General features: G+C 42.6%; 15 protein-coding genes across 36 annotated transcripts; 11 read left to right on the forward strand and 4 right to left on the reverse strand.

Moving 5' to 3' along the window:
- The first annotated feature begins 19058 nt into the window (after positions 1 to 19058).
- Positions 19059 to 79419, forward strand: nrp2a (neuropilin 2a). Of its 3 annotated transcripts, none has more exons than XM_067582698.1 (18): positions 19059 to 19949; positions 28822 to 29002; positions 38451 to 38632; positions 46180 to 46410; positions 47833 to 47988; positions 48649 to 48818; positions 49762 to 49917; positions 56772 to 56916; positions 58815 to 58990; positions 59429 to 59608; positions 59742 to 59886; positions 65557 to 65637; positions 65786 to 65884; positions 69558 to 69823; positions 70412 to 70508; positions 72296 to 72328; positions 77210 to 77272; positions 77441 to 79419. In XM_067582698.1, exons 1-18 carry the CDS (start codon positions 19874 to 19876, stop codon positions 77743 to 77745), a joined length of 2742 nt encoding a protein of 913 aa, XP_067438799.1. In that variant the 5' UTR covers positions 19059 to 19873; the 3' UTR covers positions 77746 to 79419. The 3 variants fall into 3 exon arrangements, with proteins under 3 accessions (XP_067438799.1, XP_067438800.1, XP_067438798.1); XM_067582697.1 differs by having other exon boundaries at positions 19060 to 19949; positions 65783 to 65884; XM_067582699.1 differs by lacking the exons at positions 77210 to 77272; positions 77441 to 79419 and adding an exon at positions 74258 to 77042 and having other exon boundaries at positions 65783 to 65884.
- A 17448-nt stretch (positions 79420 to 96867) lies between these two features.
- Positions 96868 to 106301, forward strand: abcb6a (ATP binding cassette subfamily B member 6 (LAN blood group) a). Of its 3 annotated transcripts, XR_010926046.1 has the most exons (21): positions 96868 to 97197; positions 97692 to 98212; positions 99302 to 99442; positions 99604 to 99793; positions 100245 to 100337; positions 100445 to 100637; positions 100803 to 100924; positions 101079 to 101188; positions 101275 to 101340; positions 101875 to 102000; positions 102157 to 102233; positions 102459 to 102522; positions 102608 to 102693; positions 102808 to 102865; positions 102988 to 103092; positions 103469 to 103643; positions 103764 to 103876; positions 104079 to 104173; positions 104274 to 104342; positions 104436 to 105164; positions 105195 to 106301. XR_010926046.1 is itself a non-coding variant. In XM_067583451.1 (20 exons), exons 2-20 carry the CDS (start codon positions 97700 to 97702, stop codon positions 104593 to 104595), a joined length of 2556 nt encoding a protein of 851 aa, XP_067439552.1. In that variant the 5' UTR covers positions 96868 to 97197; positions 97692 to 97699; the 3' UTR covers positions 104596 to 106301. The 3 variants fall into 3 exon arrangements, 2 of the variants coding, with proteins under 2 accessions (XP_067439552.1, XP_067439554.1); XM_067583451.1 differs by having other exon boundaries at positions 104436 to 106301; XM_067583453.1 differs by having other exon boundaries at positions 96873 to 96988; positions 104436 to 106301.
- Positions 106302 to 106914: 613 nt separating this feature from the next.
- cnppd1 (cyclin Pas1/PHO80 domain containing 1) lies at positions 106915 to 111894 on the forward strand. Its single transcript, XM_067583454.1, has 8 exons — positions 106915 to 107091; positions 107533 to 107635; positions 108078 to 108159; positions 108601 to 108721; positions 108914 to 109042; positions 109131 to 109192; positions 109367 to 109484; positions 109721 to 111894. The coding sequence occupies exons 1-8, from the start codon at positions 107029 to 107031 to the stop codon at positions 110369 to 110371; spliced, it is 1329 nt and encodes a 442-aa protein (XP_067439555.1). The 5' UTR covers positions 106915 to 107028; the 3' UTR covers positions 110372 to 111894.
- Positions 111895 to 112407: 513 nt separating this feature from the next.
- On the forward strand, positions 112408 to 115531 carry prkag3a (protein kinase, AMP-activated, gamma 3a non-catalytic subunit). Of its 8 annotated transcripts, none has more exons than XM_067583455.1 (13): positions 112408 to 112562; positions 112709 to 112748; positions 112923 to 113023; positions 113122 to 113203; positions 113295 to 113353; positions 113578 to 113638; positions 113721 to 113775; positions 113860 to 113986; positions 114079 to 114244; positions 114355 to 114392; positions 114518 to 114664; positions 114789 to 114981; positions 115266 to 115531. In XM_067583455.1, exons 1-12 carry the CDS (start codon positions 112545 to 112547, stop codon positions 114903 to 114905), a joined length of 1011 nt encoding a protein of 336 aa, XP_067439556.1. In that variant the 5' UTR covers positions 112408 to 112544; the 3' UTR covers positions 114906 to 114981; positions 115266 to 115531. The 8 variants fall into 8 exon arrangements, with proteins under 8 accessions (XP_067439556.1, XP_067439558.1, XP_067439559.1 ...); XM_067583457.1 differs by having other exon boundaries at positions 114789 to 114977; XM_067583458.1 differs by having other exon boundaries at positions 114789 to 114882.
- Positions 115532 to 117298: 1767 nt separating this feature from the next.
- Positions 117299 to 125206, forward strand: retreg2 (reticulophagy regulator family member 2). The gene is made up of 9 exons (XM_067582712.1): positions 117299 to 117616; positions 118041 to 118144; positions 118389 to 118419; positions 118793 to 118922; positions 120058 to 120142; positions 120563 to 120700; positions 121024 to 121112; positions 121709 to 121844; positions 122216 to 125206. The coding sequence occupies exons 1-9, from the start codon at positions 117363 to 117365 to the stop codon at positions 123022 to 123024; spliced, it is 1776 nt and encodes a 591-aa protein (XP_067438813.1). The 5' UTR covers positions 117299 to 117362; the 3' UTR covers positions 123025 to 125206.
- mdh1b (malate dehydrogenase 1B, NAD (soluble)) lies at positions 125101 to 128767 on the reverse strand. 2 transcript variants are annotated; one of them, XM_067582714.1, is made up of 10 exons: positions 128674 to 128767; positions 128463 to 128575; positions 128254 to 128388; positions 127311 to 127453; positions 127018 to 127186; positions 126590 to 126935; positions 126329 to 126470; positions 125782 to 125957; positions 125501 to 125604; positions 125101 to 125405 (listed from the first exon to the last, which is right to left on the reverse strand). In XM_067582714.1, the coding sequence occupies exons 1-10, from the start codon at positions 128693 to 128695 to the stop codon at positions 125349 to 125351; spliced, it is 1407 nt and encodes a 468-aa protein (XP_067438815.1). In that variant the 5' UTR covers positions 128696 to 128767; the 3' UTR covers positions 125101 to 125348. The 2 variants fall into 2 exon arrangements, with proteins under 2 accessions (XP_067438815.1, XP_067438814.1); XM_067582713.1 differs by having other exon boundaries at positions 125501 to 125640.
- Positions 128768 to 128953: 186 nt separating this feature from the next.
- fastkd2 (FAST kinase domains 2) lies at positions 128954 to 134891 on the forward strand. Its single transcript, XM_067583044.1, has 11 exons — positions 128954 to 129977; positions 130060 to 130163; positions 130250 to 130358; positions 130573 to 130696; positions 130944 to 131083; positions 131257 to 131429; positions 131682 to 131845; positions 131969 to 132205; positions 132559 to 132652; positions 134047 to 134161; positions 134606 to 134891. Exons 1-11 carry the CDS (start codon positions 129333 to 129335, stop codon positions 134726 to 134728), a joined length of 2028 nt encoding a protein of 675 aa, XP_067439145.1. The 5' UTR covers positions 128954 to 129332; the 3' UTR covers positions 134729 to 134891.
- Positions 134892 to 135796: 905 nt separating this feature from the next.
- On the reverse strand, positions 135797 to 139514 carry si:dkey-1h24.6 (uncharacterized). The gene is made up of 4 exons (XM_067583045.1): positions 139221 to 139514; positions 137256 to 137582; positions 137026 to 137162; positions 135797 to 136142 (listed from the first exon to the last, which is right to left on the reverse strand). The coding sequence occupies exons 1-4, from the start codon at positions 139318 to 139320 to the stop codon at positions 136029 to 136031; spliced, it is 678 nt and encodes a 225-aa protein (XP_067439146.1). The 5' UTR covers positions 139321 to 139514; the 3' UTR covers positions 135797 to 136028.
- A 2876-nt stretch (positions 139515 to 142390) lies between these two features.
- raph1b (Ras association (RalGDS/AF-6) and pleckstrin homology domains 1b) lies at positions 142391 to 184099 on the forward strand. Of its 7 annotated transcripts, XM_067582771.1 has the most exons (18): positions 142391 to 142693; positions 155655 to 155738; positions 167039 to 167158; positions 167500 to 167605; positions 167760 to 167945; positions 168549 to 168979; positions 169808 to 169894; positions 170566 to 170640; positions 174042 to 174119; positions 176045 to 176204; positions 176577 to 176698; positions 177023 to 177088; positions 177186 to 177329; positions 178061 to 178171; positions 178684 to 178782; positions 178895 to 179015; positions 179224 to 179360; positions 179461 to 184099. In XM_067582771.1, the coding sequence occupies exons 3-18, from the start codon at positions 167039 to 167041 to the stop codon at positions 182032 to 182034; spliced, it is 4617 nt and encodes a 1538-aa protein (XP_067438872.1). In that variant the 5' UTR covers positions 142391 to 142693; positions 155655 to 155738; the 3' UTR covers positions 182035 to 184099. The 7 variants fall into 7 exon arrangements, with proteins under 7 accessions (XP_067438872.1, XP_067438876.1, XP_067438874.1 ...); XM_067582775.1 differs by lacking the exon at positions 170566 to 170640; XM_067582773.1 differs by lacking the exon at positions 155655 to 155738.
- A 346-nt stretch (positions 184100 to 184445) lies between these two features.
- spp2 (secreted phosphoprotein 2) lies at positions 184446 to 186221 on the reverse strand. 3 transcript variants are annotated; one of them, XM_067583490.1, is made up of 6 exons: positions 186111 to 186221; positions 185907 to 186034; positions 185627 to 185749; positions 185075 to 185185; positions 184827 to 184875; positions 184446 to 184625 (listed from the first exon to the last, which is right to left on the reverse strand). In XM_067583490.1, the coding sequence occupies exons 1-6, from the start codon at positions 186193 to 186195 to the stop codon at positions 184516 to 184518; spliced, it is 606 nt and encodes a 201-aa protein (XP_067439591.1). In that variant the 5' UTR covers positions 186196 to 186221; the 3' UTR covers positions 184446 to 184515. The 3 variants fall into 3 exon arrangements, with proteins under 3 accessions (XP_067439591.1, XP_067439593.1, XP_067439592.1); XM_067583492.1 differs by having other exon boundaries at positions 184446 to 184659; XM_067583491.1 differs by having other exon boundaries at positions 184446 to 184671.
- A 1114-nt stretch (positions 186222 to 187335) lies between these two features.
- alg11 (ALG11 alpha-1,2-mannosyltransferase) lies at positions 187336 to 190790 on the reverse strand. 2 transcript variants are annotated; one of them, XM_067583486.1, is made up of 6 exons: positions 190716 to 190790; positions 190475 to 190594; positions 189582 to 189803; positions 189001 to 189372; positions 188355 to 188917; positions 187336 to 188274 (listed from the first exon to the last, which is right to left on the reverse strand). In XM_067583486.1, the coding sequence occupies exons 2-6, from the start codon at positions 190519 to 190521 to the stop codon at positions 187991 to 187993; spliced, it is 1488 nt and encodes a 495-aa protein (XP_067439587.1). In that variant the 5' UTR covers positions 190522 to 190594; positions 190716 to 190790; the 3' UTR covers positions 187336 to 187990. The 2 variants fall into 2 exon arrangements, with proteins under 2 accessions (XP_067439587.1, XP_067439588.1); XM_067583487.1 differs by having other exon boundaries at positions 190475 to 190597; positions 190716 to 190733.
- A 1019-nt stretch (positions 190791 to 191809) lies between these two features.
- On the forward strand, positions 191810 to 197396 carry cpb2 (carboxypeptidase B2 (plasma)). Its single transcript, XM_067583489.1, has 13 exons — positions 191810 to 191962; positions 192175 to 192379; positions 194135 to 194229; positions 194516 to 194591; positions 194675 to 194799; positions 194891 to 194999; positions 195133 to 195234; positions 195457 to 195561; positions 195672 to 195782; positions 195893 to 195983; positions 196294 to 196496; positions 196721 to 196805; positions 196887 to 197396. The coding sequence occupies exons 3-13, from the start codon at positions 194156 to 194158 to the stop codon at positions 197099 to 197101; spliced, it is 1296 nt and encodes a 431-aa protein (XP_067439590.1). The 5' UTR covers positions 191810 to 191962; positions 192175 to 192379; positions 194135 to 194155; the 3' UTR covers positions 197102 to 197396.
- Positions 197397 to 198015: 619 nt separating this feature from the next.
- Positions 198016 to 212184, forward strand: zc3h13 (zinc finger CCCH-type containing 13). The gene is made up of 21 exons (XM_067583485.1): positions 198016 to 198184; positions 198983 to 199159; positions 199515 to 199618; positions 199732 to 199846; positions 200054 to 200165; positions 200424 to 200590; positions 200775 to 200923; positions 201381 to 201581; positions 201709 to 201876; positions 202083 to 202429; positions 202902 to 203396; positions 203556 to 203804; positions 203972 to 204506; positions 204699 to 204811; positions 205369 to 206601; positions 206725 to 207390; positions 207487 to 207630; positions 207803 to 208003; positions 208146 to 208309; positions 208471 to 211038; positions 212081 to 212184. The coding sequence occupies exons 2-20, from the start codon at positions 198992 to 198994 to the stop codon at positions 208672 to 208674; spliced, it is 5535 nt and encodes a 1844-aa protein (XP_067439586.1). The 5' UTR covers positions 198016 to 198184; positions 198983 to 198991; the 3' UTR covers positions 208675 to 211038; positions 212081 to 212184.
- On the forward strand, positions 212081 to 214223 carry rpl31 (ribosomal protein L31). Its single transcript, XM_067583493.1, has 4 exons — positions 212081 to 212184; positions 213037 to 213162; positions 213945 to 214057; positions 214152 to 214223. The coding sequence occupies exons 1-4, from the start codon at positions 212081 to 212083 to the stop codon at positions 214181 to 214183; spliced, it is 375 nt and encodes a 124-aa protein (XP_067439594.1). The 3' UTR covers positions 214184 to 214223.
- Positions 214224 to 215640: 1417 nt separating this feature from the next.
- chst10 (carbohydrate sulfotransferase 10) lies at positions 215641 to 220354 on the forward strand. The gene is made up of 6 exons (XM_067583530.1): positions 215641 to 215777; positions 217175 to 217317; positions 217416 to 217525; positions 217713 to 217938; positions 218186 to 218291; positions 218581 to 220354. Exons 2-6 carry the CDS (start codon positions 217212 to 217214, stop codon positions 219131 to 219133), a joined length of 1101 nt encoding a protein of 366 aa, XP_067439631.1. The 5' UTR covers positions 215641 to 215777; positions 217175 to 217211; the 3' UTR covers positions 219134 to 220354.
- The last annotated feature ends 2887 nt before the right edge of the window (positions 220355 to 223241 follow it).

Raw genomic sequence — 223241 nt, forward strand, 5'->3', positions numbered from 1 at the left:
ATTGAACAGTACTGGTCAACCGTTATCTATAATTTATGCTTCAGATGTGTTTATTGCCTGATGTGTTGTAATTACTGAATCATTGTGTGTCCTTGTTAAAGGATTAATAACTATATTTGCATGTGTGTTTAGATTTGCCTGTAGGTGAAGGAACAACAGACACAACATCCACTGCTACTACTATACAGCCTGAGGACACCAACAACTGGAACAGATCCGGAAGTATGTGAGTCCATCAAGGAAGCACCTATAGATCCTGCTGACCGGCAGCCCTGTCTGATATGATGAGGACAGAGCAGAGGTCATATCAGGTAAAATAAGACTGAAGTTCCCATCACCACCATGTTTAGAGAACATTAGTGAATGGAGAGAAAATCAAGAGAGGTTGAGTGGTTCCAAGAAAAAAAATCTTTATTGCTTCTGCTGCAAACTGATCAGTAATGCACTCAATGACTGAAAAAATTGCAATGAAATACTCAAAAGCCATGAGAACAGTCCAGAACATTTTAGGCACATGACATGATGGAAGGAGTCATCTATCCAGTGTAATCTATCAATAACCAAGTGCTAGTGTCTTGGATGTTACTAATAGGTAGTTGGTAATATTTAAAAATTTATTCATTCTTTGATACATGATTTATTTTATTGAGAAGTCATTTAAATTTATAAAAATAAAAGTATATATTTTTGTCTTGCAACCATTGTGGCGTCTGATGTTTGCTGTCCATATTTTTACTGTAGAATGAGTAGGTGGTGACGAGGCAGCACTGGTGGGGTAATTTGGGTGGAATGTGGTTGGGGGGGGGGGGCACCAAAATAGCTAGAGCCAGCCCTGGCAAGACCTTTACATTGGCAGTTGATCTACTTTGAAAACCAAACGTTATGTACCAAGTGTCTCAGTTTGCCTGCATTTCTTATTCACCAAATAGAACACAACTGAGTTATGAGTTGACTTGGGGAGGGTCAGAGTCTCTCTGTCACAGAGGAAAAACACCTGAAAAACAGCAACTTCACTATCTGTCAGAACTCGCAGAACACTCCAAGATCAGCTCGCAGGTACAGTCTGTTCCTCTGTTTATGCAGACGTCTCTCTATTTTCTCTGTTTCACACCCCACTCTCACACGCTAGCCAGATTTCCAAGTATTTTTCTTGCACATCATGAAGTGTCACATTAGAAAAACTGCACTGAAAAAAAGAAGAAAAAAAAAATTGACTTGAAATGAAAAGCTTTTACACTCGTTTCAGCCTCTTTTCGCTTTTGTCAGTGAAGATTTATGCTTTAAATCGACAGCGAGCGGACAAGTGACATGACTGATGAACTGTTCTGGCTGTCTGTGATCCCAGATATTCTGATAACATTCTCCAGGCAACATGAAATACAATATAGAAATATGAAACACGGAAGGCAATTCAACAACTCTGCCAGTTGTATACACTTCCTTGATTCCATTTTTCTCTGTGTAGTGTTGCTTTCTCACTCAGCTGTCTTCTTGTCAGGCAGCGAGCACTAAACGTTATAGTGCATTGCCACCATCAGCTAGAGACACCTACCATACATTTTATGTAAGATAAAGCTGTGAAAAATGCACTTCATTTGCATTTTATTAGAAAAGTTAGGAAAGTTAGAAAAGTCCACTTAAAAACCTTTTTACAAATTGATGGAAATACAGCCGCACTGTCGCACATACTTGCCAATGATCTCCTCTCTCTCTCTGTCTCTCTATCACACGCACACACATTCTCATGCACTCAGTCCTGATCAAGCGGCTGCAGTAGTGATGACCTTGCTATCATTTACAGCAGCTGCCAGTCCATTGTGCACTGCGGATAAGCTCAGTTATCCTCCTCACCACCACCACCACCACCACACATGCACTCTCTCAGATGCACACACACACACACACAAGCAAACGCTGAAAATGGCAACCCGAGTTTTAGCCTGCCTCTTCAACCTCTGCCTAATTATCATGGTACTGAAGTCGTCATAAAAAGCCTATTGTGGAAGCAAGTCTCTTCAAAAACCTCCGAGAGATTGACATTTACTAAGTCGGAAACTTGTGCCGGGATTTTCTATCAGTCGCAGAGAGCAGAAAATACGGATATAATGTGGGATAGGAGGCTGTAGGCTGAGATGCATTCGTGTCTTCCATATCTGGGTTGCAAAATAACAAGTGAATGATTTATGAATGTGAGCACTTTCCCATAGCGGCTGAGGATCTGAAGTGGAAGTGAAATGACAACAGGCTCAAGCTGATTGTTGTATTTACTCAGCAGGAATTTCTAATGTAAACTGAAACCGGACCGTGCAAAGTAAAGACGGAATGTTTATCATTTATTCTTCCATAGCTTGGATATTAAAAACATTGCAATCACAATCAGGATCATGTTACTAAGTAGGATAACTGTGCAGGGATTTATCTTGGTGACACCAGAACAAATAAATTGACATCTTGCTCATTAATATAGTACATATTAATAGGCTAGATATATCTGTGTACAACCTGCAGACCTATATGAAGCCTTCCCTTTTCTAAGAAGGATAACTGGAAAGTTGTTGCAAGTAAGCAAAATTTCCCAACCAGTCGTCTTGGAACTTCGTGCTCTCTTTGACGCTGTTGACATTAAAATACCCATAGACAGACTAGAAAACAGGGTTTGACCTTCACTGGTAAAGAGCTTCAAGTCCAATCTCCAAGACAAAAACCATTCTGTCTCATTCAGCGATGATGTATGCAAACAAACCAACATGATGGTGTGGAGTTCCACGGAGCTCTCGGTCCTTTATAATTTGACCTTTACATGCTTCCATTTGGCCAATTAAAATTATCTATCATTGTGTAGAGGACACTCAAATGTACCTGGCTCTGTCCCCAAGCCAGTCTCTGTAAGTGCATTGAGATAATCAGTAATTGGATGTTAAAACTAAGATAATCGCTCTAGCTACAAAAGGCTGAGACTCAGCTCTCAACTCCACTATCTTTCTATGAAAACCAAGAGTACCAAGATGTCCAGGCACGATTTAGAAAAACTTGCCCACACTATTATTTTAAGCAAGTTGGACTACTCTTAATGGTCTTTTCTCAGGTCTCTTAAAAAAAACTCTCAGGCAGCTCCAGTTCATTGAGAATATTCCTGCTCTGGTCCTCACTAGTTTAAATACTACTTCTTGTCTATAAATCTCTCAATGGTTTAGGAGTAAAAATATATCCGTCCTTTACCATATGAACCCTGTCGACCTCTTAGGGGCTGTTAGGGATGTGATAGCAGTCTGCTAAACGTTCCCAGAGTCCAAACTAAACATGAAGAACCAGCATTTTGTTATGCCTCACAGAACTGGAAGAAAACCAAAAGACAAATATAGATTTGATTTAATTCTCTATTTTTCTTATTTAAACTTGTTTCTTGTGTCTAATCTCTAAATGTGCTGTATTTCTTAATCCGTGTTTTGTATGTATTATAAAAAGCACCTTGAATTGCCTTTGTGTATAACATGTTCTTTATAGATAAACTTGCTTTGCCTTGCCTATAAATAAATGTTTATTATACACCTGTCTATCAAAGATTACAGGCTCAGCCTATAGCCTTCTTATTACCCAGTGTCTGACTGGTGGCTATTACCTTCTGAAGTTCTTTGGCACATAACAAGCGATGCGTTTTATGTTAAATAGAAGAGCTGGGTTGTTAGGATGAGCAGCGATGGCCACTAAAGCTGAAAAGATAAAGAAAAGAGAGCACCACTTGCAAAAATTCAAAATTTGTCAAAAGAAAATCCAAAGAAAAAAATGCTGTTCACACTATTTGACTAACAGGTGATCTGTGGGAATTGCACAGCAGAAACACATCCATAAGTAGAACAACAGAATGTCAAGGACTAATCTTTTTAAATACGCTGATAATACATAATTCAAGACATAGTCTGGCCAATAGACTCAACACATCCATCATTCTGCTGCTGTGTGGGTTTTAGCAGCATGACACGCCGCCTGCTTCCAACCCATCTCCAGTTTTTTGAAGTTTGACTCTCTCGGATTGAAAGCATATTGACCCCGAGCGGGGCGCGAGACGCCGCAGCAACTGTGGCCATTATTAATAATGAGCATGACACGTGAGGTGCTGGCTTAGACGTTTTCGACAAACAGGTTTGTGACCCCCTGAAAACAATTAGAGGCTATTGTCATGACCTTTAGATGGTAACCACCCTGGCACCTGGGATTGGAAATAATGAGTGTGGCTGCAGTCATCACATGTAGGGGTGAGGCGTGTGAGGCTGTGTGTGTGTGTAGTGCTGTCAGAGAGCAATAGGATTACAAATACACTCAGTATGGTGTGTTTTGTGTGTGTTGCATTACTGATATGGACAAGAATTTTTATGTTTATCTTTACGTGTGTGTTCTGATGTCAAGAGAGTCATTTCCTGTACCGTACCCATCACATGCATGTGTGTATGTGCAAATAGGAGGCAGGGTTGTTTATATATCCACGATTTACTGCATGTGCAGTTCTCTCCGAGCTAGTCTCTGGCTTGAAAAAGCGAAGACAACTGTGCTGCATTTTGAAGATTTGGACAAACACTAATTCTCTCTTGTAGACATCCAAGTCTTCTCTCTTTCTGGCTCTCTGTCCTCGCCTGTCTCTCTCCATCAGGCAGTTACAAATTCAATCGGTTTGACGTGACGTAGCCACGTGAAAGTTGAGGACAGTGTTGCCAGTGAATTGTAAAAGATCAACATCTTGCCCTCTATGTCGGACACTCTCTCTCTCTCGCTCTCTCTCTCTCTCTCTCCTGGTTGTGTGTTTACAGTGTGTTTGCCATCCTCAGTGCAGGCTAATAGCGCTTTGTTGTGTCTCTCTGGTCCCCTTCCTCATTTGCCTTTGACAACACTGATAATCCCCCAACAAGATCCCCCATTCAAACCCCAACCTCCACATACACACACACACACACACACACACACACACACACACACACACACACTAACAAACATTTCCAGATGCTCAGAAGCACATTCACATCCACAAAACCCACACAAATACAATCATGCACAGATACACACAGAGAGGCACACACATATACTAGGTGCCAACCATTGCCATGGCAACTCCAATCAGCAAAGCTTCCCTTTCCCCCATTACAGTGGAGATATGACAGTTTCTCTCTCCTTCTTTCTGCCCTCCTCGCATTATGATTGTTTCTTCTCTTTCCTCTCTCTCTCTCTCTCTCTCTCTCTCTTCCTTCCTGCTCTCTTTCTGTCTTCCTCTTTATTTCCTATCATCCACTTTCCTCTCCTCTTATTCCTAGACCCCTCTCATTCACACCCAGTGACACAAATCATCATCATAACTCAGAAAACAATATATATTCATTTCTGTGAAAAGGCTTGGGTCAGCATGATGGTACCTGCTTGAGAGGAGCTGCAGCGTGGCAGGGTGATGACTCCAGTTCAAGCCTAAACATTTGGCAGGTGAAACATCCTTTTTCTGTCTTGCCTGTTTCCAATTTAATTCCTGACGTCCCAATTCTACTTTTCCATTTTGATCTCGACTTGATTCATTCCCATGATTAGGCTATCCATCCTTACAATCATACTGTGCAGGTTGATTGCATCACAAGGATAACCGGCCCAGTATCCCTAAAATTTACAGCCAAATTGGACAATTATGCACCTCATGATGTGCCAATTCAGGAAGTAGCGTGCCCCTTTATATAGCAAGGCAAAGGTGTGGATGGTGGATGGGTGTGTAGCATGGACTTCACCTCCCATCACAGACATGCAACTAACATTTGTGTTTAGAGTAACCTTAACCACAGCTTAACCAACTGCTTTAGTTGCCTTAATCAGACTTTATTTGCCATAACTAAGATCAAACACACTGAAATTGACATGCGCAGATATTGTAAAAAGCGATCATTTTTAAAACATTGCCATTGCATATAAAAAAATAAACCAAAAACATCATATAACCTGGGGTTTTGCAGAATCATCCAGTATAAACTTGTGTCTGGAGACAGAGTTTCAGCCTTGTGCATTCACACTTGCAGTCAGTCTCCAGTAAACCTAACCTGCATGTCTGGACCGTGGGAAATGTTGATTCTATGTGGTGTTGTTAAGATAAACTGAAGTGTCAACTTTCAAGGAGTACACATAGTAACCAATGCAATCTAGTAATAGTCCAGTAGCATACCTTTATTGAGTTTATAATGCTTAATAAGTGTTTTCGTTTTGCTGGAGATGTGTTGATTCAAACTCCAGCGATTCATCTGAAAAAAATATACCCCGATTTTTTTTAAAAACACATGCTTTCCTTCTCTGCAGGATGTAGCTCATGCAGTTGAGATATCTCTCAGTCCACTGGCTCATGAGGTCCCAGTGCCTTCAAGCCTGCCACATGCAGTGGATTGATCTTGTGAAGCACAGAGGATGGAGAGAAAAAAAATACTCAGATTTGTCTAACATACAGCAGGCTTTCCTTCTCACAGCCTCTGAGCATAATGACTCATGAGATCCCACTCTTTCGTCTACTCCAAAACACAGTTATGATACTGTAGACATGGCTGTGTTTGAGGATACAGAATCTCTCTCTGCCAATTGTGTTTGATGGGCTGTGCAGCCAGATGATTGACAGCTTACTCGGTTTATATTGAGAGCTCTTTGCTTGTTGGCGGGTGACTCGGCCCGATTTTGACGCGGTTTGACAAAATACAGGAGACGGATCTGCACGAGGGAGAGGATAGTTAATGGGGAGACACGGGTGGAGGGTGTGAAGTTATGGTTTTTAATCATGTATCACTCAAAATGATTGTCAGATGATTGTTTTGCAAGTATAAAATGATTGACAGTGTTGATATTTATTAATGATTGGTAGCCTAAATAATTTCAGAAGTACTTACAAACTATTAAGACTCAACGCTGTCTTTTACAAATAACAAGTCGGAGATACTGCATAGAAGCAAGGTTACCCTTCACTATCTCTACTTGACTCCCCTCTCCTCACCCCTGATCTCCCCGCCGTCCCCCCCCCCCCCCCCCCCTCCCCTGACTGCCTGTTGAAAGGACCATTTAGGGCCCAATCACATCAAAGACCCCCCTCAGACACTTAATGGCACCATTGTTGTTTCTCTTCAAAAGAAACAGAGGTGAGAGGCGGTGAAATAGAAAGAAAGAAAGGGAAAGGAAGATAATGTTCTATTTTTTAACATAACCCTCACGCTATCACTGTCTCTTTCACACACACCCACACACACACACACACACACACACACACACACACACACACACACACACACTGCAAGAGATAAAAGTGAAGTCCTTTAGTCCAGTGTTGACTCTTAAAATTACAATTTTGTTAAAGCAGTTAAAATATTCAGCTAATTGGGTGATAGCTTCCAAATCGAATGAACTTTTTAAAAAAAAAAGAACTTTCTTCACTCACTGAGTGACATTATCTTCTTCAAAGATGCCCGTTGGGTTAGCGACTGCTGAACCACATCTGACTCTCAACTGGGCTTGTAACTGTAAAAACCACACACTTACAGATGGTGCGCACACACACACTCGAGCCAGTGAAACCCGGCCAAACCAACAGAGATGCTTCCAACTCGCGAGGCTGATACAGAATTAATCTCACGAGTATCCAAAGTGAACACTGATGCATATCAGACTTCTCCTCCCAGGAGTTACAGTGTATATTTAGCAGCTTTTCACTAATGAGTATGTTAATAGGCGACTGTCTGTCTGTGATGTTGGAGCATCACAGCATTCAGGCAGGAAGTGTTCAGGAATAATTGATGATTTACAGCTCTTTATATAAGTGTTCAAATTGAACACCCGTTTTGAACATTTTTAATGCATCGACCGTCTTGAATTGTCTTGGTTAAGCTGCCTGACGGCCTTAAGAGGCGATGCAGCTGACTGAGAGGTGTTTCTCATCAAATTGAATCAGGTTCTGTCAAAGTGTTTAAAAAAATGAGAATCATGCTGAATAAGGTGATGAGCTGTTTAAAAAAAAACACCTTTTAAAGGAGCTAAAAATCCTCACCAGGAGTAGTAGTAGTAAATAGCAGCGATGGGAATAAAGGTGTATGAATCATTCAACCTCGACAAACAGAAAATCAAACTCAACATTTCTCATTTTGATAGTATCCCACCAGAAATCTCATCTTCTTTAAATAAGTCTGCTTTAAAGTTATAGAGGATATAAGGATATTAGGTCAGCCAATCAAGTGAAAGGTGCCTGAGGAGACTTAATAATTTACTAGTTAATTGATAATTCATTAAAAAATAAATACTATTATTTCATTAGACTTTTGACCCCAGGGTAGATTCCCATTATGTCAATTTTATTTTAGGGTCTTTCTTATCAGATGTAGTTCACCTCAAACTTTATTAAATTCTTAAATTTAGTAAAGTAGAAAATTCAAACACAAGGTCTGTTATGGTCAAATGTACATCCACACTTAGCAGACCTGCTAACGGTGTAAATATCACTCCTTTGTGTGAGAGTCTATACTAGTATCTGTAGACTGTGCTTACCTTGTTTTGTGCCCGATCCTCTGAATACACAATCATTCAGTATTTATTAGTGAATCATGTGACTGCCAGAGTAGGAAAACCTTTTAAAACAGTTAGACTAATAGATACCATTAGACCTTCGAATGTAAGATCAAGTCATAAAAACGTCCGAACACTCAAATGAATTGATAATGGTTGTTTTAGGAGGGAAGAACTTCCATCATTAGACTGATACGCTGACATCAGAGTGAGATATCCTTGATACAAAAAGGCAAAAACATCTCACATGATTCTTATATCATCCTTATTTTAGATGTGATTTATACATAATTTAATGGAAGAACTACAAGCCAGAATGTTGAGCTCTCGTAATTATATTTTATAATTAAAGGCTGTGGAGACATGGTATTAAGACAGACAAGGATTCTGCTAATCTGGTAACAAAAGAAGTTCACACATTAAGCTGTTCTTATTGCTTAACAAAGCCCCACTTTAGAAATACAAGTTTGACATTTTCTTTTGACTTTTTCTACCAATTCAAGTGAATGAAAGAGGAATAATACTATTGAATCTGGAATTAAAATAGGACTTTTTAAAATATACATCAGAAGCACAAAAAACTCTGTATTGACCCTTTGATTGGGGTATTTCTTCTGTTTCAGTGTAAGGTCATTGAGCTGCTGGCTTTTGGGTTAATTTGCCAATTTCCAAGGCAACAGCATTTAATTAACATTTTATACTAAAAAAAAACAAAAATGGCCTTCTAGTACTGGGCTGTATATTCATGTCAGATGCTTCAGACAGAAATTTAAAACACACAACACCAAAAGTCAGTTTATCTAGGTCAGAACCAAAACATGAGTCAAGGCTGGTTTGGCAGTGACAGCAGTCACATGTTTCATTTATCATCACAGGGGTAAACCCTTGACAGTTTCTCTTCACTGTAATTAATATGGTATAAAACCTTACCCATGTTGCCACTGTGAGCACATGAGGTCGCTTCATTCGCTCTGAAGCTCCGTGCCAGGTCTAGCTGGATATCTCCCACTCTTCTATCCAGACTGTCATGTAACATGTGTACAAGATATGATGATATTTCTTGATACGTGTCACAGAGTTGGTGCTATGGTAACTGTAAGTACTATAATTTTCCCTCTTGTGAAAGCAAGATTATTTTTTTTCCTAGAGGGTGAAATAAGTTTTACCAGTTTGCATGTTGATTAAAATTCTGTCTGAATGTCACTCAGCGGAGGAGCTCAGCGGACATGTGGGGATGTTCAAATGTAGAGGAAGGCCAAAATCAAAAATTAGCTTTTACTGATTTCTTGCTCTTAAATGATTAAATGTTTTTGCAAAAATCATGCACACAAACAGGCACACACATCAACATATTTGTGCCCCGCAGGCTTAATTCATTAGGTCATAGAGGACAATGAACAGTGCAGTTGGGTTGCACACACTGTATTTAATTAAGCAGCTAATTAGATAGGACATTTCTTGTCAATAAATACTTTTTTTTCCCAAAAGTCTGACTCACTTGGGCCCAGACCTTGAAAGCAAAAGTAACTGCAACGCCAAGGACGGCACAAACAAGAATTTGGGTCGGATTTTGTAACAAAGTCTTGAGGCTTTGGATCCAGATCTTTTTAGATTGTATTTTAAGATGTGACCAAAATGAACCATTTACTGTCTCCAACCACTGCTGTGAAGGTAAGAAGATAGTTTTAAATGAATCTGTCTGGTTTGTTTTTGTTAAATGTTACTGTAACTTAACCACTTAGCCCATTGTTTGCTAATTAGAGACAATGAGTTTTAAATACAGCCTTGTACTGACAGTATCTTCTAGCACCTAGCTGTTGATAGCTAGCTTTGCATGCTACAGTGACAAAGCAACTATTGTTAACTGTCCTGCTCATGACCTAAATTGTTGAATTTAGAAATTAAAAATACTATGAAAATACTTTAAACATGAATCACTAATCAGGCTCCACAAATGCAACACTAGGGACATTAAATCTACTAAAATAATTAACCTGTTCTCTTGAGTTTGGGTTGAACTGATCTAATCCTGGCTGAACCGGTAATGACAGGCTTCCCAAAGGTTTAGAGACATGTGTTTGTGCTGCTTTGGCGCTCTTATTTTTCTTTGTCGAGGTCAAGATGTTGTTTTTGACTTTTTACAATGTCATATCAGAGGATCTTGTACCTCTCAACCAGCCTCAGTCTGCGTTAAGGTGAGGAGAACAGCTTCCTGCTATTTTATCAAGTGAATCAATTCTTGCTTGATTCTGAGCTGCAGCTTCCTTAAGTCAAAAGATCCTGATAATGAAGTTCCCAGTGAAAATCAGGCTGCAGAACCAGTACTGACAGGCTCACTCAGTTCAGACCAAAGTGTTTGTGTGTTTTGTGATGTGTAGTGAAGTGAGGCCCATTGATTAAGCATGCTATTAGCATACTCTGTCCTGAGACCAGACAGAGAAAAAGGAAGGAAAAAGTATCAGCGATGTTAAAGGTTAACTTTGAGTCTGCTTCTTCAAACCAGTTGTCAAATGTTGGAGGATATTTCTCATGTGTGTGTTATGAAAGTGTGAGACAATCTATTCCTCTTCCCTGATAAACTTGTTTGTTGTGTTTGCCCTGCCCTCCATAGATCATCATCCATCTTTACTTTGGTTGAGCTTGGCTTCACCTGAGGTCAGGGCGTGTTTGATATCCCCTTGCTATCTCCTTCTTATCGCTATCTAAATTACAACCAACCGGGTCCACCTTAGGGAGCGCATACCAAACATACCCGTGTCACCCTTCTCTCCACCGTTTGCACCAAGAGCTGCGATTCAGCCAAGCTTGATAAACACTGACAGTTGAGGCGAGGTATTTCCATGACTGACGGTTATTGACTCGGCGATATGGTGATTTGTTTCTGTGCTGCGGCACAATTGATTAGCCATAAGGAAACTCAGGAGACGTTATTGGATTACTATTCAGAAAGATTGAGTGTCAGTCTCCATTGGATTCCATATCTCATCCATCTCTCTTTCTCTCTCTGTCTTTCTCTCTTCAGAATATATTAGTCATTTTCAATAATAGAAGGCTGATATGGAGGCGTCCCCCGTCCTCCATTTGATATTCTATATCCATGGCTAAATAATGATGGATCCCTAGGGCTTGTCTTGTTCACCTGTCTGCCCGTTCCTTCTGTCTCCGACTCTGTATGTGTGTCAATCCCTCACTGCTGTTGTGTCTGTCTTTGTTCCTTTCTGTCTGTCTGTCTGTCTGTCTGTCTGTCTGTCTGTCTGTCTGTCTGCTGGCTAAAACCTCAGTGACCCACCAGTGGACCAGTCTTTACAAACTATTGCAGTGCAGTGTGACACAAAAGACTCCAAGACTTATTAATGCATATAGACCCTGAATACTGGATCTCCTCAGGTTAAACAACAAACCTTTTTTGTTATCTTGTATGACTTTGTCCTGTTGATCAGGACTATTTAATCAAAATATCTATTACATCATGTACTGATGTTGTCATTTTTTCATTTTATCATTATAATGTTAACATGTTCTCCATTTTTGATATAATATGTTTTAACAGGGACTGAAGTATTTGATTGATTGATTTGTAACATGCATGTTTTCTGTTGTAAGCACTGTAAAAAAAAAAAAAACAAAACGTGTTACTTTAAGTGTTAGAAAGGCTTGACCTGGGATTCACACTTGGATTGAATCAAGTGAAGTCTATATATGCCTACTGAGCATTATCTGAAAACAGTGTCAAAACATTGTGCTTGCACTAGATAAATCTTTTGTTTGGGAGCATTAATTCAGTGTGCATGCATATTCATTTTGCATTTTTTCCAGTGCACCTGCATAATATTTTGATGTGCATGCACATATTTGTGCCTTCAAAATTCCAAAGATCCTAAATATGTCAGGTTGAAGTTTGGAGAAAATGTGTGTCCAGTGATGCACATCTAGGATATAGTGCAGCCATAAAAAACATCATCTTGGGTTTAATTATTTCACTCACTAAACTGAGCTGGAACAAGCTGTATATGATACAATATGTGTGTGATACTGTGAGACAGTTTGGGATAAGATGTTTTTTTCCAACCTTATAGCTAATTAAGGGTAAAAAACAGAAACTGTATATGTAAATGAGCCAGTGTTCACATGTGGTTCTACATATGTCCCTCTTTTGTCCCTATTTCCCACCCCATCTCATCTCAAGGAGACAAAGATACGGTCCATATTGCATCCACTGGTGCATATCAAGGTCAGTCAGTGGCAAAGGGATGCACAATGAAGCAAATGTCATTTAGAAGTGTGCTTATGTGTGTGTGTGTGTGTCTTTGTGTGTGTGTGTGTGAGAGGTGACATGGGGCATTCACTTACATGACTGACACAGATGTTACCTTTGTGGTCAAAAGGCTGTAAGTCAATTAGGTTTTGCTAATGGGGCCGAGTGCTTAAGCGTCTCTAACACACACACAAACACACACACACATGCACTCATGATATTGATAAGATTACCATGGTAATGTGAATGCACCAGGGTTAAACCACATTAAGGGAGCCGCCTTTCTCAAAGATCCTTGCTTTTTTTTTTTTTTTTTTTTTAAGATCATCAGCCATCTTATCCTAAGTGCCCTCCTCTGTGGCTCGCTCTGCCTCTTCCTATTTCTGTTAATGGGACTTTTCTTCTTTTGTGTAGTCCTTCACTTCCTCTTTCTTTCTCTCTTTTCTCCCTCAGCAGATACACAGCAAATATCCTCTGTTGCTCCTTACATCTCTTCCTTTCTCTCCCCATCTGTCTTTGACTTCATCTTTCTGTCTTTAATTGAGTGACTTTATTGGCACGACTCCTTTTCAGAAACCCAAAATCCGTCTCTCTCCCCATCCCGCATGGTTTCAACATGTCTCTTTGTTGACTAAGCATAGGCATGGATACATAAAACAGCTTGTAATGAGTATAAAAGAGGTAACATGATTGTTACCTTTTTAAATCTGTATTTATCTTATTGTAAAAAAGCCTTCTCATAAGGAAATCCATCGTTCAGAACAGTCATTTAGGGCATGCACACTATAAATACATGTATTTATGTAAAAAAAAGAAAAAGCCCATGTGTGATGTAATGTTTGTCTTCAGTCACAGTTACAGCACACATACATAATGTTTAAGTGCCTGACTTCGTACGATAAAGGCATGATTATTCACATTCTTCTTCTGCCTTGCATTGTGGTAGCAGCAGACAAAACTCTAGCTCCTAGCCGTGCGACACTTTTATCTCCCCCCCAACAAAAAAAAAAACTCTCTCTCTCTCTCTCATTAGCATGCACTTGTCCTCCAGTGTTTTCTCTCCCCAGTTTGTCACGCGCTGATCTTTCCTTCAGAGGCCGAGTGATAAAGGCCCTGCAGAGTAAACAAGGCGTGGAGAATGGCCTCTTGTCTTTTTATTATTGCCTCCTAATGCTGCACTCATTCTTGCCGTGATGGAGTGGGGTTGGAACCTACAAACACCGTGTGATTGGGTGGAGGGGTGGAGGTGGGTGGGCACTGCCATGCACTCTCCATACATGCACACATAGAGCGTGCAAAGAGAGACACACTAAAAATGTACAAACTTACATGCACAAATACACGTTGAACTGCACGTTTTCTGATCTCAACAATAGTTTTTATGTCGAGCAGCAGCGATAAGACCCAAAAAGATTAGCTGTAACATCTGCAGCTTAGTTTTATATATAATTGCATTTCCATTGTAATTTGAAAACCACTCAACATGTCAGGTATTGTATTGCTGTCTGGAAAATATGTGTCGTAAGCCCCCCTCTCTCTCTGTCTCTCTCTCTCTCTCTCTCTCTCTTTCTCTCCGGTCTCTAGACTAAAGGGAGGGGTGGGAGGTTTGGAGGGAACAGGGTGGCGAAGGTCACTTTGATGTGACTATAAAGACACACAGCAGGCCAGTGGAAAGAGATGAAAGAGACAGAGCAGAAGTAAAATAGATCCTGGTGGAAGAGCAGAGGAAGAGGAGACGCATTCTCTCATCTCCTCTGCAACATACAGCAGATAATGATGCTGTATCATAAACAAGAGGCGGCCGGGGAATAGAGCAGGCATCTTGCAATTAAAGTGGGCAAACAACATTTTTTTGAACCAAGCTGACAACAGCTACGGGCTGGATCCACAGCAGAACGGCCATCTTGCATGTGGAGCAAGCAAAGCTCATATCGGAATCAAAAACAGCAACTTATTAAGCAGGTTAATAAATTACCATTCATCAAAATAGGGCATTTGGCAAATGCTGATCATCCAGTGTGACTTATTTACTGAATGATTAATAAATTCTGCCTTATTTTAACAAGCCGCACTCTAAGATGCTTTGGATATGCCACGATTAGGCAAATGAGATCTGTGTAGATAGCTGTCATAAGTACAGTTTGCATGAATGTTGATCTTAATATCTTAATCGTTTTAATGTATGCATAATCTAACATCAACTTTGTTTATACATCATGTTCCTCTACATTGCCTAAAGCTGAATTTCTCACCATCTTGGCTTGATGCAGTTGCCTGCCCCCATTAGGCTCAGTTGCGTACTACAAATGAATCACCTTGTACTGCAACAAGCTTCAGAGGAGTCACTGGATATGACTCCAGACTACAGTTAGTGTTTTGTCATCTCTCTTGGCAGCCACAAAACGTCAGATTAAGTATATTAGAGCTCATATCAAAAACGGATGGACAAAATCCTTCAGAGCGAGATCATAAAATCCGCTGTTTTTGTGTCTCCTTAAATTAAAACGCTGCGTTTCTGCACAGCCCTACTTTGAGGTTTCCTCTCTTTCTGTTGCGCTTGCTGTTTCTAACTGCAGCTGAAAGAGTTTTGATGATTGAGCTGTTTTTGGTGTCGAAGGTAGCACATACAGAAGCACACGTACAGTACAAACACCCGCAGTAGGAGGAGGAGGAGGAGGAGGAGGAAGAGTGGTAAGACAGCAGACAGACACCAGATGTTTCCATACAATCCAGCCAGCCAGCACAGCAGAAGCAAGATTAGTGTACGCGGTACAGTATGTTAGTGTGCGTGTGTAATTATTACCCCGGCCAGGGCATGCCCATAGCTTGGGTGGCCCAGGAGGAATTTTACAGTGGCAGTGAGTTTAGAAATACAAGAAGATGTGAGAGATTTGCGATTTGTGCCTCCTGGTGAAAAGGGGAGATCCTTCTCACTGGAGGAATTGGTATGGGAATATTTGGAAATATTACAGGGCAGAGGAGGGTGTGTGTGTGTGTGCGTGCAGATGTGCTTATATGATAAAGATCAGATGAAACTTTAATGATCCCAAGGGGAAATTGGGTCACTGCAGCGGCACAGAACAGTGTGAAGATAAAAATACAACAAACAGAACATTTTGAAGATTAAAGATGGAGCGGCTACATCATTTTAATACGGAGCTGCTATAGGCTTTGAAAGAGTGCAGCCTCCAACCTGTGCATTGGCACAGATGTGTGTGTTTGCACCATTTCATTATGCCTTTTAACGTCCCTAAAACTGGTTGGAAAGCTCTGATATTGCTAGTTGAGGTGTCACTCCAATGAATACCAAAGAGGATCGCAAAACTCCTCTTTGACCCTCCATCCTTCATATGCTTACAATGCCTTTTAGCCCCTCCCAAACACACACACACACACACACACACACTCTCAAGATGCTGATAGGGTCAAATCGAGGCTATCTCTAGCTTATCTTCCCCACCGTTAGATCTAAAGTCGTGTCTGTCGGTGATGAAGAGAAGAAAGCTGAAGGCCTCGACCGGGGATCAGTCAGCCTCTCAAAAAGACTACTAGACTTTCACACAGTTTCCTCCTTGAACCTACAGCCGGCTGACTGGCAAAACACACTGATGGGAGAGAGGGGGGAGGAGAGGTGTTGAGAGAGTGAAAGAGGTAGAGAGGTGTGTGTGTGTGTTTGTGTGTGTGTGTGACAGAGACGGGGGAAGAGAAAGAGAAAGAGAGGGAGAGTTATCAGTCATGCTGTCAGTCTCCGGGGCAGGTTGTGATAAGAGCGGCTGCATGGCAGCGGTTGGTATCTATCTCTCTCTCTCTCTCTCCCTCTCTCTCTCTCTCCGTCTCTCTCTCACACACACATAACAGGGGGGGGGAGAAAGACCCTGTTGTGTTCCTCTCTACCACCCATGAGTGAACACAGCGCAGGTGTGCTGAGGTGAGGAGTTGGACTGTATGGCAGCCATTTGTCGACTGTATTTTGGGGCAGAGAGATGACAGAGGGGATACAGATGGTAAGACCTGGAGGAAAATACATTAGAAAAAGGAGTTTACATACCGCAGCTGCAGGTTAAGTGTTTGATTTCACTGCTGTGGCACTTCAACACAATCTGACACTGAGACATGCAATGTCCTGGTGGCTTTTTTAGGCTGGAGCTCATAGCATGCCAAGTGCTTGCAAGGATATGAGTTTCAATTTAGTCATTGGCAGGATATATCCCTCATTACTCTACAATAAATGCCTGTTTTACTCCTCTCTTCTTCCATTTTGTATAAATAGAAGAGGAACCGGGTAGTTTCTTTGAGTGGTGATAGCCAATATGGCTGAATGTATGTCACCTACAGAAACTCATATTTCATCAGCAGAAGATTCAAGAAAAAAAGGCGTCATAGTTTGACTGACAGGTGATCTCTAGAAGTGCAGTGCAGCGTTTAAGGTGTTGCCAAAAAGCTGTAATACACCAAGAATGCCAGTACAGCCAAGTATTGTATATGAAAGCTGCAGTATATGTATCCCCTTGTGGGATAAATGCAAACACATTCCATCCACAGCATTTCCTTTCCCCCTCTCTCTCTTTCTCTCAGCTTTTCTGTTGCCCTCCATTAGCCATGCATTGACCCAATATTTTGGAGGTTGGAAGCTGATGGTGGGGGCAGAGATGTTGACAAATGGGAGAGAGGAGTATCAAATGACCCCTGGGGACTGGGAAGGGGGGGGCGAGAGCAGAACAGAAAGTGACCCAGTGTTGCTTGAAGGTTTTTATACTAGCTGTGTTTACTCTCTTTATCTCTCTATCTCTCTCTCTATCTCTGCAGACGGGTCATAAGTGGGGTTAAGCGAAGATCACCCGCTGCTCATCACAAAGAATTTAATCAACGCTTTCTCATCAACAAACACGTATAATAACACACACGAATGCCAAAGATAAAAAGAAAACAATCTCACAAGCATAAACACAATATAACACATGGCAAACTGGTTTATGCCAGTGCGGACCCTCCGCCTAGAGGACCAGATTAGCCAATCAGAGTGACGTCTGACAGCCGCCGCACCCTTGGGCTAGAGGTGGGCTTAAAAATGACTGACAGGCTATAAGAAAGCTGCAAGTTGATGGCATCTAGTCAACCTGGGGGGTGCGGAGCAGCAGGGGATGACAGTTGACTGAGGTGACAGACAGACAGTGACACACACGCTTGTCATACAACCTTCTGTCAAGGACATTGAGGTCTTTAGTTGACATTATTTACATCTGTCTTGAACCAAGGAACTAACCATTTTGTTAGTGTTTATCAGCATCTTCTGTCTCCATCTCCAGCTCTATTCTGTCTTTCTAATTAAGGACACGGTTTTGTTTTTGGACAAACAAGACGCAAACACTTGCAACGTTCTCTTCCAAATTCACACGCCTATACTGTACATATGGGATGCCAGAAGGTGTACAGTATGTTACATTGCCTCAAAAAGTTTCCCATGTGTCCTGACCTTTAGGAATGCACCTAGCTGTTCCAAATAAAGATGCCAGCGAGGCTACATACTGTACCTCATTATACAGCCAGGCCTCAGCCAGTCCATTACATTACACAGTAATACAAGCCATAGGCAGGGCACATGGGCTGGACGCTAGAGAGGCCTTTCTCAGCAGATTATTTTGGGCTCACTACTGTGTCATTATACGGCCTCCTGCTCTGTATTTAGGCCTGTTGATTGTAGGGCTGAGATTGGGCAGGGCTGAGGTGGGCTCTCCCTCTATTGAGTTGAGGGCTTGGACATGGGCTCGCTCGTTTGATGTGTTTTGTGGTGAAAGGCGGCCGTGTGCCGTTCGCTGTGCAACCACCACCCCCCTCCTCCTCCTCCTCCTCCTCCTCCTCCTCCCCAGTCAGACACTCCTCCCTCTTTCTCACTCTTTCTGGGATTTTCTACTCCTCATCTCTCCTCTCTGTTCCTTTGAAAACAGCCCTAGGAGAAGTTCTGCTCCCTGGTTTACCATCACAATATGTCTTATCTAGGTATTATCTGTGGAAGAGTTCATATCTGTGGTATCATCTTAAGGGGGTGGGGTGCGTCTGTGTGTTTGTGTGTGTATATATGTGTGTGAAAGAGAGAGAGGGGGAGAAAGCAAGAGAGAGCAAGAGACCCCCCCCCCCATCCACCCTCCGCACCCCTCCCACCTCCCCATAATCAGCGACCGACGGGAGGGGGCGGAGCTGAGGCGCCGTGACTGTAACGCGATAGCTGCTCAGCTCAAAAGCGCGAACACTCACACACACTCTCTACACACACTTCCCAGACGCGTTCACAAGACACACGCCGGTGTCGGAGCCGAGCGCAGGCTGTTACGGAGCCGCTACCAAAGAGAGACACACACACACACAGGAGAGAGGGGCTGTGTCGCAGGAGGTGGCATGACATGAACGGTCCTTTTAGGAAGAAAGAGCGCATCACTTTTTTTTCGTTTCTCATTCTGTGACTTTTGTGCCGCGTTCAGAAGGTGGTTCTGACTCTCTGGCTGAGGTTTCCAGGGCTTTGAGAGCTGTTACTGTGGACTTTTGCTCGCTACTACTGAAGCCCTTACAGGAGAGCCAAACCTCGTGTGCGCAAAATACGCGGGGACGCAGAGAGGGAGATACGGGCAGTGGGAGCCTCTCAGTCGGAACTTGAAGCACCCTGGAGCCGCTGTCCAGACTCTCCGGAGCGCAGAGATCACCCGAAGCCTCTCAGCTGCGGAGCACACGCAGTATTTATCAGGGAGTTTATTTGTTCACTATTTTTTTTTTTGGATAAGGTTTAGTGGCAACGCTCCGCTGAATGGGCAGACTTATAACGCAAAGGACTGAGCAAATCAAAATATCTGAATTTATTCAATGACATGTAGTTGGCACAGTTTTCTCCACCAATGGTTTGATAAACGCCGTGGGATTATTGAACTGGTTTAGTTTTGACTGCTGCCAGCGGTTTTTGGTCCTGAAGGGGTGTGGATTTTTTTTTTTTTTTTTTTGAAGGAACAGCAGAATTTATATCCTACGAGGTGGAAACATTAGAAACTTAAAGCTCTCCAACGAGTTTCTGCATCATCCAAGATGGATTTTGTGTCATCGTTGATTGGATTTTTAATGGCAATGTGTCATCTGGCATTGAGAGTCAGAGGAGAAGAAGGTGAGTTTTGGTTACTTCTTTTGATTTTGACGCACGCATGGTCTGTCTCAACCAAAACACGTCAAATAGAAAAGAAATATATATAAATATGAGAGACATGGATTCAGTTTAAACAACGCGTTTAATTTAATCTGAGGCTATACGTTACAATTATTTAACCATTTTTCAAGAGCTCCTATTCATTGGTTTCAAATTATTTCAATACACATAAGAGTGGCACGATAAAACCATTGTGAGATAATTAGATCTATATATACATATATATATGAGAGAAAGAGACATGGATCTAATGGATTCATGATGACTTCACATTAATCAGTGACTAATTCAAGCCCGTGCCAGGCCAGTTGTTACACATACGCATTTAAAACTAAAGAACTTAGATGCTTTCATTAAATATTTAGGAGATTGCAAACAGTTATCTGTCCCAGCTAGACTGAGTTCCAGGATAGAGCCAACCACCAGCTCACTGGACTGTGAATGAGCTGATTATATGCATGAAGCTTTTGAAAATTCAAACACATTGTTTACCCCGAGTTGCCCGTTGTTTTTCTTTGATTTAATTATTCATCAAGGGAAATAAACAAACCCGCGCCTGATTAAAATGCTATTTCACATCATGATGAAAACAGCTTTTAGGCGTAGGCTGGGCCATAACCTCATATTTTATATATATATATATATATATATATATATATATATATATATATATATATATATATATATATATATATATATATATATATATATATCGCTGGTGTCCAAGAAGCCGTGCGTAAAAGCTACACTGTCATTGTAAGATTGGACTAATAGGACTGTAATCGTCACCATTATAATCATTATCTTCATCAGACACCACAAGTCTCTCTCCTTCATTATTCCCTCGTGCTCCTCGGGTTGTGTGTGTGTGTATGTGTGTGTGTGTGCAGGGTGAAGGTAGGGTTGCTGGTGGCGGAGCGCCGGCAGCTCCAGGCGGCGGCGCACCGTCACCTTCGTGCGCTCTCAGCAATCAAATAACAATAAACGGGGAGATTATAGTGCGGGATGAGCCGCAGAATAGCAGCCCTGCAGCTGGTAGGCAGGGCACAAAATTAGCACCAACCACCAGCCAAATGCTGGGTAAATATGCGAGTGGCTGGTAGATTTGCTTCACTCACCAGCCAAAAAAACAATGGTAATCTGCTGAGTGGCTGGTGAAATTTGAACATTCACCAGCAATCTGGCCGGTGGACAAAAAAAGTTCATTTTACACCCTACTGGTAGGGGATCAGAGCATTCACAAGGGCTCATTCTTACAGTAAGGTACGGAAATAGGCTACATTTACAGAAAAAGCGCACATTTCATTCACTAATGAAAGCGCGCTAAATTAATTTAGAAGCCTAATGAAGCGTAGAATCAACACCAGGAAGCATGATCAAATAATAACATAATTCATCAGTTGTTGCTTCATTGTGTCACAAGAAATGCGCAGGATGTAAACAGGTTTGGAAGTGTTGGTGGGAAAGGATGCAGGGGCTTACCGTTTCAGAGAAGTGACGCCACTAGTGAATGACACATGGCCTCTCGCTCTCTCTCATCCTTGTAAGGCACTTACTCCTACATTTCTTGTTGGTTTTCCTGGTTTGACTCAGGGCGTCACAGTTAAATATTTTATGCAGGTGGAGATTTTGCACAAGGAAAAATAACAATAGCAGCCTATATATAATGTTTCTGTAGTGTTTTGTGTTGGAGGGCACTTAAACATACTTATTTACACATCTTAATTTATGACATATTCATCTTTTTCCTATTATAAGGCATTAGGGAATTGTTTTTATACTGTATATATGCTTATACTCTATAGAGTAGTCTACATTTGGCTGCATTGTTGTAATTTCTTTTCACTGGGAGTAGGTGGGGTGGACAGTTGTTCATGATCCCATGATAATTGTTGAGCCTTTACAACACCACCCGCTGGCCTGCCCTCAAAATGAAACCATGCTCCGTTTGCTTCATATGGGCTCTTCCCCTTGTTTAGGCTACTTGTTTTAAATAGGACAGTCATCCCAGCCATCCCTCCGAATGCATGCGTGCGTGTGTGTGTGTGTGTGTTTGTGTGTGTTTTATTGGCTGCCTGTGTACCCGTTGATCAGAGACAGATGTGGGCCTCTTGGCAGTCATCAGGCAAGCAAGAAGCTGGATCCCCCTACCTCCCCCTCTCTCTCTCTCTCTCTCTCTCTCTCTCTCTCTCTCTCTCTCTCTCCCCTGCCAAGACACTGCACCGCATGTCCCTGCCTCCATGCTCCCCTCAAGAGCCACATTACACACAGATGCCAGAGGAAAGAGAGACTGAAAGAGAACAGAGCGGAGACAGAGCAGGGAGGTTCAGAGAGACAGGAGAGAGGAAGAGGGTGCAGCAGAGAGAGAGAGAGAGAGAAATGTGTGTGTGGGGGGGGGGGGGGGGGGGACAGAGAGAAAACAGTGAATACAGAGAAGAATGGGAGGCACATGCAAAAGCTTCATTACAGCTACCCAAGGCATCCACCAAGCCATAATGCGAAAAAACAGAAGGGAACAAGAGAGAGGAAGACTTGGAGGAGAGACCGGGAGGGGGGGGGGGGGTTGGATTGTTCATCAAACGGAGTGTGAGAGGAAAGGGCAACATCAAAACGTGCAGGGGTCACACAGTTAAAGCAGCACTGGACGGACAGGGAACAGATCGCATTAAGGGTTTATGAAGCGACACTGTCGTCTGGGGTGACACAGCTAAAGTGGGGTAAAATCTACAGAGCTCTACATGGAGAGATTTTATAGGTCGAAAGCAAAAGAAATGAAGTGAATCTACCATCTGAAAAACAGGCACACTGTTACAATGAAACATCAGAGTCACACTAAAGACTTTTGCAATATAGAGAATTTGTGCTTTTGATGATTTGGGGTTTTAGCAGCTTGATACTTTTCAGGTAGCAAAAGTTAAAGATATAGTGGGGGGTTTTTTGGAATAAAATGTTGCACGCCCGAAGCATCTCAGCCGGATACCTCTATAAGCGTGAAAAATCTTGCTCTGAGGGTAAATGAGCTGAGAAAGATATAAGGTGCTTGGACATTTTTCAGTTGTGGCCTGCTGTTCTCTGCTGGTGTCCCCCTCATGTGGAATGAAAGTCCCTTTTCTTGTCTCAAGGCCTCTTTGCTGCGGTCTTTCTATCCGAGGCGGAGAGACTTCCACTCCACTTATACTGTAATCACAATAGTTTGACTCAGTGACATGTACATTAATTACTCGTTACCACGGGCATTAATATTCAGGCCATTAAGCAGCTCATTTGCATGTTTATTGAGTGGGAGGCTGTGCATCCTTTCCACCTATGGTATCATCTTCTTCCAGAGTTCGATTTCTACTCATTTAATCATTTGTTTTTCTGAATGTTACCTCCCGGGTGAAAGGGCTGTCTCATTTTTATCTTCTTTGTTGGTCTTTTTTTTTTGCCCTTATCTGTTTGTTTTTTTCCTCTTACGCCTTCGCCTTTTCTTTCCTCCACTCCTCTACCACCCGCCCTTCAATTCTTTGCATTTCTCTGTGTTTTAATCTGCCCCAGCCTCAGAGGTATCAGCCGTGAAAAACAAGGTCACCTATTAGCATTCATAGCCAAAGACAAACTGAGCGGTCCGTTCAATACCAGTCAGGTATGAGAGTCACAGGCTCACGCAAAGCCCTGGAACAGCACGCTGCACTTGGGGTGAAATTAAAAACAAGACCCCCATAAATAAAACAGAGCTGGGTCTTTCACTCTGCTGCATTAGCCGCACAGGGGGGTCTTAACGGGCGCTCAGGGACAGGTTTAGATGGAAGCTGGAGGGGGTTAGCATTGTCAAGAGGCAAAGCATTTTGAATTTACGGTAATTCACATGTGGGGCTAAAGAGGAGAGGGTACAAGTGGAAAGAGTAAAGGGGGTGAATTTAGCTACAAAACTACTTTTGTAAGAGCTGCATTTCACCATAAAAAAAGCCTTTTTTAAGCAGTCGGTTCCGCTGAAAGGTAACATTCTGCGAGGCGGGTGGTGGTGGTGGCGGGGGGTGGGGGGGGGGGTGGCAGCAAATCACCAAGACTCTCACAGCAAAGCGCAATTCTTCACAGCTCTCCCTCGCTGATGTAGGCTCTGCTACCTCCACTCTTTAGACAGGGAAATCTTTTGTGAAAAGCCTCGACGTTGCAGGTTTGAAGCTGTCGCACAGAGACAAAAGAGCGCACCAAGGGAGAAGGAGACATGATACTGTAGTCAGGTAGTGTTTAGGATTAGGCCCACACCATTACCCCCCTGCAGGCACCAGCAACCATCTGTTTACTCGATTGATCCATTGAACCATTGATCACGATGGCCAGCACTGTGCATTTAGCTGATTAGCATGGGGCACTTATCCTGTTAGGGAGGGAGGAGTAGAAAGGAAGAAAAAGAAGGAGGCAGAGGGAGAGGAAAAGAGGATTTTTGGATATTATCTGCCTTTGATGTGGCTTTTGTTAGTTCTTACATGAAAAAAAAATCCCCCCTTAAACACATTAAACACTGTTTAACAGAGCTTTTGTCTGTGTAGGTTGCTTTTTCTGAGCTGATCGTTGTACGTTGGTGTGTCTTTTGGTTTCTTTAGTCTAGAAGATAAACATCAATACAAGTAAAATTTGCCATTTTGAAGCGACTGTCGGGGAAAAGCCATCACAGAAGACACTAACTTCTCCATCTCCTCATGCAACATGCAAATTAGACATTGTGTCATATTATTATCACTCACAGGTGAATGCAACAAGTATGGAAAGTAACAAGATTACTCCCAGAAAGCTTTGAAACTGGCATATTGATGATATTTAACCACATATCAGTAAGTGTGGATTTTTCATTAAATGTCAATTTTAAGTTCTCTCTTCACACACACACCTCCGCTACCACTGATACCGCTTATACCACTACTGCTTTATTTTTTATCCAAAGGGCTGCCATTCTGCCTCATCATAAAGGTCTTATAGCACAGTGCAACAAAAGTGAATCTCTTTTCTTCGCCCTTCCTCCTCATCCTCTAGCTCTCCTTGGGTCCAGTCTAGTGTGGAATGGGTGAGATTAAAAGCAGTCGGAGAGACAACCCCTGCTCTTGACTGAATGGATGAGTGCTGCCCACTCTCCCCTCTCATTCCCTCACTCTGGGCGATAGCACTTTTTAATTAAGGTGGGGGGGGTTGGGGGGTGGGGGTGGTGGTGGTGGCGAGGGAGGGAGGGGCAAGAGACACTAGGAATGATGGAGGGATTTATCAGCGCCTCTCCGCACACTCGCAGCTTATCCCAGAGCGTGACGCCATACTTCCCCCAGATAAGGCGGCTAATAGAAATGAGAGCGCGGGCGTGCACGCACACACACACACACACACACACCACCACTGAACGTGAGCTAAGACATGCAGACATATGCACATTTTCTCAGATAATGAAGATAAAGGCACTCACAGCGGGTACAAAGATGTCTCTGGGTTTGACTGTATCTGGAGTGACTTAAACAAAATCTGCACACACACACACTTTAATTAACATTCATTTCATTGACACAGTATATGCTTACAATAAAAAAAAAACAAGGTCACATACACACCTGTATTTGCAGTATTTCTGCTGCATTTCAGTTTCATCCACACAGCTCTGAGAATAATAATGAAAAACACACTTCTGCAAATACACTCTTACACACACATAGTAGTTACGTTGTTACCATGTAATAGGGTTTGGGTCCGTGCATGGTGCATGGTGGGAACATACTGTATGTGGCACTTGTGTGTGTGTGTGTGTGTGTGTAGACAGATGAGCCCCTCTAGTAGAAGAGACAGTGTAATTCATGAAGCTCGCTGGCAGCTCCTGAGTGCTTCCCCCGTGTTACTCATCCAACACCACAAGTTCTGTTCTCATCAAAACATACTGCTTGTCAGCTCACACACACACACACACACACACACATTCATACATATTTTACACCAACTAATTGCCATGGATATCCAAGCAATTAGGAAAAAATACACATCTCCATCATTCTTTATTTTTCTTACAAGCAGCAAAGAAACACACACACACACACACTCAAAAACACACATGCCAGTGCTGGTGTGTGTGTGTGTGTGAGCTGACTGACAGAGGTTTCCCAGTGGGGTCAGTGTCTACAGGGAGCCGCTGGATAGCAGGCATGTCTTAATGAGGCTCGTCAGGCTCTCTGCGCAGTACACACACACGCACACATGCACACACGCGGTCGCTCCATCGCTCCTCTCGCTCGGTGCATCTCTCTCCCTTCCTCAGCCTCCGTGTTTCTCCTTCCTCATCACCTTTTGTTGCCTCCCTCTCTCTCTCTCGCCTTCTCTCTCTCTCTATCCCTCCCTCCCTCCTTCCGCCTGTCACACATCCTGCCTCTCCCTCGCTCTACCCACCTATGTCCTCTCACCCGTCTATCGTACATCAACCCCACCCACCGCCTTCTCCCTCCTCCCCTTTCGATCAATCTTCCCCCTTTCCTCCTCAATCCATCTTTTATCCATCGCCTCACTCACTGTCTCTCCTCCTTTTCGGTCCACTCATCCTCCTCTCCCTCTCTCCTCTCCTTTATCCCTCCTCTTCGCTTTCATCCTCTCCTTCCCTTCTCTTCCATTTTTTTTTCCTCCCTGCTGTAATCCTTTTCCTCCTTCTCTCCTCTCCTTCTCTCCCCTCCACCCTTCCTCCTCATCCTCCTTGGAGGCCATTGAATTGGCAGCTCAGGGAAAAAGTGTCGAGGCTGCAGGATTCTCCCCAAACGGCTTAATCTGCCGAGGCTCTGCGTGCTGATAGCCTCCTGCACCCCTTTCCCTCCATAGGCTTCCCAACAATGACTGTCTGTCTGAACAGCCGCAGCAGATAAAGAGATGTCTGTGTGTGTGTGTGTGGCTTTCTGTCTGTCTCTGTCATTCTTTGCCATCCCCACTATCTTTTTTTGAAATTTTTCAGTTAGCTATTTTTTTTTCTACTTCTGTCGACCCTTGTGATTGACAGGCCCTCTGTATGTATTTGGATGTGTGCGTGCGTGGGTGGCCGTTTGAACATGGAACAGCACCCGTGTGTGTGTGTGTGCGTGCATGAACGTGTGGGTGTGTGTTTAAGTGTGCATCCTTGTGAGTGCCTTTGTGTGTGTGTGCATGTGTGTGCACACGTAGCTGAACTTGTGTGCATTTGTATATCTGTGTAACAGCTTGTATGTGTATCCGCGTGTGTGCGTGTGGGCGGCTGGAGTTGTGCACTCACATGAAATCACCGTCAGCTGTGTGTGCCTGGTGTGTGAGCGTGGGCGTTGCTCCTCTCCAGTAACAAAGTAAGGAAGCCATCGCAGCTCTATCAAATGTCAGAGAATCTTAAGTGTGCCTTTTAAGCACAATAGGCGGTGGAAATGTCAACACTTGAAGGGTCTATTACATTTCAAGCCTTTGGTGCTGTTTTTTTTTTCTTTCTTTCCGCTTCCTTTATTGATGCTTTCACAGAAATTTGAAAGAAACAGGCAAGAATATCAACCCATTTATGTCAAGAATAGATTCAGCTCAGCGGCTGAGTGGTTAAACCCACCATTTGGTACTGCTTTGTTAATGGCAGTATACCATAAGATTCTGTTTGTTGCCTAAAATAGCTCTGCTTTCTTTCCTCTGTGGTGTTTTCCTTATTTGGCCAACATACGCCTGCCACAATATTAAAAAAAAACATTTGTCTCTCTTTGAGTTCAATATCACGAAGTTCATTACATGTAGAGAGCCCACTGGTGCATCAGCAACCGAGCGCACACATGCGCACGTATAGGAAGGTAGAGAGCAAAACCACCCCCCGGCTGTTGTCATGGAGAACACGTTTCGCCTTTGCCTCCGTAAAGAATAATAATGTCTGCAAATCTATTGCAATGCAAAAGTAATAAAAGAACCATTGTACACGATGCTGGGTGTGTGTGTGTGTGTGTGTGTGTGTGTGATGCCTCGTTGGGTGTGTGTGCGCGTGCAGAATACCCGTATACATGTTCCTTTTGTATGTGCATGTGAGTTTATGTGTTTAGCGTGTTTGTGAGAGATAACGCAAAGCGCGAGAGCTGTCGTAGCGGTCCGGGCGCAAGCAGAGAATAGGGCTTTTGTTGCGGCGTTAGCTTCTCATTACAGAGTCGGGGTGACCCCCAGAACCCCGCTAGACAGGCCGTCTGTGTGTCACTTCCTGTCTAAGCCTGCTGAGCGATGCCATTGGCAGGCTATTGTTCCTGGGAGAATGTGATAGGATCAGAGAATGTGTCCTAATGTTTGCAGATTGGCTTGCCGGAGCAACAATTACACTTGGAGAACGCTCCCAATGGGGAAGTAGAGAGATAAGAGCTTGGGTGTGGAAGGGGGTGAAAAAGGCTCTGTGTGTCTCTCTCTGCATATGTGTGTATATGTGTGTGTGTGCGCGCTCACCAAATGCGGCAGTGATGATCTTTTATTGTTTTAATAGCTTACCCATGTGGTCCCGCTCGCATTGAGAATCCACAATGGAGAAGTTTTTCCAATTTCCTCCTAACTGACGGCCTAAATTGCTTTCTTTGTTTTACTGTTCATTTGTTGCTCATCACATCTTCATACAGAAAAACAAGGTAAATGAAAGCGCTCCTCTGAGTCACCATTTACTGGGGATTTTTTTTTATGCTTTGACAATGGCCTCCCATGCAAATGACGGATGTAGAAATGCACCATGACTAAGTTTAAAATAAAGCACTTACACAATTTACAGAATTGTTCCTGCATTTTTTTTATTATTATTATTTTACATTCAATAACTGTTGTCTCCCTCTGTATCCCACTCTTCTGTCTATCTCTCTATATCTCTCAATAGCGGTGCCAGAGTGCGGGGGTGTCTTAGATGCCAGCGAGGCGGGTTACATCACCTCCCCCGGTTATCCTCTGGAGTACCCGCCTCATCAGAACTGTCACTGGATCATCACGGCGCCAGAGCCTTCGCAGCGCATCGTCCTCAACTTCAACCCGCATTTTGAGATCGAGAGGCTGGACTGCAAGTAAGACGGGGAGGGGGGGGGGGACGGGGCTTTTTAAAGAGGGGTGTCATAATAGTGAAGTCTGTAAACCACTCTTTTCTATCAGAGTAAAATTGCTTTGACCAAATAAGGACTTCACAGCGTATTATTATTCTAGCTGAATGGCGATTTGTGGTGACATTTTCATTAGTATGCTACAAAAGCATTTTAAGTAATTTCCTGTAGAAGCACACAGATTTTTACATACTATTATAATTCACTGTCAGCGGTTTTGGCTTGATCCTAAGTTGTTGAAACATTTTCCACATTTTGACCATTCCAGGTCAATCGCAAAGGAAATTTAATTGTAGATACAAGCTTTCTGGAAAATGCAGACCATTAAATGGACTGTGTGTTTTTTTTCTGTTAGTGAAATTATTATTTATTGGGCACATAAGCTCTCCCGTCCCATTTCACATTCACATCATTACACACATTATGTCCTGGACGCTGCCCAGTGCAACCGCACACTTTTAGTACTGGCCTTTTAAAGGCTTCTTTGCTGCAATTACTGGGTTTAATTCCTTGCTCAAGGGCACGTCAGCTGCGCATAACCTCAATAGTTCAGAGAGTAGAAAATGTTGCTCATTTCAGTTTCCACATCCCAGGTTTTTTGGTCTCATTCGCACGATGGTGAAAACAGACAGTCACAATAAAGATCGCATGGAAAGAATGATTCAAATAATTAGTCGATGTTTTCCTTCCACTGGTGAAGTCAGTGCTGTAGGATAAAAAAACCTGGGTCAAGAAAAGATATTTCTTGTTTTAATTCGCTGGAAACTAGATGATAGAAGTTCTTGACTCGCTGAAGGACAACGCATCAATTCATACACCACGATCAGAAAGTTTAAACAGATTTTTTTTAGAATAATTTTTCTGTGTGTATCAACTTATCTGACATTATCAGGACGATCCAGCTGTAATCCTCCTCCATCTGATAATCAAATGCCAAGCAACTTTTGAAAATCTGTGTGTCTGAGTTTGGGCACGGAGGGCAGATAGCATGAAGGGAAGACAGACCAGATGGATAAAAGAAAAGAAGCGTGATGTAGTTTGAAGTTTGTAGGGGAAAAGTCAGAGAGAGAGGATAAACAGAGAAGGGAAGGAGGAGAAAAAGAAGAGAATGAGGCCCAGCTGTTTTTCGACTGGATATGACTACGTTGGTCAGTTTCCTTTCTCAGAGACACGAATAATCCAAATCATATGGTATCCTATTGTCTTTGACCTCAGAGGAAGAAGGAAGAAGTCATGGTCTCGTCTGTTTAATCCAGTTTTATACAACCAATTCAGGAAGAATGTTGCACAATGCACCCATTCTGAGACTTTTTTTTTTTTTGTCCATTTGGTCTGTTTAAAATGAACACAGACAAGATTCCTCCTCGACTTATCAGCGTACTCTCTGCAATTACGCCCATTTATTTCTCCTTTCCTTGTTCCAGCCCTCCCATCTCTCTGTAAATTGAAGAATTAATAATCCTAGATGGGTGTTTTTGCATTGTCTACTGACAAAGCACTTTGTCTGGCCAGGAGACAAATGTTACTTTCATGTGTACATCAATGGCTGCTTTGGTGAAAGGGTTTTTGTAATGATTGTCGGTCCTATTCACACAGTTGCGTCATGTTGCAGTGAACTGGAAATGTTATTTTGATGTCTCGGCTTTTACGTCTCCGGGTTTCTGACGCTTTTGAAAAAGGCACAAATGTTGCATAATTATCTCCCTCCCAATATGTTCTTCGGTAATAATGCTTTAACACCAGAGTCACTGCGTCAACATTGTGGCACACTGGACTTCCCCGCTGTAGTGCAGAGAGGAATGGCTCAGCTGTTGATAAGCAGTGTGTCAAGCAGTTTCTCACAGCCCAAGGCGTGCAGAGCGGGAGGAGGCAGAGGGAGGAGAAGAAGAAGAGAAAACTGAAATGCCTCCTCTTTTTTCCTTTCCACAGAGAGTTTTATTAGGATGGTTTTTTTTTTTGTTGTTTTTTTTTTTTTTTTACGCTCGCCTGGAGGGACTGAGGCCTTGGCCTGCCCTCTAACACACACTCCCACTCAATCTCCCTTTATCCTGTATGTACGTGTGTGCGCATGTGTGTGTGAGACACAGAGTAAGTAAGCGTGGGTGGCAAAAGGCGTCTACGTGTGAGTAACTCTGCCAGCATGTAAGCAAGTGCTAGTTTGTAAGAGCAGCCGCTCCACTTCTTCCCTCTTCCCCTCCATCCATCCATCCATCCAGCCTCCGAGTTATCCCCCATCTTAAAGGCCCATTAGAGAAATAAGGGATCACGCCTGCATTTATTTATGCATAACCTCCAACACTAATGTGTTTGCCCTTCTCTGTTTCACGGAGGATGCATTTCCCTTTGGGGCGCAGAAATCACAGCAGAAATAAGTGGAAAAATCCAAAGTACGGCTCGATATTCCTGCTCTCTCCATCTTATGTTATGCTTTTTACCCGGATTGATCCGAGCCCTGTAGTGCTGTTACGGGTAGCTTCCTTTTTTTGCCTGTGTGATTAGGCACGGCGGTGTGAGTGAGTAGATTTTTGCATGTTTTCACGGTGAGGGGAATCACATGGGGCGAAGGGAGCCGGAGGGGTGCAGAGGTGGAGGGCTCACCGTCTCGGTCAGGGCTGAAAATCTGCGTGACAGCTAGGATTACAGAGACGGCAACAGAGAAAACCAGTGCCGTGTTACCTGAAGGACGCAGAGCTATGTGGTCTGGACTGCTGATCGTGGAAATACATGGCCATAAAGATTGTAAATGGACATATGTTTTCAGTGGATATGCTTAAAAACACATGCACGTACACACTTAAGCCTACAACCTGTCGGTTTAAGAGTGCTCATAAACCATCATATCCCCCCTTGGGCACTTTAGGCTCTTATAAAACCCAAGAAAAGGGCTTGGTCAGCCTAGGCAAGGGGTCTGAACTCTGGGTAATATCCTAGGCCAGCTGGTGATTTTCCCTCAGTGAGTTCAAACAGTCAGTACTCGGACGATGTAAGGTAGCCAAACCGCGGCTGTGCTGCAGCAATCAAATCCGCAGCCTTATGCAGGCGCTCCATGTCTGAGGTGGCACTTTAATTCAGGATTTCTTTTCAGGGGGGAGTCCGGCCGCGTGCCAAATAGCTCTTACCTCCAGGCTGCCAGCCGATTGATGCGAACTAAATGTAATAAAGGCTAGATGAAATATCAGGCCCATATCTCTAATGCAATCTGCCATCACCAAGCCCCAGGATGCTACCTAGTGATATACCAGGAGCTGAGGAAGGGAGAGAGAGAGAGAGAGAGGAGTGAGGTGGAGACGACTCTCCCTCCCTCCCTCTCTCACTCTCTCACTTTCTCTTTTGCTTCATCTTCCTCCCTCCCTCTCTTGATCTATCTCTTCCCCCCCCCCATCCTCCCTTTTGTTCTTTCATTCTCCCTCTCCTCTAGCCTGAGGAGAAAGTGTTTTATTTTTACACACCTGAATTAAACATCGGAACCAGCAGAATCACATATAGACATATACACACACACACACATAGACATAAAACTGTAGTCATTGAGGAAGATCCATTTCTTCCACCTTCTGTGGTTTATATTTTCTCAATTTTATTAGGTTATTTGTTATTGGCTGTAGCCTGAGGTGGAAAGATTTGAAGATATAACTTTATAACTTTAAGCTTGTGACATGCCGGGTCACAGTGAGAGGTGTCACCAACACATAACAACTCTCCTGTGTTTTGTGTGTGTGTGTGTGTGTGCACGCATGATATCACCCTTTTACTAATACCCGAGGGGGGGAAGCAGAGAAGTGTGGGATCAATGTCTGTATTCCGCTTGTAATGGGAAATCAATAGATGATCAGCAATGGCCAGAGGGTGAGAGAGGGTAGGAGATGAAGAGGAGGAGGAGGTTGATGGTTCAGGATGAAAAGAGAGACAGATGAGTTGCCAGAGGTCATGACTAAAGGGAGTTGTTCAGATTCTGATTTGTCAATATCTGGCACTTGGCCGGCGTTTAGGACAAGTTTATGGTCATCAACATCTAGCGGTCATGACTATAACAGTTGTCAGTGCTGTAATGATGATATAATAAGTAACAGGTATGATTAAATGTAAAAAAACAGCATTATCAAACATCTCAAATGCTTTCTGAGCAACTTATCCAAGCTGTAAGATTAGCCTAGCCTCGTGCAGCACTGTACTTGAGGATCTAAACTCTCAGTCGAAACATATGTGGGTGTCTGGATGAATTGCAACGCAGCATGGAAAAGCTCCCATCGCAAATATATGTTGATAGAAGTCCATTAAAATGCATCCAGCAGGGGCAGCAGGGTCGCCGCTTCAGCTCAGACAGCAGTTATAGTCTGATGTTTCAGATCAATGCCGCACTAGAAGGTCCGGGGGCCGAGCCCAGACTGCCTGCGGTCAGCGGTTTGGCCCTAGTCGTCTGTAAGTATGAATCTGTGATGGACAGCAGGAGAAGGAGCTGAGGCATGAGGAGATGAGGAAGAGGAGTGCTATTTGTTTTTTGGTCTAGATTGAAGATGGCAGGCCTTGTGGATCTGCAGGGATTTTGCTCCAAGCATCTAGTTAATATTTCAGAGGCACTTATGGTTTATTAGAGTCCCCTTCGAGGGTGGGAGGAGTGGGTGGTAGTGTGTGTGTGTGTGTGTATGTAGATGCCTGCGAATCTGGGTGTGTGTCGACTATACACCCTCCCTCCTCCTTACTGGATTTCTGCTTCTGCACATCAGCGAGAAGGAGAAGAGAGAAGACGACAGACGCTTCTTCATTGTTTACCGGATCGGGATCCTGTGGGTTTCTGTGCTCCAAGAGTAGGAAACAAGAGGGGGGAAAAAAACACAACGGAGCAGAGATGAAAATCATTTCAACTGGAGGCCTCAAGTGTCTGAGTACAGCCAAGTTTGGTTTGCTTATATTTAGGAACAGCTGTTGCTCTTTTATCAGCATAAACAAAATAAATCAGACGACCATGACGCATCCACATCAAATTATGTGTTAATCTTTTGTGTTATTTTGACGCTTCCAGTGGATGCTTTGTGTATATTTAGATTAATTATAAGGAAACACAATATCAGGTAGCTAAAGAAGAAGGGATCAAGGAAGATGACCAGACCAGACTGACTGAAAGCCACAAAATTCGAGTTGTGAGACCTGTAAATATACATACACACAGTGTATACATACTGCAGTTTGGTTTCTCTGTGGTGATGCCTGCAGGAAATGTCCCTGGTCCCCCAACAAACAGCGAAAGGTGTGAAAGGCAATTAGTCGTTTTTGGCGGAGGGCTGGAATGATATATGAGAGCAGAGGAAGAGAGGACATGTCTGGACTGGTGCAGAATTACTGGCCCTGAAGGGTTTTTAGTTTCCTTAACCCCTCTCCCTCTGCTCTAGCTATTCTCTATGGGGGTGGGGGTGCCCCATAATGGCTTCCTAAACACAGGGCCGGTCATGCAGACCCAGACAGACTGCCAGACAGACAGAAAGCTGGGAATGGATGGTGTCAGACATAGGCGGGGTTTGGCTCAAAACAACTCCTAATGGAATCTGGATCTGGATGAGGGGCTGCGTGCGTGAGTGGTATGCGATGCTAATGTGTGTCTTCATGGGTTTGTGTGTGTGTTACAATTTATGTGTGTGTGTGTGTGTGTGTACAATGTCCTGGAATGCGTTCAAGTGTATGTTTGAGTGAGACAGACAGTGGGCTCTCACACGTCAGGCCCTCATGCATGTATTCATCAGAGCCTGGGGAGAGGCTGAGCGAACAGGTCAATAATCACATCTGAGGAACACTCACTCACTGACGCTAATCCACGACAGGAGAGAAAGAGAGAGAGAGAGAAAGTAAGGGAGAGAGAGAGAGAGAGAGAAAGAAGGATAGAGACCCACTCCAAAATCAATTAAAACCTAATTAGGCTCCCAGCTCTTTCGCTGGCCTTTTATCCGTGGTGTTGGCAATACAGCGCTGAGTATGTACGCGCACTCCTGTGTTTGTCTGTATGAGTGTGTACTTGTGTGTCTGTCTATCTGTGTGTGTGTGTTTGTTGGCACATTTTTGAGTGTGTGTTTTCCCTAAGCATGTGTCAGTTACAGCCCTAAGCTGGCGTACTTAGGGATAGCCGTGGCTCTTACAGGCTCACTGTGGGAGCTCGCCACTAAAGCCTTTACGATCACCTCTGTAATGCAGGATTACAACCAAGACATGTATAAGAGAATTGGACGACGGCTTCTTTACTGCTTGGCGTGAGTGCTCTTGAGGCCTAGTTTTGTGCGGATTTTGCTTCAGCCACAGCCATCACATAACTTTTAACCGCGAGGATGTACGGGAAGCAAGGACGTCTTCTTACCAATGTATCAAGACAAACTAATATATTTATTGCATTTTCAGCACTCCTGCACTTCCATTAGGTTAGAGAGGCTCAAGAGAGAGATATAGAGAGAGAGAGAAAGAACAGCCAAACTCAATGCAGCAGAGTCAGCACTGTCCTAACTTGTAGTCCAAAGAAAAAGTCAAGCTTCAAAAATGTTGGATCCTGCAATTCCCATAATCCAACCCCAATTTCTAACACAGGTTCCTGTTAAAAATTATTATCCCCAAGCCCAATCCTCCAGCTCCACATAAGGCATTATACCACTATTTTCTCAGGCTGAGTAGTAGGTTACTCACTGCTGTGTAAAATTGATGGACCCACCCTTTAAAATCAGCAATAAATTCAAAAACACGATCTAAATATCTTTCCGAAGCCAAATCAGAGCAGTTTCCAAAACCGATTCATTACACTTTCACAATAACAATACTTGGCTGTTCATTTTGTACTTTTCTAAATTCGTGGAAGCGACCTCTTCCTACGCACTGCTGCTGTCTGTCGGATGCTTATGTGGTGCTGACAATGTTGTGGTGACATTACAGGCTCAGTGCAGCATTTTCACACTTTGATCCTCACCTGTACGTGTGCTGCTCTGACCCAGATTAATGTGGTCGGGATTATCCCTCCATCAGCAGTCTTAGCTTGAATGCTCTGTATAGGAATCAATACACTGCAGGAATGAGATAGCCAAAAAAGAAGCTTAGTGACTCTACTTAATCCAGGTTTCATTCCAAGCTGGCAGTACAAAAGCAGTATTAGTGCTTAGATGCCACATAGAAACATAAGCTAGTGCTGATTGGTACCTTTCAGCTTTACTTTGGGAAGTAGTGAAAAAACAATAACAACAGTTTCCTGTTTAGAACATGAAGTTGCTGTGTCTAAAAGTGGCTCAAAACCCAGCATCAGCATCAAAGAGACCATAACAGTAATTACCGAGAGAAAAGCGGCCCCGTTGATTTTTGACAGCTCCGTCATATGAACTAATTGAGACGGGTGCGTTTGCGTGCGTGTATGTCGGGAGGGTGTCCTCCACGTAGCTTCAAGGCTCCTGCGGTGATGCTGTTAGTTATGCAGGGAATCACAACATGGGAGGAAGAAGAGGCACTTTATGAGTAAGTGAAAGAGTGGGAAACAGGGATGAATAATACAGAGACCGAAATTACAAGGATATTATTCACAGTTGTACAACTTGAAACACAACAGCATGCGTATTTTTGCGGGAAATGAAGATACACACACACACACACACACATATAAACAGCATGTTTGGAAAAAGTGAATGAATGCCTTTTTTGGGAAGAACTTCAATCAAGTAAAATTTAGCGTAACTTACTTAAAACAGTACTTGAGATAGTAGCAAACAAAAATTATAGAGATTTCCACACCTTCCAATATGGTCACAACCCAAAATTATTACCTTAAAACCCAGTGGTTCACTGTCAGCTCCCAGGCACAAGCCCGTCCCTTCTTAATCATATCAACAAAGCTACAGTATCAATCATTGGAGGTTATGTACAGAAAGACTATGTTTTATAGTAAATTACAGTTTTTGTTGTACTCACCAGTCGTAACAACACTGTCAAGTAAATGTAGAAATTGTAACTTTCCCTGGAAACAGCATCTGGAGTAGCAGATGGCTTCGCCTCATAGGACAATTACAGTGTAACAAAGAGCGTAAAAGCCATTTAAACATACTGACAGTGATGCAAGGGTACTTAAACTTTAAAATAAAACATGATTCATTAGGCAAACAACCTACTGTACGCGTCATGGCTCATGCTGGGGGCGTTTATACCCACACTACCTCTGTATTTCTCTTCTGTTCTGTAACATTTATTGAACGAGTAGGCTCATACTTGACGTGGCGTCGCGACAACGTCATTCTGAATTTGAGGAGTCACCCATAGTCACAAGAATAATTTTCTAACAGCAGGTTTTGCCCTGTTTTATTTGTCCGGATGTTGTAAACTCCACCCATGTGACATTTAAAGCAGAGAAAATCAAACATCATCCGCAGAGAGTCGAGGTGTGTCTGCGACTGTGCTTTTATATGTGTCTAATAATGTTAGCGGAATGAAACACAAGGCAATGAGCTAATTCTGGATCAGCCAGGTGGGCTTTCTCTCTCTCTCTGTCTTTCTCTTTCACACAGAAACATAAAGACACACACACACACGCTGACCTGACAGTTAAGAATGTGCTTTTATCCATCAGGGTCAGTCGGCTAGTCAAAGGTCATAATGAGCTGAGAGCTCAAGCATGTGGAAGCTAAAACATGAGGTGTCTTCACATATATTTACCCATTTCTCTCTCTAAACCCCCACCTCACCCACTGCCCTCTTAATATCCTCACCTCTCCTCAAGCCCTCACCTCTTTATTTTTTCATGAGCCTCTCGATCTATTTTTACGCTCCGTATTAATGAATCTATCCAGCTGTATATTTGCCTGCATCTTAACCCTCAGATTGAAAGCCACTGCAGCCCAGTATGTTCTGAAATACAGTCCTCCCTCCTTTTTCCTTTCCTGTGATCCAAGATTCAATGATTTGGGGGATTGCTCGCCCCAAGCTGATGTCAACGGGATCTGAGTTTGTTGTTCTGAGGAAAACTGGGTCGTATTTGTAAGAGCTTGATTTATTGAATGCAGCAGAGAGGAAACAGCACAAGTTGGAGATGGTTTGACTACGAGCCAATTCTCTGGTGGATAGATTTATTTGTATCTTAGCATTGTTTTATGTTCCTAAATTCTTTGCTTGGACACTGTGTATTCTGTCCTGAGGCAGGAGTCATGATGGTAAATAGGTCCACACCTGTCTGGTTTTTATTAGCTTAGCTCATTGCATAACCCCATAACCATCTTTCTGTGTTTACCACCCCCCTTTGCCGCTCTCCTTTTATCTTTTTACTTCTCTTAATCCCTTCCTGCTGCGTTAAGCTCGACGTAAACTGAAAGTTAAGATCGTTTTCTGATGGGTGCTTGCGACAAAACATTTTAATGCAACGAGAAATAACCTCTGTCTTTGTCATGTCTCCTTTTTTTTTTTTGTGGATCAGGTATGACTTCATCGAGATCCGCGATGGGAATTCGGAAACCGCTGACGTTCTGGGTCGACACTGCAGCAACATCGCCCCGGCGCCAATCATCTCGTCTGGACCCTCCCTCCAGATCAGATTTGTTTCGGACTACGCCCATCAGGGGGCGGGCTTCTCTCTGCGCTACGAGATCTTCAAAACAGGTGAGGAAGCATTATCAAGAGAGCAAGAAAGTTGTGCTTGATTGATAATTGCATAATGATAATTGTGGTGTTTAGTTTGATCAGTAGTGCAACATAATTCATGTGATCAGTCCCACAATATAATTATTTATATCTGAACTGTATTCAAGTATAGTACTTAGTTTTAATGTATGTATGTGTATATATAGGTGTGTCCATTACTACTGTTGGCCGGGTTCCACTGCTTGATCTCAATGTCTCTAATTATTTAAAGACTTCTGTGGGAAACATGAGCTTCAGACAAGTTTTCCACACTGTGAACCAAACATTAGGCTTTGCTGTACATTAATACTTAAGTTAATGATTTCGTCGAGTGTGTGCCATTTCTTTGCTCCATGTCAATGGCCCAAAACCTGTGATCATTCACCCCTACACTCGCTAGCACTCTCACAACAATTTGCATCAGCAGAGGCAGCCGGGCATGTAAACAAAAGTTAACGAGAGAGGGGAAAAATGCTTTTTTTTAAAGTACTTTCAAACCGCCTGAAAGCATGTGAGGAATGCTTGCTTAATTGGAACAGGATCCACTTCCTCTGGGGAGATGAGAAGGGCTGGGTGTAGGGGGAGCGGAGGAGGTGGTGGTTGTGGTGTTGGGATGATGGAGAGAGCTCCGAGGCAACCTGGAGTTGGACTTTAGGTTAAAGGTTTACGGCTAAAGGCGGAGGCGAGGAGATTGATGGGGATGAGTGTGTGCCGAAATGGAATTTTCTCGAGGTCGCTGAAGTGCATGAGGTGAAGTGCACTTTGCAGGTGAGGGTGTATTGGGAAGTATATTTGTTTTGGTGGTGGTGGTGGTGGTGGGTGGGGGGGTGTTTGTGTGTGTTGAAGAAGGAGAGGTGAAATGGTCAGGTGGCCTTGAGGCAGCTGAGAGATTTATACTCAAGTGAGTTACCAGCTGATTGTCTTTGCAACATTTTAGGCAGCTCCTCCGCCAGCCAACATTTATTTAAATTGTATCTTGATTGAAAAACAAGTTCAAATTCAAAGTGTGTCGATCGAAAGCCATTGAAGAAAGGTAAAAGTCAGGGTTTATGGAGCACAGAAAATAAGAATTCCTCCTATAGAATGAATGCATTGAGTTATCACCTCCTACATTTGAAAAACATCTCTGGTTTTGTGTCAGACGAATGTGACCCAGATTTGACGTTCAGCTCCGTTACCAAGGCCACCAGCTTGAACCCCGATAATGTAATAGTGTAGATTGCATCAATCTCTCAAACACACACGCGCGCGTACGCTCGCATATGGACGGATGGATGGAAGGCTGGTGGATGGGGGATGCGGTTGCCATGGCTTTAACAAGATCCTGGTATAAATTCAGGGGGTATAAGAGATTGTGTCACTGTGTGAGCACATGTAGGTGTCTGCTCGCTGCGTGTGTGGGTGGTTCCACTCAGTGAGATTCTGTCTGTCTGTGTGTATGTGGAGGCGGACTGATAGTACACGTGTGTGTGTGTGTGTGCGTGTGTGTGAAAGAGAGTGAGATAGAGAGAGGCAAACAGAGACAGACACGGTGGGGAAATTATTGGGGTGATGGGAGAAGAACGACAAAGGAAGAGTGAGTCAGAGAGTGAAAATGTATTCAGGATGCTTGATTGAGGCCATGTGTTAATTACAGCATTTCCAGCGCCTGCATGCTCTCTCATCATAGCTGTTTGTCTAACCATGGCAGGCCTGGGCCATGGGTTTCCACTATACACAGCTTACAACTTCTGACAGGAATGCAGAGATCCCGATTGAGATGTTTATTTACCAATGTGGAAGTAATTACTATTACTTTTACTTTAACTTCAACTTCAACTTTCAACTATATTTGTCCTGGGAGGGCAATTGGTTTTGCAGCAAGACATAGATACAAGACGGAGGGGAGGGTGAATGTTGCAGGCTTGGGGGAAAACAACAGTGGTCCCAGGTTGACCTTCCCCAATCATAGAATTGTGTACAAGAATAAAGTGCTGACATGTCACCAATATAAATACAACATGGATATGTAAGTACAATTCAACAACCTCATATAAACAACATGGCCAAAAATGTTATCATAAGCAAAACAAAATCGACATTGTTAGTCAATGTTGGCAGCATCGTGAAACTCTCACTAATGGATTTTAGTTGCATTTGTGTGTGTGTGTAATTTTTAAACAGCATTGCGAGATGGTAATATTTATTTTCCTTCAAAGATGTCTTGATTAAACTGTATTTAAAGTCAGTATCAATACCAAAGAAGTGCGATAGTAGTCCTAAATTGCACTGGTGTGTGTGTGTGTACAGTGCAGGGGTTTACGTATGTGAGGGTGTGTGTTTATGTACAGTATGTGTTTTTAAAGGGTGCGTCCTAGTAGAGATAGAAATCTCAGCACACAGCTGGGAGATGTGTGTGTGTGTGTGTGTGTGTGTGTGTGTGTGTGTGTGTGTGTGTGTGTGTGTGTGCGTGTGTCTGTTCAGCTCCCTTCCCATCTTAAACAGACAGTAGAGCTTACAGCACAGGCTGACCCTGGGGTGACCCGCCAAACTGTGTCTAGGAATCAGACAGTGTGTGTCTGGTTTTGGCTGGCTATGAGGGGGTGTGTGTGTGTGTGTGAGAGAGAGAGAGAGAGAGAGAGAGAGCGAGCGAGCGAGCGAGCGAGTCATATCGTGGCCTGTTTTCCATACTAGTAACTAATGATACTGAGGCTTGTTTTTGTTTTGTTCATTCAACCTTATTACATAAGCGGTGACTGTAACCACTCTAGGGGGTTTTGGATTGGACAAGCAATCTGTTTGTGTCAGTGTGTGTGTGTGTAATGGGGTACAGTGCAGCGAGAGCTAATTATTTCCAGCAAGGAGGAGCAGGAGTCGACCTTTGACTCTACATCCATCCTGATACCCCCACCCCACCCCCACACCCCTCCAGTACACCTCCTGAGGGGAGACGTTTGCCCCAAAACAACATCCTTCCACCATACCCATCCAAACCCCCCCACCCCCGCACCCCACATTCACACACACGCACACATACGTATTAATCCTGCTGTACAGTGCACGCCTCCCCTCCTCCCCCTTATTGTTGTGGCCTACTTTGCTCCTACTCATGCGTGCTTAACCCTTTATTCAGCCCCGACTACCACCCCCCCCCCCCGCCATGCACCCATCCATCCCTCATATACTTACTCAAACACACAGTCACGTGCCACTGACGCTGTTACCACGGCTACAGGGGGAAGACTTGCCAGGAAAGCCCCCTTTTTCCCAGTTCCCCAAAGCCCACCACTAGTGCAGTGGGGGCAGATAACGTCGCAGCCAATCCCGAGTTAAGACGAGGCCAAGAGCACCCCAGGGCGTTGGGTCCCCTCTGCGACCGCTGGTGACCGCTGCAGTGGCATCTGTGGAGTCGCAACGGGAGCGCAGCCCGAAGCAGGACCCCCGCCCAAGCGCCAGTCATAACACTGAGCCTGTGTGTATTCCTGATGTTATCATGCTGATTGGATGGCGACCCTTGCCTCAGCGACGGCTGATTGCCATGCGTTGTTTATTCCTGAATCACCAGACTCATCCCTACGCTTAAATTACACTCAAGTAATTAACCGGCAAAGGTAAATTAAAGTCATGAATAAATAAACTGGATGAGCGCAAAAATTATTTAAGACTGATCAGTGATGAAGAAAATGTGTCCCAAAATGAATTGATATGGCAGCTGTAGGAATAGGAGTCAGGATATCATGAGCAGCAGGAGGCTTTATGGCGTCTGCTTTACTGGTTCTCAAAAACTTGATAATGGCATTCCATTCCCCAAAACATAACAGAGGTGACACGTGACTTAGAAGGAGCATTCCTCTCTATATAAAGCATCTTCAGCCTGACGCAGAATGTCTCTCAGGGTCTATAAAAGTGTCGAACCGTGGCACGCCAAGAATGTTGTTTTTCTTTTCCTGGGTCTTCATGTTGTTCATGATGTTGTTGTTGTTATTGTGAGTTTTTCCTACTCTAACCCCCCTGTGTAGCACGCCCCTTCCGCCCCATATTCACACACGCATCCACACACCCCTCCTCAGATGCCTCAGGAGAGATTTTCTTCAATGAAATCTTGAATCGAACTCAAGCAGGGGTTACATGAGAGATCCTGCGTGTGTCTGTGTACGAGGAGTAAATGTATGTCAGACGCAGACAGGCAGGCAGTGAGCGGAAGGTGAGGCGGTTTTGATGTGCGGCAGACACTCGCGAATGCAGAGGTGAGCCCTCAGCGAGAGTTGCGTGCCGAGGACAGGGGGAGCGAGACAGACGAGACAGAGAGTTAAAAGAGTGAATGAACACAGACTCTGCGCGTCGCCGCTGAGGAAGAGAGGGAACGAGGGATTGGATGAGAGGAGAAAGGAGGAGGAGGAGGAGGAGGAGGAGGAGGAGGAGGGAAAGGGGTTGCCCTGACACAACATGTGGAGCTGCTACTACATCAGGCACTCATGTGCAAGAGGCGAGTGGTTTCTACCCAGCAACTCACCCTCTCGCCCCCTGCATCACACACTCACGCCATGACCTCCCCCTCTTTGCCAGCGGATAGCTGTTGCCAAATGGCAGCTCATGGTGCGATGCAAGCACGAACCAGGGGTCTGCGTAAGACAAGCATGCGTATGTGTTTGTGTGTGGGTAAGAGATGGGCCGAGAGGTGATGGAGGGAGGCGGTAAGGGGGGCTTGTTTTTGGCATGTTCATAGACTGTGAACTAATGAGCGCTAACGAAAAGAGAAGGTACTCATGCATACGCGACACACAGACACGCACTCTCAAATATGAGACCACATGCATGCACACAGCGTTGGCACGTGGCAGCCCCGAGTGTGTGAAGCGACTACTTGGTGCACACCGACTGTAAAACACATACAGAGTGGTGTGTTTGGAGGCGATGGAGTCAAGCTGTGCTCAGATTGAAGTTTTCGGCGGTGGGATTCCAGACTGCTGCACCATGACCCAGTAAGAAACAAGGCCAGTGTGTTACTGGGTCTCACACATACTGGGAAGCTGTCACACACACACACACACACACACACATAGACACACACAGAGAGACACCTTCAGACACACACAAGAGGCACATACAGAGAGACAAACATGCCAGCAGCAAAAAAAACACACACGCGAGGAGCTTGATAAAAGGCATTCACAAAAACATGTCATATGGCTCATACATACTACATAGTTAATTTACTGTTTCATTACAATCGCATGCATGTTACTGCTTTAATGCATTCATAGCATTTATGTTTACTCCATTTTATGCCGTCCATCCATACATACAGCAGCTGTAGACGCGCACACACACTCAGCACAGAGAGGTGAGGTCAGTAGTTGAGGGAATAGGGAGATATCACTGGTAGCTTGCTGTAAATTACCGTCATATTTCAACATGTCTAGTTCTGTGTGTGTGTGTGTGTGCATGTGTGTAGGCAGCCAGGCTCTTAGCATGGAGTCAGATGATCCACGGCTGTTTTGATGTTGCAGCATGTGTGTGGGAGTCGACACGAGTGTGAGGGCTGCTTTTAACATGAGGAGGAAGATTGATACCTTTGTGTCAACATCTTGAGTATACCGTTTGTACATGTATGCAAAACAGATAGATTGACAGACAGGTACATACATACATACAAGCTTTAACTACATTAATACATGCATACATGCATATATATATATATATATAGTGAGCGAGGTAAAGAAAAAAACGTGAGATAATTGGCATAAAAATAGAGAGGAGGAAAAAGCAGATAAAAGGGAGCCGATAGAGAGAAGGAAAAACAAAGAAAAAGAGATACAGACAGTGCAAGTCTCGAGTTTTTCCCTGTCTCTGTGTGCTGATTGGGGTCAGTTCTCTGCCATTAACCAAGTGTAGACAGGGGAGGGCCAGAGCAGCCCGCCGACCCCTCCGCTTTTATAGGGCTGCCTGATAATAAGGACTGGTGCCTCGAAGGAATGCTGCAGAAGGAATGTGCTGTTAACATGTCTGTGCTCCAAACGTTGCTTTTATGAATATGTATCTCGGTATCAAACACAACCTGGCAGTTCTCTGAGACTGTGCAGCGCTGTTGACACGATGCAACCCCACTTTCCCAGGTTTGAAACCTACCAGAGGCTGTTCCCTTGAGCCTCTTCAACCTGACCTCCCTATCTGCTTTCCAACAGACTGAATGATGGGAAAAAACTGCAAGAACAGGCTCTTTTCTTTATGCTAGGAGAAATGCTTGACAACTGCGAGTGTCTAAGTAAAGAAAAAAAAGTAATGAAATGAACCACAAGTAATTTCAGCTGGAGAGAAGTTAGAAAAACCAGTGTCCAGTGCAAGTGCACTCATAAACAACCACAGAGCAGTAATTTAAGTGCCACTGGTTGGTTTATTAAGGCCACCACCACAGGCATTTCTGACATGCAGTTAAACAAAGACCTAATGAAAATCCTGCAGCGTCTTTGTAACACTATCACATGCACATATTTGCCATTCTGGAAAGCATAAAAATACAGATACAGCAAGACTGTTTATAGCCAACATATAAAGATAGAAGTGTTAGAGGGGAGAGCGAATGAACAGATTGAGAAAATAGCCAAGGTTTGTGAATGAGACTGTGTGTGTGTGTGTGTGTGTGTGTGTGTGTATAGACATTCGGTCCCCTGTCTATTTTATGTGTGCTCTCTCCCACCCTCATTGATGTGCCGGTCCATAAACACTCGGCCGTGACTCAGGCTCCCCAGTGGGCTGCGGAGCAGTGGCTGATGGGTAGATGATCTGAGCCACACAGCTGCCGCCACTCAAGGTGAGCCGCCCAGGGCGCATAAATCTGCATGGCTAATGAGGAGCCGCCGCAAAGGGCCCACTTAGAACCATTACACAACGTTTGTGGTGTGTTTGAGTGTGTGTGTGTGAGAGAGAGAGAGAGAGAGAGAAGAGGCGAAGAGAGAGTGTTTGAGAATATTTATTTTGAATGTATGCAGTAGAGGAGGGGTCAGTCTACTCCTCTGTTTAGCCTGGCATAAGTGTGTGTAACAGTATACGTCATATTACATAATGTCACACCTATGAGGATGGGGTCTTTTAAGGCCATGTTAAAGCCATAAAACATATTAGTCCTCTTCTGAATGAATACCTGATTTTTGTTGATATTTGTTTTGAGCACAGAAGTGGTTGAAAATATTGAGGTTTTGTGTCAAATATGCTGGCGGAGCTGACAGATAGGTGGGTACACTGAGGCGGAGGGGACCCGACTGGCAAAAAGAGTTATTATACTGTTTGTATCAACACGCCTACTTGAGCATTTGCTCACTGTGTATTTTCTCCTCCATCGGTAATCATAAACTGTGTGTTTGTGTGTTTCACCACCACAGCCACTGTATATTCCAGCGTGCTGTCAGTGATGAACGGCTTTCTGGAACACCCTCTGCAAGTCAGATGAGATATCGCCATGTGATCGATCGCTTACGCCTGTATCTTCTCCTTCTATGACTGATCGCTCATTCCTTTCTAAATATCCTCTTATCCTTGCATCCACTCAGGGTCGGAATTCTGCTTCCGCAATTTCACCAGCTCCTCCGGCATGATCGAGTCCCCGGGCTTCCCGGATAAATACCCTCACAATCTGGAGTGTTCCTACATGATCATCGCCCCGCCTCACATGGACATCACCCTCACGTTCCTGACCTTTGACCTCGAGAACGACCCCCTGCTGGTGGGAGAAGGTGACTGCAAGTACGACTGGCTGGACGTGTGGGACGGCCTGCCGCAAGGTGAGGGAGAACACACATGCAAATGACACACGCATGCTTGGAAAATCGATGTTTCTTGGTTGTGCACACACACACACACACACAAATGCACACACACACACTGTATTCATATCCACATTCAGAACTCATGCAATCCCCCCAATTCCCACACAGAAATTTGCATACCAGTCTTCAATTTCCTGAGCAGACACCGCTCCCTTTGATGTAAGCAGCCTTGCCTTACATTCCTTTACATTACATAGAGGAAACATTATTTCACACTGGGAACTGAAAGTGCTTCAACACCCCAAAGGAGCAGCCCTTTCCCATGCCCCTCTTCCTTCTCCATAATAACACCCTTCATCACCCCCCTTCCTATCCTCCCTGTCCTCCCTCCTTATCACCTTCCTTCCTCCCCTGGGCGAGTGAGAGTGACGGCCACGATGAGTATCTGTTTGTATCCAATAGGAGGTGCCGAACGTTGCAAAATGGCCTATCAGCCAGGATCAGGAAGTGGAAAGGAAAAAACATTTGAGGATGTTATCAAGGGCTTTGATAGTGACCGCCATAGGGTAATGTTAGTTGCTGTTCTGCTGGTGAAAACCACATTAGTAGTGGTGAGTGGTGAATTTCCCACCTCTCCCTTTCTCTTATGCTTGCTCCGTCTCTCTTTCTTCCCCCCTTTTTTTTTCAAAAAAAAAAAAATATCAAGCACAGAACTGAGGATTTGCTCTAATTATTCCATTTTCAGTTGCTAAAAAGGGATCCAAGTGGATTTAAAATTCCAATTATAGCCTTGAATTTGGGAGCTTTGATAGCTGAAAACAATTTATACCATTCAAAGTTGAGAATTAGGAGGAAATTAAAGTGTAACCCAGTTCCAGTGAGCTGAGTCCTCGGGCATGAAAGAGGGATGGGAGACAAAACGGAAGGGTGAAGAATTTGGTGTCTGGCGAGGGAGCTACTCTTGAGACTATTGTAATCCTCACTTGTGTGTGTTTGTGTGTGTGTGTGTGTGTGTGTGTCTGCAGCTGATCCCAGAGCAGCTTGCATTAAGGCAGGGATTCCAGTCCCCCTGCTGGGCTCTGGCTGAGACACACATGGCAGATGGAGGGATGGACAGGAGAGAAAAGGGAGAGAGAGGAATGATGAGCGGAAGAGAGTTGGGGGGGGGGAAGCATGCTGCGTCTCATTAGACAATACTTACTGAAGCAGCGTGGCTACCGGAAATCTGCTTTTGCACTGCTGGATTCCTTTTTTATTGTAATGGAAATGACACGTTGTTTGTTCCCAAATATACTGGGAAACAAAATATTTCACTTTTTTTTTCCTTGTAACAAATCGTATCATATAGTAAAAGCAGCAACCAGATAGATAATACTATAGATTGACCACAAAAAAAACATTTATTTACATCTGTTTGATTTATGTGTTTGTCTGCAGTGTCTCCTCTAATCGGCCGGTACTGCGGGACAAAGATCCCTCCAGAGATCCAGTCGTCTTCCGGCCTGCTGTCCCTATCCTTCCACACCGATATGGCCGTGGCCAAAGACGGCTTCTCCGCCCGGTACAACATGACGCACAAAGAAGTCAGCGACTGTGAGTGCGAGATAACTTTAAGCAAGCGTGCGTTTGTGCGTGCAAAATGCCTTCTCTGTACAGTAGATTTATTTACCTGTTTTTATCCCCATCTCCATTTTCTACTCTTTCAAGAGTTTCTTCTCCATCATCTCTGCTAACACTCATCTTTCTTTCTTCATCTTTCGCTCCTCTTACCCTCTCAATCTTTTCAGCTTGCCCACTTTAATGCTATTTCAATCTCAGAGCTCTCTCTCTCTCTCTCTCGCTCTTTTCAGCCTATTTTGCTTTCTCCTAAGAGACCATGATTTTCTCCGAAGCAGACTATTTTCTTTTAGAATATAAATTAACTTCACCTCAATTTACCTCTGCTCACCTGTTGGACTGCTTTCTGTCTCCCTCTGCCCTTTCTCTGTCTGGATTTACCTTTTCGTCTCTGTCTTCAAGCTCTTTAATATGCTACTTAGATCGTCTTTCAATCTCTTTAAAATAATCCTGCCTCTGTCATCCATTCTATTCAACTTTCCTTCCTTATATCCTCTTTTCCCAGTGTATGTAAAATCCTTCCCTCTCTTACAGCCTATGTTCCATCTCCACTGTAAAGCTACATCCACGAATATACAGTTTCCACTTTTCCTCCTTCATCCCCCTCTTTTTCTTCTCTCTTGTTTCTCCCTCCAGCGTTCCACTGCAGCATGGCACTCGGTATGGAGTCGGGGAAGATCAGCGACGATCAGATCACCGCTTCCACGACCTTCTACGACAACCGCTGGTTGCCGCGGCAGGCTCGCCTCAACAACGACGACAATGCCTGGACGCCCTCAGAGGACAGCAACAAGGAGTACATACAGGTCAGTGGTCAGATGTGTTTATCCTCAAGTGTGTTTTTGTGCCGCACTTCTCAGAGATAACATGTTTCTGCCAGCTTTTCCTGTCAAAGAAGTTTTTTTTTTCTTAACCCCAGGTGCTCAGAGCTTTTATTTATTATAAAAGCTCTCATGACCTTTAAATACAATAGGTTTAATCACCATACGACATAACAAACAGCAATTGTAAATAGGCAATTTAAAGACCAAGATCACTGCAGTGTAAATTTATGTAGAGAGACATTATTTTCAAGTGTAAACCAGCAAAATCACACACATTTCAGATGTGAAAATCTAAATAATGTCAATTGTAAAAGTGGTCAAATACAGCTCACGCACACATAGAAATCTGCTTTCATTTTCTAAGTGCAATAAATGTAGAGAATTCGTCTCAGTGATACTAGCATGGAGCAGAAGATGTACTGGTCAACGGCGTCTCATATACAGTGAAGACACACACAAGAGGAAAGGAAACGGAGGAACTGTGAAATGATGATAAGGAAGTGCTTCTGTGCTCTCAATCTTTTCCTGCCTCAGACACATACGCGTATGCATGCATACGTAGACACACAAAAGCGCCAAGAAGCCCTTGATTGATGAAGGTGCTCTTCAGGAATGCATCCGAACACTACGCCATTGATCTTTGCCTCCAGCTTTCCTCCCCTTACACACGACAATGCACACACAAACACACCACCTGGGCTTCCTCAGCAGTAGGCCACAGTCAGTGTCCATTCCCTGCTGTCTGTGTGACAGATAGACACAGCAGCTGGTCTGTCTCTGTTATCTACATCAGCGCCGAGCACCATAAATCCCTCCTGGAGTCTACACAGTCCTGTAGTTCACTTCCTCTATTCTATTCAGTTATTAATAAAATACATCTTCAATCGAATTTTAAATCATTTCTTTTTTTGTTCCTTTTTTCCAGGTTGACCTTCACTTCCTTAAGGTTTTGACAGGCATCGCTACACAGGGGGCCGTCTCCAAAGAGACACAGAAGTCTTACTACGTCACTACCTTTAAACTGGAGGTCAGCACCAACGGGGAGGACTGGATGGTTTACCGGCACGGCAAGAACCACAAGGTAGGCTTTTACTCTATATGCATACGTCAAACCCCAAACCTACGATGACATTAACACACTCTAATCAAAAGTGAAAAAGTGGACTTCACAAACTTTAAAAAACACACTCTCCCCAACCAGGATTTGAACATCTAACTCCAAATTCCCCTTTCTTTAACCTTTATACCGCAATCACGATACAATCTCCAATAACAGAGGCTGTTGTGTGCATTCAGGAGCCATATCAATAGACGCAGCATTCCTGAAGGAGTCTTTCCCCTTCCAGGACTGTTTATGAACCTGAGTCATAACCCCAGCCAAAGAAAGAGGTGATGGGAGGGAGGAAGCGATAGAGATAGAGAGAGGAGAGGAAGCTGACAAACAAGAACAATAGAGTCCTCTATGTGCCCTTATCTGGGCTAGCTATTCATCATCTCTCTCACACCAAAACACACACACACACACACGCGCACCTGAGGTTGTGAAATCCTCTGAGTCATAGGTGCAGAGTGAGCATATGTGCGTTTAAGAGATTCACAGTGCTTTGATGGAGCGTCATGTGTCCATCCTTGTTTGTTTATTTGTGCGTGTGTGCGGGGGGACGGGGGGGGTTCATACTCATGCTTGTGTATGAATGGATATACAGTGCAGGTTGTTGTTGTTGTCACGGCACGACTCACAGTAAGCCTGTCTCCAGGGGATTTGAACTCTGCCCCTCATATCTGGGTTAAGGTCACTGTGGATTTCAAGCGGAAAAATAGAGAGTGGCAAGGGTGGGGGGGGGGTGTGTGTGCTTTCAGGAGGGGGTTAATCCACATACACATTTACCCAAAATGACTGTGGGCCCCCTTCTGTGTATGCCAGTGATTGGTTTGGGTGGGGTCGGTGGGGGGTATTTGATGTGGAGATTATTGAGCGAAATGTGGATTTGACTTAAAAAGCCAACATCTGTGCAATTTATTAGAACCCCTCAGAAACCTCCCCCCCACCTTTTACATACACACACACACAAAATCAGTTGACCCCTCCTTTAAATAACCTCTGGATGATCTCTCTGTCTGGAGATCTGTGCGTGTGTGCGCATATGTATATGATGGGTGCCCGTCTGTACTGTGTAATCTGAGTCCACTAATCTGTCTGAGCAGGAAAAAAAACGTTCACCGCTCGCAGACACGGGACTCAGACAGATGCATCGAGACATGCATATAGAAGAGATATTACTTTGAATTTTTTTAATTGGTTATATTTTCAGATGAAGTGACTGTTGCGGTGGAAAATATACAAGATTTTTTGATATCTAACACCGTAACCAAGTCTACACTCAACTCAGTATTAACTAAACCAACCGAAGATTTCTGAATATTCCTCAAAACCAAGTTGAAACCACGAAATGCTACTTTTACTAATGGGACATAACATTATCTACATAGACAGATTAAGTATAACATCCGTTTTTCATGATGATAAAGAAAAAAATGACAGTTAAAACATTTGCTCCATGCATGATAGGACTCTCAAGCTCTGCTTAAAATCCACAATGATTTATTGTGCATTCACAAATGGCATCTCAGACTAGGTTGGATGAAACTTTCTCTTTGTACCTCTGCTGATCACAGGCAGCAATGAAAGGATGGGATCCAGGAATGATTCTTTTGATGAATCATACACCGGCGGGCAATTTGCACTTATGATTTCAGCCCGGCGCCGGTGTTATAATGCAAGTTCACTATACTTTTCATTCTTCTCGTCAGCAAGGTTCTCCTCTGGTCCCCGCGGGCTGCTGTTGAATCTTCCGTGACTGCTAATCCACCAGTCATGTCGTACAAACTCCCAGTTAGCCCATCCTAAGCCCACCAAAGAGCCCTTAAGTGGTTGAAGCTCAATTCTCATCAGGGGGTCCCGTAATGACTAGGATTTGGTTCTTCTAATTGTCATTTAACAGTGAGCTTGAAGCTAATGTGGCTTTGGAAGAGTGTGTGTGTGTATTATTAGTGCGCGATACGTGTGTGTTTGTGGAAGGATGAGCCACGAGTGTATCTGCGCATCATTCGAATCACCCATGAATAAAAGGATTGGCTTGGCAGTTCTTACCTCACTGTGTTTGTTATTGGGAGAGAGCATGTCGCCATTTATTGTCAAGATTTGTGCCCTTATTTGCTGTGTTGACACAGACCGAACGATTTAATGCCAATAAAGATGATTTGACAGAAAGAGAAGGAGACACACAGAGTAAGAGAGAGGCAAGAGAAGCGAAGGCATTTGGGGAAATAGTGCTTTTTTTGGTAAAGAAAGGTGCTGTAGGAAGGGAAAAACACCAGCACTGCAGATTGCAATCACCTCAGTCACACCAGCAAACAGGCTTTGTGCATGTGTGTGTGTGTTTTAGTGTGTGTGTGTGTGGTTTTGACTAATTTTGTGCATGCCAACACATTTTCAGTTTGACACCCATGTGACTTGTTAATTCTAAATCACGCTACTCACATATGCACCTCATTACTTGATGAGATGCTAGCATACTTTAGAATTGCATATCTCTCTCTCTCTCTCTCTCTCTCACACACACACACACACACAATCACACATAGATACACAATGAATTTTTATAGCAATAAACACACATGTATGGCCAAATAAATTAAAATTAAAGACACACACACTGCCATATGTCTGTGAGGAAAATCCCATCAGCCCCAGTGCTAACCAAGCATTGTGTTGCTGAAAAGCATTGTGAGCTTGTGCTAAATCTGTCCAACACACACACACACACACACACACACACACACACGCACTCAAAGTAACCTGGGAGAGAGGAAAAAAAAAAAGCCCACACAGCATTTCACCCTGTTCCTCCATCACAGTATGTCACACACCCACATACAGACACACACACACACACACACACAAGCTTTTTTGTTCACTCAGTCATTCTTCAAGTTAATAAATGATAGAAATTCTGCATATGCAAACACAGTTAGCATGCTCACAAACACGGTCCGACTAAACTGGTTATAGTGGTACAAAGACTTTGACATAAGGTAGTGTAAGACCTTTTCAAAGGATCACTGCTTCAGCCTTAGCCTGCACACACACCGCTACTCCCTCTTAGAGCCAGTAGTGGAGAGCGGCCAGCTGGAACCAGTTCCTACTGTCAACATCTTCATACCGAGAACGAGGAAGGGAGAGAAGAGGAGTGAACGTCTGGAGCAAAGATGGGAGGAGGGGGGGTGATGGCTGGAAAGACAGATAGAGACAGAGGGAGTAACTAGAGCAAGAAAAGGAGGATGAGGAGTGTAATGGACAGAGAAAGAGACTGGGATCGAGGGAACAACACAGGGATGAAAAAACGTCCCGGAAACGAATAATGTCTTACGCAGAGCTCACCGCATATCCCCGCGGTGCCATCAGCTTGAAGGAAAACACTGGCAGAGGAAGGAGACATGTGCCAAAAACACAGAATAGGGAGAGAAAGAGGGAGATGGTAAATGAATCAAGCTATGATGCATACATCTATCCACGCCTCATTTTACAAAGAACAAATGTTCTTTGCTCAAACAAGATCCAGTGAAATTCACTCTGTTTAGGATTCACAGTCGCTTCTTTTTACTGTCTATTTGCTGGTCCCCTTACATCTATAGAGGAGGTGTTTACTGTAAAACACACACATCTTTCACAGTGACCTCCTTCTCCGGAGAGGTCATCAATACTTAAATACCTATGGTGCCTGTGTCCCGCCGATGTCCGCACAAACGAGTCTGACCGTCGCATACTGCTATGTGTGTGTGTACGTGGGGCTCCAGACTATGAGGGAGGCTTCGTTATATTTTCATGACTCTCTACGCTAGGAGACACAACATGACAATGTTAATTATTCAGCCCACCTCGCCTGCACGTCACGTGAGGGGTAGTGTCACATAGACACATACACAAGCAAAAAAAAAACAACCACGCCAGTCGTCAGGCAGATTACAGAGGTGGCAGCCATGCCCTTGCAAATGCCACACACACTTCTACTTGCCTTTGTACATGAAGAACATTTTGAGGAAAGCCATTAAAGCAGCTTCATAGTCAAAATCATGTTATCAACAAGTTGGTCAATGACCAGCCATCTGCTTCCTGAGGCCAGTGACCTTTAACCTGGAAAGTAATGGATCAGGGGTTAAATGACTCACCCTTCAGGTACTCTGACAACAGATGGGAGGAAGTGGAGGGGACAGAGGACGCTGTGAGCGGAGTGACAACATCTCATTGTCTGTGTCTCTCTTCTCTTTCTCTTTCTACTGTCTGAGTTTGCTCTCTCTCCTCTCACATCCAAAAGAAAAATTGAAAGAGCCTCTCGAGAGCTGATTCTTATTGAACAAATTGTTCTTTTTGTGTCAGTAATGTCGACCATATATTCCCTGCTTTTACCCAAAGATGAAAAAGAAAGGCAGCAGGCAGTATTGTAATGCACCAGCTAATGGCCTTTTAGTCATGGTGGGCATTTTGTACGCTGGAACAAGACATTTCTGGGAAGTTTTAGTAGACAAATGTCTTCCGAACTTCCCACTTTTGAGGCTATTTACGGACGTGATCGTGCCATGTCTCCATCAATTTCTATTTTATCACAATTTATCACCGAATTTCTTTTACTGACGAGAAGATCAAGCAAAAGTTCAAACTGTTTTTGCAGTGAACTTGAAATACAGATAGCAATTTACTGTAAAATTGAGCAAATTCTATTAAATTTAGCTATTTGGCCACATTATTAGATAAATACTTGGATTTCCTGTCTCAGCGTTGAATCCGTTCGTTGTTCGCCGCTACTCCCCACCTCCTCTCCCGCATTCCTCTGCTCATATTCCTTATTAAGTGATATCTCCTGCCCTCCGTTCAACCTCTCCTTTTTCTCTCCTCTCTCACACATGCTCCTCCGCCCCACTCTTCATCTGTTTATAACTACTCTTCTGAGGACTCTTCCTCCCCGTAGTCATTTTCTGTTTTTCCTGTCTGCTCCGTCTTTCCTCCCTGCTGCTCTTTGTTTCGCAGAAAGAATTATCTGGGAGTGGTGAAGATGGGTCGGTTGTATGTGAAGTAGACCCTCCATCATACGCTCGTCTTTGTGTGAGCATGTGTGGGTGTTTACATAACCCCCATAAGAGCCCACATCCACTGTTTGGCCTCTTAGGTAAACATGACGGCCGTCTATCCTCAATCCAGCAGCAGATACAGCAGAGATAGAGATAGAGATAGCCCCTCTTATCTACTCAAACACTCACACTGTTTTGTATTAGCGGTGTCAGCTCCACTTGATTAAATCAGGCCATGCCCAAAATCAAATAAAACCCCTTGAGTAGGATTTTGAAGTCCTATCAATCATATTCCCACTGGTTATGGAATTTCTGGAATATCATGTCATTTTGAGAGGTGTATACCAGACAGGGAATTTTACAAATGGGTCACTTTGCACTAACATGGCAGAATAATATTTTCAAACCCTAACTGAAACCAGACTTTGTATCATTTATGTGAAACAATATTATCAAAACAAGAGTGTATCACATTTTTAGGCTACGGCAGTGGGTTTGATCATACGTAGCTCGGATTAGAGTAAAAGAAAAATCATGTTGAGATCTTTTTATTTTTAGAAATGATGCCTTTAATCTTTAATTCAGCTGCTTGTAGCAGTTGTCTTTCCATCTTTCCACTGTGTTGTGTGGCTGTGATGTTAATTGGTGTGGCTTTGCTGATATCCGGCACACTCGACCACAGCCAGATAGAGTTAGAGTGAATGACACTTAAGAGTCAGTTAAAAGACGCTTCCTCTGCTTATCTTAGTGTGTAGGATATGTGTGTGTGTGTGTGTGTGTGTGTGTGTGTGTGTGTGTGTGTGTGTGTGTGTGTGTATGAGGTTTCCTGTGTCTTTGTGCATGGTTTCAGTTAGTAGACACCAGCAAGAGGAAATAAGGCACACGGGGGGTGAGAGAGGAGATGTGTGTGAAAGATATCAACTGTACGGTTTTGAGGAACAGTTTGAAAGAGAAAATGGAAGTGTTGAGATGAAGGGATGTGGCGACAAAAAGCGGAGAGAGAGAGTGGAGAGGAGGTGCAGTAGGAAAAGGAAGTCATTCATAATTACAAAGCGGGGGTTTATGGTTTTGGGAAAACTTGTTTACCACAAAAGGAGAGGAAAGAAGAATCACGTCTGTCATTTAATGTCCCCATCCAACGCCCTCGAGCATCACGAGACACTTTTTCTGCCCAAAACAGGACGTAACTTGACCACTCGGGTTACATTTGCCCTCTGACCCCCCGCTGCCCCTCCCCGCCGCTTAAGAGCAAATGGAAGGAAGGGAGTGTTCATAAAGAAGAAGTTAATGTTGATGCTTTCAGGCGGATGCCTCAGGAAGTGAATTTCACTCACATCCTGCCCACCTGCGGGGACTTCCTGCGCCTGACGGCCAATCATGTTTGGTCGTGTCAGGTCATGTCTCCCACGGTTTCCTATGGCCACCAGCATAGAGATGTGTGAGACGGGATGAGTGAGCGGTGTGTGTATGTGCGTGAACACGGAGGAGAGAGAGAAACCCTCATCCATCGTCAGGCTTTCCCAGCCTCCCAGCGCCGAACCTTTGACCCCAAAACACATCGACAGCTGGGCTGGTGACATTGGATCCGTGTTTGGGTTGTCTCTGCTTTGTCCGGCCTGCCACTGTGTGTGTAGCCAAGCGAAACTGTGCACTGTGGGTGGGTGTTAGAGCGAGAGGTAGTGTGTGTGTGTGTGTGTGTGTGTGTGTGTGTGTGTGTGTGTGAGAAAGAGAGAGATAAGACAACGCAAGCACTCATACGGGCATGTACGGTACGTCTAATTTGTCTTCTCTTTGTCTTTGTTTGACCAGGTTTTCCACGCCAACACAGACCCAGCTGAAGTGGTTCTGAACCGGGTCCCACAGCCAGTTTTGGCCCGGTTCGTCCGCATCCGACCACAGACATGGAAGAACGGCATCGCCCTGCGCTTCGAGCTCTATGGATGCCAGATTACAGGTGTGTGTGTGTGGGTGTGTGTGTGCGTCATGGGGTTAGATTTTTTTTTTTTTTTTGCCCTAAAGAAAGTTGACTTTACCAGTCTCTTCCTGCTTCCCACTCATACAGTCAGATCTCCCAAAAACAACAACGTTTTTTCGGGCTCTGTTTCTTCTTCAAGGACAATTCAGCAGAGGCGATGAGGCAGAGGAGAAAGTTATTCAGTCACTGTTTTTCCACTTTGGTGATTTAGGGATGTTGTGGTTTTCCTTCTCCATTGTCTTACCATGAAAAAAAAAATGTTTGGAACACTGAGTATAATCCCTTAAAAAAAGATGAACTTTAAAGACGTTGAACATCAGCAAAAAATAACTCCCTAAGTCATAAAAACCAGGAACACACATGCACATTCGCACACACAGAGATGTGTATTTAGGTTCTCTCCCGCACTCCCCCTGCTATCTTTTAAACATAGCAAGCCTCAGGCTAATTAAAGGAAAGTTTTACTCTATTCTTCCTTCCAGAGGCTGCACCAGTGTCATTTCCCTCTCTGCTTTTTTCCCTGACTGTCTGTCTCTCTCTCTCTCATCAGCACTCCCCCACTTCTTCTCTGTGCTCGCTCTCTGTCTCTAACTCCCCCGATGCCGCCTCTTTTTCCTCTCATGTTTTTAGATACTTTTTTGATGTGTCCTCTTTGCTCTGTGAGCTCTTCTATATCGAGAAATGAGTTGCGATCAATCATTTATGGCTCCCCATTCACTGTTACATCAGAAACTGTGATTCGCTCTAGCCTCAACAGCTGCTATTGAAATAACTATTAGCTCTTACAGTACAGGTACATCCACAAACAGGCGGTTTCTATATATAGCAGATGACCTCAAAAAGCAGGCACACCCTTTGAAATGTACACAGACACCACCCACCGGCACACACACACACATACACACACATACACATCCTGTGCCTTTTATTCATTATTTACATCTCCTGCGTTTGCAGTGACATAACAGCATGAAACTTTGATCTGTGTTCTCTTAAACCGTCAGCACAACTAACATCTCCCCATCTCCCTTCCTCCTGCCCTTTCTCTCTTCCTCCGCGTCTCTTCCTGCAGCTCTCTCTCTCACTACCACCCTCCACGCTCATCCGCCTCCCTCTATCCTTCCCTCTCCCACTGTTTCTCACTGTAGGAGTCTCATCCCAACATCTTGCTCTCCTTCTCCCACTTTCCCCAAGCCGTCATCTTCAGCTCCGAGTCTCTTTCTCTTGCTTTTTTTTTTCCCCCCACTCTTTCCGCTCTCTACGTCTCTGCCTCCCGACTCCTTGTGTTATACCTTTCTTATCCCCTTAATCCTCATTTCTCCCTCTCACATACTCCCTCAGCAAGTTACTCTCAATGCTACCCGCCCATCCATATCTGAGTTTCATTTCCAAGTGCTTTTGCATGTACTTGGAACTGTGCTTCAGTCAGTGAATGTGTGCAGCACGGTGAACAAACAAGCTATTGACACAATACAATGAACAATGTATCAAAAAGACACTTCAGTATTTGTGTGAGATGTGAGGTGCATGGATGCAAAGCAGGGCAATGTGCCCATTCAGCAGCAGACTTAACATATGCTTTTATCTCACTAATAGGAGTCTAATTGCATTGCGAACATGAACAGGCAGTGCTGCTACACATCTCTTTTCCTTTCCTCCACCTCCCTGTCTCTCACCTCACCCTCTCCCATTTGTTCCAGTCTAAACTCTTAATGCTCAGTGGCCAGTAGTGCAATCCTGTGGTAAAGCTTAACAGCTCCCAGGTGGGAATATTTGTAACAGTGTGAGTGTGTGTTAGGTCAAGGCTGAAACTTCTCCATCAACCCTCCTGAGGTGAAGGTTAAAGTAATCTCTGCCCTCTCGGCTTTCCACTCCAGATGCTCCGTGCTCAGACCTGCAGGGCCTGCTGTCCGGCCTGCTACCTGATGCCCAGATCTCAGCCTCCTCCAGCAGGGACATGGTATGGAACCCGGGGTCGGCACGCCTGGTGGCCAGTCGCTCCGGCTGGTTCCCCGCCCCTGCACAGCCCCTGGCTGGAGAGGAGTGGCTTCAGGTACAAGAGGATTTTTACTGTATTAATCTTATATTTTTATTATTCATCTCCATATAAGCATCACCAATAGAATATAATACGATAAATATGATGTTAATGTTTGTCTTCAACTTGCAGATCCATGTTTCTGTATTGTTTCTTGTTGCAATGTGTGATATTTTAACACAAGTGAACCATTGTTAAATGAATTTTCACACATTATTAATCACCTACATTAGTATAGACAGGAAATACATACATATATACATAAACACCTAAAAATAAATGATGTAAACTTAACCATAGGATCAAATTTGTTACTAATTATTCAAGACAGAGGCTAGAAACTGTCTTGATCGTGGTCTCATATGACAATAAAAATGTCACAGCTGCAAATAAATTAGTAAAATAAAAGTATTTTTGTGCCTAAATCATTCTAAATTAATCTAAACTCTACAGGTGGACTTAGGTGTGCCTAAGACGGTGCGCGGGGTAATCACCCAAGGAGCGAGGGGAGGAGACGCAGGAAGTGGAGCGAGCACAGATAACCGAGCATTTGTCAGGAAATACAAAGTGGCATACAGCCTGAATGGAAAAGAGTGGAACTTCATCATGGACATGAAGACTAGCCTGCCCAAGGTGGGTGTGAGAAGAGGACTGATGGGGGGAAATTATATGTTTGCGTGTTTGTACTATATACAACACCAGTTCAGTAACCTCCCCCATGCCACTGAGATGACATTGCACTTTTATATTTGTGTGTTTTGCACAGATATTTGAGGGGAACACACATTACGACACCCCGGAGCTCCGTCATTTTGAGGAGATTGTGGCTCAGTACATCAGACTGTATCCGGAGAGGTGGTCTCCAGCAGGGATCGGGATGAGAGTGGAGATACTTGGCTGTGACCTTCCAGGTAGGACATTCTGCTGCTGCCGACATGACAGAGAATCATTTCATATATGATAATTTGCTGCCTATACTATTCCAGGCTGAATTATTTGCCCTGTACTGTAATGAACTCTAACCAGAACTGAATGGACCTTGAGGAAGGTGGCTCACCATAAAAGTGAGGCTCAAATTACATATGCATGAGAGTCATTAGAGTCTGCCAGAGGTGAAAAGAGACACCCAGTGTTAGCTGGGAAAAGGGAAAGTGATAGCACAGCAAAAGCTTGACCCTCAAACGTTACGATTTTTGATTTGTTTCTTAGATGTTTCACCTGGAAAATACGAGTTAGACTCTCTCCGTAAGCTTCTACAACAAGTGTTATCAGGAGGGAGTGGACAGGGTTAGGTTTAAAGGAATGCGTCCCCGGAGAGACTTTCCAGCGTGGTCTGCTATCCAGATGTGAGGCAGCGCTGGAGACACACACACACACACACATCCAGCGGCACTAGCACACATGCGGACTCTCACTATTTACCACTCCCTGTGTGCCTGAACAGGATGACTGAGCCGTATAGCGCTCAGCATTCACATACGAGCACGGACACACAAATACGTATAGACACACACCCAACAAACCACAGAAAGAGAGACATGTACATGTATCCTCCTCAGATTCCCACACCCACACGCACCGTTGTAATCATCCCACGATAAATGCAAGTTAAGCTATTCTTTCATTGAGATGATTTAAGTGTGTGTGTGTGTTTGGATAAGTGCTGATGAAGTGCAATGGCCTTGTTCTTGCTCTCTTGGTGAAGAGAGATGAAATATTAAGAATAACACGTCCTCATTATCACTTTCACTACTCATCAGGACAGTGTAATACACATTCAAGGGCACACAGACACAAACGTACATCTGCCACTACAACACCGCTCGCACTGCCTAATAAAAGTGAGTGATAAATAGTAGTGTGAGTATAAAGTAGGCGCCTGTGTGTGCTTTGTCAAAGATGCAGAGCCACCCCATCCCTGAGTTATAATTTGGCTATAAAAAGTAAGTGATGCAGCAATAATCTCTGTTCAACAATGATTTAATTTACATGCAGTTCATTTCCTCGTGCTGCTCTTAACACCCGGTGTGGTCATTTTATTCCCCTTTAAAACCTCCGCGGCACACAGGAAACAATGTGTTTCGCATTTACTGTTGATTGACAACTGACCTGTGGGAGGTACAGCGCATGCAGAAACACAACAATAATGAGGACTAGCCCCGAAAATTTCAAAAAAAAACAAGAACCTCGGGGATTACCACTTTTACTAAGGGGATGATTTTTATCAGATGGAGTGGAAAATCTTGGGAAACTGTGGCACAGAAAAAAACAAAACTGCTGCTCAGGGTCACACATTGTTCACAAGCCTTCCAAAACTCAGCAGGAATAATGGACAACTACTGACATCCTGTAAATCATTCACTTCCCCTTCCACTCTACCCTTCCAACTATTCATTCTCTGTTCTGTCCTCAGTGTAGCGCTCTTTTGAATGTCTTCACTCATCTCATTTATATGATTTAGCTTGATGAAATCAACCTTTTTTTGTTGTTTTTTTTTTTTTTTTTTGCCTCAAATCATAGCAGCTGCTACAGTGAAGCAGAATAGGCTCTCTCTCTCTCTCTCTCTCCCCATTCACACACACATGGTTGCAGTTCTTGCTTTTCCCTCCCTAAGGCCCAGTGCGTGGGTCCGTAAATGTTTTTGTTCTTTTTTTTTTTGTTACCATGCCTCCTCTCCTTTCCACTCCTCCCCACCTCTCTTCTGTTAGTCATCACTCGCACCTCTTTTCCTCGCTCACTGCTGTTGGTCTTGACTCCTTCTGTTTTCCCCTGTTTATGCACAGTTGTCTTACTCACACACATACACTCTCACACACACACACACACACTAGCACAGAGCTGCTGCAGTCACAGTTTTTTTTTTCTAACGTAGATGCTCCAAAAATGAAATATTTATGAGCTCAGGAAGGAAATTTTAGAGACTGATCTGTGAAAAAAAATGCAAAATATCATCTCTCCCTTTTTCCAGGTAGGATAATTTTAGTCTTAGGAGCACTGTGTAACTCACACATGTCATCACAGTTTGGTCCTTTACTCCACACCCTTTAGGAAATTTGGCTTCTGTGTGTGTGTGTGTGTGGATGAACCTTGATCTTGAGCACTTGTCCCCACCCACCAGAATACAAAATGACTATGGACAATGGCTCCTTGTCTTTTTCCATCAAGTTCTTTTGGGATGTACAGTATGTGTGTGTATGCACATCTATTCATCTTTGTGTGTGTGTGTGTGTTTGCACCCAGGACTGCCAAGCAGAGATTTACAGAAAGGCTTTCTACATAATTGAAGATATTTTTTTTTCTTCGTCTCTGACATATTGCTGAGTCAGATTCTTTGGGAGTGAGCAATGTCTTTTATGCAGAGAGGGTTGGCCCTCACCACCCTGTGTATGTGTGTGTATTTGGCGCGTGTGTCTGTGTGTGTTGCAAAAGCATGTGTGTATGCGAAGCGCAGGTGCACCGAATTTGTATTTATGCATGTGAGCGTGCATCTCCATTATCTATACCAGCAGTTCCCAAGGGTCCAGTTCTAAGTGTTGGTGTTTCATCCCGTGCATGATGATGACTTGCATCATCACCTGCAGCAGTAGACACATTATGTAAGTCAACACTCCGCTGCAGAGAGACTTTTCCTGCATTACAAGGCCCTCTGCTGCGCATCTATAGTAGGCCTGCCCGTGCAGAAGTGGGCCTCCTCATGCAGCTCTGTGACTTACTCCTCACACACATCAAGGACACAGCTTTGGGCAAGGTAGGCAGGTCACATACGTTCACACACATTCTCTCTCTGTCTCACATAAACATCCGCACCCACAAACAGCACAAGTCGGTCCCATTCCCATTGCCCCTGACACTCCTGTCACACCCTGGAAAGGTCAACACATTTACACTGTGACAAGGCCTGACCTTTGAAAGCATGGAGTGCTCAGGAGCTGGGTAGAATCTTAATGGACTAGACTGTGTGTTTTGTGTTTATGTGTGTTTAGTTGTTGAACACATGGGAGTGCGTGTGTGCTGGCGCCCAGGTAATGTGCAGGCTCTTGGTTTATTTTAACACCTTGTCCCAAGACTTAACTAGGGGACTCAAAGGTTAGACTGGAATAAAAAGGCAAGCACAAAAGCAAAAACAAACAAGAAATGTGAGTACCAGAGACAGAATAAAGAGGAGAGGGGGGAACAAGAGATGATGAAATTCGGGAAGCGGGGAGGTTTGAGTGGTTGGTTGCCTTCACTTTCCTTGCCTTGTACTACACCTTCCCGGTGGGCCGGCAGCGATAAGAGTCTCATTAGGTAGCTAATGACTGGCATAAAGGACATGACATTAACGCTGGGCTAATGTCAGAAGCCGTCACCAACTGTGGCCGGCCCTTTCATGTCTGCCATTTCTCCAGCTGGGGCGCGGGCGCGCTCATTTCCACAGGAACTTCCTTTAAGCGGATCAATTGTGTATCACGCCGCGTTTGTTACCCTTAGCACCTTTCGTAGTCTTCAAATGATGTTGGTAGTCATTCATAAAGAGGGAAATTACCAGTAGGAGGCTCTAGAATTGCTACTAACAGGCATTTAGCAGAGCAAAGCGTGGTGATGAATCCACATGACTTTTTCCTTTGAGATGTTTGCACGCTTGTTGTGTTTCTTTTTCAGCTGAGGAGCTCTTTCTTGCATGAGTTAGTCAGAGCATTCAGAGTTGTTTGGTTAGACTTAAATGAGGTAAGGCAGGGGAAGCAAACAAATAAACATATTATGCATAAGAATCCACTTCCCTATTTTAGTGGTTATTAATGTCAGTTAAATAAGAAAAAGACACCAGCGTCGTATATCTCGTAACATCTGCCGGAAATAGTGGAAATCTAGTTTAGTGAAATGTGATGGAAAGAAGTCACTGTGTAAACATGTTTTGTTAGAGACAGAAAGTGAGTGAAGAACAGCTAACGTAGTTTATTCACATGATAAATTTGGATCTATGGTTGAGACGTGACCCAAACCTCTGTGTAGACTTTCATGACTCTCCAGGGTTGACCCATCTGCTCCTAATAAGACTGCGCTTTCTCCCAATTCACATTCCAACCGCGGCCTGCTCAACATGTGTCTGTTTGTGTGCCCATGATGTGTTTTAATGAGAAAATCGTTGGCTTATTTATGTGTTTTTGTGTGCGTGTGTGTTGTTTGCCTTTCTTTGTGATATATGTATGCTTAAATAGATGTTAAGGGCAAAGAGATATTCATACATTTCAGTTTGTGTTTGTTCTCCCTTCCTCCAAGCGCGTATGAGTTATGGAGTGAGGGAGACACTCTGTAACTCACGATAGCTCACACATGCACAAGAAAATAGGGTGGGAGATGGAGTGTGTGTGTGTGTTCTGCATCCTCTCTGACAACCAATGAGTGGTCCCAGAGTGTGATCATCCCGTCCAAGGTCGAGGGGAGTTTGTTAGACACATCCATCCATCAGCCTTAGCGCCAGGCATTCTGTATGTATGTGGGTGTGTGTGTGACTCTGCATCTGCATGCGTATTAGTATTTGGATGTGTGTGCATCTGTGTGTCCGCATATTTGAGTCAATGTGTGAGACAGACACTGACGCCTGAGCACCCAGACACAACATGATTAGGGCCCCCTTTGGGTGCTCCGGGGCTATCTGTGCCTGCCTCTGCCTGTCTCTGACATTCTGGGTGGGATGGCCGAATGGAGACAGCAGACGGGAGATAGAGCTAGTTTTGGACAATGACCTCACACTGTTTATTATGACAGCAACTTTAATTCACCGCCACTGAGACAAGCTGTTTATGTGCTGAATTAGGCTTAAAAAATCTAGTTACTCAAAACAGCAGCATAACTCATCAGTTTCCTGTTTAAAACGTCCTCTCGCTGCTACTAAAGTGAACCCAAACTGTTTTTGCAAAAGAGATTAATTGTAGGGGAAGGCATGTGAAAAATTGTATTGGTCTGTGCTGCAGGTTGCAATGAAAAACTTTTTTTTTTTTAATAGTCCAGCACGTAAACCCCCCAAAAACAAGAAATAACGTGTAAATTAACTGGGCTTTAGACATGGTGGTAGGTAGGTTTTTTACCTTTCAACAGTCAGGATAGCTGTTTCCCCCTGTTTCCAGTCTTTATGCTAAGCTAAGCTAAGCTAACCTGCTGCTGGCTGTAGCTTTATATTTAGCGTATAGACATAAGAGACATGAAACACATCAATCTTCTCATCTAACTCTTGGCAAAAAAAAAGTGTCAAACTCAAAACTTTTAAATTATTAGTAGTATTTCCTTTAAGTAGTTAAATAAGTAGTCACTTTACCAACTAAATCAATGGCATATAGGCAGAATGGAAAGTTCCTTAAGGTGTAATAAGACACTACACCTCACTATTTTATGGTTCTTTCTGTTTTTGTTGCTTATCATTTCCTCTCATCTGTATTCCCTGGCCCTCCTTAATGTATGCTACCAAAGTAGAAATTCCACATAAATAATCTGTTGAACAAACACTGGGAGATTTATGTGTCCTCCCTATAGTAATCTAATGTCTTAGGATTGTTTCACACAACCACCTTTTGACCTGAGTTGTGTTATGTTTGTTCCTGTAGAAACCACCACGCCAGCAGAAACCGCCACGCCAACTCTACCCGCTGGCATAGAAACCACTACTGTTCCTGTTACGACCACAGGTGAGAAGAAATAACGGATTAATAGTGTTATTAGGAGGCTGTAATGACCACAATGAGAGGTTTTGAAACTGCTGTGTGACATTATGTAGAGCGGCTGTGAATGCTTCTTTATCTGAAATGACTGTGATTTCACATTCCTCTACAGTAGCCACCGCTCTTCCATCAGACGTGTGTGACTTTGACCATGGCCTGTGTGGGTGGACACATGACCCCAACGCCCCTCTCCTCTGGTCCCTGCACAGCCACGGTGAGTCTCCTCATCAGTCATGTGAAGATTCTGCATGACTCACCGCCTCTGTCTGGTTAGCTGTCTGCTTGAAGGAGCTTGTGTTTTTTTTTTTCCCCCCTACGTAGCAAGAGTTCGATGGACAATAACCTGCAGGAGGTGACTGAACATTAATCTATGTGTCACAGTGATGGTGAAAAGTATAATTGCTTAAAATTGGTCTAACATTTAAGTCTGGATAGTTTTACAAGACGATGCATTTAGCAGCTCAGGATGACTTTGGACAATTGTTAGTGCTACATGGGTTTCTGTATCACGTCTTTCAACATGAGACTGTTTGCTGCAGAGCTTTTATGTATGCAGCCGCAAGGAGAATTTCATTCAGTCGCAGAAAATTGCACAAGCACAAACGCATTAAGTTTATTTTATCAACTTCAGTGGGTCTAGACAAGACACTGTTTTCTATAATTAAATGGAGTCATTCTCCATGTGCATCTTCATTGAGTCCTTTTTCAATTTGATTAAAATAATTCCGTAAATTGAAACCAGTCTAATTTAGCGGTAACACTGTCTGCCAGACACGCTGCTCTTTCTGAGCGAATGAGAATGAGAAAATGAATTGAGGGAACCGGAGGGAAAGAAACGCCGCCGTCCGCGTCAAACGCATACAGCCTCACGCATGACACGTGTGACAAAGACCAGCTCTGTGCCTGCTCTCGCGTCTGTGTGTCAAATGCGTGACGTCTCTGGCAGGAAGGGGTTAAGACCCAGTAGCTCCAATTAAGTTCAGAGCAGGAGATTCCAAAGATGAGCTGTTATTCCCAGTCGTCTGTTACTGCCCCTCCATTACCTCAGGCATATCCCAGATGATGCTGTGTAGACTTCCATCTACTTAGACACTCCTTGAAGAAATAATTATTCATTCTCCTTTTATACATACCCACGGATCAAAAGTGCAGCTTCTCGCATGTTATTAAAAGCTATAGAAGACATTTTCTGCTTCTGGTTCACAAGGAGGGTTTTTTTAAAGCACTATTAATAATTTTTCATATGCAGGGTAAGGGATTGTTGTCCCAACGTTGTTTTAAAATTCATTGCTTTTGAGCAAGTCTCCATGAAAGATTCAGCATTTCTCCAGCTGGAGAGAATTAAACAAGAGGTACAGCATGCCCCGTTTTTTTTTTTTTGTCAAATTTGTGATGTCACCTGGGTCATGTTCAGCAGGGCAACGGATCTCGCAGCGAAGGCAAGAAATTTTCTTGGAAGCGTGACCTATTTAGGTCATAACAATCTTTGACAGGGGGGCTTCAAAGCAGCTTCTTTCATCACGGCTAGATTGGGAAGGGTTGCTTAGATTAGTCAGGTTGTGGCTTTCATGTATGAAATATCATTTCCAGCCGTTTTTTGACACGCCACGCCAGCCTTTGATTTTCCTGCAGGTGTCAAAGGTCAGAAATCCCAGCCAACACAGGATCATTATTTCACCACTATCAAATCACTGTTAAATCCTCCATAGAGTTCTGGTTTCTCACATGACCTAGAAACCATGATCCCCTCACCTCTTGACCTCAGAAACAGGCAGAGAGCTTGAATTAGCCACAACACTGTTGTATTATTTGGCTTAATATACCCCCGCTAGTAAAAACTTGCTAACTAGGCTTCATGGATTAAATCCTTGTTTGCTTCTCGCTGCAGGAGACCGCTATGAAATGGATTAATAATGCTCTGTTGTGCTGCGTATTGCGAGGCAGTCTCGATTATGAGCTGTCTGGTGAACAAGAGGCACAACAATGGGGGGGCTCGCTGCAAGACGCCGCCGCTTCAACACGGCAGAGGCAGAGAGGATGGAAGAGGCTGCGCACATTAAAATGAGTGATAAAACGCCTCGTGGAGTCACAAATATGTTTCACTTGCACATCCTCTCTAGGCGCGTACACACTTGCAGTATATACAAAAAAAAAAAAAAAAAAAAGAAGTGTCATATGCAGCAAAGGAGAGTACACACACACTTATTCCAAGGCTGCGAAAGGCCAAGGGACATACTGTCACACATACTGTCTGAAGTGTCACACACAGGCGAGTCTGGGCGTATGGCGAGCAGAGGGGAGCTGTCAAGTCGGAGGAAGATTTGTCCCTACAGATACTGCTTGTCTGATCTGCTGGAAAGACCGCACGTACACACACACACACACACACACAAACAGACATACACACACACACAGCAAAAGGGTACCAGCCCAGTCAACTCAATAACTTGAGCATGGCTTCGCTAAAAACATACACTCTCACTGCATGCTACTGTAAGATGCTTTGGAGAAAAAGCAGATGTGTTGTAAAGAAAAACTTTGTGGTGTTACTGGGAAACAAAAACTAAAACAGACACACCTGCACAATATTCTGGAAAATACCAGTATGCACCCTGATTTGTCACCGGGCTCCGTTTCCTTGCCTGTAAAACAAAAGCAAAGGGGCACGTAGCTGCTCTGACACACACTTAGTCACACACACACACACTCACCTAAACACACACACAGTTATTCATGATAAAGCAGGTGATTTAATCTGCAGATTGTTGATACTGGACATTTTCCCACAGGGCCCACTTAAGAAATTCTTCACCAGATGCCTCATTGAGTCATTCTCTCACACATACATGGGCATACACGCACAGATTATTCTCTCTCTTCACACACGTACACTTTTACATACAGTAGGCTCACGAATCTTTCTCCCCTCACAATGGAATTCATGTCGGCATCCAATTTGCAAACTAAACATCCTCTGGTGTAAACAAATGGAGTGGCTTGCATTTTGTTGGACTTTTCCGTTGTTTAAGTTACCTGGAAGGGAATGAAGAGAAATGGCCCCCGAGGGTCTTGGCTGGAGCTCTGGTAGCGCTCGGTGTATGAATGACGCTCTCAGTGGACCTATTCTTCTGTGTGTTTATATTTGTCACATCCCTATTGTTTAGTGTGACTATTGTGTGTCGCAGTGATGCCGTTCCTGTTAGCAAATGGTGATTAGTTTTTTTTTTTCGGTTGAGAGTCGTGTTAAAGATATCCGTAATTGTGTGAAAACATATACTGTACATGAGTGCATATGGATGTATATGTGTCTACGTCTGCCTGCATGCGCAAAAACAGTGATGATTAATGATGATAATTGTGTGTCTGTATTCATAAGCGCACACACACACACATTCGTGCCCGGCAAATTCATTTCAGCAGCATCCATTTACAGTTCATATCAAAAGTCTACGCAGCCTTTTTCAAATTTCCTAGTTTTTATTGCCTCGAGGGCTGAAATGGAAACCCATTAAATCAGGCTTTTTTCACTTTCATTTGATTGTGGCAACCAGCAAACTCAAGGTTAAAACGCAGCTGTGCTCATTTCTGGCAATGTGTTAAAATCCTGAAACACCTGGGTTGAATATTGTGGCTGTTTGGTGAAATTCTTTATTTTTATTTTTGACTTGATCCAGTGTGATGAGGGTTTTTTTAAACTAGTGAATAAAGCTACAGCACAATATCACCAAATTTCAACATTTGTAGCACATCTGGATTTAGAAATGTTCCTGTGTGGTGATGAGGGATTTTCACTGGACATTTTACGTTACATTTTAGAGATTTTACACACACTTATGTAGGGTAAAACAAAGTCATCTCTCATCCTGATGTATTTCTCTCCCCTCCAGAGCTCAACACCTATCTGTACATAGACGCCAGCCCGAAGACAGAGCAGCAGCGAGCCCGGCTCGTGAGCCCCGTTTTGGCGGCCGACTCCGGGCCACTCTGCCTCCTCTTCTCCTACCAAATGTGGGGGGAGGCCCAGGGCTACCTGAGGGTCCTGCTGCGGGACGCCCACAACGAGGAGACCCTCCTATGGACACTTAAAGATGATCAGGGCCCCGTCTGGAAGGAGGGACGCACCATCCTGCCTCGTTCCCCTAAAGACTTTCAGGTAGTGATGAACTCAGATTTATTGGAATGTGGAAAAGTCATAACTGCAATGCTATAAAAACATCAGGATTCTTCTGCCCAGTAATCAGTGAGCTATATCAAAGCATGGCTGCTTGATGTCAGAAAGAGAAATATATGTTTAGTGTCTTTATCAGGGTTCATTTGAGAGATACATTCATCTCAGAGCATAAGAAAGCATCTCTGTTACCCAGGCCAGGTTTGACTTCAAAAAGAAGCTAAAATAAGCCATATTTTCTCTATCGGCTGCATGATTGTTTGGGGATCATTTATCAGAGACATCACAAGCAGTTAATGTTCTCATAAAAAAGTAAGTTGAAGAAGCTTGCAGAGAAGGGGAAGATGATTGCGTGTGTTGATTGCAACTTTGAAATCACAGGCACTGTATTAAGTTTTTATCCTCTTTCTCCTCCTCTTCCTCTGCATGCTTGTCCCCATTCTCAATTTTCCTCCACCCACCCCACCTCCCCTGTTGCCTTCATCCTGTCTCCGTTTCCCTCTTCCTCTCCTTCTTCTTCAACTTTTCCCTCCACCTCCTCCTCCTCCTCCTCATCTGTTTTGGCTGGGGTAGGTTGTGATGGAGGGTTTCTTTGTGCACGGCACCAGAGGACACATCTGGATAGACAACATCCACATGAGCTCTAGCACCCCTCTGGAGGAGTGTACACGTAAGTCACACACACACACACACACACACACACACACACACACACACACAGAATCAGTGAGATTTGGGACTTCACGTGTTTTTGTGAGGGTTTGACAGACAGACTGGGACAAACTTTAGGCACAAACTGTCTTGTTTTTTTTACTTAAGTTGCCGAAATCTTTTCCATCCAGTATAATATTGAAAAATAAACAAACACACAAATAAGCATACGCACACACACGCGCACACACACACATCCATTTGACCCACCAACTCCCTCGCATCCTCTGTCAACACTTCCATCGCGTCATCATCTCGCTCTCCATCAATCTGCCATTCCCTCTTTTTCCCTTCCATATCTTCCACTTTTTAGCCGTAAGGTCCTTGAACAGTGACACACATGAAGTGATAAACACCCCCACCACCCCCTCGCCCTCCCATTCCAGTTTTGGAGACAGTCTCTCCCACCGACTACAGAGATGAAAGACGGAAAGAGAGGGAGGGACAGCATTTACTCCTCCACAAAAAAAAAAAAAAGAAAAGAAAAGAAGAATAGGAAAACTAGGCCATAAACGCCCCGTGGGCCCCAGCGATGCTAATCTATGTTTCATTAGATTTCTCTTCTTCTCTTTCTCTCTTCTCCCTCTATCTCTCTTTCTTGCGCTCACTCCTCTGTCGTATTTGTAAACAGAGCTCTTCCCAAGCCGTCAAAGGGAATTACTAGACAGGCTGTTTCCCAAGCAAGTTGCTGGGTGCCTGGTGTGAGCCGAGCGCCAGCGTAGCCTCCTTAATCTGGCCCGAGAAGGGGCTTTGGAGAGGGTCTTAAACAGATCAGAGACCAAGCTGTGGGTTCAGAGCCAAAAACCTGCCGTCATCACTTCTGACTGACGTCCAATGTGCTTTGGAGCTGGACCACATAGGGGAGCAGGCAATGTGTAATTGAGGGAAAGTGTGTGTGTGTTATGTCCTTAGCTTGTGGCAAACACTTCTGTTTTTGTGTGTTTTTGCCTCTTTGTGTTTGCGTTCTGTGTCATTTCCGTGTGTGTCATGAGAGTCTTGATAGAGTCTGAGCAGCACAGCCGCTTGGAAGGCAAAAATGACCGTCGAACTCCCTCCTGCCTCCATGTTTCAGTGTTTCCTCCTTCCTCCCTTCCCTCCCCTCCTTCGCCGTTCCCAGAGCATGCTGGGACGTCGCTTATCACCCAACGCAGTTGAGTTTTTCACAGTACGTTGGTGTTCCCGCCAAAAGGCGCCAGTTCCCAAGTCGGTTTCCTTCTTCCTCTATCACCAACCCCCGACACACACACACACACATATACATACACAGTCCAACACACTGAGACACACATACACACCAGTTCTTTGTGTTTGCATTCCAGGCAATCAAAGTCAAGGTTCTGCTCTGTGCATTTGCAGCAAGCCAAAAACATCCAGGCCTCTCCAGTTTAACTGGACTCCGCAGATAAACAACTTGAAATGCGTGAACTTTGCAAACACTGACATACACACACACACACATACACGTAGCGTATACACTCTCAGCACAGCCCATCTCAAGTTCCCAACTCACACAATGTACTCTGTTTGAAATTGCATTCTAGCAAAGGAGCTGAGTAAATGCCATAATTCATGTGAGCTATGCGAGGAATTAACTTAAATTTCCTCAGGAGGAGTTTGATAGTCCTGTGACATTTGTGTGACATTTGGTTGACTTTTTCCTCATATTTAAAGTTATCTAACAGCTCTCTCTTTCTCTCTCTCTCTCTCTCTCTCGCTCTGTTCCCGACTTTCTCTCTGTCCTCGCAGAACCCTTCGCTGCTTTTTCTCCTGAAATGACAGGTGAGTCTGATTTTGTTATGACGTCACTTCCTCTCTGGTCTTGCTTCCTTTCCCGTTGGTATGCACTAGCCTGGGGTTTTTTGCTTGGTGGCACTACGTTGTTTCAACTGCTAAATAATAAGCCCAAAGCAGTCCGTGGCTGACAACACTGAGGCTGCTAGAGCTGTGTGTTTTCCAGATTAATGAAACTGCATTCATTTTTAAAACTAGCGATTCATCGCTTCATCAGCAGCATGGAGACATCGCCAAACAAATACTAAACCTCTTGCCAAACAAACTAATTATTGAATTTGCAAATGCCAAATGATTTTCCCAAACTCTAACCTAGTTGGAAAATAGGTTATCTCAGTAATTTGTTGTTGTGCATTAGTTTTACCTTGTCAGTCTCCGTGGAAACAAAGGATTAGTAGCAAAAGAGCAAACTCTGCGTGCAAGGCAAGCTAAATCAAGCACACCTCATGGAGTCAGATATTTGAAAAGAGCAACATATTCTCAGTTCTAGGCTGCCTGACACAGCCTGAAGGGTTTTAAATAACTGTCTGCCTCATGAAAAATATTTAGAGTATCCTGGGGGACTCTATGAGATTGATGTTAGTGTTTTGGCATCTCATAATGTCTTCCAATAAGATAAGAGCTTGGCGGTTTCAGTGTGAATGTGATGTGTGTGCACTTCTTTGGCTTTTCTACTCCCTCCGCTTCCATACACATACACACCCAAGCTCACACAGAGTCTCTAACCCTTGACAAACATGCACAGACACACACATTAATATCACAGCACACATACACACCAGTGTCCCCAGTGAAAAGCAATCAGATAGAGTGACTGAGCAGCGGCAAGCACGGGTTTCTCTCTCTCTCTCCTCTCCCCAACTCAGGTCTGTCTAATGAGTGTGTGCAGTGTGAAGTAGCAGGAGCACGCACCATTTCCCTCTGTAATTATGTGACATGGTCCAAAAATCACGATGTATTCAGCTCTGCTTCACTTTTCCTAGTTAAATGTGACATTCATGCGGTCTTACAGCTCTCTACATCAAGTTTGGATGGTACACGTGGGCTTTATTTTTCAGTTTTTCAGTGTCTTTAGGGGTTCGTTTTTTTTCACAATTCAGTTTTGGATAGTATAGTAGAGGCTTCTTGGAAGGCAGTTAGTTGGTTCTTACCAAGAATTTGAGAAGGGGGTTCAAGCCAGGGGCAGCAGCGTAGAGGATCTGTGGAGATAGTCTCCAAGGAGACAGCGCTTGGCTTAAAGAGGAGAGGACTGGCCAGGAGGCTGATGCATGAGAAAAAGAAAAATGTAAAACCAAGAACAGAGAACTGGATAAATTATATACTCAAAACAAATCTGCCAGCTCGAGCCAGCTAAATAACAAATGCCAATCCAATATCAGCTCAGAGAGAGCTCTGGAACATTGGATTCCCATGTGGTGTCTGACTGAGTCTTGCATGGTTCTGAGACTTTATCAAGGGGCTGTTTGGGACTTCCTGTGCCAGTGTGAAGCACGAAGAGGAAGCTCCTTAATTCAATGTGTGTGGGTGCTTTTATAACTAATTATTTTGGCTTTCGTTTCACACCAAGTCATTCCATTGGAGCTTTGAAAAATTGAATTGCATTACATTTGATTAGATCAACCATTGGACTGATTTCAAACCAAATCTTGTGATGATCTTGGTGTGAAAATTTGTCCTCCAACCGCAACCCAAGCTACATGAGAGAAATGGATGCATTTTAATTTTTTTTTGGTCTTGGAGATTTATATTTTTATTTTTGCAACTGGCATGCTTGTGCATGCTCATATGAGGTGCACGCCTGCTGTTCGTATGATGAAGACCAATAGGGATAGAAAATAGAGAATTAAATGTAGAAAATAAACAAGTGCCACTCCTCTCTTTTTCCCGCTGGCCAATTACTCTGTATCTCTCCACCAGGGGGAGGCGTTCCTGTGCCTCCCTTGCCCATCCACTGGTATTACATAATGGCCGCCGGGGGCGCCCTCCTTCTCCTGGCGGTGGCCATCTTTGTCAGAGCCCTCTGTTGCTGCCGACAACACCTGGCCACCAAGAAGAGCCAGCTGTCAGTGGCCTATCACAGCTCCTCGCAGTGCTTCCAGTATTCTAACTGGTCCTCCAGTATGGCCACCCCAGGGGTGGAGCCAGTCCTGACAGTGAGGTTGGACAGCCGGGACCGACACCGTACCCTCTGCTGAAAAGAAGCACTTAGCTGCATTGTTTGGCAGAGCAGGATGCCCACTTGTGATGTCAGTGGCAGGATGTGTGTCGTGATGCTGCAAGATTGACAGAAAATCCACTCAACGAACCCCTCCCTCATTTAGTTTACAGTTGCAAGGGTGATGATTACACAGACACTGTCCTAAACTGCCAAGTGAAAAATTTGCAAAAAAAAAAAAAAAAAAAAAAAAACCCACTGTGCTCTCTCTCTCTAATGGATGTAGCTTTGGTTGCTGTTTTCTTCTTTGTTCCATTAAGGAGTTTGCTGTTGACATTTCACACTATGCTGCTCCTGATGAGAGGACTGAAGTCTGAGTAAGTTATTTATCTGAACAGCTTGTTTCGGACCATTGAGTTCCGTCTGGCTCCTCATAACCCCAACGGTCCTCCTGGAATGACCCCAGCATGGACATACACACAGACATGTGTGGGCTGGGAAGGGGAGGTGGGGGTGGTCGAGGTGGTTCCGCTGTGAGAGCCAGCCAGAGCTGCCAAACCACAGGCTAAAACAAGACCCCAGAGACATGAGGAGCTCTGCAGTGCCGAGAGAGAGAGAGAGGAGAAAACTGTTAGGCTGAGAGGCATTCGAATGTGCTAGCTGTGGAAATTATCTGGCAAGCCCCAGAACATAAAGGTCTTGGTATCTCTGTAAAAACAACATGAGATAGCTTTGATATGAGTTAGGCCTGTTGTACCAATAGTGAGGCTGTTGTAACGGAGGAGAAAAAAATCCTTCCCTTGTCCTTTTCAACAGAGCATGTGCACATTTAAAAAACAAAGGAATGCAAATCCATCATACTTAAAGTCCTACATCACAAATGGAGATAACCAGCTCATTTGATTGAACGTCTTGTCTTCTCCTGATAAAGGCATCAGTCAGTGATGGATGCAGCCGTCTTCAGTGTTTAGTGTTTCATCTTGATTCTCTGGCGTAATAAAGCACGTTGCTCCACTCCCATTTATGCTTCATACCACCCACTCCCGTTGTTCCCCATGTCTCTGAGCTGCCCAGATGAAAGCCATGCCGAGCCAAGTCTTGCTGTGTTTTCAGTGTGAATATGTGCTTGTTGTTTTTAGGGTTGTAAATAGACACAGCTGTCTGCCATCATCACTTCTTTCTTGATTAATACTCCTACAAATCCCACAATGCCATTGGACCAGCTGGAAGCCATAAGTGCAGTGTTTTGCTGTATATATGCACCCTTTGGGGAAATCTAAAACATTATCAAAACCAGAGTAGAGCACCAGCTATAGAGGGTTATTTCCTTAGTGCCATAAGACGCCAAACATAGCTAATGCACTTCTTACTGATATTTAACATGTCTGGGATCTGAAAGCTAATTTTATTGCGAACTGACTGAATTCTGACTGAGACAGACCAATTGGCACCAATTTCTCTCTCATCAGTCGGTACTGAGGTGGTGAGATGTGACATGAGCTCAGTTTAACACCCTGGATTGAATGAAATTGAGGTCTTCACTCTGTGGCTTAACAGGGCGTGCTTTCGTGATCTGTCACACCAGCAAAAATCCATCACTTACTAGCCCCACAGCTCAGCAGAATGCATGTCGATTTGTTGCCAAAATTTAGTAGCTGCACTTTTCTCTTCAGAGTAAAAAAAAAAAAAAGTGTTTATTGGCACGCTCTCATTGTGTGCTTTTAAATCAACTTGGGGAGGAGGGATTGGACACCCTACTTGGTCCATCTCGACACCGTTAGGCTCCAAGCATCTAATAGTTGTAATTAGTTAATGGACAGATAACATTTATTAAGGCTGCGGTAAGCACTTTTCCCTCCCATCTACCGCACCTCCATCGCCCAATACTCTGCCGACTTCTGTTGCCCTTGAAACAGTATTAATAACGCCATTGGCTATCAAAGACCTCTAGATCTAGACGTGTGCCTTGCCAAGCAGTTACTCCCACTCCCGTATGCTTGCCAAGAGCAGGGAGCGCAAACACACACACTCACACACATAGACACAAATGCACACAAACACACAAAAAAGTAAAGAGAAAACTCATCTAAGTATGAATACACTCGAGCTGTTGGGCTCAACTAAAGTGCTGCAGCCATTGCTAGTTTTGTCACACTTGTAATTTTCCAATTCAGACACTCGCATACATATCAATTTCCAGTTCACACCGCCTGGCAGTGCTGCAGGTTTCACAGAATGGAGAACAAAACTGTCACAAGCACTACTTAAATGTTGACATTTGTTGCCATTAGGTTGTTTTTTCTTTTTGTTTGTTTGTTTGTTTTTTTGGATCATCTTATACACCACTCTTAAACTTGACAGTAATAGTGTCGATGATTTTAATGGTGATAATGATGGGTAATGTTAATTATCTGATGACATGTTTGCATCTTTCTTCACATGGAATGAACAGTCTTATACCATCAGTATGCTACGTGATGACTGTGTGTTTGACAGGAATGTATCATAATGATCTTTCTCTATTAATAAAGTCATATTTTTCTATTATACCAAGACTTGTGTGTGTGTGTATGGATGCCAAATCTGTCAATTTTTAGCACCAGTAAATATGAACTTATTTTCAATATGCAAAGGGTTAAGCCGAATCATCAGTAAAGCAATGAGGAATTCGCATGATGCTTAAAGACGTCGTGTCCTGTGCTTCTCTCTAACAGTTAAGATACCCAATGAATTTGGAGATGGACGACTTTTCAGTGGCAGAAACCCACTAGGTGGAGGTAAGCTAAGAAGAACTCACATCTAACACCATTTCACAACACATTCATTAAACCTGATTTTGAAAAAATGATCTTTGATGAAATGCTCAGTCCCAAAATCTTTTATTAAGGCACAACTTGTCTGTCATCAATTCAACTTCATGTGTCTCTAATCTCACTTTCTATCAGGTTTACAATTCCCAGAGAGGAACACAGCATCACCATCATCTGAGCCTCCAGTGACCCGTGTCTCAGAGAAGGACAACTCGTGGTTGTACACCCTGGACCCCATCCTGGTCACCATCATCGTCATGAGTTCCCTAGGCGTCCTGCTCGGTGCGGTCTGCGCCGGCCTCCTCCTGTACTGCACCTGTTCCTACAGCGGCCTGTCATCACGCTCCTCCACCACCCTGGAGAACTACAACTTCGAACTGTACGATGGTCTCAAGCACAAGGTCAAACTGAACCAACAGCGCTGCTGCACCGAGGCGTGAGGAGGTTGAGAGAGGAAACGCAAAAGAAGACAGAATGGAACCTCTCACTATTTTCTTCATTTCCTCCAGTTCACTTTAGTGTCAGTTTACTTCCTCAATGGTGCAGATCCCTGGACAACAAGAACGCCATTTTTTAGCTCAAATGAGTACTTGTTTCCTGTTTGGAAAACATGGCACAGTCCAGTGTTGGTAGTTTTTGAACCAATGAGAGAAAGACTGGGGTCACCCAGATGGATTGTTCCATTGCGGGGGTGTTAGGCCTCAAAAAATAAATATCTACACATATCAATTACAGATTCCTGCTCCACCAAAAGACAACTGTTTATAAATGCATCATAGATTTGTAAGAGGTCTAGTTTTGAAACTGGATACTGTAAGCTACACATACTGAGTCAGAACACATTGTGTTGGAAAGGTGGTAGGTTAGGAACGTGCTTAGAAAGCGTCTTTTTTGATCACATGTGAACACAGTGGCCTAGAACTTAGCTCCTTTGTGTGGCCCGTTGGCTTTTTTGTTCCGTCGTAGACTCTGCTACCTATCAGCCTCAGTTATCCTCTTCCTTCCTGACAGTCTGTGGTATTTTTAGTCACTGACACCCCTCAAGTTTGTCTTTCTGCTTGGTCACCCTCTTTCTGTTTAATGTTTTGGTTCTGGCCTATTGCCAGTCTGTGATGGCAGATAGGTAGAAAAAGAGGCAAAGAAAGTGTATGTGTGTGTAGAGGTGGGGAGGTAGGGGGGAATTTTAACCCATTCTTTTAATGACAGGGAGAGTTATTGTTAGATTTAGTTGTCAGAGACTGTTGTTACTGGTTCCTGTCGAAGAGAAGGTCATGTTTACATTGTGGTTAACGGTGAAAGGTCAAGGAGCTTTGGTCGGTGCAACCTATGGATTGCTGTTAAGGGCAGAGACTGAAAACCACTGGAGAAAGAGAAACAAAGAGAAAGCAAGAGAGACTATTACTGACAGAGCACTAAAATCCCCTGCCTCTCACAGGGGCGGTGTTCCCTCTGCGCTTTCGTGAGGACAAAAAACAAACGGGATCAAAAACAAGTGCACAGCCAGGGACAGTTCTTCTCAATCGACTGACTGTGTGCCCGGACACACAACAAGCCTTAAAAGCAAACTGTTCGCGGAAATGTTGAAAAGGAACGTTGAGGCGACACCAAGACAAGAGAGGAGGTGTCCATCTCTCTCTCTTTTTACACGTGGACCTCAAAAGCCATGATTTAAAGGACCTACCCCCCTAAAACACACACACACACACACACATCGCACCACCCCCACCTCAACCTGCTGGCTAATTGTGGCCTATTTTTTAAGTTGTTTTTTTTTTTGTTGTTTTTTTTTAATGTCAGCTCTCGCACAGCAAGGCGGGCATACCTCGGGACGGTTTTGAACCAATCAGAAAGGGGTCTTGTCTTGCATGTTCTGAGAGGACTCATAAGCCATGAGAAGGAGAGGGTGAGAGGAAAAAGTCTCGTTATTCCCTCCCGTGCACACACACACACACACACACACACACACACACACGCTCATCTCGTCTACACACACTGACAGGATCCGCTTGTATATACAGATGTATATACAGAACGTTAACACACTCTCTCTCAGAATGACATGAACATACACGCTGAGAGGCACTCAAACCTAAAAATGAAGGGAATAGTGGCTGCTGCTGAGAAGCATGAGGTATATATTTGAGCCCTATGACTATGAAGTACAGAAACACACATGCATTTAACATTTCATCCAATTCACCCACATCACGTACACACACACACACACACTCGCCCTCCTTCTCCTCTGAGGCCCGCATCTCTGGATCCCACTGACTCTCTTCAAAGTGCCTTGGAGCCTCGGGGATCCAGCTTGCCTTTGGAGCCGGTATCAGATACAGTAATTTGACACTGACAGTGACAGTGATAGCGCCCCTTCTGCCAGGGAGGACCAAACTCATAAAAGGACAGGATCCCCCCTTCGCACTGCTCGGACTGCTGTTGTTGTTGTTGTTTTAAAGGGGTCTTTGTACAGAAATGCTCTTTTTATTATTGTTATTATAATTATTGTTATGATTATTTAATAAAGGATTTATACCATACTAAAGAATAAGCTGGCCAAGATTTTCTTGCTGTGATGTGTTTAGAAAAGTTGTCAAAAAAAAACACAGAAGTTTGACTGATGCAAAGTTTTCTTAGCATTATTGACATTCCTGTAATACTTGTGGACACAACTAAATACTTCCTGTCAAATTAACCAACGAAATCCATCTTAGACTCGGAGCCAAACTTTCACTTTTAATTGCAAAAATAATACACACGGGGAATCACGCTCACACACAAATTCATGTTCTCCCTCTCACTTTCTGTCACATACACATACATACATAATGCTGTGTTGTCAGCCTGCTGCACTTGGCCTCTAATCTCCCCATGATGTCCCATTAGTCTGGACCTCTGGTGGCCCTCATTTAGGAGCTCCAACATCAAAGCTTTGAAGTGCCCGGCGTCTCAACCACACACACACACAAACACACACACACACACAAAGTCATACAGTACACATGCAATTACTCTGCCTCTCTTTTATAAAGCGTGCTGCGTCTCCCACACACGGTTCCATTTATCCTCATAAGCTTTCCTCACCTAAATGCAAACGCTGTTAGCAAATGCAGCACAGGGTTTCAGATCCAGAATGCGATATCTTTCACTCTTCTGGGTCTTGTGGACGCCTGCAATAAAGCAGACTAAGTGGTCCACATTTTGTGCAAGAGGGTGGCAGGGGGGCTCATGATGCCTGTTACAGTCATGACTAGACAGATAAAATGAGAGCGACAAAGTTAATGTTGCATTTCTCAGCTTATGTGCGCTCCCTAAATGTGTTTTTCCTTGCTGAAATAGATTGGCATCATAGCTTATTAACTTTGACAATATTTAACACAACTTTGAGTTGAGATGAAATGGAGCCTGTAGCACAGGTACCACATTAGGAGCTATACAAAGCAGAACAACACGTGTTGTCGCTGCACAGTGGCGATGGCGGTGGCTGTTAGCATGCTCCGGTCCATGACATAGCGGGCCAATTACCGCCTCTGAAAAGACACAGACAATCCCCAGTCCGCCGGAGGAGTGCGATGCCATCTGCTCACAGGTTTGATTGATCCCGGCAGAACAGTCACGACCACATCACACGAATGAACGCCGACAGGAAATTACCAAAGGAGCCAGATTGTCATTGTTCCATACCGCCTCTTGTTTTCACAACCAAATTATTCTTAATTTTTTTTTCCCTCTGAGTGTGTGTGTTACCCAAATGTTGTTTTTCTAGGTTTTTTATCAGTCTGTAATGGCACACTGCAGGGGCCCTTTCCTTTAGCCGTCAGATCAGAGAGTTCTTTTGCCTCTGAAGCCGAGGCGGCCTTCAAAGAAAAGGCTCTGGCGCCCTGTAAGTCGATAGGCCAGATTGCAGAGGGAGCCCATTTGATGGTCGCGCTACAGGAAGTGACTGAAACACACAGCTAATTAATCTGGGGATTATGTAATCAAGATGGAAGAGAGGGCAAACAGGCAGAACATTAGTCTTCACAGGTAGGGAAGAAACTTTGTTTGGTTTTATAATAAATAAATCACGTAGTATTTACTTTATATTCATACACAGATGCTTCTCATTGTGTCCTAGCAAGGTGAAGCCTGGCTGTATCTAGATACAACGGCTTTAACTGTTGTTAACTCTTGGAAATGGCTTGTGATGTAGTCATGCAGAATATTAATAGAGCAGAATTCTACCTTCCCAGGAGAAATTCAGAAATCGTAAATGCAAAATTCAAAAATCCTCCATATCCTCCTCCCTGCACCGTCAGTGACAGCCTGAAAAAGAGAACCACCTGGAGGCTAACCTCACATCTCTTTCAACAGCATCCAAAGGGCTGTCAGAAAACTGCAGCAGCGATGCATATATACATGCACATGCAGTGACTGACAGAGAATACTTACATTTTTAGATATGTTTCATGCACACACACACACACACAAACACACACACACACACCACCGCACACCCACATCCCAATGGTCTTCCTGGGAAGGGGGCCCAGATAATCTTGTCGGGCCTGCCAGCGGTTCAAAGCACCTATATGGGTCAGTGTGTGTGTGTGTGTGTGTGTGTGTGTGTGTGTGCGGGGGATGGAAGATTGAAAGGGCCTCTGTGGCAACTTGCCTGCCAATGACGGCAGACCCAGTGACAACAAATGCCAAAGTCTTATATAAACACCAGGCAGACCATCACTTTCCTTCCTCCGTGACATTATCATCTCCCCACCACCAGAGGATACTGCCTCTGAAAACAAATACAGGGAGGAAATGATTGGGATGAGAAAAGCTCTATTCACAGCTCCAAACTAGGCCAGTGTGCGTGTCATTGTGAAGCAGCACAGAGGAAATTAACTTGATAAAAAAAAAAAAAAGATAGTGTGAGTGTGATTTCAGGCATTTTTTGTGGCCTGTTGACCAGGGAGCACATTTCTGATGGTCTGGCTTTAGTTTTGTTTTTGCTTGGATTCTAATCCCTGTAGACCGAAGCTGATGCTGGTATTGCTCATCAGCAATATTTGGGTGCAGAGCTCTGGATTTGATTTCCCAAAAGCACCTCAGCTCTGATATTTTCTCCGTCAGCAGATCTGAGGGCGTCGTACCAAGACTCAAGCATTTCCTCATAACTGAATTTTTGTTGTGGGCACATGCGCAACGTGACCAGTGGATCCTAAGTGGTGGGCCACCTGTTCGCTCCACTTGAGGCTGGTGTGTTTACAGTCACGGTTGCCCTATATAGCCCGGGAAACTTGTTATCAAGCATGGTGGGAGGCTTCTCGCGATGGGTCCTAACCATCTGTCTGGAGTGTTTGTGGTTGGATTTGAGTGAAGGTGTTGCAGTTCAAGAGACGGATCAGAACTGCTTGAGAAATTCTGTATTGTAACAATCGCGCTGTTTCAAGTAATTGCTTTGGATTAAGGCAGCCACACTCACAGCTTATTAAGATAAATCTATGAACCTTTAAGGAGTTTGTAGACCTGTAAATAGTCTGACTTGAATATTTCATTAAAATTAATGGTATGTTTACTTTGCCCAAGGTAATCTCTTAAACCACTGATATGTTAAATTAGATATAAGCTCTGTTTTGGTATTAGGCTGATGTTGCTATCTATTTAGTGTTTCTACACACACAAATAGACCTTCCTAATAACTTGTTTCCATTTGGCAAGGATCCACTCTTAAACATCCAGTCCACCCAGCAGCAATTTAAAATGATATTAAGGGGCAGCGATCATTGTGTTAGTGCTCTAAAGATGAAGGAATAACTGATGATTTTTTTTCAGTTTTTTCTCAAAACAGATCAAATAAGTTCTGGGCCTGCTGTGAAACCTTAATCAATATGAACTCTTGAACCTGAGAGAGAAAAAAGCTAAAAATGTAACTGTCAATCACAAGTTAAGTAAAAGAAAGCTGTTGGTGGAGCAATCATGCTTGACAGGTTGACAGCATTTGAACACTCTTGGACAAAACATTTTTAAAGCGTCTCTTCAGTGCTGGTACCGCAGACAATTCTTTACTCCAAATCTGTCAAAAAATTTCAACAGAGTTGAGTTGCCAACCCTGTTATTATTTGAACAAGCATGTCAATAATAGAATAGAAAAAACAAAGTTGTATTTCATGAAAAGTGGTAATCAATTAACGATGACAAAAGCTTTCAAGAATGCATCTGGGGCAAAATTCTGAAACAAGCAAATAAACAGCTGTGCTCATCATGATTCACTCTCACTGTCATTAAAGAAGAAGAAAGAATGAAAATAAGAAATAGAAAATCATCTGAATAATGCCTCAGTCTGTTGTGTAAGGCTTGTACCCCCATTTTAGTTGGTGGAGTAATTGAAATGGCCTTCTCATAACTTTCTCTTCAAATTAGGGCTCTTTCATTATGTATTCCATTGAGGCGATAATCAAATTCAATTGCACTTTGAGACCCATCTGTTCCAAAATAATTGACGATTCTACCCTTCAAAAAAAAAAAAAAAAAAAAAAAGAAAAACAACCTCCCGAGTCTGCTTGGCTCTGCACATAAATCTCCTCATCTGAATCAAATTAGCTTCACAAGTAACGTGTGTTTACGAAGCGGCTTTGTAAGAACACCCGCCACATTTCCTCTTTGATGAAGTTGGACACTGCAGTATGATGTAGACAGAAAATACAGCAGTAAATAAAAAGGTAAAATGAAAAAGCACAGAAGGGTTTTTTTTGCCCTTAAAAGCCTTATTACTCAAGTAATTTCAATTTGGTGCAACTTGCTATAATAAATGCCCTTAAGTGAAGTTATAAATATCAATGTTAGCTGGCAACTGAATACCAATCTGCAAGGGAAAAGGTTTATAATCATACATTTAGACATATAGTAGATACATCTCTTACAGCTGGAAAAAAAAAACCCAATGACCTCATCCCATCCTTCATTTATTTATACACAACGCCGATTTCCATTATGGCATGAAATTGCAGCTGTCAGTCAGTGACTGTCTTGTTTTGTTGTTTTCCTTTTAACTCTGTTTTCCTGATTTGATCATAAGCAGTGTAAACCGTGAGGAAAAGTGTTGTGGCAGAGGGAGATTATGTGTCAGTGAGGCCAGTGTGGATATGAAGCCTCAAGAGGAGAGACCTCTGTGTTTGGTTAATGTGGGATGTAGCTCTGTGCTCTGTGTATATTCTCAATCCTCTGAGTGGGTTGCTGTTGATGGTATGGGTTATATTTTATGCCTTGTAGGAGGTAATGTGTGTGTGTGTGTGTGTGTGTGTGTGTGTGTGTGTGTGTGTGTGTGTGTGTGTGTGCGTCCGTGTGTGTGCGTGAATGTAATGTGGTGACATCCTTCTCTCTGTGATAGTTCTGTACCACGGCGCTCTGAGTAACTGCACCCAGGAGAAAGCGGATTTACAGCATCATTCAACTGTGCTGAGCTCCAGTTAAACATCATTCAAACCGCCAATTTAGCAATCTCTCTCTCTCTCTCTCTTTTCTTTTCTCTATCTCGCCCCACACACACACACACCAACAGACTGGAGGGCACACATTAATATTCATAATACCAATTTCCCCCGATCTTCGCTTATTTGCAAAGTTTCTTCTTACTTTTGATTTAAGAGAGGCGTTTGAATTTGTGTCGAATTGGTCATCGCGCGCTGTCCAGTTGGACATCGCGCGCTGTCAGCTGGGTGGCGCGCGCTGTCGAATTAACATCGCGCGATGTCCACTGAGCGGCAGCGCAGGATGACTGGGTAGGTGGTGCACGGTTTGGGTACTGGGTGCCTGGTAACTGGATAGGTGTTGCACGGTGTGGGTAGGGTTTTGAATGAAAGGGCTCTCCATACTTCTTCATAACACCACACAGGCTCTTGCTGAATGATGTCACAGAGGTAGATTCATGGAACATTTGCAGTAGGTGTTTGGAGATTTATCTCTGCGCATTCCTCTCATTTTTCTGTGCAGTATTGTTCTTCACTTGAATTATTATATCGCACAAGTGAATCTCACAGCTGCATGAGCTTGAAATCACCGTGCTCTCACAAGCTTTCACACTCTGAAATATTCATACAGTGATTCGAGAGAGTAGGCAGTAAAAAAAAGGAGAAAACACATTGTATACGAATGTAATAATTGTTCTGCATATAACCGAGCAGCAAGGAGGAAAGGGGCCTGCTCAATTTGCTTATCAGTCCCTCTCGAGCTACAGTTTGGGCCCTTTGAGACATAACAGCATCAGGCCACTGGGGCACAAGCAGGGAGTCAAGTAAACACATCATAGTAGAATAAGCAAGCTATACAAAAGGCCTTCCTCCCATGACCAAGGCCACACACAAAGACGTAGCACTGCAGTTTTCATATATACACTGAGAAGAATAACAAACAAGCAGCCCAATCCACTGAAAAATAGCACTGCAAATATCAAATCAATATCCCGTCTTTATTTTTGAAACTGTTTGGACTTGGCGTCATCATGGGATTATTTGTAACTGTAATAATTCTCAGAGGATGGAACCAGGGGACCGCGCACCACCTGCCCTCTCCTCTGAACACACCTGGAGAGGGAAAACAACAAGAGTGGGCAGATGAGTGGGTGGATGCAGTCTGGGTGTGTAAAATTACCGCTGTGAGGATGTGTGTATTTTTGTTTACATGAACGGACCTGTGTGTGTGCTTGTTTTACAGTAAGTGTGTATGTGTGTGTGTGCATGCACAGGTCTAGCTCCCAGATGTCCTCCCACCCAAGCCGCTCTGAGTTTTTTTGGTTAGAGGCCTATCTCTTTCACCTTTAGTTGTTATGGAAACAAGAGCGGCTATAGGAACAGCATTAGCATGGGTGTTGTATGTTAGCCCCAGAGAGCATGGCATGCTAAACAGAGCAAGTTCACCAGGTCAAACTATAATATATCTCTCTCAGTACCTTCCCAAAGAATGAGAAGTGCTTCCATACTTGTGTGCCTCTGTATTGAGTGGATTGCCTCCCAGATTTATATAGAAGTGAAAATATAAAAGGTTTTGCAAATTATGCGCATATAAATTCAATTCTGCAGTGCTTCTCACCTGTATTTTCCAGCCATTTGTGTCCAAAATATGATTTTTTTGAACTTCATATTTTCCCCTGCACACGCGTCGGAGAGAATGTGAGACTTCCTGCTGCACCGTCTTGTCCCCTGCTAAGTTTCGACTGGTGACACTGTCAAAACTGTATCCATTAAAAAACAGCTCCTGTAACTTATGAATATAAAATCATATGCTGTGTGTGTCTGTGTGGTATATACAATATATATATCTGTGCATGTTTCTTATTGCATTTCCGTGTTTCCTCCCCTGCCTCCAGCCACCCTAGATGCATGACAACATCTGGTGCTGGCAAGGTAGCCTTTGACACAAAACACACACCCACTACTGGCACTGCAATGTGTCTGAGAGCATCAGTTCTTCATCAGCAAGAAGATGCTTCCAGTATTCCCACGACCCCCAACCATATAAATAACCCGCCCCCGCTTGACACTAGTGAGAGTCCTTGTCTCCAGATGCTCTGCCTGCCTTGCATCTACCCTCAAGGCCTCCTCCTCCCCCTCCTCCCCTTCCATAACCACACCACAGCCTGGAGGAGAGCAACACTACCTGCATACAATCAGCACATGCACATATTGTATACACACACACACACAGGCTAAGGCATGCACGTAGCTGTGATGGATGGCCTTCCCCTCACTGTAATGCACAAAAGCATTATCCGTCACCCTCCAGCCCAGAGGAAAGAGATGCTCTTTTAAAATTGACACTCCGCTCCCTGGCAGCCTCCCTGCCAATCTGCATGGAAGTCGGCCCGACTGCGAAGGTACTCGTGCAGGAAGGTGCCCCCTCCTCCTCCTAATTCTTCTTGGGTGGGGGATCATAGCAGCACTTACAGTTCATTTAATACTTCCCACGTCATACTTAATCATTCAAAGCAGGGATAAATCAGGCAAAATGTGCATTTATGTCTCATGGCAAGGCTTTGTGTATTTTGGGAATATTCTGTTATTACATGTGTTGATAATATGAATGTGCACATCTGATCAAGGTCAAATCCTGAAATAAAAAGATGAAGTTTACTCCACACGGACCATTGAGAAAACGCCAGGCAGGCTTTAAAAATAAGTTTATTGTTGTCTTTCTGGTTGTACTTGTGTTTTCCTAATTATTTTGGACTCAGGTCTCCTGCATAGGAGCCAATTTATTTTATGGTTCCAGCTCATTTTGTGATATCTGATTTCTCATTAGTAAGATAAATATTTTCATTAATTCTTATCTCCAATATTTAGTCTAATTTCTCTTTGTGGTCAGCAAGTTGCCATTAGCCAAGATCCTAATAAAGAACAAGATTATCTTGGAGAGAAAAAAAATTACCTCTTGTTGCTATTTCACACACTAAACATACAGTTTATTCCTTGTTTTTGTGTTCTCTGTTGCAGTTATTTTGCACATTCTGCATATTTGCATATATAAGCATATGTTGTATGTTCCCACTGAATATTGTCTACAGTCAAATCAGCTGCTCCTGTGCAATCAGTGGCACCTGATGACGCTACAAAAGGCCCTTCCCCCATCTCTCTCTCTCTCAGCCAGCAGACTCAGCAGAGGTTCGTTGACTGGCATTTTTGGGTTTCCTTCACATTATGATGTTACATGTTGGGCTTTTACAATACAAGATTGCTATTTTTTTATTATACACCAAGGGTTGAGAAGGATTGTGTTTTGTTGCCTTTCTTGCTACAGAGTGGCATAAATTATCTTGGGTATTACAGGTAAACCCTCTAAAAAAAGTTGTTGTTTTTTTGGTTTGAGGTAATCCTGAGTGGAGAAAATGTGTGCAGTTTTTAAAGTTGTGTGGAGATTGGTGTACCTCAGAGTAGGTGGTTAGGCATAAGGTAGTTTCTGGTTAGGTAGTGATGGACTGAACTTTGTGTGTGTGGTGTTTAGCACTATTTGTGATGATAGAGCATTATGTTTTGCTTCTATGTGTAGTTAAATGCGACTTTGTTCAGCAGAGGTGGGTAGACTAACCAAATACTGTACCCAATTAAAATTTACTTTATAGACTGTAATACACACTCAAGCAGAAGTAAAAGCAAACACCAAAATAGCTACTTGAGTCTGACAATATAAATAATAAAAATGTTAATGACAAATAATTTAAAAAAAACACTTAAAATGTACTATTGAAAAAGAAAAACAGAGCTTCTTTGAGGTGAAGGTGAAGACTCTTGATCAGCTTAAACAGTTGAGTCACCTTGAAAAGCTGCATACCTGAGGCTGTTGCTTCCCATTTAATTGAACAAAAGTAGAGAAAGATGCAGTGCAAAGTGCAACCTCAGAGAGTTTGTTTCTTTTCTAAGAAACCTGAACATATTGTGGCAGATTGTCCTATGTTGAGTAAGAAGCAGAAAAATGCTAAGCCTGGGGCACTGGTGAAAACTGTGTGTAGCTCCAATACATTACAACTCCACTATGATGAGGAGGACCTGGCCTCAACACACTGTCCATCATGAGGTGTTCTTTTAGTCTACCTTTCAAAATTAGAATGAGAAAATAGACAAAAAAATAATTCAGTCCCTTTTATTATACATATTTATAAATACAAGAAAAAAGAAAACAAATAGAACAAATTTTGGCTTTGGTTTTGTGAGTTATTTCATTGTTTCAGGCTCATTAGTCATCATCCAGACAAGGAAAAGTGACAAAAGATAAATCAAGGTATTTCTTGGCAAGGTGAGGAGTTTCAACAAGGGAAAGACTTGGAGGCAGAGGCTTTGAATCAGCAGGTGAAGGACTTGGAGGCAGAGGAATATCACAAGCTATTATGTTGAGAGGCTTGGACATCAAACAGGCCACTTCATCATCCAGAGAAGGAAAGCCAATGTTTCTCAAATCTGGGTACTTCTTGTCTGGAGTGTGCACCATCTTAAGTGCAGTGGCAGCAGGTGGAGGAGTTGGAGGCAGTGGAACCACACAAGCCATTTCGCTGAGAGGCTTTGGCACCGTTTCAGTGTCCACATCAAGAGAAGGAAACCCGGTCAAACCCAGGTGCTTCTTCTCAGGAGTGTACACATGAGGTGCAGCATCAGCAGGTGGAGGACTTGGAGGCAGTGGAATCTCATGAGGCAACAGTTTGTGACACTTTGGTTCAATGTCATCATCCAGAGAAGGGAACCTAATGCAAGACAAATCTGGGTACTTCTTCTCAGGAGTGTGCACCATCTTAAGTGCAGTGGCAGCAGGTGGAGGAGTTGGAGGCAGTGGAACTACACAAGCCATTTCGCTGAGAGGCTTTGGCACCGTTTCAGTGTCCACATCAAGAGAAGGAAACCCGGTCAAACCCAGGTGCTTCTTCTCAGGAGTGTACACATGAGGTGCAGCATCAGCAGGTGGAGGACTTGGAGGCAGTGGAATCTCATGAGGCAACAGTTTGTGACACTTTGGTTCAATGTCATCATCCAGAGAAGGGAACCTAATGCAAGACAAATCTGGGTACTTCTTCTCAGGAGTGTGTGCTATGTGAAGCACAGCATCAGCAGGTGGAGGACTTGGAGGCAGTGGAATCTCATGAGGCAACAGTTTGTGACACTTTGGTTCAATGTCATCATCCAGAGAAGGAAACCTAATGCAAGACAAATCTGGGTACCTCTTCTCAGGAGTGTGTGCTATGTGAAGCACAGCATCAGTAGGTGGAGGACTTGGAGGCAGTGGAACCTCGTGAGGCAACAGGCTGGGACGCTGTAGTTCATCGTCATCATCCAGAGAGGGAAACCCAATGGAAGATAAATCTGGGTACTTCTCATAAAAGTGTGCCACATGGAATGCAGCGTCAGCAGGTGGAGGACTTGGAGGAAGAGGAACCTCGTGAGGCAGCAGTTTAGGAGGCTTTGTCATCAAACAGGCCACTTCATCATCTAGAGAAGGAAACCCTATGTTTTTCAAATGTGGGTACTTCTTCTCAGGGATGAGTGCCATGTGATGTGCAGCATCAGTAGGTGAAGGACTTGGAGGCAGTGGAACCTCATGAGGCAACAGGTTGGGATGCTTTGGTTCAATATCATCATCCAGAGAAGGAAACCTAATGTAAGACAAATCTGGGTACTTCTTCTCAGGAGTGTGCACTATGTCAGCAGGTGATGGACTTGGAGGCAGAGGAACCTCACAAGGCATCAGGCTGCGAGGCTTAGACATAAAAAAGGCCACTTCATCATCCAGAGAAGGAAACCCCATGTTTGACAAATCTGGATACTTCTTCTCCATTGTCTGTGGAGGTGGCGGACTTGGAGGCAAATGGACCTCATGGGGCAGTGGGCAAACATTTGCAAGTGCTGCATCCTGCAGAGACAGAAAGATTTTTTTTTAATTGGAGTACATTTTTCAACTTATTTGACATAGGTACAGGAAGTTAGAGGTGGTTTATGGACAGCCATGCCTGTGTTGCTGCTCTTGGCCATGTTGCAGACTTATTCAGGTCTGCTGGTCCACTGCTTTCTGGCAGTGGAACCTCCTCAGCATGAAAGAAAACAGAGTAGTAGTATTTTCTTGGGGGAAGTGGTGTAGGGGCTGCCCCTTGAAAGCTGCACACTCTGCAAAAATGGTGTCAGCAGTTGATTACAATGCAAAAAAGATAACAAGGGGCTCATTAGTAGTAGAGTATTTAATGCATTTTATTAAATGGGTAATGTTAAATGCTGAGCCACAGTAAGTATATCACATGTAGCATATTAAAACATGTATATTGTAACTTATATGTGAAGTTATTTGAAGTCAAATACAAGACTTACCTGTCAGTTTTGTGATAAGGACCTGCACTACAGTGCATTTTACTGACATGTGATCCATAGGCCCCTTGTTGTTGTTGGGACTCTACAAAACTGTTCATGTGATGGCTGTTCACCTAAGAAAAAGTGATATTTTGTTATTAATTTGTTCATTGAGAATGCTGTCAAACTCATCATTTACTGTTCAGAAAATTGAAACAAAGACAACATTAACTCACCTTTCTCTGAGCCTTCAGTAGGCTTGGGTCAGGCCAAAGACCCATGGTGGATTTGGTTTGACAGTCTGTCAAATTACTTTTGCAATCTGTGTTGCAATCAAGGTACAATTTTCATAAAATACTGTGCAAAATACTGTGTTTCGTTAAATTATCGATGTTCTGAGTAAAGTTCAAGGTAACAATGTTTCTGTGTCTGTCCAGATGCTGTGCATTGAGGAGAGTGACTGCAGAATCCTCCTGGCTCCAGAATACAATGTGTTCCAGAATACAGTGATGAGTTTGGCTTCATGTTGCTCCCACAATTATATTAAACATTGAAGTTCCTATAATAATAAAAGTTAGTGAGAAATAGTAATGATAAATAACTTTCACTCTGCAGTGCAACTTAATTTTCTTTAATAGCCCTTACAATATTAAAAACACATCTGTACTGTACATTTTTTGTTGTTAGTGATACTACAAAGGATGGATACAATACCAGGAAATAGAACATAACCACACATCATTGCCACAAATCAAGGCCCTAAAAATAATGCTATAACACCACATTTAATGTAGTTTCAGCAAAAAACAAAACATTTTAAGCTTTATTATGGTCTATGGTAAGAAGTGCTTTTTTGCTGCAAGACTGTCATATTGTAACTTTCAAGTGTCCATGTTCCTATGTTCACTCCCTGTAAACTGACATTTTTACAGATAAATACATACAAAATACTTTATACTTAATTTGAATATACAGTATACTGTATATTGTATATTTGTAAGTAAAACTGTAAATGTTTTCTTTTTCTAGCTTTCAAATATCAGTTTTGTATGTGTAAGATGATTTGGTTTCATCCCTTAAAATTGCTTATTCCGCTTAAAACTCCACTTGATATTTATATGACAATAGTCATAACTGCCTACAATAGTGTATATTACCTCTTTTTGGTGGAGCTGACTCCAGGGACTTAACATACCCAACATGCATTTTCATTTACCTATCTCACATACTGAGAGTGAGGTGGCAGTTTAGTGGTTTTATCAACAGACCTGTGATGTCCAGAAGCGGCCACGATCATGTTTAAAGTCACTGCAGCTCACTCTGGGGTTTGTGGATTTGGCAGGACTTGCACTTAAGTATCTGAAGGTCAAACACATCAACCTGCAGCAGGCCGGAGCTGGATTCACTCATCAGAGCCTCCATAGTGTCAACTCCCACACCAACAAATCTGCGACTGGAAGGGCGGGACGACAGGAGACTTTTTACATTGTGCTGTGGAGGTTGTATCATCACAAAATACGTCTGTATCTAATGTCTGAAATTAGTACATTTTAGTACAATTCTCCTTTTTGAAAAGGGATTTTAATAAATAGTTATTCGGCAAATAAATAATTAGGAAACTTGCATCAAGTCCATGAGTTTTTAGAAAACATCCTTCTCATAGAAATGGCAAAAGGCCATCTTTTATTCTATGCAGGAGTTGAGTATAGGGGAAGGTGCTGCCAGTTGTCCAGTCCATAAAACATAGACCTTATTCTGTTTCAAAAAACTATCATCTCTGGTACAGCATATCACTCACCTTAAAGTGCCTCTTTTCAAGTTCATACTTCATTCTACTGTTCATCATAAAGTCTTGCCCTCACGTCTGAGCACATAAACTGCACAATAACCCACATTTATCAATCTGCATCTCAGGGAGTCACAGGTCAAGTTTTGATGTGGCACTGCCCCTAGTGACCAAACCAGAATATTGTAAGTGCCACTCAGGATGTAATACACTGTTTATATAGGGGATTTTAACAGGTTTGGCAAGTAATTCATTGCTTTTACACGGTATAATGAGGGTTTTCAGCTCAAAAGGCCAAATTCACAGTTAACATTTTAAATGTGTGTGTGTGTATGTGTGGAGCATAGGAGAAAGGTGCTGCTAGTATTCCAGTCCATCGTGCCTGAAGTGTGTAGATAGGTTAGTTTGGTGCTCTGTGTTTTCTCTAACAATACCTCTCCTCTTCAGCCTATCTGCCTTTGTATCTGTGACAGATTCGCCCACACATTGACGGCACAGGGGTGTCAATCTGGTTTCTCTAGCCTGCGTTATCTTGCACACACACACACACACACACACACACACACACACACACACAGAGAGAGAGAGAGAGAGACACTCTCTCTCTCTCTCTCTTCTCTGTCTTCCTCTACCACTTCTCACTCACCTTCTGGCTTCCAAGTGCCCCTTTCCCCTTTGCTACTCTATCTGTCGACGTAGAGGACTGTGGCGAGGGTGCAGTTCAGTAGCAGTGGAGGGAGCCCTTTGTGTTTGTCAAGAGCAGTTTGGCAGGAGATCTTATCCCCCCGCGCTGTTCTCTTCACAGCAGGAAAAGGTGGCTGAACTGCTTTCAGTGGGCTGCTAGTGTCAGACAGTTCAAGCTCAAACTCAGAGATACAATGTCAAGCTCAGTAGGCCAAGTGCAAAGTCTTTCCAAGTGGAAAGCTCTTTCAAACATCTCTTAACCTGGAGGTCATCGACCCTGTGTGTTGAGAAGCTAGTCACTCGTTTAAAAGCCTTGGGTTACATTCATAAAATCTCAAAAAATGAGAGCATCTTTTCCCTTCACAGAAAACCTGGTAGCTGAGTGTACCTTAACTCAGCACGAAAATTGTAGGTGGTCAATTTTCTCACTCAAGCAAGCATACAAGTACAACAATGATGAAACAGGTTGAAAACCCTGAATGGACAATTCCTTTTCCGCCGCAGACAGAGAGTATGGGTCAAAGGAAGAGTCTAGACCAGCTGTCTAAAACAAGAACTTGGCACTTGTTTTTTTCCAGGAAATTCTGAATGGGATTTTAACTGTGGGTTGGCTGTGCCAGATAAGCCTCCCCTCAAAAACTGGGTGAAGTCATGGCCTGAATATAGATGGTTGAATGTCATGTAGTATCTCATTTTCAAAGATCTAAATTACATAAGAGCTCTCTTTATTTATCCTCACTGAATATGAATTCATGTTGTACCCCTAGAAAAAATATTACTTTGAAATGTAAGCTGGTGTAAATTCAGTGCCTTGCTCAACAGCATTCATGCTTGCCAGCCCAACTCTTCTTTATGAACAGCCTGTCTACACACTTGATTGCTGTTCCCTCCACACAATAGATCATGGGTGATTTGTGAGTATTAAAGGTAGCAAAGGTCATCAGCTAGTAAGCCTGTGGTAAGAAGTGAATTCACAAAGCCCAATCCTTCAGTGAATACTACATTCAGCAGAACCGAAAGCTTTATTGATCGGCCTTACTACTAATGAGATTGGATGTAGAATTCCAAACACCACCAACATTCTTTTCTCACTAAATCATGGGATTAGATTGGCATACACATCCGTCTTATCCCCGCCTGTTAATATCCATATGTGTCAGGCAGCCTCCAGAGAACAAAGAAAGCGTAAAGGAGAATGAGAGAAAGGTGGGATTGAATACAAGAAAAGACACACCTAACGGACTTATAGGGCTCCAGCTGAGGCTGTATGCTTGTGGTAGGGTCGCTCACAAAAGGGGAGAGAGATGAGGGCTGTGATGGGCAGGCCATCACATCCACTGGGGGACAAAAGAGCGGGGTGACAACCAGCCGATGGACAGAAGGTCCATTTCCACTCACACAAAGGAACCGGGGAGATGAAGCAGATTAGCAGCTCTTTATGCCCATTGTGAAGGCTCTAAATGATAAGATTTACCCCTTTTTCCATCCCTGCCTGTGTGCTGTGTGTGCACGCATGTGTGTGTGGAGGCTCACACAAAACATCACAAGCTCAGTTTCTTATGCACACACTCCATCAGGATATGCTTTCCCTTTTTTCTTCTTTCACATTCAGGTACATACACACATACTTTTCTTCTGAAGAGTCTTTTATTTATCCTCACTGGGGGAGAGAGATGCGACAGCTGGCTTTTGAGTCACTTCACTTCTTTTTTTACTAAACCCTGAATGTACACTTTGATGGGAAAAGCTCTTAACTTAAACCCCCTCGTCACTGAGAGACGATGTTCTTTATATGTGCCTTTGACTTGAAAATTACTCTTTTCAGTGGAAGAGGCACACATTGCTATAATGCCTTTTATCACACATTCACTGGCTTTAATACAGGAGTAAAATTATACACCATTAGCAATTAATAACATGCCATTATGTTACATTGTTATTATGTTCCATCTCCTGGAGTAGTTTTTTCCTCACCACCTGTGTGTATTGTCATAGTGGTTTTATGAACTATTGTTCATACATCAGCCTGTTGTCTACAGTGGTTTTCTTTGATCATGCCTTTGTATTTAGTGCCATCTACTGGTCAGATTTTAACATTGCAAGGTCTCATTTTACCTTATTTCATACAGTTACTTGTATAAAATACATTGTATCAGTCAAAGATATGCCTGGGTTGACGCTTGGTTTATGATGTAAATGTCATTTAAATTGAAAATATGTGACACAGTGTTGGAAGTGATAGAAATTGGCTTAATAAGGTTCAAGCCTTTTTATTTGTCATATAGGCATCAAATACATTCTGCAAATAACGGCAGTGAAATGCTGTCTGTTGTGGCTCGGCCCACCATACAAGATAATAATATCAAAAGGACTAGAGACAAATAAATAAATAATGAAAGCAGAAATGAACAAAAGGACACACGCAAAAACAAGAAAAAGAGGATTTTTTAAGGTGGACACAGATCAAGGTGCATGAATTTCTGCAAATATTGTCATTAAAGAGAGTCTGTGCAATTGTGCAGAGCACAACTATAAAGTTACATAAGACCATATTGGGTTCAGCAATGCTCTTTTTCATTGAATTGCTAATTGATTGAATTTAATTTTCATTGGTTATATAACTATATATATTTATATATAACTAAATACATTTACTTAAGTACTGTATTTAAATACTATTCTGAGATACTTGTAATACACTTCTTTTTGTAGCTGCATTTCCATTTTACAGTACTTCATATTTCTGCCCATTCAGAGGAAAATACTGTAGGCCTTCTTATTACTCCACTACATTTATCTGGCAGGTACTACTTAGGACCTCTTTTCAGATTAAAAATTTAATGCAAAACATATGATCACCAAGTCAAATATGAAGCATTGTTATCGATTAAACTACCCAGCAGTACATAAAGTAGTTTGACAACATTAAAATGTCGCTTACATGTTAATGCATCAGTAAAAAGGAGCCATTTTGTGCAAAGAGTATTTTCATTTTACTTGACCTTTATTAAGTACATTTTGCTGATAACATTTACGTATTTTTTTTTTAATTTGAATTTTTCCTCTTTCTTTTTACATGTGTTCTGTGCCCATATTGCACCCTTTTTTTCATGAGTCAACTCTGTTTTCATCCTCTGGGGGGCGCTCAGGTTCAGGCCATGAGTCCAGCATGAGTCAAATATTGTTGTGTAACTAATATTAAGCGCCTATTGCTAAGTCATGCACGGGAGATGCTAGGTTTGATAAACTGGAGGGACGAACTCTCGCGAGGTTATGGTAAAGTACTAGGGTTAATAATCTCGCGATAATTTCTTTCCGGCTGCTCCGATCTAGCACCAACCATCGACATGGATAGCTGTTGTTTAACATGCACGCTACAAGGACAACCACCTTAGCAGCATGAGTACACACAGTAGACGGCAGGTATGAGAGACACACAGCTATATACCACTTGTACTCTCACTTCTCAGTCACAGTGTAAGTTTTTGTTCGTGTTAAAACTGTGTATAGCTGATTAAGATAGCCGACAGCTAATAGTTAGTTTTATAGCTAGCTCCCCTGAAGTAACCTCTGTTATTGACAAGCGGCGTTCAAGTACCTGTGAAGTTGGCAGCAACCGCCTGGCAAATAAGGTAATGTTTCAACTGGTAACATGTATTTTAGACCATATAAACTACATGTTAATATTGCTTTAGCCAGTTGTCCCTTAAGCTTCTCATGTTTATTATGTGGGAGAGGGTGTATCAACAGTTTTATATTTGTTATTCATATGAAGTGTCTCTGTAAACTGTTGTGCCCACACCCTTTGGAAATGTGTGGCATATGGGTGTTGTGGTGTAAATTTATAGCCAGCAGCTAAATCTGGAGCAATAGTCACTGAAACCTAATATAGCAATAGCCTGCCAAGTTTGTGTAGAGAGTCTGAAAGAGAGTGACATTTGCATTGTTATTTTAGTCAAAGGTGTGCAGTCTTCTTGACGTTTAAGCTGTTACATTTAGATTTAATAATATTTCATTTGCAGTGAATCTCAAAGTGCTACAGCATTAATAACATAACATAAAGAGAATAAACAAAACTGTGGTTCCGCATCTGTAAAATCTATAAAAATGATTTGTCTCTTTCCAGCTGCAGCCATGCTGGTACAGAGCTACTGTGAAGCCAATGCCTCTATCTCCCACACGTGGGTGGATGAAGGCATCTCCCCCTGCTTCTACTTCACACTGGTCCCCTCGGTTCTTCTCACCATCGCTTTCTTCCTCGGCACCATCCACTGCATATGCTTTCAGAAGTATGGCACCGCAATGGAACCCAAGTTCATACCGCGCTCTCGCCTCTACGGCGTCCAGCTGGCCATCTCCGTCCTTCTCCTTGTCCAGTTTTTGAGCGGGATGGTGTGGCGAGTTGCCAGCGGAGGGGAGCTCCCAGGCTATGTGGTGCTTTATGGCTGCTTCTCTACACTGGGCTGGGTATGGGCTACTGCCTTGCTTAGGGTGGAGAGACGCAGGGTCCTAGTGATGGATCGGACCAGGGGCCACAGTGCAGCTCTGCTGCTGTTCTGGGCTGTGGCGTTCTCAGCTGAGAACCTGGCTTTCGTCTCATGGTACAGTCCTCACTGGTGGTGGAGCCTTGATAACAACGAACAACAGGTGAGAGAAGATCATATATGATCTTTTTTTAAAATCAGCTTATAAAAAAATCAACTATCTATGTTGCCATGCCTGACATGCTTGAGGGTACTCTTACAACTCAAGTCTATAATTTTAGCCTCACTATGCCTGACCACAGTTTGTAGGTGGTGAACTATTTTTAGACAGGGTTTGGTCAAAATATTGTATACTGCATGCTGCACCTAGAGCAGTTTTCTTCAAGTTGAAGCAAGTTTATCTCCATTCCTGTCAATCTGTGGTCAACTTTATTTCTCTTGTGCTGATCTAAGAAGGCACAAATAGAATAATAAAATTCTATAAAACAGAGTCCCCTTATTCTGCATTATGATAAAAGTCTATCATTTCTGTTAATATCTTATAACGTAAGTGGTGTGTATTTTAACAGTCTAATGGGCCAATGGTTGGTTATTTATAAAAAAGATAAATATGTCTTTTGGGTCACTGCAATGAAGGCTGTTTATCCTGTCTTGTTTAAAATATAACAATGTACCCACCCAGCAAATAAAGGAAGACAAGCTTGCATGCAGAAATACATAATGCTTACGGTAGTGTGAGACAGACTGTTTTTTGCTGAGTCATTGCACCAGTCTGACTTTCACATCCCAAGAGCTACACTGTCAACCTATGAAATCATAAGACAAAATCTTGCCCCTCCCAGTCAGTCAGTAGCAGGAGGTGTAACCTTGTGGTTATATAATTGTTAGCATTTCAAGTGTCTTTTATTATTCTTTGTATAATGTGATCTGTCCTTAACTTAGAATGTTGTTTTGTACAGTAGCACTCCTCTGTTTTGCTCAATTTGGTCCCTCATTATCAGTCTAAATCCAGCTATTCCAGCTTACTGGAATAAAAATAGAATTATTTCTGATAGTAAATTATATGTCCTAATTACGTTAGAGGCTTGTTCACTTTTTAATAAAAGACATATCTAATGCAGTCATCAGTGTAGTAATTTTCTCATACACAATTGTGTTATGAGCATTAAATTTCCATCTGTCCAGTATCACATGCTGTGTAACTGATGTGGCATCCATATTGATCTGTTTTAACTGTCTATGAACCCCTCAGGTGCAATTTGCTCTGTGGCTGATGCGCTACATTGGCACGGGGCTACTCTTCTTCATTGGTCTCAAAGCTCCTGGGTTGCCACGGAGACCCTACATGCTACTGATAAACGAAGATGAGCGGGACGTAGAACACAGCGGACAGGTATTAATGCATTTAAAGGTTCCCACGATCTGAGGCATCTTTTGAAGGATCTTTTGACCTCTATTTGGCAACAATATTTCAAAGTTTCACCCCTTAGATATACCCTGTTCTCTGCTGTTATAGACGATCCAGTGCTGTTATCATATGTTTCTCTATCTCAGAGCCTGCTGGGCAGAACAGAAGAGAACGAGTCTACTTGGAGGGATTTCTGGAAGAAGATCCGCCTGCTCATACCGTACATGTGGCCCCGGGGCAGCGTCTTCCTCCAGCTACTGGTCCTCTTCTGTTTGGGGCTGCTGGGAATCGAGAGGGCTATCAATGTCTTTGTTCCCATTTACTACAAAAATATTGGTGAATAACATATCTTTTTACCGAGCCCAGTAGACTGAAATATTCATTTATTTCACAGCTGCTTCTAAAGTTAGAAGGCCTGTTCACACATCTATGTTGTTGCAACAAGCCTGAGCCACAAACTAAAAGCCAAAGGTTGAAAAGCCTCAGAAGCCTCATAAAAACATGCCAAAAAATATTGTTGAAAATACACATAGGGACTTGTAGACAGACTCCTTAAGTTCAACATGCACTGTTCCTCAAGATATACGATGTGATGAAATTGAAACATCCTTCTCCTGATAGCTTCGAGCCTCCTGAGGGCCAGAACACCTTCAGAAGTTCTCTTGTTTCATATATCATTTCTTATTTCATATATCATCATTTCTTGTTTCATATATCATGTCTAGTTCAAACACCTGACCTTCTGACTTTATTCTGATTTACCTTTATGTCTTTCTCCCTCTCTCAGTGAATGAACTGACTGATGGCAGCAGCTGGCATACTGTGGCCACTACAGTGTGTATTTATGTCTTTCTCAAGCTCATGCAGGGCGGAGGAGCAGGTAAGTCTAGATACAGAACTATGAGAGTGGGCTCTGTGATAGATAAATGCTCTGAAAGATACTGCTCATTGATAACATTCCCCACTTTTGTCTTTGCCTCCTCCCAGGTGCCTCAGGGTTTGTCAGTAACCTGCGCTCCTTCCTGTGGATCCGGGTGCAGCAGTTCACCAACCGTGTGGTTCAGGTGCGTCTGTTTGCCCACCTGCACTCCCTCTCCCTGCGCTGGCATCTGGGCCGCAAAACTGGTGATGTGCTGAGAAGCATCGACCGTGGTACCTCCTCCATCAACAGCCTGCTCAGGTAAGATGGCACTAAATGTGATTGAAGTAATAAATATCAGAATAATGAATGAGTGGTGGACTTTTTAACAAAAACTCAGCTACACAATCTGGCAGCTTGTGGAATTTCATTCTCTTATTTTAATTTGAAGAGGATATTTACTAAACTATCTGTATTTTCCCGCAGCTATATAGTGTTCAGCATCTTCCCAACCATCGCTGACATTGTCATTTCCATCATTTACTTCATCACCTATTTCAATGCGTGGTTTGGTCTTATTGTCTTCGTCTGCATGGCCCTGTACCTCAGTAAGTAGCGCACATCGAACACATTTCTGTAATACCACCTGTGATACTACACACTAAGTACTAAGTTCAACTGAGTTTAATTAATAATTTAAAAAGTTGAACATAGCCACAGATAAAATGTTCTGATTGCCTGCTGATACTGTATGTCCACCAGCTCTGACCATCATCATCACTGAATGGAGAACCAAGTACAGACGAGACATGAATCAGCAGGACAACAATGCCAAGTCCAAGGCTGTGGACTCTTTGTTGAACTTTGAGACGGTACGTTAAACTTTTTGTCGTCTGTTGTGATTCATCAAGACATCTTAAGATGTCAAACTTTATTGTGTTTTTTGTCTGTTAAATAGGTAAAATACTACAATGCAGAGAACTATGAGGTCGGCCGTTTTGAGGATGCCATCTTAAAATATCAGGTAAGTCACAGGTGTTTATTTATGATAATAACCAATTAAGCAGTTACAAATCTAGCCTAAACAGTGCCTGCATCTTCATCTGCTGTTTTAGTTTAGCAGAATACTGAATGCAATCCTTGCCACTAGCAGAATGTGTTATTCTGCATCAATCAAAACAAACCTGTAGGAACACTACACATACCGTCTGTCCAGTTATCGCTGCCTTTAAGATTGCCATCCGTGCCAAGCTGCACAAGATGCTGTGTGGAAGCAAATTAGCAAGTTGACCAGCAGCAGATGGCCAAACCCTCCAGGAGAGATGATTATTTATGTCAGCTTTAGTTTCAAAACAAAGAAAATAATAAAAACACGAAAATAACACAGTTGATTCCAGCAAGAAAATACATTCCCTGTTCATCGTGATAGCTCACTGGGAGCTGGAATAAAGAACTTCTTGTCTGCATTAAGCAGACCGTGAAGACTTGGACCGGGGTATGTTTTTGTTTTGGTAATATGGCTTCTGTGTCTAATGGCTCTGCTGACCCTCTACTCTAGGTGTCAGAGTGGAAGACCCAGGCGTCCTTGGCCTTCCTCAACCAAACACAGAACCTCATCATCGGATCAGGCCTGCTGGCCGGCTCCCTGCTCTGTGCCTACTTTGTGACTGAAGGAAAGTTTCAGGTACTGATCACAACGTCATGTCATTTCATGACGTTATCATTACACATAATCCAAAATATGCTGACATGAAATTGCTAATGTTCAAGAATAAGAATTCTGGTTTGAAGTGTACCATTCAGTTTGATCATTTAAAAAAAAAAAATCCTCTTATCCTAGGTTGGAGATTTTGTTCTCTTTGGTACTTACATCATCCAGTTGTACACCCCCCTCAACTGGTTTGGTACCTACTACAGGTAAGAAGAGGCAGAAACAGCTGAAATTGCCTTAAACGCTCTTAATTGTGGTTCAGTTAGAAATTGAGAATGAGCCTGAATCATTACTGAGTGAACAGCTGTTCAAGTTTATGTTTTGACCTAAATTGGCCTCAGCTCTGGAAGAACTTACTTTCAACACAAGTTCTGTGCTTCTGATTGACTCTTGTTTTTGTTACTAACTGTTGACTCTTGTTTTTATTGCAGAATGATCCAGAATTCGTTCATTGACATGGAAAGCATGTTCAAACTTTTTGAAGAGGAGGAAGAGGTATATTTGAAACTGAACGACGTTTGATCTGTGCTGTATTATGATCCACTATTTTTAAATTTGCTGTCTTTGTTCCCTCATGTAGGTGAAAGATGAAGTAAATGCAGGGAATCTTCTCTACAAACTAGGAAAAGTGGAGTTTGAGAATGTTTACTTCAGCTACACTAATGGGTTGGTTGGCATTTGTTTTGATAGCCTGGTTAGAAATATTAAAAGTTTTTAACTAGATGTAAGCCAAAGTATTGATACAAGACTCAGTACTTACATTTCTGTACTGTTTTACAGCAAGGAGATTCTTAAGGATGTTTCCTTCACTGTACTGCCTGGACAGACAGTTGCCTTGGTAAGTCTGAGGAACATATTTAAGTCAAAATAGATTTTTCCCTCTGCTCACTTATACAACCTGTGTTTAAGTATTCTTTGTTTAGACTGTACCATCAGCTGTTTTCCTGTTTATCTCCTCAGGTGGGACCGTCAGGGTCTGGGAAGAGCACTATTATTAGACTTATCTTCCGTTTCTATGACGTTCATGGAGGCTGCATTCGCATCGATGGCCAGGATATATCGAAAGTAAGTGTTTGGCACCAGAGCCAGCACACGAACCTCAGCTTCATAAATTAAATTAGAGTTCAAACTGTGTCTCTGTGATACATTAACAATTAAATTTAACATAATAAGCACAATATTGACAATGACACAGTTGGATAATTTAATATAGCAGCCCCAAAGCTAAATAGTAAGATCCACTAGCTGTTAGAAGGCACTGTAAATCATTTAATGTCCTAATGACATCATCTAACTGCTATTAACATGAATTAGTCCACAATTTATGCGTCTCTTGAGATTACCGAGAGCAAGGGAAGCCCAGTGCCTTCCATAAAGCTGTTTGTGTTTCAAGGCACACTCTGGATGAGTGATTACTTTTGTCTTCACTGTGGATCTGCAGGTGAAGCAGACATCTCTACGAGCTCATATTGGCGTGGTCCCCCAGGATACTGTACTTTTCAACGACACCATCCGGGACAACATTCGTTACGGTCGCATCTCTGCTAGCGACCAGGAGGTGGAGGAGGCTGCCATCGCTGCTGATATCCACAATAAAATCATGACATTCCCTGAAGGTAATTTATAGATGAACCCTTCTGTGATATTCAGCATTGTGACTTTGTTTTAAAGCAACTGTGAGATCTCCTATGTTGCAAAAACCTTTTTTACCATCTACTTGTATTATTCTCTGGCAGGTTATGATACGCAAGTGGGTGAAAGAGGTCTGAAGCTGAGTGGAGGAGAGAAGCAAAGGGTGGCTATAGCCAGAACTATCCTCAAAGCACCACAGATTATCCTGCTGGATGAGGTGAGATTAAAGAAGGAGTAATGGTATCTGACTATGCAAGCAGATACATGACTAGAAGTGTCACACCGTTTCATGATCTGTTTGCATATCGTTATTTACGAATCAATGGGGGCTCAGCTAACTTGTTTCACTACTGATCAACTTTGAATGACTGAAGTTGTTGCTTTTATTTCCAATTTTAAAATATGCTGTCTCTCCGCAGGCCACATCTGCATTAGATACACAGACTGAACGCAACATCCAGGCCTCACTGGCTAAAGTCTGTGCTAACCGTACAACAGTTGTTGTAGCTCACAGGTAAAAGATACTGAAATGTTTTAGTTTTTCTTTTGCCTTCGTTTAAGAAAATCTGGGATTTTGTTTTGATGAGTTGTGTCCCTTTTTGTTTATATAATAGGTTGTCTACCATCATCGGAGCAGACCAGATTCTGCTTATCAGTGAGGGTCGGATTGCTGAGCGAGGACGGTAAGTGTGTGCCTATTGCTCTGAATTACATACTGACGACCATTTAAAAGTTGTTCACTGAACTGTAAGTAACTCACTTTTTCTCCATCCAAGACATGACGAATTGCTGCTCAAGGGAGGCATGTATGCAGACATGTGGATGAAGCAACAGCAGGCCCAGGATGTGGATTCCTCGTCAGACACAGAAGCCAAAGACCGCAAGTCTGAGAAGCTGCAGCCGCCATCATCCTCTTCAGGCCACCACGGCCACTGAATGTTTATTTTTGTTTTGTTTTGTAAGAGAACTCTACATTTTTAATTCCCCTACCCTTTTTAAAGTTGATAGATAATTTCAACATCATGGAACACTCAGCTAGGTGAAAGTGTTACATATTTTTAGTTTTGCAACTGAATGTGCAATGAGAGGTCATGGAGACAAGAGACACTGCCTTAAAACAAGGAAGAACAAACACTCCTGAAGTGTTTAAATGTAGACACACAGATAAAGACAGTCTTTTCCACTAAGTTATACCCAAGGTTTTTATGTAGGAACAGGAGCAAAAATGTCAAACTATTACAAAGCATGTAATAGTGTAAAAAACAGATGCAGATACTTATGGTGGGTTTTTTTTTTTTAATAACTTCATTATAAGACTGAAGACTGAAAACATGCTGAGTCATGGCTTCACAGGGCGACACCCTGAGTGCTTAAATTTGTAGAACCTGAACTTGTTGGAATATTATTATTATTATTATTAGAATGACCTCTGCCACGTTTTTAATGTTGTTTGTCTTTATATTTTTTTAATTAAACTTTTGTTAGTTTAAGCTGTCTGATTGTCTGTGAACTGGCATTTTCTTTTTCCGTTGTAGCTGAACTGGCATTTTCTTTTCCCGTTGTAGCTTAAAATAATGTATGACCTGAGTCTTACATTATTGTAACGATATGAAAGGGAGCACTGCGAGAAGTGAGGGAATAAAACACTCTAATTAGAGCCTCAATACTGAATCTTGTTTAATTGAGAGGCTAATGATTGAAAACTGAATAATATTATGTGAATGACATTGGGTCTGTATACAAGCTGTCAGGGACTGTTTTAATTTTCTACGTTTTTAGTAGTTGGTTTCTGAGCTCTGCTGTTATTTAAAGTGATATTATTTAAAGTAAATGTGTAAGCATCTGTATACATTTGATTATCAAGGTAATGTGGGGTGTGATTATCTGATTGTCGTGTGTTCTAAATTGTTGTCAAGAATTAATGAATACACAAGTTAAGGGAAAATGTGACAATTGTGTGTGAATTTTTTAAGACTTTTTAGGCACACTGTTTCACACAAATGGCCTAAATCCATCTCTGCCTGTCCTTGGCAGTTATAGACAATAGACCTTTCTCATATGAGACATTTTAAATTGTTACATGGATATAAAGGAGCCGTTATTAAAGTCATAGATCTGTGGTTTTGCTGCTATAACATGTTAAATGTCTGGCATGAACAAAAGTATACCATCAAACTAAATAGCCCATGCAGTAATACTGACCAGTATTCTCACCAAATGTATTCATAAGTATATATACAAAATTTCTAAATTTGCCTGTAATTTTATTTCTTAAATCTACCTCACAAATGGTATTGTTCATTATTATTACATTTTGTAAATATTCTGTTTTGTCTTGACTTATAAACAATAAAGGTGTTTCCAGATGTGCCAGTCTGTAAAATAAAAATACCAGTCCAGTTTATATAAAATCATGTTATTATTATTCTATCACATTAGTTTTGTACTTTGTGGTGTTCCAATGATTGAACAAAAACATTGCACCGCATCTTTCTGTCAAAGCAGCAGTCTGACATGATAAGTGATGGTTGTTCATGCCAACAGCAACATGTGTGTGTGCTGTAATGGCTTGATGTAAATGGCAGTAAGGAGTGTGTGGCTACCTAGTGATTAACTTTGATTCACATAAAGATTTTTTGACAGTTTGTGTCTTTGAATGTTCTTGCATGAGGCCCATATCAAATATTTTGTTTTAAATAATGTGTTAATTGATTGAATTAAAGTAAGCGTGAAGAATAGTGAGAGCTGCATGGTTAAGTACATTTCTTTATTACTACTACTGTTGTTGCCATCACTTGTTTATTTCTTGTTTTTTTTCTTTCTTGAACCTTACAAGTACAACTTTATTCTTGTAATATTAAGACTTTATTCCCGTAATCTCAAAAAAATTAATACTTTCTCTCAGTGTGGCCCAACATTTGTATGAATAAAACTTTTAAACTAGAAACATAATATAAGTTAAAAATACTTTCTTTACGTCAACAACTGTTGTGTAACTGTTCCGCATATGTCTGAAAGGAGACAAATATCTGGAGGCTTCAGTCATTACTGTCCTGGTGCAAAAAAAACAAAAAAAATCCTAGGATAGTGTCGGAAAGACCAGCAATACACTGCCTTACTCTGCCTTTCATTGGCTAGTACTCATTTCCTTCGTTGGTAAGGTTAGTTAGATTTGGGCATGAGGAGTGAGATGGATCAGGGTAAGAGCCAATCAGAGGCAGAGTAGGGCGGGTCTTCGCAGAAAGTTCCGTCTCCATCCTAGAGAACGTAAAGGTCCCGGTCAGGGCGTGTTGCTAATTGAGCTCTTCCAGGCCAGGCAGCAGTCGTCTTTTCAACACTCGGCTGACTAATGTTTAATCTAAAGTAGATATGGATTTCGACGCTTTATTTAACGAAAATACTATTCAGTTTTCGGACTTCCAGGAGTTCACGGTACGTTGTTAAGCTAACATCCCGCCAGGTCAACAAACTACGGAAGCTAAGCCAACGCTAGGCGGATTAGCCTGCTAGCTGACGTTAGTTAACATTGTGTTCCCGTTTAGGGCGAAAGTTACATTGCGAAGCGTTTCACACCAAAGCTAAAAAAATTAAACAAAAAAGTTAACAAGCACTTATAGTTAACGCCAGTGACGTTTATAAGCTAGTATTAATGTTAAAAACGCTCACTTTACGACGCCATCGAAAGGCCTAAGTTAGCGTATACAGCTAGCTAACATTATACAGTATGATTGTGGTCAACAGTCTATTCGGTGTTGATGGTGCATTTGTTAGTTGGCGTAACGTAACTCTGCTAGAAAAAGGCAGTGCTGAATATAGTGCTTTGTTTGTAGCTAGCTTCAGTCAAACTATTAATACAGCTGTTCCTGTTTACAGTTTCTTCCTGGACACCAGAAGTTGACTGAGAGAGTGAGAAAGCGACTGTATTATGGCCTGGATAAAGACGTTTCTTTAGATGCCCTCTCCTGCCCTGTCACAGGTGAGATACATGTTTTAAAATGGTAAACAGACACACATTCATAAGAAATACAGGATGTTTGTTTTTACTTACAAGTCAAAGAAAAGAGGATTTTCTTATTGGATTAAACAATCTAAAAGTTGTGCCAGCCTATCTTTAATTGTGTCATTACTTAACTTTTTAATAAAAATGTAGTACTACTGTTGTTGCGCCACTTGTTTATGTCTTTTTTTTCCCCTTTCTCCACTTAGTCCTTGTTTTTCTTTCTTACTTTGGGATGTTGGGATCATGGGGTGGGGGAATTGTATGGGATCACGATTAGCAAACAAAGAGTATAAAAAATAAAATAAAAGTTGTGCCAGTCATTTATGTGGAAGATGTTCAGAGTTAACTAGCAAACTTTAGTAAATAAATGCAATCACATGGGAGTCCACTTATGTCTCTCCACTTTGTGGAATTCCAGATATTGCCGTCGAGATCTTCCAGAAGTCTGCACCAAGTCCAATACGAAAACTCCACAAGAAGTATGCTGCTCATGTTGCCAGGTTTGTACACACAGATTATGCATTCTTACAGAAACTAAACATAACACTGTTGAAAGAGTCATGCATTTAAAACCAGATCATTTTTCATTCATAACTGTATATTCGAATAGACTGTATATACTGTACATAACCACCTATGTGCAGTGGGCTCCAAAAGTCTTTTGGACCCCACTGTATATAAAGTAACATGTCACTTTTTTTCTTACCATTTAATATTTATCTCAGCACTCCTTGAACTCTTCACCTCTTTGTGCTATTTGTATCCTGTTTACAGTCAACAAACGGTTTCACCTGTTGATTGACATTCCTTGTACATCTTTCTGAAGATTGTTGTGTTGTGCATGAATACATTGAGAGCCACTAAACCGGAGTCAAATTCCTTGTATGCATAAACATATTTGGCCAATAAAGATACTGAAACCATTTAATTTTTTGCTTCAGGGAGGCTTGCATCTCTCCATGTGCCATGATGCTGGCTCTAGTTTACATAGAAAGGCTCCGACACAGAAACCCTGAATACCTACAAAAGATCTCCTCCTCTGACCTCTTCCTGATCTCCATGGTATGTATTTCAAGCATACAGAGGTCATTCTAAATGTGTCACAGTGTTTTTTTCAAGCATGTTCACTGTTCATTTCAGAATGGAGTTTATTCTTTATATTCCCAGACTGGGGCTCTACTTCTGATTTCTGAAATGAACATGATAGTGAGTATTATGATATTGCATTGACAAACGCAGTGATCTCTTATCTAGATGGTTGCCAGCAAGTACCTGTATGATGAAGGGGAGGAAGAAGAGGTTTTCAATGATGAGTGGGGAGCAGCAGGCAAGCTGGATGTCCAAACTGTCAATAACCTGGAGATGAACTTCTTGAACGCTATTGTAAGTGGCAGTCTGTGTGTCTTACTGTGTGCCAGCAGGCATGTTTGGTTCAAGTTCTTTGTCCCAACCATTTTGTCACATCTTGTAGGAGTGGAGCCTCTTCACGGAGCCAAATGACTTCTTCGATATATTGAATCAGCTGGAAACCAGGTCTGTAGTCAGCTATGTACAATACTAAAATACAGTATCTATAAGAAACATTTATCCACCGAACAAAGCATAGAAAAAGTGGGCTTACTAATACTTTTTTTATTAGCACTGTAGCAGCATAATCATTTTGTGTGAAAAATTTCTGACTTTAGTCTCTGTACTCTGTGTCCCCAGCATTGCAGAGCGGCAGGGGATGAAACGTGGCTGGTTCACCTACACTGACCTCTGTGTGCTGCTGGAGCAATCAGCATGGAGCCATGCCCTCACAGCCATCTACCAGCACTTTACCAAGGTGAGGAGGAGATTTGAGTTGGAGGGAGCAGAGAGGATATTATTCTGTTTGGGAGGAGGGGCCTTGTGAAGTTTTTCATAGGCATAGTTTTTAAATGTGTTTTGTTTATGTGCTCCATTATAACTTAACACCATCTGACCATAAAGTAAAAAAAGAAAAGAGAATGAGGTCATAAATGTTATGGATTTTTATCATATTATGTTTCATCATAAAATTTGACCTTGTTTTATTTTCAGGTATCCTGTATGCTCGGACTCGTCTACCTGACCAGTGTGGCCGGCCTTATTGCCACCAGCGCTGTGCTGCACCAGCTCAGTCTCTCCAGGAGCGGCCAATCCCTGCTTCCAGTTCCAGCTGATATCAGCCCAGCCCAACTTGAGACCTCCAACCTAAACCCAGAAGCTCCTCCTGCAGCCCAACGCCTCCCCTGTTGCATTCTGGCCAATAAGAGTCTGAACCGTCAGACCAGTGCACTCGGAATCAGCCAGGACCAGAGACAAAATCCTCCATCGGCTTCCTCACAGACATCCATATTGTGTCTCTGGGGCTCCCTCCTTGCCTCAATGGGTCACATACATCCCGAAACAAAATCTGAGATGGAAAGTCCCCAAACCTGGTCTACTGCCTCCTTCTTCTGTCCTGGCTGTCTTGCATTCCTCCCTCCACTTCAGTGCGGGCTTAGAAACACCTCCACCCCCTTCGCTCACGGGCCCCTTGATAACCATCAGCGTCATGCAGCATGGCCGGCCTCCAGCCTCTTTGAAGGCGCGGACAGGAGTCTGAACTCTCGCCTGGGGGGGGTATTTCCTCCTGTAAAGCTGGGACCCTGCCATCCAGAGTCTCTGTTACCTGTCGACAAAACCCAAGCTCTGCTCATGCCTGGCTAGAGACCGGCCACTGCTGCCAACCTGTAGTGATGGACTCTGGAAATGAAACCAGCATTGTTTTCATGACTCATCAACTGCATCAAGTCATGTTTTGTTTACTTTTCCAGATCTAGAATAACAGGTGCAAAGGCAGGAGTACTCCATTTCAGACATGGCGAGAGTCTGAAAACAGCACAGGGTGGAAGTTCACTTATAGTTCACTATCGCAGAATACATTTGCCATAAGTAAAATGCCATAGCGTTCAGTTAATGCTCTGCAACATGCTTTTACTGCAGAGATGATCACGTTAAGTAATTTGAAGATAATTTGATATGTTTTCCTTGGCTGCAACCAAACTGTTTTGCTACCCACATTCGTTATTGTTTGAAAGTTCAGACCTATCGGATGGTGATGTAGGGCCTTTGAGATTAGTGCGTTCTGAGTTATTATATTACAGTTGTAATATTAAAGCTGCTTGCTACTTGGCAGGTTGATGAAGGTATGCGGAGGTTTCACAGTATAACTGAAAGTTGAGTTTTTTTTTAAAAATGATGGCGCTCTGTAAGAAGAAGGGACTTAACCAGTTTACTTTGTCTAAGTTAGCTTATCCATATTAGCTTTTGTTAACACACATTTTTCATATTTGCATGCAGGTTTACATCAGAAACTGGTCATACATATGCTGCAAGCACTGATATTGTACACCGGATAGTTTTTGTTACTATATGAAGAACAAATTGTCTCATGTCCTTGTAAACTTTCCACTATTTATTTAGGAGAAAGCGTCACAGAAAGGACATGTCAGTAGACAATTCTCCATACCTCAGTGTAACTTTCATCAGCCACAGTGACATCAGAAAATCGACTCTGGCCATTTTTAGGTAACATTTATTGTCTCATTTTCTTTTTGTACTCAAAGATTCACACTTTTTTATGTGGCAACAGGAAGACACATAACCTTAAAGCCAATTTTCTACAACAGGGTAATATTTTAACAAATTTAAGAGATTTACCTCTAAGTTTCCCATTCTCCTAGGGGAAGAAGGGTTTCTATCAAAGAGACGGGCTCCTGGGGTTTCATGCCATTTCTATTTGGTTTCTGGTTGGTGTTTCTGAAGTGAATATTTTGAATATAATGGCACTTGCTCTAATATGTAACACGTTAAAGGCTAACAGCAGTCTTTCTTAGGTGATGTGGTCTGGAATTTGCACATTTGACTCCATTTCCATAGCAACAGGACATTTCACTCCATCATTACTGCATTGTCCAGTATATCATTTAAACACCAGTGAAATTTGTTAAGCATTGATTCATTTTGATGCTATGTACACAGTTTTACATTGCCTTGTTTCTAATAAAGGCAACATGGTCCCTGGGACATTTACTTTGTAATTGAACCTTTGACAAATTGCTCTGAGCATTTGAATTTGATACACTTTGAAGCACGAGGTCTTTTAATTTTGTACATGGTGTAAAATGCAAATATTGTAAAAAGTGTGTAGAAAAACCCAGAATTAATAAAGAACGCATTTCTTTACCAAATTTGTCAATTACTATCTGTGTCAACAATCAAATGAAGCCCAGTAGAATCATCATTTGACAGTTTTTCTATTTGAAACGCATTAGTTATGAGTTGACAGCCAGCAATACACTTTGATTGAACTCTCAGAGAGACCTTTACTGTATGTAACCTTGACATTTACTCTACATAGATCAAGAGTTCATGCCATTTAATTTCTGAAATAGCAAGTGCAAATGTACTTTGATAAATCATAAAAGCTGTATTTATAAAACATTTTTAGCGGTTAATGCTATGTCAGTAGTCATGTTGCATCTTGTGTGCTCTACTTCCCTGTGCAGCCAGTGAATAGTGACAGTAAGTATTACAACACATATTGAGAGTGTGTCTTGAAAGCAAATGCATTCCTATTAAACAACCATGAAGGCAAGGTGATGACGAGCATGTTTGGCAGAGATAGGAAGCAATCCTGAGGGTCCCTCCCCCTTGAGCCTGTGCCAGCCTCTTTTTACCCCTCCCCTGCAACCCAGGCCTGACACATACCACTTGAGAGCTCCTAATATAGACCCAACTGCCTCGTAGGAAAGCGTAACGAACTGAACGGAGTCAGAGTCACTAGCAGTTTGAGTTTGCTGCTTTGACAACAACTTTTTCATGGACACACAAGAGAAATATGGAGCCTTCCTCACAGGTGAAATCTTACTTTGAAATGAATATGATTAGGGGAATACTGTTTGTGAAGTTTAAGCTATTATTGGAACCAAGGAAATGAGTAGCCTTGTGGATTTCAGACTATTTTAGCAATGTCATGTGGGGAATGTTGCACTTGTGTTGTAGGTATCACTCCAAAAACAGAAGCAGGAAATACAGAAACAAGGTATTACAATAGGTATTACAATAACTGGCATGCATGTGTGTTTTCATGGTTGTCTTTTGGGTTGTGTACACATGCAAGTAATGTGTGTACATGCATGATTGTGTCCGTGTCTCTTTCTTGTGCAGATTCAGATGGGAGTGATCAGCTATTATAATATGTAATATCTCCTCCTAGAGGCTGATGCCGCTATCTACATGAATTTCATGAAAAGCCACCGCTGCTATGATGCCATTCCAACCAGCTGTAAACTGGTCATATTTGATACCACGCTACAAGTAAGACTGCAGCTGTTGAAAGGAAACATACAAGTATCTCATACTGAAAATGCTTGTAAATCCTCACTCTGACTGTTGGAATTGATCTACTTCTGAAGGTGAAAACGGCCTTTTTTGCACTGGTGGCAAATGGCTTGAGGGCAGCGCCTCTATGGGACAGCAAGTTACAGAAATTTGTGGGTAAGACAAAGGATTAATGGCAAAGACATAGTAAAATATTGGTCACTGTGTGAATTATAATATTGGGAGCATAAATCTCTTTCTCTCACAGGTATGCTGACTATTACAGATTTCATCAACATCCTCCATTGCTATTACAAGTCCCCTATGGTGAGAATGAATACATTTTTTAATGTAATTTTTTGTTGTAGATAGTTTTCTCACGACTGATCACACAGATTAGTTGACGCCACATCTTATTATAAACCACAGACAGTCATAAAACAAAGAACACAGTCCGCAGCACAAAAAAGACAGCAGATTTTGCAGGGATGCAATATTTGATTTGACCTTAATCTAGTTATTGACTCGTAACCTTTGGTTTCTCTCTAAAGGTTCAAATGTATGAGCTGGAGAGCCACAAGATTGAGACATGGAGAGGTGATTCATTTCAAAGTAAATAACCAGCACGGATCAATGATTTTACCTCTGTACATCTCTGTGAATTTGCATTAGAGCTCTCTCTTCCTCTGTCTAGATGTCTATTTACAGTATTCCAATCACTTCCTCATCAGTATTTCTCCAGAGGCCAGGTGAGTGCACGCAACACTCTCAGATGTAATCTTGGATACTGTTTGAACTCTGTTTACATTGAGCTCTCTCTCCTCTCCTCCTAGCCTCTTTGAAGCCATCTATTTCTTACTCAAACATAAGATCCACAGGCTGCCCGTCATCGATCCAGAGTCTGGAAATGTTTTGCACATTCTGACCCACAAAAGGATCCTCAAATTCCTCCATATATTTGTGAGCAAGCTTTAACTCTTTAAACTGATGTTTCCATAAGAAAAGACAAAACTTGAATGTCTTCTTCTGCCATGGTGTTTGCATGTTTTCAGGGGAAAACAGTTCCTAAGCCGGCGTTCATTCGGAGGCAGATCCAGGAACTTGGAATTGGAACTTTCAGGAACATCGCCACAGTTCAGCAAACAGCAACACTTCATGATGCGCTCTCCATTTTTGTAGAACGGAGGGTGTCTGCACTGCCAGTGGTGAACGAACAAGGTATGCTCTTAAAGCACTTTTACAAATCGTAGGTCATAGAGCTGTGTTTTTTTAGTATTGATGGGTAGACTAGCACTGATGTTACAGCATCCAACAATTTGTTTTCTCAGGCAAAGTGGTGGCACTCTACTCCAGATTTGATGTGATTGTAAGTACTACAGAGAAACATGGTTTTATTCAAGATATATAATATCCTATACTATTTTTTGTTGAACTAAAAAGTTGGCTGACAATTGTTCACAAACTGGGATATATGTGTTTGTTCCGTGGCAGAATCTAGCTGCCCAGAAGACTTACAACAATCTGAACATGACTATGCAAGAGGCCGTTCGCATGCGCTGGTGTTTTGTTGAGGGTGTGATCAAGTGCTATCCCGATGAAACCTTGGAAACTGTCATAGACCGTATAGTCAAAGCTGAGGTAGATATTTCCCTTAAAAAGATTTTGGCCTCTTCAAGAGTTCAAAGATTTCATGTATCATAAGATCGGAGAAATACAGGAGAGTATTCTCTGTCTTACCTCGTCATTTTCCTCCTTATCCCAGGTCCATCGGCTGGTCCTGGTGGACAGGGCTGACGTGGTGAAGGGCATCATCTCTCTATCTGACCTGCTGCAGGCCATGGTATTATCCCCTGCAGGTATTGATGCCCTTTTGTCCTAGCACCATGGACCAGAGGGTCCCCCTTCCTTCATTTATCCCCTGTGTAGACTTCAGTCCTGGCAGTGTACCCAGGCAGGTAGGCTCTGGAGCCTCTCCCCTTCCCCAACAACCCACATCCCATCCTGCTGTGTTATTACCAGCATCCAAAAGCTTTGACCCCTCATGTCATCTAGTTGTATGTGCAATAGAAAACCTGCCGCTTTTAAATTAGTGCCACTAATGCTTTCTGAAACACAGGCACACAAACGCACACAATCCCAGCTGCTTGGCTGACATTTGCAAGCAAGGATTGCCTGAATTTTTTGAGGATAGTTGCTGACGCTGAGTAGAATAGTGGCTGATTTCATTTATGTTTTTCAGGAATCCCCATGTGACTGAAATGAGAGATCACAAGAGGAAGAAAAACTCCCTGGTTGTGCTGTTGTTTACATTCAAATGTCTTTTGTGATCTATGTGCTACGTTCAAGCAACAATAATGGACACAGGGAGCTGAACTTACAGTCTCCTCGACACTGTCATGAATCTTTAAGGTCTCTTGCACAATGTCCATCATGACTGCGTTTGATCAAATTGATCATCATGTTTACTCTGTGTTGTATATTTCTGTATTAAACATTTGTAATGAAGCTTGCTGTTGAGTGGTCTTTTCAATTCACATTTAATGGGGAAATAGGTGGTCTATGGCTGAAGCTGTGCAGAAGAGTTTACAACAGACTGCCATTCAGTTATATGAGAAATGAAATATAAGAATAGAGATTAAACGTGCAATAGCCTATGCAAAAATAAATACTGTAAGAATTAGTAGTAGTGGCATTGACAGTGCGAGGTTGCACATGTGGGGGAGAGTCTTCAGTGTTTCATCTTTATGCAACATACGTACATGCAGCAGTATCTTTGACCGCACGGTGGTGCTCTTGAGGCGTTAACTCCATCCTCTCCATACAGTAAACAAGGAAACACGTGACTATTTTTTTTTCATCCGTGACAGGCCTTGTGATCCGTCCGCCCATCTGTGTCATTGGTACATCAAGCTGCCGTAAATGATCAAGAATAAATCCGGAAATTAATATTACATTCACAGTAAAATGATTTTACAGGACATAAAATCTTTGTGTAATTAATATTTAATTAAAGTGATCACTGATATATAAGTTTTTATTACAGAAAACTTTGAACTGCATCATGTAACCTGCACTAACCATGAATATATGCTAAATACTAAGTTATCTTATTCCACGTCTTTCATTTTCACAGTACTTGAACTCGTTGCTCCATGTGCAAATACAATTGTTTTTATCTCAAAATGACAACTAGGGCTGTAAACAATGCTTATTTTCGTTATAGATTAATCTGTTGATATTTTTTCAGTTCATCATTTGGTCTATAAAATATCAGAAAATAGAGTCCAAGGTGATGTCTTTAGATTCTTGTACAGTTTCATAGCTCTTCTCACTTTATTCTTTAACTTTTATTCGTATAGTTATATCACCTATCATCTGTGGTAGTGGTATTTTTCTCTTTACCTTTTATTTTTTTTTATTTTTCTGACTATTATACACCACAGCACCAAAGCAAAGTCCTTGTACGTGTAAACCTACTTGGCATTAAACCTATTTCTGCTTGTGATTCTAATGTCTTATTTTATCCAACTACTCGTTCAGAAAAAAAATATTTTATATTTATATATAAAAGTATATAAATACTGAAACAAGCCAATTTAGTCATTTTTTCCCAGAAAATGACTCAAATGATAAATCCATTATCAAAAGATTCATTTTCTATCTCCCAAATTGCATGTCAGACCTAGTACACAGGGGGCATTACACAGTGGCCTGTCATCCTTACAGTTCCCCCATGAATGTCTAATACTCTCTCCTGGGTAGTTTACTGCTTTGCATTAATTGTGTACTCCCTGATCCATGTAATGTATCCAAGCTCTGAGATATCTGTATAATGTCCTCCCATCTAATGTGTATGTCTACAAGCCATGCTGTTTTCTTTTTTGTTTTTTCTTCTTAGTTTGACCCCTTAGGGTCTGTGACCTGCTCGTATCTATCTTTGCCATCATAGGGTTAGGGTTTGGGAGTTAAGGTTAGGGTTAGGGTTAGTATTATACTCTGTTCTCGAAAATAGCCATCTGAATAAAAGGTTTTTTATTATAAAGACTTTTTGCCAGAAGAGTGCCTTGGACCTTTCTTCTTTTCTTCTTCTTTCTTTTCTTCTGAATTTGAACATAAAGCACTTTGTTACTGCTTGTTTTGATAAGCGCTAAATAAATAAACTTTATTATTATTATTATCATCATTATTTCCCTTTCAAAATAAATGAAGCGCCCTCTTTTATCGTGAAAGTTACAACCGGAAGCTGTAATTTTTACAGTCCTTCAAACTTGACACTGATCTCTCTACACACCCCGTGATCTCCAAAACAACATAACAAAGTGGGGGAAAAACCAACATGGCGAGCGGAGAGGAGGCCAGAAGACGCCCCTCGGTTACCTCCTCTTCGGTCGGCCTGGAGGCTCTGTTCCCCGCCGGGACCTCGGAGCAGGCCTGCGGGGACGGAAACCCGGAGCTCGTCCGCCTGCGAGAGCGTCTACAGGGCTGGCTATCGCAGTACGAGTCCCCGCTGCTGTGGATGCAGAGGCTGCTGGTGTGGGAGAGGCCGTTGTACAGCATCTCTGTCGCCTTGACACTCAACACATTATTCTGGTAGCGACTTTTTCTTCATTATATCACCTCTCCGATAGCGAGATAAGGTTGTGAGGCGCACCGTTAGCTCGCAGCCTAGGATATTAACGAGTGAATGTCAGGATAAGTTAGCTAATCCCACGTCTCTAGGCTAATGCTAACGTTGCTTGCACGCCATTAAACCATTTCTACAAATACATTATGGCGCTGTTAAAACAGGCAGCCGAAGCTTTTTTTAAAAATCCTAGCAAACACTCATGTCATGCTGAGTGGCTCGGGCCTTGTTTATCAGCTGTCAGTGACAGATTGTGACTTTCTCCTGCACAGGAGGCCATGTAACAGAAGTGCTATGCAGATGTATTTGTAAAGTCAGGTGTGGAAGTGAGATTATAGGTATGATTATTAAATGTATACGTGTTAAACAGTGTGTGTGTGTCTCCCACAGGCTCCTGTCCTCCACCTCCCTGCGGCCTCTGTTCCTGTTGAGTGTGTCCCTGCTGGGACTTATGCTACTGGAGAGATGGAAGCCCAAGTTGCCCATCATTACTGGTAAGCCCAGGCCTTTATGTCATTTCAGTTTTGCTTAGGCTTTGTCAGCATTGGATGGAGATGCCTGGTGTGACAATATCAGGGTTTACACTCTGTGTATTTATGATTTCCAGTGGGGAGACACTAAATTGGACACACTCATGACACCAGAAAAGCCCATGATTATGTTTAAATTAAGAATGTGTCTTTTATATAATACATTTGTTCATTATCTGCTGCTAATTGTGTGTCTCCCCTTCTGCAGTTCAACATGCCGAGGCTGCCCCTGTACAAAGGTGTGTAGTGTGTACATGATAAACAGATTACATACTGTATTGTTCTCTTGTATTGGCATTTCCTGAAGTAATTCAAGGAGCATCTGTAAAGTTCCAACTGCGTGAATGGAAAAGTACTTGAGTTTGTCTCTTTGTTTATGATGTTTGCTTCATATTTCACACCATTTCATCATAGCTAATTGTATGCTACCGGTCTAGTTTAGTCTGTTTTGTGTGTGTCTCCCTCCCTTCATTGTCATAACATAAACACGCAATCCTAAGCTACCTCTCAGAGAGCATTTCAGCGTGAAGTACTTAAGAATGTGTTTTTCTTTTTTGCTGAGGGCTGATTTTGTCATCTTCTTCCTGTGTTTGTATTCTTGTTCGCATACAGTGAAACAATGAGCGCGGAGCAGCGACTGCTCAGTATTCCTGAGCTCAGCCACCATCTGGCTGAGAGCTACTTGACCTGTTGTCTGTACCTGCAGGAGATGCTGCAGTACAAACGGCAGAACCATGGCAAGGTACGGCACTTTGACCCAGGATGATGTATAGGAATCATGAACACTGTGAACATAAAAACAGTGTTAGATGGTTCAGACACCCTAAATGTTTTTGGTTAAATCTGTAACAGTGCAACTGTAAATGCATCTACAGAAAGTAAAGAATTGGTGAAAGTGAATTAAGAAATGTGGATTTCACTGTCGAAAGAGCTTTATAATAGTATCAGCAGACCAGGCAGAAGTATAATAATTGCCAATCTCAGATATCTCATCCTATACAACGTGGATTTATTCCAAAAGCCTGGTAGTGAAAAAATCTGTCTACATAAATGTGAAGGAAATGATGGAGAGCTGGTTAATCTAAAGTGAAGAAATTGTCAGGAGACCAGGATGTATTACACAGGAACATTTATTGAAGCTCGATCGAGGAGAACAGAGTAGAGTACAAGTGAAAACACTGAAACACCACTCAAGTATTTAAACCCTTCACCAAATCCTTACCCTTACCTCACCCTAATAAGGTTATTCTTTACTCATCTATGCCTCTGTTGGGAACTATAAACAAGACACTATGCTGACTAAAGTGAACTGAAGTCACGTAGCCTGTACACAGGTCACATGCAGTCCATTCTAAGAGGAGACCCGTCTGACTGTCTGCACAAAGCACAGCGTATCTCCACCCGACCTTGGCTGCCATAGGACATAGCCAGCCTTATCAAGACAGCTGCTTATCTCAGCCAACCTCAGTTGCGAGAGAGATGAACCGCCCTGAAAGAGACAGGTCATGACCTACTGCTCTCAGGATAGAGAATGACCTGGGGAAAACAATCCCCCCTTTTTGATTAATCACCATTACCATTACTCTTAATCAGCCTTGTGCTATTTATCGATTACGAACACAACAGTGGACAATTTGGCTGACTAAACAACGAAATGCTTGTGTTTAGTTTACCGGGAGACTAAAAACCATGTAAAGTCTGGGAATCTTCAAGGCACGACGCATACTGTCTAATCTCTGCAGATGCTGCAGTTGCTAGAACACAGACACACTGTACCACACACCTGCAGCAGTGATACTATTTTACTTCCTCTTCTTGTACCCGTTGCAGCTTGAAGGTGTAGTAACCTAATTTCTCTCGTGTGTTTTGTCTCCCAGTTCTGTGTGATGATGTGCAGTGGCTGTTTTGTTCTTGCCGTGGTTGGACATTATGTTCCAGGAATCATGATCTCCTATATTATAGGTGAGCCATCTTTTGTCTCGTTGACATAAATGAACTCTTGTTAAGCCCTGACTTTCCGCCGGAGTGGATTCTTTTCACGACAAACAGAGAGTGTGTGATTATAGATAATACTAGCAATTAACAGAGTCATATAATTTTATTGTGGTTATACATCGTTGCTATTTACTAAATATCAGGAATGCTTTTGGTGCAGGATCATGTTTACGTAATAGGTCATGCTCGTATTTTAATAGTTTGTCGCGCATGGATATTTTTACATCAGCTGTAAATGTATCTCTTCACACCTCGTTCGTAGATCACATAACTGGATCCTCATTACAAAATCGGCTTTTTTTTGCCCAATTGTATCTCACTTTGGTACTCATGAAGAATAAAGGCAGCCTATCAAGTAATCAATGTTCTGTCTGTGTACCTGTTCAGTGCTGAGCGTGCTGTTGTGGCCGCTGGTGGTGTATCACGAACTGATCCAGCGGATGTACACCGGCTTGGAGCCAATCCTGATGAAACTGGACTACAGCATGAAGGGAGATACCGAACACCGCAAGCATGACAAGAGGAGTGAGTGCTACTGTGACACTGTCAGGCTTATAGATTTAGGCCTAAGTGATGTATGCATTGCATTAAATGAAACTGCTGCAGCCATTAACACATGATTGTATTTACAACATTTATACAGGACTTTTGTATGGAGGAAGTGTTACACAAGGTGCTTGAGATCACCTTTCTTTCCCCTCCTACTGATACCTAACCTCAGGCACAAGCCACCGCAAACCGAAAGAATAACAGCCATTGTAACACCACCTGTTATGCAATTGTGTAAATGACACAGTGTTTCAATACCAAGGAATTGTTATTAGAAGTTCCTCTATGTTTTTTAACAGAGGTGAAGAAGGAGTTGGAAGAGGGGGACGAGCCAAGAGCTGAAACGGAGAGCGAGAGTGAGGAGGAGCTGTCCTGCTTTGCCCCGACGGTATGGACTCACACGGGAAAAACTCAACCCGCATTAGTTTCACATAGAGTAGACGTCTCTGAGCAGGGTATGTGGTGTGGAGAGGTCAGCCTCGGTCTTCATGAGTGCAGGGATGGAGTATAGCTGGAATGGAGCTATGTAGCGTGGTGTAGTAAATGACTTCAAGATAAATCTTCAATCAATCAAGTATTACCACATTCCACTGGCATAACTATAAGACGCACGTAGTTCCATTCAGTAATTGATGATGTTGATGTTATGTCAGGTATTCAGTCACTGTACTGTCTTATGCAATCTATCTGTATGGTTTACTGCTGTGTTCATGCTTACTGGTGCATGTGTAAATACACAGAATGATGGACTTTTGACCTCAAAGTCTGTTTTATATTCACACTTTTTTTAAGGCTTTATTTAACTCAAAGCATACCACTAATTTCTTTTATCTTCAGTAGGAGTATGAGAAAGATTTATTTGCAAAAGACTTAATGTCGTCATTTAAAAACCCATCTTGTGACCCCTGTAAGTAGCTCCTGTGTTCACTACCACTCCTCTATTGTGCAGTGAAGATACTGTAATGACGTGGTTTTGTCGCTCAGGTGGATGTGAAGACCACGGCCCTGGCGATGGCTATCACGGACTCCGAGTTGTCGGATGAGGAGGCGTCCATCTTGGAGAGTGGAGGGTTCTCCGTGTCCAGAGCAACCACACCTCAACTCACGGATGTCTCTGAAGGTAAATATCACTCGGGTCAATGAGACACTTGAATTTCTGCCAATGTAGAAATAGTCTTTTTTGCTTGGGTGGGTGGTCAAAGGTTGGGGTAGTTTGAGCTCTGGAGCCAGTAGAGATACAAAACATAGTGTGCCAACAGAAAACTGGTGTTCAGCTCTCATTATTTTAAAGTACTAAAGTTATATATGTGTGTGCAGACCACTGTCATGACTGATTCTGTGCATCAATTTGTTTTTACTGCATTTCCACTTCAAGTCTGCAGTCAAGTAGAAAGAGCAACTTTTACTGTATATTTGTATATTTTTGTTCTGTTTTTCAATACCAAAAAGTCAGTAGAGTTTGTTTTTTTTGCTGTCTCACCTACATTACAGATCTGGACCAGCAGAGTTTACACAGCGACCCAGAGGAGGCCTATCTGCGGGATCTCCCTGAGTTCCCCTCAGTTGAGGAATTCCCATCCATTGAGCATAGCCTGCTCCACTTTCCTCTGCGAGGCCCCGGCCAGGGAGACGGAGCCCAGGCTGGCGCTCCCTCAGAGGGGGAACCGTTGAGCCCCGCCAGCCTCCTCATCCAGCACCTCGCGTCCCCGCTCCACTTTGTGAACACACACTTCAATGGACATGGACGACCACCTGGGGGTGAGGCGAGCTTGTTGCCTGTGCCAGGCGCAGGGGAGGAAGCGGGGAGACAGGGGGGAGACGGGAAGGAAGCCGAAGTAACCCACGGCGCACAGCGCTCTTTGGAGGCCTTGAGCGAGGAGATAGTGAGCACGGCTATCTCCACTGTGGTGCAGAACACTCTGTCAGCCCTGCTGCGCTCCAGCGAGGCTAGCGAGGAACCCACCCTGGCTGAGTTCCTTCCCACCGAAACCCCACCGGGCGCTCTGGAGACCTCCACCCAACCAACCGACACCACTGCTCACACTACAATTGCCACAATAGGAGCGCTGGGGCCCGATGAGGACCTGGATGAGGCGATAACGACAGAAAGCGGCGGTGGCGAGGAGATGCCTGATGACACACTAGTTCCGACCGAGGAAGAGGACTTTGAGCTTCTGGACCAAAGTGAACTGGAGCAGTTGGATGAGGGGCTGGACCTCAGCTCTGATAGACAGGTGGTGGGTGGAGCCTCAGGAGCTCCAGACACACCTCCATCTCCTCAACATCAACCACAGTCATAGCTTCCCTGTTACCTCCCCGCCCCCCGCCCCCGTCTTCAACTGTTTTTGTTTTTATTTGTACGTTAGAATGACATATACATGCATACATACATACTGCTATATACAAAACATTTATCAAAGAGTTTGGCGTTTAATACTGTTGGTTGGTGATTGTGTGGCAGATGGTTGAGATAACTATGTGCGTTCTGTTTTCATAGCCTCAAATTTACAGGGGTCTGTTCTGCCTTGGTACCTGAGCTGTTTCTAGTTCAGGACCATCACATTATGGGGATCATCAGTTATTATCAAGTGGCATTCATAATGACACAGCATTGATCTGAAGAGTAATTTTTGTGGTGTTAAACTGCCTGCTGGCCTGATAGTACCATGTTTGATGAGAGCGGGTTTAAGGCAGAGTCAGGTTGGGTTAACAGTTATAGAGACATTATTGTCAGGGGGTCTGGGCTCCGAGTTTTGCTCGATCATCTAGCACTGAAATTTGCTCGATAATTTAGCAAGCTAATTTCCCACTGCGTAGCGAAACACCTGCCCAGGTTCAGCCTCATGTCACAATAATGATAGCTTTATTTTCAAACCTTTCCACCTTGTTTTCTGTCAGACGCCAGATATTTATCCAGATGGTGTTGCGGAGAGTTGAGATGTTGGATTATATAACTATTAATATATGCTATAAATTATTTAATTTAACGGTCAGTCAATGAAACTTAATTGTTGTGCTGACAGGGAGTTTAAAAGTAAGTTTTATCCCTTCAGTTGCCCTTAATGATTGTATGATAAGCATTGACATCCAGGTTTAAAATGTAATTGCATATTCCCAGAGTTAGACTTAGTAAAACAATAGTATTATCCATCACTTTATCCTTAAATCCAAGGTTACAGATTTGACATTAGTGGTCTTTCACTTGTTGCCTGGAAATTGAAACTTAATCTTTGACATTGTTGGATGTTGACAAGTAGTAGATCTCTACCCATACAAGTGACTTTGGTGTGGCAAGATAAAACGTTCCCGACTTCCCTCTCTGTGATCGATGCCTCATTTTTGTTCATATTTGTGAGTAGAGTTTTGATTTCATACATCAGTATGTAATTGAATTTATTCTTGATCTACAACAGGCTTCTTGTTAGAAAGGCCCGTCTATACCCAAACTATTTGTACATGTATAGTCATCACTGGGATATGTATATTTACCAAATAACCTCGTTTGTGCCACGACAAGTCCATGCATGCCATACATCACGCATGTATTTACCAGGATCAATATTTGAGGTCGTTTCTCAAAAGAGGGTTAATTTTACTGGAGAAGTTGGGGTTTTTTTTTGCAGTTTTTTCAAGGGACATAATACTTTAATCACACAATATCTATCTGGCCGCTGCTGAGGATTCATAGAAAACTTTTGACATGGCAAAAATTGACAAGAAATCTATGCTCGACTGTATGAGGAGGCAGGTTTTGCTTTTGTAAACCACTCAGCATCCAAATCTCAGGGGTGGGTTGTACAAAATTGAATATAACATCGCAGAATATGTGTCCATTTCCCGACTTGTCGTAGTGCACTGTATTTGTACTAACCTTTCCTTTTTTTTTCAGTCAATGCCTCCTTGTGTATAGTGTAGAAATGCTGAAAAAGGAACGTGTATATTCTGCATGTAAAAACAGCACTCTGTTAAAGGTCTCCTTGTCGACTGACAAAGTACTGCACAAATTGTGAGAAAAAAAAAGAATCAATTTGAATGTTTCCGTTTAAAAGAGCCCATTAAATTCAGTTGGTTTATTTATTTTCCAACAAGGGGAATAAAAGTTTTGATGTGTCCTCATTTTTAAGACTGCCCAACTGTAAATGGAAACGGGTAGCAGGTGATAACATCAGATTTAGAGAAGGATATTAACAGACTAGTTTGTGTATGGTAGTAGTGTGTTTTATGCTTAAAATATTGCTTCTTGATCTATAAAAAAAGCACTTACTGAACTGTACAATTTTAAAAAAGGAATATATTTTCTAATTTCTCCTTTTTCCATAAAGTACTCAGTTTGATCTTTTACATCTGAAAATATAACAGCTATGGAAGAGTTTCACAAAAGCGGAAAAGATTTAATGTCGTTAAACTGGTAAAAAAAAATAATAAAATAAAACTGCAACTCCACATGTGAAAGAGAATAAAAGAACAAACTGAAACAAACAAGATGTGGCACTGAAATTTATCTCATTATTTCTTTTGATTACTTTAAGCAACTTCTATGTTTTTAGTTAGTGTTGTCAATATGCAAGTGATTTTTTTGTTTTTTTACAGGAAAATCTTAACATAAAACAGTTTTTTATGTCTGTTAAGCTTCCTCTTGATTCATAACAATCATGCGGTTTTCTGATCCAAGTTCTTTTTCCTGGGAAAGAATAAAAACACCACATGTTCAAGTGTTAACGAGGAGGTATGAAAATATGTGTTGAGCGCAACATTTTTGCAACTAGACACACATACCTGTCTGAGCTCACTTGCAGAAAGCTGGAGTTTCTCCTTCAGCTCATCTCCAACTGTCACTTCAAATAGCGTGGACCACTTACCGTCTGTGAAGGTTACTGGAACTGAAAGAACAATGCCATCTGGGAGATTGTAGTGACCTATAAGTAGCCAAGCGCAATCACATTTCACTGTTTAAACAGTCAAAAGCAGGAGATATAGAGATATGAGTTCAGTCTCTTTTCTTAAACTTCATCCCTGTACATACTACCCGCTCCCCACTGTGTTTTCTGTGTCTTAACCTGAGCATAGCACACCCACAGAGAGCACCTCATCTGGAGTAGAGGTGCCATTCCAAGCTTTTAGCACAGTGAGAATCCCGTTGGCGGCTGACATGGCAGCTCCTTGGCAGGTCTTGGAAACCACAGCTGCACGCTGACGACGTACAAAGTCCTGAAACTCTGTCTCCAGCCATTTCCTGGAAGGGAAAAGAAGATCATTGGCTTTTTGGCAAATACCAGTGTAAGATGTTTTTGATCAGAGGGGTTAGATTTCTGGGTCAGATGCAGGCTATTGTGCAATCAACACTGGCACAGACTGAAGTCACAGCAGGGTATGGTTTGGAAGGCAGTTACATAATTTGATGGTAAACGAGTGCCAGACCTTATCATATTATGTTTGTTTTAGCTTGCTTAAGTGCCAGGTAGGTGGAGTTAACCAATGAAATGTAAGAGTAAAGCATATAAAGCTAGATAACTCCATTAATCTAGAGTTTGAAGCACACTATGGAATGAAAACTTGTACTTTGACTTGTTATCTACTGAAATCATGGTTTTTGTTGTTACAAACCTGTCATGGAAAACCTGTAGGACTGGTTGGGAAAAAAAAGGTGGTCCTTTGATTGCTCCATCATAGTTGAAAACTTTTGCCCTCTGCAGGTCAATGTAGAAACTACCACTGATGTTTCCCCACACGATGACATCTGTAATATCTGGAGCAGAGGAAGAGGGAGAGATTACTCATCTTGCATGAACAGACATGCTGCAAAAATTCAACTGGTATAAAGGTGAATATGAATCACCAGACAGTGACAGAATTTACAGTAACTACCTGAAGGCCTCACTTTCAACTTCTTGGCAATGATGGCCCTGGCTTCATTCTCCAGCTGAGTTGCCATGGTGACAAAGCGGCGGCTGTCGATGGAGCGTGCGTTGTTTACGAGAAGCGAGCACCTGAGGTTGACGAATGAGCCGCCGGACACGATCACCTTCACCTCCTTCTTGGCCCTTGCATCAATCAGTTGTCCATACTCTGTGTAGCGGTCTGAGATTCCCTTTACTTTCCTCTTCTTTTCCTCCTCATCCTCATTCTCTGTATCATCAGACCACCACTCGTCCAGCAGAAGGATGACATCCGCTTTCTGGAAGGCTTGTTCCAGATCTGTGTGAATGGCTACCTGTTCATAAATATAGTCAGATAGCTTTAATTTCTTTCTGAGATGATTAATTAATTAACATTTTGTTAAAACAATACCATACCTGATGGAGCAGAGGGAGAGCCAGGTCCTCCGTCTCCAACCTCAGCCACTCTAATGCCTCCTCATTCCCCTCCGGATCCAGAAGATGGAGGCAGATTGCTGAAACTTGGGGGAACACCTCAGTGGAGAGCAGATTTGGGATCAGGAAATGGCAGGCTGGGCTGAGAGCACTAAGCAGGTACAAAACAACCAATCTATTGTAGTAGCTGACACATTTAAGACTTGAAACATTTCCACAAAGTCTTAAAAGGAAAAAATGTTTTTCTTTGGTTTGAGTTTTTCAGACTAACCCACCTGCTGATCCATATCTGTAGGGGTTGGATAAGACTGAGTCGATGCTGCTCCTCCATAATGAGGTTCATCTTGGTCTCCAGATTCTCTGCTGCAACACTCAGCATTATATCTGTGGGCATGTCTGATGTGATGCTGTAGTAGTCCTACAGAACCATTGATATAAAGAAAGGCAAGTTTGGAAGGTGGATTCCATGTCTGTCTCCCTCATGTTGAATTCAGAGTTGACTGCAGTTATTTAAAATTACCCTCTGCAGCATTCCCATGGCATGATGCTGAGGCTAAATATATAACATCACTAAAAATAGAGGTCCAGGAGCAGAGAGTGCGAGTTTAGGGATGATTTGAATTAAGGAAACCTAATGCTGTAATGTAAAAACAGCAGTCTGCTGTGTTAGCATGTCTCTGGAAGCTGCTGATGCCACCAGAAGTGCCAAAAATAGGCAACAAGTCACAAATACTCAAGTCAGTATTTTACAATAGTGTCTGTCTGGCATCTGTCAGAACAGCGGCACAAACAGCAGCAGCCAGAAAGGTTCTCAAGGAACACTCTTGTAGTACCCCAACTCCTGTCATTATTTTTGAATGTAGAGTCAACAAACATATTCACAACGTCTTTAGTTTCTTCCTGACAAAAACTTGCATTATGTTGAACTAGACATTCTCTGATTCTGTCTGCAGAGTATCTAAAAACAAAAAAGCTTTAAAGACATCTCATCTCTTGAGAAACATTGTGGACAACATTGCCAGATGATTAAAGTCAGTTTGCTATATTGCGTATTCACTTTTTAAAGTTATATTCACTTATTTTTCTCTCTTAACTTCTGTATCATGTATCTTTTACATTGTGCAATTTTGTGATTAGTTTATATTACTCCCTGTACTATTGTTTGTATTACAATATTACTGTGCTGTTAATAAAGTAAAAAGTGTAATTTATGCCTACCTGGCAATGCTCCAAGAAGTCACTGAAGCCTCCTAAGAGCATCCCTTTGCCCCCTTGATCTACGAGTTCCCTCCAAATCAGAGGGGACTGCTCGTGTTTCCAGCCATTTCTTTTGCAAGTTGCCTCTAGCCATTCCTTATTAAAGAACATAATAAGTTACGAGAAGAATATATGAATGATTTGTGACAAGAGAAAATAAGAAAGATTACCTTCCAGTCATCTGGGAGGATGGAGATCTTATGGACCGTGAAGTTTGGCAGAGATCGTTGTAAGCTGTCTGCTAAAAGTTCCGCTTTGGCATAATGAGGGCAGTCTGTTTTACCTGCAGAGGGTGGAAATAGTAAAAATTAATATAAAATAATAATGTGATGTTTATATATATATATATACTATACAATTAAATGTAAAACCAAACGTTACCAGCAAGCACAAATTTTGCCATTCTATTCGGATGGCGTTGGTTGCTAGGACACCAGGGCTTTTGCGCTTATTTGTGTCCGAAGGAAACACTGCAAACAAAAAATGTCAAGAGGTGCTTTGACTGCGAGAGCTGTTGTTTAAAGAAAAATGTCACAGTTTGGTATTATCAATAGTAAATTCAAACATTATATTTCACGTCATTTGTATTTAAGATACATGCTGTTTTTTTTATATTTTAAGTTTGACGGTGCGTTGTGTACTTACTACGTTTACAAGGGGACCAAATATGCCAGCGCACACAGCAAAAAGCAGCGTGTGAGAGGGGTACAAGCTGACATGGATTTAACTTTTTAATGTGTCTTTTCCGCTAAAAAAAACCCCATTTTCTGTCAAATGTTATATGGTCCAGCAAGTGCCATGTGTTACTCTGGGACAGTGTATGTCTCTGCGGTTAGAGTATTAAGGTAGGGATATCACTTAGCTATCATTAGCTAATGTTAGCTAGCCAGTTTTTTAATAACTTGAAGGGGTCTCTTGACCTTGTGGGCAGTGTACATTATAGTACATTATCTGTGCCAACTATTTTCATAATTTAACAGTCTATGCCATTACTTTGACTGCATCTCTATAATTTCCGTCCCCTACATTATTAGAGAATAATGTTTCAGTCAGTCTGGGTGACAGAGGAGGTCATAAGGTGGTCCCTGCGCTTCTGCAGCCGCCGGTATCCATGGAAACAGCGCAGTTTCCTAGTGACATCTTCAATTAAAGACACATCTCTGCCCAGTCAGCAATTAGCACACAGTTGGGGCACAAAGCAGAGCTATACAAGGCTGTCTAGTAGTTTAGTAAGTTCAGTTAGGTTCTACTCACAGGGGACGATTCACAATGAGGAGCTGGAAGAAAAGGAGCGTCTCTCTTCTGCAGTGGCGGAGTCCTCACTGACTGCAGAGACCCCCTCAGAGCCGAGACAGAGGAGATCCCCTTTCTTGGACCACCTGCAGCGCTGTAGATCCCCATGTGACGTGCTAGACCTCACCTGCCAAACCTCACCCACAGTCCGACAAGTCAGCAACTGCCTGTCCCAGATGTGGGCCACCACCAAGAAGATGTCAGACGAGCAGCGGCGCTATGAGCTGCAGCTGATGTTTGAGCATCCTGCATTCGAAAAGCTACTGCAAAAGGCCATGAAGAGTGTGGGGCAAATGCGAAGTGAGGATATCGCATACTCTCTCCTGGGTATGGTGAAATTGGGTGTGCCCCAAAGTAGCCGTGTGGTCCAGACTTTCCTCCGAAACTGCCAGGTAGATTGTAGTCCGGCAAGCAAAGTTTTGTTTGTTGTTGTTTGTTGTTTCTCCATATACATCTGATATTTTTCATTAACAGGAGAAACTGAATGACTTTGATGAGAAAAGTCTGTCTGTTGTGGCCTCCTGCCTTGAACATATGAAGGGCAGCCCCAATGTTGGTGCACTTAAAGACGGCATGAGGTCAGACTTGTGGCTAAGCCAAAAATATACTTTTTTAGCACTACTTTTTCAGGTCTTTTACAGCGATGTGTACTGCTGTATCCTAGGTTGGTGGTTGAGGCCCGTCTTCCTAGGATTAAGAATGTAATGACTCTCCAGATCATGATGCGTCTGTTGGGGAAAGATGCACCGCTGGACCTTAAACGGAAACTAGAGGTTGGTGTCGCTTTAGCTTGATTGACACAGAGCATTTAGTCACTTAGGCTAGTGAAATGTGTTGTTATGCTAACTTAATCGGAGTTTATAATGGTCATTATTTTGCTTGATATAGGCTAACTCATAGTAACATCTTAGTATGTTTGTATCACTAAGCATGAACAAAAGTTACCTGTATTTTGTTAACACTCGTTATGTACACTACTTCCTGCAGGGAAAGGCTTTATCAATGGCAGACCAGTTCAGCCTTCCCAACACCCAGTATATGATCACCACTATGACCACGATGGGATTCTACTCCAAACCATTGCTGGACATCTGCAGCAAGAAGATTATAGGTAAAACCTTTTCTTCGTGTTTAATAGTAATTGATTTTGAATTATGGTCTAACTTAACTTCATAAGGAGTAATGACATGGTCACAAAGTCGGAAAACATCCTGGTGTATTTTGCAAATTTGTCAGTGCAGATATATTTTAAGGAGCCTAAAATTAAGATTAAAAATTGAGTTAGGCTTCTATTTTAAAGTTTTGCCAACCCTCCATCACCTCTCATGTTCTGTTTTCACATCTGTCCTTCCTGCTAGAAAACATCAATGGAATCCCCTTCAACAGATTGTATACAGTGCTGCAGTCCTGTAGGGAATTGCACTACAGAGACGTGGATCTTCTCACTGGCATTTCAGACTACGTCACCTCCATGATAGACATATGGAGCAACAAACAGGTGCTGCAACACACAACTGTATTCTAACAAAAGTCTCAATATCTCATTAGTCATATATGACAATTTAGTGTTCTTTCTTACCTGCAATCACATGATAAGAGTAGGAATTGCTTTTCCGAGATATCGCATGTGACATTTTCCTGACCTCTAATGCTTCCTTTCTTTCTGTTCAGGTGATCCTCTTCCTGTCTCTGTTCGAGAACCTCGTGTTCTGTCCCGCAGCCTTAATGGAGGCTTTTGCTGAGAAGGTGATCGACAACCCAGAAGCTCTGACGCTTAAAGACCTCCTCTGTCTCCTCAAGGTGTACTCCTATCTTAACTATGATCTGCAGCACCACAGACAACAGTAGGTCACTCATTTGTCTCCATCTTTTAAATATTAAGCATACACAGGCCATTGATATTGTACTGTGTACTTCTTTAAAGGGCTAAGAAAATAAAATATTCCATCTTGGATGCATTTCCTGGTCTGGGTTGAACAATGGTTGTGTCACTATGGTTTTGTGTCATTATCTTCGAACAGCAGAGGCTGTGTAACTTACATGACTGTTGGCTGCAAGACCTCATCTTGTTGTTGTGTTTCTTCTTGCTGCTCCAGATTCCTGGACAGTCTCAGCCGGGCTCTGGACTCCTATCTGCCCAAGATGTCTAGTTATGAGTTGTTAAAGGCTGTTTATTATCTGTGCCTTCTGGGCCACTTCCCCTCTGCACCACTGGAGAAACTCCTGCAGAGTAGCACACTTGAGCTGTTCAGCTCTACAGGTCAGACACTGAATCTACTCACACATGCATTATCATTTTGTGTCTGCCACTTGTCTTTATTTTTTTTTTATTTCTCTTGCACTTTGAATTTCATCCATCTGAACTTCCCCTATTTCTCTCCAGCACCCAAATTTCTCCAGAGCCAGGAAAGAATGTTTCAGACTGTGCACTTGTGCCTCAGTCTTGACCGTCCTGTCCTCCCTCTGCCGCTGACTGTCCCCCCATCTGTCCTTGGAGACCCCGTTTCCAGAATCCCGTCGGTCAACCCGCATCTCTCGCAGGCCCTGCAGAGTATACTGGAGGACCTGGCAGACACAGTGCTACAGGAAATGGTGGTGGTGGAGAACTCCTACTTCGTAGGTAAAGAGAGAATTATAGAGTAAAGAAGAGTTTCGGGGTGAATTGTGAAAGTTTCAGCTTTCATAAGTTTCACCTTTATCTGTTTGGGCCTGTCCCTCTGCAGGAATGCTTTAAAAACTTGTCGATTCATCATATGAAAAGCAACGAGTGAAGATAGACACGTTTATTTTCAGTTCCTATCATAGAATTAACAGTTACACTTAAATCAGTCCATTGTGTCTGCATTTAGCTCTCTAACTTAAACTAAGCATCTATACGCTGTAGAAAATGGCTTTAAAATGCAATTTCATCCAGTCTCGAAAGTGTGATGCTAGTAAGAAACTGCGTATGTGTGTGTGTGTGTTGACTCTCAGACGCCGTGATCACCAAACTTCTGCCGAACCAAACCGAGACTGAAGAGAGCAGCTTTGCAGGAGAGGAATGTTCTCCAGCAGAGAGCAGTCAAAGGTAAGATATCAGCATTAGTTTGCAGTCGATAACATCACCAGACACAATCTAGAACAAGTCTACTGTGGTGTTTTACTGACATGTTTTCTGAGACTGAGATGAATCTAATGTGCTTATGTCATGTTGCGTGAGGTTTTAGTATGATGCTGTGAAAACAGGTGCAGAAGATGTTCAGGCTTTTTGTTCTGATAAAGTTGGGTGTTGAAACATGCTGTGATGGCGAACATCAAACATCTGATTCCACAACTTCGCATGCAACATATAACAACATGTCCACACTTTGAACTAAGAATAAAGAAAGTGCTTTCTAGGGTATAACATAGTGATCTAAAAGCAGGTCTGCTTGTTACTTGTATTAAACACCACAGTGATTACAGCTGCTATGGAGTTAAAATCCCATTTTAAAAACATATAAAGGTTTGAGATAGAAAATTAAGATTCAGATTCATCTTTAAGATTAAGGTTCTATACTTATTGCCATATCAACACATGGTTATTAAGGAAAAAACTCTTTGTCTTGAACAGAAACTCAACAAATTTTGAGAAAACATTTGTCCACTTTTATCGCTCTAAACAAGAAACTTGTTTTTAAAGTTCATAAAATTTTTAAAGTTCATAAAATTGTGTATGTGCAGTTGTGTATTGTTCATCTAGTTTATTAACGATCTTTGAAATAGTTTGGATATCACCTTGCGTTGACTCTTTTCACTGTTTTCATTTTTCTGCACAAAAGTCTTTTGTGTCATTTTGTATGCGTTTTTTCCTTCGACTCTACACAGGGAGTCTCACTTCAATTATTCATTTTCATATATACGTAATCATTTTTCTCATTTCTCCTCACGTAGTCCTTGTTTTGATTCTGTCTGTTTTTCGTTCAGTCATTCAGAGCTTTAACAAAATAGATTTCTGCTGAGCCTGTCGCTGCATTTTACTCATATTCAACCAAATGGTCCGGATGATGTACGACGTGCTGAAACATTAATAGAAATAAATGCGTGATTCGTTGTTTATACCGCACAGTTCTTGCTCTGAACCTCTATCTTTATACTTTAAAAATAGAATTGAAACACATTTTTAAAGATTAATTAGAAGAAGATAGAAGACAGTTACTGACAAAAAACAAATGAAAAATCCTATAGTACCCCTACTGATTAGAAATCTGCAGTTATGCACGTGTCAAAGGAAGCCAGAAGTACGAAGTGTTCCGAACATGGTGTTGTCTCAGTGAAAATGAAGCCACAATCTGCTCAGTCTGTTTTTCAACTTTTATGTTTTTTCCTCCCAGTGATGTTCTTCTAGCCAAATTTCTACATTCACTCTGTCATGCCTTTTACCTAAATTCAAATTTTGACCTTTTAAATGCTTGTCTTTAAACCCTTGTCTTGATATCCTAGAATTGCAGTAATTTGCGCTCCATACTCTGGTTTTTGCTACGGAACGTCCAATCCCCGTGGTCCCCTGGCTATCAAGATTCGCCATCTGAAGATCCTGGGATATAATCCCGTCCTGGTGAGAGTCATATGATGAAATTTTGGCTCTTCTTCTTTTATCAGGCGTTCTGATGTTAATATTTCCATATTTAAGAAGCTTTTTGCTCACTTTGTTTGCTGTTAAAACTTTTATTACAATTGGACTCATGCACTTAAATGTCATAATCTGTAAAACTCACATACTTACGGATTATTAATCTATATATTTAGAAGGGAAGAAAGTATTGCAGTACCATATTTGTTCTAATGACTTACATATATGTTATATGGGAGGGCCCATTGCTCATTTTCTCCAAAAGAAAACACCCAAAAAACAAATATTTGAGGCTGACATATATTAAAATGTTTCTTCAAACAAAAAAAAAAAAGTGTACTGCTGCTAGTGGAAGCAGCATCAGTGTTTAGTGCATCTCAACAACATCAAAGTTTACTCTATCCTAATCCTGTTCTCTCCATTGTCCAGTTAAGCGAGCAGCAGCTGAAGTCGGAGCCTGAGGAAAAGAGAGCGGATTTCCTCAGGGGACGGATCTTTCCAGAACACCTCACATCAGACGCACGACCGAAAGTGGAGCAACTGGGATCTTGAGGACAGGTGGCTTGAGTAGTCTCAACCTGTAAAAATCATGATGACAACGCAGCTTTAGTTTAAAGCTGTTTAAAGCTCTGTAAACGATTAAAAAGACATAAATATATTCAAGTGTTTAAATAAATGTTTTTTTTGTGAGATTACAGTGATGTTCTGCAAATCATTTTAAAAAGTCTTTTTTTTTTTTTTTTACTTCCAGCGGTAGATTTATTTTATCTCCACATTAAGTAAGAAAGTACAAAAGGTCATGGTTTGAGCGTGGGAATAACGGCTTGAATAACAGTTGAATCATATGTTTCCGGAGGATTTACAGTAAAAAGCCACACTCTGATGAAGGCAAAAGCTGAAATATTTAGGTTATCCTTGAGTCCATCAAAACTTGTATGAGAATCTTTGAATAGCTTTTTCTGTCAAAGTCCTAAAATGACTTACAAACCTAACAGAAATTAGTTAATCCTGATACCTGTGGCATTTGATGAGTAAGACCATACTGCTGAATGAAACCAATAAAACCAGTATGTGCGTTTGCAGTAAGTGCACAGAAACTGCAAGGTGAGCAAGGTAAATTTGGAGTCTCTTTGAAGCTGCCACATTTGCAGAAAGCACGAGGAAAGAGAAAGAAATGTAGAGGGAGGAAGGCAGGAAATGGTGCAGATTGTTATTGTTTGAAGTGTTTGCGTCTCCTTGTTGTATATCTGGTTGTAATCAACCTCCGCAACGTTAAACTATCCGACAACACATTCTGATGTTTGTTTGGTTTTTTTTTTTTTTAGAGATGAGGGCGCGCAAACTGGAAAGAGCGTGTAATGTGATTTTAATCAGAGGGCTCTTAACAGCTTGTTTGATTTTTTTCTTTTATGAAATTGTGGTCACTCTTCTCCACATGATGTCACACTGATATACTAGATGAAGTGACACTTTGAATGTGGTTAAATCCCCTCATTGAGACACCACCTGCTGTTTCAGCCACAAAGATAGGGGTTTCCAACTACAAATTTCACATGTGTGTATGTGTGACAGGCAAACACAGTGAGTGAGTGAGACAGGAAGTGAGCAAAACCGAAGATGTTGGGTAAGTTATTTTTATTGTTTTATACAACCACAACTGGTAAAGGACCTGCTACTTTTGCTGTGTAGGCACAAAAACAACTATGCTAATTACAAGAAAACACACCAAACAAAACAAATCAAACGTCACTCACTATAACGTTCTGTTCAGAGTAAGCTACTACAAGGACACCCCCCCCTTCCGTTTCTATGTAAACAACTTATGGGGGCAGCTGTGCAAATGGACAGGTAATCAAAAGTGTCGTGGTATAGGATTCTCTAACCCTCTCTTCTTCTTGCGATCCTTGGGCGCTCTGGGTTTGGTGTTCATGTAGTCATTCTGGGAATCTGAATGCTTGAACTTCATCTGTAAGACACATGAAGACAACTTGAACAACGGAGTTATATCTGTCTGTCTTTCTAAGAACCCAAGAACCTAAAAGGAAAAGTTAACATGTTCCTATTTAAAAGTTAAAAAAATGAAGAAATACTTAAAAGGTTAAATAGAACAATTTCCCCAACCATGAATTAAAATGCTGGTGGAGAGGAGAAAAGTTTTTAGACTCTCTTAGTGGGGAAATTCTGGGACATAGAGCTATTTTAAAATGACATAAACAAGACAGAATACAGCAGCTGAATAAATGACACATGGAAAAAATCTATATAAATATGTTACTTTCAATTCTCAATTATCATCGGGCGGTTGCTGAGACAAGTCACTATTTATAAGATTCTGGCTATGACCCCGAGTGAAAATATGTCATTACGTATGTGGCTAAATTTGCTACCAGTAATTTGCATTTTCAAACCTGACCACTAAAATATGAAAAGATACCTATCTAGATCCCCACCAGACACGTTTGAAGACATCAGATTTTTACTAATAATTTGTGTCTGATAGGTTTTGTTTATAGAAAAGTTCCTTTAAAAATCCTTAAAAATGACATCTACTTCTTCTCCCTCATTCAAAATTCAGAATCTATGAATATGCAAATTTACCCTTGTTTGTGTGCTTCTATTTTAGCACCGCACATCTATTCTATTGCCTTGCTGTAAATAGTTCACACGCAGTGGTTTTGTTGGTATTGTCAGGTGAGAACTTTGTAACCCCAAATTAACAGGAAAACAACAGGTTCAATTTTACATTTTTAAATTGCACAATTCTTCTTCTACATAATCCAGTGTGTTCAAAGGTTTCATAAGGAATGACTAGTGCTGTGCCATTTAAATATCGTATCGTGTTATCTTACGTAGTTGACCACGGCGATGATGGTGACAGCTGTGCTGTAGATGATGAGAACTACAGACACACAAATCCAAATCCAGTGAAGTCCAGGGACTACAGATGGGGCAGGTTTTTCAAGACTACTGACATTGCATTGGTGTCCTGATAAAAAAAAAAAAAAACATTAAGGAAGTATTCAGTGTACTTTACTGTATGCAAACAAAATTATAGATTGTGCATCTTAGGAATACTTACCCTGTACCAGCACCAGGATCCACAAAACATTTCCTTCTTTTATATAGGGAGGAGGGTACGTGACTATGACCTCACATCTGTAGAGTCCATGGCTGTTGTCATTCACTCCAGTGAGGTTGAAACGGACCGATTTGTTGTGCTCATGCAGCGCCACACCCATGCTATCGTTTAATTTACAGTTGGACGTGGGTTTTCCAAAGTTGCATGTTTGATTGTAAATCACTTCATTGTTCTTAAGAAGGCTAAAGGTCATGTCTTCACCGTTCATGTCTGGGCAAGGTATAGACACAATGTCTCCAGCAGGTACACAGACAGTTTTCACCTTGTCTGGGGAGAAAAAAAAAAAAAGTGATAATGATTCAGAGTGCAATTTCATTCTGATTACTGGTTATAGATACCTCTCACACTCCCATTATAATGTAAGATCTCTGATTAGGAGTCATGAACTAATGCTTGCAAAAAATACTTAAAGGATAGGTTCACAATTTTTCAAGTACAGTCAGGTGTCCATATAAACAGTGAAAGAGGTTTTCCTCACTGTAATCATTCCTCCTTCATACTGACTATTAAAAAATCCCCTTCAAATGCTCTTTCAATGTAAAGTGTGTCCACACACGTCATTTTGTGCAAAAATGCAATCTGAAGGTTATATGAGGCTTCAGCAGTCTGAGTTAGTCATATCAAGTAGATATCGGCCACATTTACGGTCTTTTTGACATCAGATTCTATGGTGGAAGTATAACAAAAAGAGGGACTTTGTCACTAAAAAGACTAATGTTGAAACTGTGACTGTGGATTTTGTCCCCCATCACTTACATTATGAAGGGATCTTGTAATGGTCAGTATGAAAAGTAAGAACGATGATGGCAAGAAAAACCTATTTTAATGTTCATTTGGGCTCCTGACTGTTGTTTTAAGACAGACTTGAAAAGTTGTGAAACCGTCCTTGAAAATGCTGAAACTTCAAAATATGGAAACAAGCTGCTTAAGCCGCGAGCCACAGATGTTACAGTAACCCAAGCCTTTGTCTTCATCTGTGACCAACACCAGACACCTTTGCAAAGGAAATGACTTGTTTCAGCTACAACTCCAGCAAAGGTTGATTTATTTGCATTTAATTCCCCTAACTGAAATTCAGGCTTTGAAACCCGTCATTTCACTGCAACTCCACCCCCACACGGAATTTGTTCAATATCAGCACATCTAGGCACATTTACCTCTTTTAGCCAACCTCACATTTCACGTTGAAAAACAGGCACTTGCCATGTTAGTGGCATACTTGAGTCAGTCAGCGCCTGACTCAAGTATGCCTTCAGGTTGTGGTTTATCTGATGTAGCGCTGTAGCTGTTGCACGGATTCGTCTTGAAACACACGCCTTCTGCAGTCGGTTTTATCAGCTAAAGTTGTGGCAAACTGTATTTTGATAATTCTCTGCTGACTGTTTGCATGAAGATGTTTCTCAAACCACAAATACATGTATTCAGTCAGCATTAGGGGACTATACATAAGTCTCATTTTAGGTACTAATCAACAGATAAACAGTCAAAAACTGAGATTATGTTTTATGCGCCTACACTTAAAGCTGTCAACCATAGAGTAGATAAAATATCAATGTCCACAACTGTGATTTAACAGACAATCATTTAAATACATTGATAGTCAAGTTTTTACTGAGGGGGCAAGTCTAAACCTCAGTGTTTACAAATGAAACCAAACTGTCCCACTGTCTCACTGTAACCACACATGCAAAACAAAGTGCCTTCAACTGTCAGACTGTGAGAAAAAGACGATTCACTGTTAAGTAAGTTGTAAATACTCACAATTACTTGTTTTTTTCTGGCAAATAGAAATTTCAAGCAAATTATTTGTACTATTAGTAATAACTACAACTTGCATATTAGTTGCGATAAACATATGAATTACTGTAAGCGAGAATTTGTCTTTTACTAAAGTCTACAACTTACGATCGCAGGTACAGGAGCTCTTAGACTCAGATGCATGTGACAACCTGCAGCCCAGGAGGATCGTGAAAATCCAGCAAACCCTCATCTTGAACTTTTGCATTTTTGAGAGTTTGTGTCCAGCAGAATGATGCTCTCCAGACTTGTCCTCATCACCCAAAACTTCGAGGCCCTCAAGCAAACTGCATCGACCGTAGGCTGCAGAGAGATCTGATCCGTTAATCCGATATCATCAGCCCTGGTTCCATGCGTGCGTCCCTTCGACTGTACTGCATCACATCCTCCTCAGACTGAAGCCCTCCCACGGTGCTGCTGTGACTGAAGATAACACACCCTCTCTTGAGGGAAAACATCCTGTAGCAGCAAACGCCTCCTCCTCTGAAGTTTCCGCTCTCTCTCCCATAGCGTGTGACCTTTGATACGCAAGGTCATTAATAATTGATTGATTTAATGATGGATTATGTTAATTTAGACCAGAAAGTCATCACAGGATGCCATTCCTATTGTCTGTCCTGGGCACATAAGTTCAGTCTTTTTTGTAAGTTTTGGAACAGTCTTGGAAATGTTAGTTGCTGCACTGTGGTAAAGGGGTGATACTTTATAATAAGAATACAAATCATATACTTAACTAATGCTTATCTAATGCATGGCTCCTGATGATTTATTGCACAAATTAATACATGATGTATCATAAATTCCTGTAAACATTAAAAAATGATCAAGTCACTATGACGTGATGTGATTAGTTCACATTTAATTGGTAAAAATTGTTTCATATTTCTGTGAGAATAGACACTCAGTTGTTAGTTTATTTGGTAGGCCTATGACACTTCTGTTGAACTTAATTGGTACGTGCTAGATGATTGATCGATTGATTGATTTTATGGATTAAACAGACAAAGGATAGCGTGTTAAAGTGAAAACACTTATTTCCAAGATGTTAAAAGACAAAGAAACATAAAGAAACACAAAGACAGTCAACATAAAAAATTAAACAATACGATCCTGAAATTCCAAAAACACATCACCACAATTTAAGAAATAAAAAATAACTCCCACATCAGAAAACAAGGACAGCTAAAGTAACGGTGTCATTGCAGATTTCATTATGTTACTCTGTTCTATAAAAAAAAAAAAAAAAAGTCCTAACTTGACTTATATAAGCCTCTCTCATATTTAAAAACTTAATGCATAACAGGAGGCTGTTCCACAACATAGCACCAGTGTAAAAAAAAAAGAAAAAATTTTCTACCATGCTACACTCCAATGCTTTCAACAACAACACAAATAGAATTAAAAAACAACTCATTTTCCACCCGCTATCTTGTAAATATGTCAAAAAAAATACCATTGAATCTATTCTCATATAAATATGAAGCTATTATATCTGAGCAAACACATGGTCCTGAAATAAACTTTTATGTAAGAGGAATCCAGCTAATTTGGTCGCATATCAATGAATGTATGAAATGTGAAACTGTGAATTAACACTTATTATAAAGTGTTACTGGTAAAGGTGCTTGTTCAGCAAATTTGTACATTAAAACATTATGCTATGATTGTGAATGAATATGAATTTGTGTCTACTGACATACTAACATTGAGTGTGAGTATCAGCTATATAGATAATAAAAAAATATACTGTATTTTCAGTGCCACTCTAAATATGTGCATTTTCTCCTCTGTAGCTGTACGTGTTGAAGCAGTATGAAGAGAATAATGTTGCAGCTACAGATGGAGGTGGAGTGAGTTGCCAGAAGTGCAATGACCCAGTGTACCGCACGGAAAGGTTTACTGAACACAATGAGACGAACTAAACAGATCTGGTTTGAACTGACATTTTGTGTTGCTGCCAAATGTGTCATTACCTCAGAAAAACACAAAGAGAAAGGTGAACAAGAAACTCTCTGTTCTGCATGAGTCACTGAGCAAAACACATGTACAGACTCTGGTGTAGTCAAGATACGTCTGTGAGGGAAAAAAAAAACAGTGATTGTGTTGCCAGTAGTGAGAGAAAGTAACAAGTTTTGAATCTTTGATCGATTTGTGCTAATAATTAACAGACCTTGGCTGTATCTACACCAGTGGTTCTCAAACTTTTTCCTATCAAGGACCCCTAAACTGACACAAATTAGACCATCATTTGATAAGGTTTTGTCCCAGTGTCCCTCATCTGATAAGATTTTTGCTTTTAGATGTTTTATCACAGAAAGCATCTGCAACTCATCATTGAAACTGTCACACATTCTGTCACTGTGTTACTCATGGATTATAGTGGCAATAAATTATTCCCCTTTTTGCTGGGGACTGCCCACAAGGACCCCTGAGGGTCCCCGGGCCCAACTTTGAGAACCACTGAACTACACAATAGGTTTGAGGTGAAAGTGCAATAGCTTTCATCTTCCACTAGATGGCAACAAATCATTTTATTTTGATCAGCCTGTTGATTACAGTTTTCTCCTGCTGCAAACTGTCAGGTATATGAGCATTTGCTGCAATCTTTTTTTAATCTACAGTAGGATTATAATCCATAAAAAGGGTACAAAATATTTATTTTGTGTGTGGTAACACGTGGTGACACATTAATGGGATTGTGAAGTGGGGATTATAGAATTTCCAAAATGTTGTCTGTAATTCTAACTCTGCAAATGGATGAAGGGGTTGGTAATGCCATGTGTCCATATGGATGACGCGCAATAATCTCCTAATCTGGAACATGCCCCTTTTGTCTGGTGGTGGTGGTGGTGAGCATCAGCATGAACCCATGCAGAGCTCATGTGTGGTTTTAATGTGGCTGCTTGCTTCACTCAGCTGCTGGAGTCTGATGCTGCCTTCACTGTTTCCCAGAGAGTCCTACTTTTCACTACATCACCACATTGCTCATTCATGTGCTTTTTTTTTTTTTAGATGACCCCAAGTATCCTGACATGTTAGTTTTCTTTTTCATTTGTTGCTTTATTCTAACAAAAAAAAAAGAGGAGCACTGAATGACTTTGCAGGATGAACAGCAGAAAGTGGGTACATAATATCTTTTTCAGCAATAATAAGCAAGAAATGGTGCAACAATGTGTCATTTATTCAACACTGGCAACCCTAAAAAAATACATGGCTTCCACTTACTTTACTTCATTTCTCCTCTCTGTTTTAAGCTCCAATGTAAGATATTTCCCACAGGCCATGAAGGCAGCGTGGGTTCTGGGCTGGACAGGAAACGACGGAGAGGCGCAGCGTGTCTCCTCCTCAGCAGCTCCGGGAGAGAAGAATGGGAAAAGGGAATGGGATTGTATATGTAGACGAGGCAACGCGTGAAAACATGAGGACGACGGGCAGTTTTTAAGTAGCTTTTTATTTTAAAAAAAACACCATATCTATCAGCAGGAGTTCCTCTTCTTTTCCCTGAGGAGGAGTGAGATTTGCTCCCATTGGAAAACACAGGAGGAGGAGGAGAGGAGCCTCTTTGTGACTCCCATTTGACTGTAAGTGGGTTTTTCTTCCCTAATTAATGCTCATTTTTTGTACTCTTCTTTATATAAAAGCAAACTCAGGCGCTGGAAATGTCAATTATCAATCAATAAATGTCAGTTTATCATGTTTGTAGCCTTCACTGTTCACTCTTCCTAGTTATGTCCTCGGGAAAGGAGACGAGAGATTTACGTTTACCACAAAACCACGAAACGAGTCATTCATTTGTGATATATTATTGACTGAGTTTGGTGTGGCAGGCTGTTTGAATGGGAGGGGGCTTAATTTGTGCCCCCTATGCGGCCATTGAACAATCCCCTTTCTTGGGGGAGAAAGGGTGCGCAGCGTTTGGGCCGACTGGGAAAAGAGCCGCAGCTTTCATGATGGCACTGACAATTGAAGTCTATTGTTGGGATGTATTTGTTAGTTATGTTGCCAAAGCCGAGCCCTTCGTAGCCGAGCTGCAGGGTTTTTTTTATTTTTATTTTTAAAAAAAGCTAATTTTCTTGTTCTGCATCTATGTGAGCAGAAGAGAGATGTACAGTCTCCACCCTGTTCAGCTCCTGGTAATGGCCGATGGTTTTTTTTGTCGTGCTAATGTTTGTATCCTGCTGGTGGGATTATGAAATGCCACATTTTATGTCTTTAAGAAAAAAACAACCCTATATAATAAGTGTTTTGTGCGTGTGTGTGACTGGGTTCAGCTTCATTATTAGCTGCCTCGTTCACTGCAGCTCATGAACTGTGTTTTAATTCCCTTTGTTGGATGAGGCCGCCGGCTGCAGATTGAATAAAGCCAGTTTGACCAGTGGCTATCTCCAGTTTAATGCCACCATCCACTGCAGCTTGTAGATGTGCAACTGAACTACATTGAATACAATATTTGTAGTTTTATCTTCAGAAGCCAGAGTGGAAAAGTTAATTTAACACATATTTGTATTTACAGTTGTATGCAAAAGTTTGACAAATTACATTTTGGTGATTTTTTTTTTTTTGATTGAAAAGATATAAACAGTCTCTCTAGGATATGGAAAAAAACAATATTTTCAGCAAACATTAATACTTATGTTATAAATTGAACAAAAATAAAAACAACATTGTGGCATGCGCAAAAGTTTGGACACCCTACATAGTCAGTGCTGAGTAACACTCCCTCTGGCAGATATCACAGTTTGCAAACGCTTCTTGTAGCCAGATAAAAGTCTTTCAATTCTTGTATTTGGGTTTCTCTTCCATTCTTCCTTGCAAAAGGCTTCTGCAATATTCTTAGGCTGTCTTGCACGCACAGCTCTTTCAGTTCTACCCACAGATTCTCAGTTATGTTTAAGTCAGGGGACTGTGAGGGCCATCCCAAAACCTTCAGCTTGCATCTCTTGAGGTAGTCCACGGTGGATTTCAATGTATGTTTAGGATCGTTATCCTGTTGTAGAAGCCACCCTGTTTTCAGCTTCAGCTTTTTTTTTTTTTTTTTTTTACAAATGGTGTGATGTTTGTTTCCAGGATTTGCTGGTATTTAGTGGAATCCATTCGTCCCTCCATCCGTGCATTGATTCCTGTGCCGCTGGCTGCAACACGACCCCAAAGCTTGATAGATCCACCTCCATGCTTAACAGTTGGCAAGGTGTTCTTTTCATGAAATGCTGCTCCTCTTTTTCCTCTAAATGTGCTGATTGTGACCAAATAGTTCTATTTTAACTTCATCAGTCCACAGCACTCGTTTCCAAAACACATCAGGCTTCTGTAGATGTTCTGTTGCAAACTTCTGATATTGGATTTTATGATGAGGACGCAGGTAAGGTTTTCTTCTACTGACTCTCCCATGAAGGTCTTGTTAATGCACCTCCGCTCCTTATTCCGCTAAATCTTCATCCTGCAAGTTTTTTGCAGTCAAATGGGGGTTTTGATTTGCCTTTCTGAACAGCATACAAGCACTTCTCTTTGAGAGTTTTCTTGATCTTCCAGATCACATCTTGACCTCCACAACTGCCATCTCTTAATTACATTGCTGACAACACTTTGCTATCTTCATGTAGCCTTCCCCTGCATCGTGGGCATCAATAACTTTCATTTTCAGAGTCTTACACAGCTGCTTAGAGGAACCCATGGCTGCTGAGTGTTCACACAAGATTTGAAGAGTCAGAGTATTTGTAAAGCTTTTAAACTGGCACCAGCTGACATTTCCTAATGATGGTTGTTTACATGCCTCAAGCTGATTAAGATCCGAGACTTTGTAAAAAGAATCTGAGACTTCTGAACTCTTAGGGCGCCCAAACTTTTGCACGTCACAATGACGTTTATGATATACAAAGTAACTATGCATTAAGGTTTGCTAAAACTATTGTTTTCCATATCCTAGAGAGACTGTGTTTACAGCTTTTCGATTAAAAATCACCAAAATATGTTATTTATCAAGGGTGCCTGAACGCTGCTGCTGCTGCTGCTGCTGCTGCTTTACTGGCAGAAATAACTCCCAAAACAACAAGCCTCTCCATTGAGGTCAAGCTATGTTTCCCTCTGTAGCCTAAGCTTTGCTGACATTAACACTGGTGAAATAATGACCCTTCACTGACTGTGGGGTTCAAAGGTCATCTGTAGGGGCTGAACACCATGCCACTGTCTGGCTGGCTGCCATATGAGCCCAGGTTTTCACCCAGTAAACATTCCCTGTATGGGTGCTATTTGTACTGCCAAAGCTGTATCTCTTCAGTTCAGGGGCTAATGCAGCAAAACAAACACACACACACACACACACACATAATAAAAGCCACTAAAAAGAAGCCACTTGGCCCAGCCTTTATTCCCCACAGTGGCATTATAATAGACCGTCTGTGTCCTTAAGGCACGCTTGATTTGCATCCACAAAGCACTAGACTCGAAGCACATTATTCTGGGCATGGAGACAGTGCAGCAACAATGCGACCCATTCGCTTACAGTGCAGTTAATGGGTTGAAAATAACTACTGGCCTTCTGGTCGCTCCCCCCCTCAGGCAGATGCCTTTAAGCTTGTTATGTTGTTTTTTTTTTTGTTTTTGCATGAGGAAAATAGCTGGAGTTTGGAGTCAGATTTCACTCATTGTCTAGTCGGAGATATAAAAAAGGACAGAAAATGTGCGATGCCCCCGAGCACATCTGGAAAACCCAGCGATATGTTGTTTTTGTTCCTGTAGGCATTGTTACTGTGGCTGTTTCCTGTGCTGTAACCCATTATAAATGTGTTTCTTAAGAACTTAGTTATCAGCTGGTTATGTAAAATGGAAGGTTTGAAAATATTTGCTTTGTTTTTGATGTTAGAGGCAATTTCGGGGGGTTATTTTAGGCCTGCGGTTAGATTCCAGGAGATCTATTTTGAATCAGTGTAAACAGGATTATTATTGTTGCGGTTGTATCAATATCATGTAATGTAAGTTCAACAAGTTCATGTTTGAATCAGCATCATTATTCATATCAAGTTCCCACCAAGAAACAGACATTTAATGAACTTAAAAAGTAGCAGCGGACATGCACCCCATGTAATAGATCGTACAAAACATCTTCTCAATAGACTAAATTGTCCTGAAGTCACTGCTTTCAGGCTGTACGCTATACAGCTCAGCCATAAAAAGCTCAGTCATGGATTAAATTTCCAGCCACAGAAGTAAAACATATGTTAAAAAGGAGCGTGTCATTTCACTGCCCCTGTTTAAGAGCACATGTCAGGAATTTTTCACTGTCATCTTTTCTTTCTCGAGGCTATTGAAAAGAGAACCCAGAGACAGAGGGTGTATATATTTTTTGGAAGAAACATCAGCTCAAAATAACCAGAAACATGGTTTTCTCATTCACCCGCTCTGTCGTGTTTTGCCAAAAGAAGGAGCGAAGAAGAAGAAGAAGAAGAAAAAAAAAAACCTCTTCTGCTTTTCTCCCTCCATCCCTCTGCTCCCTTTCATCCTTTTTATTTTTGTGTACGCTTGATTTCCTTGGGATGTAGTTGATTAGATGAGAAAAACAGTTGTCAAAGAAATTTTGGGCTTGAAGAATGATCCCCAGAGATTGTGTGTGTGTGTGTGTGTGTTGGAGAAGAAAGATTTGAAAGCTATTCTTGGTTTGTCTGTGTGTATATATATATATATGTGTGTGTGTGTGTGTGTTAGCATCTCCTGCGTGCTGGTCTGTCAGCACTTTCTTGGCGCTGTCGTGCGAGTTGCAAGAGCCGTGTCAGACCTCCGCCTATCTATCCATCCGTCCACCCACCCATGTCCTTGGGCATGAGACTACCCCCGCACAAAAGCTCCAGAGACGAGGCGGGGGGTTAGCGGTGGTGGCTGGTGTAAGTTTACCCAGGTTGTGTTACAGCCAGGGGTGTAGGTGGGTAAAGGAAGGCAGTGGGAGGACGCCACTTCAAACGCAGCCTTCAAAACACCCTGATGGAGAGCCGGAGGGGAGAGTGTAAACTGATATTTCCACACAGGTAGCAGGTACCTTTGCTTCAGATGAGGACTGGAGAGTAGATGTGTGTGGGGGTGGGAAAGGGCGACCAGCTGCAGAAGGTACCGGCTCCTTGATGCCAAACAAAATGCCACATTCTGGCTGTGTTGTGTGCAAGTGAAAACGAGAGGAAAAGTGTCCATGTCTCATTCCACATGGGTGTGTCCCCCCTCTTGTCACAGGCACGAGGTCCCGGCCTTGTATAGGGCCTTGTTCTGGTAACATTTTGCTGACCTTTGGTGGCAGCTGCCCCTGCCATTTGGAAACAAAGACAAATGGCATGGCCTGTAGGCTGCGAAACCTCTACTGTTCCAGATAGCGAGCCGCTCTTCCTGTTGGCCTTTTCATACATGCTTAGAAACTTCTATCAATGCCCTCAGTGGCAGGAAATCAATTGTTCGGAATCCGCATGCAGCCTTTTCTTTTGAGATGACTGATTTCAATTCTTTTGACAAGGATAGGGCAGCTGTGCAACCTTAAAAACATGCACACACTTTCACTTTTACTTGTTGTTTTTTTTTTTTTTCTTTCCATCACTTTTTTTTCAGCAGCAGGAAATGTAGAAGGTGTAGCCTGTGCTAAACCTATAAATGCTCTATCTCCAGCTGCACCGCTGATTGGAGCAGGCAGAAGGAGGGCACCCTCCTCTCCTTTCAGGGCAATACATGATCTGGGTCCTCGCTCAGCAGGTGCACTCAAGCGCACAGCTGCATACACACCACTATATAAAGACAACCGAAGACACGGACGGCGAGGATTGACCTACAATTCAGATCTCCTCGCCATGTTAGTTGTCATATCTGTGCCATTGGGGTGAACGCTTTCTCCTGAAGCATTTTGCAGTATCACAAAGTGTATACATTTTTAGTGTGGGTGGGATTTACTTGCCTAAAGGAAAAGTCCACCTCCTAGATGCTTTTACTTTGTCGGATATCATTGATTCATCATGTTCAATGTGCTCCAGGAGTTAATTTATGATCACATTTACATTTTGGGGTGATTATAATCCCTCAAACAGCCTCGTTTACCATCCTACATTGCCCAGATTTCCTTTTTAACAACATCAGAGAACGGGTTTGCACTTGTTGCATCTAGCTGTTTGTTATTATAATTTTTAGGTGGGGAGAGCAAGTGTTTTTGAGTGAAGAAAAGTGGCTGCATTGCATTCTGGTCTATTGAGGCCACTGTCATCTGAGAAAAATAATAACTCTGCTTCATTTACATTGGATCTCTTCCTGTATAAATGTTACGCATCAGTAGAAACTTATGAGTCTAGGAATAAGTGCTATGATTTAGGGCGACTGAAACCAAACTTGTCTTTTAAAGCGTGATTTTGAGGGAAGATTTTTCTTTTATGGATGAATATGGCCTCGCTCCACCTTTTTAAACTACATAAACACATCTGTCTTATGTAAAGTTTTTCCATGACCTATTTTCCTACATTGTATCTGATGTGCTGTGATACTTGTTCAGCTTGTTGTAATGCTCATTCATTAATTGTCCCTTTTTTGTTTGCCACATCTTTCACTGTACAGTCTGTTTAAACAGCTTAGCAGCTATTAATCAGTGGGACTTTGACAATGGCAGGTGGCTGATTCTCACCGCTGGGTTGCTGGTGAAGACCCCCTCCCTCCCTCCTCTCTACTGTATTACAGATGGTCTGTTCCATTCACTATTGTAGGGGGTCAGTCTTTGTTAACTCAGCAGTGCACGTGACAGGAAATGGAGGGGGGGGGGGGCAGTCTTTTGTGAAACATACTGACTTGATTGTTGTTCTGTGTGGCACAGTTAATCATACAGTCAGCGTGATCAACACCTGTGGCTTCCATAATAGAGCTTTGAGGCTGTTTTTAAGGTAAGTCACACACACAGTCGGGTAATCACCCTGAAACTGATCCTAGCCTTCAAGGTTGGAAAAGGGGAATCTCATCCCAGTGGGAATTCTCGGCTTGAATTCCAGCAGCCACATCACATAACGGCGGGCAGAGCGGCAGAGGAGGTGATTTATGGTATCGCGTTTCCTTGTCTGCCGCACCTGCCTACGAAATCTGCAGCAAAGTCTTGTTAAAGGCTCCACCGCCACAGTCAGGGGATGGGTTGATGGATGGGGCGGCCCGTCTGCGTGGATGGACAGCCTGTAGAGATAGGGGCCATGGATAATGGGTCTTTGACATGAAGAGAGAGAACATGAATTGCTTGAGGCAAGCAGGAGCGCTTCAGAGAGAGAGTAGTACTAAGAGCACACAAAGTGCCAACACAGAGGAAATATACATGCGCTGTCTGGCTGCTGTATAAAAAATATTCATTATTGACTGAGGGGAGGGTGATGTATGATCTGTCTGGTGTAAAGATTACATAGGGAAAGAGAAAGTGGATTTATTCCCTACTCTCTGTATTGCTTTCACATACGCTCCTTTGCGTCTTTAATTGAATTATACTGAATGGACAACCCTTTGCAGCAACCAGCACTATATAGTTGCTTTATAGCCTGGGATAAACATCAGTGGCGTCAGTTCCCGTGTCCTCTTTGCTCCTCCGTCCGATCAGAGTTCATCTAGTTCTCATGAAACCATAACAGTGGTTTCCGTGTGTGTGTGTTTATGTGTGTGCGCGTGGGAGGGGGAGGTTGATGATGTTTGTTTGTCTTCTTGCAGTCTCTGGTAACAGTTAAAGCCCGTCACACAAAATCTTTTGAGAGACGCACGCAGATGCGTACGCTGTACTGTTTCCCCCCCACACCCCGTTGTGAAATGCCTGCCTCTCGGCCAAAAATGTTTAGATGAGGTTGTGCTTGTACAGTTGCTTTCTAACCATTGACCTCCGGGTTACATTCCAGTGGAATCCACTGAGGATTCAGTTTTATAGGATAGACTAACAAAAGCGGCATTATGAAACTATCAGAGAAAGTCGAGGATGATGGTGATTACAGTGTTCTTTCCTGGTGTCCCTTTAGGGAGGTTAGCATCATATTGTGTTGGGGGGGGTGTCATGTTTATATGTGTGGTTTCAATGGCTGTGTCGTACAAGTGAATTATTGGAATAAACACATATCTGACCATGCATAGAAAATAGATTCTAGACCTGAGCGTGCGCTGGATTTAAGTTGTCATCCTCTTGAATTGTAGCTCCAAAGGGGTTTCTGATGCACTGTATGGCGAAGGAGAAAACAGGCGCCCCTTTACATTATTTAAAAGTTCCAACTGTTTCAAGTGTTCAGTTCAAGCCCCGAACTAGCAGTACACCAAAAACTGGGGCTGAACAGGCTTGTTTTGCCATTAAATATGCACTGCAGCCTACTTTCCCCATCCTCAGATCTCTAGCTTCACTCTCACCCGTAATCATGAAATTTAGCCCGGCTCATGTTTGTAAGAAAGTAGCAACACTATGCAGGCGGTACTTAAGTGTGCGGTGAAACCTCGAGGAAGGGAAACGAGAGGGGTTGGAAAGCAGCCTGCCCTTGTCGCCTCGCCAAAAGCCACAAGGGTCACCACACATCACACACGTCACTAGCGGGCCCACTGGCTTCGCTCCGCTCTACAACCGAGCTGGCTGCCAAAAAGACTCATGGAAGTGGAAGAACACCTGTGAGGAAGAGGGTGAAGAATGGGGTGGGAAAAAGGGGCGAAGAAGTATCAGATGGAGGAGGCAGGGAGAGGACAGGAGAGGTTTATGAGAAAAAAAACCAATAAAAAGTCCTTCGGTACGGCTGATGTCATGTGAAATACAGCGGTTTGGAAACACTGAGGTCATTCTTCTCCTCGCGTCCTCCGCCAACGTCTGGAAGTCACACTTCACACTTGGCTTCAAGCTAGCATTCTGAATTTACTGTACAGGCTGATGCTGACAGGCTGCTCCTCTTTCCTCTTACATTAAGGTTCATGTAGGACAGCACAGGAATCTGGAGTAACAGCAGTGACCTACAATGCAAAGAGAGAACCCAAGCGAAAGCAGACATGCTCGCCGTGGTAGAAGTGGATTGACACATTTTTGTGAGAGAATCCCCTGACAGTCAGTCAAACCTGCAGGCTTAATCTCACAAAATAGCTGTGTGTGTGTGTGTGTGTGTGTGTGTGGGTGCGCTTGTATTGCTGCCTCTTGCTAAATCTCATTGACTAATACGCTGGCAGCTCTGAGTGAACCCGAGCCTCTATTGACTGAGTCTGGGTTAAGTTAGTGGCTGAGTAGCTTGCTAATCTCTCTCTGCTCCGCTGATCTTCACTCTCTAGTGATTCCTGATTATCTGGCCCACGTGCCACACAGGCAACTTTACCCGGTGATTGAACTGGGATCGAGTTTGGCACCATGACCGGCTTTGGGGCTACTGGCATATTTGCGGTCAGTCAGCTTGACCCCCTCTCGCCCCTCACTGCTGTTGGCGAATCCCGTCGGGAGATTATCGGAACAAAGTGGTGCGAAAGAGAAGTGAGATTTCTGTCTTTTTAAGCTGATCAGCTGTGAAGCAAGCTGTGCTAATGATGAGTTTTGAGAGTTGAGCACAATTTCTCTTGCAGTCAAAGTGAAACCAGCGCACACATGTTCAAATGCTCTGACACAAAGGGCTCTTTTGATGCAGCGCAAGAAGAACAGGTCCAAATGTAGACTTAACACAAGAGGCATTTTATCACGTAACTCTGTATGTGTGTGTTACATTACCCATAAACCCCCCTGCCGGCAGCTCGCCAGCCAAGTGGGACCTCCATCAGATCCCACTGGCCATCGTGGGAACATTCCTGACGCAGCATTATTCCGTAATTCCCACCATGTGTGGTTTTTCCAGAGCCGAGCGCTCGCTGCACGGACCGTGGAGAATCCCACTGAGTAGACCAGATCAGCTCCTTGTAATCACAACCAGACTTCAACGTGTGCGAGGGGAGGAACAACAAAAGTAGTGTGTAAATGATAGTTCAACAATAACTTCACCATAGGTTAAAAAGATGGTCAAGAGGGCAGGTTGTTACGACATTGACAACACCTGACTTTTTTTTTTTTTTTGCATTAAATCACTGAAGAGGTCACTGCAAGGATGGAGGCTTTTTGAGTCGCACTTGACTTAAAAGTAGTTCACTGATCAATACTAATGCACCCTCTGAGTGCAGATCGGCTTTGTAGCGAATCATCAATCAGCTGACTGATGCTTTACCTCAGTGCCCTTACAAGAGCGCTCAGGGTCACTGCTAAGGCCTTACGTAGCTCTCAAACCAGATTAAGATGCTGTTGGCCCTTTCTGATCGATAGCTCTCTCTCAGTCCAGCCGTCGTCATCCAGATTATTGGTGAACGAGGAAGTGTGTCCATTTTTGTGTCGTGAATCAGAGGTCACCGCCAGATTATCGCGCCGAATGGTCTCTGCCTCGCCGTGTTCCGCAGAACACATAATAAATCACATTTGCAGATGCTATCTAATCATGCGACACAGGAATGAGCGGAATGCATCTTTAATCATTTATCTGCCGTCTCTGTTGAGTCACGAAGAGTGGTGTTTTTTTTTTTGTGTGTGTGGGTGTAGTTTGGAGCAGACTTTACACAGTGTTTATAGAATGGTGGATGGTTATTATTATGATTTTTAAATTGTTAGTAGATTTATTATCTTGCAACGTTACAGATAACCAGGAGACTGCTGTCTCTAAATTATCTAGGCACATTCCTACTACAACCCCGCAAGATTAAGAGATGTGTTGCTTCAACTCTTTGGTTGTTTATAAGGCCGTAGTTCATAGTGTTTTTGTAGCCGATCGTTTTCTGCTGTTAATAGATTCACGTCTTTTATGAATACTCAAATCAAACGGCATAAGATCTTGTGCAATCTGCGTTAAAAAATGAGATAAATTTGTCCATCATGTCTTCCTACAATGAGGTCGTCACAAAAGATTTCATTTAATGTGTGGGTGTGCCAAAACCTAAAGAGAGAATTACAGTTTTTGTCTTTATTTCTGTTATTTTGACCATCTTTCTGATCACTTATGTTGTTCTAAATGACAAAGAAAATATGTCATGTGGATCAGTCATATCAGTTTAACTGGAGAGTCATAATGGTGTATATATATAGTTTATTTTTCTAATTTTATGTATTCAAATATATGAAAATGCCATATCAGATGTGATGCTGACCATTCCTCTGTAATAACAGATAACGCTGGTATGATAATGGCTATAATAGCTTTGGCATTCTGACTGTCTTTATAGGAAGTAAAATCATTTGAAAATGGTGGAGTAGAATAGAGGATTGTTATATAATCTGTTGCAAAATTAGAATTGAATAACATAATTGAACACAGCATGAGTGAATGAGTTCTACATAAATGTCTAAGGGGCACATTGTACTCTGATCTGTCCAGTTAATGTGTTGTGTCATCCTGAGTAACAAAGACTCTGTGTGGTGGCGTGTGTGTCATATTTGCTTTTCTTTAATGTGTGTTTGGGATCAGTCTAGTATGTGTGTGTTTATAGATGTATGATGCTGACTAAAATTCTCATCACAGGAAGTACTTTTTACAGTGTAATTGGTGAAAGAAGTCACAGATTGGAGACACATTTATCAAGTGTTCGGCTCCGCTCGTCCGCTGCTTACTCATTTTCTGTGCTTCCCCTACAACACAATCCTGTCTTTCTTTTCCTGTGACATCATCAGCCCATTGCCCTTCCCTCCTTCCCACTTCCTGCCCCGACGGGAAACGAGCTGCCCCGAAGGATTGCAGTTAATGCAGGAAGTGTGGGTGTACAAGGACACACCTGTGTCCACTACACAGGAGCCTGTGTTTTCCCCCCTCGGTCTGTTGTCGAAGTGGGGCTCTAATGTAGGCCACAAAAAAAAATCTGTTGAAACTTACTGTTGTACCCAGGGCACCTTTTGGTCGCAGTTGTGTGTGTTTTTATAGTATCCACGGAGTTGCCAGGGCATGTTGCTGTAAAGTCATTGCATTCTGTGTAGCTAAATACAGGTGCATGTAAGTATTTATACTTTTCATACCCAGATTAGTTGTGTACCAGAGCTGTAATGGCTCTGCAGGACCAAAAAAAAAAACCCATTGTCCTCCCAGAATTTACAGGGAAACTGAAGAGGAAGATGATATGTCATGTCAGGAATTCTTTAATTTGAATCTTTTTAAAAGTTTATTTTGAAGTGACTTGCCACCAGTGCTCCTCAGTCATGAGTTGGTCATGTTTGTCTGTGCATGTGTCGCAGGCCCTGCCTTTGTTTTCGGCGTCGGAGCAGCTGCCCGCCGGCTATCGCGCTGTTGTGACTGGAGCAACTGTGTTCCCCCCCGCAGCTGCACTGATCCATGTGTCACTAGCACACCTGTTCAATGGCCTTGTGTTGACTGAGTGATATCACACGTTAACTGTGTGCAAATTACACCAGAGAGATGGTTGTTGTTGGGGGAAGTCGGGGGAGGCGCGGGGGTGACTTGTTGTTGTTGTCTGAGCGGGCGATTGTGTGTTTTACACGCACATAAGCACACAAACTCATGCTCTTCCTGACACTCTCTCCCTGTTGCAAGAAGCCTGTTTGCTGTGAAAACATGCACTCACACGCACACACTTTTTTTTTTTTTTGGCCACATGCTGCGGGGGGAACAACAGTTGGTGCGGAGAAAAACGAAGGAACAGCTGAGGCCAGCGGGAATAGCTTCCTAGTAGTTAGCCACAACATCAGCTGCCTACCTCTCACACTCACACACATACACACACACACACACACACACACACACAAAGTAAATAAGACCAAATCATAGCATTGATATTTCCTGGCCAGCTCAGCATGTTGTAACCTTACAACCCCAGCAGCCCAAATTACATTTTGTCACCAGATTATGATCCACCATCCAGATTGTTTCAGATGAAATAAGGTTAGGCTGGTATGAGTCAGCACTGATGTAGGTGAGTCAATGATTCGCCGAAACGTTCAATGCCAGTCAGCTGGTAGAGATCGGTGAGTCAAAGTCAATACACAAGTAAGAATTTTGCAAAGGTTTTCTATTCTGACTCATGTCGTGAAATTATCAGCCTGTGGTGGTTGCCATGCTTATTAGGGTTGGCCGTGTGTGTGTGTGTGTAGAGAAGGCTTTGTAGTCAAATGAAGAAGGCCTGTGCAGCTCAAATGTCACATTCTTAATCTCGCAGTAATGATGAAGAGAGTTTATAATGAAGGGAGAGCTGCGCTTGATTGCTTTCAGAGCTTTGCGATAAGTGTCTTTCAGGGCTGTGCGTGTCATTTTGTATGTGCGTAGTTAAGTCTCCCGCTCAAGCACCCTCTATAGTTAATCCTCTGCATTCTTGTGACAGTGAAATCGGTCTGCTCCCCTCCAGCTGCCTGCTGCCAAGTTCCTGAATTCTCCCGCAGTGCAGTGAGAACAAACAAAGTCGATCCATAAGTTTGGAATTTCACTGACTAATGGCCTTGGATGAGGTGACCATAATGTGGATTGTGTTTTGCCACTGCAGCCACAAAAATAGACAGTAAATCATATCTCATAGATTTTCTTCTTCTTCTTTTTTTTTTCTCTTTTCTAGGGGATAAAAGCCCAGTGACGGAGTGGAGTGGTGGTTTCATCTGACCTTTAACCTCAGTAGGAGGAAGGGAAAGCCACTTCAGAGGTAAGAGTTCCTGTAAACTGGAGTGAGTAAATGGCGCCATTGCTACTTTTGTGGGTAATAAAAAAGGGAAAAACTGCTGCTGACGTTGATGCCAGTAAGCTTTTCGAAACGAATGCCACAGAGATTGTTATTTTAACTCAAGTTGCTGCCGTAGCAAGCTAAGTTATATCCAAGGTGGTCTCAAAACGCCGGCTTTATCGCAGCGCCTCCGACACGCACGTCTGAGGTATCACGTGCTGGAACCTGCTATTGTCTGTCACCTCGCAGCTTTACATTTTTCAGTAGGCGGAATCTGCGGTTGACAGCGTGGATCCATGTGTTTGTTGTTTGTTGTGAAGAGAGGTAAAGAGCTGGTGGCTTCACCCCCTCCACCACCCTAAAAGCCTCAGTCAGAAGTCCTTGTAAATCAAAGCCAAATGAAAGAGGAGTCAAGCCTCTGAGGATCTTGTCAGGGGGAGAGTCTTCCTCGCCGAAGGAGATAATTCCTGACTAAAGTGGAACCATGTGAGGGCGAACCATGCCTGTGGTCTGTCGCGAAGAGAAGCTCCTTTCAGTGAGCCTTTATTCTTCTCTCATTATCACAGATCTGTGTTGAATTTGGAACCTAGAGTCTCAATTTTTCCCCCCCCGTTATTTATACAAGTGATGGTTATTTTCACAGATCAAGCGATTGCATAACATACTCATTTTCAGATTGATCACTCGCACGACAAGGAAATCTATTTTTGGAACACTGTTTTTCGCTGTGTGACGCAAGTGTTTTTCCTATTAATGTTTAGCCTGTTGTCAATAGACACACAGAATTTTAACTAAGGAGTAATGATTGATCTATTACGCATATCACTCCCTAAATTATACTTAGACATTACTTTTCCATTCATGACTGGGAATGAATAGTGTTCTTATTCATGTTTTAAAAGTTATAGACCTGGCCTTGTTAAGTTGGAAAATAGAGTACAGGTCTGGTCAAAGTATTTAAAAATGAAAAATGTCTAGAAAACGGTAATGGGGGGGAAAATGTGTATGGATAAAGGCCCAGACGTACACTGGATTATTTTCATCTTGGAAACTAAACCCATCATGTGTAAAAAGGTCTCGATGTGGAAGGAGATGGAGTCCAGGGGCTGAGAGGAGGAAGCCTGCTCCCCATGGGCTTTAATGGTTCCAGGAAGTAGGGATGCGTATGTGTCAGAGAGGTTTATGGCTGCGTGTTGGCGGGTGACTGTGTGTGTGTGTGTGTGTCATGTGTTTGCGGAGGAGGAGGAGGAGGAGGAGGAGGAGGAGGGGGTTGTCATCTGGGGATGCTTACTGACTTTGACACTCAGCTGTTGATATTGTTAAACATGTACATCACACACATGCAAGACAATGGTTTACATTTTTCTGGTGATGTGGTCGTCATAGCAACCATTTGTCCTTGAAACTATCTCCTCCGCTGTTCTTGAAGGCGTACAAGTTGCGACCACAAAGCACCTTTGGGAATTGAAAAAAATACTGAAGTCTGTGTGTGTGTTTGTGTGTGTGTGTGCATGCGTGCGTTCCAAAAGTGAAACGGTGGCAATATTGGTGCAGCAGAAAACAAACTTTGCGTCTCTTTGATGAGACACTCACACACAAACACACACTTGGACAGTTGTGTCAAATTCAGCTAACAAGAAGCCTTTCAGCAGCAGCCAATCACTGGCCAGCTGCAGGGGGTTATGGGGTTGAAGGACTGAGCAAAGGGGGGAGATGGGAAACGTAGTACGCTCATGGAGGAGAAGACATTCCCAGCTGCTGGTGGCATGTGCGCACACTCATGTGTGTTTTCTCTCTGCCTTTTAGGTACAGCACATTGCACATGGCCGGCTTGTTGCAGGAGGAATGTGTTGTTCACGCTCGGGTTATCCATCTGTGTGTGCGTGCGTGTGTGTGTGTGTGTTGCTTGTGCAGTATGTTATACCTACTGTGCTTTGTATTCCCTAACAGGTGGCAGATGTAAACCTCCTGTTCCGCTCGACCAAGCAACAAAAGCATTATGAAAGAGGCTTTCTGTTGGCACCATAATGGTTTTTATTATTTAGAATAGATGATAACAAGATGGGAGGGTTCTGAACATTTTAAAAAGACAGTGGCATGCCTGAATTTTCACTCATGAGTGGAAGACATTTGCAAAAGCTGACATTGATATGGAGCCAGTCTTGGCTACTGGGTGGGGTTTTTTTTGCCCAGTGTCCTAGATACAACCAGAACCCATTTACCTACATACTGCAAGTTAAAGCAGGTTCTTTACATTGTAGCACTACACATGAATACCTGACCATGCATAAAATAATTTGCATGGTGCTTGCATGACTAAGCACATCAATTCCACAAAAAAGATTGCCTCATTGTTTTAAGTGTTGCCTGTTTTTTTAATGTCTGGCTGTGTCCTTTCAGCAGTCAGCCTCTGTTGTCTGCTGCTGCTGCTGCAGTGCTGCATCATGTTTTAAAAGTGTGTATGTGTGTGTGTGTGTGAGCCTACTGCAGCAGACCACCTGAGCCCCTTTATGTGTGTATACGTACGTGGGTGTGTGTGTGTGTGTGTGTGTGTAACCCGATCTCCTGAGGGGCAGGGACAAGACTATTGATTTCACATTTGGACCGCTGCCCCCGGAGCGACGCAGGGAAGCTGACACATCCCCAGCGTGTTTGTGCGCAAGAGAGAGAGAGACAGTCAGAACGAAAGCGAGAGAGTGAGACACACACAGACACATAAGACAAGGGGAGATTTCACTCACATGCTTGATTTTTAGCATGCCTCTATATTTGAAGTCAGCCATTTTACCCAACAATCACCTCTGTTTGTTTCTTGTATTAGCATAACATGAAGTAGTGGAAAATTATGGAAATCTAGAGAAACGTCAGATGAATTCTCTGTTGTTCTAATGAACAAGCAGATGGACTCCCTGCGGGACGGAAAGTGGAAACATCACATCAATATGTTAGTTACTGCTGAGGATCTAGGCCAGTCTAACACTGGAGCCTTGTGATAGCTGCATGTCTTGTCTGCGGAGCATGTCAAAGTGGAAGTGTGCATGTGTGTTGCCATGGCAGCGGCTGTTAGAAATAGATGCGGGCCAGCTGAAGTTTGGCTCTCTGCTGAATCCTCACACCTACCGCCCACCAGTGTGACCGTGCGTTTTCATGCTCCCTCTCCTCCCTCGTCTCGTTTTCTCCTGCTCTTCCTCTCTCTCCATCTCCGTCCTCAACCCCCCCCTCCCGACTCCCTTTCCATCTGTCCCCCTCTGACATCCTCCTCATCTTTTTCCCCTTCTCTCCGTCCCCCACCTCTTTCTCGGCCCCTTCCTAATTGGCCACAGTGGCTCACTGTGTGTCATGCCGCGCCTGAGTGAGCTCGTATGTGTGTTTGTGTTCGAGCTCTTCCTCTGCTAGCAGGCTGTTGGTGGCACTTGACTAATTGACACTGGAGCTGTTGTTTTGGCCATCAGGCCCTCCTCTTTATTCACATCCCAATAGCTGTCTCCCTCCCTCCATTATTGTACCTATCCATCATGCCCTCCTCCTGTTATGCTCTCTTCTTTTATGTGACATGTGTCAAGTTGTCTTGTCTTAAATAATAAATCAGTAGGATGGAAGTGGCTCTGTCTGAGTGCACATACACATTAAAGCTACCATGCTTTGGTGAAAGGGGTGGGCAATATTTTTCTTAAAATGATATCATGATACTGATATTTTTTTAATATCATGCTGACTAACCCCTCCAACGCAAAGCTGGCAGCTTTCATTTTGAGGCGAGGCTTCTTGTCGCTGTACGTAGTGCGTGTGTGTGTGTGTGTGTGTATATATTTATATCTATTATTATCAAATTATATCTTCTTACACAACCTTCAACCTTCTTCTACAAAGCACCACTCAAAAACATATATATTATACATTTCTATCTTGTCGCTGCCAACTTTTAACCTCAGTCTCAATTTTTTTTTTTTTTTTACCAATTACATGGGGAAAGTTTGTGGTTAACGTGCGAATCCTAACCAGAAAATATAATGTTAATAATTGCATTTGTGGACCTGTTTTGCTGCGCGGTGCTGTATTTTTCTTACATATGGCCGACATCTGCATGACTGTTTTTAAGCAGACAGTTAAAATGTCAACGGTAAACGTCTCAGAATCTGTCAGAATTATAGACTTTCCATTTTGCTCTTCCTATGAGTGAGTATATACCAGAAGAAATCTATTAGAGAGGAGGAAGAGAAAGCAGCTAGACACTAGACTCAACTGACCAGAATCCAATGCAGGAACAAGATATCTAGCATTTTCTGTACAAAAAGTGTTATATTTATATTCTATAATTTCTTATTACATGAAAATCTTTTGCTTTGCTGTCATGAACACTTAAGTAGAAAGGTTGAGGGGAAATGTCGAATACTTCATAATGAAATCTCTCAGAATCTACTAAACATGAGCTATTAATCATTTTTAATAGTAACAGAGTCTGCAGGTAAATCTTTGCTTTGCTATAGAGCACATAAGTGTTACTACCCACTGCTATTTGTCCCCATCCCTAATTATACACACACACACACACATAAAGTATTATGTCATTTTTAGAGTCCGACATCAGTGGCCACTGCAGGTCAGTTGAGCTGGACAAGCCAACCACACCCAGTTAGACGTTAGCTGACTAGCCGCTCCCTTGTTCAAATAGTTCTTTTAGCCGGTTTCCGCTTTCCATTTTTAACTTACACATGTCCATCTGAAGCAGTGACGTTGGTTTCTGGCCTCTGTCGCTCCTCTCAGCAGGCTGTCCGATTGGAGGAGAGGGAGGGGGGAGGGAGTCGGGAGTCAACGAGGAAAAATAAAAGGCAAAGGAAGAAAGGAGGGATGGGAGCGGAAATGAGCAAACGACCGCAGACTGTGCTCAAAACAGGAGTCTTGAAATAACAATTATGAGATTGTATCTGTTTTATATTTAAAAAAAGGCAATGAAACCAAGCCTTAGAAAGCAGCAATAAAGACTTTGTTCATTCCTGACAGACGCCTTCCTGCCATAAACAAGATCAAAAGACGGGCCTCTAAACTGTATAATGGCTTGAAACGGCTTCCGTGTGACACATCAATTATGATTTCTTGACACTTGGCGTTTCAGTGTGTTTTATGGACGTTTATAGGCCAAGCAGGCTATGATGACAATCAGACACATGTATTTGTAATAGGTGATTCACAGTCTCACAGGTCAGGGGCACATTTCACACCAGATGAGGAGAGAGAGAGATAGAAAGAAGGAAAGAAAGGAGGTCAGGAGGAGAGAAGAGAGGAGAGGAGATTTATGCATTTTGTGTTTGTTTTTTTTTGAGAGTGCAGCAGTTGAGCATTTTGTTTTATGTGCTTCTGTTTTTTTCCACATCACATTTAAGGGAGGGGAAAGCTGACTTGGAAGATTACCATAAATTTGGATAGTTGTGTAAATCATTTTACAGCGTATGAAAGCATTAATATGTAGTTTGTGTATTCAAATTGGAGTCATTAACAGTTATTTCAAATGAGCAGCAGCTTCTGGAACAACTAGGCTGCTGGATTTTAACTAGGAAGTCGTCACCAGGGAGTTTACAAGGAAATATTTACTGGTATTTATACAAAACAGCACTTGTATAGCTGGTAGATTAAAATTAGCCACTGTGAGAAATATTTACCTTCTGCAAAGGGTAAAATAGATGCAGGACTTGACCCTTCAAACATGCATAATCACCTCACTTCCTCTCAAAATGACGCACCATTCCCTCTTGGTGTTTCTCACACACATTTTCCCCCCCCGGAGTCGTTCAGCATCATTTAGAATATGTTGGCCCTTTACTATTCTGGCGAATGACTGTGTCTGGAGCTATTCTTAGTCACGGATATGCTAAATGCTTTACCTCTTGTTTGAGTTTTGTCTGCATCTGCCCCCGGAGAGCCAGCGTGAGCGTTTGCGTCCCACTAAACTCTCAAGAATTCCCACTTTCTATTTACAGCCAAGACCCATAAGAGTTCACTGAGTTTCTATAACTGTCCTGCTGTTTGTCGACCTCCATGCACAGTCATCGTTTCAGTTTTCCCTCGCTGTGGTGGGACGATGTGATGCGTCGGGAGTATTTTTAGAAGAGAGGTGTCAGATATTTGTGTAAAATGATCTTTTATGATGACAATTTGAGAGAAAAATGGAAAGAGTTGTGAGGGTAAGGTGGCTTTGGAGGTTGGTTTTTTTTGTGTAATTTGCAGTTTTTTTCCGAGGTGGAGATGAGAGCCAAATGACTGACTCCCTCATATGCAGAAAACATGTCTAGGTGGAGTATTTAGTCTGAAAATAGTCTACTTAGCAGCGCTTGGTGGAAACACCCACTCAGTCATCACAGCTTTGGTCATATTCCACGTCCCTGCCCTCCTGTTTCCTGTGTGATTGAAATATGAAAGGATTCATTTGTAACTCAAATGTTGGGAGCAATTCAACATTTGAATGTTAGACTGTGAACAGAGCAGGTGGCGCTGACACTGTCATCAAGCAGCTGCCATATAACATTGGGACCTGTTGTCCATTCTGTTGTGTTTTGACGTTGCGTGGAATCAATTAGCTGTTTTGTTTGTTGTCAGAAAAATGTATTAAATTCAGTGCAGTGACCAGGATACGGACATGCATTTGAATAGTATGGAAAAGAGCAGAACTTTGGAAATTTGGGCATTTCCACACACACACACAGGAAGTTACTTTACAGCAGCAGCAACAGTGTCTCTGTTTGTGATTTACTTTTAATAAAAAGAAGAAGAACTGGGTAGAGAGAGAACAAAAAGAGCACCACAAGGAAACGTACCACCCTGAAAAGTGCTATTTTTTCTAGTGGGTTGAAGTAATGATGAATGGGATGATACAATCAGAATGTTTGCAATGTTTTGTAATGAATCCAATAGTGACTAGAAAATGTTACAGTCCTTGTAAACTACCCAAAAACCATCATCACCGCCGTGTTCGTCCACCCAAGATTCAGCTTTATGTGAACCAAATGAACAACAGCTCTCTGTCCCCATCATGCAAACTGAATTAAGAAATAGCACGCCACCGAGACCTAATCTGAACCATGATGTCATGTCTCCCTTTTTCTGTCTGTCACACCCAAATACTTGTGTGTCTTTCTTTCCTCTCTGCCTGCTTTTTTTTTTTTTTTTTTTTTTTCTCTCCTTCTCTTTCTCACCGTCACCTCACAGCAAGAAGATGTTAGACCACCAGCTGGGGGCTTCTTAGCGAAGTTCGACTTCTTTAGGGAAGTTTGTACATTCTCATCATGTTTTCATTGGTTTCCTTCGGGTGCTCGGGTTTCCTCCCACCCTAGAGATAAAGTTAGAACTGGAGTTGGTCCTAAATATTTAGAACGGGTCAGTTGCTGAGAATGTATTTCCCTACAAGATCTGATGCACTATAATGAACTTCAAATGTCTCTGTCACTAACCTAAAGGCTCGCCTGCGGTTTGGAGCGACTTTATTTGTTTGTCACATTCGGTGCCAAAATGACCCTCAGGCAGCATCAGTTGTTCCAAGTCGTGTGACAAGAAGTCAGCGAGTTCACTTTTCAGCCAATATGGCTGCTTGTTTTCTAGCCTCAAGTGATGGTCCTCATTCTCAATCATTGACCTACTTTTCATAGAGGATAATCGTATTTTTAGGTACTACTGTCTGTGACCAAACAACAGTGTGTACTGTAATCAGTTTGCATGATTTAGGCATGATATGTCTGGAGCTACTTGGTTGAAAAACTGCCACTTTAAAACCTATTTTTTATTAATATTCAGAAGGTTGCCAGTTGTCTCAGAGTTTGTTGTAATTAGTGCAAACTTTGGAAAAGTTCTCCTCTTTTTACAGTGACTTAACATCTAGTCTTTACACCGCTCCCGTTTCCAATCCTCATGACACTGTGATATGAATGACTTAGTCTAAAGATAGACATGTCCTCCTCCTCCTCATCCTCCACCACCTCTTCATCCTCCTTAGCACTGGATGCTAGCTGTAGAGAGATTCAATTTTTCCCAGAGCACACTTTTCATCTTCCTCTTTTTGTTCGTCTCTGCATTCTTCATCTACCTCTGCCGGCGCTGTGGCATCAGCAGGAAGTCGTTGTAGTGTTTACAAGGGACAGAGCAAAAGGCTGCAGAGAGGGACTCTGCTGGGGAAGATCTCTGACCTTTGACCTTTCACCCTAGACCTATGAGCCACCCAGTCACAGGAGACAGATGAGTGCCAGTCATGCTTAGACAAGAGGGAGGGATCCTGCGTTATCAGGAGATAAAAAAAAAAAGGGCTGTGGCTGCTGTTTGGTTTGCGATGACACACACACACACACACTCACACACACAGCTTCCTCTCATCCCTGTGTCTCTCTCAGGTCATGCTCCATAAGCTTAAAAGCAGGGGCCTCAGTGGTAATTCACTTAAACCTGCAGCAGCAGCATCTGCCATTGAGGCTCTGATTCCATTAGAATGACAGCAGCAGAGCTATTTTCAATGTGCCGTTTGGTTTTTTTTGTGTCATTTTTCTATTTTTATTTTAAGTCTTCTCACAATTAGAAAGAATATGCATCTACAGCCACCCGCAAATGTGTGTATAACCACAGTATATGTGAGGGACCGCAGGCTCATTGCTGTTTAAACACAGCTGTTAAAAGTGTCCTGCAGTGCGACTTGCTTTCTTGCTCGTGTATTTACATATGGAAGCAGCTCAGAGGATACATGCTAACACAATGCAGGCTCATTTGATTTTTAGCTGTTTCCTCTTCCTGTCTGCCTTCAGCTAGCCATGATGTCATGCCTTACTGGGTAGGAGTATTCATACTGGGGAACCCCCAAATAGTCCAGTGTGGCATTGTGGCTCCATTTGCTCCCTAATTGAGCCATGTTTGAGGGTAGTTAAATAAACAAATGGTTCTTCAGTGGTAGAAGATGTCACTTAAACAATGGCATATAATTTTGTCATTTTTCTGGTAAACCACCGGGTCAGCTGAACCAACCTTCCACCCGCAAGTCCCTCCCGTTCCCCCAAATAAGTGGCACGGATGAACTGAAGGACAGCTGGAGATTTCCTGCCAAGAAACGGGGCCATGGGGGAAATTAGGAATTCTGCACATCCTGGTCATTTCCTGTTCTGACTCCCACACATGTTAATGAGTGCGTGGATATAATTTCTCTCTGACACACACACACACACACACACACACACACACACACACACACACACACATACACTCACTTGACTTGACTCACATACTTGGATGCCATCTTTCCCGACAACATTACAAGTCCTCCTGTATTTGATGAGTGTGCTAAAGCAGGAAACTATCTGTCATCAACACTGTAATGCAGACTCACACACACACACACACACACACACACACACACAGCAGTGGCAGCTTTGGCTTGTCTGTAGAGACACAAAGGCTGGAATGAGATGGGAGGTCGGGGCTACAGAGGGGAGTATATTTGTACATGCAGCACATAAAGTGAATTTAAGGAGCAGAACACGTGTGCCGTCTGGAATGTGGCCGCTTCTGATCCGAAACAAGCGCCCCTCAACTGCTCCGTGTGTGTGTGTGTGTTTGTGTTCACCTGACCGATTTTCAATGGGGCTGCTATCATATTCCTGTTTGCTTTGCCAAACGCAGCCTGTTTTATTGCCTTTAACCTACTGCCTGTTTTATTACCTTGCAATAACAAAGCATGACTTCTAGATTGCTAGCAAGTATTCTGTGTAACCATAAAGGCTTAAACACATACACACACAGATGTTTCAAACGAACAGGGGTCGTCAGAGGGGTTAATCCTGGTTTGGTACAGTCCCCACTAGCGACTGACACCACACAGCTTGGATAACGGGAGGGAATGACACCCCCCCCCCCTGAAAACATCAATGGGATTACCTGAGACAATTCCATCTGACTAGACTGTATTGGGGGGCACTGGACTGTACCAAAAACAGGGGCACACTAGAAGGGTGGAGTAAGCGAGCGTGTGACTGAACAGTGTGTGTGCGCCTGTGTTCACTTCCTCTGGCATCTGACCAGACGTCCCTGGCGTGACTCCTACCGTGCTCTACCACGCTTTCCTTGCACTTGACGCATGAATCACCAGATCAGACAACATTGTTCCTCAATGCTAACTGGCGTGTGTGTGTATGCGCGCTTATTCATTCCCCAGGTTAGGGTAGTATCAGATTGACTAAATAGTCTGACTACCCGGCTGACCTAGAAATGATAAGATACCTAAAGCTACGTCAGCAGCACACATTAACATTACTGTACATATTGCTAAATACAGTGGAAAAGACTCATTTTATCTTATCTGTTAGGCTCCTGTTTCCATGTTTTTGTCCTAGACAGTTTTGTCTACTATAAAGTGTCCTTGTATACACTGAAAAGGGTTAGGTTGTTTGCTTTTGTAACTTTTATTAAGGGCATTTCATTTTAACTGAATACCACATGACTAGATGGAGAATTCTAGTGTCTTGTCATGTTTGTAAATGTTATGAGTTGAAAAGCAAGTGAATCATCACTTTAGATCCTCACATGCCTGATATGTGATCATATCTTATCATGTGAGTGATGCCCAGAAGGATTAAGTTCTTCTACCTCTGTAAATATGTCAATATAAAGATGTTTTTCAGTAACCCATACAGATACGAGCTGCTGGAATTGAGTTAACTAGGAACACAGCTGCATGTTGCCGTTGCACCACTTTCCTTTGTGTCCAGTAGAGGGAGCTCTGCCATCACCTTTGACAGGACACAGCTGGGCCGTTACAACCAGCTTGCTACTGACTACATATAGCCATTAATACCACCTGCTAGTGGTGTTCAGTGTGGTTTGATTGATATCTTCTCTGTGGGTACGCCACTGGTTTTGTGATCTGGTTTATGGATCAGAAAAGCATCCTGTGGTTTTTGATTCTGGCTTGTCTGCCGACCCTAGGAAGGTTATCTGCCCCTCCTTTCTTCCAGAAGCTTCCCTCTCCTTTAGATCCTTCACTGGAAGTAGAGGTGTTGGGTGTGTCAGCAGAGACACTACAGGGCACTCCACCGAATAGACTGCACAGGGTGCCCGCTAGGGGTCCGTGAGTGGTTGTCATGGTAACAGGCAGTGAGGTTGGCATGAGCTGAGCTGAAGGTTTTTTTTTTTTCCTCTCTCTCTCTGGTTTAGATCATTCCTGCTATGTGGGTGTGATCTGGTAGTGTGTGAATGTGTGTACATGTGTCAATTCAACTGACAATTTCACACTTGCTGTGTCTTTGTGTGTTTGTGTGTAGATGGAGCAGGTATCAGATGACGAGCTCGACCATGGAGCGGAGGAGGACAGTGATAAGGAGGACCAGGACCTGGACAAGATGTTTGGCGCCTGGCTGGGAGAGCTGGACAAGCTCACACAGGTTAATACACACACACACACATAAATACACACACAAAAAAAGGGTGCTTTGTTACACAGACTCACACAGGTAGAAGAGCAGAGAAAAAGGAAGGGGCTGTATCCATAGCAACCTTGACACTGCTAATCCTGTCTCCCTATACTGTATCCTAGCAACTCCCCTCCCACCACCACTTTGTTTTGTGTGTTTGTGCAGGTCTATGTGTGTGTGTGTGTGTGTGACTAAGGAGTCTAGCAGGAAGACATGGTTGCTTAGATCATGTGCTTTGACTGGAGTGTCAAAATGTGTAAGTGGTTTTTGCATATATGCACCTCATGTTTTGCTTGTGTGTGTGTCTCTAGAGTTTGGATGATGGCAGGCCCCAGAAAGCAATGCAGAAGCCTCCACTTAGGCAGGAGACAAACATGGCCAACTTCTCCTACCGCTTCTCGATGTACAACATCAACGGTGAGACCTCGCTCATCATCTCATTCATAGTGTCCACATCAGGACAATAACAGCACAGATCCACAAAAGATAAATTAAATCATTACACCCCTTCCCCGCTCTGCCCTACCCCACTCTCTGTTCTTCCTGTATCCTTTATCTTTGCTTCCTACAGAGGCGTTGAACCAGGGAGACACGGTGGACTTGGATGCCCTCATGGCTGACTTGTGCTCCATCGAACAGGAGCTCAATACCATTTCCAAACCAAACTCTACGTCTCGTGGCCAAAGCAAGCGGGGCCCTGGGGGACGCAGTGCCAGTGCCAAGCACACAGGCACCAGTGGAGGTGGAAGCAGTGGAGGTAGTCCCTTTTGAATATGAGTAAAAGAATTACTGCATCATACATATTGATATATTTGTTGTAAACAAATAAAGCTGTTGTAAAGAACCATCTGCCAGACTTGGACTTGCTCTACTACACAAAGGAAGGTCACTTAATGCAATAAAACAGGAAGAGGTCACTCTTCTCCTGGAGCACTTGGAGTTTCTGGTGGCAGGGGGTAGAAGCAGTAAAAAGGCTGATGGAGGAAAAAATCTCTTCAAACATGTTTGTCCTCTTCAGTGAAGCCAAAATAAAACAAACACATACAGAGTTATAATATACAGGAGGAAGGAGGAAGCAATTAGCAGCATCCTGTTTGCAACAAGAAGCAACAGCTTTATGGGAAATGTAGTCTTTAGCAAACACAAGTGCTGACTGGAGACATTTTTGTAATGGTATTATTTATTTATGGTAATTATAAGAAGGTTTCCTAACAAGCAAACCTAATCTTTGTGATGAAATATTGATGTTACATGTAACACAACCTGAAATCCTACTGGAATGTGTCATGAATGCAGCGTAATGTTAAGAAATGTATTAAAATCCTCCATCTGAGCTGTAAATGTTGAACTACCCCAACAGGAAGCACCAGTAGCAGCACACGGGCATCGCCGGCCAACACGGTGCGAGGCGGCAGCGTCAACGCCCGCCCCGCAGCCTCCAACATTTCCTTAGATGACATCACCTCTCAGCTGGAGAAGGCCTCTCTCAGCATGGACGAAGCGGCTCGCCAGACCTCCTCCTCTTCCTCCTCCTCCTCATCTTCTTACTCCTCCACCACGCTCCGGCGGCCCTCGTCTGGCTCGTCCGGCGGCGGGCAGCAGCACAGGAGGACGGGCTCAGTCGGTGCCGTCAGCGAGCAGGAGGCTCCGTCCCAGCGGTCCAGTGTAAACTCAGCATGTGCCTCAGCGTCCAGCATGGACTCCCTGGACATTGATAAAGTGATGACGGGAGGAGAGGCGGAGGACAGGAGCAGCCCGAGCACACAAGGACAAAGCCAGACCAGCACGGAGGTATGACTAGAGCTGATACTGAAATACACACACAGACCAAGAAGGTTGACATAGTATTATCAGCTAAAGAAAGAGTGTGTGTGTGTGTATGAGCCACAGACTGTGTACATTTCCACATGTACTGGTAAGTGAAACGTGTGTGAATCATGATTGAGGTCAATTCAGGTTAGTCATTAAGGACCTGCACTTCACTTGCTAACAATGAAGTCATCATTTTCAGGTCTTTAAAAGGTTTTTTTTTAATATATATATATTAAAGTAAGTCAGAATCGGCTGAATTGACCTCAATCCGGCCCTGATCCTGCATGTTTAACCACACAGCATGACGTTTTGAAAGAAACTGCATGCCTGAAGTGTATGAAGACTCAATCCATAATACGGCCCGTGTATTGTGCATTGGATGGTGTGCTCATGAAAACATTGTAATCTCCCATAAGGCTCCTAAGTGTGACTTGGATTACAATGTTAAGATCTACCTTTTCTGAATGCTTATATTCACTCACAGAGCATCTTGACTCTCTAACAAATGTGAAATCCCCTTTAAGTTTAACCCATTTCAGTAACAAAGCAAATATACAGCACGTGACATATATAGGTGACTTGTAGGTGAGGGCAAAAGCTAGAAAAAGGAGACGAGTTAGCAAGAGAAAGCAAGAAAAGGTGATTGGAACAGTATTCCAGCTCAGAAATAAAGGTTTAGGTGTAAAAAATAACGCATGTCCCCTGTCCCTCTGCATGTGTTTAAACGATCTGTGTTTGCATCCTTTCCTTCATCTGTGGTCTCTATCCACGCACACGCCTTGCCTGCACCTCCTGATTTTCCCCCAGCATGTCACACTGCGACGGGCCAACGGTAAGACAGCCAGACGGCAGCTTGACTTTGCCTCACGAGAGGGTGAAGTGGATCGGGCCACTGTAAGTGCATGTGTGTGAGCTTGCATGTGTGCACGGTTGATCGTTTAGAGTGTAATTACACATTGACATAGTGTCGCTTTGAACGATGTATACTTAAGATAAAAGATCCCAAAAAAAGTGCAGTCAAGACACTTTCTAGTAATTATTTTACCAATAAACTAATTTGCAGGATTTTAAAAATTAAGCTTAAAAAAATTGAAATTTTTAATTGACTAAATCAACATTTTCACCGTAGTTGTGCAGCCTTTGGTTTGTGTGTAATGCTTGCACATGTAACCATAAGTATAACTGTGTATGTTGTGAATGAGGGATTGTGTGTGTATGTTTGTGAAAGTAGCTGTAGATTAAAGGTTGTATAGCAAGTCAGAATGCTCAGTATACTATGTATTCACACACTCTGCTCTGTACATATCTAAAATACTTCTCACAATCATTGCCTCTTTACCCACAGCTGCAGCTAATGACAACCACAACCGCTGAGCGCTCCATTTATGGAACCTTCTCTCGCTTCCACGCTTCTTTTATACAAAAAAAAGATCAAAACACCTGCGATTAATAAGCCTCCCAAGAATCATCTGGCACTGACTTTTTCTATATTTTGTCTCTTCCTCTGCTCTCCTTTTTTTTTTTTTTTTTTATATATATATCCCCTCTCTTCTCTTCACCCCAAGCACTCCTATCTGGACCGAGAAACCTCGCTCATTCTGAAAAGCATAGCTGGAAAGCCTTCTCACCTCCTGACCAAGGTGACTTCCTCATACACTCGCTTCTTTCTCTTTCTCTTTCTCTTTGTTTTTTTCTCTTGTGTCAGCACGCCTGCTCCTCTCTGCTGCTTTGCATGTCATTTAGTGGGAAAAAAAACTAGAGAACTTTTGAAAAACAGCTGTTGGCAGTCTGAGCAAATTATTTATTTACTTATTCTAGAAAGGAGGCAGAGATAATTTCTCAGCCAATTATAAAAATTGGGTACACCAAAAAATATATTTCAAGACCGTACCACAAGTAATAGAAATCAAATATTCAAATTCCAACAGGCTGAAAGTATCAGAATGGATTTTTCCTTTTCCATCCGTTTTCAATCTTCACCATGCACATGCTATACCATACTTATACACTGAGTACACTTGATTGTTTCTTCCATCTTTATCTTTCCCCAGCATGTGGCCTTTTTGTCTCTGAGTCTTCATTCATCTTCCTCTCTATCTCCATGTAGCTGACTTTTGATTTGCACTTCTCCATGTAGCTGGCTTTTGATTTGCTGTCTTCTGTTAAGAAAGAAAAGCTTGTGAGTGATGCATCATTTAAAAACTGGTGTTAATGTAAAAGTCTCTGTGTACACGTTTTCACTGGGAATATGGTTAATATACAGTATGTTTCACATCTGTTTGTCCATGATGACCATCTCAACCTCCTCAACACTACTGTAAACCAACTGGCAGCCGACAGCTTTCCCAGCGACTGTATTGGTTGCAGCCTTTGGCTCCCATGCAAAGCTTATGCCGATCAGATGTGTGCAGATTTATGATTTTAAAGTTGGCCGCTGCAGGTTGTGATTTATCCAGGCCAGAGTTTCTGAAATCCTATTTATATTTAATAACCCAAGAGCTTTCCCTCAATATGAGACAAACCACAAATTATATTTTAATATAAGATAATATAAGGGTTCCTTCATGGATCTGGAAAACTCTGAAGAAGGATTTTGATTGTTTTCAGCGCTTGAAAAGTGTCCTTCCTGTCTTTTAAAAAACAAAAGACAGCCTTGTATTATTCATGTAAGTGTAAACTGAAAGAACTCCATTAGCGGTCATTGGCAGCGTATTGGAGATTTCTCTCCAAAAAACCCCCTTTCATTTATTTGAACATAATGGATGCCAACAGTGAAGCACATTGGGTGATAATCATTGCTGGCTGACTCTCAAGGGACACTTACACCATCTTTCTCTTTGTGTTACAAAACAATGGAATTAATTCAGTGTTTCAAGGCTGTTGGTTTATGGCATATCTGCTCTCAGTCTGTCGATGAACGCACAACGGTTTTACAAAGAGGGAGAGGAGAGATGGCCGACGGCGTTATGGGCTGCGAGCGAGTTTATGTGTTAGTGTTACAGCCGCGATCGTACAGACTCACAAAGTCTCTTCCTACTCCCCGCTCACAAATCAGAATACTGAATGAGCGCGGGATGTTTGGGAACAAGCGGTGAGGGAGAGAGTGGAAAGACATCAAAGGGAGAGGGTGCCAAGATTTTTTTTTTTTTATTTTTTTTTTCCAGGCTAGGCAGAAGAGCCTTTTTTTTAAAATTGGCTCTGGTGTGGCTGAGTGTGAAAGTGGAAGGGAAAACGCCTGTGGAATAGGAATCAGACTAATGTCTAATAAAAAAAGCTGGGTGTAGGTGTCATGTGGAGAGGGAATAATGAAGAGGGGAGAGCGAGATCTGGAGAGGTTATGCTGACATTTACGGGGGGCTAAACCTACAGTGTGACTCCGGACTGTAATCTGCACAACCCTCGTGACCTCTTCTCTCTCTCTCACACACTCTCACACACTCGCACGTCTCACACTCTGCTGACTAAAAGCCTGCCAGTATGTGTTGGCCAAACAGAGTGTTGGCTTTATTGCATTAATGTGCATGTGCCTCAGAGTGGGTCATGTGGAAAAGGGGTAGTCTGGGTCAAGAAGGTGGGGGGGGGGTTCTCAAGATAAGAAGCTTGAGGAGGAGTGTTTGTTAATACCCCTCACCCCCTCTCTGCTTGTGTGTGTATATACACACACACGATTTCAAATATTCACCACCTCAGCTTCTCGTTCACCCAAATTCCACTCTCCATCCTTGTCACTGTAGTTTAGCTCCAGGGGGTCCAGTCTCGGTCACGGTCTCCCTCCTCATCCTGATTGGCTAAAGGGGTAGAAGGTCTTCCAAATGGTTGGCTTGACCCGTCATTCTACTATTTTTTTGGGGGGGGGGGGGGATTATGCTCCATCGATTGGGCACGCTCCCAAACGCCTGCATCTGTGGTAAAGAGAGAGAGAGAGTGATGGAAAGGGGTGGAAAAAGAGAGAGAGAAGGAAGCAGGAAGAGGGGGTGGGAGGATGGAGGATGGCGGATGGAGGGGAGAGGGGGGGGAGGGGCATGGTCCTCCCCTACTGTCTCACTTGGGGGGTTTCAGTCAAGTTGTGCTCATGTCGTGCGCACATGTCTGCGTGTCAGTGAACCTGCGCCGTCACAGAGTCTCTGCTCAGCACAGCCTCGGCTAGCTTCACCGCTGTCGTCTTTGAGTGATGGAAGATGCACGGCTGCATTTTGTTTTCACTGAGGATCAGTGTGGAATAACTTCTTGTTGCTTACTGTGAAAGGTGGCGAGCGGGGGGAAAAAATATTTTTCTAATTTAATCTTGCAATGTAAAGGCAACTGAGGAGTCTTTTTTTTTTTTTTTTTTTTTAATTAATGACGCATCTGGATTTTTTTCCCCCCCTTCCTGAACATGATCTTTCTTGGATGATCATTATATCTTTGAGTGGAGGGCACAGCGGCTTTCTGAACTGATCCTACGCTCATCCGCAGCCTCTGGCCCTTCGGGGATCTTCTACTATTGTCTCCCTTCTGCTGTAAAGCAAGATCAAAGGAAACCACTGCAGCTCCATATGAATCCAATATGGAACCATAGACAGCAAATGCAGCGCCATATTGGAGGCAACACTTGGACCAATGTCACAATAGAAGCGATTTAGCATCACGGTGTCTATTTGTGTCAGATCAAATATTCACTCAAAGTGATAAAACACTTAAACACGTGGAGGCGCGCACACTCGATCACTACCTGCGGAATGGAGGTGATGGCATCTTGTTGGAGGGGGCAGGTAAGCAAACTAAAGCATAGGGGGAAAAAAAAATAGATTTCGCACATGACACCATGCGACACCATGCGCCATCATGCCAGAGACTTGTGCATTTAAATGGTTCTGAAGGCTGATAACTATTTAATGAAGTTGTGGTTGCATGATGTCTTATTCCTGTCAGAGGAATAATGAAAAACATGCATGAAGAGGATGAGGCAAGGCTATGAAATCATCGTTTTTCGGTTTTTCGTCTGGGTTTTGTGATTGTGTGATGATAACTGTATTAACCACGCTCCTGTGTGTCCATCTAGGAGGAACAAGCTGCCAAATTGAAGGCAGAGAAGATCCGAGTCGCCCTGGAAAAAATCAAAGAGGCACAGGTCAAAAAGGTAGGACCACCTCTCTCCTTTTGTACGCACAGTTTCTCCTGTAAAAAAAAAGGCCGTTTCTGACTGACATAATAAATGCTGTCTTATCATATCCACCGCACGCTGCATTTCTTTGTGAACTTCATCCACAGCGAGGCGGTGAAGCACAGAGAAAATAGGTCATTGCAGTGTTTGATTATGTGTGTGTGTGTGTGTATCTGCTGGGGAAGGAGCAAGAAATCAGGATTCAGAAGAGGATGCGCTGTAAGACAATGCAGACACATCACACACAAAAAGGCTTATTTACAACCAAACCAGCCACACAAGTGCTTATTTTCAGTGAACAACTGGGGCGCCTTGCTCCATTGAAAGCCATGGCATGTGTGTGTTTCCTTTGGGAAGCTGGCGTAGGGACTCCACAGGCAGGCCATTTTTAACAGTGAATAAACTGTCGCTGTGAATGAGAGCAGAATGGTGTCCTTTTACATGCAGTGAATAGTAGAGACCCAGTAGTGCTTCAGTGAACAGAGCAAGACTTCACTCTGCCAAGTGAATACAATTGGATAAGATAAAGACTGCTGGTACTGCTGGTACATAAAAAAAAAACCTTCGGCCAACACAGGAGAATGATGTGATGTGCTAAATTATTAGTGCTATGCTTGTCAGCATTTTACACAGCAAGGTATGTCTCATAATTTACTATATTCTGTATTCACATTGAGGCAGATTGATTGTGTTTAGACAGACGATTCAGAATTTTCTCTCGTTGAAGCAGTGCGATTTTTTTTTTCTTTGGTTAATTTTTTTTGTATTTTTTGTTGTTTTTATTGTTATTTTTCCCCCAGACTAAGGGGATTTTAGGGGTCTCTGCTGTGAGAAATGTAGGTCAGACTCCCCATGTCTGAGACTGGCAGCTCTCCCAGCATTCTCATTCGTCCAAGTTCCTGTTCAATCAACTGCACCCACATACTGATTGGATGTCCCAGTGGGAGTGGACAAACAGGAGGTCAAGGAATTGAAGGCTTTATTTGGTTTCACACCAGAACGGGTCTTACAAGCTGCAGTTCTGTTAGGCTGGATTTGGCACGTGTGTATGTGTGTGTGTGTCACGTTCAGCTTAGTTTAAGCTTGCTTGTTACAGAGGACTTTTGGTTGCTTTTGGATTCAAAAACTTTGACCAGATTAGTGGATGTTAGTGGCTGTATATGTGACATTGTGACTCTAATGACGCCATAAATAGTTTGACGTATTTGAAACAAGCCTTATAACCATATGACCTGGATTCATTTGAGATAGACTTTTAAAGATGTTTACACACTAGCAAACACTAAAGCAATGTTGTGTTTGCTAAGGTAAGATAATTGGGCCACATAAAAATGTATTTATACCAAATTGTTCCAGGAAATTTTAATTATTTTTTGAAATATCTTTATCTTTTTGAATGAGCTTCTTGCAAAGCGATAAAAGGAATTTTCATTTGTCCCCAGAGATTCTTGCTCCATGCTATAATATGGTATGGGATAGTTGACTACTGTTATGTAAAAAGTGATCAATTTAAAACTTGTAGCAGCTATAATGCTAGGTCTGCCTAGTTAAGTAACATTTTTCTTAAAAATGACAAATCTTTGAAATGCCAGGGACATATTTCCCTGTTTCTGTGGGTACTGAATGTGATGTCAGTAGAGACCAGTTTGCAATGAAAAATTACTGCTCAGAGAATTAATGCATGATTGGAGGCCTGAAATAGTTCCAAAAATAAACCTACATCAGCCGTAATGAATGATTGATTTTTACATTTAAATAAAATAATCTACAATCCATTCCTAATTTAAGACTAATTTAAAATGATGCTATGTGCCAGAATTGCTGAACATAGTTTCTGCTGAAGTGTAAGTATGGTTCTCCTTCTTTCTCCTTCTCAATCTCCTCTTTCTCCTCTTCCTCAGCTGGTGATCAGGGTCCACATGTCAGACGAGAGCTCCAAGACCATGATGGTGGATGAGAGGCAGACAGTCAGGCAGGTGCTGGACAGCCTGCTGGATAAGTCGCACTGTGGCTACAGCCCAGACTGGTCTCTTGTGGAAACCATCACTGAGCTACAGATGGGTAAGGGAGGAGCCACAGACAGTTTACACCACACCTGAGTCAAATAAACATTGTTTATGGTTTGCTTTAGTCTGCACTGCTGGCACACGAACAGGTGCGTTACACATGGACAAATGAACAAAGCATTGAGGCCATGTGGTTGGAGAAATGTCAACAATGTAGGTGACAAACATATATTATTATTATCTGTGATCTAAGAATAGTCTCTGTTTGCAACTTCAGGCTAGTCGCCAGGCTTACAGTGAAATGTTCTGCCCCACCCAAAAAAACTGAAACCCCTGGAGGGAGGAAATTAAGTGCACATTTTCAGATCAGCAAAAAAAAACTGCACATCTTGCATCTTCTCTCTCTCCTCTCTCTCTCTCTTCTTAGAGCGCATTTTCGAGGATCACGAGAACTTGGTGGAGAATCTATTAAACTGGACACGAGACAGCCACAACAAGCTTATGTTCATTGAACGCATCGAGAAATATGCTCTGTTCAAGAACCCTCAGGTGACTGTCCATTACACGCATATACAGACATACAGGGGAGAGCGAGGACAGATCATTTTCTCAATGCCCTCTGTAGCCACTCTGCATTCAGTGTGTAAATGCTGAAAGCATATGCCATACACACAAACACATTGTTTATGCATGCTCGGCGCCTGCACAGCCCAGAGAGTGAACAAGGGAGTGTGTTTGTGTGGGAGAGTTGGAAGTAGGTCAAAGCTCTAAAGCGAGTAAATGTGAATAATTTATTTGACATAAGACGAGTTGAACCACCTCCCTCCCTCCTCTCCTTGACCTCTATTCAACTTTCTTTTCAATCATTTCCAGAACTATTTGTTGGGGCGGAAGGAAACATCAGAAATGGCTGACCGGAATAAAGAGGCTTTATTAGAGGTAAACTTACGTACAAGCACAAACTACAGACTTTCCTTTTCATTTTTACGACTCACACTTGAAAACATATATTTTTGTGCATGTGTGTATCCTTCAGGAGTGTTTCTGTGGCGGCTCAGTGTCCGTGCCAGAGATCGAAGGCATCCTGTGGCTGAAGGAAGATGGGAAGAAGTCATGGAAGAAACGTTACTTCCTCCTCAGGGCTTCAGGGATCTACTATGTCCCAAAAGGCAAAGCCAAGGTCAGTGAGACTCGAGATGGTGCACTGTAGGCACACAGTCACCCTGCTCAAAAATAATGAAGATAGAAATGTAGATCGGGGTTATGAGAACCAGATCCACACAGTTTTTACTGTGGTATTTCCTGTTTAGGGCCTGATCACTTCAAACACAACGGAAACAGCATTTTCTATTTCTATTTTTAGCACCTCCAAAGTCATTTACAGACCATAACACTTTCTGTACAGTCAGACTTTTTGTACATTCAGTAGCTGTACTACTAGAGACCAATACCATTTATCACTTTGTTTCCTTATATAATGCTGGAATCTTGTGAAAATTTATATTACCCTCAAAAACATGTACGCACAAGCTACGTCTACAGCAAGACCTGGATCCTCTTAGCATAATTATTTAAAGCCCATTTAGAGCAATTTCTTTTAAGAGTAGACATAGCGTGCTCCAAAAATAGTTTTAGACCATTAATTTGTAATATAGACTTTGCCTCTGCTGTGCTCTGCATGTTTATATACATCTAATCAGTCCAGACTGGCACCAAAAGTGTCACTGTTTATGGAAGCGTGCATTTTTAGAGATTTAATTACTTGGACTGCTTGAATGTGAGTTATTCTGGCCTCATACACGCAGCTTCTCCACCGTGCTCAGAGCAGCAGCTGCAGCCAGACTCGGTCCCTTATGTAAGTCAACCATGCATCAGTACATCCTGTTAGTTCCTCTGTCTCCCTCTTTGCAGGCGTCCAGAGATCTCGTGTGCTTCCTGCAGTTGGATCATGTTAACGTGTATTACGGCCAGGACTACCGCAGCAAATACAAGGCTCCCACTGACTACTGCCTGGCCCTGAAGGTGAGGAGCCATTACTATGTCTCCCACTGAATGGGTAAAATCTTTTTCTGAAACTGAAAATGCCCGTCATGGAAATGCAACACTTAGAGTATGTAGCTTCTTAACATGGACAGAGTGATTCTTCTTGACCTATGTATGGGTTTAAAATAGAGGTGTGAACATGTGTAAGTGTTGTGGTCCCAGGAGACATAGTTAGTGCTTGTCTCTCCATCCATTTACTGCCATTAGCCTCCCATTAGAAAATACCTCTGTTTCTTTAAAAAGCACTCCACAAATTGCTTCCAGACTAGTCAATTAGACTTGTTTGATTTAATATGATTGCCATTTAATAAGTCGGAATTGGATAAAGTGTTATTACTCACTGGAGTTAATTTTTAAAAAAAGGTCTCTTAAATGACCAGAAGATGCTTTAATGCCAAACAACTTGCAGCCCATTATTATGATTGTAAAGTTTTTCACAGATATATGAGGCATTAGAGGATGGTAAAATATATATTTACTTCTTTTTGCAGCATCCACAAATCCAGAAGAAGTCACAGTACATCAAGTATTTGTGCTGTGATGATGTCAGGACCCTGCACCAATGGGTGAATGGAATTCGCATCGCTAAGGTAGGTGTTAGCCCAAGTTCCTGCTCAACACAAAAAACAGTTCTTTCAATTTTAAACCCTGACAAAAGAAGTTCTGTTAATTAATCCTATGTCATTATGCTCTTCTGTGTAGTATGGGAAGCAGCTATACGTGAACTACCAGGAGGCCATGAAGAGGACAGAGGCGGCCTACGATTGGTCCTCTCTCTCTACTTCCAGCATCCGATCAGGCTCCAGCTCCGCCAGCATACCTGGTTAGTTCATCATCTAATAAAACCTGGGCTGAGCACCAGGATAATAGAGCGTATCATTGATATTTTTATGGCTGTTTGAGAAAGTGAAAAGTTAATCAAGCACACCTCATGCTGTTCAATATTAGCGCAACAGTCTGCGTTTGATAAAATCTGTGGTTTAGAGCTGTTGTCTTTACCAACTCCATCATGTTTTTGTCTGTGTTTCCAGAGTCCCAGTCTAATCATTCAGGCCATTCAGACAGTGGAGTGGACACAGGCTCCTCTCATGGCCGGTCCCAGAGTGTAGTGAGCTCCATTTTCTCTGAGGCCTGGAAGAGAGGTACCCAGATAGAGGAAAGCTCCAAGGTATGGCTGTCTTTCACGGGTAGCAGATCACGTCGTGTGGATTTAATTTTTTTTTTAAAGTAGCTTATTTGTAACAGATACTGTTCCCATCTCTTCCCAGCATATGAGAATGGAGGCATCCAGAGGGGCCACCCTGCCACATGCTTCCCACAGTCACCGGCATCACAGCCAGCATTCAGTTGATCACCCGGCGCTGACGCCCCCTCCCCAGCCTCAGATGCAGACTCACCCCCAGCCCCATCAACAGCACCCGCCACAGCCTCAGCACCCATCAATGCAGCCCCAGACACTGGCCCAGCCGCAACACCAGCACCTGCCTCCCCAGCCTCAGTCTCCTCAACAGGCCCCACAACCACCGCCACCCCCACCACCACCACAGTCGCCCGAGCGCCCTCAACCACAGCCACAGTCACCACAACAGCAGCTGCCACCACCCATCAGCAACTACAATGACATGCCCCCACAGCAGCAGCAGCAGCAGCAGCAGCAGCAGCAGCAAGAACAGCCAGCTCCTCCTCCCCCACCTCCTCCGCCTCCTCCCCCTCCACCCCCACCCCCAGTCCAAACTGTGTCACACCACTCGCCAGCTCCCACCATGTACAAGTTCAGCACCATCACCAGGCTGCAGAACCAGAAGGCCTCCCAGGCTGCCAACCACAAGTTACCCAGTCATCTCTATGCAACAGCTCACCAAGTTCTACCCCCAGTTCCGACACCGCCTGCAGCACAGGCGCCCATCAAACCCAATGTGAACCACATTGCAGCAAGGACTAATGTCCCGCCTCCCCCTCCACCTCCTCCTCCCCCGCCACCATCCATGCCAACCCCTGGGTCAGCCATGGCTGTGTTGAAGCTGGGCCCTCCCAGCCCAGCTACCCCACCTGCCTTCACCCCTCCGCCCCCAGGTCCTCCACCTGCTCCACAGACCAATGGACTAGCATTTCCTCCCCCTCCTCCCCCTCCACCCCCTCCTGCCCCGACTCCTATGAGCCAGCCTGTTTACCCCAACGGGCTGAAGCAGGCACTGAAGGAGAGGTTTCCCAGCCCGCCACGGGACCTGCTGACTCCAGATGGAGGCCTTGAGGAGTCCCCACCACCTGCCCCAGCTCCACCACCCCCACCTCCTCCACCTCCACCTCCGCCACCACCTCCTCCTCCTCCCCAGCAGTTCCCAGTGCCAGCCCAGTTCCCACCTCCTCCTGGACCCCCTCCAGCGCCACCTAAGTCCTTCACCCCAGGCTTTGTTCCCCCTACCGCCCTCAAACCCATGTCGCCCGTCACCCCCTTCCCACCCGCCCCACCTCCTGCAGCCCTGGGTGGCCCACCACCACCCCCACCCCCTCCTCCACCTGCACCCCTCAAGAAGCAATTCAGCCTCCAGGCAGGCCACACCTCCAGCCAGCCCCCTCCGACTCTGCCCAAGCAGCACAGCCTGTCTAAGCCACCGCCCATTTCCACAGGAGCTGCTCCTACCATGTCTTTGGTGAAACAACTAGCAAGTCAGTTTCCAGGAGCTTCATCCCAAGTAGCCAGTCACACAGAGAGCCCCAAAGCCCCCCTCTCCCCACCTGCAGTCAAGACCAAACCAAAATGGCAGCCTGGGGGTGGCCAGCAGCTACACTCTCCAGAGTTCCCTCCTCCTCCTCCAGACAGCGGTGCTGGCTTCCCTGCTCCTCCTCCTCCTCCACCACCCCCCCCGGCCCCTGTCACCGGCCCAACTCCACCTCCTCCTCCCCTCCCTCCGGGTAACCTGGGCTCCCCCACAAGGAGGTCACCCTCTGGTCCCTCCAGTTGGGGAGGTAAGAAGCCTCCTCCCACCCCCCAGAGGAACTCCAGCATCAAGGCCGACTCCTCAGCCTCCTATGAGGAATCAAGAAGGAACTTGCTCAGCAAGTTTGCTCCCCAGAGCAGCACCCCTCCTTCCCCCCCGTGTCCAATCTCCTCGTCCTCTGGATCCCCATCCAAGGACCCCTCGGCTGGACCCCCTGCTCCCCCAAAACCGGGTAAGCTCAACCTGTCCAACCTGCCCTTGGCACTCCAGGCCAAAGTGAGCCAGGCGAAGCAATCCAGTGGCGACTTCCCTTCCCCACCACCCGAGTGCGCCTACTTCCCTCCTCCTCCCCCGGCCTCTGAGCTCTTCCCCCCTCCTCCACCTCCTGGTAATGACGCTCCTAGTGGAGGACCTCCTAGGGTAGCTGTGGTCAACCCTCAGCCCCAGGCTCCCCCACTTCCTCCCCCTGTCTCCCTTGTCAGCAACTCTTCCTGGGGCAAGAGCTCACTAAAAAAGACTCCTCCACCCACACTCGTGCGGCGTAGCAACACCACCCCGGAGCCCCCTCCACTCTCGCCACCACCTCAGCTCCCTCCACCCACCTCTCCTAAGGGCAGCTCAGGCCAGCCCAACTTCTTGGAGGACCTCAACCGGACTCTGAAGCGAAAGTCAGTGGGTCGCCAGGGTTCTGTCAACTCCGCAGGCCTCTCTGCGGGGACTATGGACGACATGGCGCTGCCTCCGCCGCCCCCTGAGCTACTCGTGGACCAGGGAAAGCAGAGCAATGGAGGAAATGGTGGCTACATGTCCGGAAACATCTCAGGCTATGCAACACTACGACGAGGACCCCCGCCTGCACCACCAAAACGGGGGGATGCCACCAAACTTACTGGAGAGTGTTGAAATTGGAGAACAGGACTTTATGAAGGTGGATGAAAAGACAATGAAAGAATATATGGAAGTGAACATTCATTAGTGAAATGGGAGCGAAGTCCTATTGGGATTACAATGATAAATAGATGATTGTGTATATACGAAAAGCCAAACCAGATCATGGTCAATTAGTGTTTGCATATTATTGCATTTTTAACATGCTTGGCATTCTAGATCAGTGGGGTTTAACAACATTGGGACAATTTTGACTGGAGCAGGCAAGTTTGAGGTCACAGAATAGTGCTTTTCTTCTCTGTGATTGTCTAAACTCTCTGGAACACATTTTTATTGCCCTGTATGATAAACCTCGCCCATCTGGTACACCAAGCCAACTTAAATAAACACTAATAAGAAATGTGCAAATATTACTGGATCCAGGTCTGAGCCAAACCATGTATCCGCTTCTTTGCCATAAGTTTGTGCCACGTACTGGAGACAAAAAAAAACAAAACAAAATCACATCAGGATCTTTCTGCTTTGGTACTGCATGGACCTCATGTAACAACAAGCTGTAAAACATGAAGCTGTTCTGGTGTGTGTGCATGTGTGTGAGAGAGAGAGAGAGAGAGAGAGACTGAATATGCATACATGCATTGTGTGTATGATCATATGGCGGTGAAGTAGTTAAACAGTAGGGAAGGCCTGCGTGGAACGAAGATTGTTAGGTTTGCTTTTATATAAAATTATTTAATGATTGATAAACGGAAGGATTTTTTTTATAAGTCTGTCTTTTAATAGCAGGTCAACAAAGTCTAGAGAGGAACAAAACAACATTAGGGCACAATGGAATGTATATGGGAAGGCGTGTTGGAAAACATTATGAATTACACACATGAAGGCAATTATTCAGTAATATAAAACACTCAAAATCTGCTACAAATTGTGCTGAAATCTGTTGTCTTAAGCATTTCTAGACTGTCTCACCACTTGGCAAAAGCAAATCAGAAGGAAGCCTTATTCCCAAAGTCTTGCACAGAGGTCAAAGCAGAAAGGAGATTTCTTCCAAAGGCTCTGCAAAGTCTGGACTGTGCAACTGAGAAAAAAAAGCTACACTTTGTTTTTTTTTTTTATTTAATGTAAAGCTTGCAATGGACTTCTGTAAAAGGAACGGGGGGGGGAGGGGAGGCCTGTGGTGGTGTATCTTCGTGGACTTTGTGAGTTCCCCTGTGCGTTGGCTTGATTTCTTTGGACCTGATCCTTCTATCTGTACAGTTGCAGCTGCTACTCCCTTACCGTTTGCCCCCGCCGCCTTCTTAAGTCACATGGTATCACAATCCATGAAGTAGAATGTACAAATTGCATTCAGCCATGTGAATTATAATCATCTCGCTTTACACAAGGTGACCCTGTCGAAAAACTATCCGGTTAATGTACAGAGCATTAAATCATGTAGTCAATAACAGAAATCATGTGACTGGCATTAGACTGAATGTTGCTTTCAACTCTGTGTCTAGCGTATCTTGTTTCTTCATGGTGCCAATACTGCTTCAGCCCTTACCGCACAGGGACTAAAGTTATCTCCGGATTTGGTATCGACAGAGTGGATCATGAAGGGTTTTTTAATTTCGAGCAGCAATGCCTTTGTTTTTTTAGGGTGCTAGCGCTGTCCTTCAAGAAACTCATTCTCACCATGTCCTTGTGTATCAGGATGTCATATCATTAATATTTCCGACCATTTCAACTGGTTTTTAAATTGGATTTATGTGTGCTGTCGAAATGGTTTACATGATAGAGTTCAGAGGAGAGCATTATATCTAGTGAGCTTATCATGAAGAAACTTCACAGGTATTGGTGGATCCCATACAAGGCCTGTTTAACATGCTATTCTTTTGTCTTCTCGAAGGTAGTGTACCATTTCTTAAAACTGAATATCATCGTCCTCAACAGGATGTTTGCTACAGTACAGTATGTAAGTTATTGATGTGCTGATGTGAACATGTGGGGCCAAATGAAATGAAGACAAACGGTTGCAGATAGAGTAAATGTGTCCTCTTGCATATAAACTGAAAATCACAATATAAATGTTCAAACCAGACCTCAACCTGTCTCGGAGTCCTCTTTTGTTGATTGATTTTTGGATAAGGTGTAGCTGGGAAGATCTGTATTGGGTCAGCCAAATGTAATTCACTTAATGTAATGCATTTAAGCACTGTGATCTTGACAGTCCAAGTACAAAGAATTAAAATGGGAACCATGTTAGTGGACCTCAAACTCCCTCTAGTGGTCTAATCCTGCCTTACATTTTTTTTGTGTGTGTGTGTGTGTAGTTGCAAAACAGGATCATGCAGCCTTTTCTAGCCAAAAATATATATAAATTATAGGGATTTATTAAACTCCAAAAAAATGAATCATCGTCAAAAAGCAATAAAAAGACACAGAAGTGTAAATTCAACTTTTATTTCAAGTTTGTCTTCTGACAAGCACCTTTTTTAAGATTTTCAGCTGGAACTTTTACTCCAGGTAATTATTCAGAGCGTCTCCTCTGGGCCGAATGTCCGCTGGCTGGCCAAGGACTGAGCGATCAGACTGGGTGGGCTGCGGAGGTGCAGGGGGAGCCGGGACTGTTGAAAGTCATTGGATCTCTGGTCAGTTACACTGAAAATCACACTACATAATGAGATGTTTTCAGTAAAAAATCAAGCTTCATTGTCTTTATTTTTGAAGTAACTGGTGAATGTCAGGTATCAAATTTGTCTAAAATTGTGTTTAGTAGTTAAAGACCTCAGTAATTGATTGTACTGTATCATCACAATGGTGCTTACCTCTGCTTACAGAAGGGATATCGAAATGGTGTCTCCCTCTTCGGTACAGCTGTGAAAAAAAAGCCTAGATATTATTCACATGTACTACATGGGTATGAGTTTATTTAAAATGATCATTCTTCTCTAGTTTTTCCTTTTTGGTGACTCACTATCAATGGGAAATGAGCTTGGGAAATTAGATAAAAATGATCCTCTCGGTCTTTCTTCCCTACTCGCTCTACCCCATTTTTGGACTATGTCCTCCTCACCTCCTCACTGGACTCCTCACTGGAGCTGCTGGTGCCGCTGCCGCATCTGACAGAGACCACCTGGGTTGAGCTGGGGAACATCCGAACCCGACTGGAGCAGGAGAAGGAAGGCTGAAGCGGGGAAAGGGAAAGGTGGTATTTTAACATGATGTATATGCTAAAATACCTCAGTGTTTGTTACAGCTGTTCTAGTTTTATAATGACCACTGAGTCACTGCATCACAGCAGAAGAGATTTTGGATTTCATGCCAATGCAAACATTGGGCAGCAGTCTGTCAACACATGTCCTACTCAGAATTGAGATATCAGGCCTTCACAGTGAAATATTTAACATCCAACACACAACAGCAGCTTTTAACTGATTGGCATGAATGTCACTTTGGGTGGTGTCATTTCAGGTGAACATTTATTTATTCTAACCTTTTTTACCTATCTGTTTTCTTCTCTTTATCTGTTAAACTGCAACCTTCTGGCACCAAACAGACTAATACAAACCATAATCATATATCATTCATCTTATTTTTCGGCCCCTGACGAAATTGAATGCCTCACCACAAAGAGGCCAGGTCTGAAGGCACATGTCTGCGGGTCGTTTCTGGAGGTCTTCAGACACTCCGTCTCTTTAATGCCAAATACCATCATGAGGTCAACGGTGTTCAGGCCCATGGGAATAACCTGGCATACATGAGATATTTGTCATAATCTCACACAGATGACACAACGCAATAAAACAGGTTTAAACACATTGCCTTGAATAGATACTGCATGAAGATAACACACCTGCAAATTCATGTGTGTTTTTTAAGATATGGAATAGATTGTACTGACTCACCCTTGTCACGGAGCCTCGAGTCACCCGATAAAGATGATTGACAGCGTACACAGAGTTGACCTCTGCCAGAGCAGCCACAAGACCCTTGTCTGCCATAGCTTCTAGCTCAGGGCTGTGCAGTGGGACGCCTGAAAAGTCAAAAGTCAATGATGTGAAACAGTCAGATATCTCTGTATGAGGTGATCGGTACAGAAAGCAACTCACCTGAGCATCCCAGAAACTGCAAGAGGGCCAAGAAAAGCGTGTACGACTTCATCTTGACTAGCACCAAACCAAAATGTCTCTTCATGGATTCTTCATTTACCTCCCTTTAAATATGTGCAACGTTGGTCCCTTTGCGCCGCCTCTTACCCTCCATAACCCCTAAAAGAAAACACACAAAAAAAAACAGCCTCCCTCCCCCTGACTTTTGTCTGGCTTCCTGCTTGCAGTAGCTCTTAACCTTTGTTCAGCACTATTGATCCCAGGGTGATGTGCCAATTTAAATGAGCACTATGATAAGAATTCAGATTCTCAATCTGTACTTTTCATCCATGCTATCAAACATGTTTGATGAAGATGTTGAAATATGTTATTGATCAGTTAAATTCAGCAACTTATTAAGGCACTTTAAGTCATTAATTAAAGTATTTTTTTTATGAAGAATTAGTTTAATAAGCTTACAGAAAGCACAATTGTGAAGAAAATTGAATGTAATTTCAATGTAATTTTCTTTTTATATATATATATACAACTGTCAAGAATATATGAGCAATCCAATATTTTTAAAAAGGCTGTTATCAGTATGGTGATTATATCCCATAAAAGCCATTATTTTGTCATTTTGGTTTAAAATAACCAGTCATCTTTGTTATCTTTTGAACAGAACAAAGTTGCATAAGTAGATAAGATGAACAAACAAATGCTGTTTATGAAGGCAGAGCATGAGTATGTATGTAATTTATGACTGCAAAGTGTCCAGATTGTTTTTTTATTTCATTTTCATGAACAGATAGTTAAATTTGAATGGCCTTGTATGCTGTTGTTAAGACCCGACTGCAGCATTTACAGCTTTCTTAGCATTATAAAAAAAAGTTATTGGTCAATTTCAAATGATACAAATATTATTAAGTGAAATCCCCTCTATCACATCTTAAAGTAATCCTGCTTCAAATAGAGATGATGATTATATCCAGCTGACCGTCCACTGGAACCACAAACACACAAAACAAACTTACATGAAGCGAGAAAAGAAAATCTGCGAAATGTTTTTCCATGAAGTAACACTGCTACTAACCTCCTCTGAACCTCCTCTCTCCTTCCTCTGGACAGATCACTGACCTCTCTGCTCCACAGCTCTGGGCTCATTTCAACATTTCAGTTTTGTTCATGTGCTACTGCAGGCCAAAATAAATGGAGTAAAAGAAGAATGCGTGTAACCAACCTCTAATTCAGTGCATTCAAGTTTATTTACAACGATAAATCATCTTTTCAGTTACACCAATTCCTCATTCCCATCATATATTTGTTACATTCATCATTAATATCAAAAATACTTTACATTTTTTGGGTGTGTATAGATTTGATTCTAGTACTTGTAAACAATAAATATGTGTGTCCCTCAATATTTTTCAGAACATCATTTTATTAAACTAAAGCTCACTTGTTCCCATTTTAACCAATAGTAAATAAAATACATTCGTTTTAATGAAACTAGAACTACTACGAAGGAATGACTCCTGTAAAAAATGTAATACAAGCTTGAACTGTCACCTTTTCACAGGACAAACTGGTATTTATCTCTAATAAAAGTACAGGATATACTGTAGCTGGACTCACACTCTCCCACATGTAACAAAGATCTGTTGTTTTGATTGCACATGATTTCTATCTGTACCTGATTTGATATACTTTGATTTTTATTGGTTTGTTGGCCATTGAGTGACTCTGCCGCCCAGGAAGCCATGCAAACAGTCTAGTCAGACCAATAAATGTAATCACATTTTGTCCCCAGACCTACAGTGTAAACACAGCCAACATGCCCACAGTGTCAAATAGCTACTATCACATGAACCATACACACACAAAAAGAATGAGTCCTTCTCTCATCGCTCAATTGTTCCCATTAGAGGCTCCATAGCGGCCAGGAAGCAAGCTTCAAACTCCTGATCTGAGAAGCGAGCCACAGACTGACGGGCGTTGCGTCTGATCTGCAGGCGGCTGGCAGGCGGCAGAGCCAGGATCCTCTCTATGGCCTCCGCGTAGCTGTCCTCGTCATCTGCCAGGAAGCCTGTCTGGCCTCCCTCGAAAGGTACCACGATGTCTAGCTTGGGACCGCCGGACTTGTGGGCTAGAATGACCTTCCCTGCTGCCATGCACTCCACAACACCTGGAGGAAATAGAGAAGATGCACTTTTAATATCATCTTAAAAAAATAGGGTTACTACAGCTACTATAACTATAACTTACCTATCCCAAAGTGTTCGTTCCACATGGTATGCAGCCCTATGGTGGCTTCCCCCATCTCTCTTTTCAGCTCCTCAAAAGGTACGTTCAGTTTAAACTCCACCCTGTCGGCCACCCCCAGCTCCTGGCACAGCCCCCTCAACATGAGCACCCTATCCTCGTCTTCCTGGTTCCTGCATCCTCCAATCAGAACCAGCTTCAGCGCCTCCCTGCCCCCCACCCTCCTCGTCCTGTCTAACACCTTCTTGAAAGCTCTGATCTGCAGCCGGTGGTCCTTCTCGGGCCTGAACTGTCCGACGGAGACGATTGAGTGGCACTTTCTATCCCTGTCCTCTTCAAGCGGGACATCCAGGAAAGCGCTGACATCGCAGGGTGGGTAGACCACGCTGGTGCGGTTGGGAGCACGCCACAGTGAAAGGATGTGATCGAGGGTCCAGGAGGAGTTGACCATGATGAGGTCGCTGCAAGAGCCGGCCATACCGTAGAGCAAGGCGAAGAGGCAGTAGTAGACCACCTTGAAGGCACTCAGGAACAGACTGTTGGAGATGTAGTCTGGGTTGTTGAACCTGGGACATTAACAGTCTGTGTTATTTCAATGCTTAGTAAGAGAAATTCTTAAGACACACGGTAAAACACATGCAGTGATTACCTGGGGTTCCTCTCTCTTACAACAGACAGCATGTCAGTGCTGATGGTGGGGTAGTGAACATAACTCCCCACGCTGCAGCCTCCCAGGTAGCGGAACAGGGGCAGAGTGAAGGCGTAGCCCATGGAGTCGATGTAAAGGTCCGGGACAAACTCTGTCAATGCCTCCCACCCCAGGAAGATGGAACCCACACTTTGGCCCAGCAGGGTGAAGTGAGGAAACAGGCCGGGCTCCACAAGCAGCCGGTGCCTCAAAAACACAAACTGAACCGGGCGGGGAAGCACGATGTTGAAACGACGCCGCGCCCCCTCCAGAATCTGCTGGCCAGTCACGCCCAAGTCTCCCGTGTACACTACAAAGTTGATGTCTGCATACCTGTAAAGATGTGTAAATTAAAGGACACAAGTTAAGAGGAAAGGGAGGGAAACTAGACATAAAACAGACCCAATATCCAAACTCTAAGTTTAAGAAAAGAAACAATTAATTATTATTAAAATTAACCCTTGCAGTTAAACTGAACATCATGGACTGATCAACAAAGGAATCCAACGGTATCTCTTGATGGTCTCAGATTTCAGCTTCACCTGTTCTGTAGTGCCCTGATAGCACACCAGAGCACCCTCTCTCCCCCACCACCGGCATTGCAGTAAGGGTGGAAGAAGGCCACTGTAGGACGGCCGTCCCTTGCCCGCCGAGCGTTCCTGTTGCTCTGCAGCCAGAAACGCACCGCCAGCACCAGCAGGACCAGGACGGCGACCAGCAGAACGCACAGAAACACCAGAGGCAGCAGCAACTTCCACAGCAATCTGAAACACACAGAAGTGATAAATAACCCTGATAAAAGGTATTATCAGGGTAAAGCTGAAGAAAACAAAGATAATTTTTTAAAAATGTGCACTGATTTGGCTTCTCAAAGACTTGAGTGAGTCAAAAATGAAGGTTATACTTAGAAATACTCTCATGATGAATAACTGTGATCCATACTATACATTATAAAAAGAAAATGCATACATCACAGCAAAATCTTCAGTGTAACCCTGTTGTATGAGTATTATAACAGCGTAGTAATGACATAGGAGATACAGGAGTAGCATAAGACATGGATAAACGCATAATCAACTTATGTCTATAGAAATATAACATATAACAGTCATAGAAATAAAGTACTGCTTACTGTACATATGCGTGATATTATATTAAAGCTGAATGTAAGGAGCTTCATAGAAACGTTAGTTGTAGCAATTTTAAACAAACAGGAAGACATATATTTATCTAAAGACTATAACCAACAATTTAGCTTATGTTAGCTAATTAACTGAAATATTCTCAGTGGCTTGACTGGTATGACTGTTTATAAGCTAATGCCAAAGCAACAGGATGAAATTAAATGAAACAAGCTCACTTCATTTTCAAATCGACATAACTAACATTTTATCCATTTATTTAAACACTTGGTTTGAAAGAAAGTACATCTTACCTTGTTAATTCACACAAACACAGGACCAGCTGATCGTGGCCCGACATCTTGCCAACGGAAGTCTTCTTCTTTAATTTTACTGGCGGACAACAAGCCAACGTTAAAGCTGCACGTCGCCACCTACTGAATCAGAGTGTGCAACATCATGACTTTAAACAACAAAAAATAACGACAACAACTTTATAAAGAGGTTATAGTCTAGATATTAAAAATAGCCAGCAGAAATTTAACAACACATCACCTTTCACTTTGTCACCACTTCTTCTACTTCTTTTTCTTCCTCTTCTGCTTCTTCTTCTTCTACCGCTTCTTCTTCTTCTTCTTCTTCTTCGTGTGTTTTGGATTTGATTTTTTGTATTGCAATCTATTGCAATACACACGTACTATTACTGCTAGCAGAGTACGTTTACTGTTATTTATTCATTGTTGGCGTCTGTATTTATTGATATTCTGATCGTGAATTCTTTATTTTATAACCCAGAATATGACCAGGCTGTCTTTTGAACACCGGAAAATATTTATTTGGCTAAATGTTTCAGGGAAAAAGGAAATTATGTGACTCAAAAAGCCCGACGCTGAGGAATTTTCAGCCTTACAGGTGACTGAATGGATATGACGACAAATTATGTAAAATATAAATGTTTTCTACGTTAGACAGCTTAATCCTAGTTCAGTTTATTGACAACGTCCTTTTTCTAAATGCCTCTCTGTGGTTTCAGGTACTGCCTCTTACTGCCAACTGTAGAGGATATGACAGTGAAGTCAGATCAGGTTCAAGCTTATTTATTTGTTGGCTCACATATTTAGTCCATATAATGTCCAAACACCTTTTAGTTTCCACAAGATTCAGTTTGACACGACACAGCAAAAACACACTGACATTCAATTTCTATTGAGATGAAAGTAAGAGCTGGGAGCATTTGCTGCTAAAATTACTCAACCTTTGAGTTAATGATCAAAACTGTCTCCTGTGGCAAGCCGTTTTAACATATAATCACACTCCTATCTGCACATTTGATATCCATAATAGCATTTCTCATAGGCAAAACTATATTCGTACTAGTCAGAATGGTAATTAAAGATATAAGATCGCAGTTCAAAAAAGCTGACTTTGTATAGCGGACCTTTGTTGTTGAAAGGTGCAGTACAAACAAAACTGCTTTCCCTTGTCTTTGTTAAAGTGTTCAAGTTCATATTAATGGAAGGAATCTCTGCATTCAGAAAACAGATCCAATCAGCAGAAGTGATAAAAGTTTTTAGTCTGCCTCCTTTTTTTAAAATAAAATCTTAAGAATTCCCCCCCAAACACACACACACACACATGCACATCTCATATTACTATTTTGAGCTACTGTATCAATCCCTTTTGTATTGTAAAGAGGACATCCTGGGCTTTCCAGTGATATGTCATGTGATAGGCTGGGATGCTGGGAACTTCCTCTTGCTTTTCATCCAAAATGAACGGCATAGCAGCAAGCACATTTTCTGGTAAGAGGAGAGGTCAAATATTGTTATTGGTATCTATTGTTCTTGTTAGTATGATAATTATATATGTTTTTTCTTATTAGCATGTCAGGAATGATATATTTAGTTCTGAAAGCAGTTAAATTATTTGTGTTTTGAAATAATATCTCTTTTATGAATGTCAGTTATAATAGACACCAAGCCCATCTGTAATTAATGACTCAACATTGTTGTAGGAGACAGAACTGAAGCAGGATTCTTTACCGGATAGTTGAGGGAGCTGTCAGATGATGAGGATAAGTTTGAACCTGGGATAGAAGAAGATGGTGAAGAAGGAGAGGAAGAAGATGCAGGAGGCTCAGATGAGCAGACAGAGACAGACACAGAGACAGACAGGGATGAAGAGGAAAGACGTCATCCTCTGTGGGCCAGGAGTGGCACGTATGTTTTATTCAGTTCCAGGATAATATATTCAGTTCCAGTAATTAGCAAATATTGACATTTATGGTAACAAAATACTGACACATATTGGTATGTATCATGTGATATTTATCAGTGATCCTTGAAGTTTTCTAGAGTGGTATCATGAAATATATGCAAATTGCCTCAAGAATGCAAAGTTTGTGCTTATGAGTATGTTCAATAGGAGACCATATCACATCCATAACACTGGAATTGTCCCAGTGATGCCCTACTACCTGACTGCATTTAATTCAAATAGAGTTGTGTAAGGTTTGATTATTATTGCTGTTATTACCTTTCATTTATTGGTGTTTTTTCCACCATAATAGTTCACACCTGTAAGCAAGGGATAGGTTCTTCAAGCTAAGAAACTCATTCAAGATTCTAGATGACTTAGATGTAACAGACAAAACAAAGAAGGCAGACAGTCTTTGAAGAGTCGGGTCATTACTTGACTGTGTGAAGCAAAGCCGTCTCAACCTTCCAAAGTCTGAGAGGGTCTGCACTGATGAACAAATCCTCCCTTTCACAGGCTGCTGACCAGTCAGGCAGTATGTTACAGGCAAGCCAAACCTTACTGGCCTAAAGCTCTTTGTCCTTGCTTCTCCGAAAAGAGGGGAGAGGCGCATTCATTCTGGTGATGGTGATTAAATTCAGATACATGTCCATACATAATTTGGTGTAACCATTAGATTCAGCCTCTAACCACAGGAGGGACCCAGCTGGGAAGGCCTATGCCCCTTATGTCACTTTTCCTGTGGTCGTAGCAGCGAGCTACCACCTGGAGTGGGTTACTGGCGGACCCTCAAACCTCGAGAGTAGCAGGAGGGCATGCTGGAGCTGAGGGAGGAAAGGAAGCTGCAGGAACAAGTGGAGATAGACAACACCTAAGTGCTTAGCCTTAAAGACAAACTAGAGTTTACACCCAAAGCAGCTCTGAACAGGAACCGATCAGAAAAGAGCTAACCCATCCTGGTGTGAGAGACTGTGTGAGGAAATGAACTCTTTCCACTGACATGTGTTATGACCCGGCTCTTTGGTCACAACAAACGTAGACACATGTTTATTAACTAAATGAAACCAAATTGAAGGATTAACTGAACATTTACAATATGGGGTGTGGGTATCACTATAATCAGAGTGGAGAGTCAGAGGCGAGAGTGAGCCCTGCTGGAACCAGGACTTAAATAACCTGGGAACACCCTCAGGTGATCTGCCTGGGAGCAGTCTTGAAATTTAACAACACATCACCTTTCAACTTGTCACTGTCCTTGTGTGATTTATATTTATCTGCTGCCACCTGTAGGTAAGGAGGTACAACTGCACTGACTTCTGGGAAAAAAAAAAAAAAAAAAAAAAAAAAAAATATATATATATATATATATTTTTTTTTTCTCACTTTCTGTATTACACACGTTCGTATACAGAGGTGCATACAGTCACATAGACAATAGAAAACAAAAAAAGACAAAAAATAAACCAAAAAAAAATTACATTTTAAAAATGACAGAGTTTGTGTTATATGCAACATGTTATATTCACTTGATAACTTAATGCTGTTAATAGCTTTTTTGTTTTTAACTGACTTCTGAAAAGATACCAAAATCATTAGTGGCTGATCTCTGCCCTAGCTCTTTCCAAAAAAAAAAAAAAAAAAAGCAAAGTTTAAATAAACATGTCAATCAATAACGTGTCCCAACTCCCACAGTCTGAACAAACCTCTGTCATTTCTAGTAAGGGTGCGAGTCCGTCATCATGAAGACTCTTTCCGCTTTCTTTGTTTTAATGATCTTGGACAAATTCCTGACGGGACACTGCGTAGAAACACAGTAAGTTGATTTTTTCATGACAGCATTTATCACAGATTATATTTTACAGAGAAAAAAATGGGTTATAAGACAGTTACGCAAACACCACACCCTTACACCGTGTATGTTGTATATGCACTCACGTAAACTCTGAGACAATTTTAACAAAAATTATACACCACACCTTGGCATTCTGGCACTGTCATCACAGGTGAAAGCATATTTGTTGCTGATTGGTCCACAGGGGGTCTGCATCATTCATAGAGGACAATAGGATTCACTCATGTCTTGTTTTCTCTTTACTTAGAGATGAAATTCTATCAATCACCCCATCAACACAGGAACATGTCGACATCGTGAAGAATGTGTCCACCCAATATGAGGTAGAAATTTTACCAGTGATTGTGTTCCTCTGATTTTTTTTTTTCCCTTCCTGGGAATCATTATGTTACATATTTTCTCCCAGACAGCTTTATGGCAGCCTGCTTCATATCAGTTCATTGAAGAAGAAACTCAAGTTCACCTGTTTGTCCCGGCAAACAGCTTGGCGACTGTCAAAGATTTGCTGCAGAAAAACAGCATTAAATATGAGTATGTTTGCTTGCCTCAAAACATACTCACTACCTATCATATTTCATTCTAGTTGCACAATTTGTATAAAAGTTTTTGTTGTTTATTTCAGGACGTTACTGGCCAACGCCAACGATTTAATCGAAATGCAGATGAGGAACGACTCCACAGACCCACGAAGCAGCTCAACTTTCTACCAGAGATATCACAATCTGGGGGATGTATGCTTTTCATCTTCACCTATCACTGTGTCTGGGGGGAGGGGGGGTGGTTGTTGAATGAACTTGATTTTTGATGCTGTTTTCAGTGGTGATGTTGCACTGTTTACCTCTGAACATGCTGTCTCCACTGCAGATCTATGATTGGATAAACAGGACCACGCAGGACAACCCCAGCACAGTCAAAGCCATCCTCATCGGCTCCTCATATGAGAAGCGACCGCTCTATGTTCTGAAGGTACAGACATCCATCACCTAATAAACTGTAATGATCATTTAAACTTTTTTTTTTTGCAAACATTCAGAGCCAATTAATCAGCATTATTTGTTCTGTTAAAAGAGCTGAAAAGTGTTCAGAGATTTTTGTTTTACAGACATACAGCTGATATGTTTCTGTCTAAAATCTGAAAATGTTGTGCTGTTGCAAGTCAGATTAATGTTTGACCTCTCTCTCTTTAAGTTGTCTTTTAATAACAGACCGAATAAGAAGGCAATGTGGATTGACTGTGGGATCCACGCCAGAGAGTGGATTGCTCCTGCTTTCTGTTTATGGTTTGTACATCATGTGAGTACATTTGATCTTGTATCTATAGGCTGGAAATGTTTTTGTTTTCTATCAGATCAGTTTCACAGTGGTCAAATCAGTGTGGTAAAACCTTGTCCTTTCTCCCACAGTCCCTGGCTTTTTACAGCATAAACCAAGATATCACTCAAATTTTGGACAACATGGATGTCTATGTCCTGCCTGTGATGAACCCTGATGGATACCATTACACATGGACAACAGTGAGAATACACATGCACACACACATAAAAGAAAAACCCAAAACCAGTATTTTCCAGAGCACCTGTGACATGATTTCTCCCTGTCTGTGCATTTTCATCGTATGTCTAAGAACCGGATGTGGAGGAAGAACCGCTCCATCAAGAAGGGGAGCACCTGTGTTGGAGTCGACCTCAACAGAAACTTTGATGCCAACTGGTGCAGTAAGTCTCTCTCTCACATCATTGTCCCTTCCCAAAACTCTCAATGCTTCTTCTACAATGTCCTTGATTTCTTTCCAGTGTTGTGGAAGCGTTGAACATTCCCAAAGAACATGATCTCAGTATTTTGAAGATGTTTCCTTTGTTTTGCATGATTCCTAATTTATACTTGTGAGTACCACAGCAAGTAATTTAAATGTAGAAGTATGCTGACACACTTTATGATTCATCAGCTTGTTCTCCTGTTTATCATTTCATCATATGGAAGAGTAATATGTGCAGTATTTAGATAAAGTGTTACTGTTCTTTCCAGCGGAGGGAGCCTCTGACCAGCCCTGCAGTGAGATCTACTGTGGTGCGTTCCAGGAGTCGGAGCCAGAGGCGCAGGCCGTGGCCGACTTCCTGCGCAGTCACAAGGACACGGTTCAGCTCTACCTCACCATCCACTCCTACTCTCAGATGCTGCTCTTCCCCTACTCATGCACCTTTGATGAAGCAGAGAACCACAAAGACCTGGTGAGTGGTTTGGTGCAGACACTGGAGAGCTCAGTGACTGATCAATCAGACACTCAAGTAATCTTGTAGTTCTATCCTATTTAAGTAATTAGAGTATTTGAATATAGTACACCACACAGTTCATATCACTTGAAATGAAACAATGATTTTTACCACTACATACATACTAAACAAGTCAACTGTCTTTTCTAAATGTTTGTGTGAATAAACTCTGTTTCTGGAAGCTTGAGATGGCCCAAGAAGCTGCACAGAAAATCAGAAGATATTATAGGAGTATCTACAAAGTTGGTTCTGGAGCCAAGACAATATGTAAGTAGGACTTATTTTTTTAAGCAAAAACTGATTGAGTTACTCTCAAAGTACTAATGAGTGGCTTTTTCTGTTCTCCAGACCTGGCTCCTGGTGGCTCTGATGACTGGGCGTACAACCTCGGCATCAAATACTCCTTCACATTTGAGCTCCAGGACAGAGGGCACTACGGCTTCCTCCTTCCACCATCTCACATTCCCACAGCCTGCAATGAAGCTCTGACAGCTGTGAAGACTATCGCTCTCAAGGTTATAGAGAAAACACAAGCTCAGACAAGTCCTCCTCAAACTGTTTAAGCAGTTACAACTACCATTAAAGTTGAGAGTTTAATATTTTCAAATAAAGACTGACAGGCTTCATAGTTTCTCGATCACTTGTAAGAGTGCTTTGTGTGCCTTGTGTATTATTACATTATTTTTGCAGGGATGTTTTATGAATTCACTAGATGTTTCAGTTGGATCTCTGCTTTTATTAGCTCACTACCTTATCTCGTTGCTCCAAGAGGAGAAGGAAAGTATGATGCAGCAGGATATTTCTGTCAGTTTTTAATGCAGTTACATAGAGGTCAATAAAGGTCATTGTTTGATGCAGTTTTGATTGTATACTGTAATTATTTGTAAGAAATTGTACATTATTCAGTGTGGTATTTAGAGAAAAGTTTATGATATGACTATATAAATAAAATTTACTTAAAAATAGTTAAAATAGACAATATGTGACATTAAGACAAAAACAGAAACATTAAGGCATCATAATGAAATAAGGATGATATAACAGATATGACTCCACACTCAATAATAGATAGATAATACATTAAACATGGTAACATGACATTGGGTAAATATTAAGATATATAACATAATAAAACAATAATTTAAAAAGACAACAATATAAAATATTAACAAAATGTAGGCAATAAAATCTCATTTCTTTAAAAAAAATCTTTTACTAACTGTATGAGCACATTTCTTATTGTTTATAACTTGAATAGACTCAAAAAACTTAATACCTAAATTCAATCCTGGGCTTTATGGATGTGAAAATTTTCCAGTAAAAATAAACTGACAGTCCGTTGAATTTTCTGTTTTTAGTTGTTTCTTCTTCATTTGGAATGGATACTGTATGTATGTTTACACAGCCATTATGACACAATTTCCTTTACCACCACAGAAGAAGAACATGTACACAGCCATAATGACATAATTTCCTTTACCACCACAGAAGAAGAAGACGGCATATGACGTGCACCGTCCGCCAACATGAAGGCACTCAGGGCAGTTTCTGCCTTTGCTTTAACAGAATAAGCATTGTTATTTCTACTCAAATACTGAATCCACTAACTGGACAAAAGTAGATGCGACACCGACTTAATATCTTGGGTGAGAAGCAGTTTTTTTTATCTGCCCATTGTTTAACGTGCATGCTACTGCAGGCGGCTTGAAGGCCTTTAGCGCTTTGGTTAGCTAACTTTAGCCTCCATTTGCTTGTTTTCTCTAACATAAAGCATGTAATATAATATATATTAGCCATTAACCGAAACATTAGAATCTCATTTACATGTATTTATGAATCTAAAACACTTGCGCATGTCAGCAATAGCGTTAAAGTCGTGAAGTGAGCTTGGTACTTCTGCTAACCTGAAGCTAACATACTCATTATGAAGTTAGCTCAGAGCAGCTGCAGCAACAGACAACAACAGACAGACCAAAACATTTGTGTTTTGGACATGAGGGATAACAAGTCAGCCCAGACCATTAAGTATCACCTTTGAGGAAAGTTGCTACATAAAAATTAACATTTTAGTGTCAGTTTAGTGTGCTTTTATCTATAGCAGTGCACCCAGAATGAATGAATTCATGCTTTGCTTAATAACGGAAATGCGTATTTATCACACAGCAGACAAAGGTTAATGGCTTAGTTTTAAAAATACCGCTTTTAATGTAATTTTGCATCCTTGAGTTAACTCTTGATGTATAGTAACCTGTCTCAATGTTATTGATTTATTTTGCGTGCATGTTATTACATTAGTTCACTACTTTTATGGATGCACTCCATGTTGAAAACACTCCCACTGATGTCTTTCTCTCTTCAGACTTTGCACTAGTGTTCAGTTATATTGATGCAGAATATTACATGCCAGAATACATGTAATAAAGCATTGTTTGTCATATCTCCAGTCCTGCAGAATGTCCAAGATCAGGCGGAAGGTAACAGTGGAGAATTCAAAAACCATATCTGACAGCAGCAGCAGCAGCAGCACCACGACCAGCAGCACCGGCAACCCCGCCGCCCCCTCTCGCCGGCCCAGTGTGTTCGAAAGACTCGGCCCCAGCACTGGGAGTAATGCTGCTGATGTACGTATAACCTAGAGTGCAAGGTGCAAAATAATTTATTTATTTCTTCCTGGTCTCTGAAAATACTTAAGAGATGCCACATGGTATTTCCAACACATGTCGAGGTTGTAGATTTTTCATGCCTGTTTGTCCTTGTTAATAAGGAGTTTACTTTTGAGTGCTTTTTGACTTACTGCTATAACCATATGTAGTAATACATGTAGCAAATGCAGTCACTCATAACTTCTTATCATTATTGAATAGTGAGTATTGCTGCAAAGAGTGGACTTTTTAAAAGTTTTTTTTTTAACAGAATCTGTCTAATTTCATCAGGTGTTGCTTTATCTCATCAACTTTATTTGTTTGTGTCTTTCAGAGTCACTGTAGAAATTGGCTGAAGACCGGAAATTGCAGTTACGGCAACACTTGTCGCTACACACATGGAACTCAGCCACGAGGCAAAGGATTTAGCTTTAGTCGGTAAGATTGCTCGTTTCAATCTTGATTCATTCATCAGCATCTTTATGTGATATTGTAAGTATATGATTCACATTCATTTCTGTTGCCATTATGTATGTGTCTAAATGGAGCAGGTCAGCAGAGAGACCCACAGGTGATCTGCGGGAGAGGATGAAGAATAAAAGACAGGATGTTGACCCAGAAAACCTGAAGCGAGATCCAGACGAGCCCATATCCCCCACAGCAAGAGTGAGTTCTCTGCTCCTTCAGTCTCTGCTTTTAAAAGAGCTCTCCGCAGATTTACTCCGCTTCTATTATATTGTCGGTTTGAATTTATTATTATTAAAGAAGTCTTTAACTATGATTTAGGTTTGAAGACATGCAAAAGGAGAGGCACAGGAAGCAACGCAACATGTATGTGTCATTCTAACTAAATCTGTTTGTATTCATTTACAGCAGAGAGACTCCTCCAGAGGCCGACACAGAGAGAAGGAGGATATAAAGATCACAAAGGAGCGCACCCCAGCCAGTGAAGAAGAGCCCACAGAGTGGGAAACGAATCGTGAAGGTTCAACAGCTTTTTTTTTTTTTTTTTTAAATTTAAAGGACAAGTGACCTGGTTACTGTTTTTACAGTGTTTGACCATATTGACTATTCATTTAAATGGGTTGTCTTTACTCGGTTTTGAATTTTGTGTATTCATGTACACATTTACTATTTAATGCTTATGTTACTATCTGTACTTTTTCCACTGTACACATAAAAAAATAACAAAATAGATGTCTCATACCTAAATTAATTGTGGTTCTTTTTGGTTGACTTTCAGACTCAGATATCGGTGACTACGACTACGAGTTATCCCTAGAGATGAAGCGCCAGAAGATTCAACGTGAGCTGATGAAACTGGAGCAGGAGAATTTGGAAAAGAGAGAAGAGATCGTCATCAAGAAAGACGAGACCTCCGCCAAAACAAGAACCACCGCCATGCCGAAGGTAAGTAACAAGGTGCACATATTTTAGTTACTTTCATGTTTCTGTAATTTACATTCACACTCAGTCTTGCTGCTTGTGGTCCCTCTGGATTTTGGGGCTTGACCTCCAGGGCAAGTCACCACACTCGCTGAAGTAGTAGTGTGTAGACTGAATTTCCACCTGATCTGTCATCTCTATCCCTCAGGCCTCCCCTGAGCAGTTAAGCTCCAAAGATTCCCCCTCATCCAGGAAGTCCAGTGGCTCCCCAAAACACAAAAGTGGAACCAAAGGGCCAGGCTCTGGGAAGAAAGAGAAGAAGATGTCGGTATCCTCACCTGTCTCAGAAACTGCCAGGTAGGAGTCTGTGGTTCTGTTAGTTAGTATTTTTGTTCATTTGTTTGTTACTTCTGAGAGGGAGTTTCAGTTTTCAACCCTGTTGCTGTGTTAGTTACCAGGATGCAGTAAAAGCACCACTATGTATCCGTTAAAATAATATTTGACACGTATCAAAACACCTTTTTTACCTCTTTTTCAACAAATTTCATCATGAGACATGAGATATTTGGATGAACATCATGTTTTTTATCCCATGCCTTCTTTTGTATCTAGTTACTAATTTCATATTGGCATAGTCAACTGCCATGTAGGAGTCTATTAATCATGGCAGTTTATTGGTGACAATGTGCAGTTGCAAACAAATGACACAAATAACTGCACACATGTTGTATTCACATACAATAAAACACTACTTGAGATTTATATGCCTATTAGGGGAAGATATAATGGACATTTTCTATTTTCTTCCAACCAGGCCCTCAAAAGGAGGCCACAGCAAGAAGAAAGGACCCCGTACCCCCAGTCCTCCTCCCCCAGTCCCCTTGGATATTCCTGTGATGGGGAAGAAACACAAGGGCAAGCACAAAAACAAGGAGAAGTCTGAGGAGAAGCTGAAAGAAGGGAAAGATCGGGGGCGAGATACAGAAAAACACAAAGAGAAGAAGGAAAAACGCAGGTACAGTGTGGACTGCAGAAATCTGCCAGTCGTCATCACCACATAAAGCAAACATCTTCACATATATTCTCATATCATCTGCAACTTTTAATACTTGTCCGTTTGAATATAATCTTGTTCCTTATAGGGACCGATCAGACAGTTCCCACAAGGCCAAGCGTTCAGTGACATCAGAAGAGCGTTCTGGTAGTGTGTCATCTCCCTCCAGGGGCGCTTCACCCTCAGCCAGGAAGAAATCCACCTCTCCCAAAGCTACGTCCCATAAGGCTGCTGCACTGGCTTCCCCTTCTCGCAGGTTAGCATGCGTGGGCCACCAAGTAATAATTTCACTACAGGCTTAAAGCACTATGAACCGACTAGACTACTACTTGACAAAACTTATCTTTAGTATAGTATCTTTTAGTATAATTTGATAATGATGCCTCTTTATAATAAAATATTTTAATCAGTAAATATGGGACCTGACACCTGTGATGAAATAACCTGCCTTTGTCATTGCAGGTCTCCTTCTCCTCCACGCCACCAGCGTACCCCCACTCCTCCCCACCACCGCTCCCCTTCCTCCCACTCCGGCTCCTCCGCCCAGCGTAATTCTCCCTCTCCTCCCCGTCGCCGCCGCTCATCCTCTCCCACCTACCACCGGAGCACCGCAGCCACGGCCTCTGCCTCCTCACCTCCGAGCTCCCGCCGCTCCCGATCACCACCCGCCTCCCACGACACCTCCTCGCCCCACCGTCGGTCTGACAGATCGAGCCCCAGCCGGCGCCACTCGAGGGGCCGCGAGAGGAGCCGCGGTGAGAGAGAGAGGAGTCCGCCCGCACAGGAGCGCAGACATGAGCGCAGAGATGGTATCTTTATATTCTACTACTGTATTTGTTTGTCTTGTTTCTCACGTCTCTATATATGTATATGTATAGTTTCACTTCTTGCCACAGTGGAGCTTCTTGATGCTAATTCAGATATTGAGATCACATCACACTTTCACATCATCAGTGATTTTGGTGGGTCCTGCTTTTCTGAGACTTAGTAATGGTTCAAAACTTCAAAATAATTACATTTGAGTCCCTAAATTTCACATAATTCCAATTGTTCTCTTGATCTTTTCAGATATAACTATATATTACATGATATGTTTACAATCGGTCCCATTTTGCAGAGCATTAATTGGATTATGTTGACAAATGTAGCAATTGATTTGAGCAAGAGGAAATATAATTTCCATTGTGGTATCAGTGCAATATCCCCAGTGCATAGTAAGCCAATTTAAAACATAAATCATCTTATTCATCAGTTGTTAAGCTTTGTCTCTCTTGCAAACAGAAAGCCGCAGCAAGCGAGAGAAGGACAGCCTCCGTGACGACCGGGACTATGACTCTGAGCAGGTCTCATCACGGGACAGTCGCGACGACAGGGAGACCAGAGACGCCCGAGAGCGACGGGACGGTCGCGATCGAGGAAGGGAAACGACCCGAGAGTCTCGCGACCACCGAGACAGCAGGGATGTGAAGGACTCCAGAGAGAGCAGGACAGAGACCCGCTCAAGCCGAGAATCCCTGGAGCGGCGCGACCGTGAGCGGGAACGAGAGAGGGAACGGGAGAAAGAGAGAGAGAAGGACAGAGAGCGAGAAAAGGAGAGGGAAAGGGAAAGGACTGAGACGCACAGAAAGGAGGAATCGAGCCAGGAGGACAGGAGTTATGGGAGAGGTTATGGACGTGATGATGGAGGGAGAGCGGAAGGAAGGACGGAGAACAGGACGGACAGGACTGAGAGGAACGGACGAGGGAGGGGACGTGGAAATGAAATACCTGATAAAGGCAAGAACTGACATTACATATAACCTTCATTTGCATAGTTTGTTTTATTTGTGGCTATAAAAACAGTATTGCTTACAGCATCATTTGAATCACTAATTGCAACTTTCCTATGTGTGTGTCTGTGTAAAGTGAACATTTTCTCCTTTTGTCCTCCATCAGGCTCAAACAGGAACTCCAGGGGTTCCCAGCTGGAAAGCAGCCACGACAACTGGGAGTCACGGAGCAGCGCGGTGCGTGAACGGAGCGTAGAGAGGAGCACGGACCGCGGTGCTGCCGAAAGAAGCTCCGACAGGGGTTCAGACCGAGACCGCTACGAGGGTGACAGAAGAGGAGAGCAGGCCCGGGACTCCTCCTATGACAGGAGAGGAGGGCATAGTGAACGGGATCGCAGAGACAACCGAGAGAGAGGTGGGTGTTAGAAATAAGTCACAAAACAGCAATTCGTATAGTTCCTCAAAAGTGATTAATAATAATAAGTAAAAATCTACACAAAATCTTGTACACAAGCTAATTAAAAACCATGTTTTTTATGTTAAATGTGTTTGGCTAAGCTTTTCAACTCTCTGTTTTTCTAGATCAAAGAGGAGCTTCTCCAAATAGACACCAGGGGAGATCAGAGGAGTCTGAGAGGGAAGAGAGGAGGGACGATCGCAGGGCAGACAGAGCAGACGACAGACGCGACGACAGGACCCGCGATCGGGAGCGAGAGAGAGAAAGGGAGCGAGACAGGGAGCGAGAAAGGGAGAAGGAGCGAGACAGAGAGCGAGAGAGGGAGAAGGAAAAGGAGCGAGAGAAGGAGAGGGAGGCCGAGAGGGAGCGCGCCCGGGAGAGAGAGCGGGAACGAGAGAGGGAGAGAGAGAGGGAGAGGGAGAGAGAGCGGGAGAGGGAAAGGGAGCGCGAGGAGCGGGAGAGAGAGAGGGAGGAGAGGGAGAGGGAGAGGGAGAGGAAGGAGCGCGAACGGGAGAGGGAGAGAGAGAGGGAGCAGCGGGAGCGAGAGAGGCAGAGGGAATGGGAGGAGCGAGAGAGAGGGAGGGAGGAGAGACGGGAGAGGAGAGAGGAAACCAGGGATGACCGCTCTGTTCGAGAGACCCGGGACGATCGCAAGACAAGGCATGTATCTGTGAAGTTTTCATCCATATCGCAACTTATTTATGTCAATCTATTTTTTTTTTTTACCAATTCAGTATCTCTTATAAATACTCAAAATGCCGTTTAAATCCTCCAGAAACAGTCCTCGAATACCATATTTATACATATTTTGTCATAGTAATCCTCCTCTTTTCTCTTTTTCTCTCCCTCTAGTCGTAAGAGGCACAGAGTAGAGAGCAGCCCGAGCCCCCAGCCTACATCTAAGCGACAAACACGGGACCTCAGTCCGGCCGACAGCGACGGCTACAACAGCGCAGAAGAGAAAAGTGAGCGCCCGATTGGCCGAGGGCCGGCCAAGCTCCACCCACAGCCCCTCCTCCCCAGCCCAGTGTGTCCGCCTCCATCTGACAGTAGGGAAATTCTTTTTGAAAGGACACACTCCTGTTTAATGGGGAATGCACCTCTCGTCTAATTCCAGCAATGTAAAGGGGAATGCATGATGCATGTTGATGATTTAAAGTTTTATTTCTCTTTGGTCTAACGTGTAAAGTTTCTCGCCAACTTGTCTTTTTGGTTTTATGTATTCCAATACTGGCAAAAATTGTTGTGAACAGAAATGTACCAAAGTCAAATAATTCTTTAAATAATGCACACTACAGTAAAATGCACTCTTGTGTTTATTGGTTTTCTCTCCAGTTCAGTAATTGCCAATTTAAGTTGCACTTTGGATACAAAGAAAAGACCATAAATTAGCCTTAAATGCAATGACAGTCATACTGAAGGGCTTGTTTACATTATATTCTGCTTTCACTGTAATTATGGCAAATAAGATGCTTAAATAGTCCTGAGCACGGTTATGTGACTGTTCTGTGTGCATATGCAGGTGCGGACAAGCATCGTCTGCTGAGCCAGGTGGTGCGGCCCCAGGAGCCCTTGTTGCGTTCGCCACCAAGGGCAGCTCCATCTGATGAGAAACCCGGTCACTGGAAGGATGAGGAGCGCAGAGGAGCTGCGGACAAAAGGGAAGCCCGCACCCGCCACGAGGACCTGGAGCCCCGAGGGGAACGAACCAGAGGAGGCGACAGACGAGGAGAGCACCTTCCAGACATCCCTTCTGACTCCCGTACACGAGGCAGAGACCAGCGAGAATCCACACCGCCTCCTGCTCCTATAGCTGTGGCTGCTGGCAGTGAAGACAGAGACACTGCTGGCTCCCAGTCCCATGAGGAGGGCAAAAAGAAGACAAAGTCACAGAGGAAGGGTTTGAAGAAAGGGCGCAAAGATGAGGAGATTCTTGCTGGCAACAGCCTGGCTGGGGTGAGCGACCGTTTCAACCCCGAGCCCCCAATCAGTGTTTCAACAGATGGGCCTCCACCCTTACACTCCCCTAGGAAAGGAGCCAAGAAGAAGGCGCTTGATCGTAAGAGGAAACGATCACGTGGAGGAGAATCTGATGTATCTGAGGAGGATTCTTCAGCCCATCTGCCACATAGTAAGAGGAAGAGAGGTCCCAGGACGCCACCCCCCTCAATGAGGCCTGATCACCGCGGTACCGGAGGCAACGCAGAGCCGTCTCCACTGTCCAAAATGGACAACTTCAGCGACTGGTCCGATGAGGAGGTCACAGACCGAGGAGGAGGACCACTGGAACCAACAGCTCCCCTGGCTTCTGCTGAGAGGGCTCCAGCTGAACCTCTGAGGAGAGGCGGTGGACCCAGGGTGGGCAGGGACAGGGAGAGGTGCAACCCCCCACCCATCGCCCCACTACTTTCCCAAGATCCTCAAATGCTGCTGCCGACTCCACAGCCCCTCATGTCCCAGCCCGTGCTCCGCAAACCTCCCCCAGAACAGACGCGCAGCAGCAGCATGGGGAGCAACCAGAGCCGCACGTCATCCAGACGCCTGCGATCTCCCTCCAACGAGTCAGCCCACCGAGATGACCCCCAGGGTGCACGATCTCGCCGGGGCCGACTTCAGGGCACCAACTCGCGTGACCGGGAGAGAGAGAGAGAGCGGGAGAGAGAAAGGCCGGTGGTGTCTGACCCTCCAGGGGCCGAGAGGAAGTCTCGAATTGACCAGTTGAGGAGAGGAGAGCCCAGCCGCAGCACCTCATCAGGTACTTAAAGTCATACTTATCTTGATACTATATTGCTGAACATGAAACATAATCTATTGTATCTTCCACCAGGATCATACTTAATTAAAACTCTAACTTGTATTGTCTCATCTCATCTTCCAGACCGGCAGGATTCCCGCAGCCACAGCTCCAGGCGCAGCTCTCCTGACTCTGAGAGGCAGGCCAGGTCCCAGTCCCGAGCCGGCTCCTATGACAGTCGAGAGCGGGAGAGAGACAGGGAGCAGTTCGAGCGGGAACGAGACCGCAAGGACCTCCGGCCTCAGCAGCAGCAACAGCAGCAACAGCCCCTGCTCCTCCAACAGCCTCTTCAACAACAGAGAGACTGGGAGCCCGAACCTAGAGACTGGCCCAGCAGGGGACGGGAGCCTCTGCTCATGCGTCCTGGCCGTGAACCTCTCCTGAGAGAGCGGGATATCAGGGACAGAGAACGCTTACTTCCTGAAGGACTCATCCAGCAGCATGAACGGGAGCGAGAACGAGAGCGAGAGAGGGAGCGGGAGAGAGACAGTAGGGGTGATAGAGGCGGCGATCGAGAGAGGGAGAGGATGATGATGATGGACCTACCAACCCATGGGGACTCCAGGGCTCCGGGACGCGGGGACCTTAGGGGCGAAATGAGAGGGGACATGCGAGGGGACATGATGAGGCAGGACAGGGGTGACTACGAGCCCCTACTGCCAAGAGAAGCCTTCAGCCCTCCAGAGCCTGAGAAACCAAGCAACAGTCACCACCTCATGGCAGAGCTGGAGAAGGCCGACAGCATCGACGGTAAAAACATGAAAGCATGTTTGCATTTTCATGTTTTCACTTTTTCAAAATACGCTACAGTGAATTTAAAGGAATCTGTATGTGCTTTGTTCTCAGCAGAGGATGATGGAAAAGAAGACGATGGACAGTCAGTCGCATCAGTCGGAGAGGAGTATGAACCAATCAGTGATGATGAGCTGGATGAGATTCTGGCTGACAGCCAGAAGAAAGAGGATCAGCAGGACGATGAGAAAATTACAGGTACCAGAAAATACTTTTACTTTGGAGAAGGTCTATTGGGAATGTTATGTAAAATTACCTCTCTCTTAATAGAGACTTTTAATTTTCCAATGATACTTGATGTAATGGCTTTTGGTCGGACACTGTTGGATATTCTTTGTAAAGTTAAGCACCTGGTGTCATGTGTTGGCAGGTCCTCTGGATGTGATTGATGTTGATTGGTCCAGCCTGATGCCCAAAAAGAAGCAGGAGCCACGGGCGGCAGGGGCAGCGTTGCTCCGGTTCACCCCAGGGGCTGTACTCCTCAGGGCAGGCATCTCTAAGCGACTTGCTGGGCCTGAGCTCCTGGAGCAAGTCAAAGAGGTGTGCAAGTCTGAGCTGGATGACCCCAAAGGTGAGTTTTACATTTTGGGGACAATTTAAAGAATGTTTTTACCACTATGATTTGTACTTAACTGAATTAGCCCTCAGTGGTCCTTGTGTAACATTTCTGTGTGATCCATCAGTGTTACATTCTGTCAACTCTGTCCCTCCAGATGCTGACAAGCTGTTCGAGCATGACCTGGGCGCCTTGAATATGGCGGCTCTGAACAGACGGGTGGAGAGGGCAGGTTTACTGAGCAACCTGGGGCCCTGCTGCAAGGCCCTGTGTGCCCGCAGGGACTTTGCCATCCGCCGGCAGCTGTTAAAAAATGACAAGGTAGATGTTATCTGATCACTGGCAAGATAAATAATTCAATACTGCCAATTACTTAGTGTTCATATAAGCTATGTTCTCTCAAGTTTCTCATTTAAATCTACTGACATTACAACAGAATGGTTAAGAGAATTGTGTTTAAATCTCCATCTCCTTTTTTTCAGGGCCTAACCAAGCAGTACCCCACTACACCTGTAGTAGACAACGAGCTGCTGCAGATGAGCATGCGTCTCTTTAGAAGGACCATGACCGGCCAGGCCACGGCCCCAGAAAGATGCGATGGTGGGTCAGCACCAGCAGCAGCTGATGTCGCTGCAGCTGGTAGTAGTAAACTCAGCACAGCACAGCCTGAGGTGTGTGTGTCCTGAGAGAAATGGGTTTCATGGGTCAAACACATGAAAGTAAATGCGACTAAGCCTTTACTTCTTCTAGCCCCTAACTCTCCCTGACTCTGTCCCATTTCATTTACATACATAACATTTTTAGTCATGAGAGGAAATAAAGCAACACAGCAAAATTGTGAGTCTTTCTCAGTTATGCCTAACATGTTTTGGATGATCTGCAAGTGCTGTGCCATAGACTACTGGACATTCTAGCCTATGGAGGTGTGTAATGAACCTTGTATGAGAAACGTAAAACACACCTAAAAAAAAAACAACAAAACAAAACGTCAACTTTTTTTTTTTTGTGCATTACAATGTTTTAGAGCGGCTTTTTAATTGTCAGTTTCACCTGCCTAACCAAGTTCAAATGTTTTGTTTTTGTATATTGTGCATTGGTTACTACAACTGTGCATTAAAATGGTTAGATGTTGATTTTTGTAACGGGTCTTTTGCTTTGTATGAAGTGACTGTTCAGCCTTTTAAATAATGTGACTCTTGATGTTGTTATTATTTTTTGTTTACACCATATCACAAAATATCTGCGGAGCATATCTAAAGCAGCTACTGCAGAGAAGTTACTGACCAACAACACTGAAACATCCTGCAGGGACTTGAATGAATGTTTCTCACAAATAAGCACTGCCAAACTATTCCCTCACTGAATGTAATTTGTTACAACTGTTAGTCTGTGGAAGCATTATTGAGAACTGCTTTTTTTTTTTTTTTTTTGCTTGATGTGTTTGTTTTGAATGGTTTGGCAATGTCTCCCTGAAATGAACTGTAATGGGTGCAGAGCACACTATAGACTGCAGAGTACCAGAGCAGCAACATTGCCATGTGGAATTCCTCTCCATAAGTTTCACCAGCGCACACCGTCCAAAAAGGAACTGAAATGTTCCCCAATAGGAAAAGACACTAGACTGCTTAGATAAACATGACTGAAAAGATAATTAATTTGAACTCCACATTTATTTTCTGTGCCCCAGTGGATGAACATCCAGAGTCACAATAAAAAAAAAGACTTTTACAGGTGGATAAACTGACTTCTGGGATGTGATGGTTTCAAAGCAATTAGCTCAACAAGTGACGCTTGAAAAAAAAGAAAAGCAGGTTATGCATGCTGTGAGTGCTGGAAACACCAATTCAATGGACAAACCAGCATCAGTATTGCACCCGAACAGAATAAAAATGGAAAAAGGCTGTTGTCTTAGAGCCCTGGATTCAACATGACACCTCCGCCCTGCGATGCAACTGTGCCTTTAAAGTGACATTACAGACATGCAGAGATCGGGCTTTGAAGTTGTAGCCCAGTATCTTTAAGTTTGACCACAAATCAATGGTGTTGGAGACATATTTCCTACTACATGTTTCTTTTGTCTAAGGTTCAAAGTCAATTTTGGGATGTGTAAGGAATGATACCTGGTTTAACGCTGTATTTTTTTAATATTGTAAAATAAATGTAGAATGACATTTCTAAATTGTAAGGAAAGTAAGTTTAACTGGGGACCTTTTTCATCAAGATTGTCAGATTAAATGATTTTAACAAGAGCTATGAAGACAGCCACTAAATGCATGCTTTTGCATTTTCAGGTAAGTGCTGAATTTGACACACAACCACTTTAGGAATGTTCCTGATCGCACCTGGATAAAAAAATACTAGAAATTCTTACAGTCCTATGAAAGAAGTGTGAAGTGTAGATACAAAAAAAATGCATCCAAACTTTTACAGTAATTCATAATTTTTCAATAAACAATAATGTAATTATGTTAAAATGACCACTTTCTGTCATTGTTTGAGTCATTTGGTACCAGTGTGATGAAGACTACCCCAGAAATAGAGCAAGTGTCTAATAAAAGATAATTTATTATGCTGTAAACAGTTGAAATTCCTGTTTCTAAGTTCTGTCTTAAAATGGTTATAAACTGCTTTTTGTGTGTCATACCATTGAAACAGTCGTTTCACATCTGATAACATTAATCACAATAAAACAACACATGCCATATATGTTCCTAAACAAAAGAACATGATACATAAGCAGAATAGAGACATAGAACCCATACATTTATCTCTTAGTCAATGCTTTGTCTAAATAGTCTGATAATGCAAAAAATGTACGTCTCACAGAGTCTTCGTTATCTCGAAATCTCTCAAATGATACAATATTTTTTTTAAAAATTCAATTAAATGGCAAGTTTCTCTCCTAAATGTTTTTCTTTTTCTTTCGGGGAGGAACCTTCAGTCATGCATTTGTTGTTGACGTATATCACATAAAACGGACCGGTTTCCTTTACCCACAATCCTCAGCGTTAGATCCGTCCTTCCGACTTCCGCCTCATCTGCTAGCCGATGTGAGTAATTTTTCAGGAAATTTTATTTCTACAATCTAAGTCCATCCTGCGATATTAAAGTAGTAATTGACCACAAATTCACCATAAATATACACATTAGTGATGCGTTAACGTTTGTATGGCGGTTTTGAGGCGGTTAAACGTCCGTAAGGATAATTTAAAACGGTGAACGGTAACAGTCCGATGGATTCTCCCGGAGTGGCTTCATTTAGCCCGGCTGCTCTGTGCTCGTCCCGCCTCAGCTAGAAACGGTGGATTTATGATATTGTGTCTGATATAAAACACTAGTGCACGTCTTAAGTGCTGTTTTTACTTAAACTTAAGTGACTTTTATACTACTAGTAGCCTGCAGGCGCCTTAGAGCCGTGGTTCCCAACCATTGTGGCCTGTAATCCCTCAAAATAAAGTAAAGTCTTTACTAGGGACCCCTCCTCACATGTTGCATTGTCTACCAGTTAAGTTACTGATTATTGTCTTGATTCAAATATTCGTTAAAGTTGACAACAGTCCTTCAAGTGTCTGGTTTTGTCTAACAGTCCAAAACTTGAAGATCTTCAGTCTATCACCATGTTCCACAAAGAAAAGCAATAAATCGTCACATTTGACAAGCTGAAACCTGCTTATTTTTTATATTTTGGCTTTAAAAAATGACAATTATCCAGTTATCAAAGTAGTTAATGATTAATCTGTTGATCAACTAATCAATGAATTGACTAACGTTGCAGTGCTAGAAAAAGTACTTATTGTGTTTGTATTACTTTTAGAAGCTAAAAGAAGGTAAAACACAGAAAGTAAACATAAGAAGAAAGCTTGACCAAAAAAATCACAATTTTGCATTCAAATGTTATTTTCTGTATCTTTATCTTCCTATCATCTCACGACCCCAGGTTGGGAACCACTGCGTGCAAAAAATTCATTTTCTAAGCTAATGATGCTGTTTTTTTGTTTTGTTATTTTTTTTTCAAAATAAATCGGTGTAGAAAGTATCTTGCGTTTTCAGAAGTGTTATTTAATTCAAACTATTTGTGTATATTGTTCATAGATGGCCCCAACTAAGAAAGGAGAGAAAAAGAAAGGGCGTTCAGCCATCAATGAGGTGGTGACCAGAGAGTACACCATCAACGTCCACAAGCGCATCCATGGAGTGTGAGTATGACAAGAAGAATCAACTGTTAGTGCTCTTGTATCTGTCGGTAAACTGATAATCCAGCTATTATTGCCACTTCCAATCAGATTTAATTCAAAACATCCTGCTGTGCTGGTGTTTTTATTTTATTAAAACTATTCACATTTTAGAACAAAGCTTTGAAAACACATGAATGGTGGTCTTACCTTTTATCTCCACCCACATTAAAGGATAATGTTGGCAATATTCATATATAACAATGAATTAAGACAGTTTATTTATTGCACATGTCACATTTTAATGTGCTCCTCACCTTCATATGTTTCATCCACTTCATTTCTGGGTCCATATTTTCTTTGTTCAGTCAGTATTTCATTTCAAGTTTTATATCCCATTTCAAAACTATTAGTATTCCATTCTGTAAATGGATTTTTTAAATGTTCATTTCATTTTTAGCAATACTTTGTCTATTATTACTGTACTCTTCTGTTTTCTTCTATGTTGCATTTGTGGGAGCAAATGCCAAGACACATTCTTTGTATGTTTGCATACTTGGCTATTAGATTCTGAAACAAGCTCGTTTTGAGTGTAAAGATTTGGTCAGCAGGGCTGCAAGCAAAGCTGACGTCACTGCCATTAAACATGTCAATGAATTTTTTATTCACCCTTGAAAATGTCAGAATTAATAGCACATGGTGTCATATCTCGCAGGAGCCCAACTAGTGTCTTGAAATAGTTTAGACTATTAAGATATAATGAAATGACTTAAGCGAAAGTAACCCTGTTTGGTGTTTTATTAATTACTAAAACAAGTATCATCAGTATTAATCTTTATTAATTCTGTCTGATTCAATGGTGTCGTCTCCTTGCAGGGGTTTCAAGAAAAGGGCTCCCCGCGCCATCAAGGAGATCCGCAAATTCGCCATGAAGGAGATGGGAACTCCCGATGTCCGCATCGACACTCGCCTGAACAAGGCCGTGTGGAGCAAGGGTGTGAGGTAAGATGAGAACTTTTATACTTATATCTACACAAAATGACTCTCTGTTAAGGCTGACCAATATTTCAATGAAAAGTATCTGTGATAACATAACAACTACCCTCTGAACACATAAAATTTTGGTTTGACCGTCGTCCATTACTTTAATTTAGATTTATAGTGAATGTTTTTCCTGTAAATTAAACTGAGTGTAATTTAAACTGTGCTTATAATGAATGTATTTCAAATATTGTCACAACTGTCTTTTATAGACTTTTTTTGCCAGTTTGGGGTTATTACATTAAACAAAGCAATCTTCTATGTAGTGAAAATGTTGACTGTTGGCTCAGACATGAAGTGTCTCAGTACACACCACTAACAAGTCACTGTGGTTGGTGATTTTGACACTGAATGTTGTGCTCAATAGATGCTTAGGATGGCTGGAATATTTACTGACGAGTCCTTAACTTTGAGTGAGGTGTTAATCATCTTTTTTTTTTTTTTTTATTCAGTACTGTCAGCAAGTATAGAAGAGAAGCTGCAAGAAATTAGGAATTTTTAGTCTGGTTGCCCTATTTTCACTGTAAAGAACATAAATGCAAACAATCAGACTTTCAGAACTTATGTTTTTAGTTTACACTGAAGTTCTCGCTATACAAACAAGGGCTTCCTACATAAACGAATCATTCTTATCATTATTTTTACTCTAACGACAAATGTTTTGACACTCAAACATGTATGCAGCATTGGGCTATGACACAATCTACTGGGCAGTGTAACCATTGCGTTACTGTGTTTTTCAGGAACGTGCCGTACAGGATACGCGTACGCCTGTCCAGGAAGCGTAATGAGGATGAGGACTCCCCCAACAAACTGTACACCCTGGTCACATACGTTCCAGTCACCACATGCAAAGGTAAATATGCTGCTCACTGACTTGATCATTCACCTACTGAATTAATAATCTAATTTTAATTTTAATGTTTTGTCCTCTTTTGTTTTTCCAACAGGTCTTCAGACAGTCAATGTTGATGAAAACTAAAAATGTCCCCTCTACGAGTGGAATAAATAAAACAAAAGGAGCCCATGTCTTGTGTCTTTATTTCTGCTTTTGCATTTAATTCGAGGTTTTATTTGGGATGAGACTTGGATTTGGTTTAATAGTTATATTAAATGTTCTTATGCAGAGGAATGTTAATAGAAATTGACCTTAACAATATGTTTGTTAGCAGGGCTGTATGTGTAATTTTACGTTCCTGCATGAAGGTTGTTTCAGGGATGCAGACAGTCATTGTCCCTTTTTACAGCAAAGGGAAACTGTTTCATTATTTCTTATTAAACAGTGGCAGTGCTGTCTTTGGCACTAAGACTTGGTATTATGATATCCATAGGGTATACAAAGCAATATTTTTTTTCCTAATACAAGCAGGATGATAGCAAGAAGTCTAGTCAAGTCAGTGACGTGATTAGATATGGACTTTGCAGTTTGTTTAGTTAATTGAAGTCAATATTAAATGTGTGATCGATGCTCATTGAGATGCATCAGAGTGAGCAGGCAGGAGATAAGCACTTTAATCAGACACCTGAATATGGGACTACCACTTCAGTTTTGCTCAGTTTGTCAGATTATCATGAGTACATAATGAAAGGATCGAATCTAATACACAGTCATATGTTTTATACTCTTATCTCTTACTATTGCTTTTACTATTTTACATATTTCATTCTCTCCTTAGTGCATTGTCAAGGAGCTGAAACCTAAGACTTTCTTATACTCGTGTAATGAGATGTAACAATGAAGAACTTGAGCAGGCTGTAAACATGAACCTGAGCTGTAAGCCATCAAAACTTGATTTTTTTTGTTATCTGGTATTTTGGAAAAGCACCTTTGACTCTAAATGAGTGGCTGATTCAGTGAAAGTATAGGGGACAGACAACTTTATTTGTAAAGCACATTTCAACAAGGCAATACAAAGTGCTTTACATAGAGCATAAAAGGCATCGAGACAGAATATAAAAGCAACATAAGGCAATATAAAGAGATTTAAATACAATTAAATTTGTAAATAAAAAAAGCTAAAATAGAATAAGAGATAAAACAGGATAGTAAAAGTTACAGCACAGTGTAAGATATTAACCATCATATTTGGTTTAATTGAAAGCAGCAGCAAACAAAAGTCCTCAGCTGTGATTTAAAAGATCTGAGAGTTGCAGCAGACCTGCTCATATGAAATATGCCATCCAACTGGGTTTAATGTGCATGTAAGGATTTTAGCTGTGTATTTGGAAACATGCTCATAAAATCACTGTGCATGGAGCAGCTGTAGGATTTGTCTCTTGATGTTAGCACTAAAAATAAACTGGACGTTCACTAGTTAAACTGGGCTGGAAAAACCTGATGTATAATCTGTGTAAAAGTGGATGGTTTCCCTTTATAAATGCAAACATTTAACATGCGTTGCTAGCCTGTGGCCACTAGGGGGAGCTACTTGTTTAGCAGCAGCGTAGACTGACTGTGCAGCAGACAGTCGGATGTTGTGAAGAACAGGGACGCAGCAGTTTACAAGCTATGGCATCTCCCAACATTTTCTCCAGAGTTTTCGCTGCTGTGAAGTAGCTGTAACCAAAACGAGAAGGTAAGACACAAGGCCGGTCTGGTTGCCGTGTCGGCTTTTTAACATATTGAGTGTTAACCTCGCTGAGAAGTTGTCTGATGATCTCAGTCTGGGAGGGACAGGTGTGGCTAGCTGGTTAGCTAACTGACCAGTTAGCTCGCTCAAATACAGTTAAAGTTAGCTGGTATGTATTTTAGTAAGCTAGGTAAGACGTTGGTAGCTATAAATATCAAACAAACTAAAGGCAATAACGTCAGCACTTGCCCACATACAGTATAACATGAGTAGCTATAAGCAGCATAGTTGAGGTGTCACGCAGATAACATTAGTCGTTGTTTAGCGTCGATTTAGGTCAGCGGTTCCCAACATTTGTGGCCTGTGACCCCTTTAAATGAAGCAAAGTCTACCAGGGACCCCTCCTCACAGGTTGCATTGTCTGTCAGTTAAGTCACCTATGATTGTCTTGATTCGTCGGCTAATCGTTTAGTCCACAAAATGTCTGAAATAGTGAAAAATATCCGTTACAGTGCTCTACAGTCCAGGGTCTTCAAATGTGTGGTTTAGTCTGACTAACAGTCCAAAACTCAAAGTTTTAGAGAAAGTTTATGTTCAACACAGAAAAGCAATAAATCACTACATTTGAGAGCTGTAACCAGCATTTTTTTTTTTAAAAATTGCTTAAAAATGATTAAAACGATTATTCAATTATCAAATTAATTGCTGAATAATCTTCTGTCATTGACTAATCAATGAATCGACTAACCTCACAGCTCTGGAAAGAGGACATACTTTGTTTTGTTGGAATAACTTTTAGAGGCTTAAGGAGGTAAAACTAAGGCTGTGTAATATATCAATATTATCAATATCGTGATATAAGACTAGATATCTTGTCTGATAATATCTGTCTTAGATTTTGGATGTTGTAATATCGTGATATTGCGTAAGTGTTGTCTTTTCCTGGTTTTAAAGGCTGCATTACAGTAAAGTGATGTAACTTCCTGAACTTACCAGACTAGCTGTTCTATTTTTTGCCTTTACCAACTAACTCATTATATCCACATTACTGATGATTATTTAACAAAAATAATAATAAAGGTGTTTGGTCATAAATATAATATGATATTTGATTTTGTCCATATCACCCAGCCCTAGGTAAACAGAAATCCACAAGAAATAAAGCAAAAATTAGAAGAAAGTTTGACAAAAAAATCACAAATTTGTCTGTCCATCATCTTGTGACCCCATTGATTAATCCAGCAACCCCTTGTGTGGGTCCCGACCATTAGGTTGGGAACCACTGTTTTAGGTGATGTGGCTGGGTCACTATTAGAAGTAGTGCTGCCAACTAATGTTTACTATAATACCTATGCCAGCTATTCAAATACAGTCTTCAGTCAGGTGTGTGTGTGTGTGTGTAGGTGGGAGCGTACACACAGTTTCCATGGCCGTGGGCTGATGTGCGAAGCGATGCGGCACCACTGGCTGCTCCTCGGGGCTTGCGGCTGGGTGCTGCTCATCCTCATGTTTGTCAGCAAGTTCATCAACTTCAGAGCTGTAGATGGTGAGCTGCTGCCCCCTTTGTTGATCAGCTACTACAGGTGAGTGATAATAATAGGGTTACATGTGATAAGCGCACTAATATCTGATATGTATTTTCAGACTATGGAGAGAGGGTTGCTGGTCAGAGTTGGACAGTGTCAGGAACCAAAGTGGTTAAGCTTATTCCTGTGTCCAGCCCAGAAAAACCAGCTCCAAAGCCGTCAGATCAGGTAAACTCTCTGACCTTGCTACTTTTCATGTTCTTTTTAACTTCTTTTTTAATTAATTGTAGAATTGTTTGCTGACAATGTGCATGTACCCCATTCCTGTGCAAATGGCCATAAAGTCTCTTGAATCTTCTCTGTCCTTTTTAAAAACAAGGCAATCACTTACATTAGTGTTGTATGTGTGTCTCAGCCCTCTGTTCCACCTACAGCGGTAGACTGGCAGTCAGTTGCTGACAAACGAATCGAGCTGCTTTCAACTGTATGTAAGAACAGCAGCCTCAGGAATTTGACTCACGTCTCCATCAGCAAGTTTGTCCTGGACCGCATCTTTGTCTGCGACAAACACAAGATCTTGTTCTGCCAGACGCCTAAAGTGGGCAACACGCAGTGGAAGAAGGTCCTCATTGTGCTCAATGGTAAGTATGGGGTGGATGAAGGTAATAACAAGGCACATGTTTGCTATAATAATAAGGAATGGCTGATAAACCCCAGTAGTGCGTGTGTGATTTAGCTGCATGACAAAAATAGCAGCAGTCTCCTACAAAATGTAATACATTTTTTTTGTAAAACACAGTGCTGTATAATATCCACTGTGGTTTGAGGTCTGTCTGTTTAATTAGGTAATTTCGTGGATGGGTTACTGTATGTTATTGTGGTTGGCAGGAGCATTCCCCACTGTGGAGGAGATCCCAGAAAACCTTGTTCATGACCATGAGAAGAACGGCCTGCCCCGCCTCTCATCACTCACTCCACAGGAAATTACTCACAGGTTAGATCAGAGTTACTGGGATGAATATAGTCTTATTCTTTCCATGAGTAAGATACTTCTTAGGTAGAATTTGGCACAATGCAGCAGCAAATTGTGCTGAATTTGAGCCACACATTTGCTGAGAGAGGATAATCTTATAGCTTTGTTGAGGCTGTGTTATGATCCTTTGTGAGGAATGTCATGTAAAGTAGTAAAGAGATGCCTGCTGTCTACGCCGATCCAATGAATCAAGGATATTTTCATCTTTAATAACTATTTACTCACAAAACCTTGTTATGTTCCTCAACAGATTAAACACTTACTTTAAGTTTTTCATCGTGAGAGATCCGTTTGAGCGGCTGATTTCTGCGTTCAAGGACAAGTTTGTAAAGAACCCACGTTTTGAACCTTGGTACAAGCATGACATTGCTCCGGTCATCATCCGTAAATACCGCAAAAGCCATCGTGACAGCGACCTCGCCGCCTCTGGCCTGCACTTTGAGGACTTTGTCCGTTACTTGGGTGATGTGGAAGGCCGCAGGCGCATGGACCGGCAGTTCGGTGAGCACATCATCCACTGGGTGACTTACGCAGAGTTGTGTGCGCCGTGTGAGATCCACTACAGTGTGGTAGGCCACCACGAGACGCTGGAGCAAGATGCCCCCCACATCCTCAAAGCGGCGGGCATTGACCAGCTGGTGTCCTACCCAGCCATTCCTCCAGGTATCACGCGCTACAACAAGACCAAGGTGGAGCATTACTTCTCAGACATCAGCAAGCGAGACATCAGGCGTCTCTACGCACGTTACCAGGGCGACTTTCAACTGTTTGGTTACCCGAGCCCAGAGTTTCTACTGAACTAAAATGATTAACCCTAACTACAAGACATGTTTTCATATCAAATCCTCTCGACATCTTGAGACAAAGGTGTATCGTAGCTGACCGTGTGCCACAGAACTGGTTGGTACTCAGTAGATGACACACTGTAACGTCTTTTCTTCTTATTTTAGCCATTTGTGCAGGAATAACTGGTTGTTGCTATGTCGGCTGTATTTGCAATGACTGAAAACGCGATGCGTATTTAACATTTTTATGGAGAGTGGATTTTTAACTGATACTGACAAAATATAGAGAAGGGAGAAAGGAAGTGAACACCGGCAGCTGCATATACCTCAGTAGCCAACATTTAACGATTAACAGAGTCAAACAGTGAGATTGAGCTGCATAATTTATCGATTTGCTGATGAAGGTGCAGAAGAAGGTCAATATAAAGAACAAATACAGGTACAGGTCAAATGGAAACACACTTTTCTTCCTTATATTTAATGTTTATGACTGAATGATCCTTATAGGTCAGATAGGTAGGGATACAGGCCCGTTACCCTGTAATGTAGCTGTTACATTGCACTGTGTGGATCACCAAGCTATGGACGATGCCATGCGTTACAACATGTTGTGTCTTCTAGACGTAGGTGAAGATAATGTGTATCAGGGATGCTAACTTTTTTTGGACAAGGAGGGTGAAAGGCAAGAATTGATACCGCCTCATTGATGTTTTTATAACATACAAATCAATTTTTACCTTTTTTTTTTTTTAACAATCAGTATTTCTTTAATGAAAGGCATATTGATGTCTTGTAAGAATGTCGTTAAATAGCATCAAAATGGTCAAAAAATTGAACCAAGACCTTGATGAGTATTGCACAGAGGGTCAGTTTTACCCAGAGGCCCAGCTTTGTCCAGCCCTGATCCATAAGAACAGGTATCAACTGCTTTTGACTTCATTCACTCAGCTGTTAATGGCAACGGGACATTGAAGAAAACAGGATTTTAAAGGATTATTTTATATCCTCGGTCAGAAATGTATTGTGTAATGTATGTATGTATGTTCTTAACATGACTTGCAACTCCAACATTTGTATTACGTGTTGCTATTTATAATGTTATTAACCTGCTGACTAGTGGCACAAACAGTGTTTCAACTGTAAGACAGTACTGCCTCCATGCAACCTCCTGGTGACCTTTTTGGACAGGTGGTTGTGATACAAGAACACAAGTTAGTAATAAAGTTCCATGTAAAATAACAGTATGCGTACTTATTGTGCTACCTTCACATCTTTTTATGTCAATTATTACATTTTTGTGTGTTGCCGTAAATATATTTTGAAGGATTTTGCTTTCAGAAGTGTAGGTTGTTCAGTCCTATTAATTTACTGGAATTTTTTTCTTCAATTTTTTTTAATGTTTAACTTGAGGAAACTTGAGGAAGTACACCCTAAATCAGGGATCAGCAATTAGATTCAACCATGGGCCAGTTTTTTCATTGTTGTTCAATGGGAGGGCCACTATTTTGCAGGTGTGGTGAAGACACAGGCCTGTATTTTTCCAATATTTTTTTTCTATTAATTAATATAAGAATATAATCTTTCAGGACTGTATCCAACAAATTTGGCAAAAATGACTCTTATATGAAAATGTTTTCTCTGTGTTGCACTACCACACCACAGATGCAATAGTAGATTTGCTATCTACTAATAGTTGATTTGTGGAAACGTATCGAAAAGTTTGGATGTAAACTATGAAAGTAAAAAGTTTTCTAGCTTTTTTTCAGGGGCAAAATCTTTTTGCTGGAGGGCCACATTTGCCCCGCGGGCCACTATTTGCCTACCGCTGCCCTAAATTACAATGCCACCCAAAAGTTTGGACACACGTTCCCATTCACTTGAATGGGAAAGTGTCTCCAAACTTTTAACTGAAATTGTATGTCTTGCTGTTTTTTCCAACATGGTTAGACAACACAGTAAACCTGATTCACAGGCTTTCATTTCACATGTTATGTATATAAGTCAACTGCAGTAATATCAAATGGCCACAAGGTGTCAGTAAGCCATTTAAAATTTGACTGCTTTCTTTAAGAAGCCACAAACCTGGTTGAACCCTTGGACTAAATGCCACCACACAGGACTGTTGAATTGACACTTGAACCATGGGAATGAGGGCAAAACAATGACTCTATATACATGCCAGTAACAGCAACAAACACTTCACGGCAGTGCAGGCGGGATGGAACAGGATTTTCATTATTACTGTCCCAAGCTTAACGTACGGCAGATGGATTTAACTTGATTTACAGTGCTTAAGTGTGAGTTAAGTGTCTTAAGTATTACACTGAGTGCCCTAAGTTAAGACTTGGCGCTTGCACACTCATGTATGTGTGTATCCACACTGTCAGGTGACTTCCCTCACCCTGTCTGACTGGTTCGTCCAGCTCTGTCGTTTGAATGTTGAGCTGGAGTTTGTTTAACCAACAGATTAACTGCGCCTGTGTGAACGTTTCATTGTGTTTTGATAAATTACTGAAACACTGCAGCTGAGAAAAAAAGCATTTTCTTGTCCACTTTTCTTCCTCTCTGCAGTGGACTTGCTTGTGCTCCTATTGAAACATTGCTTCTTATTTTGTTGGTTATAAAATGCTGGGGGGGACCAGTATATTATCACAGAAAGTCATCTGTTTAACAATACACTATATACACTAGAGTATGTAAAGAAGTGAACCGTGATCAATGCGTTAGGGTTTTCAGGATCAGCACTTTTGGGTGCACTGCTTTCAGGCCTTTAAGGATTCAGTAGCCTATACATCAATGTGCTGCTATAAGATGAGGCTGATACAGGCTGCCTGATTGCACAGTTATACCCATATTCATATGATTAAGGATGTCATTTCTATTGGAAATCTTCTGGAGGCACACCACAAAGAGTGACACTGGCAAAACATCACTGATAAAACACTCAAAATGAGGAAAAAACATGATAAATTGTCATATATCTGCTTTAAGAGGGCAGATAATGAGTCAGTTATGCATTTGGCTTAATTAATGACTGAATAATCTGTCTGTTTCTCATGTCCCATGTTGGTCCACTGCACTAACATACACAGCATCACTCCTGAGATTGCTCACTTGCCACACCCATGATTACCAATATTGACACTGAAGTCTCACATGCGCATGTCCATAAGGATGCTGTGCGGTGGGGAGGGTCCGCTCCTGTCTAGCTCTATTTATCTCACTCACCCTGCTGCTTGTGTGAAATGCACATATACTAAAGTGAGGCGTGATATATGACTGATTAGGTGAGTCATGTCGGTATCCATGCCTGATGTGCTGAGGCCCAGCCCTTTTTCTTTCTGTGTGAAGCCGACCCGGCTTCCTGTGTTTGTGCGGCTCTCAATCAAAGCTGCGTCAAGTCAGACAGAAGCAGGCGGGATGAAAGCGGAAATTAAGCAGTGTGACTGAACATAAATTATCATGTGAAGAAAAATTCGATTGGGAGGTACACAGAATAACAAATCAAGTAAAAAAAACAACTCTTCTTCACTATATATGTTCTACCTGGAAAACATATTGATATAATTAGTAAAGGACTTAAATCAAACACGTTTATTGTGATTTAGAGGTTTTTCACTCTATAAATAAGACATTTTTGCTGTATTATATAAAAAAACCCTGCTGTTATTGAGCAGTGTCTGAGCCAGAGTATTTCCATCATATGCTACTTTATTTTCTACTCTGCAACATTTCAATTAGAAATATTGTACAATAGTTACCAGTAACATTACAGATTCATGTGTATATATGTTATAGATTAAACAACCCAACAGTATATAAAGTAGTTAGAAAAAAGCCCCACTTTTACTAGCTGCATAACTAAAGGAATTAATTATAATCCAATAATAAAATTTACACTCACCGAGCACTTTATTAGGAACACCTGTGCACTCTAATGCAATCCAATACAACAGCTCTGCCAATAAATCCTACTTGTATGCGACTAATACATTTTCAGTTCTTGTTGACATTGTCAGAAAGGTGATAATTCTACTTTATGTTTATTATTGAGGTTGTAGTGGGTGGTGGCGTACTGGAGTGCATTATATTATATATAACCGAAAATGTATAAGCTTAGTAAAAT

This window comes from Thunnus thynnus, chromosome 24 (assembly GCF_963924715.1).
Source record: "Thunnus thynnus chromosome 24, fThuThy2.1, whole genome shotgun sequence".
Taxonomy (NCBI): domain Eukaryota; kingdom Metazoa; phylum Chordata; class Actinopteri; order Scombriformes; family Scombridae; genus Thunnus; species Thunnus thynnus.

Excerpts from the sequence above, each read along its gene's own strand:
- retreg2 (XM_067582712.1), top strand. The coding sequence starts at position 117,363 with ATGGCGAGCGGAGAGGAGGCCAGAAGACGCCCCTCGGTTACCTCCTCT. Across the intron at positions 118,420-118,792 it reads GAGGCTGCCCCTGTACAAAG|TGAAACAATGAGCGCGGAGC; the intron begins GTGTGTAGTGTG and ends GTTCGCATACAG. Across the intron at positions 121,113-121,708 it reads TGTCCTGCTTTGCCCCGACG|GTGGATGTGAAGACCACGGC; the intron begins GTATGGACTCAC and ends TTTGTCGCTCAG.
- spp2 (XM_067583490.1), bottom strand. The coding sequence starts at position 186,195 with ATGAAGAGACATTTTGGTTTGGTGCTAGTCAAGATGAAGTCGTACACG. Across the intron at positions 185,186-185,626 it reads TCAGACCTGGCCTCTTTGTG|CCTTCCTTCTCCTGCTCCAG; the intron begins GTGAGGCATTCA and ends TCCCCGCTTCAG. Across the intron at positions 184,626-184,826 it reads TATCCCTTCTGTAAGCAGAG|TCCCGGCTCCCCCTGCACCT; the intron begins GTAAGCACCATT and ends GACTTTCAACAG.
- cnppd1 (XM_067583454.1), top strand. The coding sequence starts at position 107,029 with ATGGATTTCGACGCTTTATTTAACGAAAATACTATTCAGTTTTCGGAC. Across the intron at positions 107,092-107,532 it reads CGGACTTCCAGGAGTTCACG|TTTCTTCCTGGACACCAGAA; the intron begins GTACGTTGTTAA and ends TCCTGTTTACAG. Across the intron at positions 107,636-108,077 it reads CCTCTCCTGCCCTGTCACAG|ATATTGCCGTCGAGATCTTC; the intron begins GTGAGATACATG and ends GTGGAATTCCAG.
- mdh1b (XM_067582713.1), bottom strand. The coding sequence starts at position 128,695 with ATGGCAAAATTTGTGCTTGCTG. Across the intron at positions 128,576-128,673 it reads GGCAAAATTTGTGCTTGCTG|GTAAAACAGACTGCCCTCAT; the intron begins GTAACGTTTGGT and ends CACCCTCTGCAG. Across the intron at positions 128,389-128,462 it reads TCCTCCCAGATGACTGGAAG|GAATGGCTAGAGGCAACTTG; the intron begins GTAATCTTTCTT and ends TTCTTTAATAAG.
- zc3h13 (XM_067583485.1), top strand. The coding sequence starts at position 198,992 with ATGTCCAAGATCAGGCGGAAGGTAACAGTGGAGAATTCAAAAACCATA. Across the intron at positions 200,591-200,774 it reads GAACCACCGCCATGCCGAAG|GCCTCCCCTGAGCAGTTAAG; the intron begins GTAAGTAACAAG and ends TCTATCCCTCAG. Across the intron at positions 201,877-202,082 it reads CTGGCTTCCCCTTCTCGCAG|GTCTCCTTCTCCTCCACGCC; the intron begins GTTAGCATGCGT and ends TTGTCATTGCAG.
- chst10 (XM_067583530.1), top strand. The coding sequence starts at position 217,212 with ATGTGCGAAGCGATGCGGCACCACTGGCTGCTCCTCGGGGCTTGCGGC. Across the intron at positions 217,318-217,415 it reads CAACTTCAGAGCTGTAGATG|ACTATGGAGAGAGGGTTGCT; the intron begins GTGAGCTGCTGC and ends ATGTATTTTCAG. Across the intron at positions 217,526-217,712 it reads CTCCAAAGCCGTCAGATCAG|CCCTCTGTTCCACCTACAGC; the intron begins GTAAACTCTCTG and ends TGTGTGTCTCAG.
- fastkd2 (XM_067583044.1), top strand. The coding sequence starts at position 129,333 with ATGTTTCAGTCAGTCTGGGTGACAGAGGAGGTCATAAGGTGGTCCCTG. Across the intron at positions 129,978-130,059 it reads CTTTCCTCCGAAACTGCCAG|GAGAAACTGAATGACTTTGA; the intron begins GTAGATTGTAGT and ends TTTCATTAACAG. Across the intron at positions 134,162-134,605 it reads TGGGATATAATCCCGTCCTG|TTAAGCGAGCAGCAGCTGAA; the intron begins GTGAGAGTCATA and ends TCCATTGTCCAG.
- si:dkey-1h24.6 (XM_067583045.1), bottom strand. The coding sequence starts at position 139,320 with ATGCAAAAGTTCAAGATGAGGGTTTGCTGGATTTTCACGATCCTCCTG. Across the intron at positions 137,583-139,220 it reads GAGCTCCTGTACCTGCGATC|ACAAGGTGAAAACTGTCTGT; the intron begins GTAAGTTGTAGA and ends TTTTCTCCCCAG. Across the intron at positions 137,163-137,255 it reads GATCCTGGTGCTGGTACAGG|GACACCAATGCAATGTCAGT; the intron begins GTAAGTATTCCT and ends TTTTTTTATCAG.
- cpb2 (XM_067583489.1), top strand. The coding sequence starts at position 194,156 with ATGAAGACTCTTTCCGCTTTCTTTGTTTTAATGATCTTGGACAAATTC. Across the intron at positions 195,000-195,132 it reads GATATCACAATCTGGGGGAT|ATCTATGATTGGATAAACAG; the intron begins GTATGCTTTTCA and ends TCTCCACTGCAG. Across the intron at positions 195,783-195,892 it reads ACCATTACACATGGACAACA|AACCGGATGTGGAGGAAGAA; the intron begins GTGAGAATACAC and ends CGTATGTCTAAG.
- nrp2a (XM_067582697.1), top strand. The coding sequence starts at position 19,874 with ATGGATTTTGTGTCATCGTTGATTGGATTTTTAATGGCAATGTGTCAT. Across the intron at positions 59,887-65,556 it reads ACTTGGCTGTGACCTTCCAG|AAACCACCACGCCAGCAGAA; the intron begins GTAGGACATTCT and ends TTGTTCCTGTAG. Across the intron at positions 70,509-72,295 it reads CCCTCTGGAGGAGTGTACAC|AACCCTTCGCTGCTTTTTCT; the intron begins GTAAGTCACACA and ends CTGTCCTCGCAG.
- alg11 (XM_067583486.1), bottom strand. The coding sequence starts at position 190,521 with ATGTCGGGCCACGATCAGCTGGTCCTGTGTTTGTGTGAATTAACAAG. Across the intron at positions 189,373-189,581 it reads ATCAGGGCACTACAGAACAG|GTATGCAGACATCAACTTTG; the intron begins GTGAAGCTGAAA and ends ACATCTTTACAG. Across the intron at positions 188,918-189,000 it reads GTAAGAGAGAGGAACCCCAG|GTTCAACAACCCAGACTACA; the intron begins GTAATCACTGCA and ends TTAATGTCCCAG.
- prkag3a (XM_067583456.1), top strand. Across the intron at positions 112,749-112,922 it reads GCAGGAAATACAGAAACAAG|AGGCTGATGCCGCTATCTAC; the intron begins GTATTACAATAG and ends ATCTCCTCCTAG. Across the intron at positions 113,024-113,121 it reads TATTTGATACCACGCTACAA|GTGAAAACGGCCTTTTTTGC; the intron begins GTAAGACTGCAG and ends CTACTTCTGAAG.
- raph1b (XM_067582771.1), top strand. The coding sequence starts at position 167,039 with ATGGAGCAGGTATCAGATGACGAGCTCGACCATGGAGCGGAGGAGGAC. Across the intron at positions 167,606-167,759 it reads CTCGATGTACAACATCAACG|AGGCGTTGAACCAGGGAGAC; the intron begins GTGAGACCTCGC and ends TGCTTCCTACAG. Across the intron at positions 169,895-170,565 it reads GTGAAGTGGATCGGGCCACT|CACTCCTATCTGGACCGAGA; the intron begins GTAAGTGCATGT and ends CTTCACCCCAAG.
- rpl31 (XM_067583493.1), top strand. The coding sequence starts at position 212,081 with ATGGCCCCAACTAAGAAAGGAGAGAAAAAGAAAGGGCGTTCAGCCATC. Across the intron at positions 213,163-213,944 it reads GTGTGGAGCAAGGGTGTGAG|GAACGTGCCGTACAGGATAC; the intron begins GTAAGATGAGAA and ends TGTGTTTTTCAG. Across the intron at positions 214,058-214,151 it reads TCCAGTCACCACATGCAAAG|GTCTTCAGACAGTCAATGTT; the intron begins GTAAATATGCTG and ends TTTTTCCAACAG.
- abcb6a (XM_067583451.1), top strand. The coding sequence starts at position 97,700 with ATGCTGGTACAGAGCTACTGTGAAGCCAATGCCTCTATCTCCCACACG. Across the intron at positions 100,338-100,444 it reads CATGCAGGGCGGAGGAGCAG|GTGCCTCAGGGTTTGTCAGT; the intron begins GTAAGTCTAGAT and ends GCCTCCTCCCAG. Across the intron at positions 102,694-102,807 it reads TACTTCAGCTACACTAATGG|CAAGGAGATTCTTAAGGATG; the intron begins GTTGGTTGGCAT and ends ACTGTTTTACAG.